Source organism: Aquarana catesbeiana, linkage group LG02 (genome assembly GCF_042186555.1).
Source record: "Aquarana catesbeiana isolate 2022-GZ linkage group LG02, ASM4218655v1, whole genome shotgun sequence".
NCBI lineage: Eukaryota > Metazoa > Chordata > Amphibia > Anura > Ranidae > Aquarana > Aquarana catesbeiana.
This window is the reverse complement of record NC_133325.1, coordinates 589,965,736-590,254,093: the sequence shown is the minus strand read 5'-3', so window position 1 is coordinate 590,254,093 and position 288,358 is coordinate 589,965,736. Positions and strand designations below refer to the sequence as shown.

General features: G+C 44.3%; 1 protein-coding gene across 3 annotated transcripts; it reads left to right on the top strand.

Annotated features, from left to right (window-relative positions):
- The first annotated feature begins 63,646 nt into the window (after window positions 1-63,646).
- THEMIS2 (thymocyte selection associated family member 2) lies at window positions 63,647-248,545 on the top strand. 3 transcript variants are annotated; one of them, XR_012241733.1, is made up of 7 exons: window positions 63,652-63,844; window positions 104,675-104,815; window positions 126,461-126,865; window positions 165,000-166,063; window positions 211,885-212,029; window positions 245,459-245,806; window positions 245,918-248,545. XR_012241733.1 is itself a non-coding variant. In XM_073616257.1 (6 exons), exons 1-6 carry the CDS (start codon window positions 63,739-63,741, stop codon window positions 245,527-245,529), a joined length of 1,860 nt encoding a protein of 619 aa, XP_073472358.1. In that variant the 5' UTR covers window positions 63,647-63,738; the 3' UTR covers window positions 245,530-248,545. The 3 variants fall into 3 exon arrangements, 2 of the variants coding, with proteins under 2 accessions (XP_073472358.1, XP_073472357.1); XM_073616257.1 differs by having other exon boundaries at window positions 63,647-63,844; window positions 211,885-211,957; window positions 245,459-248,545; XM_073616256.1 differs by having other exon boundaries at window positions 245,459-248,545.
- The last annotated feature ends 39,813 nt before the right edge of the window (window positions 248,546-288,358 follow it).

Below are 288,358 nucleotides of genomic sequence, written 5' to 3'. Positions count from 1 at the left end.
GTTTGTGAGAAGTCTGTGTGAATATGAGCAGCAAAACTACTTTATTCTTCTAGCATTATAAAGAAGAAGAGAGTGTGCTGTATTAAACTATTTTAAACATTGCAGCCTGACGAAAGTGCTCTATCCATTCCGAACGCTAATTTTACCAGACTGAGCTGTTCCGTCTCGGAATTTCTTCTGAACATGCGTGGCACTTTGTGCGTCGGAATTGTCAACACACGGTCGGAATTGACGCAATCGGATTTTGTTGTTGGAAAATTTTATAGCCTGCTCTCAAACTTTGTGTGTCGGAAAATCTGATGGAAAATGTCCGATGGAGCCCACACACGGTCGGAATTTCCGACAACAAGCTCAGATCGCACATTTTCCCTCCGAAAGTCCGACCGTGTGTACAGGGCATTACAGTGTTGTGGCAACACCAACACTTAAGGCCCCAATTTCTGCAGAGTATATAGGGCAGGCCCCTACTTTCAAACATCCAACTTACAAATGACTCCTATTTGCAAACGGAAGGAGACAACAGGAAGTGAGATGAAATCTACCCCTAGGAAGGGAAATTCCCTAATGTAAGAGTTAATATGGGAAAAACGTGTCTCCTCTCCACTGATGCTTTATCACCAATCCTTGTTTCACTAAAAACCCCAAATTGTCAAAAAACATTTGTCATTGGGACAGAAAGTGAGGTGAAATCTTCTGAAGAGGTGCATAGACAGCAAAACAAATGTCACAGGGGTGATAACCCTTCCCTATGTTTTCTAAAAAGCTTAAAAATAGATTTTTTTTGGCTGGAGCTACACTTTAAAAATGTACCAGTTCAAAAAACAGATTCTACTTAACAACAAACCTACAGTCCCTGTCTTGTTTGCACCGCCTGTATACTGCTGTTCAGAATATATAGGGCCTGGGGCCCCCACGCCTTTCCTTTTTTTAATTTGGGTGTGAGGTTCCCCTTACTATCCATACAAGACCCAAAGGGCCTGGTAATGGACTGGGGGGGTAACCATGCCGTTTGTCTCACTGATTTTCATCCATATTGCCGGGACCCGACATACATTAAAGCCGCAAGCAGTTTTAAATGCCTTTTATGGGATCATAGACAGAACAATTAATATAATAAACACACTACTGCAGCACCTGTGGTTTAATAGGCCATGACATATTTATTATAGGTATATATAATATATTTTTTTAATAACAGTTATAAATAATCAATCTTTTAATAATAAATTTATTAATAACCACTTTAAATCATTTTCATAGAAGTACAAATAGATATATATATATATATATATATATATATATATATATATATATATATATATATATATATATATATATATATATATATATATATATATATATAGCTCAGCTATACACAAGCTCAAGCTAATACGGTACTATTAAAAAACAACATCCCAATACACACACCAATCCAAAATATGATAAAAAACATCCCCTCTCGAGGAGAGGGATTTAAAATACCTCATAACAGGGCCACGACAAAGAAAATTCAGGAGGGTAGGGCGGGCAAGTTATAATAACGTTTTTTTTTTTTTCTCTCCTCTGCCCGGTAATGATGCCTTTCTCTTCTTATATAGCCTAACTTGACTTGTAAATGACAACTTTGAATTGGTTGATTTAAAACTGCCAATCAGTTAGGTTAAAATAAAATTGCAAATACTTATCAGGTAATTCAAATTGACTGCCATGATCCCATAAGTGTTGGGATGGGGACATTCTGCCCCACCTTACACTTTTATGGGATCATAGACAGAACAATTAATATAATAAACACACTACTGCAGCACCTGTGGTTTAATAGGCCGTGACCCATTTATTATAGGTATATATAATATATTTTTTTAATAATAGTTATAAATAATCAATCTTTTAATAATCAATTTATTAATAACCACTTTAAATCATTTTCATAGAAGTACTAATAGAATATATATATATATATATATATATATATATATATATATATATATATATATATATATATAGCTGAGCTATACACAAGCTCAAGCTAATACAGTACTATTAAAAAACAACATCCCACACACCAGGCACAAATTAAAGAGCCTGGCACACCCCACGGGTGACAGCCAATTCAACACAGGTCTGCATATCAAGATTGAAAATGTCCAGAGCAATGTCAGACAAATGGACATTATCCTCCCTATAGAAGCCTGCCAAACCCCCTTTTAAATCAATATGCCGGAAAGAGAATCCAGCTACAGAAGGCATAAATTTGGCCATCGCTCTATTGACACGCTTGCGAATTTTTCAAAGTAATGAAACTCAGAAGAAATAAGCCAAGCCTTACGAGGAATTATTTCTGAAAAAACTAGAATGGTTTGAGGCAATACAGCATGTAAACATTGTAGATCCAATTTCATATGCAATTGCAACATGTTACATTTACCAATGTCATTGCCAGACAAATGCAAAATAATAACACGAGGCAATGGCCACTTCTCATGCAAAGAAGACAAAGAATCACGAAACATTCTCCACAGCATTCCTTTACGTCCAAACCAAAGCACTTTAAAGGCGTCAAATTCCAAATTGAGATTAGAGCCATTGTTCCTACGATCTGCTCTATGCTTGGCCCAAAAAAACAAAAAAAGGAGTGGCCGACTATTCAGACATTATGAATGTGACCTGAAATCAAAAGAAACATTAGGACGAACATATGAACGAAAGCATTTAGAATTCCATCTACCAACATGTTTAATCATATCATCATTGAAACCATACTTAGCTGCTTCAGTGGCTGCACCAATACGAAAAGAGTGAGAAGTGATATGCAGATGACCTAAATTCAATTTAAAAAGACATTTCTTCAACACTGCCTTGGATTGATATACAGTCAAAGGCTTCCCGTCAGCATGGACTAGCAAATAAGAAGAACCAGCTGGACATAACAGTAAATATCGATGAACCAATTCAACAATACAAAACACATCATCAGCAGCAGATTGTAATGTGATCCAACAACCCTTCCCCAACCTACCAGTTTTGCTTTGTCTCAAAAATATTGAAAGAGAACCAGATGCTATATAAACATCCTGGAATAAAATACCAGAGCCAACCATAGACTTAGCCGGCAACAACTCAGAAATCCTAAAGGCCCCGAAAAAAACATAAATAAAAAGCCACTTTAAACAATAAGGCTTCAAAAGTCGATAAACAGACATCGCTGGTTGAATTACCAATCCTAAATAACAAATCCGATGTGATCGGCAATCTGGAATCAGCACACATATGATGCTTTCGATAACCCTTCAAAGCACATTTCACTGTAAAAAATTGCATACAGGAAGACTCCCCATGCAAACGTCTAAAAAAGGATACTCCAGCCAATGTCTTAACAATGTAAGAATAAGAATAAGAAGCCGACATTAAAGAACTCAAAAAGGACAGCACCAACTTCTCTGAAAAACAATGAAAAGAGCAATGAGAGGAGGCCAAAAAGGAACTCCATGAATTCCATGCCGTACAGTAGGAAGACCAAGTAGAAGGCACAATGGAATTCCGAATAGACGAAAAAACGGGATTCATACCATCGACCACAAATGAGGAGGACAAACCAGACCGACAGGATCTGCATTCGGCACCAATCTTCGAAATTCCGGTACCTGTGAATGGGATAAACAATCAGCGATAACAATCTCAACACCAGGAATATAGGTAGCTTTCAACCAAATATTAAAAGTCAAACATCGAAACACAATTTAACGTAAAATAGATATAACAGGTAATGATTTTGAAGACAAACAGTTAATAGCCTAAACCACCCCTTTATTATCAGAATGAATCAATATGCGTCTATTAATCAACTGAGAACCCCAAAGATCAAGAGCCACTAAAATGGGAAACAATTCCAATAATACGATATTATTAGTCAGACCCTTAGACTTCCAGGACTCAGGCCAAACATCAGCAGACCAATGGCCATCCCAAAAAGCACCAAAACCACATGACCCCGCAGCATCAGTAAAAAATTTTAAAGCAGATGCCGGCAAAAATGGAAATTGCCACAGTGAACAACCATTGAACGTACGTAAAAAATCAAGCGATACCCTGAGGTCTGCTACTAGAGCAGACGTAATACGAACAAAATGAGACTGAGAAGTAATACCTGAAATCGCCCGATAAAGACGTTTAGTAAAAATTCTACCCATAGGCATAATCTGGGAAGCAAACGCAAGCAAACAACGATTGCAAGAATTTCAAGCGAACCTTCCTCCGAGACATAACAAAAACTAACAACGCCTGAATGCGCAAGACTTTGTCAACGGGAAGCCGAAATTCCATGGCAACCGTATCAATCTGAATACCTAAAAAATCCAAACACGAAGTTGGATAAACAGATTTTTCTTCAGCCAAAGGAACACCAAATTCCCTGCAAAGAATACAAAACTCAGTGAACAAAAACAAACAATCAGGAGTCCCAGCCCTACCAACAAACAAAAAATCGTCAAGATAATGCAAAACCGAATCCAGGCCAGTTCGTTGACGAATCACCCAATCGATAAAGGAAGAAAACAACTCAAAATAATGACACGACAAAGAACACCCCATAGGGAGGCAGCGATCAAAGTAAAATTGGTCCTCAAATCTAAAACCCAAAGAATTAAACGCCGAAGGGTGTATCGGAAGGAGGCGAAATGCAGACTTGATATCCGCTTTAGCCAACAGTGCAGAATCACCAACACCCCTAATGATAGACAACGCATCATCAAATGACGCATAATGAACTGAACAAAAGCTAGGATCTATGTCATCATTCAATGAAAGCCCATATGGGTACGACAAATGGTGAATAAGTCGAAAAGAGTTCTAATCCTTCTTAGGAACAATTCCTAAAGGGGATACACGAAAATTTGGAAAGGGAGCAATCGAAAATGGGCCAGCAATTCTACCAAGCTATTTGTATATTGTTCGCTCCAATTCTAGCAATTGGAGCGAACAATATCGGAATGCAGATGAACAGATTTGAAATTATCAAAAACAACACATCCCTGGCCTTGAAACTCAGGCAACAGAAATCCAAATAAAAAACCACCATATAAGATTTTAGCCCTCCGACGATCTGGGTAACGAAGAAGCCATTTTAACATATTTTTGAGAATCACCGGAGTGGTTGCTTTTGAGAAATGGCTCTTTCGCAGGGGCTACAATAGCAGAAGATTTCTTAAAACAATGAGACACTGGATGATTACCAGCACAAAAATTACATTTGTGTTTGTACTTACACGTGGTAGGCCATTTACATTGCCCATCGTTAAAGTGGAAACAAACACCACGATGAAAAGAGTGCTGTACCGAAAATTGAGGCCTAACAAATTGCCGTTGCGGAACCAAAAGGTTCAGCCAGAGCCCCACATCTTTAACTCCCCACTTCATTGATCGATGTACAGATAACTTCTGACGAAAAGACTCATCATACGCAAACCATGACAACCCAGGAAAATTTTTGTAAGCCTCAAGAATTATCTCAACGTACTGAAACAAACCGCAACATAAATCCAGTCTTTTTTCCCCCAGCACACCAGGAAAAATACAAAAGGCTTGCAACCAATTGTTAAACAATCAAGGAGGAGATTTACGCTTATCAATCCTCAAATTTATCGTTAGATTTATCAAATTTAAAATCCCTACTCAAAAGGTAGAAGAGACAATAACTCGATGTAGTCACCACGCCAAATTTTTTCTTTCACAGCATTATTAAAATGAAAACCCAAGGGGGACAATTCGCACGTCATAACTTCACGAAGACAATTATCTGGAACAACCGAAGAATGAGGCGGGATAGGAGGTTCAACACAGATGGTCGCTGCGGACTGCATCGGTATTAAAGGACTAGCAGAAGGCGAATTCAACCATGCACATGCAACACCCGCATTTAAAGCATTAGAATCATCAAGTACATTAGCATTAACATCAAAATTATCGATTACATTTTTAAAAGATGAAAAAATAGTTTTCAATTCAGCAATATTATTAGACTCACCATGCCCGGTAAAGGCAGCAGGAATGGATGCATTCCTAGGTTTATCAGGTAACGGAGGACGCAATGCCATCACATCCGCAGCATCACCAAGGTTATTTAAGTCTGACACAACAGCATCAGCAGAAACAGGTAACACGACAGACTCAATAGATTGAAAATCATTCTGAGCAGAATCCAATACATTACTAGATTTATCTGCATTAATTAAGAAATTATTAGAACCAATACGTTTAGTATTATTACCCTTTTTCTTTTTCATTCCTCTGTCCCCAGGCACTGGACGCGCTGGGGATTCGAACCTACGAGGTCTCTCCAAATTCCTATGCAACCTCCTTCCAGGCCTAACCGCGTCATCGCCTTGTCCATCAAACCTCTCAGCAGGCGGAGCTATGATGCAGTCAGCAGTCAGGCCCGAAGCGTCGAGGTCAGAAGGCGGACCTGCAAAGGAAAAACATTCCCGGGTCATAGATCCGGAATAAGAAGCGGAAGGGGCAGACAAAGAATGGCAAGGGGGACCAGATCCAGAGGCAATACCATCCCCGGAATCCACGGTCTGAACGTCGGTAGAACCGGCAGCTAGTCCCTGGGAATCCAACGATGGCAGCGGCAACAGAATAGATAAGCAGCGGCGAATATATTCATCTCCACCAGCAGAGGTAGCGCGATCCATCATCAAGCGAAGTAAGGACTCCATGATGATACTAGCAAGATGCCAAGTTATAATAACGTTTTTTTTTTTTCTCTCCTCTGCCCGTTAATGATGCCTTCTATTCTTATATAGTCTAACTTGACTTGTAAATGACAACTTTTGATTGGTTGATTTAAAACTGCCAATCAGTTAAGTATTTGCAATTTTATTTTAACCTATCAGGTAATTTATATTGTCTGCCATGATCCCATAAGTGTTGGGATGGGGACATTCTGCCCCACCTTACACTTTTATTCCTTTAAAAATGTCATTTTGTGCAGAGACTATTCTAAGCACAGGAAACACACGCCACTTTACAGGCATACTATAGACACCCCCCAGGTACGATATTTAAAGAAATATTTCACTTTTTTTTCACTTTAAGCATCATTAAAATCACTGCTCCCGAAAAAATGGCCGTTTTTAAAACTTTTTTTGCATTCATACATGTCCTCTGGGGCAGGACCCGGGTCCCCAAACCCTTTTTAGGACAATACCATGCAAATTAGCCTTTAAATTTAGCACTTGATTTCGAACGTTGAAGACTTTAATGGGGTTCTAAAGTTTGCGCAAATTTTCGGTCCGTTCACAGGTTAAGGGGGGTGTTCGGCTCACCCCTAATGATCAGCCACAACATTATGACCATCCCATGATCAGCCAAAACATTGTGACCACAACATGATCAACAACAAAATTATAATCACCACCATATTCAGCCAAGACATTATGACCACCTCATAATCAGCCTAAACATTATGATTACGCTATCATCAGCCAAATCCTCATGACCACCATCATCAATCAAAACGTAATGACCAACCAATGATCAGCCAAAAAATTATGACCAACCTATGACTAGCCAAAACATTATGACCACCCCAAGATCAACCAAAACATTATGGTCACCCCATGATAAGCCAAAACGTTGTGACCACACCATGATCAGCCAAAACTTCATGACCACCCCATGATCAGCCAAAATATTATGACCACCCCGTGATCAGCCAAAACAATAGGACCACCCCATGATCAGCCAAAACAATAGGACCACCCCATGATCAGCCAAAATTATAGGAACACCCCATGATCAGCCAAAACATTAAGACCACCCCATGCTCAGCCAAAACATTATAACCACCCCAAGATCAACCAAAACATTATGACCACTCCCTGATCAGCCAAAACTTTATGACCACCCCATGATAAGCTGAAACATAATGACCGCCCCATAATCAGCTGAAACATTATCACCACAACATGATCAGTTAAAATATGGACTGGTTGCTGTGGATGGTTGCTATGGATTGGTTTTTTATGGATGGTTGCTATGGTCTGTTTGCTATGGGTGGTTGCTATGGACTGGTTACTATGGCCTGGTTGCTATGGGTGGTTGCTATGGACTGGTTACTATGTCATTTGAAAAAAATATTCTCGTTTTAAAAAGGTTTTCCTCATTTTGAAAAACAGATTTTTTCTCATTTTTAAAAGGGTTGGTATGGACTGGTTGCTATGGAGGTTTGCTATGGACTGGTTGTTATGAACGGTTGCTATGGAGGGTTGCTATGGACTGGTTGCTATGGAATGGTTGCTATGGACAGTACCTATGAACAGGTTGCTATGGAGGGTTGCTATGGACTGGTAGCTATGGACAGTTGCTATGAACTGGTTGCTTTGGACGGTTACTATTGACTGTTACTATGGACTGGTTGCTATGGAGGGTTGCTATGGACTGGTTGTTATGGACTTGTTGCTAAGGAGGGTTGCTATGGACTGGTTGCTATTTAGAGTTGCTATGGACTGGTTGGTATGGACTGGTTGCGATGGACTGGTTGTTATGGACAGTTGCTATGGACTGGTTGCTATGGACTGGTTGCTATGGATAGTTGCTATGGACTGGTTGCTATGGACGGTTACTGGTTGCTATGGAGCCTTGCTATTGACTGGTTGCTATGGAGGCTTACTATGTACTGGTTGCTATGGAGGGTTGCCATTGACTGGTTGCTATGGAGGGTTGCTATGGACTGGTTGTTATGGACTGGTTGCTATGGGTGGTTGCTGTGGACTGGTTACTATGTCATTTGAAAAAAAAAATTCTCGTTTTAAAAAAGTTTTTCTCATTTTGAAAAACAGATTTTTTTCTCTTTTTTAAAAGGGTTTGTACGGACTGGTTGCTATGGAGGGTTGCTTTGAACTGGTTGCTATGAACGGTTGCTCTGGAGGGTTGCTATGGACTGGTTGCTATGGGTGGTTGCTATGGACAGTAACTATAGACAGGTTGCTATGGAGGGTTGCTATGGACTTTTTGCTATGGAGGCTTGCTATGGACTTGTTGCTATGGACTGGTTGCTATGGACTGGTTGCTATGGGATGGTTGCTATTGCTATGGACTGGTTGCTATGGATGGTTGCTATGGACTGGTTACTATGGCCTGGTTACTATGTCATTTTGAAAAATAGATTTTTTCTCATTTTTAAAAGGGTTGGTATGGACTCGTTGCTATGGAGGTTTGCTATGGACTGGTTGCTATGAACGGTTGCTATGGAGGGTTGCTATGGACTGGTTGCTATGGACAGTAACTATGGACAGGTTGCTATGGACTGGTTGCTATGGAGGGTTGCTATGGACTGGTTGCTATGGACTAGTTGCTATTGACTGGTTGCTGTGGAATGGTTACTATGGAGGGTTGGTATGGACTGGTTGCTATGGGTGGTTGCTATGGACTGGTTACTATGTAATTTGAAAAAAAAAATTCTCGTTTTAAAAAAGTTTTTCTCATTTTGAAAAACAGATTTTTTTCTCATTTTTAAAAGAATTGGTATGGACTGGTTGCTATGGACTGGTTGCTATGGACTGGTTGCTATGGAGGGTTGCTATGGACTGGTTGGTATGGACGGTTGCTATGGACTGGTTGCTTGGTATGGACGGTTGCTATGGACTGGTTGCTATGGACTGGTTGCGGCCCACTAACGAAGAGCTAGCTGTTAAACATCCAGGACGTCAGATCCACTGGCACCTGCTCACATACCCCTCGCAGATGGTCGGGAATGTAATGAGCCTGCCGTACCTCTGAAGCGCCCAAATCCACACTGGGAAGAAAGGTGGTAACGTATCTTTGCAACATTTTTGTATACTTTGCTGCACTCAACTATTGGAACTTTGCTTAATTATACTGAGTGGGTTGGAGACTGTCTCTGTTCCCGTGACAGCAGTGTTTGATGGACACACAGCTAGGTTATACTGTGAGTTGACGATGGCCTGAGAAGTAATATGGAATATTATTATCGGTAATTTTTTCTGCTACAGGCTATCTCTTCATGAGTCATTATCATTTTGGTACAGCCTGACAATCTATTGGTTTTGATCCACGTTTATAGCTATTTGAACATTATAGCAACTATAAGTCTAACCTTGAATCCTTCTATTTCTAGGACTTGTCTTCCGGATGTATATACAATGGTGTGACTCCATTAACCTTTATAAGCCCTAACAGGACTCTTATATATTGCAATCCGCAACATCACAAAATGGTCCTTGACTTGTGGCTCTATCTTCATGGTGGCATCAACTTAGCCAGTTATAGCTTTCTAACCTCCCCGGGGGACCACACTTGCATAGTCACCGCTGTATTCTTTTATTATATTGTTAATTCACTACTATTGGCGATTAGCCATTGGGGTTTCTTTGCATGTGTGTATCACTATAGGCGCCTGCACTGCATATGTTTTCTGTTTGTTATTGTGTGTGTGTGTACTGTCAGTCCTTGTCAGTCTATCTGTTTCATTGATACACCATCTGTAAGCCATACACTTGGTGTACCATTTTATGGTCGGTCTCAGGGGACCCATGACCTTCAACTTCCATTGGGAAGTAACATACACATATTTTATATACTCTTGTGGCTTTGTTCAAAATAAATAATAAAATTTGATATTGATTTTTACATACTTTTCTCCTTATTGCCCTCTCTGGCCATAAGTAGCTATCTTTATCCCTGGGATATCCACTCTGGTGATTTTCTCCGGGATAGCCCTAAATTTGTATGCTTTACACAGGCTATGGCTAGAGCCTCTTAATGCGAGAAGTGGCAATGAGCAAGTAACCATTACTCTACTAACAGGGAGAGACTAATCTTGTGGTCATTTTTTGTTGTAATATATGGTTGCTATGGAGGGTTGCTATTGACTGGTTGTTATGGACGGTTGCTATGGACTGGTTACTATGGAGTAGGGATGAGCTGAACACCCCCGGTTCGGTTCGCACCAGAACCTGCGAACGGACCAAAAATTCGCACGAACCTTAGAACCCCATTGAAGTCTATGGGACTCGAACGTTCGAAATCAAAAGTGCTCATTTTAAAGGCTAATTTGCATGGTATTGTCCTAAAAAGGGTTTGGGGACCCGGGTCCTACCCCAGGGGACATGTATCAATGCAAAAAAAGTTTTAAAAATGGCCGTTTTTTCGGGAGCAGTGATTTTAATGATACCTAACCACTTCAGCCCCGGAAGGATTTACCCCCTTCCTGACCAGAGCACTTTTTACAATTTGGCACTGCGTCTCTTTAACTGCTAATTGCGCTGTCATGCAATGCTGTACCCAAACAAAATTTGGGTCCTTTTCTTCCCACAAATAGAGCTTTCTTTTGATGGTATTTGATCACCTCTGCGGTTTTTATTTTTTGCGCTATAACGGAGAAAGCCCGAAAATTTTGAAAAAAAAAAAGATATTTTCTACTTTTTGTCATAAAAAAATCCAATAAACTCAATTTTAGTCATACATTTAGGCCAAAATGTATTCGGCCACATGTCTTTGGTAAAAAAAATGTCAATAAGAGTATATTTATTGGTTTGCGCAAAAGTTATAGCGTCTACAAGCTAGGGTACATTTTCACAGCTTTTAGTTTATGACTGCCTATGTCATTTCTTGAGGTGCTAAAATAGCAGGGCAGTACAAAACCCCCCCAAATGACCCCATTTTGGTAAGTAGACACCCCAAGGAAATTGCTGAGAGGCATGTTGAGCCCATTGAATATTCATTTTTTTTGTCCCAAGTGATTGAATAATGACAAAAAAAAATTACAAAAAGTTGTCACTAAATGATATATTGCTCACACAGGCTATGGGCATATGTGGAATTGTACCCCAAAATACATTTAGCTGCTTCTCCTGAGTACGGGGATACCACATGTGTGGGACTTTTTGGGAGCCTATCCGCGTACGGGGCCCCGAAAACCAATCACCGCCTTCAGGATTTCTAAGGGCGTAAATTTTTGATTTCACTCCTCACTACCTATCACAGTTTTGAAGGCCATAAAATGCCCAGATGGCACAAAACCCCCCCAAATTACCCCATTTTGGAAAGTAGACACCCCAAACTATTTGCTGAGAGGCATGTTGAGTCCATGGAATATTTTATATTTTGACACAAGTTGCGGGAAAGTGACACTTTTTTTTTTTTCACAAAGTTGTCACTAAATGATATATTGCTCACACAGGCCATGGGCATATGTGGAATTGAACCCCAAAATACATTTAGCTGCTTCTCCTGAGTATGGGGATACCACATGTGTGGGACTTTTTGGGAGCCTAGCCGTGTACGGGGCCCCGAAAACCAATCACCACCTTCAGGATTTCTAAGGGTGTAAATTTTTGATTTCACTCTTCACTGCCTATCACAGTTTCGGAGGCCATGGAATGCCCAGGTGGCACAAACCCCCCCCAAATTACCCCATTTTGGAAAGTAGACACCCCAAGCTATTTGCTGAGAGGCATGGTGAGTATTTTGCAGCTCTCATTTGTTTTTGAAAATAAAGAAAGACAAGAAAAAACATTTTTTTTTCTTTTTTCAATTTTCAAAACTTTGTGACAAAAAGTGAGGTCTGCAAAATACTCACTGTACCTCTCAGCAAATAGCTTGGGGTGTCTTCTTTCCAAAATAGGGTCATTTGGGGGGTTTTGTGCCACCTGGGCATTCCATGGCCTCCGAAACTGTGATAGGCAGTGAAGAGTGAAATCAAAAATGTACGCCCTTAGAAAGCCTGAAGGCGGTGCTTGGTTTTCGGGGTCCCGTACGCAGCTAGGCTCCCAAAAAGTCTCACATGTGGTATCCCCGTACTCAGGAGAAGCAACAGAATGTATTTTGGGGTGTAATTTCACATATTCCCATGGCATGTTTGAGCAATATATCATTTAGTGACAACTTTGTGCAAAAAAAAAAAACAAAAAAACATTTGTCTCTTTCCCGCAACTTGTTTCACAATATAAAATATTCCATGGATTCGACATGCCTCTCAGCAAATAGCTTGCGGTGTCTACTTTCCAAAATGGGGTAATTTGGGGGGGTTTTGAACTGTCCTGGCATTTTATGCACAATATTTAGAAGTTTATGTCACACATCACCCACTCTTCTAACCACTTGAAGACAAAGCCCTTTCTGACACTTTTTGTTTACATGAAAAAATTATTTTTTTTTGCAAGAAAATTACTTTGAACCCCCAAACATTATATTTTTTTAAAGCAAATGCCCTACAGATTAAAATGGTGGGTGTTTAATTTTTTTTTTCACACAGTATTTGCGCAGCGATTTTTCAAACGCATTTTTTGGGGAAAAAACACACTTTTTTAAATTTTAATGCACTAAAACACACTATATTGCCCAAATGTTTGATGAAATAAAAAAGATGATCTTAGGCCGAGTACATGGATACCAAACATGACATGCTTTAAAATTGCGCACAAACGTGCAGTGGCAACAAAATAAATACATTTTTAAAAAGCCTTTAAAAGCCTTTACAGGTTACCACTTTAGATTTACAGAGGAGGTCTACTGCTAAAATTACTGCCCTCGATCTGACCTTCGCGGTGATACCTCACATGCATGGTGCAATTGCTGTTTACATTTGACGCCAGACCGACGCTTGCGTTCGCCTTAGCGCGAGAGCAGGGCGGGACAGGAGTGCTTTTTTTTTTTTTTTTTCTTTACTATTTTTTTGCTTTTTTATCTTATTTTTAAACTGTTCCTTTCATTTTTTTTATCATTTTTATTGTTATCTCAGAGAATGTAAATATCCCCTATGATAGCAATAGGTAGTGACAGGTACTCTTTTTTGAAAAAATTGGGGTCTGTTAGACCCTAGATCACTCCTCTGCCCTCAAAGCATCTGACCACACCAAGATCGGTGTGATAAAATGCTTTCCCTATTTCCCAATGGCGCTGTGTACATCCGGTGAAATCTAAGTCATGAAATGCTCGTAGCTTCCGGTTTCTTAGGCCATAGAGATGTTTGGAGCCATCCTGGTCTCTGATCAGCTCTATGGTCAGCTGGCTGAATCACCGGCTGCAATCTCAGGTTCCCTGTTGAGGCAGCAGAGCCAGAGAAAAACACGGAAGATGGTGGGGGGGGCATTCCCTCCCACTGCTTGTAAAAGCAGTCTAGAGGCTAATTAGCCGTTAGGATTGCTTTTACATGAAAGCCGACCGCTGGCTGAAAAGAATGATGCCAAGATGATACCTAAACCTGCAGGCATCATTCTGGTATAACCACTCAAAATCGCGAATGGCGTACCTGAAGACAAAAAAATGGTTAACAATAAAACACAGTAAACGGTAAAGTATAAAAAATTGCATACCTGAAAAGCACACATGATAAAACATAATAACAATAAAACATTGCAGAATAGAATATAGTAAAAAGAGCAGAACGATAGAGAGAGAATAGAGAGAGAGAGAAAACAATAAAACGACAACTATTTTTTTTTATTTTATATATTTTTTAGTTTTTTTGTTTTACACTTTTTTTTAGTAACTAACTTTTATAACTGTAACCAGTTCTAGGTTCGGGTCTCTCAAAATGCGATGGCATCTTGGGAGACCCTGTGAAAGTGTGCCTAGTCTGTGCAATGCCATACCCTACGCTAATACTCAACTAGTGTATGGTAGCGTTCAAAACATTCACCAATGCAAAGACCAGGATTGTCAGGACAGGAGGGACAATAATAGCGGGTGTCACGCCTATATCCGCGCTTGCTGCAGACACGACATATTTTTTTTGGGGGGTTCGTTGGGTAGGGGTACTCTGGAGGACATAAAGAAAATGCCTCTCATGCAGCCGACTGCATTTGGTTGGGGATGTGAATGGGGGAAGTACGGGCGCTGCAGAAGTGGTGGGTTCCCAATTAGGATTGGCGAATGCAGCAGGAAGGGCATTATGGGCACGACGGGCCTGTGTTTGTCTTCTTCTTGGTGGCAGCGGGACACTTGTGCTTGCCACCTCACCAGCTTGAACTGCACTTATGGGACTCACCACGTCACCAAGTGTTACTGCAGTGCTGGTTTGACTACGACCGGGGTGTACTAGGCCGCTGGTGTTTGCCAGTTCACCAAAACGCTACCAAAAAAAAACTGTTAGCGATCGCAGGGATCAGGCCTGACTCTGCGAACGCTGCAGTTATGTGTTTAGTGTTTTGTAAGTGACAGTGATCGATCGATACTGCACTTGGGTGGGCTGGGCTGGGCTGGGCGGAGGGGCAAAACGCAGGTGCTAGCAGGTATCTGGGCTGATCCCGCTAACACTGCGTTTTTGGGAACCCTAAACTGCTGGGGACGCTAGTATAGATCTGATCGGATCAGATATTGATCTGTTCAGATACTATACCACTAAGGGAGGCGTATGCTGCATGCGTGGGTGTTATCGCTACTGGCGCTAACCTGGCGCTGTCTGGGGCGACGCATATCACCGCCGGGCGATCAGGGGGCTAAACCTTTATTCGGTAATAAACGGCAGGTGCCCTGACACTATAAAAAATAAACGAACTAACCAGCGTCACCCGTAACGGTTATACGGTGATCAGTGGTGAAAGGGTTAACTAGGGGGCAATCAAGGAGTTAAAACATTTATTAGGTAGTATATGGGGGTCCCTGACGCTATAAAACGCTGACGGCTAACCTAATTATTAACCTCCCTAACTAGCGTAACCAGTGACCCTAATACAGCGATCAGAAAAATGATCGCTTAGCGACACTGGCGATGGGGGGTGATCAAGGGGTTAGAACTTTATTAGGGGGGGTTAGGGGGGTATCCTAGACCTAAAGGGGGCTAACACTAACTGCCTTACCACACTGTCACAAACTGACACCAATGCAGTAATCATAAAAAAAACCTGCTTGGTGTCAGTGTGACGGGGGGGGTGATTAGGGGGGATCAGGGGGTGATCGGGGGTGTATTGTGTGCCTGGCATGTTCTACTGTGATGTGTTGTGTTGGTGCACTCACATTACAGTCTTCTCTCCTCGGCGCCGGAACGGAAAATGTGTACTATACAGAGGCAGGGAAATGATCCCATTGGCTGGGAGCTATCGGGAGGGGGGGCCACGAATGGATGGCCTCCCCCTCACCTCCGATCACTGGGGGACAAATGCCGACCGCCTCGGGCACGGGGGGGGGGTCCAATCGGACCCCCTCCCGCGGGAGGCAGATCACGTACAGGTACGTGATTCTGCCTGCCCGTGCCATTCTGCCGACGTACATCGTCGTGAGGCGGTCGGCAAGTGGTTAAAGTGAAAAAAAAAATGTACAATATATCTTTAAATATCATACCTGGGGGTTGTCTATAGTATGCCTGTAAAGTGGCACGTGTTTCCCGTGCTTAGAACAGTCCCTGCACAAAATGAAATTTTTAAAGTAATAAAAGTAATTTAAAACTGCTTCCGGCTATAATGTAATGTCCGGTCCCGGCAATATGGATGAAAATCACTAAGACAAACGGCATGGGTACCCCCCCAGTCCATTACCAGGCCCTTTGGAACCCTGCACCCAAATTAAAAAAAGGAAAGGCATGGGGCCCCAGGCCCTCTGAACAGCAGTATACAGGCAGTGCAAACAAGACAGGGACAGTAGGGTTTTTTTGCAAAATTGTATTTTTATTACATTTTTTGTTTTATAGCAAACAGGTACAGAGTTGTTGCACAATTTAGAATACAAAAATATTGAAAACATATTGATATCAAAACAGAAAAGAAAACAATGGAGTAAAAGATACAGATGAACAAATTCCAAAATTACAGAGCACAAAAGTGTTCTGCATAGCATGTCCAGGATACATAAAGCAAGCAGTCTAAAGTTAGGTAGTGTAGGTTCAAAACCAGAGGTCAATCACATAAAGGGAAGAACAAAGATTCCATGAAGGGCATGTGATAAGGGATAAGAAACTCAAAATGACAAACATAAGGGTGAAGTAAGTGGGGGAGGGGAGGCACCATGATCACAAGAAATATTATGCCAAGAAAATTTTAAGAAGCGCTAGTTGGCATAGGGGTCCCAAATTCCGAACGATCCCAAAGTTCCTACACCCTATCAAATTGGGGATAGTGTCATGTACTGAAGCTGTTAGCGGATTTCAGCCACTAGTTGTAAAAATTTGGGCCAAGGAGGGGGTGCATTGGACAGCCAGCATAGGGGAATAAGTCTTTTGGCAGCCAGTATTATGTAAGAAAGAAGCCGGTTGGCTTTTCTGGTTATGCCAGGGAAAGGAAGGCCCAACAAATAATGTAAGGGATCAAGTGGGAGGGATTTATTCAACACTTTCTGTATCAGGAGCCTCACCTCACACCAAAAGGGTTGGATCATTGAACATTGCCATAATATGTGGAATAAGGAACCCGTGTCAGTCCCGCAACACCAACAGCGTGGCGAGACTGAGGGGTCATATTTATGAATAACGTCAGGGGTTCTATACCAAAACATGAGAATTTTCATGGATGTCTCCCGTTGGGTTACACATTTGGAAGACTTGGAAACAGAGGACCAAATCCCATCCCATATCTGGACTGAAATAGGTCTGCCTATTAAATGAGACTATCTTCCCATATAATGATGTGTGGTCTCAGTAAGAGGTGTTGACTCATGAAGGATACGATGAATGGAGGATATTAAATGTAATTGATGGGGTCCTTGAGCGCATATGTACTCAAAGGTAGTTGGATTGTCAAGAGTTAAGGTTGGGGATTTAGAGTGAAAAAAATGTCTAACCTGTAGGTAAAAGTGGAAAAGTTGGGGGGGAGTGTCGAAGGTATGTAATCTTTGTGTGATAGGATGTACTAGATTTTGAAGTTGGAAAAGGGGGACATTAAGCCATGAAATTATCCTGCCTAGGGACATACTATCTGGTATGAGTGGGTTAAACAATACATTGACAAGAGGGGAACAAGGCGAGGCTAGGCGATAGTCTTTGAGGCATTTACGCCGTATGGTTAAAGTAAAAATCATTGGAGCAGTGCATTGACGTTTGAGAGTGGGTTCCAGGGATGAGGAACCACCCCAAACCAAGGAACTTGGGTGGACTGGGTATAGCACACCCTTTTCAATAGCAGTACACTTATTTGGTGCGAATAAAGAAGACCAGGAAGCAATAGGCCTTAAATGTGAGGCAAAGTAATATTTAATAATGTCTGGTGCACCGATTTCCCCCCCCCTGGATCTTGGGGCAAAAACCACAGAAGTTGCTATGCGATGAGCCCTATCTCCCCATATGAGCTTTAAGAAACTTCGTTGAATTTCCTTTAATTGGGAGGAAGGCAAGGGAACTGGTAATGTCTCAAAGTGGTATAGCAGTCTAGGTAGAATAGACATTTTTAGAACGTTAAATCTGCCCAACAAGGACAGAGGGTATTTTGCCCAAGCCAACAGGGATTTAATGATGTCCAGAACCAGGAGTGGAAAGTTTGCAGAGTAAAGAGAGGAATAAGAAGGGGTGAGAAGGACACCTAGGTATTTAACCACTTCCTTACCAGGCCAATCCTGACACTTCTCTCCTACATGTAAAAATCGTCATTTTTTTTGCTAGAAAATTACATAGAACCCCCAAACATTATATATGTTTTTTAGCAAAGACCCTAGGGAATACAATGGCGGTTGTTGCAACTTTTTATCTCACACGGTATTTGCGCAGGAATTTTTTGAACGCTTTTTTTTGGGAAAAAAACAGTTTTGTGTTTTAAAAAAAAAACAAAACAGTAAAGTTAGCCCAATGTTTTTGCATATTGTGAAAGATGAAGTTACGGTGAGTAAATAGATACCTAACATGTCACGCTTCAAAATTGCACACGCTCGTAGAATGGCGCCAATGTTCGGTACTTAAAAATCCCCATAGGCGACATTTGAAATTTTTTTACTGGTTACATGTTTTGAGTTACAGAGGAGGTCTAGTGACAAAATGATTGCTCTCGCTCCAACGTTCGCGGCGATACCTCACATGTATGGTTTGAACACAGTTTTCATATGTGGGAGGGACTTACGTATGCGTTCGCTTCTGCATGCGAGCACACGGGGACAGTGGCACTTTAAAAAAAATTTTTTTTTTTTATTATGACACTTTTTTGAAAAAAAAACATTTTTTGATGATCACTTTTATTCCTATTACAAGGAATGTAAACATCCCTTGTAATAGTAATATAACATGACAGGTCCTCTTAATAGTGAGATATGTGGTCAATAAGACCCCATATCTCACCACTAGGCTGGGAAGCCTAAAATAAAAAAAAATAAAACGATCACCGCTTCCCAGCCGAAGCGGCGCCATTTTTTTGAATGGAGAGGCCGGGCGTGACGTCATAACATCGCTCCCAGCCTCCGATGATCATAGAGACTCCGGCGACCATCTGGTCTGCCGGAAATCTCTATGATCTACATCCGGTGCCAGCGGATCCTCTCTCCGCCTCACCGATCGTAACGGAGTGTCGGAGCAAGCACCGGAGGGCGGCGGGAGGGGGGGACGTCCCCTCTCGCCTCCCATAGGAACGATCAAGCGGCGGAACGGCGTAGAGACTCGCGGCCTCAAACCGGCAATATCTGAATGATGTCTGTAACTACAGGCATCATTCAGATATACCCGCCTAAAGCCCAGGACGTCATATGACGTGGGCGGGCGGGAAGTGGTTAAGGGAAGTTTTGCACCACTTGTAAGGATATGACTCTTTGATCTGTGATAATACAGGTAACGGGATGTGTATAGGCAAGGCTTCAGTCTTGGAAGTGTTGACCTTATAACCCGAGATGGCTCCAAAGGAGGTCAGCAATTTATGTAGTGAGGGAAGAGAAATCAATGGATTAGTGATAGTGAGCAAGATGTCATCCGCGAAAAGTGATAACTTATATTCCTCCTGTCGCATCACCACCCCACGAATATCGGGATGAGTGCGGATGGATTCGGCCAGGGGTTCTAAACATAGAATAAAAAGCAATAGTGATAAAGGGCAACCCTGCCGAGTACCATTAGTCATGGGGAAGCCAGGCGACAAGAAGGATGGCATCTGTACTTGAGCTGTAACTGTGGAATATAGAGCCTCTAAAGCTATCAGAAAGGGGCCCCTGAAGCCATACGTCTTCAAAACATTAAACATGTAAGGCCAACTCAGTCTATCAAAGGCCTTTTGTAGATCTAGACTTAAGATCAATGCCTGTCGGGAGGTTCTATCCAAAAGGTCTATCAAATCTATCGTACAACGGGTATTGTCCCCCGCATGCCTGCCAGGCACAAAACCCACCTGATCTCTATGAATCAGTTTAGGGATAAATTTAGATAATCTGGATGCAAGGATTTTAGTAAAAATTTTATAATCTGAGTTTAAAAGGGCTATAGGCCTGTAATTATCTGGGATAGAGGGATCCTTGCCTGGTTTTGGGATGACGGAAATATATGAGTGAGAGAATTGTGAAAGAGGGGATGTACCCTTAAGCAGAAATTTATAGAGAGTCATGTGTGGAGACAAAATATCAAAAAAGGATTTGTAGTTTCAAACTTCTCCTGAGTAAAGTTAAAATGGTTCTCTGGAGTTAGACAGTTGTACAATTTATGATAAAATTTGCCAAAGGTGTTTGACATTGCACAGGGACAATATACTCTAGATCCATCCGCCTGTTGAAGGAAATCAGGAAATTAGTTAAATGCGCGTGGATGTAGTTTGCTGACTAGCATCCTATGTGGTTTATTTGAATATTTGTAGAATTTTTGTTTTGTCCATAATAAAGACCTAGCTGCCCTGCCAACTTGTATTAGTTTGATTTGCTCAGGGAGGTGACCCTGCGTATTTTCGACACTGTGGGGCCACTCAACAGCCTCTGCTCCGCAGCGACCAAAGTGGCAGTAAGGGACTGTATAAGACTGTTTCTATCTTTTTTTAACCGAGAGTTTTCAGCTATGCAAGCGCCTCAAAAAGCAGTCTTATGTGCCTCCCAAAGTGTGGAAAAATCTGAGACAGACCCTAAGTTATGCTGAAAATATTCTTCCAGATTTTTTGCTAAGATGGTACGTGAGACCTCAGATTGTAGGAGGTGATCATTTAGGCGCCAGTGACATGACTTAGTGTAGGCCTGGGAAAGCATAAGGTTTAATGTGATGGGAGCATGGTCCGAGCATGTAATAGATGATATGTCAGCCTCAGCCACGTAAGATATGAGTGGGGCTGATATAAAGAAATGGTCAAGACGTGAGTACATTTTGTGAGCTGGGGAATAAAAAGTGAACTGTTTAGAGGAGGGGTGTCTGATCCTCCATGAGTCGCACAATTGATGAGACCTTATACACTTGCTAAAGGAGTTAGCTTGGGAAATAATTTTTTTAGAAGGCGTAGTGTTAAAGAGGGTTTGCCTATCTCTAGAGGGTGACATAACCAAATTGAAATCCCCACCAACGATCATGAAAGGCTGTGATGAGTAGCGGGGGGAGTCAAACAGTTTATTGAGGAAATCCACTTGGCCTGTGTTAGGGGCATAGAGATTGATGAGGGTAAAAGAAGTAGTCATATTTTCGCAATCCAGTCCAAGAAATCTAGGAAATGTAAATGATTCCGTGCAAAGGAAGTACAGTACCTGACCGCGAGATTGTGTTTCCAGCGCGATACCATCGCGCTGGTTCTCGGCGACAGGGTACTGTGAATGTCGCACTGGCTCGCTCATCGGGAAAAGAAAACTTTGTTTTCCTTCCGCGATGAGTGACAGGCAGTGCTGACCGCTGTCTAGTATGAATCCTGAGGCGGAAACACCGCGCCAAATTTTAAATGAAAAAACCGGCGTGGGTTCCCCCCTCGGGGGCATACCAGGCCCTTAGGTCTGGCATGGATTGTAAGGGGAACCCCCTATGCCGAAAAATCGGCGTGGGGGTACCCCCCAAATCCATACCAGACCCTTATCCGAGCACGCAGCCCGGCCGGCCAGGAAAGGGGGTGGGGACGAGCGAGCGCCCCCCCCTCCTGAGTCGTACCAGGCCACATGCCCTCAACATAGGGGGTGGGTGCCTTGGGGGAGGGGGGGCGCCCTGCGGGCCCCCCCACCTCAAAGCACCTTGTCCCCATGTTGATGAGGACAAGGGCCTCTTCCCGACAACCCTGGCCGTTGGTTGTCGGGGTCTGCGGGTGGGGGGCTTATCGGAATCCGGGAGCCCCCCTTAATAAGGGGGCCCCTAGATCCCGACCCCCCACCCTGTGTGAATGAGTTTGGGGTACATGGTACCCCTACCCATTCACCTAGGGAAAAGTGTCAATATAAAAAAAACACACTACACAGGTTTTAAGAGTAGTTTATTAGTCAGCTCCGGGGTCTTCTTCCGACTTCGGGGGGTCTCCTTCCGACTTCTCCTGGTGTTCGGCCTCTTCTCCCGGGCCCCGCCGCTATCTTCTTCCAGCTCTATTGCCAGCGAGGGGCCCGGTCTGCTGCCGCTGTCTTGCCGCCGCTGTCTTGCCGCCGCTGTCTCGCCGCTTCTTCTCTTCTTTTCTTCTTCCCCGATGTTGACACGACGCTCTCTGCGGCTCGAATGCTGTGTGCGAGCTGCGGAGCCATTTATATAGGTGATAACCCCGCCCCCTTACGACGTCATGGTCCCAGCATGCACAGGGACTCTGGCGTCATGAGGGGGCGTGACCCCAGAGTCCCTGCGCATGCTGGGACCATGACGGGGTAGAGGGAGAAGAGGCCGAACACCGGGAGAAGTCGGAAGGAGACCCCCCGAAGTCGGAAGAAGACCCCGGAGCTGACTAATAAACTACTCTTAAAACCTGTGTAGTGTGTTTTTTTTATATTGACACTTTTCCCTAGGTGAATGGGTAGGGGTACCATGTACCCCAAACTCATTCACACAGGGTGGGGGGCCGGGATCTGGGGGCTCCCTTATTAAGGGGGGCTCCCGGATTCCGATAAGCACCCCGCCTGCAGACCCCGACAACCAACGGCCAGGGTTGTCGGGAAGAGGCCCTTGTCCTCATCAACATGGGGACAAGGTGCTTTGAGGTGGGGTGGGCCCGCAGGGCGCCCCCCTCCCCCAAGGCACCCAACCCCCATGTTGAGGGCATGCGGCCTGGTACGGCTCAGGAGGGGGGGGGGCGCTTGCTCATCCCCACCCCCTTTCTTGGCCAGCCGGGCTGCGTTCTCGGATAAGGGTCTGGTATGGATTTGGGGGGGACCCCCACGCCGATTTTTCGGCATAGGGGGTTCCCCTTACAATCCATGCCAGACCTAAGGGCCTGGTATGCCCCCGAGGGGGGAACCCACGCCGGTTTTTTCATTTAAAATTTGGCGCGGTGTTCCCGCCTCAGGATTCATACCAGACAGCTGTCAGCACTGCCTGTCACTCATCGCGGAAGGAAAACAAAGTTTTCCTTTCCTGATGAGTGAGCCATCTCGGCGCTGGCTCCTGCGAAGGGGCTCGTAGGTGTCAAATCTCACCGAGAAGTGCGGCGAGATTGACACAATATCGCGGTCACCTACTGTAAAAAACTACGAGAACTACTGCCTTTACCAATTACTGCCACTAGGTGGAGTATGTGAATGAAAATAAAATAAAGTAGATGTGGCGCTGTTCTATATCTATTTTTAAAGTTAACTAAATAAATAAATGAATTGGTTGATGAATGTACGCGTGAAAGTGCAACTAACGTGTACGCTACATAGCTTCACATGTGTCCTTACACCAAAGGAAGGAAAAATAATTATCAAAATGAAAAAATTAAAATAAAAATGAATATAAGTAAAGTACCAATTGGATAAGTAACCTCTGTGCAAATATGACAAGTGCTAAACCGACAACGGGACTATTTATTCCCAATACATGAATATTCCCATTGGTATTTTAAAGTGCTTCTGTGCAAAAACTTTATACATTTAAAATTAAAAACATAATATGTGTATAGTCCCAACTTTAAATATCCAAAATAAAGTGCTTCTGTGCTGGTGAATAATTGTGTTGGTATTTTCACTTTGCAAAGGTGATCACAGCATGCATGCTTTATCCGTGCTCTTATTCTGGCTGCTCTCACCGGAATCCCCCCCCTCCCCCCCCTTGGGGTATGGAGCATTCACAATATCTGCCACTGTACGGCACTCTGGAGGCTGGGTAATCCCCGATGTATTAGCAGTTTCCACTCAATCCTTAAAGGCTAAGTTCACTTTTTTTTTCTAAAATCCAGCTTCTCAATGTACCAATATACCATGGATGTATTGTACTTTGTTGCAGAAAAGAAAAAGCATTCTCTGTCTTCTAGGACAGTCTCCAGTCTCCTATTGAAAACAAGGCCCTTACCAATCCTGAAATTTGGCATTTGGAAGCTTCCAAATGCCAAATTTCAGGATTGGTAAGGGAGTTGTTTTCTATAGGAGACTGGAGACTGTCCTAGAAGACAGAAGACAGAGAATGCTTTTTCTTTTCTGCAACAAAGTACATCCATTGAACCAAAAATATTTTTACAAGCTATCAGCATGATCATTGAGGAGGAAGAGGATAGTCACTCAGCATAACAGGATAGTCACTCAGCATCAGCATAGGCAGTCTTGAAGGAATCTGACATTTCAAAAAAAAATTATTCGGTTACATCAGCATCAGGTGCTTGGTAGCTGCTGGTGATCCAAGACTGATTCATTTTTATGAAGGTCAGTCGATTGACCGAGTCGGTGGACAGGCGCACCCTGTGATTGGTTACAAAACCTCCAGCAGCACTGAATGTGCGTTCCGAAAGAACGCTGGATGCAGGACAGGCCAGTAGCTCAATTGCATACTGTGCAAGCTCTGGCCAGTGATCCATCCTCAAGACCCAGTAATCCAGAGGATTTTCGGTGAGAAAGGTGTCCAAGTCAGATCTTGCCCCTAGGTATTCCTGCACCATTTAAAACAGACGCTGGCGATGGTTGCTGGAACCGATCATACCTTGGGGCTGCGGACTAAAAAATTGTCTGAACGCACCGGTCAGATGGCCACCTTCTCCACCGCTCCTTCTTTGACTGACCGAAGCCTCAGCAACACGTTGTCCAGGAACAAGAGTTTGTAACCTCCCAGTCTCTGGGAACGCGTTGCACAGACCTTTCTGCAAGGCCTCCCGAAGATGTTTCATCCTCTGCTCCCTCTGCGACGGCAAGATAAGGTCCGAAACCTTATCCTTGTAACGTGGATCAAGGAGGGTTGCCAGCCAGTATTGATCCCTCTCCTTGATACCACGAATACGAGGGTCCTTCTGCAGAGGACGCAGTAAACTAACTGAAAATACTGTAGCTGCCTGCCTGTGGTATTAATAGGATCAGAAGAACACCACTAATTTTCTTCAGGTAGCTTTAGGTGCACATTGTGCAGGGGACACACTACACTAAATTGTAAATACTGCAGCTGCCTGCGGTACTGTACTAATAGGATCAGAAGAACACCACCAATTTTCTTCATGTAGCTTTAGGTGCACACTGTGCATAGGACGCACTACACTAACTTGTAAATACTACAGCTGCCTGCAGTACTAATAGGATCACAAGAACACCACTAATTTTCTTCAGGTAGCTTTAGGTGCACACTGTGCGGAGGACGCACTACACTAACTTGTAAATACTACAGCTGCCTGTGGTACTGTACAAATAGGATCAGAAGAATACCACTAATTTTCTTCAGGTAGCTTTAGGTGCAAACTGTGCAGAGGATGCACTACACTAACTTGTAAATACTGCAGCTGCCTGCGGTACTGTACTAATAGGATCAGAAGAACACTAATTTTCTTCAGGTAGCTTTAGGTGCACACTGTGCAGAGGACGCACTACACTAACTGTAAATACTGTAGCTAATAGGAATAATAGGATCAGAAGAACACCAGCAATTTTCTTCAGGTAGCTGTAAATACTGTAAAAACACCTGCCTGCCTGTCAGTAGTAGGAAGAGAACAACGGGAATGTATCTAGCTAAACTGAATACAGTGTGTATATATATATATATATATATATATATATATATACACACACACACACACACACACACACACACACATACATATATATACATACATACACACACACACACACACACAACACCTAGGATATATATATATATATATATATATATATATATATATATATACACACACACACACACACACACACACACAATACAATGTATCTAGCTAAACTGAATACAGTGTGTATATATATATATACACACACACACACACACACACACACACACACACACACACACAATACACTGTAAGTGCAGCTAACTGACTCGCCTGCCTACTCTATCTAACTTAAATCAAATGACACTGTCTCTCTGTCTAGCTATCTCTCTCTCAACGCCGGAACACACTACACAGGGCCACCATGTAGGCGGCCTTATATAGTGTGGGGCATGTACTAAACCCCCTGAGCCATAATTGGCCAAAGCCACCCTGGCTTTGGTCAATTATGGCTCTCTGAACAGATGGCGCTGTGATTGGCCAAGCATGCGGGTCATAGTGCATGCTTGGCCAATCATCAGCCAGCAATGCACTGCGATGCCGCAGTAAATTATGGGCCATGATGCGCCACTCGAATTTGGCACGAATGGCCCACATAGTTCGTAATTCGGCGAACGACCTGAACAGGCAATGTTCGAGTCGAACATGCATTCGATTCGAACACGAAGCACATCCCTACTATGAAGGGTTGCTATGGACTGAATGCTATGGACAGTTGCTATGGACTGGTTGCTATGGACTGGTTGCTATGGACTGGTTGCTTTGGACGGTTGCTATGCACTGGTTGCTATGGACTGGTTGCTATGGACTGGTTGCTAAGGACTGGTTACTATGGAGGGTTGCTATGGACTGGCTACTATGGACTGGTTGCTATGGAGGGTTGCTATAGACTGGTTGCTATGGAGGGTTGCTATGGACTGGTTGCTATGGACTGGTTGCTAATGAGGGTTGCTATGGACTGGATTCTATGGATGGTTGCTATGGAGTGTTGCTATGGATTGGTTGCTATGGACTGGTTAATATGGACAGTTGCAATGGACTGGTTGCTATGGGCGGTTGCTATGGACTGGTTGCTATGGACAGTAGCTATGGACTGGTTGCTTTGGAGTGTTGCTATGGACTGGTTGCTATGGACTGGTTGCTATGGACAGTTGCCATGGACTGGTTGCTATGGACTGGTTGCTATGGACGGTTACTATGGACTGGTTGCTATGGAGGGTTGCTATTGACTGGATGCTATGGAGGGTTGCTATTGACTGGTTGCTATGAATTGGTTACTATGGAGGGTTGCTATGGACTGGTTCCTATGAACTGGTTGCTATGGAGAGTTGCTATGGACTGGTTACTATAGACGATTGCTATGGAGGGTTGCTATGGACTGGTTGCTATGGTTGGTTGCTATGCACTGGTTACTATGGCCTGGTTGCTATGGACTGGTTACTATGTCACTTGAAATAAATATTTTTGTTTTAAATAAGCTTTTCTCATTTTGAAAAACAGATTTTTTTCTCATTTTTAAAAGGGTTGGTATGGACTGGTTACTATGGAGGGTTGCTATGAACTGGTTGCTATGAACGGTTGCTATGGAGGGTTGCTATGGACTGGCTGCTATGTACTGGTTGCTAAGGATGGTTGCTATGGACTGGTTGCTATGGACAGGTTGCTATGGAGGGTTGCTATGGACTGGTCGCTATGGATGGTTGCTATGGACTGGCTGCTATGTACTGGTTGCTAAGGATGGTTGCTATGGACTGGTTGCTATGGACAGGTTGCTATGGACTGGTCGCTATGGACTGGTTGCTATGGGATGGTTGCTATGGGTGGTTGCTATGGACTGGTTACTATACAGTGGGGACGGAAAGTATTTAGACCCCCTTATATTTTTCACTCTTTGTTATATTGCAGCCATTTGCTAAAATCATTTAAGTTCATATTTTTCCTCATTAATGTACACACAGCACCCCATATTGACAGAAAAACACAGAATTGTTGACATTTTTGCAGATTTATTAAAAAAGAAAAACTGAAATATCACATGATCCTAAGTATTCAGACCCTTTGCTCAGTATTTAGTAGAAGCACCCTTTTGATGTAATACAACCATGAGTCTTTTTTGGGAAAGATGCAACAAGTTTTTCACACCTGGATTTGGGGATCCTCTGCCATTCCGCCTTGCAGATCCTCTCCAGTTCTGTCAGGTTGGATGGTAAACATTGGTGGACACCCATTTTTAGGTCTCTCCAGAGATGCTCAATTAGGTTTAAGTCAGGCTCTGGCTGGGCCATACAAGAACAGTCACAGAGTTGTTGTGAAGCCACTCCTTCGTTATTATAGCTGTGTGCTTAGGGTCATTGTCTTGTTGGAAGGTAAACCTTCGGCCCAGTTTGAGGTCCTGAGCACTCTGGGGAAGGTTTTCATCCAGGATATCCCTGTACTTGGCCGCATTCATCTTTCACTCGATTGCAGCCAACATCCAGTCCCTACAGCTGAAAAACACCCCCACAGCATGATGCTGCCACCACCATGCTTCACTGTTGGGACTGTATTGGACAGGTGATGAGCAGTGCCTGGTTTTCTCCACACATACTGCTTAGAATTAAGGGCAAAAAGTACTATCTTGGTCTCATCAGACCAGAGAATCTTATTTCTCACCATCTTGGAGTCCTTCCGGTGTTTTTTTTAGCAAACTCCATGTGGGCTTTCATGTGTCTTGCACTGAGGAGAGGCTTCCGTTGGGCCACTATACCATAAAGCCCCGACTGGTGGAGGGCTGCAGTGATGGTTGACTTTCTACAACTTTCTCCCATCTCCCGACTGCATTTCTGGAGCTCAGCCACAGTGATCTTTGGGTTCTTCTTTACCTCTCTCACCAAGGCCCTTCTCCCCCGATAGCTCAGTTTGGCCAGACAGGCAGCTTTAGGAAGGGTTCTGGTCATCCCAAACGTCTTCTATTTAAGGATTATGGAGGTCACTGTGCTCTTAAGTGCAGCAGAAATTTTTTTGTAACCTTGGCCAGATCTGTGCCTTGCCACAATTCTGTCTCTGAGCTCTTCAGGCAGTTCCTTTGACCTCATGATTCTCATTTGGTCTGACATGCACTGTGAGCTCTAAGGTCTTATATAGACAGGTGTGTGGCTTTCCTAATCAAGTCCAATCAGTATAATCAAACACAGTTTGACTCAAATGAAGGTGTAGAACCACCTCAAGGATGATCAGAAGAAATGGGCAGCGCCTGAGTTAAATATATGAGTGTCACGGCAAAGGGTCTGAATACTTAGGACCATGTGATATTTCAGTTTTTCTTTTTTAATACCGTATTTATCAGCGTATAACACGCACCCCAAGTTTAGGAGGGTATTTTAAGGAAAAAAACTTTTAGGAGGGAAGTTTGAGGAAAAAAAACTTACATTTAAATGCCCATCAATGCAGCCTTATTAGTGTCACTGCAGCCTTGTCAGTGTCAGTGTAGCCTTGTCAGTGTCCATCTGCAGTGTGTGTTTTACGCTGATAAATACGGTATAATATATATATATATATATATACACACACACACACACACACACACACACACAAGACTATCTGTATATATATATTAAATACACTGCAGCTAACTGAACCACCTGCCTGCCTGAAGTATATTAGAAACAGTACACCAGGAACGGCCTGCAGTGGGATATAGCTAAACTGTATGCAGTGAATATATATATACACACACATATATACATATATACACACAGGGTAGGATTTAGGATGGTGGGGGCCCCTGGGCTTGAGTCACTTTCGGGCCCTACCTTCTATACATTACCTTAAGGCTTTAGTTTTCTTTTAAGCGCCACTCTGATACCGTTTGTCCGCCATTACATCACTGTCTAATGCAGACAGGTTTTCTCAACGGCAGTAAACGAGGCACTACGTAACTGCCAATAACCAATCAGCAAACCTCAAGACAAGAGTTTAAGGAATTTTAAGGAAAAAACTATTTAAGGAAAAAAAACTTACATTTAAATGCTCATCAATGCAGCCTTGCACAGCGTCCATCTGCATGCGTGTCCAGTGTCATTTGCAGCCTTGTCATTTGCAGCCTTGCAAGTGTCATTTGCAGCCTTGCAGCCTTATCAGTGTCATTTGCAGCCTTGCACCCTTGTCAGTGTCATTTGCAGCCTTCCTGCCTTGAAGCCTTGTCAGTGTCATTTGCAGTCTTGCAGCCTTGTCAGTGTCATTTGCAGCCTTGCTGCCTTATCGGTGCCATTTGTAGCCTTGCTGCCTTGTCAGTGTCATTTGCAGCCTTGCAGCCTTGTCAGTGTCATTTGCAGCCTTGTCAGTGTCATTTGCAGCCTTGCAGCCTTGCCAGTGTCATTTGCAGCCTTGCCAGTGTCATTTGCAGCCTTGCCAGTGTCATTTGCAGCCTTGCAGCCTTGCCAGTGTCATTTGCAGCCTTGCAGCCTTGTCAGTGTCATTTGCAGCCTTGTCAGTGTCATTTGCAGCCTTGCAGCCTCCATCTGCAGCCTTATCAGTGTCCATCTGCAGCCTTGCCCAGGCTGCAGTTAAACTGCAATGACTTGGCAGTGGCACTGCAGTGTAAATATGGGGCCGCTGAGATACACAGAGCCGATCCTGTGTATCTCGGCTCCTGACGGCTTTTCTCGGCTCCTCTCGCAGTCCCGCCCAGTCCCACCCTATGATGGATATAACACAGGTCCAATGGTGGGACTGGGCATGACTGTGAACGGAGCCGAGCGCCGCCATACATAGCCGAGTGTACTTGGCTAGTTCTGCTCTCAGTCACTCCCAGTCCCTGTGTTATGTCCATCATAGGGCGGGACTAGGCGTGACTGTGAGCAGAACTAGCCGAGTATAGCCGAGTACACTCAGCTGGGGCCCATGGGCTTGAGCCCAGTCAAGCCCAATGATAAGTCCGGCTCTGGTATATATATATTAAATACACTGCAGCTAACTGGATCACCTGTCTGCCAGAAGTATATTAGAAACAGTACACCAGGAACAGCCTGCAGTGAGATATAGCTAAACTGTATGCAGTGGATATATATATATATATATATATATATATATATAGATATATATATATATATATATATATAGATATAGATATCTATATATATATATATATCTATATATATATATATATATATCTATATATATATCTATATATATCTATATATATATCTATATATATATATATATCTATATATATATATATATATATATATATATATATATATATCTATATATATATATATATATATATATAGATATATATATATATATATATATATATATATAGATATCTATATCTATATATACACACACACAGTGGAACCTCGGTTTGCGAGTAACGTGGTTAACGAGCGTTTCGCAAACCGAGCAATGTATTTCTAAAATTCCTAACTCGGTTTGCGAGTGTTTTCTCACAAAACGAGCAGGATTCAGGGCAAAAGCGGCGTGCAGTACCGCTTTTGGCCTGAGGTGGGGGGCGCCGGAGCCGAGCAGAGCCCAAAGTCGCCAATCGGCACCATACGGAAACGCACGGAAAGGCCCGAGGACAGTGCGGCTGACCTCAACAAACCTCGGAAAGGCTCGTGAACGGAGTCTCTCAGGTTTGCCGAGGTCCGCCGAAGTGTCCCTTGGCCTTTCCGGCGGTTTCTGAGGCTCTCAGGTGCCCCCCACCTCTGTCCGAATGCGGTATTGCATCCCATTGAAGTCAATGCGGAACTAATGATTTTCATTTCCATTGTCTTCAATGGGAAAACTCGCTTTGATATGCGAGTACATTGGATTACGAGCATACTCCTGGAACGGATTATGCTCGTAATCCGAGGTTCCACTGTATATATGACTATCTGTATATATATAATAAATACACTGCAGCTAACTGAATCATCTGCCTGCCTGAAATATATTAGAAACAGTACACCAGGAACGGCCTGCAGTGAGATATAGCTAAACTGTATGCAGTTGATTATATATATATATATATATATATATATATATATATATATATATATATATATATATATATATATATATATATATATATATATATATACACAGTGGGAACGGAAAGTATTCAGACCCCCTTACATTTTTCACTCTTTGTTATATTGCAGCCATTTGCTAAAATCATTTAAGTTCATTTTTTTTCCTCATTAATGTACACACAGCACCCCATATTAACAGAAAAACACAGAATTGTTGACATGCAGATTTATTAAAAAAGAAAAAACGGAAATATCACATGGTCCTAAGTATTCAGACCCTTTGCTGTGACACTCATATATTTAACTCAGGTGCTGTCCATTTCTTCTGGTCATCCTTGAGATGGTTCTATACCTTCATTTGAGTCCAGCTGTGTTTGATTATACTGACTGGACTTGATTAGGAAATCCACACACCTGTCTATATAAGACCTTACAGCTCACAGTGCATGTCAGAGCAAATGAGAATCATGAGGTCAAAGGAACTGCCTGAAGAGCTCAGAGACAGAATTGTGGTAAGGCACAGATCTGGCCAAGGTTACAAAAAAAAAATTCTGCTGCACTTAAGGTTCCTAAGAGCACAGTGGCCTCCATAATCCTTAAATGGAAGACATTTGGGACGACCAGAACCATTCCTAGAGCTGGCCGTCCGGCCCAACTGAGCTATCGGGGAAGAAGAGCCTTGGTGAGAGAGGTAAAGAAGAACCCAAAGATCACTGTGGCTGAGCTCCAGAGATGCAGTCGGGAGATGGGAGAAAGTTGTAGTAAGTCAACCATCACTGCAGCCCTCCACCAGTCGGGGCTTCATGGCAGAGTGGCCCAACGGAAGCCTCTCCTCAGTGCAAGACACATAAAAGCCCACATGGAGTTTGCTAAAAAACACCTGAAGCACTCCAAGATGGTGAGAAATAAGATTCTCTGGTCTGATGAGACCAAGATAGAACTTTTTGGCCTTAATTCTAAGCGGTATGTGTGGAGAAAACCAGGCACTGCTCATCACCTGTCCAATACAGTTCCAACAGTGAAGCATGGTGGTGGCAGCATCATGCTGTGGGGGTGTTTTTCAGCTGCAGGGACAGGACAACCGGTTGCAATCGAGGGAAAGATGAATGCGGCCAAGTACAGGGATATCCTGGATGAAAACCTTCTCCAGAGAGCTCAGGACCTCAGACTGGGCCGAAGGTTTACCTTCCAACAAGACAATGAGCCTAAGCACACAGCTAAAATAACGAAGGATTGGCTTCACAACAACTCCATGACTGTTCTTGAATGGCCCAGCCAGAGCCCTGACTTAAACTCAATTGAGCATCTCTGGAGAGTCCTAAAAATGGCTGTTCACCAACGTTTACCATCCAACCTGACAGAACTGGAGAGGATCTGCAAGGAGGAATGGCAGAGGATCCCCGAATCCAGGTGTGAAAAACTTGTTGCATCTTTCCCAAAAAGACTCATGGCTGTATTAGATCAAAAGGGTGCTTCTACTAAATACTGAGCAAAGGGTCTGAATACTTAGGACCATGTGATGTTTCAGTTTTTCTTCTTTAATAAATCTGCAAAAATATCAACAATTCCGTGTTTTTCTGTCAATATGGGGTGCTGTGTGTACATTAATGAGGAAAAAAAAAGAACTTAAATGATTTTAGCAAATGGCTGCAATATAACAAAGACTTTCCGTCCCCACTGTATGTATGTATATATATATATATATATATATATATATATATATATATAGGCAATATTGACGGTATAAACATTGATATACTAATACCACATAGTACGGAACCTTCCCACATTGATAGGTCTGCTACTGCTAAGGATCTGATCAGGGTCCTGTGTCTGGGAGAGGAAGACTAGGAGGCGTGACACAAAGATTGACCCTGGGGAATGACCCTGTATTTGCAGAATTGAGCATTCTCAAGAGAGACTGAAGCTGCTTCTTAGTACACCCCCGTGTATGGATGAAGTCTTGGAGAACTGACCTGATAGGGGTCAGCTTGTCAAGGGGGAGGCTGGCCTACATGGAGTTGTTAGATTGAAAGAGGTTAATGTAGACCCCGGGTCCGGATTGTTTGAGTTTTGGAGACCGCAAACTGAAGCACGTAATGGTTTTAGAAGCGAGTCAGGTGGTGTCTATATAGTACCTGGCTTCCAGTGCCACTAAAGCTGAATTCGCTAGGCCACAGAAAACCGTAACGAGCTAGGTAGATGGCCGCTTGGATGACTAGGCTGGGGAACGTGCGAGGATTTATGTCCCTAAAGATGGCAGTTGTTATGGGCAAGCGTTTGCCATTGGCTATGGGCTGATGCTTCTGGATGCCACGTAGAAGGGATTTTACTGTATGGGCCATAAACACAGATGGCTCTCCGGGGTCCTGTACGGACAGGAAATGCTCAATGCTGGCTAGGTATAGCCTAATAGTGTTACGAGAAGAAGCCAGCTGTGTGTGGCAATACGATACCTGGTGCAGGATGGAGGCTTAACTCAACTGCCCTAAGGGAGAAATGGCAGGTATGAAACGGTGAGTGGCTCGTATGCAAATGCCACTGGAAACAAGTGGCCAATTAAGTGCCACTGAAAATGATGTGTGGCTGTTTGTGTGCCACTGGAAATGTGCTTGCAACGATTGCAAGAAGTTATGCTAAGTTGCGTGCCTTGCAACAATTGCAAGAGTTGTGCTTAAATGAGTGCTTGCCACGATTGCAAGGGAGTTTATGTCCCTGGAGATGTGTTTGTAGTGACTGAGAAATTTGTATTACTGCATGTGCTTGCAAAGACTGCAAGAGTTGTGCTTGAATGTGTTTGCAACGATTGCAAGAAGTTTATGCTTGGATGTGTGCTTGCAATGGTTGCAAGGAGTTATGCTTGGATGCGTGCTTGCAACGATTGCAAGGAGTTATGTTTGGATGCATGCTTGCAAAGATTGCAAGGAGTTATGCTTGGATGTGTGCTTGCAGAGATTGCAAGGAGTTATGCTTGGATGCGGGCTTGCAATGATTGCAAGAAGTTGTGCTTGGCTGTGTGCTTGCAACAATTGCAAGTTATGCTTGGATGCATGCTTGCAACTATTGCAAGAAGTTTATGCTTGGATGTATGCTTGCCACTATTGCAAGAAGTTATACTTGGATGCATGCTTGTAATGACTGCGAGAATTTTTTCTTGGATGCGTGCTTGCAACGACTGCAGGGAGTTATGCTTGAATGCATGCTTGCAATGATTGCAAGAAGTTGTGCTTGGATGTGTATGAAATTAATCCGATATGAATCGGTTGTAAGTATGAAATGAATCCTATACGAATTGTTTGTATGAAATGAATCTGATACAAACCGGTTGTAGAGTGTATAAAATTAATCTGATATAAATCGGACTGTGGAGAGTATGAAATGGATCCGGTACGAATCGCTGTGCTGCTGGCGCGACTGGATTCGAATCGGGTTGTAGCGTGTATGAAATGAAACCGATACAAATCTTTTGTGAATTGTATGTAATGAATCCAGGTACAAATCAGTTGTAAAGTGTATGAAATGAAACCAACATGAATCGGATTGTGCGACTATAAGAGGAAGTAGCAGTGAGGCGAAAGTTTTTAACGAATGAATCGAGACCCTGACTGAACTTCGAAGGAAGACGGAGTGTGTTTTTTTATTTTTTTGTGTCGTAGAGGCGTCAGAGGTCGAACATCCATGGAGTCGTGTTTACGAAAATAGAAATGCACGAAGGATTCGATATGAAGTGACTGCCGGACTTGGGGGTAATGACAGGCAACGTGCGAACGATACCTGTAAGGCTGAAATAACGGGTGCGAAATCGATGCGTTGTTGGTTTGAGTGGATTCGACTCAAGCGACAAGTGTGCAAAATGAAATGAGTGAAATGTTTTGCCATGATATAGGCACGAATCAGTATGTTGCTACTGTGATAAATGATGAGTTGGACGACAAGCTACGAGTCGAACTGTGGAGCTCCGCGAGCGAGGACACAGAGAGGAGGCCCGAGGCGCGGCCTTAGAGGTAGGAGAGGGGGACCGCCGAGGGAGGGCACGACGAACACGGACAGCGGCGCCACGCTTCCCCGCCGGGGAAGCCCTGGCATCTTCAGACGCAGGGAGGGAGGGAGAGGAAGAAGAAGGGGGGGATGCTATACGAGGCCGCAGAGGGGCTGGGACTCAGGCGGGAAGGCGGGCGGGCACGTCTGCAGGCCCTCTGCCTAGGGATATCCTGAGGGGGATCAGAGGGAGGGACAGGGAAAGGAGCCCCAGGGGACAGGAGGGCAAAGAGCCAGTCAGCCTGACCCTGGAGAGCCAGCTCACGGACCTTGGCCAGGAAGCGATCCATGTCTATATCCATGGAGACACAGGGTCAGGTCCGAGCTCTTCCATTCTGCATCCGAAAAGGCCCAGAATCCCCTGGGGTGCCAAACTAGTGAGCTCAGGCCCAACCCCGTCCCGTCCTGCACCAATCCCCAGTGACCCCATTAGTCACCTTTACTCCGCCCTGGCCATGCCCCCATCAGTCAGGGCTCTCTTTCCCGAAGGGTTCAAGAGGCCTTCATGACTGCTGAGGTGCAATGAGCCCAGGTCCCATACCATAACATTTCCATAGCCAACTTTTACGACCTTACCCCTTCTTCCCATCCAATAAAGACCACTTACAACCATTAATGTTGGAAAGGGCAAGGCCACAGCTTTTATTAACTCAAATACATAACATTAACATTTTAACAGTGCCAGTCACAGTTGCACTGTGAGCACACAATTCCAAATGATAAAGGGAGATGAAGGAGGGGCCTGTCCTTACCATAAGTGCCGGACCGGCCGTCTATCTCCCAATTACCATCAAGGACATACCTATTAAGCCATGTTTGCTGGCAAGGTCACCAAAACGGCCACCCGCCTGTCAGTAAGCTACTGACGGGCGCCCCACCACAGCCAGCGCTTGTTCCACGCCCCGCTGAAGGCCTAGATTAAAGATGTCCAAACCGATATCATTGAGATGGACTCCATCCCTTCTCAGCAAGTCAGTATTGTCACCTTCTAGATCTTTGTGGCGAACCACAACCCCCCCCCCCCGATCCGACGAACGAACTTAGCCACTTGGACATTGACTTTCCGACGAAAGTGTTCCAGACAGGGGCCAGGGACATCTTGCACCCATATTGAGCGAGGAACAATTTCTGACCAAACGAACATCAGGTTGGTAAAGACAGCGTAACACTGGGCAATGTAGCTTTTAATAGCTGAAATGAGATCCACAGATCGCGTGTAGCCAACATCATTCCCACCAGCGTGAACAACCAGTATGATGTGACCAGAAACATGGGCGCAGAGCTGCCAACATTCCGGAAGGACCTGAGGCCAACGCAACCCACGCAGCCTAAGCCAGCGAACTCTTGCAACGTTGGATGAGAAGCCCAAGTTTCTACTGTAGTTTCGGATCCGCACGGCGAGCGGCCCAGTAGATGAATGAATCACCCAGTATCCATATTTAAGCTGGGGGGAAACCTGAAAAATTAACACAAAAGATGTGGGCGGACATACAATGAAAAACGAGATGATTCCCATCTACCCAGTCGCTGAAGTTCCGTATCGGAAAACCCCAAACCAGAAGCGGCGGTTGCAGTGCCGATACGAAACGAGTGGGTCGAGAAATCTCCCGAAGGGACAATGGCGGAAAACCCTCAAAAATTGAAACCGACTCAAAGAGGAGGAATCGGCGTGGACGAAAAATGTGGGGGACGAGGGGCGCGCGGACACAAACGGAAGGGCCAGTGACACCGGGCAAAATGGGCTGCCGCAGTGATGCAGGACTACTCGGCGGCCCCTACCGAGGCTGTCAGTCTTGGATGTTCGCAACAAAACCATCACACTACGCTCCGACAAAGAAACGTCATCCCACCGAATGCCCCCAGGGGACGACCTGGATTTGGAAACTAATTCGCCGATGTGAAATGCCCCAAAGAACGCCCACGAAAAGGCCACCCGGAAAAGAAGGGTCTCAAACCCCGATGAGCACACCTCTGGCAACAAGGACAGAATACCCGAGAGGATCTGAATAGAAATAGGGAGCCTAGAGTCAGGTGAATGGGTGACCTGTTTCCAACCCCGCAACACCCGCCGGACCGGAAAAGCTTTGGTGACATCCTCCCATCCAAGGAGTTGGAATCAGAAGGACAACGCCGACATGGCCGAGGAAACGGTAGAACCTGAAACACCCTTTTCTTGCAAATAAACAAGGTAGGCAAATAAAGCCAAACGTCTGTCATCTGAAGAAGAAATGGTAAACTCACCGCCCGACGCTTGGGCCCACTCGTGCCAGACCTGGCAGTACGACGCCCACGTCCGCAGAGAAAGCGACGACCGTAGAAGCTCTAGCAAGCCCCGGAAACGAGGTTCCATAAGTGGGCCGGACAGGGGAGGCCCTCCAGAGAAGCCGACGGAGCCAGGGAGTGAAAACGAAGGAACTGTTGACGGGAAAGAGCATCAGCAATATCATTAGAGACTCCCGGAACATGTCTGGCCCTAACATAAATGTTAAAATGCAAACATTTCAGGACTAAAAAATGCAGCAGCGAAACGACTGGAGGGGAACTGGCCGACTGCTTGTTCACTACCTGCACTATGCTCATATTGTCCGACCAGAAGATTACCTGATGATTGCGCAACTGTTCACCCCAGAGCTCAATGGCAACAATGATCGGAAAAAGCTCCAGAAGGGTGAGGTTGCGCAACAAGTCCATGCGGGCCCATGAGGCCGGCCAACATTCAGCAGACCACTCCCCTTGAAAGAAAGCGCCAAAAACACAGGAGCCTGCAGCATCGGTATATAACTCCAGCTGTGGGTTCAGCACTTCCTCCCGCAACCAACAAGACTGGCCATTGTAAGACTGCAAAAATGTTAGCCAAATCCCCAAGTCGTCCCGCATGGGCTTGGTGATCCAGACAGTGAGGGGCCGTAACGCCCTTCGTGGCCCATGACAGGCGCCTGCAAAAGGATCTCCCCATACGTATGACCCTACAGGCGAAGACCAAATGACCCAGCAACGACTGTAGCTGCTTTAACTGCGGTTTTTTCGCCCCCTTTGCCAAGTGAACCAATGAGAGAAGCCTGGTTAGCTTATCACTAGGCAGCCGAAAAACCATCACCACCGTGTCTATCTCTATCCCTAGAAAAGCCAAGACCGTTACGGGACCCTCGGTTTTGTCAGCAGACAGTGGGACTGCGAAAAGCCGGCAAGTATCCTGAAAAACAGAGAGTAGGCATTGACACTGCCCGCTGAGCCTACGAAGAGGAAGTCATCTAGGTAGTGTAGGAGGGACTGAAAACCAGCCTCCTGGTCGACTACCCATTCGAGGAAGCTGCTAAATAGCTCAAAGAAATAACACGAAATGGCGCAACCCATGGGAAGGCACATGTCGAAGAAATAGCTTCCTTGAAAGTAGCAACCCAGAAGATGGAAACAGTCTGGGTGGACCGGGAGAAGGCGAAAAGCGGACTCAATGTCCGCCTTTGACAGCAGAGCGGACTGCCCCGCCGTCCTAACGAGGTGGAGCGCCTTATCGAAAGACGCGTAATGTACCCTGGATTCCTCCCTATGGATGCCGTCGTTCACCGAGGAGCCAGAAGGGTAGGATAAGTGATGAATAAGGCGGAATTTACCCCCCGCCTTTTTTGGGACCACACCTAGGGGAGACACCCTCAGGTTGTGGAAAGGGGGGAGGTCGAAGGGGCCTGCCATGCGCCCAGCTCTAACTCCTTCTGAAGCTTCTCGGCCATGATGGATTCGAATTCCGCTGCTGATTTTAAATTAGGAGACATGGTCAGGACGTCCGACGGGGAAAAAGGGATCCAGAAACCACGGTCCAGGCCATCCTTCAGGATCAGGGCCTCCCTATGAGGGGGGTACCGGTCTAGCCAGGGAAGCATCTCTAAGACGTTCACCGGCGTCCTCCGGTTTAGGAAGGTCAGTCTTGGCTCCTGTTCTGGGAAGCGGCTGTTTTCCTCTCCGAAAGCACCGGCTGGCGGGGTGTGCGCCCCCACAACTGGAGCACTCATGCCTGAAGCGACAGGCGGAGTACCACTTGCAGTGGCTTTCATTGAAGAGCCAGCAGATACCCTTTTTTGAAGCGGCCGACGCTCCGGATTGAGGAGCGCCGACTGCGGACTGAAAGGACGAGGGCCTGTGGGGGCACATAAGCAGCAACCACAGGCTACCATCCTGACAATCGAAGCAAAGCTCCTTATGTGCCGCCATTTTTTGGCGAAATTGGGTGTCATAATGGAACCAACACTGACCCCCGTAAACCTTGTACGCACCCCAGATGAGATCTAGATAACAAAACAGCGAAGTTGCCAACTCCGGGAATCGCTCGCAGAGCACTCCCGCGTAGGCGCAGAACCCTTGCAGCCAGTTCCCAAAAGTCCTGGGAAGCTGTTTAGGTTTGTCACCCTGCGCCGATACGTCAACCCATCGAGATTTGTCGATCGTCTCCCTATACGGCAGCACGAGGGTGAGGAAATCAACGAATTCGCGTTGCCAAATCTTTTCTTTCGTCTCCTCCATTAGGTGGGTACCCGTGGGCGCAACCGCCCACAAAGCACCACAGGAAGCGGAGGTGGGGTTGGGCGCCGAGCCCGAAACTCCCATACTGGAAAGAACTGATTTGACGACCGACGCTATGCGGTCTTCCGGGCCCGATACGGAAGCATCAGCTGACCTACCCCAAATCAATTCACAGTCATACTCACTGATCCACGGAGGCATCACCGATGATGGACGACCAACCGGGGAATCCGATTCCGAAACGACTCTGGAAGGCTGGAGACTGAGGCGGCCAGCACCTTGAAGACCAGCGGGGCCGTGTTCCGCAGGACCGTCCCAACCTACGAAGAGATCCAGGGGCGGGGGTCCAACCACTGACCCGGAAGAGTCCCCCTGGCCAAGAGCAGCGGCTGAGCAACGACATGAACATCTACCGGCTCCAGCTGGCTGACCCGGGGCGGGAAGTGCCGCCAGCCCGGGTCTGGAGACAAAATCTCCCGCCCTGCTGGGCGCAGGGAGACGAGGCCGGGTAACTGTAGCAGGCATCCCACTAGGGCCTCCGGCCTGGCCAGGCGCATAGGGGAGCGTAAGCCCCAGCGATGGGATGGAGGTCAAAGACGAACGACCATCCTCCGCCCTGCTGGGCGTGGGAAGACATCGGTGGGCACGGAGTGGAGGAGGAGGAGGGCTCGCGAGCACCGACGGACCCTCACCCGCCCTGCCGGGCGCAGGGGGGCCATACCCTGCCCGAGGCACAACATTTAAATGAAAAGCCGGGGGATGGAACCTTTCCCCTGCCCGTTCGGGCGCAGGGGGAGTCCTTATCTGTAAGCCATACTCGGGGATGGCCTAGGGGCCGTATGTGCCCCCGCCCAGGAGGGCGCAGGGAGAGACTGTACCGGCCTGGAGGCAGTAGCTGTGCTGCCATGCACATTGTGACCCCCCGCCCTGTCGGTGCTGAGAGATGCTGCACACAGTGACATTGATGGGCCAGACATTCTGCAGCATCCAAATCTCCCGCCCAGCCTGGCGCAGTGAGCGAACTGTCCACCAGGGGGAGCCGAGCCGGCTCCAAGTCCCCGGCGGAACCATCATCAGGGGGACCAGAACTAGCGGCTGTGGAGGACGCTAAGGGCTCGGGCGAACGGATCCGCCCTCTACGCCCCGACCCCTTAGAGGACATCCGAGCGGAGGAATGGAGCGATCGCCCGCTCGATACCCCACCGCCGGTCGCCGGGGCGGGAACAGGTGCTGCTAATGGGCTGCTGAACAAAGCGGAGCCAGGGAGCGCTATGGCTCCAGCCCGGCCCTGTGTAGAACTACCGGCAGAGGAGGGGGGGAGCGCGCTGCTGAACGGGGGCTCCGCGAGCGAGGACACAGAGAGGAGGCCCGAAGCGCGGCCTTAGAGGTAGGAGAGGGGGACCGCCGAGGGAGGGCATGACGAACGCGGGCAGCGGCACCACGCTTCCCCGCCGGGGAAGCCCTGGCATCTGCAGACGCAGGGAGGGAGGGAGAGGAAGAAGAAGGGGGATGCTATACGAGGCCGCAGAGGGGCTGGGACTCAGGCGGGAAGGCGGGCGGGCACGTCTGCAGGCCCTCTGCCTAGGGATATCCTGAGGGGGATCAGAGGGAGGGACAGGGAAAGGAGCCCCAGGGGACAGGAGGGCAAAGAGCCAGTCAGCCTGACCCTGGAAAGCCAGCTCACGGACCTTGGCCAGGAAGCGATCCATGTCCATATCCATGGAGACACAGGGTCAGGTCCGAGCTCTTCCATTCTGCATCCGAAAAGGCCCAGAATCCCCTGGGGTGCCAAACTAGTGAGCTCAGGCCCAACCCCGTCCCGTCCTGCACCAATCCCCAGTGACCCCATTAGTCACCTTTACGCCGCCCTGGCCATGCCCCCATCAGTCAGGGCTCTCTTTCCCGAATGAGAGAGGCACGAATCGGTCGTGCCGCAACTGTGACTGACAACAGACCGGACTCTGGAGCATGTACTGAAATGAGGCAAAAAACAACTAGTGCACACCGGAATGAACCGGTGCATCGCGGATGTAACTTTATTTGAATCGGAGCGCGATACGCAACAGTGAAATGTTTGCCTTGACAGAGGCATGAATCGGTCGTGCCGCGACTGTGACTGACAACGTACGGGACTCCGGAGCATGTACTGAATGAGTAGAAAATAGTAAAAACCTTCGCGCCAGTGGTGTCGATAGCAGATAATATATATGAATTACATATACTGGTGATACATCTAGTAAGAAAACATTCCCAACAATAAAGAAAATTTGTGGAAATATATAAACAATCAGTGTAAGCTGCTCCCCAATTTTTGAATAATCAAAAAAATAGATAATCAAAAAAAGGAATGTAAGGAAGATAGGGGGCGCTAGATACCATATTATTCAAGTGCTCTAAATAAATAAATCTCCTGCATTACCAAAAAAATGGAAATGTAAGAAAGCTAGGGGGCGCTAGATACCATACTATTCAAGTCCTTTAAATAAATAAATATCCTGCATTACCAAAAAAATGAAAAACATAATAATGACAAATCATAATTAGATTACACATTGAAGTGCCCACAATAGTGAAAAAAATATATAGTGATTGATTGTCCACATAAAAAAGTGATTTGAAGTGGTTGAAGTGATATCTTTCAATAATATCCCAATCTTGTTGCTGTACGTGGTCACATGTCCTATCACCCAACAACATCCGGATCCTTTGGCTGCCCCCCTGTGTAAGCTGGAACGCACGCCAGCGTGGAGGAGACATGAAAGGCTTTTTCTGACTGCGAAGTCACCCTGACATGCAAGCAGCCCCAGTGCCGGGTAGGCACCCACCAATGTAAGCGGCCATTTGGCTTTTTAATTTGTTTACTTTTTTAATAAATGGTTTTACGCTATGGAGACTGTTTTTGTTTCCTATGTATCCTTATCCTATCTTGAATGAGCTTGACGGGAACGATCCATGCCTATAATACCAACCACAGTCCGGCCATCCATGTGAGCAGGCACAACCCTGCACAAGCGCTAGTGACTCTCTTTTTAACTAAAGGAGTCATTGGTATCTGGTAAGCAGATATCTACTACTTCAAGGTGTTTTCCTTTTCTTATTTTCCTTTGGTGATGGAAAACCTTTTGTTTACAGCAACAAGATTGGGATATTATTGAAAGATATCACTTCAACCACTTCAAATCACTTTTTTATGTGGACAATCAATCACTATATATTTTTTTCACTATTGTGGGCACTTCAATGTGTAATCTAATTATGATTTGTCATTATTATGTTTTTCATTTTTTTGGTAATGCAGGATATTTATTTATTTAAAGCACTTGAATAGTATGGTATCTAGCGCCCCCTAGCTTTCTTACATTTCCATTTTTTTGGTAATGCAGGAGATTTATTTATTTAGAGCACTTGAATAATATGGTATCTAGCGCCCCCTATCTTCCTTACATGTACTGAATGAGGCCAAAACAACTGGGGCACACCGGAACTAAACGGTGCATCTCGGATGCGACTGGATTCGAATCGAGGCACGGTATGTGACAGTGAAATTAATTAAATGTTTTTCCATGACAGAGGCACAAATCGGTCGTGCCGCGACTGCGACTGCCAACGAACCGGACTCTGGAGCATGTACTGAAATGAGGCCAAAACAACTGGGGCACACCGGAACGAATCGGTGCATCACGGATGTGACTGGATTCGAATCGGAGTGCGGTACGTGACAGTGAAATGATGAAAATGTTTGCCATGACAGAGGCACGAATCGGTTGTGCCGCTACTGCGACTGGCAACGAACGGGACTCTGAAATATGTACTGAAATTAGGCCAAAAATACCTAGGGCACGCCGGAACGAATTGGTGCATCGTAGATGCGACTGGATTCGAATCGGAGCGCGGTACATGAGAGTGAAATGACTGAAATGATTGAAATGGTTTGCAATGTTTTGAAATGGTTTAGCCTTGATATGGCACCGATTGGTGTACTGTAAATTCACAAGTGACATCGATTTGTTTGTGGAGCATAAAACAGTGAGACACGCCTAAACAAAGCTGTGTCTTCGCGTCAGAGTGAGGTATGTAAAAACGAAGAAATGTTTGGTAGGATAACGTTGTGAGTAATTTGGCAGACGTTGTGGCTATGTGTAGGATTTTACGAAAAATTCGTAAGTTTAATATCGAGGTTTAGTGACAAGATATCTAACAATAGTGAGATTAAAAAGTTAACCGAAAACCCTACCTGCGACAGCCGAGCCAGAGTTTTCGAAGAGTCGGCCTAGTGACGTCGTATCGCGCACAGGAAACCGGCCGTATCGTGCACAGGAAACTGACAAAAACCACAGGCGAGCGGGCTGGTTAAATACCCCCTGGGCTCCTCCCATAAATTCAGGACACCATACTGGCCTTCTTAATATATATATATATATTACACTGCACCCTGCCTTTGGCCAATTATGGCTCTCTTAGCTGAGGGCGCTGTGATTGGCCAAAGCATGCAGGTCATGGTGCATGCTCTGGCCAATCATCATACAGCAATGCACTGTGCTCCCGCAGTGCATTATGGGCTGTTACGCGCTGCTCGAATTTGGCGTGAACGGCCCATAATGTTCGGTTTTCAACGAACGGGCGAACAGCCAATGTTCGAGTCGAACTCATGTTCGACCTGAACGGAAAGCTCATCCCTAGTCCTGCAGTGAGATATAGCTAAACTGTATGCAGTGGATAATATATATATATATATATATATATATATATATATATATATATATATATATATATATATATATATATATATATATATATATATATATATATATATAGATATATAGATATATAGATATATATAGATATATATATATATATATATATATTTATTTATTTATATTAAATACACTGCAGCTATATCCCCTGCCTGCCTGAAGTATATTAGAAACAGTACACCAGGAACGGGCCTGCAGTGGGATATAGCTAAACTGTATGAGATATATATATATATATATATATACACATATATACACAGTGGGGACGGAAAGTATTCAGACCCCCTTACATTTTTCACTCTTACGTTATATTGCAGCCAATTGCTAAAATCATTTAAGTTCATTTTTTTTCCTCATTAATGTACACACAGCACCCCATATTGACAGAAACACAGAATTGTTGATATTTTTGCAGTTTTATTAAAAAAGAAAAACTGAAATATCACATGGTCCTAAGTATTCAGACCCTTTGCTTTGACACTCATATATTTAACTCAGGTGCTGTCCATTTCGTCTGATCATCCTTGAGATGGTTCCACACCTTCATTTGAGTCCAGCTGTGTTTGATTATACTGATTGGACTTGTTTAGGAAAGCCACACACCTGTCTACATAAGACCTTACAGTTCACAGTGCATGTCAGAGCAAATGAGAATCATGAGGTCAAAGAAACTGCCAGAAGAGCTCAGAGACAAAATTGTGGCAAGGCACAGATCTGGCCAAGGTTACAAAAAAAATTCTGCTGCACTTAAGGTTCCTAAGAGCACAGTGGCCTCCATAATCTTTAAATGGAAGACGTTTGGGACAACCAGAACCCTTCCTAGAGCTGGCCGTCCGGCCAAACTGAGCTATCGGGGGAGAAGAGCCTTGGTGAGAGAGGTAAAGAAGAACCCAAAGATCACTGTGGCTGAGCTCCAGAGATGCAGTCGGGAAATGGGAGAAAGTTGTAGAAAGTCAACCATCACTGCAGCCCTCCACCAGTCGGGCTTTATGGCAGTGTGGCCTGACGGAAGCCTCTCCTCAGTGCAAGATACATGAAAGCCCGCGTGGAGTTTGCTAAAAAACACCTGAAGAACTCCAAGATGGTGCGAAATAAGATTCTCTTGTCTGATGAGACCAAGATAGAACTTTTTGGCCTTCTAATGCCCTGTACACACGATCGGACATTGATCGGACACACACGGATGTTGGCTCAAACTTGTCTTGCATACACATGGTCACACAAAGTTGTCGGAAAATCCGATCGTTCTGAACGTGGTGACGTAAAACACGTACGTGGTGACTATAAACAGTGGCTGTAGCCAATAGCTTTCGTCTCTTAATTTTTTCTAAGCATGCGTGGCACTTTGTGCGTCGGATTTGTGTACACACGATCAGAATTTAAACAATCGGATTTTGTTGTCAGAAAATTTTATATGCTGCTCTCAAACTTTGTGTCTCAGAAATTCCGACGGAAAAAGTCCGATGGAGCACACACACGATCGGAATTGCTGACAACATAATCCGATCGCACTTTTTCCGTTTGAAAATCCGACCGTGTGTACAGGGCATAAGCAGTATGTGTGGAGAAAACCAGGCACTGCTCATCACCTGTCCAATACAGTCCCAACAGTGAAGCATGGTGGTGGCAGCATCATGCTGTGGGGGTGTTTTTCAGCTGCAGGGATAGGACGACTGGTTGCAATCGAGGGAAAGATGAATGCGGCCAAGTACAGGGATATCCTGGACGAAAACCTTCTCCAGAGTGCTCAGGACCTCAGACTGGGCCAAAGGTTTACCTTCCAACAAGACAATGACCGTAAGCACACAGCTAAAATAAGGAAGGAGTGGCTTCACAACAACTCCGTGACTGTTCTTGAATGGCCCAGCCAGAGCCCTGACTTAAACCCAATTGAGCATTTTTGGAGAGACCTAAAAATGGCTGTCCACCAATGTTTACCATCCAACCTGACAGAACTGGAGAGGATCTGCAAGGAAGAATGGCAGAGGATCCCCAAATCCAGGTGTGAAAAACTTGTTTCATCTTTCCCAAAAAGACTCATGGCTGTATTACATCAAAAGGGTGCTTCTACTAAATACTGAACAAAGGGTCTGAATATTTAGGACCATGTGATAGTTCAGTTTTTCTGTTTTAATAAATCTGCAAAAATGTCAACAATTCTGTGTTTTTCTGTCAATATGGGGTGCTGTGTGTACATTAATGAGGAAAAAAAAATGAACTTAAATGATTTTAGCAAATGGCTGCAATATAACAGAGTGAAAAATTTATTGGGGTCTGAATACTTTCCGTCCCCACTGTATATACACGAGACTATCTGTTAAATACACTGCAGTATATGTATATATATACACACAAGACTATTACAATACACTGCAGCTAACTGAATCACCTGCCTGCCTAAAGTATATTAGAAAGAGTACACCAGGATAGAGAGATAGATATATAGAGAGATAGATATATAGAGAGATAGATATATAGAGAGATAGATATATAGAGAGATAGATATATAGAGAGATAGAGAGATAGAGAGATAGATATATAGAGAGATAGATATATAGAGAGATAGAGAGATAGAGAGATAGAGAGATAGAGAGATAGAGAGATAGAGAGATAGAGAGATAGAGAGATAGAGAGATAGAGAGATAGAGAGATAGAGAGAGATAGAGAGATAGAGAGATATTACAGTCAGGTCCATAAATATTGGGACATCAACACAATTCTAAACTTTTTGGCTTTATACACCGCCACAATGGATTTGAAATGAAACAAACAAGATGTGCTTTAACTGCAGAGTTTCAGATTTAATTTGAGGGTATTTATATCCAAATCAGGTGAACGGTGTAGGAATTACAACAGTTTGTATATGTGCCTCCCACTTTTTAGGGGACCAAAAGTAATGGGACAATTGGCTGCTCAGCTGTTCCATGGCCAGGTGTGTGTTATTCCCTCATTATCCCATTTACAAGGAGCAGATAAAAGGTCCAGAGTTCATTTCAGGTGTGCTATTTGCATTTGGAATCTGTTGCTGTCAACTCTCAATATGAGATCCAAAGAGCTGTCACTATCAGTGAAGCAAGCCATCATTAGGCTGAAAAAACAAAACAAACCCATCAGAGAGATAGCAAAAACATTAGGTTTGGCCAAATCAACTGTTTGGAACATCCTTAAAAAGAAAGAATGCACCAGTGAGCTCAGCAACACCAAAAGACCCGGAAGACCACGGAACACAACTGTGGTGGATGACCGGAGAATTCTTTCCCTGGTGAAGAAAATACCCTTCACAACAGTTGGCCAGATCAAGAACACTCTCCAGGAGGTAGGTGTATGTGTGTCAAAGTCAACAATCAAGAGAAGACTTCACCAGAGTGTTCACCACAAGATGTAAACCATTGGTGAGCCTCAAAAACAGGAAGGCCAGATTAGAGTTTGTCAAACAACATCTAAAAAAGCCTTCACAGTTCTGGAACAACATCCTATGAACAGACAACTTGTACCAGAGTAATGGGAAGAGAAGAGTATGAAGAAGGAAAGGAATTGCTCATGATCCAAAGCATACCACCTCATCAGTGAAGCATGGTGGTGGTAGTGTCATGGCATGGGCATGTATGGCTGCCAATGGAACTGGTTCTCTTGTATTTATTGATGATGTGACTGCTGACAAAAGCAGCAGGATGAATTCCGAAGTGTTTCGGGCAATATTATCTGCTCATATTCAGCAAAATGCTTCAGAACTCATTGGACGGCGCTTCACAGTGCAGATGGACAATGACCCGAAGCATACTGCCAAAGCAACCAAAGAGTTTTCTAAGGGAAAGAAGTGGAATGATATGCAAAGGCCAAGTCCATCACCTGACCTGAATCCGATTGAGCATGCATTTCACTTGCTGAAGACAAAACTGAAGGGAAAATGCCCCAAGAACAAGCAGGAACTGAAGACAGTTGCAGTAGAGGCCTGGCAGAGCATCACCAGGGATGAAACCCAGCGTCTGGTGATGTCTATGCGTTCCAGACTTCAGACTGTAATTGACTGCAAAGGATTTGCAACCAAGTATTAAAAAGTGAAAGTTTGATGAATGATTGTTAATCTGTCCCATTACTTTTGGTCCCTTAAAAAGTGGGAGGCACATATACAAACTGTTGTAATTCCTACACCGTTCACCTGATTTGGATGTAAATACCCTCAAATTAAAGCTGAAAGTCTGCAGTTAAAGAACATCTTGTTCGTTTTACTTTAAATCCATTGTGGTGGTGTATAGAGCCAAAAAGATTAGAATTGTGTCGATGTCCCAATATTTATGGACCTGACTGTATATATACACACAAGACTATCTGCTAAATACACTGCAGTATATGTATATATACATGAGACTATATATTAAATACACTGGAGCTAGCTGAATCACCTGCCTGCCTGAAATATATATATATATATATATATATATATATATATATATATATATATTATAGATAGATAGATAGATATTCACTTGTAGAGGAGAACCGCACTCTGCTTACAATTTAGTGCCAGCAATCAGGTCTTCCCACCGACCTTATATATAGAAAAAAAGTCCAAGAGGTTGCTGCACTTAAAAACTTCTTTGCTTTATTTCACAATATCTTCAGGAGAGATTTACAAAGCAAGTATAATCCTTTCAAGCAATATCAAGAAGCAACAAATGCTTACACAGTTTCAGACATGAGTAGATTCAGATATGGATGGATGGATGGATTACGTTTCGGGCTAGTCAGCTTACGCCCTTCCTGAGATCCATTGAAGGTAATGATCAACTCACTCTGCAGCATCCAATCTCTCTCCTTTCCTCACACTTGGTATTGGTATGAGGAAAGGAGAGAGCTGAATCAGGCATGACCCTGCTTTGTTTACTAAGTGATCACTCATCATTGCACAGAAATATCACATGGAAATGGGCCACTGTGATTGGCCCTTTACTCTGATCCGTGATCACGGACACTTCCCGATGTTTGCCCCAGGGGGAGTGCTAGAAGCGTGATCATGGGACGACATCATGACATCCTCCCATGACTGGCCGGCTGTGCTATAGCCATCATTCCTCTATAACACGGTCAGCCAGTGGTTAATCACTAAATTTGGTACGGTTTTGAGTTTCTCAATGGCCCTGCATTCATTGTGTGCCAATTTATCCATTCCTGTCCATGCCCAGTCAATTTTCTTAAAGAATCAGAGTAGACAGAATTCTTAAATCCTCCTTTCTCTGCTGAATCCACTGGCCTTCCTCTCCCAACCCTTCTTCCTATAAATTCTCCTCTAAAAGAGACACTAGATCTTCCAAGGCTTTCTGTTACTGCCTCATATATGTTCATATATGTTCCTTCTTTCGGCCAAATGTGGGTCTCCTTCTCTTTATGTAGGTATCTTAAAGAGTCATCACACCCAAATCATCAAAAACTGTCAATATATGCTATATTACATTGTGTTCATATTCACTCATCCACTAGCGCATTTGTTTTCTGTAGACTGCAAAAATCATGGTTGATCATGTTGTTCATTGTTCCTCCCTCCTTGTCTGTGTCCCCGCTGCTGCCTGAGATTGTGTAAACCATCTGTTGATGTCTACTGAGCGTGCTACAGTTTCAATTCCCTTCTAAGTTGTTCATTTTCTTATTTCTTATCTGTGCAGCCCAAGTGACTATAGAGTTACACATGTGGACATACACACAGTAGTAAATTACACTCCACCTGGTGATTGATAGAGGCCTCACATTCCTGTTAATCCCAGTACACACCATATACACAAGCTGGAGGGATGTGGCAAAGCCTGCGATCTCCTCCAGATATTTTTAGTGTGAACAAAGTGAAAGCTATTGTCAGTCAACTTAAACTTCACATACACGTTATTGAAAAAAAAAAAAAACATTTGCTTTGAAATATTATTTGTATAAAGCCTTAAAACATTTTGTTGCTATTATTTATTTTAACCACTTGCCGACCAGACATTTTCTGTCACTTTTTGTTTAAATAAGCATTTTTTTCTAGAAAATGACTTCTACTACTTAGAACCCCTTTTAATTAATTATACTTACTTATAACCCCCAAGCATTATACAATTTTTTTAACAGAGACCCTAGGGAATAAAATGGTGATCGTTTTTATGTCACACGGTATTTGCGCAGCGGTTTTGCAAATGCAATTTTTTGGGAAAAAATACACTTTAACCATTTTGCGCCTGCGCTATAGCCGAAAGACGGCTACAGCGTGGACGCTATCTGCTGGGTGGACGTCCCTGGATGTCCAGCTGTTTACTTCCGCAAGGCGCGCATCGGGGAAGTTCTGTGCTGGCCGTGTCCCTCAGACACAGCCAGTCACAGATCGCCGTAAACGGCCAATGACAGCGGCCCTTTACAGTGCGATCGGCAGTGCCAATGAGAGAGGATCTCATATGTAAACATATGAGATCCTCTCTCATCACCGGCTCTCCCTCCTCACACAGAAACAGCATGTGAGGAGGGAGAGCCAACTGCTGCAGCGGTGAGTGTAAAAAAAAAAAAAAAAAAAAAAAAAAAACACTGAAAAAAAAGTCATCAGTGTCATCTGTCATCCCTCCCCACTGTCCTCTGTCGCTAGTGCCATCCCTCCCAGTGCCATCCCTCCCCAGTGCCATCTGTCATCAGTGCCACGTATCAGTGGCATCTGTCATCAGTGCCACCAGTGCCACGTATTAGTGCCATCTGTCATGAGTGCCACGTATTAGTGCCATCTGTCATGAGTGCCACGTATTAGTGCCATCTGTCATGAGTGCCACGTATTAGTGCCATCTGTCATGAGTGCCACGTGTCATCAGTGCCACGTATTAGTGCCATCTGTCATCACTGCCACGTGTCATTAGTGCCACATATTAGTGCCATCTGTCAGTGTCACGTGTCATTAGTGCCACATATTAGGGCCATCTGTCATCAGTGTCATGTATTAGTGCCATCTGTCAGTGCCACGTATTAGTGCCAAATGTCATCAGTGCCACGTATTAGTGCCAAATGTCATCAGTGCCACGTATTAGTGCCAAATGTCATCAATGCCACGTATTAGTGCCAAATGTCATCAATGCCACGTCAGTGCCATCAGTGCCACGTCAGTGCCATGTATCAGTGCCATCTGTCATCAGTGCCATGTCAGTGTCATCAGTGCCACGTATCAGTGCCATCTGTCATCAGTGTCACATGTCATTATCCTGGTGCTCCAGGGCCTTCAAAAGTGTAAGAGATAGTCAACAAGTTAGATGTGTAATTTATGCTCCTAGAACATGTGATGGTGCTCCCTGCATGTTGGGCCTTTCTATGTGGCCAGGCTGTGAAAAACTCAGGAGGAGTAGCAGAATGTATTTTGGGGCATTATTTGTGGTATACACATGCCATGTGAGAGAAATAACCTATTATAATGACAATTTTGTGGGTGGGGGGGGGGGGCATCTTCATTTTGCAAAGAATTGTGGGAAAAAAATGACAACATCAAAAAACTCACCATGCTACTTACTAAATACCTTGGAATGTCTACTTTCAAAAAAGGGGTCATTTGAGGGGTATTTGTACTTTCCTGGCTTGTTCGGGTCGCAAGAAGAGATAGGCCACCAATACATCAGGTGTGATCAATTTTTTATGATTTGCACCATAGTTTGTAGACTCTCTAACTTTCACACAGACCAAATAATATCCACTATTTTGGGTTATTTTTACTAAAGATATGTAGCAGTATAAATTGTGGCCAAAATTTATGAAGAAAAATTAATAATTTTCAAAATTTTATCACAGAAACTAAGAAAAATGAGTTTTTTTTATAGCGAAAAAAATAAAAAACCCAGAGGTGATCACATACCACCAAAAGAAAGCTCTATTTGTATGAAAAAAAGGACAAAAAAAATAATTTGGGTACAGTATAACATGACTGAGTAATTGTCATTCAAAATGTGAAAGCACCGAAAGCTGAAAATTGGTCTGGGCAGGAGGGGGGTTTAAGTGCCCAGTAGGCAAGTGGTTAATTAATAAAAAAACAATAGTTACCCCAATTTTTTTTGTATAATGTGAAAGATGATGTTACACTGAGTAAATAGAAACCTAACATGTCATGCTTTAAAATTGCGCACACTCGTGGAATGGCGACAAACTAAGGTACTTAAAAATCTCTATAGGGGACGCTTTAAACGCCTTTACAGATTACCAGTTTAGGGCTACAGAGGAGGTCTAGCACTAGAATTATTGCTCTCACATTAACGCTTGCAGTGATACCTGACATGTTATATGTTTTGAATACCATTTATATATGGGTGCGCGAATTATGTATGCATTCAGTTCTGCGTGTGCGCACGAAGGGATAGGGGCACTTTACCTTTAACTTTTTCTTCTTATTATTCATTTTACTTCAATTTTTTTTTACACTGTCCCTTTAATTATTTTTTATCACTTTTATTTCTATTACAAGGAATGTGAACATCCCTTGTAATATAAATAAGGATTACAGGTCCTCTTTATGAAGAGATCTGGGTTCAAAAAGACTTTTCTTTAAAAGCAAAAGATCAGAAAGTGTTCCACCAGCTCATGAACAGCTCGGACTGGTTTCATGAGAAAGCCGGCCGGCCGCCTGCTGAAAGACATGGTAACAGGGTTATGGCTGATATCTTTAGCCATAATCCTGGTAAACCACTTGCAGACCACAACATATACTGTATATACCTTGTCCGGTCAGCAAGTGGTAATTCTCTATTCTGAAAGCCTTTTTTTATGTCATGTGACTGGCACAGCACCAGTCAGTGCTATGCAGATGCAGATTCATACATCAGCAGAGTACTAGAAATTCCTCCCTCAGACCTTAGAAACGTCAGGTAACTTTGGAACAGCAATGATTAAATTAGGTATTTTTTTTATCCATAAACATTTTATTAGAGTTTAGAAAAGATACAGCAAATGATCACCAAATATAATACACCATCATATAAATAGGATATAACAAACCAAAAGCTAAGTCAACAAATAAGAAAGCCTACTCTGAGATAGGTAAAGGGTAGCAATCTAAGAAAACACCTTAAAGAGCATATGACACACTATACAGTTGATACTTTCCTTGACACATATTATGGAATGGCTATACTAAGGTAACCTGGTAATGACCACTATATGGATATGAAGAGAGATATGTCATTTATGGGAAACTTCAGACCATAGAAAGTGGTGAAATGGTACATTCCTATCTTATCCATCCACAACCAAACTACAGGACAGGAAAAACAAAACAAAAACAAAAAAAAAGGGGGTAGGGGGGGGAGAATAGAATAGGAAGAAAGAGAAAGCCAACAAAAGATAAGGAATGGAAAAAAGGGTGGGACCACCACCAACTGCCCACTCCACCCATTGCTAAGGAGTATGCTTAGTTGTAGCACCCCAGAAGCAGAGAACAGGTAATTCTTTTTAGTAATCAGAATTTAATAACCTCAGCCAGATACAGTGGCGGCCTGTGCATTAAAGCGGTTGTATACCCTTTTTTTTTCACTTTGACTTACAGGTAAGCCTATAATAAGGCTTACCTGTAGGTAAAAAGAATATCTCCTAAACCTGTATGGTTTAGGAGATATTCCCCTTGCATGCAGCCGCTGACTTCAGCGGAGCATGCGCTCTGAGTTTCCCGGCTGAAAGGTCCGGCAGAAAGAAGGACCTTGGCGGAAAGAAGTCTCCCGCGCATGTGCGCGGGAGTGACGGCATCGAGGATCCGGCCCCTCACAGTGCCGGAGCCGCGATACCCGGAAGACACGCCGAGGGAAAATGTTCGCTCCCTCGGTGTGGACCGAGGTACACCTGTTGAAGGCTCATTCTAAGGTAAGTATTTCATAATGAGCTAGTATGCAGTGCATACTAGCTCATTATGCCTTTTGCCTTACAGGTTTAAAAAAAAAAATCTGCGGGTTTACTAACGCTTTAAGGGCACACGGGCGCCGCACCCTCTCTCCTGCCACCCCTATAGCACCAATAGATAGATTCATGCATTGCATAAATCTATCTATGGCCGCTGCTGCCACCCCCTATTCAGGCGCCCAGCCCCTTTTTCGGGCACAGAGCGCCAGAATTACAGCGGCGGGGGGTTTTGAAGCACCTATTTAGAGCCATAGGCTCTAATAGGCTTAAAAAAAGTGACCTGCGAGCGCCATGCTGGGCGCTCGCAGGTCACTCAGCTGTGTTAGAAAAGCAAATGACGATTCGCTTTCCTAACACTAAACTGCCTCTCCACCAATCAGGTGCTCGGGTTTGTTACCTGTCACCCGATTGGCTGAAACAACAGGCGCTACTATTGGACGCCTATCAGGAGGAGAGGATTGGAGATTAGGACGGCAGAAAACACATGGAGGACCCCACTCGTCGCCATCATCCGCTGCCCCACCAAGACAGGGCAAGTTCCGGGCAGACGGCAAGCGGGCGAGGGTCACACTGGGGGCATTCAATGGCCCACTGGCAGCATTTGATGGGCACACTGGCAGCATATGATGGGCACACTGGCAGCATTTGATGGGCACACTGGCACCATATGATGGTCACACTGGCAGCATTTGATGGGCACACTAGCATCATTTGATGGGCACACTGGCAGCATTTGGTACAGTGGCAGCATTTGATGGCACAGTGGCAGCGTTTGATGGGCACAGTGGCAGCGTTTGATGGGCACAGTGGCAGCGTTTGATGGGCACAGTGGCAGCGTTTGGCACAGTGGCTGCAATTGATGACACAGTGGCAGCATTTGAGGGCACAGTGGTAGCGTTTGATGGGCACAGTGGCAGCGTTTGATGGGCACAGTGGCTGCAATTGATGATTTTTTTTTTTTTAATTTTGAGCCTCCCAAACATTTTGAGCACCAGCCGCCACTGGCCAGATATCAATTTTTCTCCTGTTGCATCCCCTGAAATGTCCAAGAGTTTCTGAAGGTTATCCAGGCCTCCCAGTTCTCTGAGAATCTAGAGACTTTCTCAAGTGTGGTATGAATCAGCTCCTCCATCTCTGCAATACAATTAACATGTTGTAACCATTCCTTCATCGAAAATAAGGTATTTTTTTATAGTAAATTGAATACAATGACATGGTATTTATACATAAATAGAAGGGATAATCATAATTAAACATGGTATGTTTAGTATCAAAATAAATAGGTTTAAATCCTTGTATATCACAAACACATCCATTCGTTCCACTGGAGGAAAGGAAAGACCTTTCTTAAGTAAACTAATCTGATGATCTTTGAGGGCAAAATCGGACAAAGTGATGACCTTATTATGATTGCCCATTTCTTTATTTTTGAGAATTACTTGATATACTTTTGTTTTGTCAGATTACTGATTCTCACCCTGGTTTTACCCCGTTCTTCTTGGTGACTTTACCCTTTGCCTTTTCCCTCTCCTGACTTTACCTGATTATCCAGATCACTCTCCCTTCTGCCTCATTTAGACTGAAAGTACTCCCTCCTTCGGTCTACTAATACTTCTTGCTTACATCAAAGACCTCTTCTTTCTCCCAATCTTCTGAACCCCTTCTACATTTCGATTGCTTGGTTATTTTTAAACTTCTCTGTGTTTCCGTCAAATCTTGTTTCATCAGATTATTTCATCTACCAAATTCTTCACAATTTTTATAAGGTTCCAAGCCCTTAAGACTTTCCTCACTAACCATCTGAATTTCTAAAAGTTGAAGCTTCTCTTCTTTAGTGTTACTAAACCCATAATATTAAAGTCAGTCTGTATATGCAGTAAATCATGCTTGTTATACTCACAGTGGAACCTAAGGGGTTAATCTTTTGCATTGTGTAAAAAGGTTGTTTGATCCTGTCTTCTCTGATCCTCCCCTTCTTCCACTGTCCCCAATCCACCTCCTGATAGAACAGAGGCTTTGGGGCACTCTGAACATGTTTAGTTTGTTGTGTATTGCTAGAGAGTTTTTTTTTTTTTTCTTGAGAGGGTGGATGTGATCGGCACAGGGCCAATCAGCACTTTCCAGACAGAGGGTTAGGGATCCTGCAGCCTCATAGGACAATCAGAGGAGAATGGAAATTCCTCCTACAAGCTTTGACTATAGACTCATAAAAGTCATAAGACTGTAATATACTGCTGATAAGAAAAGGTATTTAGCCATTTATATTTACTAATAAATAAATGTGTACTGTAGGAGACCAGATATAGTGAATACAGGGTCCTGGGTTTAGTAACACTGTAACTATAAGTCGCATTTCAAAGCCATGGTTGATACACTGCTTTTTACCTAGGAGTTTCTAGGAAATCAACAGCCTGTCAAGTCTCGGGTGCGAGGCCGGATTGCTGAGAGGGCGCCCCTTGCGGCTAAGTGCAACATACCCCTGGGAGTGATACAGGGAGTATGGTGCCCAAAGGAGCACGGGTTGCCGGTACTGCCGCTGGGCAAGCTGGTAAGCAGAGGGCAGCTGGGGTGCGCTGGGGGAGCTGTGTTGGCAACTGTGCGAGGAGGGATTCCAGATATGGAACAGCGGGATAAGCCAGGAACAGCGGGATCAGTCCGAGATGGGTAAGCAACAAGCCAGGTCATACACAGCGGACAGGAAGTTAGTAGAGTAGTCAGCCAAGCCGGGGTCAAATACGATGAGACAGACAGGAGCATGGATCAGGACGTAAGCCAGGGGTCAAGCCAGAGATACAAGGATAATGGATATAACAAGCCGGGTCGGTATTGGGAAGTCCAAGGAAACAGGAACAGGAGACACAGGAAGCTGACGATAATCCAGCAACCTGCCTGTGTCAGCAGAAGGTTTAAATAGGCCAGAGAGCGCCAACAATTGTCACGGTGCGCTCTCACCCGCCGTTGTGCATCTGCGTGCACTTGCTGTCGCGCACCTGCATGCGCGCATGCACACGGGCATTCGCCTTGCGCCACTATGATGGGTACTGGTAGGATCACCTATCCTACGGCCATCTTCCTTACAGTGCCCCCCCAAAGGGCAGCCTCCGGATGCCTACCCGGGCCCATCTTTCGGGGTATCAGGTTTGGAATCTCTGTAGAAGTCTAGGAGCGTGAATGTTACCTGCTGATTCCCAATAATTTTCTTCTACCGAGTACCCTTTCCATTTGATAAGAAATTGAATTGTCCTACCTCTCCTGCGGCAATCCAGGATGGCTTCCACTTTGTACTCTGTTTCCTCTCCCACTGAGACTGGAGGCGGTGGAGCTTCTTCTCTCCCTGGAAATGGACTAGAAACAATAGATTTAAGCAGAGAAACATGGAACACTGGGTGGATCTTATAAGAAATTTGTAGTGCCAGTTCGATTGCCACTGGGTTAATTTCTCGTTTTATCAAGAATGGACCGATACATTTTGGTCCCAACTTCCGGGAGGGGCAAGGAAGCCTGAGATTTGCTGAAAAGAGCCATACTTTATCGCCAACCTTGAAGACAGGGTTCCCTCTCTTCCTTTTGTTGTATTGCTTTTTATAGTTCTCTTGGGCCCTTTGCATGGTTACCTGGAGGGTTTGGTAGTTAGCCTGGATAGAATTTATCCTGTCCTGAACTGCTGGGACTGAAGCTTCCGGAATGACAATAGGCAGGAATGAGGAATGGAACCCATAATTGGCCCAAAAGGGTGACTGATTATTGGTTGAATGTACTGAATTGTTGTATGCAAACTCCACACATGGAATTAAAGAGATCCAATCATCCTGGGAAAAAGAGCAGAAACAGCGTAAATATTGTTCTAGGGTTTGATTAGCTCTTTCGGTTTGACCGTTGCTTTGGGGATGATAGGCTGAAGATAGGCAAACTTCAATTGACAGCAAACTTCAATTGACAGCATTCTGCAGAGCTCTCTCCAGAATCTGGAGGTAAATTGTACCCCTCTATCAGACACAATGTTATCGGGTAGGCCGTGTAGTCTGAATATCTTCTTTATGAAAATTTTTGCCGTGTCCGCAGCAGAAGGTGTACCTATCATGGGCAAGAAGTGTGCCATTTTGGACAGATGGTCCACGACAACCAGGATAGTTGTAAACCCTTCTGAGGGAGGTAACGCTACTATGAAGTCCATAGATATTTTTCTCCATGGTTGCTCTGGCGCTGGCAGTGGTTGTAACAAACCCCAAGAACTGACGTTGGACCCTTTATTTCGCTGACAGGTAGTGCAGGAGCTAACATACTCCCTGCAGTCGGATTTTAGAGTAGGCCACCAAAATGATTGTTGGATAAGTTCCATTGTCTTTCGCACCCCGAAGTGGCCAGCAAGTTGGTGATCATGCAATGTATTTAGGACCTAGATTCTGGCTTGCTGCGGGACAAAGATTTTGTCTTGATACCAAAGGAACCCTTCCTGGTTCCTTAAGGAGGATGCCTCTGGTTCCGAGCATTGGAAGGATGCCTGTTTAGGTGAAGAGTTAAGATCAGATTGGATCATGGGAAAGTTTTGTGGAGACAGGATTGTGCTGGGAGCTGTCTCTTCAGGAGTATCAGGAAACATCCGTGATAAAGCATCAGTCTTCCCGTTCTTGGACCCAGAGCGGTAGGTAATGTGAAATTTGAACCTAGCAAAGAACAGCCATTGTGCTATTTGCTGGGTGCTTGGTGTTCTCCTGTACCTTTAAAAAGGGGTGGGCTCTCCTTCAGTCCACTTGCCCTCATTTATCCATCAGAATGCATGTGCCTCCATTGTGGGGACACTCATATTTTACTGTAAGGAACACAGATACCAGGGTGCGGTGACGAGGCTCTGTGGCTTACGCATGCGTTTGCAAATGCGTGCGGACTAAACCCCTGTTTTTAATGCATACTGTTAGACAGGTTTATTCGGTTGTCTGCAGGCTGATTGGTAAGTAGGCTTAGGTTTTTTTCCTGGGCATTCCCCAGGCTTTGTTGTTACCCGTTTTAGCCTTCCAATACCGTTTACTGCGATAGCCAGCTATAGATGAGGACGGTGGCAAGTTTTTTTATTATCACGTTAGAGCAGGATCAGGGTGTTGTAGGGTTGGTGCAGAGGTGAATAAAGATTTCAGTTTATCAAGGGCAGATTGAGCTTCTGGAGACCACAGGAACCGAGCATGTAGGCGGGTTACTTGGGTTATATTTGAGATTATGGAAGAGAAGTTTTTTTATGAACCTTCTATAAAAATTTGCGAAGCCCACAAATCTTTTCACCCCCTTCTTGTCCAATGGAGTTGGCCAGTCTAGGATTGCCTGCACTTTCTGTGCATCCATAGCTACACCACCAGTGGAGATGATTAGCCCCAGAAACTGTATTGATTTCTTTTCTAAATCACACTTTTCCGCTTTCACGTAAAATCCGTGCTTTCTCAACGCGCGCAACACTGTCTTCACATGTGTTTGATGAAGCTCCAGGGTAGTTGTAATGATTACAAAGTAATCTAGACATTCCCAGAAAATATCATTTAAATATTGGAACATGTCTGAGGCATCACTAGGTACTCAAAATGTCGGAACCACGTTCTGAATGCCCTCTTCCATTCGTCACCCTCTCGGATGCGAACGAGATTGTAGGCCCCCCGTAGGTCAAGTTTGGTGAATATCTGATCAGTACGGAACCTCTGAAAGAGCTCAGGGACTAGAGAGAGTGGGTAGCGGTTCTTTATGGCGATTCTATTAATCTCCCTGTAATCCACACATGGTCTTAAGGTCTTGTCCTTCTTTTCGACGAAAAAGATACCGGCACCGGCAGGAGAGGAAGAGGGACGGATGAACCATTTTTCCAAGTTTTCATCTATGTATTGTCGCAATGTTCCTAACTCTCAGAGAGGGGAAATATGCTTCCAAACGGGATCTCGGCCCCTGGGAGTAATTCAATAGGACAATCATATGGCGGATGTGGTGGTAGAACATCAGCTTTTCACTTGTCAAAAGACATCCAGGAATTTCTGGTAAGCTGGTGGTACACTCTGGTAGCATCTCTGGATTCAGGAACAAATCAGTGCTGCTGGCAGTAGGGAGAGGTGAACAAAACCTCCCTCTTGATCTATTCAATCTGGGGCTTATGCGCTTGGAGCCAGGGAATACCCAGGATGACTGGGAACATAGGTGAACTCAGGACGTCAAAGCATATGAATTCCCGATGGCCATCAGGTGTAGCAACAAGGAGAAGAGCATTGTGTGATGGGTCCAGAACTAGGCATGGTACCATCAGCCAGAAGAACTTCCAATCTTGTGGAGAAGAGGCAGCCTAAAATTTCTTACCAGGTTCAAGTCCAGGAAGCAGCTGCATGCCCCAGAATCATTTATGGCCTGAAGCCGGACCCCCTCTTCAGCCAACTGCAATGTGACGGGGAGAATTAGATGCAAAGGGGAAGTTCCGGAAACCCAGAAGTACACTGGGGTGTAATTGAGTGGCTTACTGGGCCTTATGGGGAAATTGCATAGGAAGTGTCCGTTTCCTCCACAATAGAGGCAGAGATTGGCTTGATGACAACAATGTTTCTCTTCAGGGGTCAGTGCAGATCGCACCAGGCCAACTTGCATAGAGTCAATTCCAGGGGCAGATGTACTGGTGGGCACCATTACTGATGAAGTGGGAACCTTAGGCAGCATCCAGACGGGCTTGGAGGTCTGTGATCGTTTGGCCTGTCGCTCCCGCAAGCATCTATCCAGCTAGATGTCCAATTGAATTAGACCCTCTAGAGTAGTAGGGGTCTCAACCATGGCCAACTCATCCTTGAGGGACTCAGAAAGTCCTAGGCAGAAACTGGTGTTTTAAAGCTGCCTCATTCGAGCCTGTGTCTGAAGACCAGAGACAGAAGTCCATGGTATAGTCCTCCACCACTCGCCATCCCTGCTGTAGTGAGTGCAGAGCGGCTTCAGCGGTGGCCATACGCTGGGGATCTTCATTGAGCTGTGCCATAGCTGCAAAGAATGTATCCACTGTGGTAATGACTGGGTCTTTCCATTCCCATAAACTGTGGGCCCATGCCTAGGGTTCAATGGACAATAGGGAAATGAGGAACCCAACTTTAACAGTCTCAGTGGAAAAAGTCCAGGGCTGCAAGGCCAGATACAGTAAGCAGGCATTCTTGAAGGATCTGAACTTTTGTCGATCTCCGAAGAATCGCTCATGAGTTGGTACTCATGGTTCTTGGGCCATTCCTGTGAAGCTGGTGGAAGATGGACCTGAGCCTGCAGAAGTAAATGGCACTGTCAAGTGTTGCAGCCGACCCTCTCATTGGAGGTAACCTTCCTGTAGTGTTTGGACTGCTTGAGTCAGAGTAGTGGCCTGTTGGCACAAAGCCTCTATCGGGGACGTACCTCTGCTGGCTAAGACATGGCTGGATTATACTGTCATGTCTCGGGTGCGAGGCCGGATTGCTGAGAGGGCGCCACTTGCAGCTAAGTGCAACGTACCCCTGGGAGTGATACAGGGAGTATGGTGCCCAAAGAAACGCAGGTTGCCGGTACTGCTGCTGGGCAAGCTAGTAAGCAGAGGGCAGCTGGGGTGCGCTGGGTGAGCTGTGCTGGCAACCGTGCGAGGAGGCATTCCAGATATGGAACAGCAGGATAAACCAGGAGCAGAGTCAATAGCCAGGCCAGGGGTCATACACAGCGGAATCAGTCTGAGATGGGTAAGCAACAAGCCAGGTCATACACAGCGGGCAGGAGATAGTAGATTAGTCAGCCAAGCCAGGGTCAAATATGATGAGACAGACAGGAGCACAGATCAGGACGTAAGCCAGGGGTCAAGCCAGAGATTCAGGATAACGGATATAACAAGCCAGTTCGGTATCGGGAAGTCCAGGAATCAGGATAAACAGGTACAGGAGACACAGGAAGCTGACAATAATCCAGCAACCTGCCTGTGTCAGCAGCAGTTTTAAATAGGCCAAAGGGTGCCAACAATTGTCACGGTGCGCGCGCGCATCAGCACATGCGTCTGTGTGCACCCGCCGTTGTGCATCTGCGTGCACCCACTGTCGTGCACCTGCGTGCGCGCATGGGGATTCGTCTGGCGCCACCGCGACGGGTAATGACAGGATCACCCATCCTACGGCCATCTTCCTGACACAGCCTCTCTGCAGTTGCTAATAAACTGAAACATGCTCAATGTTCCAGGTTTCCAAAAATCATGTGATTTAGGCTGCCTTCCTCAGAGGAGGGTTTTGTTATATTTAATGCAAGAAAGTATATTTTTTATTTTCTTTTTCAAATAACAGATTTGATTTTTAAATTCTGACCTGTATGCTATTAATCTAGTTTAATGTGTGAGCTTTATTTATTGATTAGCTTCAAGCCTTGGCAAGATTCAATTTTTGAATTAACTATAGGAGTGTTTGCAAACATTCATTACATTATATACTGGACCATATATGGAGCATCTCCAAGTTCCTCATTTGCAGTTTTACTTTGTTGAGTTGTTGATTTGGCACAGGAAATAGTGACATTCTGAGGTTTGAGTCAGCTCATATATAATTCCGCTTCAGTAAACGGTTCCTGTGATTGTTCCTACATTCCAGCAAGTTTTTCTTTCTATTCACAATGGATGATCCGGGGAATACTATATCCTTGAAGGATTTTATTACATCCTTGTCCCTTTCTTCATTACCAAGGATATTACAGATCACCTCTGGGGTCTATCTGCAGAGTGAGTATAATACAGAAATATAGCGGCTTAGCAACAAATAAACACATCAGACGCAGCTTATGATAAGTACTAAGATAGACACTAGTTTAGAGCTAGTGATCCCTTTTTATGTTACGATTTGAAATTCCTGTGTACATTTACTATTGATGTCAACTGATAGTATCTTCATTTCTAGAATATGTAATCCTCAATACAACCTAAATTGTTTCCTTGAACACCAAGGGTTTCAACAGCTCTTTTAAACGCTCGCTACTATGGCAAGAGGCTCCCAGAAGGCAGACATACTCTGCGTCCAGGAGACGCACTTTTCAGAAAATAAACCTCCCCAATGTGCTCACAAATTATTCCCACATTGTTTCCAAGCACGCGCTGATAAAAAAGCAAGAGGGGACATGATCGCAGTTCATTCCTTAGTATCCTTCACTCTCGCTCATCTCGAACAAGACCCCTCAGGCAGATATCGATCTTATCAGCCTCCTTCAACAATCACCCTCTCATTATCGTAAATATATATATGCACCCAACGTCCACCAGAGATCTGGTCCAGAGGTCCATATTACAAAAAGTTTCTAAAGGAGATTCAAAAAATGCTATTTAGAGTTGTGTACATAGTGGTACAGTAAGCCTCAGTCCAAACCAGGGCGACTTGTCAGGCGACTTAGCCGCCTGACAAGTCGCACTCCATGCAGTGCGATGGAATCGTTCTAATCTTAGAAAAAGGTTCCTGTACTACTTGGGGCGACTTCAGAGTGGATTGCATAGATTATTATTATAGAAGTGTTTTGCAAGCTGCGCTGAAGTCGCGCCAGTGTAAACCGAGCCTAGATGGTACATTTGGAATTGGTACAACTTGTATTTTTCAACACAGAGCTTTTTGAACAAGTATAAACAAAAAATATTAAACCAAACCCTTAAATTGTAAATTGATCTCTAATTCCTGACCCTAAAAATCTCTTAACCTAAACAAACTTCTAAACTTAAGTTGGCCATATACTGTACTATACGAATTTAATTTGACTATTGTATGGCCAACCTAAATTTAGGAATTTGTTTAGGTTAAGTTAGAGGTAGGGTCAAGGATAAGGGATAAGGGATTATTGTTTTTGTTTTAAGAACATTTGTTTGTTTGTTTTTTATTGTTAAGCTGGTAATACATTATACAATTTTCTTGTTCAATTTCCTTTAGATTTACCTTCCACTACATAGTAGAACGGCCTGCCTGATTGCATGCAAGTTGAAAGTGTTTAGGTTTAACCTCATATTATATGGGTTTGGTAAAAGTTGTATAATGTATGGCCAGCTTTAGTGTTGTTAAACCAATTTCGCTTTTGACGAAAGTGATGAAAAAATTAAAAGGCGCAGGATGGAATTTTTTTCGTGAACGAACAAAGTCCTAACAGTGAATGTAGTCTTATGCCCCGTACACACGATCGGACATTCCAACAACAAAATCCATGGATGTTTTCCAACAGATGTTGGCTCAGACTTGTCTTTCATACACACGGTCACACAAATCTTGTCGGAAGTTCCGAATGTCAAGAAAACGGTGAAGTACAACACATACGACAAGCCAAGAAAAATTAAGTTCGATAGCCAGTGCGGCTCTCCTGCTTGATTCCGAGCATGCGTGGAACTTTGTGCGTCAGAAATTGTGTACACACGATCGGAATTTCAAATCCAGATCTCAAATTTTGTGTGACCGAAATTCCGATGGAAAATATCCAATGGAGCTCACACACGGTTGGAATTTCCGACAACAGCCTCCCATCGAACATTTTCCGTCGGAAAATCCGACCGTGTGTACGGGGCATTAGCCTGGGATGTTAAAAGCAAACATTTTCTGAAGTACTTTTTGAGTGTCATTTGTCAAGTCATCAAATGTACTGAAGATAATTTTCATACAAAAGCTTGTACTAATATTTGTATAAATGTTAATTTAATAATCTACTAGTGTATAGCCATCTTAGGCCCTAATAGTAAACTAACCTGTCACATATACTCACTTGTTCCAGGAATAACTGCACCAAATCCTTTCATTTCTGCTGACAACTTTACCAAAACCCTTGATCTATATGTCTAGTCACTACACAGTTTAATGAAAGTTATGTGCTTTATAAGATTAACCACTTGCCTACAGGGCACTTATATCCCCTTCCTGCCCAGGCCCCCGCAATGGGGTACTCACATTGCACAGGTGCGTAAGTGCACCATCCTAAAACAGGCTTCCCAAATGTAAAACGAAAGCATGATATGGCGTGCGGTGTGGTTAATATTCTCGTCTCTTCCTCCGTGCTGACAGCTCCGTCCTGGCCCGGAGGACGGAGCTGTCAGCACGGAGGAAGAGACGAGAATATTTACCACACCGCACGCCATATCATGCTTTCGTTTTACATTTGGGAAGCCTATTTTAGGATGGTGCACTTACGCACCTGTGCAATGTGAGTACCCCATTGCGGGGAGTGTGTGTTTTTTACAATAAATCCCTTACAATGTTACACTATGGAGCCTTTTCTTTTTCATTCATGAAATGGAACGATACCTATTGAATAATTGGAGGTCAGCACCTGCACAGTATCTCAGAGCCCAGGGGTGGCTCCAAAGCGTGTTTTGACATAGTTTGATTACTGTGTCACACGCTCTGAGGTGAGCGCATATGCTTTTGGGGTTATCACAGGAGAGCACTGGAGCATGTTTTTGATCGCACGGTTATGAAGCGTGATCAGCGTTTGCAGCTGATTATTACCATCCACCTATTCTTTGCATTGATTCATCAGTGGCTCGCAAGATCTCCCTGTATTTGAATAAGATGAGCAGAAGTTCCACTTTTGGGTGGAACTCCGCTTTAATAGCTATTATTATTCTAAACTTTTTACACTATTATAAAGCAGCAGAGATGTCTTATTTTAGAACTTTTTTGACAACTAATTAGCAAGGATGAGCTCAGGCATGTTTGGACCATAGTCTGAACCCACCTTAGCTTTACCACCAGGAAGCTTTACAACACCCCACCAATCATAACTGGATCTGAATGAGAGAGGTGTCAGTGTTTTGACATCTGTGCCTGTTCAGTTTGTGTCTGCATACACCACAGACTTGTGTCCATTTACATCAGGCTACCTCTGATCTGTCACATTTAGGTCTGGAAAAATAGAAAAAGATGTTCTTTTCCTTTTTTTTTTTGACCTGAATGGACACAAGTCAAGTCATATCTGGACTCCTGTAGACCTACATGGAGCTTTCAATCAGGTCCACATCAGTGGCAGCTGGTGCTCAAAATTTATGGGGGGGGGGGGGGCGCAAACAAACTGAAAAATTCAGGAAAAAAACATCAATTGCTGCCACTGTGCCATCATACGCAGCTACTGTACCTATGAATTGCCGCCACTGTGTCATCATATGCAGCTACTGTACCCATCAATTGCCGCCACTGTGCCATCAAACACAGCCACTGTGCCATCATATGCAGTTACTGTACCCATCAATTGCCGCCACTGTGCCATCAAACACAGCCACTGTGCCATTAATTGCCGCCACTGTGCCATCATATGCAGCTACTGTACCCATCAATTGCTGCCACTGTGCCATCAAACACAGCTACTGTGCCATCAAACGCAGCTACTGTGCCCACAGGATAACTGACAGGCGGACCTGATTGCAAAGCTTGGGTGAAACATTTTTAAAGGGGAGTGATTTGGGGGGGGGGGTGGTAAAAATGCAGCTTGGCTGTGTGTTTTTACTGTCCCTTCCCCCATCACATGTGTAAAGTAGGATCTCACTATGTGCTCATGGTCATTATTATGATGATCAGAGCACAGCAGGTGCTGGTATGGCTCTGTCAGTGTAATATGCCTCCGCCCGAAAATGGAGAAAAAGTCCCTCTTCTGCTCTCACCTCCTGGGCCCCTCTATTAGCCTGATGGGGCCCAGGAAGGTACTATATACCTTGCCAATCAAGTACAGGTGATACTCGAAAAATTAGAATATCGTGCAAAAGTTAATTTATTTCACTAATGCAACTTAAAAGGTGAAACTAATATATGAAATAGACTCATTACATGCAAAGCAAGATAGTTCAAGCCGTAATTTGTCATAATTGTGATGATTATGGCTTACAGCTCATGAAAACCCCAAATCCACAATCTCAGAAAATTAGAATATTACATGCAATCAATAAAACAAAGATTGTACATAGAACAATATCACACCTCTGAAAGGTATAAGCATGCATATGTACTCAGTACCTGGTTTGGGCCCCTTTTGCAGCAATTACTGCCTCAATGCGGCGTGGCATGGAAGCTATCAGCCTGTGGCACTGCTGAGTTGTTATGGAAGACCAGGATGCTTCAATAGAGGCCTTCAGCTCTTCTGCATTGTTCGGTCTCATATCTCTCATCTTTCTCTTGGCAATGCCCCATAGATTCTCTATGGGGTTCAGGTCAGGTTTGCTGGCCAATCAAGCACAGTAATCCCATGGTCACTGAACCAGGTTTGGGTGCTTTTGGCAGTGTGGACAGGTGCCAAGTCCTGCTGGAAAATGAAGTCAGCATCCCCATAGAGCTTGTCTGTGGAAGGAAGCATGAAGTGCTCCAAAATCTTCTGGTAGACAGACGGCTGCATTGACCTTGGACTTAATGAAGCACAGTGGACCAACACCAGCAGATGACATGGCTCCCCAAATCAACACAGACTGTGGAAACTTCACACTGGACTTCAAGCATCTTGCAGTGTGTGCCTCTCCATTCTTTCTCCATACTCTGGGTCATTGGTTTCCAAATGAGATGCAAAATTTGCGCTCATCAGAAAAGAGGACTTTGGACCACTGAGCAACAGACCAGGTCTGTTTTTCTTTAGCCCAGGTAAAACGCTTCTAATGTTGTTTGTTGTTATTCAGGAGTGGCTTGACAAGAGGAAAATGACATTTGAAGCCCATGTCCAGGATCCGTCTGTGTGTGGTGGCTCTTGATGCACTGACTCCAGCCTCAGTCCACTCCTTGTGAAAGTCCCCAGCACTTTTGAATGGCCTTTTCCTGACAATCCTCTCTCAAGGCTGCGGTCATCCCTGCTGCTTGTGCACCTTTTTTCTTCCACACTTTTCCCTTCCACATAACTTTCTAATCATGTGCTTTGATACAGCACTTTGGGAAAATCCAACTTCTTTTGCAATTACCTTTTGAGGCTTTCCCTCATTATGGAGGGTGTCAGTGATGGTTTTCTGTACAACTGTCAGGTCAGCAGTCTTTCCCATGATTGTGATTCCTACTGAACCAGACTGAGAGACCATTTAAAGGCTCAGGAACCCTTTGCAGGTGTTATGGCTTAATTAGCTCATTAGAGTGGAACACTTTGAGCCTAGAATATTGCACCTTTTCACAATATTCTAATTTTCTGAGATTGTGGATTTGGGGTTTTCATGAGCTGTAAGCCATAATCATCACAATTATGACAAATCACAGCTTGAACTTGCTTTTGCATGTAATGAGTCTATCTCATAAATTAGTTTCACCTTTTAAGTTGCATTAGTGAAATAAATGAACTTTTGTGCGATATTCTATTTTTTTCGAGTATCACTTGTAGGTGTAGGTTAATAAAGTTATTTAGTTAATTTGTTTTTTTAGCTAGAAATCTGCCCAAGCTCCTAACTGCAGGCTGGGCCCAGTACAACAGGGCTGTTTGTACTGCCCTATCAGCAGCCCTGGGGCTGCATCACACAGCAATCCTTCCTCACACATAGAACCGGGGATCCGGCAACCTCTTTCGAACATCCCCCTCCCCTCTGACTGAGCCTGAATAGCTCCTGGTAGGCTGACCTGCCTTTACAACCAGGACCCTGTCTCTGTGAATGGCACGTCCCAAGCTCCATTCTTGTTTAATGTTCTTGAACCGGGCCCAAACTTCACTCTCTGGCACCCGTAGAGGCTTGGGAACATACAGAAAATCACAAACCATGTCATCCTCCCACTTCCCCCGTGAGCTATCAATGATGTTCATGGTCTGCGTTGGGACATAAGGATAGTCATAGCCCCACTCCAAGGCAACCCTTCTTTGTACTTCCCGCTGAAATCTTGAGAGCCGGGGTAGCTCCATAACTTTCCCTCTTCCAGGCAGAACGCAGGCATCTGGGGCCTTAGTGGCCCATTGTCTGTAAGTGGGTGCCCTGGTCTGGGTGGTGGAAGGCTGACTATTGAATGTTCTGCTGGAACGTATTGGGGTCCATGCTGGGACATGTGATTCCTCCAGTGCATCAGGTGAGGTATCAGCAGGTAGGGAATCAGGGGAGGACCAGGAGAACAACTTCTCCACTGACCCGAACTGCTCCAACACTCTGGGTGAACCCCAATCAATGACCCGGCCCTTGCTCACCACATCCAGCTTACCTCCAGTTTCTCCTCCCTGCAGCATGGGCTCCTTCCGGATGGGCACAGCAAGGGTCTTACTGGATGCCGGCTCTTCTGGGGTATCAATCGGAGGCCGCACACTAGCTCCTGCAACCTCCAGGCCCCTGGCCAAGCCACAGGTCTTCACAGCAGACTCTGCTTCACTTATGTCCCTGAACTCTGGTGTGGACGCACCTGTTGGATGCTCCTCTCCATCACTGGTGAGTGATCCTTGGCCCTCTCGGAATGTCCTGCGACTGCAGAGTGCAAAGTCCTGTGAGTGGGTGGTATTGTAATATCTTGCCTCTCGCTGCACCGGACCTAGGCGGGTTAGTGTATCCCCACAGTGACCGCACCGGGCCCAGGCACTGACTCCAATTGTTGGCAGATGGCACCTGGAACATAGCATGCACAGCCGCTCCACTCCTCCGAATACTCCCAAAGAGAGTCCCCCACAAAGTTCTAAGCCGATGCCCATATCAATCAGCACCCGGTCCTGCACTTCAGATAGTCGCTGCATAGCGGGGACTCTCCAGTCACCCTCCACCATCTTCCTTCATCTCGTGTCTGGCGCGTAGCATGCTGAGTTCTTTTTAGTTCTCCGCTGGGGCGTGACTCCGCCCACACGCTCGTTGGTTCAGCGTGTGAGGAACTGTAAGCAGACATTTGTGTTCTAAATAGGGGAATGGTGCTGTTCGCAAACTGTAAAAAACAAAAAACCAACAAATCAAAATAACACCAAGAGAAATAAAAGAAAAATAATATGTGGATGTGGATGAAAAAAATTTTTTTGAAATATATAAAATGGACAAAAAATGTGGCGTGTGCACCAAAGTCCACAACAAGTGAAAGATTCTTACTAGAACCCTGCAAGCTATTCCATGGCGTGTATAGCATAGGGTGTGAGTGTGCAAATCACTGGCATAGGTGAAAGGATAGCAAACACATGCCTAATAAAAAATAATAATTGAAAGTGACATAAAAAATATATATATCAACATTTAAAATCCCACTCACATGCCCAGTAACATGAAAAATGCATGTGAATAAACCAAATATTAATAAACATCAATACCCCCTCTGACATAAATCGTAAAAAATGCAAACAGGATGTGGGTATATATTAAAAAGATGATCAGAGAAAAAAGTATTTGGTGATGATAAATAAGTACGGTCAGAAAGATATATATATATATAAAAAAATGCAAAAATTAATGTGTGTACTGCAAACAAGATCGTCCAATGTAAATTGTCCAATGAGTGTGACGGAAATCCCTCTCCACAAATGATAGGTATATTCAACAAATGTGTAATCCCCAACGGGTTTTCAGTAGTGATGTGTCCGTGTCAAACAGACCCCCTCTTGTGCCCTCACTCACCAGAAAGCCCAACCCCTGCAGGGGTGAAGGGCATGGATAGATCCTGTGGCCGGAATCCTGGACGCCCGGAATCCCCCTCTCAGGTCCCTCTAGGTCCACAGTGTTCTTTGCCTTTGTTTGTCTCCTGTTATTTTCTCACTTTCTGCACCTCCTGTTCTTTTCCTCCTGCAGTGGCAATAGTCTGGGTACTACTGAAAACCCGTTGGGGATTACACATTTGTTGAATATACCTACCATTTTTGGAGAGGGATTTCCGTCACACTCATTGGACAATTTACATTGGATGATCTTGTTTGCAGTACACACATTAATTTTTGCATTTTTTATATATATATATATATATATATATATCTTTCTGACCGCACTTATTTATCATCACCAAATACTTTTTTCTCTGATCATCTTTTTAATATATACCCACATCCTGTTTGCATTTTTTACGATTTATGTCAGAGGGGGTATTGATGTTTATTAATATTTGGTTTATTCACATGCATTTTTCATGTTACTGGGCATGTGAGTGGGATTTTAAATGTTGATATATATATTTTTTATGTCACTTTCAATTATTATTTTTTATTAGGCATGTGTTTGCTATTCTTTCACCTATGCCAGTGATTTGCACACTCACACCCTATGCTATACACGCCATGGAATAGCTTGCAGGGTTCTAGTAAGAATCTTTCACTTGTTGTGGACTTTGGTGCACACTCCACATTTTTTGTCCATTTTATATATTTCAAAAAAAAATTTTTCATCCACATACACATATTATTTTTCATTTATTTCTCTTGGTGTTATTTTGGTTTGTTGGTTTTTTGTTTTTTACAGTTTGCGAACAGCACCATTCCCCTATTTAGAACACATTGTATCACGTGGATTTCACTTCGGTGTTTCCAGTTTGCCTGGGGGGCTGCAGTTCCTTGTTGACACTGATCCTAAGCGCGAAATATTTGACTTCCATCTGTAAGCAGACATTTGCCGTGTGCGCCAGAGTGACACCTGGTGGCAGGCGCTGTTGAATTGCAGGCACTGTCCAAGTTTAGTTTAAAAAAAACTGCATCACAGAGCGGACTGAAAGCAGGCAAACTATGCAGCAACCACCATTAACAAAGTAAAGTCTCTCTTCCATGATATCCTACTGTGTGGGACTGACCGTGCAGCAACCCATCGAAGACACCCCCTTGTTGCATACCGTTACTAGGGGCAACAGCAGACATCTTCAACTCCCTTTACTGTGTTAAGCAGGATTAATAAAGTCACAACATTTTTATCTTCTCTGCAATGCAGTGAGCAATGCCTGTGCCATGCAGATCGCTGGACATATTTGTAATCCGGAGAACGATCGCTCGCCGTGGTTGCCACAGGTGATAGCACAAGGTTACAGTCACTGGTTGCATTAAAAACAACTGAGTGCAGGGGCGTGATGGCAGTGCTGATCCTGGACGGTTGCTATGGACAATGACACTTGGCAACAAATCTGCATTTAGTTGCTATAAGCAACGACACGTGGCAGAGCAAATTTTAGAGCAAACATAGTCTTTTTCCCTAGTTTTACCCCAAAACTTGGCAAAACAGGCAAAGTCTTCCTTGGCTTTTGCGGTTGCTAAGGGAGACGGCCAGCGGGTTAACCGGGAAGGCAGATTTCGGTGGGAACTCCATATGTAGCCATGGGGTTAGCACTACTGACAAACAATCCGCCAAATTGCCCCACTGCCAGACGTAATACATCCTTTCCAGAGACAATGAACAGCCTTTTGCAAGCTTTGTTTTTGTTGTTTTATTGGGGGATACAACTTGGATAGGGATTGGGATATGGGATGCCCACAGAATTAATCATTGCCATCACATTTACAGATTTCAGTATACTTTGATCATAGTTAGAGCCTGAAGGTTGAATGTGCATACTTCAGTAAGTAGAAATCTTCTCCTGCAGCTCCCTGCAGACTGTTACTCCCTCTGCATCTCCATGCAGACTATTGCTTCCTCTGCATCTCTATGCAGACTATTGCTCCCTCTGCATTTCTATGCAGACTACTGTTCCTAAAAATTCTCCATCCGTCACCGTGTGAGGGACAGAAACATCACTTTTGACAGTGTAAAAGTAATGGTCTTAGATCTCTTCACCTCCTGCCCAATCTTACTTCCTCTTGCACAACTTGTAATTACATTTAAGGTATAACACATCCTCTTCTAATGGGTATGAAGAACTCACTCTGAATAAACCCCTCTACTGGCTCCGGTGACTCACTGCTACTAGGCCTGAGGCCTGCAGAACCTCTCCCCGGAGGCCTAGTAGGTTAAAGACTATTCTCTAGGAAATGGACTACTGCTGTCAGCCAGTCCAACTTGCAAAACATGTGCCAGCTGGCCACACTGATTTAACACAACTCCCCACAGTCACTTCTCTGATCCAGGACTCTTCACCATCCACCGTGTGCATGATAAAGACTCTGCTAGTGACCGTGTAGAAGCAGAGTTCCCTTCCAGAATCACTGGCACCTCCAGCCATCCACTGTGGTAACACTCACCGACCTTCCAGCCCTGAGTCCTTTATGAGGAACTTGTCCGGACCATGCGTTCCGACAGCTTCTCCTGGCCCTCTGCTCCAGGAGTTCGCTGCCACCGACCATGTGGTGACAGAGACATTGCCAATGACTGTGTAGTGGCAATGTTCCTTCACAGTTCTCCCTGGGCGAGCCTCTCCTCCTGCGATCGCTACACCCCCCCCCCCCAGATGGGGGTGTGCTCCTGCAGCTGCTTAGCACTCCATTACTCACGTCACCCAGTCGACTACTCCTCACCCAGCAGCATGTGACCTTAGCATATAGCATATATAGGAGGCCCGCCCCCTGCCAATGCCAGTTAGGGATTGGTCAAGGCTCCCACATGTGCTGCCTGCCACTCCAGCTCTAGCCCCAGCCTCCTTTTCCAGAACATTCTCCCTGGAAGCAGGGGAGACGCCTCAGACTGGAGCACAGATGGTCACACCCACTTCTACTCTAACCACTCCCAGCCCCCAGATCAAAACAGACAGGCCTAGCTCGCAGCATAGGCCTGTCTAAATTTGCTTGTGCTGAACAAACCTAGTAAAATATCCCTTACTAGCACCTACCTTCTGGTAGAGGGTGTTACATAGTATTAACCTCTTACTGTATAAAGAATTTTCACCTTTGGCTCCATGTTACTATTAACACATGCCAGGCTATTTATCAATATTTTGCCCCAAAGACTTATCTTTGCCAACTCGAAATTTGTGCATCTAGTACTATTCTTGTGGCACTTTCCTAGAAACTTCTGGATCGGGAGTGCTCACTGTTGCGCCACATGACATCCTGTTTCAGAACTATATGCCCCATGATTACTCACACCTAGTCTATAATGCACATGCATGCACACTCTAATATATTCAGATGACCTCCTGCACACTTGCTCCCAGCCCATAATGCACATGCATGTTCAATCTAATAGAGCTTTAGTTGGGCTTCCTCCCAAACCTGTGCACACACATTAGGGTGCTCTTCGGGGTTACTCCAGGGAGACCCTGCATGAAAGCATAATCCCCCTATAGAAATACTAGCGTTTGCAGCAATATTGTGCTGCATACACAGGCTGCAAAGACAAAGGGAACAACAACAACAGAAATACGTGAGGTATGTTGCTACATATAATTTGTTTTAGCAAGGGTTTAAAGCTATAGTTAAGTCTTGGAAAAGAAAAAAAAAACTAAATTTGGTCCCTGCAAGTTAATGTTATAATGTGCTAGTATGCATTGAAAGACTTACCTTAAAACAAAGCCCTCCAGTGGACCACTGCCACCCCTGACAGGGCTTCTATTTTCACCCGGTCTTCTTCTGGGTTTGTGGGCTCCAATTGTTTGAATGGCCAAGCTGCGATGACACCCCTCCCATGCATGCTGACAGTGCACGTTTAGGAGATATTCATTGTACCTACAGGTAAGCCTTAATATAGACTTATCTGTAGGCACAAGATAAAAAGTGGAGTTTACTATTGCTTTAATAACACTTTAATTATAGGTATCAAAAAATATGTTGGAGTGGGGAGAGGCGATCTATGTCAGATGCGTTCCAGTGAGAGATTGTAAAGACAAATTATGTTGTCCAGCATGACTAATTACTATTTTTCATGATAGCCTGTGTGCAGTAAAGCTGGGTACACACCGGCCGAATGTCGGAAGACAACGGCTGGTTAAAAAAAAACGTCAGACATTTGGCCCATGTGGATGTCAGTCTGTCCGAGGATGTGCATGCTGGAAAACCAGCATCCGACAACTTCCGATCAGCACTCTCAGCCAATGGCAGAGAGCGCTGATCAGTGTTTTGGCAGGGGGACGTCCCCTTGTCAGAGCACAACAGCTCAGTGGGGGAGATCGCTGAACTAACCTCGTATTGGAGCTGACCGTTTTTTCTTTCAACCAGCGGGGGTTGAACAAAAAAAAAATTATAGTGTGTACCCAGCTTTACCTAATTGATTACTTTTTGACAGCACATCCAAGCAAAAACAGTAAGAACAAGCTACAGTCCTTTTATGTCTATGGTCACCTTGTACTGAATGTTTTGAAAGCCTAGCATAGCACTTGCAAAATATAAGGGCAAGCCCAAAATTGAAAGTTTAAATTCCTGTGTTCATATATGTAAAAATTCTATCAAACCTTTTCAATAACAAAAAATTGCAAAAAACACATGGGGCCCCACCCGCCCCACTGCAAATTGTCCACCCTCATGAGACTTTCCTCTCAAGAAGGTTTGGCACTCCCTGACAGTTTTAAATATTACCTGGACACCCAATTGATTACTGCCCACTGGTGGCTATGCCCGGATACTACCAATATGGCAACAGTTTTAGAGGCAGCAGTACTGTCTTTCCTGGAGGCCCTATAGTTTCTTCTCTATAAAGGAGCCAAAGCCCCTTATCCACTGACGCCTTCCATGTTCACCACCCTTAAGGCTTGAAGAATGAGCTCCAGTTTACTGATCCCTAACCTGGATAACAGGTTACTCTCTCATTGCTGCCTGCCCTGACTCTTGCTTGGATAACTGAATATGTTTCTGCCTCCAGCCAGTCCTAATCACTGCATGCTTGGTATTCTGCATCGTGAGGCCATCTGGTACAGTTTAAACTCTCTCTCCCTTAAGTCCTAACTTAAGTCCTGGGGCATCCCAATAAAAGGTAGCATAGAAGCCTTAAGGGAAAGGTGGCTCCATTAAGTGAAACTGCACATTAGTCATGCTATTTTTGCAGAACAGAATGCGAATCGGTGAACCTTACAATACATATACAAGCAGATAATAAGGCACAATGATGCTGGCAGATTTACTAAAGAAATAGCAAATTGTGTAAATAATTACTTAAATTATCCAGTCATGTTAAAAGCATATTCCTGTTTATTTTTTTTATTTATCATGATTGTATAATTGAAGAAACATATTCAGAAAATTTCTACTCCTTTAGTAAATCAGACTCAATGTATACACAAAATCCAGTGAACTAAATAGAGTGAACTAATGCAGGGTATCCACATCCTGAAACTTGTTCAGCAAAAACCAACTGAATTTTGGTAAATATTTGCCAATGTCTGTTCAACAGAAGCTGGTCTGACAATCTGCTGCTGTTAAATGGGCCTGCTATAAATCCAGCATTCAATCAGTAATTTTAGCTAATGGCTGCAGCTTCTGCTTCCTGTGGGTGGTATGGAAAAATGAAACATTAAGTCTATAGCTAATATATTGCACAAAATGCAGTCCACATTTTGAGTAATAATCTAAACATCTTAACATGGTAATAGACAGGACGCTGGATAGGTTTCCCCCCGTGACACAAACTAGCACTGTAGCAGACACCCGGCTAACTAAATTTTTGAAAGAAACCGGACTTAGAGATATTTGGAGAGCTCAGAATCCCGAGACCCGACAATACTCATGCTTTTCCAGGATACATTCCATGCTCTCCAGGATTGACTTGGGGAACGAGGAAATGATGCCCCTGATAAAAAATGTAAACTACAAACCAAGGGGCTTGTCAGACCATTCCCCGGTGACAGTAATGTTACAGTTGGGGGAACGTAATCATCCTGGGGAGTGGAGATTAAGCCCCTTCTGGATTGAACTGATGGGAGATTCGAACGAAATTCTACTCCCCTTGCGAGAGTTTATTGACCTGAACCGGGGGAGCGCCTTAGAGGGAACAGTATGGGACGCTATGCAAGCCTTTTTAAGATGCTTAACGATCCTACAGATTTCAAAAATTAAAAAACAGACTAAGGACTGGGAGGGATTAATGGGGGAGAGGGTAACAATAGCGGAAGAACAATATATTAACAACCCGGACACACAAAACACTTAGGAACTGGATAAAGGAGCAAAACAATTACCGGCTAGTGGCCCTCTGGAAGATAGAGAACAAGCACCTTTTCCAGAGACAAGCAGATCTCGGAGAAGGGGAAACTGTGGGACACATATTGGTACAACTGGTCAGGGCAAACTCTTCCACTTCCGTAGTACCTACGATCACTGTAGAAATGGAAGAGTGACCTCCCATACTCCAGAAATAGTGGGTAAATTTAAAGAATATTACGAGGATCTGTACAGATCCCACCAAGACGAGACGAAGGATGGAATGGATAGTTTCTTCAAGAACTTGAATCTTCCCTCCCTCACTGAGACGGATAGAGCTGAGCTGGACTATCCCATTACAATGGAGGAGCTGCAGCAGAACACTAACGAGATGGCGAACCAGAAATCTCCAGGCCCAGATGGCCTCCTAGCTGAAATATATCAGCATTATGGGAAGGTTCTGCTCCCCGAGCTGTTGAGGGTATTGAACTGCTCGATGGCAAAGGGTGCTCTTCCCCCATCAATGATGGACTCCACTATAATTACCATACACAAGGAGGGCAAAGATCCACTTGATGTTGCTTCATATAGGCCTATTGCTCTACTGAATACAGATATGAAAATCTTTGCAAAGGCCTTGGCGGCTAGGCTGAATAAAGTTATATTGAAACTCATCCACCCCAACCAATCAGGCTTTATACCTGGAAGAACGAGTATAAATATAAGGTGGTTATATTTGAATTTATAGGCTCCAATGGACGGGGGTGCAGAGAGGGCTATTCTCTCGCTGGATGCCGCCAAGGCCTTTGATTGCTTGGAATGGCAGTACCTTTGGAAGGCTATGGAAGCAGCATGGACCGGGATTTATTAACTGGGTTAAAATGCTTTATAGAGCCCCAGAGGCTAGAGTAAATGTAAACAACGAACAGTCTGATAAATTTGGCTTGGGGAGGGGGTTGTCCCCTGTCACCCCTCCTCTTTGCCATTGCAATTGAGCCTCTGGCTATTGCTCTTAGAGCCTCTAAGCAGGTGAGAGGCTTTAGAATATGTGATCACGAGAAAAAAAAAAATCGCATTATATGCGGATGATCTATTGTTGTTTCTGGGAGATACACAGGAGTCACCTCGGGAAGCTATGAATATTATTAATAACTTTGGTCAAATTTCTGGGTTAAAGATAAACTGGGCAAAATCTTGTTTGTTACCTGTAGATCCCCTGTCTGACCCTTTGCCAGAGGAAGTGGCCCAGATCCCAGTGATGAAGAAATTCAAGTACTTGGGCATAAATATCTCCAGAGACCCCCAATGTTACACCTCAGATAACATCAACCCGTTACTGGCCAAATTTAGGGACAAAATAAAAGTCTGGAAAAGTTTGCCAATATCTGTGGCTGGTCGCTGTAATTTAATTAAAATGATCTGGATGCCGCAACTCCAATATGTATTACATAATTCTCCAATATTGTTGTACAAAAAGTGGTATCAAAAGATAAGACAAGTTGTTCAGGGAATTGATCTGGAGGGGTGGTCCTGCAAGAATTCGGTTAGGTACTCTACAGCTTCAGAAACAGGAGGGAGGAGTAGCCCTCCCACACCCATTTAGTTATTTCTTGGCGTCACAACTCCAGCATATAGGGGGTTCTAATTTAGTAGACCGAGAGGTAAGAAGAAAGAGGCTTCTACAAAATACTCCACATGACTCGATAATTGAAGCCCTGGAGGCAGGATCTTTTTCCTCAGGACTACCTACTCTGAACCTTATGATGAGAGTATGGGATACAGTGAAAGCAATTTTGAAGTATAGTGGCCTTTACAGAGTATACCCCACTGTGGGAGAATGGCAAACTGGGAGAACTGCAGGAGATTGGGGTAGTAAGGGAATGGGAGAGGTGTGGAATAAAATCCATTTCCATAGGCGTGCGCACAGGGTGTGCCAGGTGTGCCTGGGCACACCCTAATCACCCCGTGCGGCGCAGATTCCCCCTGTTTAGACTCCTGTTGTTTCACCAAAGCTCCCTAACGTGGCTTCTAAAAAAGAGATGTAATTCTAAACAAATAAAGTACTAAAAATTAAAAACCGGATACTGGCCCGCTGCCCTATGGACACCGGTGGTATATATGCACATGCATATGTGTTTGAGCTTTGGAGTGCACACCCTAATGCAATAGGCTGTGCACACCTATGTCCATTTCTCAATTATACACAGACGGATCCTTGAAATCTTTCCAGGAATTGAGAGACCAATACTCCCTCTGGAATAAATCTTTTTTTAGATACCTACAGGTCAGGCACGCTTTGAAGGAACAGTTTAGAGGAAGGACTCTAGAATGGAGCACAATTCCAGTACCTCAAAAATTAATCAATGCAGAGTCAGGGAAAGGTCTAATTTCAAAAATATATTCACATATCAACAAGGAAAGACTGGGAGAGATGGAACCCCCTCCGTATAGGAGAAAGTGGGAAAAAGAAGTGGGAGATATTACAGAAATGCAGTGGAATAGAATTTTGGAACTGGCCCCACTGGTCTCACTGTCCCCCTCCCAGAGGATGTCAAATTTGTTCTTGCTTTACAGAAGTTATTATACCCCTCGCAGACTTTTCCAGCTTGGCCGCCGCTCAGACTCAAGCTGTCCTAGGTGTGGGGACCCAGAGGCAGACATGCTTCATATGTTTTGGAGATGTCCGAAGCTGTTCCGTTACTGGACGGGAGTCAACGACCGGGCATATGGTACCTCCACTGAGTTGGAGGCAAAACGCTGCCTACTGGGTTTAATGGAGGGAGAGGGGAACCTAGGGAACCGGCAGGTAGCAGTCACGAGATGTTTATTCCAAGCAGGGAACCTGATCGTTACTGGACGGGAGTCAACGACCGGGCATATGGTACCTCCACTGAGTTGGAGGCAAAACGCTGCCTACTGGGTTTAATGGAGGGAGAGGGGAACCTAGGGAACCGGCAGGTAGCAGTCACGAGATGTTTATTCCAAGCAGGGAACCTGATCGCCCAGAGATGGCAGTCGGCGCTACCCCCAACCAATGAGGAATGGCTAAACAGTATGAATGCGGTAACTCTTAAAGAGAAAGTGGTATATATAAAGCAAAGCGTGCTATGGAAATATGAATTGATTTGGAAGCCCTGGTGGGATGCAAGAGGGATTGATATGCAACCCTTACTTACCGGGAAAAACATTGATGTGATGGGAAGTGACCCAAAAAAAAGTCTCAAGAGTGCCTGAGATGTTTGGTTGGATGGAATGAGTGGACAGCGTGAGTTGGGCAGGTGTACTAGATGGGCGAGAAGCTAGACCCAAACAGAATCCCAGACAGACTCCCCATAGGCTGTCAGACCCCCCCCCCAGGTACTATTTATAATCCTCTCCATAAAATTTACCACCAGCTGCCACTGATCATTACCTGTGCCAGTAGTATGTCCTCCGTGTCCTTAAACTGCATTTCAGGAGGCATTGAGTATCCAGGAGCTGCTGAGGTGGATGGTAGAGCACTGAAGGTTAAAGGAAGAGTACAGATTGAAGCTCTGGCATCCACCTGTTCTGTGAGGAATCGCAGGCTTTCAAAATACCAGAGTCTTGGAACATAGACGTTATCTGCTCCTGCTCTAGACTTCTGTGAATCACAGATCTTATTGAGTTCCCTTTTATATAAGGTTCTCAGATTTGCTATTTTGTTCTGAATATAGTTAATGTCCACAGCCATGCAAATGGATTTGCATAGTTCAGCTAGTTTAGTTAGAGCCTCATGTCTTTTATTCCAGTTGGAGTATTCCTTTGATTTGATCTTCCACAAGCAGGGTATCTGCTTATACATGTCGATGAATTGCAAGAGGGAAATCAGGGAATGTGAATTTAACTGTCATGATTCCTACAAAATAAAATGCAAGTTCACCTATGTTGCACATCATTACACCTTAATAAAGTCTGCGAAAACAAAAATGTCAACCTTAATAAAGCACTGAGAAATTAGGTAGTAGTAGCACATAAGGCCTGCTGAAAACATGCACACCTTACATTGCCTCAAAAATGACATCCCTTTCTGACAACAGGAAAAAACTGTTCTGATAAATAAAACATCTTGATATCTACTGGGGAAATATCTACTGAGGTGCTATAAACCACCACCACATTTCTCTGCATGAAAGACAAGGCCAGAAGTCACATGCAAGGCTATCAGAAATCAAAAAGTGCTAGGCTGCAACATAACATAAGATGAAAAATAATAATTTCCCTTCTTTTGTTGGCACTGATCTTTCGTGGATCGGAATGCTCACCCAGTAGAATTCTAGGATAGATGCCACAAGGTGAATCCGTCCATGAATAGGTCTGGCACACAACAGACACTTGGGGTTTTGTGTACTGGGCATGCGTTCATCACCCTGGGCCTGTCTGATGTCTTGCGCACCTGTATGTACGTGCACACTGGTCGCTGTCAGCGACAGAAGGGAAACGGCAATGAGGATGGATGTAATGGCCGACATGGAGGAGCACTGAAGGCCTACAAACAAGCATAGTGGGAGAGAAGACCGAAAAGTGAAGGCAACATCCATGTCTAGAAGCGAGATGGTTGGGATGGTAAACCTCCTAGAGAAACATGACTATGATGGCAAGCCAGCACATTATGAAAGGCCCAATATCCGGAAGGACCATATCCTGGACAAGGTGGTTGAAATCCTCAGATGCAAGCATGGTTTGGAACATTCAAAAGACCAACTGGGAAAGCTGTGGTCAGATTTAAAACATCGGGAGCATGACCAACTGCTGCAATTTCAAGAGACAATTAGAAAAAGTGAGTAGGTTCCTTTTTTCATGTTATCTTGCTTTCTATTGTTGCTTGCAAAGTTTTCCCTACTCATATGTTGTGTCACTGTGCATGTGCCTTTGTTTTCTTTTGGGGGTGTATATTGTTTGCTGCCCTGTTTTCCTATGTCATATGATGTATAACTTTGAATGTGCCTGTCATGCTGTATGCATTATATTTAAATCTGTCTTTGATGATCTATTTCATAGGGAAAAAGCTGAAGTTGAAAAAATGGCAGCACTGTTGTAGAACCCAAGAAAGGCTGGCGGGTTCAATTTTGGAGCCGGAAGATGTGCATGCACGCACATTATCTGATTATGTATCTCCCTCTGCTGCAGCATGTAGACAACATGGATTTTATTTGAAAGATATGTTTAGATTTGTGACACTGCAAATAATCAAAGTTCTTTGGATTAAGGGGTTTTTTTGGCACAGAAAAATTAAACAGGAAGAGACCACGCATTGAATCTCACATAAAGGATTCAGGAAGCTAAAAACAGCAATCCACAGGCACTGTTGCTATTCAAGATAAAGACAGTGGTATCATCCCTACTGAGGAATCTTTAATTCCGTATCTGCCAAAATTAGGTAGGTCTTTTTATCCCCTCTCAACTGTTGCCTTTTTGGGGGGGGAGAGACTGTAAAGATGTTAGATAGATGACAATACTGACAGTATTGTAGGAGAAGACTAGTGAGGGGCCGTGACATAGGAGGAACAAATTGGAGATTTTCATCTGTAAGTCAAGTGTAGGTAAGTAATCTTTGCATGTTTTTTATTGCTGAGAGAAGTGCTGTAGACCAGTGGGGGAACTGTGAGGAGGAGCAGTTATGTACGCTCAGTACAATTCAAAAGTGCAGAGCAGATGAGTATGTAAATAGCGCTGTGCAGTTGGAGATAGCGCCATGAGGGAAACACAAGGAAAGTCTGAAGAAATTGTTGTGTAAGAGCTCTATGAAGTTAAATCGTGCTGTGTAGGTAAGTATGAAATGTATATAACATAAAATATGGTAACATTTTACCTACTCAATCGGTGCTTTCTTTGCACATGACAGATGTATCACTGAAGGAATGCAGCTGCAACAGTTTGGTTACAGCAGCTTTTTTTAGAAAGCAAATTATTTGACCAGTCCATCAATGTAATGACCAATGTCACTATAGAGGAAGCAGTTGACACAGTTGACATGTCCACGCAGAGCAAGGAAGAACTTCTGGAGAGTGTGACTTGCACAAGTAAGTGCAAATTGAACCTATTATGTTGTTTTTATACTTGCAACACACCTGATTACTTTTTAATGCCTCTCCTTTATAACAGAACCTGTTCTAGATGCTGCTACAGTTGGCCAGATGTCCAGGGAGTTAATTCTCTGTTGTAATGACTTCCAGAGCATCAGAGGTGCAGCTACAAGTTTACCATGCCGGTTGCAGGACTTTATAGAACTGCTTGCAAAATTATAGACAGATTTTGGTTGTTAGGATAACCTTGCAATGCTTTTTGTTGTTCAGTTTGTTTTTTGTTTTTCATACAGTTATAATAATTTTTATTTTATTTTTTGCAACCTTCTGTTTATTGATTTTAATATAAGGTTACAAACACAACTTCAGCCTCGCAGGGCTCAAAAACAGGCCCCAACAACAAGCACATAGAAAAACATTATCCCCCCCCCCCTCATTCCAGGCAATCCCATCTCATGTGAGACTCCACCCTCTCGGATACAAAGCAATCCCAAGGGATTTGGGATAATAGACATAAAGCATGTCGGGCCCCAGAATATGTAACATACAACCATCAAGCACATGTGAAAGAAGCTGAGCTGGTCTCAGATCCTATGGCTAAAAGAGAGCTCGTCCAAGAATTATACCTTGACTGTGAGAGAATTCACAATGGCAATGTACATACCTTCAGTGCACACATTTAATTGTTTAAATTAAACAATGACCACAAAAAACAGGACATTAAAATCATATCTCTAGACAGTAGAGGAAGGATTGTCCAACCAGACTTGTCAAACTTTCACAAATTTTTTGGGGCACCCCCTGCCTATGCATGTGACTTACTGTTATAACAATTTTAATAATGCCGTTGACAATTATGCATGGTTATTTTTTTATGGCACCTGAAAGGCTAGGTTCTAACCTCCCAAAAACACTGTTTTGGCTGGTTGCAGGTGCTGAATTTTCAGCTTTTTCCTGCACCCACAAACACCCGCAGCCAAATCATAATGCTCTTATAAGACATGCGAGGCTGTAATTCATTTTTAATGACAACATGCATCTCAACCCACAGCACTTTTGCAGGGGTGAACCACATTAAAATCGCATGGTCAGGATCACCATGGGATTTCCTTGCGGATGCACAGGATGCAAGGGCTGAAACAGCACAAGGAAAGTGCTATTATATTTAAATTTTTCTGCTTGCTATTCACACTTTATTATGCATTTTTAAAGGGACAATTATGCCAGGGTTGTGTTTAGACAGCTGGAAACAGCAATGTGTGAATTTATGTTGATGCATGCTTGCAACACTGTAACCAACAATCCATAATGATGCAGAACCCATGCGTAATACATTATAACTGACAATCACTAATATTTCACATTTTCTTGCATATAACAATCATTCTCTGTGATTTAACTGAAACAACCCATCATGGTATTTTTTGGATGTCATTACTTTATGACATATTTGTATGACAAGACTTTGGTTAAATGTCAGGAACAATCAAAATGTGTAACATTATGATGTCGCGTTGTTGACAATAACTTCAGTTTTTAAAAATGTTGCTTTTCAATTTACAAATGTTCTGTGCAATAAACCTTGTGCCTGGTTTACAAATCTTGTGTAGTTCATTGCTTCATAAAACTCTTTAACAGTTTGTGATCATAACATTTTTTTTTTTTTTTTGGGGGGGGGGGGGGGGGGGGCACAAATATTTGGAAATTGTTTGTGAATTATAGGCGTGCATTAAAAGCTGGCTAATCAAACTGCCAGGTAGCCTAATAGGTTTTATGCATACTTCCTGCATACATTGCGAAAAGTGTTTGGCCATTCTTCTCATAACAGAATTACACAGCTAGGTGCTAAAGTATTTAGTGAAGACAATCATACTGCAAAAACACATAATTGTTTATTGAACACTAGTCAGTAAACTGCCGGACAATAGAACTTGAGCATTTTTTTTTTGCATATAGTCAAGTGATCTTTAGATGTCATCCTGCCAGGGCAATGACCCCCTGCCAACAAAATACTCCATGTAATCCAGTCTGCATTGGCAGGCATTTTGTGTGGGAAGTCTGGGATGTCCACTGTTTGGGGGAGTGAGTACCTCTATGCGATCCTGACTTTCTCCATGAATACCAGTCCCAGGAACTGGTATAAAATAAATAGGTGGTCAGCGCAATTTATAACTATGAATAAATATTAATGATTTAGCTCTGTGCGATAAATTCTGTGCAAAAGTTGCTAAAAAAATGCGACTATGCAAAAAAACGCTTATGATGCTGTGCAAAATTGCTAAGTGCAAATATGAACCTGTGCTAAAATAAATCAATACCAATGGACGCTCATGGCACTGTGCAAAATACAAATATAAACCTGTGCACAAATAAGATGGCATCGGTGCAAAAATAAATAAATATAAATAATAAAATTCCTGTGCATATGCAATATATCAATGAAACAAATGTGATCTATATAAATTGATGCAACGATAATCCATACACTCCCTCTTTATCACACTGCTAACACAGCAAATATTGGTCATACATTAGTTCATGAAATGAAGATAAATAAAGTCTATGGTAAAACAAGGTGCAGAAAGTGCTTCAATAAGTGATCTTCAATAAAATCACCGGTGTGTCGCTCTTCGTGTGTATCACTCAGTGTTCACTAGACTCCATGTGGATAGTGAAAAGCAATGGGGATGAATATTGCTGGAGACCTTTCCGGGATGTTATGATGGTGGATGACCCTCTCAAAGCGTTGTATATCAGATGGTAGCTTTGGCTTAGTCCATACGGACATACACTCCCAGTGGGTATATACAGGGGATAAAGAAGAATCTTCCATAGAGTAGTATGTATAAACTGATTGATTTATTAAAAAGCCAAGTGGAAACTTACAACAAAATAGTAAAACACAGCAGATCTGTAATTTGAACGGCGCTACAGGCGCCTCTTACGCCACTTCCGTTTCTCGTGCGGTCCGGTCACTCCCTATGCATTACGTCACACCACGTGACTTCCTCAGGGCATCCGGATTGGTTAAAACCGCGGTCAATTTATGGCGAAGAACAGGAAGTGAAATAGTTTTTTACTATTTTGTTGTAAGTTTCCACTTGGCTTTTTAATAAATCAATCAGTTTATACATACTAAGCTATGGGAGATTCTTCTTTATCCCCTGTATATACCCACTGGGAGTGTACGTCTGTATGGACTAAGCCAAAGCTACCATCTGATATACAACGCTTAAAGAGGGTCATCCACCATCATAACATCCCGGAAAGGTCTCCAGCCATATTCATCCCCACTGCTTTTCACTATCCACATGGAGTCTAGTGAACACTGAGTGATACACACGAAGAAAGACACACCTGTGATTTTATTGAAGAGCACTTATTGAAGCACTTTCTGCACCTTGTTTTACCATAGACTTTATTTATCTTCATTTCATAAACTAATGTATCACCACTATTTGCTGTGTTAGCAGTGTGATAAAGAGGGAGTGTATGGATTATCGTTGCAGCAATCTATATAGATCACATTTGTTTCATTGATATATTGCATATGCACCGGAATTTTATTATTTATATTTATTTATTTTTGCACCGATACCTGCACAGGTTTATATTTGTATTTTGCACAGTGCCATGAGCGTCCATTGGTATGGATTTATTTTAGCACAGGTTCATATTTGCACTTAGCAATTTTGCACAGCATCATAAGCGTTTTTTTTGCACAGTCACACTTTTTTAGCAATTTTTGCACAGAATTTATCGCACAGTGCTAAATCAATAATATTTATTAGTACAAGTGAGTCAATTTTGTATGGCCCAAGATAAATGGTTGTAAGAAAGAGTCGAAAATGATTGGCCAGGATGCCACAACCCTGCCTGCCTGGGACAACCTGTAATTAATGATTTCCTGGTCTCCTGTAAGATTTCGCATGGGGAATAGTTTCATGATGTGTTCACAACACATCATCTGCAATGAAGACAAAGTCAATGCCTTCCACAGTTCCATGATGGTAAGTTGAGTGTCCCGTTCTTGAGGCGCTTGTAGAACTCTGTTTGTCCCATGACACTTCCATCTGAGTTTCGCCCATTCTTCCCAATAGCTAAATAAAGGAACTCATAGTTTACATCCACTATGGCAAGCACTACAATACTAAAAAAAAAGCCTTTATAATTGTAGAAGGAGTGTGAATTTGGAGGTAGTGCAATACATATACGCATGCCATCAATGGATCTACCACAATTAAGGAAGTTCCAATGTTGTTGGAAATTGTTGGCAACCTCCTTCCACTCCTGTGGATTTTGGGGAAACTAAAAGGAAAGAAACTGGTTATTAGGGCAAAAGAAGGATAGACAGAGCTCTACAGAAAGAAAATGTAGGCACTGTACCTTAGGCCCCTTTCACACTTATACGACTTCAAAGTCGCGCAATTTTACCGCGTTTTTGCGGCCGCTATTTTGCCACGATTTTACCGTGATTTTGCCGCGATTTGGGAGCAGTACTACTTTGTACGACTTTGCCACAACATTGGCATTAACCATTCTCAGCTTGTGCTTAAAAGTAGTGCTGAAATTGTGTCTATATTATTCAGGTACGATTTGCATGCTACTTGAGGGTTTAACATTGAGGTCTATGGAGTACAAATCATATGGAAGTTGGACCAAAGTAGTGCAGGGACTACTTTGAAGTCGGCACAACTTAAAGTCGTGCCAATATGAATTAGTAGTCATTGAAAATCATGGAGAATGACTTGTCATACGATTTTGCAGTACATAATCATGGGACAAGTCGTATAAGTGTGAAAGGGGCCTTAAAGTGATATTACAGTTTTGTTTTTTTGTTTTTTGTTTAAAAATAACAAACATGCAGGGCTTTTTTTCAGGGGGAACGCAGTTCCGGCACCTCCAGAATGTAGGAAATCTACTGAATGTATGTAAAAGCATGGGGTATGGGGTGTGCTGGAGGGTCTATTGATATTGGCTGCTGGGGGATCTATTGTCACTGGTGGGGGTCTGATTTTGTGTGAGGGTCTATTGTTGCTGATGGGGAATCTATTGTTGCTGGGGGGGGGTCTTATGTTGCTGGAAGGGATTTACTGTTGAGAGAGAGGTCTATTTTTATTGGCTGCTGGAGGATCTATTGATGCTGGCTGATGGGAGATCTGTTGTTGCTGCTGGGGGGAGGTATAATGTTGCTTGGGTGGATATTTTGTTACTGGGTGTGATATTTTGTTGTGGGTGGTTCACTGTTGCTGCAGGGAATCTACTGTTGTTGGGGTGGAGTCCATTGTTGCTGGGGGAGTCTATTGTTGTGTGGGGATCTATTACTGGGATTCTATTGTTGCTGACTGCAGGGGATCTATTTTACTGCTTTTCTTTTTATCATTAACATGTTCCATAAAAATGATTTACACCACAAAATGATACTTGGTTCTGTATTCTCTAAAAGGGGCAGTACTGGTAGGTGGGTAGGGGGTGGAATCAAGGGACAGTGGTCAGAGGTGGGTAGGGGGCAGAGACAAGGGGTGACTCAGACGGGGGGAGTTCCTGCACCTATTCTCCGAGAAAAAAAGCCCTGCAAACATGTTATAATTACCTGCTCTGTGCAGTGGTTTTGCACAGAGCACCCCAGATCCTCCTCTTCTCTGGTCCCTCGCCCGCACTCCTGGCCCCTCCCTGGCACTCCTGGCACCTTCCTCCTGCCGCGTGCCCCCACAGCAAGCAGCTTGTTATGGGGGCACCCAAGCCGAGCCGCTGCTCTATGTGTCCATTCAGACATTGAGCAGCTCGGCCCTGCCCCCCTCTCTCCTCACTGGCTCACTTACTTTGATTGACAGCAGCGGGAGCTAATGGCGCCCACTGTGTGTCTCAGACAATCAGGAGAGAGAGTCCTGGACAGCCGAGTCTCTCTTGCAACATAGCTGTATCGAGATGGGGCTCAGGTAAGCATTAGGGGGGCTAGGGGGCTGCTGCACATAGGTTTTTTTATCCTATTGCATATAATGCATTAAGATTAAAAAAACCTTCTGATTTTAAAACCACTTTAATACATTCTTGCTTTAATACCTCAATGAAAGCCTTGCAGGTCTCTGAGATTATTTGTCCAAGGGCTTTTGGGGAAATGCTTGTTGAAAATGTAAGATCTTGAAGGTATCTCTCTGTCGCCAGGTAACATAGCGTGGTGATTAGCCTTTGTTCAGGACTGTGACAGCTTGTAGCAAATCTTGGAAACAGTCATACTTTACCCATAGGCAGGGCCGTCTTTAATTTTGATTGGGCCCTGGGCAAACATTTTCTTGGGGCCCCCCCTCCATTCTGAGACATACAAAAAATAGCAGGTAGACTCAAAATCAGTTTACTGCAGCAGATCACGCAGCGATTGCAATTGTTTGCCAGAGGTTACAGCCTATCCTTACGGCTCACTGGCTGGTTTCTAGAGTTTACAAGTTACAACACATAATTTCTGCTTGCCGATTGGTTGCTAGAGGTTAATGTACATTATTAGCGCTCACTAATTGGTTGCTAGGGGTTACAGCACATCATTACTAATTACTGATTGGTTGCTAGAGATTAAAGCAGATCACTACTGTTCGCTGATTGGTTGCTAGAGGTTAATGCACATCATTACCTCTCACTGAGCAGTGGAGCAATCCCAAATAATCGAGCAAGTAAAGGGGCACATTAATACACATACTACAGGAGAGTGTCAGAGAGTGCAGACATACTAAAGAAGAGGTTCAGAGAATGCGGACATACTGCAGGAGACAATCAGAGACTGCGGACATACTGCAGGAGACAATCATAGACTGTGGACATACTGCAGGAGATTACCAGAGACTGCGGACATACTGCAGGAGACAATCGGAGACTGCGGACATACTGCAGGAGAATACCAGAGACTGCGGACATACTGCAGGAGACAATCAGAGACTGCGGACATACTGCAGGAGACAATCAGAGACTGCGAACACACTGCAGGAGATTACCAGAGACTGCGGACATACTGCAGGAGACAATTAGAAGCTGCGGACATACTGCAGGAGACAATCAGAGACTGCGGACATACTGCAGGAGACAATTAGAGACTGCGGACATACTGCAGGAGACAATTAGAGACTGCGGACATACTGCAGGAGATTACCAGAGACTGCGGACATACTGCAGGAGACAATTAGAGGCTGCGGACATACTGCAGGAGATTACCAGAGACTGCGGACATACTGCAGGAGACAATCAGAGACTGCGGACATACTGCAGGAGACAATCAGAGACTGCGGACATACTGCAGGAGACAATCAGAGACTGCGGACATACTGCAGGAGACAATCAGAGACTGCGGACATACTGCAGGAGACAATCAGAGACTACAGACATTATACAGGAGATGGTCAGAGAACTTTCAGCAATGCACAGCTTTACAGTTGAATAACACAGCTTAGGGTTTCAGCAGTCAGGCATTTTATGGGTGTAAGGACATACCTGGCCAGCCAAACTCACTACATACATTCAGGTGTGTGGGCGGGGCTTCCACTCTCTGCTCTCACTACAACAGCCGGGAGCTCCACTGATGCTTTGTTGGGGGGCCCGCATCACCTGTGATTTGGGGCCCCGATGACAGCTTTGCACAGAGCGCACAGAGGACACAGGAGGATGTATTCCCGCGCTAGCCAGCTGAGAGGGGCGGGGCCAGGAGCTCCACTGACGCTCTGACCCCGCCCACGTGCAGCCTGTGTACTCGGAATAGAGCGTCTGTAGTGAGAGCCAGTGATCGGAGTGGGAGTGTCATTGGAGCTCCCTTCCCCGCCCCCGGACCTCTGTATTCACCAGCCAGTATAGAGGGGGCGGGGCCGGGAGCTCCACTGACGTTCCCACTCCGATCACTGGCTCTCACTACAGACGCTCTTTTCCGAGTACACAGGCTGCACGTAGGTGGGGTCAGAGCGTCAGTGGAGCTCCCCGGCCCCGCCCCCTCTCAGCTGGCTAGTGCAGAATACATCCTCCCGTGTCCTCTGTGCGCTCTGCAAAGCTGTCATCGGGGCCCCAATTCACGGCTAGCGTGGGCCCCCCAACAAAGATTGGGCCCAGGGCAAGTGCCCCATTTGCCCTGCGCTAAAGACGGCCCTGCCCATAGGTATTTCCTAAAATTGTCTCAGTTGTTCTCCTGCAACTCTCTCAGAAGAGACATGAGAGTACTTCTGTCGGTCGCGAAGTCATTGCTTGCAGCATGTCCTCCTTTTTTGCTTCTTCTTTTTAAGGACATTCTTGATAGTCAATATCCCCAGGATAGTAATTGGAAGTGCTGGGTCCTGCATTCCTTCTTACCCGTTCTCCACTTGGAATATGAGAACGAGCGAAAAAACGAACATGTGGAGAGCAATGCACAAATATGCCACGATACTCCAAGCGAAAATAGCCAAAAGGCGTAGCAGGAACAACGTACATGACATAACTTCTGATTACGTAGCTATGCACACAGAAAGTCTTTACTAAGGCCCCTTTCACAGTGGGGCGAGGGCGGCGTCAGTGGTAAAGCGGCGCTATTGTAAGCGGCGCTTTACCGTCAGTATTCGCCCGCTAGCAGGGCGGTTTTACCCCCCACTAGCGGCCGAGAAAGGGTTAAAAACCGGCGGTATAGCCGCGCTGTCCTATTGATTTCAATGGGCAGGAGCGGGGAAGGAGTGGTGAACACAGCTCCTTCCCCGCTCCAAAGATGCTGCTGGCAGGACTTTTTTTCCCGTCCTGCTATCACACCGCTCCAGTGTGAAAGCCCTCGGGGCTTTCACACTGGAGACAAAGCAGCGGCACTTTCGGGTCGGTTTACAGGCGCTATTATTAGCGCAATAGCTCCTGCAAGCCCCCCTAGTGTGAAAGGGCCCTAAATCATACGAAAGCTATCAAATGTTTAGTAGGACTCTTAAATGAGACTAGTATGCAGCAAAAAATGAACAATAAGTCGTCCAATTTTCTTATTGTGTGTACTAGGCATAAGTCAGGGGTTGTTGGTAGGGGACTCTGTGATTAGGCAGACAGATGGCAATCAATCAAATCAATAACTGCCGCCTGTCTTTATTGATTTTTGACACTTTTTATTTGGTGAATGGGTAGGGGTACAATGTACTCAATGCTCATTCACATGCCTGCAGACCCCCACAACCACCACCCAGGGTTGACAGTAAGAGGTCCTTGTCCCCATAAAGAAGTTAGAAAAGAGACATATGAACTAGAAATATGTGAATCTAAAATCTCTATATAAAATGGAAATAAAATCCTGAGCTGGCCTTCTTCCAAAAACTAGCTGATGCGTTTCCCAGAAAGCCAAATAATCATATATTTGTCTTTGGCAGCAAGAATTACTATTTCTAAATATTGGAAACAGTTGGTAGTTCCTCTTGACTATGTATTGAATAAGCTTAAAGTGGCTGTTAAGCCACTGAGTGTTCTTTCTACAATCTCCTCTGTTATAGTACAGGCGGTCCCCGGGTTACAAACAAGATAGGGTCTGTAGGTTCGTTCTTAAGTTGAATCTGCTTGTAAGTTGGAACAGGTAAATTTTTTAAGTGTAGCTTCAGCCAAATAAAATATTTTTAAGCTTTTTGGATAGCATAGGGAAGGGTTATAACCCCTGTAACATTTGTTTTGCTATCTGTGCCCCCCTGTTCAGAAGACTCCACCTCATTTTCTGTCCCAATGACAATTGGATTTTGAAAATTTTGGGTTGTTGTGGAAACAAGCCTTGGTGATAAAGCTTCAGTGGAGGTACCTTTTTCCCATAATTACTCTTACAGGAGTAAATTTCCCTTCCTAGGGGTAGATGTCCTCTCACTTCCTGTTGTCTCCCTCTGTTTGTAAGTAGGAGTAATTTGTAAGTCGAATGTTTGTAACTAGGGGACCGCCTGTAAATGATGTGCCCCAGGGTATGTGTTTTTAAAAAATAAGCTGCTATATACTTTATAGCGCCGCTCGGCACTCACATGACCGTCTGTCTTTCTCGTCTCTCGATCTGACAGCTGCAGTGGGCGGGTCTGAGAATCCCCCGCTGATGTCAGCCAGGAGGAGGAGGAGAAAGGCAAGCGGTCATGCGAGCACCGAGCGGCACTATAAAATAAGGTATATAGCAGCTTATTTTTTTAAAAAAACACATACACTGGGCACATCATTTACTATAACAGAGGAGATTGTAGCATGATCAGGGAGCAGATCGGAGCTGACAGGCAGAGGACAGAGGAGAGAGGACAGAGAAGAGACAGTGGATGATGGAGGCATGTAAACTGACCACAGTGTCAGGGCTCAGCAGCCATGATAAATCATGGTCAGTTTACAGGGTACAGGGGGGAGGACAGAACCAGGCAGGATCAGCCAAGTATGTTAGATGATACAGGGGGTCAAATGACACAGCACAAGCACGGTGCTGTATAACATGCTGTAACCACTTCAATACCAGGCAGTTACCCCCCTTCCTGCCCAAGCCAATTTTCAGCTTTCAGTGCTGTCACTTTTTCAATGACAATTGCGCGGTCAATGACAATTTTTATCATTTTGTTCCCACAAACTGAGCTTTCTTTTGGTGGTATTTGAACACGTCTGCGGTTTTTATTTGTTGCTAAAAAAATAAAAAAAGACCTTAAATTTTGAAGAAAAAGTTTTTCTTCGTTTCTGTTATAAAATTTTGTAAAAAAGTAAGTTTTCTTCCTCACTGATAAGCTGCACTGACAGGCACAGATAAGACGGCACCGATGAGGTGGCACCAATGAGATGGCACTGATGAGGTGGCACTGATGAGCACTGACGATGGGCACTGATAGGCAGCACTGATGAGCACTGATAGGCAGCACTGATGGGTGGCACTGATATGCAGCACTGATGGGCATTGATAGGCGGCACTGATGGGCACTCATAGGTGGCACTGGTGGGCATTGATAGGTGACACTGATGGGCACTGAAAGGCTGCACTGATGGGTACTTATGGGTGGCACTGCTGGGCACTGATGGGCACTGATAGGCAGCACTGCTGGGCACTGATACGCGGCATTGATGGGCACTGATGGCTGGCACTGATACATTGCACTGATAGGCATCACTGCTAGCACTGGTACGCATTTTTTAATGGGAACTGATTGGCAGCTGCCTGGGCACTGATTGGCATATCCCTGGTGATCTAGGGTGGCATACCTGGTGGTCCTGTGTGGTGGCCATCCCTGGTGGTCCTGGCGGCATCCCTGGTGGTCTTGGGCAGGCATCCACAGGGGGCTGCGCTGATAAACAATCAGCACAGACCCCCATGTCAGGAGAGCCACCGATCGGCTCTAATTTACTCGCGTCTGTCAGACGCGAGTGAGGAAAAGCCGATAAACGGCTTTTCCTGTTCACATCGTGATCCGTCAGAGGCTTTTTACCAAGATCGGTGTAATGGTGTGCCAGACCCACTGGCACGCGCCAGCAGTTATCCTGAAAGGCGTCATAAGGCATCCAGTCAGGATAACTGAACCACCGCCCGGCCGTCATGTGATTAAAAGAACAGGATCTTTTTTTTTTTAGGGTTACAAATAATTTAACTGGAATATGGTCAACCACAGACTCACCTGTATTCTTCAAAACACTAAGAAGTTTGATAGCACGTGGGATCAGTTGATCTGTTATATATTGGTCCCTTAGCAAGTCCCGGGCTGACCCTCCTTTTTTTCTCCCTATTCTGGTTTCTTTTTTCTCTTCTTTCTTTTTCTGTTACGTATTTCTGTTTGTTTCGGGATTTCTTTAGGGCCTTATGTGTCTCCAAGACTATATTGACTATAAGACTATAAGACTCTTGACTATATTCTCAGGCAAAAGAACAGTGGTTTTACCCTTACCTTGTACCCACCACCTCTTTCCTACCCACCCTCCCCTTCTCCACCCACTGTGCAATTGTTACTGTAACTTTAATACCTTGTTGAAATTAAATCTGTTGATTGAGATTGTTAAGCTTCTGGTCCCTTGTGGATCAGGCTCACACTTTCTAAATTTTGATGAGGCTTTCCATTTTTACTTAGTATAAGAATACTTGCTTTAGAGCATTCTAATGCTTTTGTTCATTTATCTGATGATGGTTTACATTATCTATGTTTATTTTTTAACAGACTTATGTTTTTGGCACAATGACAACCTGAGAAATGACTACTGTTTAAATGATATATTTGTATCATATCATTTCAATAAAAAGTATTGAAATATAAAGTAGAAAAAGAGTATAGCAGCTGTGCTAATGAGAGAAATTACAATATGCCACTTCTAGAATGGCCCCCATGTTAAAGTAATACTAAACAGAGAAATGTTTCAAATTAATAATAATCTAATTTAAATTAGATTATAAATATCACTAAATATATAAAAAATAACTGTTTTACAGCTCCCAATAAATCTTTATTGAACCTCAAATGTGTATTGTTTGTGCATTATTATGGTGTAAGCGGAGTCAAAGAGGATTGACAGTAGCTTTCATTTTGTTCAGACTGCATCTGCATCCAACGCTCTATTTTTACGTTACATTTATTAGCAATAACATTTGATGTATTTAGTACTGATTTATATTAAAACAAAGCGTTTTTTTGAGTCTCTTAGTGAATCTAATTTATCAGCATTGTATGCCCCACCCTCATAGTGTGAACAATAAGAGGATATGGAGGAGGAGGGAGGGAGGGAGGGGAGTGTCATTTACCACTGTGTATACACCCACATGTGTGACGCTATAGTCACATGGGCAACACAATTAAGAAGAAGGAGGAAATGAAGAGCTCAGAAGGGAACTGAAATGGAGCCTGCTTGGTAGAGGACACCAGCTGGTCTACACATTCTCAACCTGCGGTGGGGACACAAAGAAATGGGAGGGAAAGCTGAAGGCAGGATCAACCATGCATATTTCACTTTACAAAAAATGAATGCTTTTGTGGCTATGAATATGAACACTATATTGCAAGTAATGAGAGTTTTTCATAGTCTGGGTTTAATGACACTTTAAGTGGAGACTAGTGAACTCTAAGAGTCACCTTTTAAATTTGTATAAAATAGTGTGAGATTCAACAAATCTTTGTTTATAAATGTAATAAAGATTGATTTTTACTGGGGAATGGGGAATGGCATGCATAAGTGTAATTTGTGTTGGACTTGTTATGTGAAAGTAATATGTAATTATGTAATTATGTGAAACTAATATATTAAAACATAGGTAGAGAGAGTTAAAATTGTTCAACAGTAAAAATCTCCCTTTTAATAGTTTTGTATATAGAATGCTGGAAGGACATATAACATTCACATTCACCTACCTGAATGACATTGCAGTGTTCAATTCTACCTGAGAAGAACACCTTGCACACCTAATACAAGTCTGGGAAAAGCTAATGGTGGCTAATCAGACAAACTCAGTAAGTGCAGAGAGACATGACAGAAGTCAAGTAATTGGGACACCAGGTAGGAGGTAGTACTCAAGACCTGAGACAGAAAAGGTCGAGGACAACCCCTAAAACCAAGAAACAGGTTATGTCAGTCCTGAGTACCATTGGCTACTATGGGAAATTTGTGTGCAACTACAGTGCTTTGGCCAAACCCTTGGCTGGCTTAAGGCCTTATCACACTCCTTTTATCACACTCCTGACATTCCTTTGATGAAAGTCCTGACCAGGGTTCCTGTACTGCAGGGATATGCAATTAGCAGGCCTCCAGCTGTTGCAGAACTACAAGTCCCATGAGACATAGCAAGACTCTGACAGCCACAAGCATGACACTCAGAGGAAGGGGCATGATGGGACTTGTAGTTTTGCAACAGCTGGAGGTCCGCTAATTGCATATCCCTGCTGTACTGTAATCTCCCAAGTTCACCTAACATTTTCTGATGCAAACTATTGTCTTAAGCCAAGTGGATCAGTCAGGGGAGGAACATTCCATCCTCTACCTGAACAAGTAGCTACACACCAGGGATATAGCCTATGCCACCATCAAGAAGAAAGATCTTATGACTCTAGGGCTGCAAAAGCACTTCAACACTGCCTGTATAGCCACAGCTTCACAGTGATCATCAACTACAATCCATTCAGCTGGTTAAACCATATTCTGGTGAGAACAGCAAGTTGTTTCGTACATGCTTGATTCTCCAACAATATGATTTCACTATAGAGAACATTGAGAGTAGTATCCACAGTTTTTCTTGCAAGCAGAGCCAGCAGACGTGATTGAAAAGGAACATGTAATCTCTTTCATGTGATCTCCTGAAGAGGGAGATGTGATGATAGTGAGGTCTGATAAGCCCAATACCATGTTGGCAGAATGCAGAAGTTGTACTGAACACTGTGTCATCCTCATTTTCTACAAAATTTGCAATTCAGTAACAAAAACGGAAATATTTAAATCTCATGTGTTAGGCATTCATGTAAGGCAACACATTTGATAAATTACAGTCCAACTTAAAGCATACTCGTGAGAACACAAGGCAGCTAAGAAATGTTAAGTTCTCCAGGGACCAGAAAAGATGGCTCTCGTTTAAGCACTAGATCTCTACCAAGAATACTGTGAGTCTTGTTTCAGGGTCACTGACTCTCCTACATCAGATTAGATTTACCCGGTAAGTAGGAATGGGCTGAACACCCCCCGCTTCAGTTCGCACCAGAACATGCGAACAAGCAAAAATTTCTAGCAAATATGCGAACCATATTAAAGTCTATGGGACATGAACATGAAAAATCAAAAGTGCTCATTTTAAAGGCTTATGTGCAAGTTATTGCCATAAAAAGTGTATGGGGACCCGAGTCCTGCCCCAGGGGACATGTATCAATGCAAAAAAAAGATTTTTAAAACAACCATTTTTTTCAGGAGCAGTGATTTTAATAATGCTTAAAGTGAAACAATAATAATGAAATATTCCTTTAAATATCGTTCATGGGGGGTCCCCTTAGTCTGCCTGTAAAGTGGAGCATCTGTGCGATGTCTAGAACAGTGCCGCAGCAAAATTACATTTCTAAAGGAAAAAATGTAATTTAAACTTGCTTGCGGCTGTAATGTATTGTCGGCTCCTGGCAATATAGATGAAAAATCAAGGAAAAAATTGGCGTGGGTTCCCCCCAGTCCATACCAGGCCCTTCGGGTCTGGTGTGGAATTTAAGGTGAACTCCATGCCAAAATCTGAAAAAAAATACAGTGGGGTCCCCGCAAAAATCCATACCAGTACCTTTGGGTCTGGCATAGATTTTAAAGATAACTTCATGCCAACATTTTTAAAAAACTGGCGTGGGGTCCCCCCAAAATCCATATCAGACCCTTATTCGAGCAAGCAGCCTGGCAGGTCAGGAAAGAGGGGGATGAGCGAGCGCCCCCCTCCTGAACCATACCAGGCCGCTTGCCCTCAACATGGGGAGGTTGCTTTGGGGTACCCCAAAGCACCTTGTCCCCATGTTGATGCGATGTACATCCACCATCAATCACGCCGCCTGACAGAACCGAAAAATAGAAAAAAAAAATGAAAAAACTCAGCCTCCGTGTGAGGCCTCCCGGCGACTGCTGTCATTTGGCTGTGACAGCTGTTATTTAGGCAAGGGATGGGCCACCTGCTGACGTAACTGAATGACCCCACCCCCTCTGATGTCACATGACATCACATGATGTCAGAAGGGGCGGGGTCACTCGGTAATGTCACCAGGTGGCCCCACCCTTGCCTATATAACAGCTGTCACAGCCAAGAGACAGCAGTCGGCGGGAGGCCTCCCATCGAGGCGGAGCTTTTTTTTTCTATTTTTCTGGTCTGTCGGCCGGCGTGAATGAAGATGGATGGACATTGTGGGACACTTTTTTTTTCTTTTTTAATAACAGGAATTGTCAAAAACTGTCTATTGTGGTTTTTGCTTTTTGACTTTTTTGGTGAATGGGTAGTGGTACAATGTGGCCTGGCAGGTTGCTTGCTCGGATAAGGGTCTGGTATGGATTTTGAGGGGGACCCAACACTAATTTTTTTTTTAATTTTGCCGTGGAGTCCCCCTTAAAATCTATGGCAGACCCAAAGGACCTGGTATGGATTTTGGGGTAGACCCACGCTGTTTTTTTTTTTTTTAATATTGGCGTGGAGTTCCCCTTAAAATCTATACTAGACCCAACATACCTATACTACAGTATATATATATATATATAGATTTTTTTTTTTAATATATTGCCTGTACTGTATATATTCTACACTGACTCACTGACTACACTGTATATATATATTATATATATATATTTTTTTATATATACAGTGGGGACGAAAAGTATTCAGATCCCCTTAAATACTTTCCATCCCCACTGTATATATATATATATATATATATATATATATATATATATATATATATATATATATATATATACTGCCTGCATGCCACTAACTAACCTGCCTAATCTAGCTCAAGTTCTCAATCTCTCTCCATTAATTGCACACTATACACAGCCGCCATGTAAGCAGCCTTATATAGTGTGGGGAGTGGACTTAGCCCCCTGAGCCATGATTGGTCAAAGGCAGCCTGCCTTTGGTCAATCATGGCTCTCCCAGCACATCGCGCTGTGATTGGCCAAAGCATGCAGGTCAGGTGCATGCTTTATCCAATCAGCAGCCATTAATGCACTGCGATTTTGCAATGCGAACAAATGAACACTCGAGTCTCAGGACCATCCCTACCGGTAAGTGAATTGTATTCTGCATGAAGCCAAAGACCTGGCAAACTTTGCCTAATTATTTTCCCATTCAGCCTGGGTTCACACATGTGCGGTCACTGGGAAGATAAAAATCAGTTGTTCAAAGGCTTCTCTGCGTTGTAGCTGCGGATCAGTGAGCAGGGAGAGGGGGAGGGAGGGGAGGGAGGGGGAGGTGTAGTGAGGAGAAGGAGAAAATCCTTGTTCAGAACGTAATGCATCTGCGAACCAGATGCGTTCCCATAGGAGATAATGGGCTTGTAATTCGCACCGCAATGCCCAAAAAACGCACACGTTTTTTGTGCAATGTGCAGTGCGATCGCACATATGTGAACCAGATACATTCAAATGAATGTATTTTAAAATGTGCTGCGAATTGGATGCAGTGTAAGCCGCATCTAATTCGCATAGGTGTGAACGGGGGCTTAATCCCTTTTATTAAACTGTTGTATATTATATCCTTTTTTGTAAATATTTCATTAAAAATATATTTTAAAATTGTTACGTTGAATCTGTGAATGCTTCAATTAGAAATTAAAAGAAAGTTTGTCTCTGTGAAAAGGCTAATGCAGTATAAAACTCTGTTACTTTTCTGTCTGGGCATAGTAGCAAATGATTCAGCCAAGTTTTAAACATCAGAATAAATAGTTTGTTTCCCTGCCCCAATGACAATCAGTTGTTGCTGAGATTGTTGTCCCAAAGCTGAAAAAAATATATGCACAAGGTGAGGCTAATGCTGTGTACACACGATCGCACATTCCGACAACAAAATCCATGTTTTTTTTTCCGACGAATGTTGGCTCAAACTTGTCTTGCATATACACTGTCACACAAATCTTGTCAGAAATTACGAACGTCAAGAATGCGGTGACGTACAACACGTACAATGAGCCGAGAAAAATGAAGTTCAATAGCAGTGCGGCTCTTTTTATTTTTTTCTTATCTCGGCCAGTGCGGCTCTTCTAATTGATTCCGAGCATGCGTGGAACTTTGTGCGTCGGAATTGTGTACACACGATCGGATTTTACGACAACGGATTTTGTTGTCAGAAAATTTGAGATCCAAATCTCAAATTTTGTTTGTCCGAAATTCCGACAGAAAATGTCCGATGGAGCCTACACAAGGTCGGAATTTCCGACGACAAGCTCCCATCGTCGAACATTTCCCGTCTGAAAATCCGACTGTGTGTACGCAGCATAAGTGTGTAAAACATCATATTCTGGTCACAGCGGTGTGATCTGGGAGTCAGATTCATCACATCACCCACAAATCATACTACTGACATTCCTGTTTGATAATAAAATGTTCCAGGCTGCTTCCCTGCCTGCTAATGGCATCTGGCTGTGTCTTGATTGGTGCTACCCCTAAACAGTTTGTGCATTTTTTATTGTGGTATAGTTGGTGTCTATATGGTGTCTGTGTCTCTACACCTAGAACCAAATTGCTGGCAAAATATTTGGGCAGTTTTCTCTGTAGGTCTACCATTATTTCTAAGTGTACAGACACAGGTTGGCCAACAGTTTCTTACAGCCACTTCACCCTAGCCTAACATGCCTTATTGTGTAATACTAAAGCTTGTCAACTAGGATGGGGGGGACCAGAATGTGCAGTGGGGAGATGCAAATATTTAATACAGCTGAAAGTGTTCTATTCTGAAGGCAACAGTGGCAGTAGCTCTGCAAAAGAGCAAACTTTTACTGCAGCAGAGTTGGGGTTGGCAAGTAGTGGTGCAATGGATTGTCACCGATCCGTGATCCGAACGTGTCAACCTGTTCGGATCGTCACACCACACGATCTGCGGAGCGCTCCGCTGCCTCGGCCTTAGGAAAGGCCGCGGCTTCAGCCTAGCTCCGGAGCTGCAGCCATCTTGGTACACCCGGCAGCGGCGGTGATCTGCGCGCTGACGTCATTAACGCGCTGACTATCTTGCTGAGAAAGTTCCCCCGGTGGATAAGGACCCCCCTGTACTGCGCATGTGCTGCGCTTGCGCAGTACAAACTACTACGGTGGTGCCGAAAATTGCTGAACATAAACAGGTGTGAGTGAACTCTACACCGCGCATGCGCAATTAACATGACATTCTACCAAACTATGCCCCGCACACTTCCGATGCTCGTGCTACTCTGCAAGGAGAGTATATTATTACTGTTATATCGTCTAAACAAGGGGCGGGTCTATTATTATTGTTATATCGTGTAAGCCTTAATTTCTTTAAACACGCCCCGCAAACAGCTCTGCCCATTCATTTAAAATTCCACCTCTTCTGTAGCCATCCGCCCCTTACACGATATAACAGTAATAATAGACCCACCCCTTGCAGAGTAGAACGAGCATCGGGAGCGTGTGGCATCGTCTGGTACAATGACATGCTAATTGCGCATGCGAGGTATACAGCTCACTCACAGCTGTTTATGTTCAGCAATTTTCCGCAGCTCCATAGTCCTTCATTCTGCGCAAGCGCTGTGCCTGCGCAGTACAGGGGGGTCCTTATCCGCCGGGCGGACCTTTCCCGGCAGAACACCGGTGTAACGACATATTCCACCCATCGCAGTTTGCTACGGAAGTGAAGTCCCGTCACCGCCATCTTGCTACACCCCATACTCGTCCACAGTAAGGATACACTAATAAGGGGGAAAGCGGACATGTTGTTACACCCACCGGAGTTTTGCATTTTACACGTATTTATAACAGTAAAGTCAGTAAAGGCAGTTTATATAGTGAAATGCAGGACTTACAACTCCGTCTGACTACTTAGATCTTGAATTTTAAAAGCAGCGTCAGCCCTGCTCATCTCACAGGTTTGCTAATCTGACAGAAGTTCGCTGCTTTTAAAATTCAACATCTAAGCAGTCAGACGGAGTTCTAAGTACTGTATTTCATGATATGAACTGACTTTACTGTTATAAATACGGGTAAAATGCAAAACTCCGGTGGGTGTAACAACATGTCCTTAGTGTGGACGAGTGTGGGGTGTAGCAAGATGGCGGTGCCGCAACGTCACTTCCATAGCAAATTGCGATGGGTCGCCGAATATTTCGTTACACCAGCTTCTATTCTGGTAAGGTAAGACTAAACACTAGTCTTCCTATACTGTATACAGTGGGGAGATGTCTGTGGATATTAGAGTGGAGGAGATGTCTCTGGATATTAGAGTGGGGGAGATGTCTGTGGATATTGGAGTGGGGGAGATGTCTGTGGATATACAGTGCAGAGATGTCTGTGGATATTACAGTGAGTGGGGGAGATGTCTATTACAGTGGGAGAGATTGTGGATATTACAGTGAGTGGGGGAGATGACATGGATATTACAGAGGGGACTCGGAGATTGTGGATATTACACCTGTAAAATAAGAAATTATTCACTTATCTCTCCTTCTGCCAGAACCACCAAATGCAGCTCCATACATTATCGTAACCTGAAAGGAAAAGTAGAGCCAAGGATCTTCTTCTGTGGGTCCTACTTCTCCTGTGAGCCACAGGAGTGCACTGAGTTCTGCACTCCTGTGTCCCGTATCCAGCCAACAGCAGGTTGAAGTCCACTGTCAGCTGATGTCACGCAGAAGGTAATTCCTTAACTTCTCTTTGAAGTCTGTTGGGAAACAGACACTTCCAGGAGCATTGATCTCCTGGGTTCCCTTCAGCTCTCAATGATTCCTGCTACTGACCTCCATGTCATCACTGTCTCCTGTGGTGAAGGTCCCAAGGAGAAATCATTGAGAGTTGTAGGGAAGCCAGGAGATCAACACTCTTGAAGGTGTCAGTCTTCCAAAACACTTCTAGGGACCATCACTGAAGAAGGAAGTGGTGTTCAGTGGTATTCCCTGTCTTCTTTTACATGTACAGCTTGCCATGAAAAATTTGGTATAGCCACGGTGTTTAAGTTAGATTTTTACCATACCAATATACAATATACTGTAGAGGCACAATGAAAACATATATTCTGCAATGCAATATATATTATATTAATTGATTTATTAATTATTTCATTTTTACTTAACTTTCAGGTTCAGTGTATGACATCAGTGGCTCTGAATGTTGTTTATCAACCGGGGATTTGGTAAAAGTTATTGGAAGGGAATTGCAGTCTGTTAGTCTTGTAAACATAAAGACTGGAAAGAGCCACACACTGCCCAATAACTTTCAAGGTAAGATTAACTTATTGATTGATTGATTGATTGATTGATTTTTCCTTTACTTACAAAACATATATATAAAAGAAAATTTTGGATTTTGCAGATACATGTTGAATCTGAGTAAAGACAGAACTCCTGATCGGCATATGTTTTGCAGATTTTAAACGGAGAACATTAAAGTTACAAAATGGAAGGGAATATTAGAGGCCTTCAGCAATTTATATTTTCTGTGTTCCAGCAATACAGAGAGACAAGTGTTCAGAAAGCAAGCCTGAGTCTCATATCGCATTGTCCATGTGAAGTAGGCAGGCAATATCCAAATTAACAAACATCTGAGATGACACAGAGATGAAAATATGTCTTCATTGTTGATACTCTCTCAATTATAATGACTAGATCAAGATTATCAAGCAGGGAATACATATTTATCATCTACATAAATAATTAAAAACACCATGTAACAGGATGTTAGTCTCACATTGTTCTCCTCTAGTGAAGTTTGTGGAGCAGTTCTCACTTTCTAGCACTAGATGTCCCAACCCATCCTTAGTTTCTTAATTTTAATTATGTCTAATGGGTTAGTTTACTGTTACAAAAACTGCCTATGCAGGTAAGGGTTGATTGTAGATAAAAACAAACTATGCAGTTCTGACTCAACCCAGCTTTCAGCTGCAGCAGGGAGAGCCATACAGGGGATTGGTACCTGTAATCCCCCCTGCAACTGAACCGTCCAATACCCAGCTTTGGTGCTTCCGTCTGTATACAGCTTCCTCCAGTCTGGACCCAAGAACCAGGTATTTGTCAGGAACCATGAATCAGATGGAGACAGAAAATGCAGTAAAAATCACACCATTTACATAGCTCCCAACAGTTCTTGATTTCGAGGGACTGTCCCTGATTTAGAGCAATGTCCCTCTGTCCCTCTTTCCCCCTCATTTGTCCCTTATTTTGGTCTGATCTATATAGTTGTATATAAAATGCACTTTTTATCTTTCAAAAAGTGTTTCCCGGTGCTAAACATTTCATCCAAATTCTAAACTGCTGCATATATCAATTGTAAAAAAACCAATATAAAGGAATAGTAGTGGTAAAAAAAAGTCCTTGTGGATTTAATAAACCTTTTTTTGGTTAATTCTCCTTTAAGGGGTGTGTGCCAGGGGGTGTGTCCTATGCCTACATACATTTGCAAGTAGGTGTCCCTCATTTTCATCTCAAAATATTGAGGGGTATGCATTTAATATAGTGGTAAAAATTGTACGGGTGTAAGGGTTACATTTTTCGTCTGATTCCTTCCTTGCACAGCCGGCTAGATTTGGCCCTATTAGCCATAAGCATTGCTGGATCCCACTAAGGGTCTTTTTCCCATACACACGTTGGACGTTCTTGCAGATCTGCTGGCCCCATACATATTTGGAGTATAGGCGTTTACCTGGCCCTGCTCAAAGAATTTGAAAAAATATTTTCACTTAACATTCAAACTTTTGAAAACTCATCGCTCACCTAGATCGTGGGTATATACAACAATGTAGTCCAAATGAAAATAGAGAAATTTGTTCTCTTATGTGTTACGTCTTTGAACCTTGGCCCTGTCCTGAAGAAGCCTAACGGCAAAACGGGTAGACACACAAGGGCTCACTGCACTAAAAACACAGATGCATATATGTTATGGTTTTTACCCTTTTTTGAAGACAATGTTTGTAATCTATATTTTTCTAATAAATTTGATTGTTTATATTGTTTCCTTCTCCATTGTTTCCTGGCCCATAAAGTCCGCCTTTGGGTAATACTTTCAGTAGTACCCCTTTTTGTTGCTTGGAACAATGAGGCCCTCCATCAAGGATGAGACAGCAGCCCGAGATATACCCACTGAGCTGGAGAAGTTGATCATGTTTGCCATCCTCATTGACTCCAGACTCAGAGAAAGACTCTCTTTTAAGGAGCGCTTGTAGAAGCCTTCTGTACGTTTGCCTCCGAGCTTTGCAGTCCCACCCGTGCCTCCCTCACCTCCCATGCCTCCTGGTACCGAGGCGGTCAGTGAAGATGAACCCATGCACTTGGGCTTCAAGCGTCTCTCTGCGGATGAGAGAACCTTTAGGAGGAGGGAGAGATTGTGCCTTTATTGTGGCCAGGCAGGTCACTATTTGAAGTCTTGTCCTACATGTCCAGGGAATGCCCGAACCTTGAGGTCCTGTCATGGACAGATCTTAGGTGGCTTTGTTTCATCCCCAGTTATCCAGAAGGATAAGCCCCTGGTTTTGGTCACCCTTTCTTGGGATGAGTCGTCCATCGAGATACAAGCTCTAATCGACTCTGGGGCTGCAGGCCTGTTCATTGATGCTGCCTTTGTATCGCAGCGCTCGATTCCACTGCAGCTGCGTGACACTCCACTTGCCATTGAGGCTCTTGACGGGAGACATCTACAGCCTGCCCATGTGACTCACAAGACGGTTCCGTTGTCCTTGGCCGTAGGGGCTCTTCACCATGAGATAATCCAATTCCAAGTTATTTCCTCAGGTTTCCACTGGTTATTAGTTATCATTGATTACAGAGGCACAACCCCTCTTTTGATTGGCTCCATGCTGAGGTTCTCTCCTGGTCACCACAATGCAGTGAGACATGCTTCCAGAAGGTAGCCAAGGTCCTGTGCACCTCTTCACTCTCCTCCCTGCCGGAGTACCGTGATTTTAGCAATGTCTTTGACAAAGGTCAAGCCAGTAGTTTGCCTCCACACCAGCCGACCCAATTCCGTTGATTACAGAGCTATTTAACCGCCTCAAGGGAGCAACAGTTTTCACAAAGCTTGATTTGAGAGGGGCATACAATCTCGTAGGGATTGAGGGCCACGAGTGGAAAACTGCATTTAATACTAGAACAGGCCATTATGAGTACCTTGTAATGCCTTTTGGCCTTTGTAACGCCCCGGCAGTTTTCCAGAAATTGATTAACGATGTCCTCCGAGAGTTGTTGCAGTTATGTGTGGTGGTTTATCTCGATGATATCCTCATATTTTCCAAGTCCCTGGAGAGCCACCACACAGATGTCTGTCGTTTGCTTCAGAAACTAAGAGAGAACAATCACAGGGTGCCGTGACGAGGCCTTGCAGCTTTCACATGTGTTTGCAAATGTGTGCTAACTAAACCCCTACTTTTAACAGACGGTTAGACAGGTTCATTTTGTTGGTCAGCAGACTGGTTGGTGAGTTGAGCTATGGAATTGTTTTTTTCTTACATGTATATGCCCCTCCATGTGCTCCTTGCTGTGAACACAGTTTTTTGTTATTGTTCGTATATATGGTCCAGGGACACACTGGGCACCATTGTGCTCTTGCTGGGTGTCCAGTGTGCTCCTGTTCCTTTAAGGGGACTTGGACTGCCTCCAGGCTCACCCGCCCCACATCTATTCATTCCATGTATGTGCTTCCACTGTGGAGACACTTATAAATTTGTAGTGTTAGGACTGCAAGCAACACAGGGTGCCGTGACGAGGCCCTACAGCTTTCACATGCGTTTGCAAATGTGTGCTAACTAAACCCCTGCTTTTAAGAGACGGTTAGGCAGGTTCATTTGGTTGGTCAGCAGACTGGTTGGTGAGTTGAGCAATGGAATTTTTTTTGTCTTACATGTTTCCTCCACTTCTAAGTTGGAGTCGGTTCCGGTTCCTATGATTCCTCCTGATCGTATTCTGGCTACGGTTCGCACCAGTCTTACTTCTCCTTTGGGTGACAAAATTCTTGCTGCTCAGGTCCATGCTCCTCCTGAGAAACCTTGTGACCGCTGTTTGTCCCGGAGAGTCTCCATATTGCCGTGCTCCAGACTTACCATTCTCCCAAGGCAGCTGGCCACCCTGGGAAGAATCAACTCATTTGGGCCATTTCCCAACAATTCTGGTGGCCTAGTCTACGGGCTGATGTAACTGCCTTCATAGCTGCCTGTTCTGTGTGTGCTCAGAGTAAGACTCCACGACACCTTCCAGTGGGCCTCCTACAACCCATACCCAATGGAGAGAGGCCCTGGACCCACCTGTCTATGGATTTCATTGTGGAGTTACCCAACTCCCAAGGCAACACTGTTATCCTTATGGTGGTTGACCGGTTCTCAAAGATGTGTCATTGTATTCCACTTAAGAAGTTGCCCACTTCTAAGGAACTGGCTTCCATTTTTGCTCAGGAGATCTTTCGCTTACATGGGCTACCCAAGGTGATTGTCTCGGACAGGGGTAGTCAGTTTGTCTCCCAGTTCTGGCGATCCTTTTGTGCGCAGTTGGGAATTCAACTTGCTTTCTCCTCTGTGTATCACCCGCAGTCTAATGGGGCTGCAGAACGAGCCAGTCAGTCCTTGGAGCAATTCCTACGTTGCTATATTTCTGACCATCATAACAAGTGGTCAGACTTATTACCGTGGGCAGAGTTTGCTCACAACAGTGCCTTGAATTTTGCTTTTGGATTGTCCCCGTTTATGGTGAATTATGGTTTCCAACCTTCCACGTTGCCTGACTCATTTGTTCCGCAGAGTATTCCTGCGTTAGAGGAGCATCTCTGTGATCTTCCTTCCACTTGGGCCAAGTCCAGGAGGCTTTGCGTCATGCTAATGATATGTACAGACTCCATGCTGACCACAGACGCCTGCCTGCGCCTTCCTACCAGGTTGGGGACAGGGTCTGGCTGTCATCTCGCAACCTCCGACTTCATGTTCCCTCACTGAAGTTCGCACCTCGGTTTATTGGGCCCTTCCATATTCTTCGCAGAATTAACCCAGTGGCTTAAGCATTAGACCTTCCTTCTAATATGGGTATTTTGAATGTATTTCATGTCTCCTTATTAAAACCTTTGGTCTGCAGCCATTTTACCACCTCGGTGCCACGTCCTCACCCTGTGCAGGCAGAGGACTATGAGGAGTATGAAGTACAATCCATTGTTGATTCCAGTAGGTTCCGTGGGCGCATACAGTACCTGATGCATTGGAAAGGTTACAGTCTGGAGGAATGCTCTTGGGTCTCATCCTCGGACGTACACGCCCCTGTCCTCCTCTGTGATTTCCATAGACATTTTCCCCTCAAGCCTGGTGGTCCTCCGAGGGGGAGGGGTCGTTGAGGAGGGGGTACTGTCAGGGCTGGGTTCAGCCCTTCCTTCTCTGAGCTGGCCACTCAGCTGTCGGCTAATTGCCAGCTCCCATCTCTCATCACAGTTACCCAGCTGTAGTTGATTCTGGGCATCAGTCCCGCCTACTTATAGCCGTCCAGCTCACTTGATCTCTGCCTTCGCCTTTGTCAACATCACAGAGACTTTCTCCTGCGTTCCTGTTGAAGACTTGCTCGGCTGACATCCCTTCTTGCTCCTGATCCTGCTTGCTGTACTACTACGTTCATCTCTGGCTCTCTGACATTGGCTTGACTGACTACCTGATCCGGTTACTGAACTTTGGCTTGTTTTGACCACGCTTACTCTGTTTACCTTTTTATTATTATTATTAAACAAGTGTGATTTAACTATACTTCTGTCTCGGTCCAATTCATGGTTCCTGACACTAATTAACATGAACTAATTAACAAATAGCCATGTAAACCAGCTTAGGTGACTGTTTGGCACCCAACCCACAACCATGTAAACACAGTACATTACACATTAATAGAAGCATAAACACATAACATCCCACAATGGCCCCATAACAAGGTAAAGTGATCACAATATTAATCACATCTCTAAAAGATGATCAGACAGACAGAAACAATAGGTGACTAAACTAACAATGGCAATGCACACCTAGGAGGCACACAATGGGAGAGACACAAGCTTGTGTAATCTGTCCACTAGACTAGTCATCAGATGACAATGTTTCAGCAGTCTGATACAGTGACCCATTTTGTGGCCAATAACTTGCATATAAGCCTTCAAAATGGGGACTTTTGATTTTTCAAATTCAGGTCCTATAGACTTCAATGGGGTTCGGGTTCTGAACTTTTGAGATGTTCGAGAGTTTTGGCGCCAACAGAACCGAGGGGTGTTCGGCCCAACTCTAATATTGGATTAACATCAGGTTGAGTTGATGCCTAGATTCCAAATGACATAGGTTCACTTACATGAAAATCTGACACTCATGCAGTAAACGCAAATGTAATCCAGATCATTGTTGGAATCTGGTAAATTGGGTTACAAGGATAAAGCTTTGTCTTGTTCAGGTACATCCTATAACAGGAAGTACCTGAACAAAGATCTTCATAGCTGGATCACCAGGTGTGATTTTAATAAAAGTTGTTCATTTAAGAAGATTAAAAAATATTTATAAATTATATTTACATGTTAACACTTATAATTTAGTGATTAAGTTCTAGTTTACAGTTTGGCCTTTCTCATGATTTTTTTTAGGCAGACCTGATCAGAAGGTCTATACATTCCTATAGACAGTTGAGTGTAAATGGACTTGTGTCTGTTTATATCTGCCTACATCCGGGTCTGATCTGGTCTGCTAAAATAAAATAGAAGGCCGATCTAGTTGGGTGTAAAACAGACAGTGGAGTCCATAGAGCCGCCCATAGAGCAGAGTGTGCTTTGTCCGAGTCCGCTCTGCAGAAACTGAGCAGACGTGGACCTGTCATTCGCCTGCTCTGCTCTGATCAACAGGGGATCTGTGAGCTGCTCCCCTGCTTATCAGAAAGGAATCGGTCCCGTGTGAAAGGGGCTTTACAGTCAAGAAAATCTGCATGCAAGCTAAACTTTTCTGAGTCTCTATAATCCATGTATGAGGACAAAAGATGACACAACAAAGAATAACAATTTAGACAGAAATTTTCACAAATCCTCCTGTCACTCTTATTTAGGGTTTTTTTTTTGTATCATTATTCTGTGGTAGTATTTACTAAAACTGTTTTCATAAATGAACATACCACTGAGCTAAGATCACATTGGGTGAGCACTAACATTCCAAGTGACATTGCGTTCACTTAAATGAGCAGCTTGGCCACTTTTAGTCTTCCCCAGACGTGCACGTAGCAGCATCACAGGGCAATTTGGTTAGTTGATGGGCAATGTACTGCATCTTCTGTGTCTTTTTTACTCAAAAAGATTAGAGAGAGGGCCATAGGGCAGCATATTTATTTTTTATGTCTAATCATGCACTTATCTAAGGAAGAGCCCTGGGGCCATCATAAAAAGAAAATACAAAATTATGAGTTTGAAATTTTTTTTTTTTTTTTTTTTTACAGAATTCTGAGTATAATTTTTTTTTTTACAAAATTCTGAGTTTGAAAGTCAGAATTCTGAGTTTGAACTCAGAATTGTAAGTTTAAAAAAAAAAATTCTACATAATTCTGAGATTGAGGCCCTGTTCACACCTATGTGAATTAGATGCGCGTTTCCCCGCATCTAATTCGCATAGCAGGAGAATGTGACTGGCTCCCTGTGGAGCCGGTTCACATATCTCCGGGGCGGCTGCGGAGCGCACTGCACAAAAACGCTGTGCATCTTTGGCTCTGTCTCAAGGCCGAATTCAGGCATAGAACCGGCTCTAATTCGTCCCTGAAACGGGGAACAGGGACGCACAGCGCTCCTGTGCAATCCGCAGCGTGTTATAGTGTGAACCCGGCCTAAAAGTCAGAATTCTGAGATTCAAAGTTTATCTCAGAATTCTGAGATTTAAAGTCAGAATTCTGAGATTCAAAGTCAGAATTCTGAGATTCAAAGTTCATCTCAGAATTCTGAGATTTAAAGTCAGAATTCTGAGTTTCAAAGTCAGAATTCTGAATTTATAAATATAGAAGTCTCTATTAGGAAGATTTTACGACCAATGAGCAATAAGGTAGTAACACCCACAGACCATCATTCTGCAGACATACGTGTCTTCTGCTCTGTATATGGATATGTAAATCTATCTTAGTTACAGCACACAGTATAGGGAAGCAGGCAGTGCTGGGTTCTCTGGTTCCTCTACTGTATTAGTAGTTCCTCGGTTTGCTGTCTTATCCTTCTTCTCTGTCATCTGCTCCAACATAAAGAGCCATGCTGAAAACCTGTGTATTGTGTGTGAGCGGGGGGGGGGGGGGGGGGGGCACAGCTTTCATAGATAACAGAACACAATGGCCAGCACAAATGTGCACCCCAACTTGTAGGAAACATTGCACTATTGCCCATACATGAGGGAATGGCTAGAAGGCAGCAGGACAATGTGTGTCTATGGTCATAATGGATTGATCATAGCAATTATTTGTCTGGACTGATACAGTTGTTTCACAAACAATTAACCTCATATCAAACAAAAACAGTTAAGATCCCTTAAGTGATAGCATAGTGGTTCTAGTAACAGGCTTATAGTGTTGAAGGTTGTGGGCTCTAATCCAGTTCAGAGCACATTTCTTAGTTATATATAAATATTTTTTCAATATATTGATTTTATATTAAACATATTTTAAAATATGAGTTAGTGAGGGCTTAAATTGTATTTTATTGATATATCCAAATTGATTTCAAGGTATATTAACAAAGACATATTGATAAAATTGTTGTATAAGCTGACTACTATAAATTAGAGAGTAGGGATTTTTTTACAAATCTGTGTATATATTGGGATGATTTTGGTGACATGGGGCCAGTTCTCAATTTCAGGAGACTGTCCCTGGAAGCTGCATAATAACCATCATATCTCACAACTTAGCCCTGGGCTCTGCACTATAAGGTAATCTGTGAGTGTGTACTACAATGTACATGCACACGCCAATATCTCCCCTTCACTGATTAGCTGCAGTTTATCCCCACTTTCACGGATGCAGCGCCATTTTCTTCTTAGCTACACCATTGACACAGGGAAATTTTTTCCAGCTAATGACACCACCAATGCAGGGTAATTTTTTGCTATCCAATGACGCCACGATGCAGGGTCATTTTTTCCATCCAGTGACACCACCGATGTAGTGTCATTTTTTTCCATCCAGTGACACCACCGATGCAGTGTCATTTTTTCCATCCGATGAAACCACCGATGCAGGGTCATTTTTTCCATCCAGTGACACCAGTGATGCAGGGTCATTTTTTTTTCCATCCAGTGACACCACCAATGCAGGGTAATTTTTTCCATCCAGTGGATGGAAAAAATGACACAGAAACCAGACTTCTATTTTACAAGTGATTGTGGTGAGCAGGCACCAAAGAGTCTGAGCCAGAGGTGGTGAAACTGAGTTTCACCAAGTTCCCCCTGAAAAAAAGCCCTGGGTACACGACATGGGACCCTATGATTTTGAAAGACAGCTCTGTCTTTAGCAATGACCAATATAGTTCTCAGTGACTCTAGCAGTGATCAGTGTAATGGCACCGAGTCCCAAAAATATATCCGTGAGGATGACTATAGCCTACTTTCATCTCAGTCTCCCCAGCAGAGATAGGACAAGCTCATCCAGTATCCAGGGTGAAGTTTGCAAACTGTGCCTGCTCCTTCCTCTCAGGTGGGGATTTTGGGAAAAAAAGTGGCATGCAGAGCAAAATACTGCATCGGTGGTGTCACTGGATGGAAAAAATTACCCTGCAGAGGTGGTGTCACTGGATGGAAAAAAATGACCCTGCATCGGTGGTGTCACTGGATGGAAAAAAATGACCCTGCATCGGTGGCGTCACTGAATGAATAAAATGACCCTGCATCAGTGGTGTCACTGGATGGAAAAAATGACCCTGCATCGGTGGTGTCATTGGATGGAAAAAAATTACCCTGCATCAGCGGTGTTATTAGCTGGAAAAATATTTCACTGTGTCAACGGTGTAGCTAAGAGGAAAATGGCGCTGCATCAGTGCCAGGGGGGATAAACTGCAGCCAATCAGTGAAGGGGAGATATCGGCATGTGCATGTACATTGTAGTACACACTCACAGATAGGGATGAGCTTCGAGTTCGAGTCGAACCCATGTTCGACTTGAACATCGCATGTTCGACAAATTGTGTGTATACAGTGTATGTACACACTGTATTGTATTCACACACTAGATCCATTCCTGTTATTCTCTTCCTACTGACAGACAGGTGTTTTTACAGTATTTACAGTTAGTGTACTGTGTCCTCTGCACAGTGTGCACTTAAAGCTACCTGAAGAAAATTGGTGGTGTTCTTCTGATCCTATTAGTACCATAGGCAGGCAGCTACAGTATTTACAGTTAGTGTACTGTGTCCTCTGCACAGTGTGCACCTAAAGCTACCTGAAGACAATTGCTGGTGTTCCCATACTAATAATACTACAGGCAGGCAGTTGATTCTGCTAGCTGCAGTATCAGTATATATATATATATATATATATATATATATATATATATATATATATATATATATACATCCCAGTTTTGTGCAGCTACATCTCACTGCAGGCCATTAGTATGTCTGGAAGGCCAACAAAGAGAGGCAGACAGTCAGAAGCCAATAAAAGAGGGCAAGCAGGCTCTGTGTCTAGACAACAGTGCTGGTCGTGGAGATGGTGCACCCTCATCAGCACGTGGCCGTGGGACACGCGTGTCCTTTTATTCGGCAGCTGGCCATGTTGAGCCGCAACATGCAGAAGACTTGGTAGAGTGGATGACCAAGCGGTCCTTAACCTCCTCATCTTCTCTCACCCAGGCTCAGGGTACTTGGCAAAGCAGCTGCCAACGCGGCCTCTTCCCTCGGCTCAATGGCATCAGTCACTCCTTCCCTAGCCCCACCAAGTCCCCCGAACTGTTTGACCACAGTGTTGGGTACATGCTTCAGGAGGATGCCCAGCATTTTAAAGGCTCTGATGATGGTACCCAGCTAGAGCAAGGCAGTAACGTGCGCCCAGAGAGAGGGGGTGCCCAAGAAGGACAGAAATCTGGCAGTCATGTTCCCCCAGCTGCAGCATACTGCCAGGTTTGCTCCAGTGATGAGGAAGGGGGGGGATGAGGAGGTCACTGACTCCACGTGGGTGCCTGATAGGAGAGAAGAGAGGGAGGCACATCTCCAACGAGGCAGGATGCCCTCCAGGGGCCAGCTTAAGGGTAGCACACTGACTGCATCACACCGCAGAGCTCAGGGTGATGCAGTCGGCGCTGCTGTCTCTGTGCGTTATTCCAAAAGTTCTTTGGTGTGGGCCTTTTTTGAGACAAGTGCATCAGATCCTACCGCTGCTATTTGCAACATATATCTCAAGCGTATCTCGCGTGGCCAAAACATCACCCGCTTGGGCACCACATGCTTGACCAGACATATGTCGACCTGCCATGCAGTTAGTTGGCAAGCGTATCTAAAAGACCCACACCAAAGAACAAAGCGGACCCCTCCTTGTTCCTCATCAGCTGGGATCTCCAACCCCACTATACCTTCAGTCCTCTCTGAAACCTGCACTGAGAGGAATGATGGGGTAGCATTAGGTGTGTCACAGCCAAGTACTTGTGGGAAATCTGCTATCGGTACACCGACGTCAGATTGTACCAGGCAACCGGGGGGGGGGGGGGTGTTCGGCTCATTCCTACTCACAAGTAGGGTTGAGCCGAACACCCCCCGGTTCGGTTCGCACCAGAACTTGCGAACGGACCAAAACTTTACACGAACGTTAGAACCCCAATTGAAGTCTATGGGACTCAAATGTTCAAAATCAAAAGTGCTCATTTTAAAGGCTAATATGCAAGTTATTGTCCTAAAAAGTGTTTCGGGACCCGGGTCCTGCCCCAGGGGACATGCATCAATGCAAAAAAAAGTTTTCAAAACGGCCGTTTTTTCGGGAGCAGTGATTTTAATGATGCTTAAAGTGAAAAGAAAAGTGAAATATTTAAATATCGTACCTGGGGGTGTCTATATTATGCCTGTAAGCTGGCGCGTGTTTCCCGTGCTTAGAACAGGCCCTGCACAAAATTTAATTTTTAAAGGAATAAAAGTCATTTAAAACTGCTTGTGGCTTTAATGTAATGTCGAGTCCTGGCAATATGGATGAAAATCAGTGAGACAAACGGCATGGGTACCCCCCCCACCCCCCAGTCCATTACCAGGCCCTTTGGGTCCTGTAGGGATATTAAGGGGAACCCCTCACCCAAATGTAAAAAAGGAAAAGCGTGGGGCCCCCAGGCCCTATATACTCTGAACAGCAGTATACAGGCGGTGCAAACAGGACAGGGACTGTAGGTTTGTTGTTAAGTAGAATCTGTTTGTAATTTTGAACTGGTACATTTTTAAAGTGTAGCTCCAGCCAAAAAATCTATTTTAAGCTTTTGGGAAAACATAGGGAAGGGTTATCACCCCTGTGACATTTGTTTTGCTGTCTGTGCACATCTTCAGAAGATTTCACCTCACTTTCTGTCCCAATGACAAATGTTTTTTGACAGTTTGGGGTTTTTAGTGAAACAAGGATTGGTGATAAAGCATCAGTGGAGAGGAGAAACGCTTTTCCCATATTAACTCTTACAGGAGAGAATTTCCCTTCCTAGGTGTAGATTTCATCTCACTTCCTGTTGTCTCCTTCCGTTTGCAAGTAGGAGTCGTTTGTAAGTTGGATGTTTGAAAGTAGGGGCCTGCCCTATATACTCTGCAGAAATTGGGGCCTTAGGTGTTGGTGTTACCACAACACTGTAAGCCCTCACAGGGCCCTGCTGTGAAATATTAGATCAAGAATTGTAATTACATGCCCTTGTTGACCAGGGTCAGAAAAATTGGCCCTTTGGTGATGGTGGTGGTGGTGCTGGTGCCACAACACTGTAAGTCCTCACAGTTACTCTTGGTGGACGCTGGAACGGGCCCTACTGTGAAATATTAGATCAAGAATTGTAATTACATGCACCTGTTGAACAGGGGCAGAAAATTTGGGCCTTAGGCACTGGTACCACAACACTGCAACCCCTCACAGATACTCTAGTTGGAGCGCAGGAATGAGCCCTCCTGCAAAATATTGCATCAAAAATTGTAATTACACGCCCCTGTTAAATAGGGGCTGAAAAATTGGGCCTTAGGCACTGGTGCCACAAGACTGCAACCCCTCACAGATACTCTAGTTGGAGCGCAGGAATGAGCCCTGCTGCAAATTATTGCATCAAAAATTGTAATTACACGTCCCGTTAAACAGGGGCTGAAAAATTGGGCCTTAGGCACTGGTGCTGGTGCCACAACACTGCAACCCCTCACAAATACTCTAGTTGAGCGCAGCAACGAACCCTCCTTGCAAAATATTGCATCAAAAATTGTAATTACATGCCCCTGTTAGACAGGGGCTGAAAAATTGGGCCTTAGCCACTGGTGGCAGCGCCCAGAACCAAAAATATTCTTACAAGCTATCAGCATGATCATTGAGGAGGAAGAGGATAGTCACTCAGCATAACAGGATAGTCACTCAGCATCAGCATAGGGAGTCTTGAAGGAATCTGGCATTTCAAAAAAAATTATTCAGTTACATCAGCATCAGGTGCTTGGTATCTGGTGGTGATCCAAGACTGATTCATTTTTATGAAGGTCAGCTGATCAACCGAATCGGTGGACAGGCGCACCCTGTGATCGGTTACAAAGCCTCCAGCAGCACTGAATGTGCGTTCCAAAAGAACGCTGGATGCAGGACAGGCCAGTAGCTCAATTGCATACTGTACAAGCTCTGGCCAGTGATCCATCTTCAAGACCCAGTAACCCAGAGGATTTTCGGTGGGAAAGGTGTCCAAGTCAGATCTTGCCCTAGGTATTCCTGCACCATGTAAAACAGACGCTGGCGATGGTTGCTGGAACCGATCATACCTTGGGGCTGCGGACAAAAAAATTGTCTGAACGCATCGGTCAGATGGCCACCTTCTCCACCGCTCCTTCTTTGACTGACCGAAGCCTCAGCAACACGTTGTCCAGGAACAGGAGTATGTAACCTCCCAGTCTCTGGAAACGCATTGCACAGACCTTTCTGCAAGGCCTCCCGGAGATGTTTCATCCTCTGTTCCCTCTGTGACGGCAAGATAAAGTCTGCAACCTTACCCTTGTAACGTGGATCAAGGAGGGTTGCCAGCCAGTAACGATCCCTCTCCTTGATACCACGAATACGAGGATCCTTCCGCAAGCTTTGCAGGATCAGGGAGGCCATGCAGCGTAGGTTTGCCGAGGCATTCGGTCCAGAGTCCTCTGGGTCACTAAGGACGACATGTTCCGCAGCCACCTCCTCCCAGCCACGTACAAGTCCATGGGTTTCTTGGGACTGTAAATGATTCCTTAAAGACTGCTGCTGATGCTGAGTGCCAGGCTCCACCTCCATGTTGACACAATCCTCCACCTCCTCCTCCTCGTCCTCTTCCTGTGTGATCGGCAGGCACGCAGGAACACTGTCTGGATAAAGGGGGCCTTGAGAGCTAAGGAAATCCTCCTCTTCCTGCCTCTGTTCTGCCTCAAGTGCCCTGTCCATTATTCCACGCAGCGTGTGCTCCAACAGGTGGACAAGAGGGACAGTGTCACTGATGCATGCACTGTCACTGCTCACCATCCTCGTGGCCTCCTCAAATGGTGACAGGACAGTGCATGCATCCCTGATCATGGCCCACTGACGTGGGGAAAAAAAACCCAAGCTCCCCTGACCCTGTCCTGGTGCCATTGCAGCATGGCCAATGTTGAGTTCCACCTGGTGGGGGGCATGTCACAGATTAGGCGGTTCTTGGACAGGTTAAATTCCTTTTGGAGGTCAGCCAGCCGAGCACTGGCATTATAGGACCTGAGGAAATGCACACAGACTTTCCTGGCCTGCCTCAGGACATCCTGTAAGCCCGGGTACCTGCCCAAGAACTGCTGCATCACCAAGTTAAGGATGTGAGCCAAACAGGGCACATGGGTCAGTTGTCCCAGATGGAGGGCGGAGAGGAGGTTGGTGCCATTGTCGCAAAGCACCATTCCTGGCTTAAGCTGGCATGGCGTCAACCACCTCTGAACCTGCCCCTGCAGAGCTGACAGAATCTCTGCCCCAGTGTGGCTCCTTTCCCCCAAGCACACCAGCTCAAGCACCACATGGCATCTTTTGGCCTGCGTACTTGCGTAGCCCCTTGAACGCCTACGGAGCACCGCTGGTTCCAAGGACAAATCAGCACAGGATGAGGCCATGGAGGAAGAAGAAGAGGAGGGGGTGGAGGAGAGAGGTGTGTCAGAATCACCAGTAGTAGCATTTTGGAGGCGTGGTGGCGGAACAATCTCCAACACTACTGCACCTTGTCCTGCATCCTTCCCAGCTGCCAGCACAGTCACCCAATGCGCCGTAAAACGTAGGTAACGGTGGAAGGGGGCAGAGTCTACCAACTGAAAAGGTAGCAGTTGAAGTGCTAGCATTTTTGCCAAGCAAGCATTTAACCGCTGGGCATGTGGATGGCTGGGAGCGAACTTCTTTCTGCGGTGCAGCAGCTGGGGCAGGGAAATTGCCTGGTACAATCTGACGTCGGTGTACCGATAGCAGATTGCCCGCAAGTACTTGGCTGTGACACACCTAATTCTACACCTTCATTCCTCTCAGTGCATGTCTCAGAGAGGACTGAAGGTATAGTGGGGTTGGAGATCCCAGCTGATGAGGAGCAAGGAGAGGTCCTCTTTGTTCTTTGGTGTGGGTCTTTTAGGTACGCTTGCCAACAAACTGCATGGCAGGTCAACATATGTCTGGTGAAGCATGTTGTGCCCAAGCGGGAGATGTTTTGGCCACGCGAGATATGCTTGAGACATATGTTGCAAATAGCAGTGGTGCGATCTGATGCACTCGTCTCAAAAAAGGCCCACAACAAAGAACTTTTGGAATAATGCTCAGAGACAGCAGCGCCCTGCACATGCGGAGCTCTAAGGTGTGATGCAGTCAGTGTGCTACCCTTAAGCTGGCCCCTGGAGGGCATCCTGCCTCGTTGGTGATGTGCCTCCCCCTCCTCCTCCTCCTCCTCTCTCCTATCAGGCACCCACGTGGAGTCAGTGACCTCATCATCCCCTCCCTCCTCATCACTGGAGCAAACCTGGCAGTATGCTGCAGCAGGGGGAACATGACTGCCAGATTGCTGTCCTTCTTGAGCACCCCCTCTGTCTGGGCTCACGTTACTGCCTTCCTCTAGCTGAGTACCATCATCGGAGCCTTTTAAACGCTTGGCATCCTCCTGGAGCATGTACCCAACACTGTGGTCAAACAGTTCGGGGGACTCCTCAGGAGGACATAGTGGGGCTAGGGAAGGAGTGACTGATGCAACTGAGCCGAGGGAAGAGGTCGCGTTGGCAGCTGCTTTGCCAGACAAAGTACCCTGAGCCTGGGTGAGAGAGGATGAGGATGGCTTGGTCATCCACTCGACCAAGTCTTCCGAATGTTGCGGCTCAACATGGCCAGCTGCCAAAAAAAAGTCCAAGCGTGTCCCACGGCCACGTGCTGATGAGGATGCACTGTGTCCACGTCCAGCACTGTTGCCTCTAGACACAGAGCCTGCTTTCCCTCTTTTATTGGCTTGTGACTGTCTGCCTCTCATTGTTGGCCTTCCAGACATACTATTGGCCTGCAGTGAGATGTAGCTGCACAAAACTGGGATGTATATATATACCAATTATACTGCAGCTAGCAGAATCAACTGCCTGCCTGTAGTATTATTAGTATGAGAACACCTGCACTTGTCTTCAGGTAGCTACACTGTGGGTGCAACTGTGCAGGGTTACACAGTACACTAACTGGAAATACTTCAAGAGCCTGCCTGTGTTGTTAATAGTATCAGAAGAAGCACACAAGCACCTGGCTTCAGGTAGCTATACTGTAGGTGAAACTGTGCAGGGTTACACAGTACACTAACTGGAAATACTTCAAGAGCCTGCCTGTGTTGTTAATAGTATCAGAAGAAGCACACAAGCACCTGGCTTCAGGTAGCTATACTGTAGGTGTAACTGTGCAGGGTTACACAGTACACTAACTGGAAATACTTCAAGAGCCTGCCTGTGTTGTTAATATTATCAGAAGAAGCACACAAGCACCTGGCTTCAGGTAGCTATACTGTAGGTGCAACTGTGCAGGGTTACACAGTACACTAACTGGAAATACTTCAAGAGCCTGCCTGTGCTATTAATAGTATCAGAAGAAGCACACAAGCACCTGGCTTCAGGTAGCTATACTGTAAGTGCAACTGTGCAGGGTACACAGTACACTAACTGGAAATACTGTATAAACACCTGCCTGCCTGTCAGTATATTAGGAAGAGAATAAGAGGAACGGATCTAGCTAAACTGAATACAGTGTGTGCATATATATATATACACACACACACATACATACACACACACCACCTGGGATGCATATATATATATACACAATACACTGCAAGTGCAGCTTACTGACTCGACCTGCCTACTCTATCTAACTTAAATCAAATGACACTGTCTCTCTGTCTATCTATCTCTCTCCACCGCAACACACTACACAGGGCCGACGTGCAGGCGACCTTATATGGTGTGGGGCGTGTACTAAACCCCCTGAGCCATAATTGGCCAAAGCCTCCCTGGCTTTGGCCAATTACGGCTCTCTGTACACAAGGTGCTGTGATTGGCCAAGCATGCGGGTCATAGTGCATGCTTGGCCAATCATCAGCTAGCAATGCACTGCGATGTTGCAGTGAATTATGGGCGGTGACGCGCCACTCGAATTTGGCGTGAACGGCCCATAACGTTCGTAATTCGGTGAACGACCGAACACACGATGTGCGAGTCGAACATGCGTTCGACTTGAACACACAGCTCATCCCTACTCACAGATTACCTTAAAGTGCAGAGCCCAGGGCTAAGTTGTGAGGCATGATGGTTATCATGCAGTTTCCAGGGACAGTCTCCTGAAATTGAGAACTGTCCCCATGTCACCAAAATCATCCTAATACATACACAGATTTGTAAAAATAACCCGACTCTCTAATTTATAGTAGTCAGCATATACAACAATTTTATCAATATGTCTTTGTTAATATACCTTGAAATCAATTTGGATATTTCAATAAAATACCATTTAAGCCCTCACTAACTCATATTTTAAAATATGTTTAATATAAAATATAATATATATATATATATATATATAACTAAGAAATGTGCTCTGAACTGGATTAGAGCCCACAACCTTCAACACTATAAGCCTGTTACTCAAACCACTTTGCTATCACTTATGGGCTCTTAAAAACTGCTTTTTATCATAGGCTTGCCTACAGGGTGTGCTGGGGGTGCCTAGGCACTCCCTAATCCACCCCCCATGTGCATTAGCATTATCCAGGCGCAACACCAGGTGGGTGATTAGGGGTGCCAGTAGCCAGTGCAAATGCCCCCATTATATTAAAGGCAAGGTTCAACTTTAGGAACACGTTACACCTGTATTTAGGGTGTAACGTAATATGCTCCCAATCAACTGCCTGCCACCACCAGAGCCTCTTCCGTTTAGGGTGCACACCCTAATGTAATAGGCGGCACACACCTATGCTTTTTATGTTTGATATGAGGTTAATGGTTTGTGAAACAACTGTATCAACCCAGACAAGTAATTACTATAATCAATCTGTTATGACCATAGACACACATTGTCCTGCTGCCTTCTAGCCATTCACAATTCCCTCATGTAGGGGCAATAGTGCAATGTTTCCGGCAAGCTGGGGTGCAGAGCTGTGCTGGCCATTGTGTTCTGTTATCAATGGAAGCTGTGCACCCCCACTCACACACGATACACAGGTTTTCAGCATGGCTCTTTATGTTGGAGCAGATGACAGAGAAGAAGGATAAGACAGCAAACCGAGGAACTATTAATACAGTAGGGGAACCAGAGAACCCAGCACTGCCTGCTTCCCTATACTGTGTGCTGTAACTAAGATAGATTTACATATCCATATACAGAGCAGAAGACATGTATGTCTGCAGAACGATGGTCTGTGGGTGTTACTCAGAATTCTGACTTTTATTCTCAGAATTGTGTGGATTTTTTTTCTTAAACTTACAGTTCTGACTTTCAATCTCAGAATTCTGACTTTCAAACTCAGAATTCTGTAAAAAAAAAAAAAAATTTCCAAGCTCATAATTCTGTATTTTTGTCTTTTATGATGCCCCCAGGGCTCTTCCATACTTATCCTCAGCTTAACTTAAGTTCAAACTTTTTTTTATTAGTTTTGAATAAAGTAAAAAAGGTTAAAACCTGTAATGCACTGTACACACGATCGGACTTTCCAACAACAAAACCATGGATTTTTGTCCAAAGGATGTTGGCTCCAACTTGTCTTGCATACATACGGTCACACAAATGTTGGCCAACAATTACGAATGTAGTGACGTACAAGATGTACGACGGCTGATAAAAAGGAAGTTCAATAGTGATGTGTGATTCCGAGCATGCGTGTTTGTACTTTGGACTTTTGTCCAACGAACTTGTGTACACACAATCAGAAAATCCAACAACAAAATTTGTTGGCGGAAAATTTGAGAACCTGCTAGCCAACATTTGCTGGCGGAAAGTCTGACAGCAAATGTTCGATGGAGCATACACACGGTCTGACTTTCCGCCAACAAGCACATATCCAACATTTGTTGTCGGAAAATCCGATCGTGTGTATGGGGCATAAGGCTTTAAACGCTCTCTGCTTCCATTTGAGAATTTTTTTCTGTCAAATTTTAAATGCTGCTTGTGTACTTGTTGAATTCATTTCCCTTGCCCACCAAGGGGTTTTTCTACATCAACAGTTAACTGAAAATGGTGAGCCACCTGGCTCCCTTGTACAGTAACAATGCTGATTTTCTTACCAGTTCCCCTCTCCCAGCTCACCTAGTTCTTTCTGCTCATTCAGCCTTTGGTCGCAACGCCCCACTGCACAGCCCAATCCTGGATAGAGGTTCTCCTGACACCACGATAGGAGCTGACCTTACTCCTGGGACCATACCTCCTGTCTCCTGGCTGGGGCACCTCTGACTCCAAATTGGGTGCCCTGAACTATCCTCAGGCTTGACTATATAATGAACCAGCACACCTGTGTACTCACACAGGCTGCAAGGCATCCAGTAAAATTTGGAAACCAGATTGAAGGTTCTGTCCCACCCAAAGCACTTTAGAACCTTCAAGCTCCAGGCCAAATCCAGGTTTACGGAAACCAGATAAAGCCAAAAACACAGCTTTCTTTGCTCAGAAAGTCTGGAACCTTGCATTAGGCCCTAATGTGAATCCTGTGTAATTTTCTCCTACATTTTCACAGTGACAGGGCCTTGCATTGTCACAGCACATATAACAAATAAAAAAAAAATAGAGAAAAACTTACCTCATTAATGTGAAACCTGGGCTTCTTTTTTGCATTATTGTTTCCTATAACTCCCCCACTGACCTCATTGCATTTGGTGTAGATTTGGGTGGTATGGATTTGGGGCAGTCCAAACAACTAAAATAAAGGGTTTTAGCTAAAGTTTACATTGGTCTAGTTTGGAGTAATGTAAGTATGCATGTGCCATATCTATCCGATTCCTGTGGAAGCAGAGAATCACTGTTATGTCGCATACACACGAGCGGACTTTACGGCAGACTTTGCCCGGCGGACAGGATTTCGTCAGACAATTCGATCATGTATGGGCTCCAGCGGACTTTGTTTTCTCAAAAGTTGGACGGACTTAGATTTGAAACATGTTTCAAATCTATCCGAAGGACTTGAGTCCAGTCGAAAATTCCGCTCGTCTGTATGCTAGTTCGACGGACAAAAAGCCACGCTAGGGCAGCTATTGGCTACTGGCTATGAACTTCCTTGTTTTAGTCCGGTCGTACGTCATCACGTACGAGTTCAACGGACTTTGGTTGATTGTGTGTAGGCAAGTCCGTTCATTCAGAAAGTCTGTTGAAAAGTCCGCCGGGCAAAGTCTGCCGTAAAGTCCGCTCGTGTGTATGCGGCATTATAGTTACTGCTACTGCAGTGATCATCACAAGCTACTGGGTCCTTTGTTGAGTGGCTGCCCTTCTGCATAGTGACCACAGGGGATCCCTTGCTCAGCGTGGTCAACATTCACAGAACACTTTGGACTTTTAATCAATGAAAAGTGTCCCTAGACAAGGTGAAGGGGGAGAGGGGGGGTATTAAAAAGTTTAAGCAACTTTACCGCAGCTAACTGGATACCTTGGATACCTTTTAGACATATTATTTTCAGAATACAATACTCTGGTGCAGTATCCAATAAATATCAATGCATTACAAGAGTAAAATATATTCAGATTATTTAGCTTAAAGCAGAACTTCAGTCATTTTTTTTAACTTTCCATTTATTAAATCCTCTGCCCTTGTTGTTTTAACCTTGGATAGTAAAACATTTTTTTTTCTGCCAGAAAATACCTTATACAGCCCACTTCCTGATTCTTGTCTGGTAAAAAGCCTAGGCTTATGACATCATGCACAGCTCTCTCTCTTTCTCTCTCTCTCTCTTCCTCTCACTCTCGTGAGAGTTTGTCAGGAAGGGAGGGGGGTGAGTCATAAGAGGGCCAATGAGAGCTGCAGAGCTGGAGGTGTGCCTCTGTGTAAATCCAGGAAGTAAACAGGCAGCAGCTTCAGCTGCCCACAGTTAAAATGGTTGCAGCCAGACTCAGTGGAGGGAGATTTCTGCAGCATATTTGGCAAGTACAGAATCACAGTATATATAAAATAACATGCAAAATGGTTGGAGAAAAGCTTCAGAATGGCAAAGATGTTTTTATTACAAATTATTTGAACAGACTGCAGTTCTTTTTTAACAACAAATCTGTATTCCAGGTGTGTTTGAAGTCAACGTATGTAATTGCGTGTACAGCACTCTTGAGATGTTACATGCGGAATTATCCAGTGGCGATGATATGTTTCCATATTGGTTCACCTCCATGTCTGATTTCACTGTGGGGAATCAGGTTATTCGGCAGCAGCTTCCAATTCGCTTTGTGTCATTTGACAGACAAACCAGTTGTGCGGAATGCCATGTCTATGAGGATCCCCAATCATACTCCATTACAATCCCCTTATCCACACAAGGACAATTTTATGAGGGTGAAAATACAGAGTCATATGCACTTGGGCAGGTCTTGCTGTCTCCAGCTTTACTAAAGCGTGCCTTTAAATGCAGAACGATAGGACCTGGAGCTTATAGGATCTGTCCAGTATATGAAATTAAAACAATCATGAATAGTAAGTATATTACCAACTCATGGAAATAACTAAAATATGTATATCTCTATACTGAATGTATTCCCATTTAAAACAGTTAATGTTAGACACAAATCTCTCATTTTGTCTTTTTATGTTTTCTATTGTCTTTATTATTATCTATATGACTTGTTTTCATTGCCTCTGTAATATATTGTATTATGATAAAGCTGAACTAGAAAATGTTTATTTTTAAAGCTTCTCTAGCAGCAAGTATATTAGCCCTGATAATATGTATACTATCATACCTCCCAACTGTCCCTGATTCACCGGGACCGTCCCAGAATTTGATCTGTGTCCGGGAGTCCCGACAAATCAGGGCTGAGTCCTGGAATGCCTGCAGGGTGTCTTGGTTCCAGCACGTCGTAAGCAACACTTCACCTTGCAGCCAGGGAGAGATCTCCTGGCTGCTTATGACAGACACAGTGCACTGCAGAGCCGTGACACTTGTCTTGGGTGCAGTCTTTCGAGGTTGGAGGGGGGACGCCAGATTGTGGGCTGCGCTTACATGCAGGAAACTCTAAGCTTCCAGTGTCCCAACTCTGCTGCCGCCCACAGGTGTAGATAGAACTAGCTTCCTTCTACCACCACCAGTGTCCTAAACAAATGCCTGTGTCCTTGCAGCCATGCTGATCGGCTTCAGCAACAGCTGTACAGTAAACACTAATATCGCAAATATGCCAGCAGACAGAATTCACCCCACCCACCGCTGCTGCCCACTGTCTGCCAGTGATAGTGCTTGGTGATAGTGGTTGTTTGCTTGGACCATGCCAGAGTCCAAGCAACCAATCACATTTGTCCCGTCCCCACGCCCCAGAGTTTCAGAGGAGAAGGGGAATGGAATTTTTTCCCACAGACCCAGCCGGTCATCATACCTCAGCTTCCACCTGCCAGTCCTGTAATAGAAGAGAAGTAACAGGCCATGTACAGTAAGTAAAATCTGTGGAGACCATGATCTAATGGGGAGCTCTGGGGACCCTGATGTAACAGAGACTTTGGGGACCCTAATACAGGGGAAAACTCTTGGGACCTGATGTCAGGAGGGGGCTCTGGGTACCCTGATATAACTTTGGTGACCCTAAAAAAAAGGGTGGACTTTAATGTAACAGGGTGACTCTGGGGACCTTAATGTAAGGAGGGGGACCCTCACATAAGGGTGGAATTCTGATGTAAGGCAGGAACTCTTGGGACCCATATTTAAGGAGGGGGACTCTGGGGACCCTGATGTAAGGGGGTGACACTGGGGACCCTGGTGTAAAGAAGGGGAACTGTGGAAACAGTGATGTGAGTGGGGGACTCTGGGGGCCCAGATGTGATGGGGACATTTGGGGACCCTAGTGAAAGGGGGGTAAAACTGGGGACCCTGATGTAAGGAAGAGGGACTCTAATGTAAAGGGGGGCTCTGTGGGCCCTGATGTGAGGGGGAGGGGGACATTTGGGGATCCTAGTGAAAGGAGGGAGCCCTGATGTTAATGATGGACTCTGGGGACCCTGATTTAAGGTGAGATGCTTGGGACCCTTATGTAAGATGGGAGGAGACTCTGGTGACCCTGATCTAAGAGGGGATTCTGGGGCCCCAATGTATGGGGTGATTTATGGGGAAACTCTGGAGACCCTGATATAAGGGGAGGGGGAAACGCTGGGTAGCTGTCAGGTCACCTGAGTCCAGGTGACAGATGCACCCCATCAGTTTCTGGAGTGCACCGCAAGGTAGTGGACCCTACGGCTGACTACTGCAGATGAAGCTCTAGGTGATACAGGAGAGCAGATACTCTGTAGTACCAACACAGATGACACTGGGGGCTAGAGCATGAGATTTCCCAGGGAGCGGAATCTAAGAGCCCGCAGGTGTTCACCAGAGGCCTCTAGTGGTGGGGATGGATTTAGCTGCAGTCTGGCTCCAGATCACGACCCCTAGGGCCTCCCAGCTCACACTCATGGTAGACTACAGGGAGGTAGAGAGGAAGCAGCAGACTGTGACAACAAGAGATAGTCAGGAGATGGCCAAAGGTCAGGGCAACAAGCATGTAAGGATAGTCAGAGAAGAAACTCGGAGCTTAATGTTCCTGGTGGAGAGCCAGATTTTGTCCCCTGGCTGTAGAGAAGCCGGTTTATGCCTGCAGCGGTCAGCAAAACCTTTGAAATTGTCAGCAGCTGCCTAGAGTAAATCATGAACGTCACCCCAAATAGAATTGAAACTCCTGAGCCGTAGCCAAAGCTGGAATATCTGGAGAACAGGTCATGGGAAGAGGGAGTTGGGGTGTTTTCCATAAACTGTGAAAAAGGGTGTCTTCTGAGAACTGGTGTTTACATGATTGTTGTGAGAGAATTCTGCCCACGAGAGTAGAGAGGACCAATCGTCATGATGAGCAGAGACTAATGCCGCGTACACGCAATTGGAAATTCCGCCAGCAAAAGTCTGATGTGAGCTTTGGACTTTTGCTGGCGGAATTTCCAATTGCTCCATTGGACTTTTGCTGGCGGAATTTCCGCCAGCAAAAGATTGAGAGCAAGTTCTCTATTTTTCCTTTGGAAAAAGTTCCTATTGGAAATTCCATTCATCTGTATGCAATTCCGCGCATGCTCAGAATCAAGTACGAGACGGAAGCGTTCAGTCTGGTAAAACTATTATTATTATACAGGATTTATGTAGCGCCAACAGTTTACGCAGCACATTACAATATAAAAGGGAGACAATACAGTTATAAGACAATAAAATACAAGAGGATTAAGAGGGCCCTGCACAGAAGAGCGGTGAATTCTACAAACTTTTGACAACGATTGGATTTGAGGCTGAAATGACAAGTCAGAGTCTAGGATTACACCTAGTACCTTGGCGTGAGGGGAGGGATTGATGGTTGCATTGATTGATTTTGATGGAAAAGTCATGAAGGGGGGCACGGGCAGGGGGGAATATTAATAGGAAGTGGTGCGACATCCATGCTGATATGTCAGTTAGTAAGTTAGTAATGCGAGAGGAGCCTGAAGGAGTGAGGTGAGGAGTAGACAGATAGATTTGGGTGTCATCAGCATATAAGTAGTATTGTAAGCCGTGGGCGGTTATCAAGTGACCAAGGGAGGAGGTGTAGATAGAGAAGAGAAGGGGTCCAAGAACAGAGCCTTGGGGGACTCCCACAGAAAGGGGCAATGGAGAGGAGGAGACAGAGTTGTAGGTGACACTGAAGGAGCACTGTGATAAATAGGCAGAGAACCAGGATAGAGCAGAATCTCGGGGGCCAAGGGAATGCAGTTTATTGAGAAGGAGCGGGTGGTCAACAGTATCAAAGGCCTCAGAGAGGTCAAGTAGTAGGCGTATGGAGTACTGGCTGTTGGTTTTAGCAGTTAGTAAATCGTTAGTGAGTTTTAGTAAGGCAGTTTCCATGGAGTGCTGTGAGTGAAAGCCAGACTGCAAGGGGTCAAGAAGGTTATTTTTACTGAGGTAAGAGCTAAGACGGTTGTACACTAAGCATTCTAGAAGTGTAGAGGTGAATGGGAGCAATGAGATGGGTCTTAAGTTGTTCAGGTTGGTAGGGTCCAGTGAGGGCTTTTTAAGTATGGGAGTGATCTGCGCATGTTTTAGAGGGGAGGGGAAGGTGCCACTAGAGAGGGGGAGCTTGAAGATGTGAGTGAGGGAGCATAGGATAGAAGAAGATGGTGACCATAGTAGTTGTGAGGGAACAGGATCCAAGGAACAATTGGTTAGGTGGGCATCTGAGAAAAGTTTTGTAACCTCTTCAGTAGTAGCCAATTCAAAAGAGGAGAGTGCTGAATGTGCTGTTAGGCAAGGTATGGTGGGTGGGGAAGATGTACGCACAGTGGAGGTGTCCTCACGAATTGCATCATTCTTGTCTTTGAAGTGATTGGCAATCTCTTGGGCAGTGAGTGAGTTACTGGGTAGAGGGGGTGGGGGACGAAGCAGAGAGTTGAAGAGCCGACGGGGACTGGATGACAAGGAATTAATAAGAGAGACAAAGTAGGCTTGTTTGGCAGCATGGAGGCAGGAATTGTATTTTAGAAGGGCAGATTTATATAGGGTGAAGTCTTGCAGGCATTTGATTTTACACCACAGTTGTTCAAGAGCACGGCAATGTCTCTTGAGATTTGTAGTGTTGTCAGTTTGCCAGGGTTGTAACGGTCAGGGTCTGATTCTGTGTGTGGTTAGAGGAGCAAGTGCATCTAGTGATGATGAGAGTGAACTGTTGTAGACAGAGGTGGCCAGGACAGGACAGGGGAGAGATTATGTCATATAGGTGGTCAGTAGCAGAATAGAGAAGAGAAGGGTTAAAGTGGCAAAGGTTTCGACAAGTAATTGTTTGCTGCTTGGAGAGGTGGGTGGTTAGAGGCAAGGATACAGTGAAAGTAATGAGGTTGTGATGACAGAGAGGAAAGGGGGTGTTGGTGAGGTTGCCAGGGTTGCAGAGATGGGAGAATACAAGGTCAAGGGTATTACCATTGGAGTGAGTGGAAGTATGTGCCCATTGGGTTAGGTCAAAAGATGAGGTTAAGTTGAGAAGTTTAAATTGCTGCAATCCTCAGAGAAATGGGAGAAAACAGACGAATACCGTGCATCTCGAAAGAAGAGAGGGATAGAGATGGAGGGACTGGAAGGACTTGGAAGGTGCTTTGTGGGGATGGAAGGAAGCCAACTCCACCTCCTTTCTGTCTGTTGGGTCTGGGGGAGTGAGTCCAATGGAGACCACCATGGGAGAAGGCAGCAGGAGAAGCTGAGTCAAAATTTTGAAGCCAGGTTTCTGTTATGGCGAGTATGTTAAAGTCATGAGAGATGAAGAGGTCATGTACAGATGTTAGCTTGTTACAGATGGAGCGGGCATTCCAAAGGCCGCATGAAATTGTTGGGCTGCTTTGAGGAAGCAGGGGGATAGAAATTAAACTGAGTGGATTGCGGTGGTTGCCAGGGGGGGTATTGGATATGTGGCTTGCAGTTGGAAAATGGCGGACCAGAATTAGGAGAAATGTCACCTGAGACTAGGAGAAGGAGGAGGGCGAGGAAGGCAAGATGGGAGTGGGATGTGCATGAGCGCACGTGTCTAGTGGCCCTGGTGCTGATGTCAGCATGTGGGTGCAGCAAATGCAGGAGATGATGGGTGCCATAGAAGGGAGAGGGTAGGAGTGAGGGTGATATGTGCATGCTGCAGGGAAGAGAGGAGGGGTAGAGTAAAGATAATTTGAGGATAGAAGACACCAATGTGAGAAGGAAGAGAATAAGGAGCATGTTAGTGGATAGAGAGTGGGAAACTGACTTTATGTAAAATATAAAATAAATGTCAAAGGCTGGTTTGCTTTGCAGAGTGGAGCAGAGTTCTTGTTGTATCTTCATGCAGCATTAGTTAACCTGCTTTCGTTGAACTGCGTCGGTGAAACTGCACATCACGCAGGACAGAGCCATGATGTCTGCGCCTTGCCCCTGTCTGCGCCACCCAATAGGCTGCTTTAAATTTATAGGGAGACTGAGCAGGCAGGCATTTGTCAGTTGGTCATTATTGGGTCTGATCTGAGACACCTGAATATGGGAGAGGAGCATGGGTGGACTGACCATTCGGGCACTCGGGCACTGCCCGAGGGCCCCATGCCACTAAGGGGCCCCATCAGGGTTGCCAGCCTCAATAAAACCAGGGACAGTATGTAAAAATCTGTATTTTTTGAAAAATCCCAAGATAATAGCTGCCCCGCCTCTCCAGTACCTTTTAAGTGTGTGTATGTGTATTCTGTGTGTGTATATTGTGTGTGTATATTGTGTGTCTGTGTGTGTATACTGTATGTGTGTGTATGTATACTGTGTGTGTATACTGTGTGGCCCCATAATCTATTGCCTGGGGGCCCCATAATCTCCTATTGCCTGGGGGCCCCATAATCTCCTATTGTCCGGGGGCCCCATAATCTTCTCCTATTGCTTGGGGGCCCCATAATCTCCTATTGCCCGGGAGCCCCATGAGTTGTCAGTCCGCCCCTGGAGAGGAGATGGCAATACCAGACCAGCTACAGACACAGGCTAGGGTCATAAATTTAATTATCTCTCTTGATCACTCAAGCCAAATGGGGTTGAGAATCAATCACCAGTAATATTGCTATTGCAGTGTGGTTGTTATAGAGCTAGCATTAAATATAGAAGTTTAAAAATATGGCAGCAGAAGACATTTACCAAAAATGTTACGGCAATGTCAGTTCAGTAGAGATGTACAGATAGATAGAAGACATTTACCAAAAATGTTACAGCAGTGTCAGTTTAGTAGAGATGTACATATGGATAGAAGACATTTACCAAAAATGTTACAGCAGTGTCAGTTCAGTAGGGATTAGAAATGAGCCGAGCACCCCCCCGGTTCGGTTCGCATCCAGAACATGCGAACAGGCAAAAAAATTTGTTTGAACACGTGAACACTGTTAAAGTCTATGAAACATGAACATGAATAATCAAAAGTGCTCATTTTAAAGGCTTATATGCAAGTTATTGTCATAAAAAGTGTTTGGGGACCTGGGTCCTGCCCCAGGGGACATGTATCGTGATTTTAATAATGCTTAAAATGAAGCAATAAAAGTGTAATATTCCTTTAAATTTTATACCTGGGGGGTGTCTATAGTATGCCTGTAAAGGGGCGCATGTTTCCCATGTTTAGAACAGTCTGACAGCAAAATGACATTTCTAAAGGAAAAAAAGTCATGTAAAACTACTATCGCTAGCGCCGGCTATAATGAATTGTCGGCCGGGAATACAAATAAAAGTTCATTGATAAAAATGGCATGGAATTTCCCCACAGGGGAACCTTGAACCAGACTTTTTTTTTAAAAATGCGTGGGGGTCCCCCTAAATTCCATACCAGGCCCTTCAGGTCTGGTTAGGATATTAAGGGGAACCCCGCGCCAAATTTTTTTTAAAAAATGGCGTGGGGTCCCCCCAAAAATCCATACCAGACCCTTATCCGAGCACGCAGCCTGGCAGGCCGCAGGAAAAGAGGGGAGGGATGACAGAGCACCCCCCCTTCTGAACCGTACCAGGCCACATGCCCTCAACATTGGGAGGGTGTTTTGGCGTAGCCTCCTAGAGCACCTTGTCCCTATGTTGAAGGGCCTCATCCCCACAACCCTTGCCCGGTGGTTGTGGGGGTCTGCGGGCGGGGGGCTTATCGGAATCTGGAAGCCCCCTTTAACAAGGGGACCCCCAAATCCCGCCCCCGTGTGAATTGGTAATGGGGTACAAATGTACCCCTACCATTTCACAAAAAAAGTGTCAAAAAGGTTAAAAAACACAAGAGACGGTTTTTGACAAGTCCTTTATTAATTTCTTCTTCTTTCCGCTTCTTCTTCTTCTTTCTTCTGGTCTTCCTTCGGTGTTCTTCTTCTCCATCTTCTTCTTCTCCATCTTCTTCTTCCTCCGCTCTTCTCGTCAGCACATCTTCCTCCGGCTTCTTCTCCGCTCCGTCCGCACGATCCGCCTCAGTGGGAGTCTTCCGCCGTGTGACGCTTCGGTTCTTCTGACACTTCTTATATAACTGAGGGAGGGGCCACCCAGTGATCCCGCCCTCTGATGCATGGGGACTTCACGGGGACTTCCCTATGGCTTTCCCGTGTTGTCAGAGGGGGCAGGGTCACCCGGTTACTTATATTTTTTCATTTTGGTTCGGGGTTCCCCTGTGGGGAAATTCCATGTCGTATTCCCCGCCCCTTCTCTTTCGGCGCAGTGGGAGAGGATATGGTGGAGACACAGCAGGTGCGTAATTCCAGTAACGACGAGGAAAGCCCAGAGCCAGAAACGTCCCGATCATGGAGGAGATATAAGGCCTCAAACATGTCCTTTGTAGAGATGGTGGAGATGGTGGACATCTTGAAGAGGGCCGACTATGATGGGAAGTATGGAGCTTACCTACACCCAAATGTGAGAAAGGCCAAGATCATGTCTAAAGTTGTGAGAAGTCTGAACAGGAATTTTGGGGTACGGCGATCCAAGGAGAAATTGAGGAAATGCTGGTCAGACCTGAAATTGAGGGAGCAGGATCAGTACAGAAGGATCAATAAACTGCTTCTAAAAAGTAAGTAGTTGTCGTGTGTTCCTATTATTGTTATTACCTGCATGCTGCTCTATGTGCTTTTCTTTACTGATGTACAGTTTTAAATGGCAACTTTCAGGCTCGTGGGCACGTTCCTTCGCACAATAATAATACAATGTTTTTTGCAGATACAGGGTTAACTACATTTGGTCATGCCTATTTGTATTAAATTAAGTTTAGTACATTGTTGTCTACATGTGTTTGTAACTAGAATGAAATGCAAACTTGATTCAGTGTAATGTAAGGAGAGGACACTCAGCAGCTGTTTACACATCTGGACTCAGGAGCGCTAGTGTGGGACACCAGAACAAACATTTTAGGGTGTCACACACAGGTGCTCCAGGGGATACTAGGGGTGTCTCCATGTGTGAATACTGTCCAAAAAAGGGAAGTATTCCAGCTTTGGTAAGGGAAAAAAAAAATCATGTATTCAGCTTGGAACTGTGCCAAAGCAGACAATTGTGCGACACTTCCAAGCAATGTTTCATATTCCTATTTCTGGCCTCAAATATCTGTGTGCTAAGTATATCTTTTGTTTAATTCTCATAGGGGAGAAAAGACTTGGGACGTCTGAGGACACCAGGAACCCCCAACCTCATAAAGAAGGGGAACTCAGCACACCACAACCTTAGGATGTGGAGAAAAGAGAGGTGGATGATGTTGAAATAGTGACCACACCAGGTGAGCGTTTACCTGAACCACAGCTTCAGGTAATAGATGTATGCCTGCATATTTATAATACATGGTGTGTTTTTTTTAAATTTTAGGTGATGTACATATTGTGAAAGAACAATCTCCTCATTTCACCAGTGCAAGTGCACAAATGCTAATCCAGAACATAATGGTGTGTAGTCGGGATTTAGACATCATAAAGCAAAAAACCAATGATGTTGAACAAAAAATGAAGAACATGATTGACGTATTAGGGAGAATCTAAATAACAACAAAATGACACAATTTTAAAAGCCAAATTTTGAAGATGCACAGTGTGTCAACATGAGCTATCTGCCATCATGGGATATCAATGTACGTGTTTTGTGGGTGCAACCCCTTCCTCGCAACTCAAGTAGGTGAGAGGAAGGGGTTGCACCCCCAAAACACGTCCTTTGATCCCCCATGATGGAAGCGAGCACATGTTGACAATAGGCATGGGATCAGGAGGGAAATCCCCATTTTGAATTTCAATTTTTGTGCATCTACAAAATTTGGCTTTTACAGGGGTGACATCTGATGAAGGCAAGATCCACACAGTTTTGACATACTCGTGTCTGATATTGCCTTCACCTTTTTTTACGTTGAACTTTGTAAGTTCCAGAGTTGTGTATGTTATTGTTTGAAACATGCCTGTTAAAGCAAAATATGAAGCTAAAAATGTCAAACTTAATTAAACAAAGATGTATTTTTGGTGGAAAAATGTTTTACAACGCACATGTGAATGTGCACGGAGTAAAAGTTTTTATACTCAACAATGTGTGGCTTCTTCTTTCAATGTTCAATACCAGTTTTTGTATTAAGTTGGTGTTTACAGTTACAAAGGGGGTTATTTAATAAAGCGAAATACACTTGGCACTACAAGTACATTAGGAGAACCGAGGAGACAGCTAAAAGAGAAAGAAACAGTAAATCAAATTCAAGATTATTTCAGATCAAGATAATTTTTAATTTTAGAAAAGAATCAAAATTGTGCTGGCATAGCAATGGCCCCCCTACCCCTAAAATAGTCCAGATACTTTTGCCGCACATTACGGGTAATTTGGGGGGGCAAGCCAGGACAGCCAGCTTCCAGGGCCCTCATTGGATTTATGTCCTGAATTGCGGCCTCGGGCCCAACTGAGGCCACATAATTTGAAGCATTTCTCCTTAAATAATTATGTAGAATACAACATGCTAGCACTATATCATTCAGTTTATACTCCGCCATGTTGATTGCCATAAGGAATAGGCAGAACCAGCTGGCCATTATACCAAACGCATTCTCCACCACTCTTCTGGCTCTGGTCAGCCGGTAATTAAAAACCCTCTTCTCTGGGGTGAGGGTCCTCTGGGGGAATGGCCTCATCAGATGTTCACCCAGACCAAATCCTCATCTGCGACAAACACAAATGGGAGTCCTTCCTTGTTCTCTTCAGCAGGTGGCAATCCCAAACCACCACTCTGGAGATGTTGGTAGAACTCGGTCTGGGCAAAGACTCCACCATCCAACATCCAGCCATTCTTCCCCACGTCCACATAGAGAAACTCATATTTCGCTGACACCACGGCCATCAACACGATACCATGAAACCCCGTATACTTAAAATAGTATGACCCCGAGTGGGGTGATGGGACGATGTGGGCATGTTTCCCATCGATTGCCCCTCCGCAGTTGGGAAAGTCCCACCACTCGGCAAACTGTGAGGCCACAGTCTGCCATTCCTGTGGCGTTGAAGGAAACTGTGGAGTCAAACCAGGAAAAATAAAATTACTACTTTTGCACATAACATTGCAAGCAGATTAGACAAAAACATTCTTGGCCAACATCAGTATAACATTTATTTTAAGGAGTATTTAATGACAAAAAGATAATGTAAACTTATTAGATTCCTCACCCCCTCTGATGACCCATTGTAAAAATTTTAGGGGGGGAGTTCTAGATGAGTTTGGGACCCCAAAAAAATATTATGGCACTCTGCATGAATTTAAGGACAACAATAACATTTGTACAAATTTTAGGGAGTGTTTAGGGTAAAGCACTTCTATGGAGCTGACAAAATACATTCTTAAGTGACTAGGCTAGGTGTGTATGGGCCCAGGATAGCATGCTGGGGAGGTTAGTGACAGCAAATATGCATGAAGAACAAAAAAGGAGCATTAAAAGCTTACAGCATGTATGAGGACAAAGAGGACATTCACAGCATATCACAATCATGATAATTAGGGAATGATGAAAGAAATAAAATACATTAGCAAACATTAAATACATAGAACGTGATGTTAAAGGAGAAAATTTATCTTAATATAGTCCTTCTGCAGGACCTGTATAATGGCAGAACAGGTCTCTGGAATAATGATCCCCAGACCCTGGGGTAAATGCCTGTTGAGAACTTGAGGTCCTGCAGATTTCTCCCTGTCGCCAAGTACCGCAACGTGGCGTCGAGCCTCTGTTCAGGAATGATGGCTTGCCGCATTCAGGTGTCCTGCTTCGTAATATAAGGGGACAGCAAAGCCAACAGATGGTGGAAAAACGGGGTCCGTCATCCGGAGAAAATTCCTGAAATCATCAGGATTATTCTCCTGGATCTCCCGCAACAAAGGCATATAACAGAATTGGTCACGCTGGAGCAACCAATTCTTGGTCCATGAACTCCTCCCCACCCTGTTCATGTACTGGGCTTGGGTAAAAGCAAGAACCCCAACACCAAGCCCCCGCACAGCATGAACTCTACGACGAGTACGTAACCGCAAATGGCTTCAAAACGGTCGGCTGGTCAGAACGAACTAACAGAAAGCACTGAAAAACAGAAAGGCCTGAGAAGAGCGAGCTGAAAATCAGAAACAAGCGGACAAGAATGCGCTGAAAAACAAATACGTACTAAAATAATACGCACTGAAACCCAGATGCGAACTGACTACACGCACTGAAGAACAGATGCGAACCCACAAGCACAAACTGAAGAGCAGTAATGATCTGAAAAGCACAAGGCTGAAAAGCGTGAATCGTCTCTCACCAAACTTCTACTAAAATGTGATAAACACGAGATTAGCAGAAGGAGCCCAAAAGGTGCTTGCTTCGTATGGAACTTCCCTTTTCTAGTGCCGTCGTACGTGTTGTATGTCACCACGTTCTTGACAGTCGAAAGTTCAGAGAACTTTTGTGTGACCGTGCCTATGCGAGCCAAGCTTGAGCAGAATTCTGTCGGAAAAACCACCCAAGGTTTTTCCGTCGAAAATTCCGATTGTGTGTACGCGGCATAAGGTGCAAAGAAAGACCTCTAACTCCTGACTAAGAAGAGGAAAAATCCAAAACAATATTGAGGAATTTGCAAAAGGCTCTCCAAAAACGAGACGTAAATTGAACGCCCCTGTCGGAAAAAATATGAGAAGGAACCCATGGAGGTGGAAAATTTCACGAACAAAAATGGGAACCAAGGCAGGAGCAGAAGGAAGACCAGGAAGAGGAACAAAATGAGCCATCTTGGAGAACTGATCGATTACCACCCAAATGACCATATTATTCTCTGAAAGTGCGAGATAAAATCTATGGCAATATGAGACCAGGGCTCCTTAGGAATGGGCAAGGGCATAAGAAGACCAGCAGGGGCTTTTGTGGAGGATTTAGACTGAGCACAGACATGACAAGCCTTAACGTAGTCTTTGACATCTGAGCGGAGATTAGGCCACCAGTAGTGACGACTTATGAGCAGGAAGGATCAGAGGAACCCAGCATGACCTGTCTCCTTGGAATCATGTCCCCAACAAAGGTTCTTAGCTCAGTGGGGACGGAGGTCTTCCCAGGAGGAATTTTTGACTCCACGGTGGTAGAATGGGCAACAGTGCAAGGGGTCAGAATGATTGGCTCAGGTTCAGGGGTTGACTCCTCGTCCAAAGTATCAAATGACCTAGAGAGTGCATTAGCCTGACCGTTGCAGGGACCAGGTTTGTACCTAATCATGAAATTAAAATGGGAAAAGAAAAAGACTACACCTGGCCTGTCTGGGATTCAGACATTTAGTATTCTGTAGGTACTGTAGATTCTTGTGATCAGTAAAAATCGTTATGGAGTGAGGGGAACACTTCAAGAGATGACGCCACTCCTTTAACGCTAATTTAATTGCAAGAAGTTCCCAATCACCGATAGAATAATTTCTCTCTGTCTGAGAAAGTTTTTTGGAGAAGAAGAACGCACATGGTTGACGTCTGTTCTCAAAGAATTGAAGAAGCACAGCTCCCACCCCCATTGAAGAAGCATCCACTTCAATAAAAAATGGATCCCCAGGATTAGGTCTCCTTAAGAGAGGTCCAGAAACAAAGGTCTGTTTCAGGCCGTGAAATGCAGAGTCCATTTGCACCCTTCTTGTTCAAAGCGATAATAGGCGCAGCAATGGAAGAGTAATTCTTTATTAGGGATGAGCCGAACACCCCCCGGTTCGGTTCGCACCAGAACCTGCGAACGGACCGAAAGTCCGCACGAACGTTAGAACCCCATTGACGTCTATGGGACTCCAACGTTCGAAATCAAAAGTGCTCATTTTAAAGGCTAATTTGCATGGTATTGTCCTAAAAAGGGTTTGGGGACCCGGGTCCTACCCCAGGGGACATGTATCAATGCAAAAAAAACTTTTAAAAACGGTCGTTTTTTCGGGAGCAGTGATTTTAATGATGCTTAAAGTAAAAAAAAAAAAAGTGAAATATTCCTTTAAATATCGTACCTGAGGGGTGTCTATAGTATGCCTGTAAAGTGACGCGTGTTTCCCGTGTTTAGAACAGTCCCTGCACCAAATGTCATTTTTAAAGGAAAAAATCTCATTTAAAACTGCTTGCGGGTTTAATGTAATGTCGGGTCCTGGCAATATGGATGAAAATCAGTGAGACAAACGCCATGGGTACCCCCCCAGTCCATTACCAGGCCCTTTGGGTCTTGTATGGATATTAAGGGGAACCCCGCACCCAAATTAAAATAAGGAAAGGTGTGGGGCCACCAGGCCCTATATACTCTGAACAGCAGTATACAGGCTGTAGGTTTGTTGTTAAGTAGAATCTCTTTGTAATTTTGAACGGGTACATTTTTAACGTGTTTAGCTCCAGCCAAAAAATCTTTTTTAAGCTTTTTAGAAAACATAGGGAAGGGTTATCACCCCTGTGACATTTGTTTTGCTGTCTTTCCTCCTCTTCAGAAGATTTCACCTCACTTTTTGTCCCAATGGATTGGAAAGCATCAGTGGAAAGGAGAAATGTTTTTCCCATATTAACTCTTACAGGAGAGAATTTCCCTTCCTAGGGGTAGATTTATTCTCACTTCCTGTTGTCTCCTTCCGTTTGCAAGTAGGAGTCGTTTGTAAGTTAGTTGTTTGAAAGTAGGGTCCTGCCCTATATACTCAGCAGAAATTTGGGCCTTAGGTATTGCTGTGGCCACAACACTGTAAGCCCTCACAGGGCTCTGCTGTGAAATATTAGATCAAGAATTGTAATTACATGCCCCTGTTGAACAGGAGCTGAAAAATTAGGCCTTAGGCACTGGTGCTGGTGCTGGTGCCACAACACTGCAACCCCTCACAGACACTCTAGTTGGAATGCAGGAACGAGCCCTGCTGCAAAGTATTGCATCAAAAATTGTAATTACACGCCCCTGTTAAACAAGGGCTGAAAAATTGGGCCTTAGGCACTGGTGCTGGTGCCACAACACTGCAACCCCTCACAGACACTCTAGTTGGAATGCAGGAACAAGCCCTGCTGCAAAGTATTACATCAAAAATCGTAATTACACGCCCCTGTTAAACAGGGGCTGAAAAATTGTGCCTTAGGCACTGGTGGTGGCACCCAGAACCAAAAATGTTCTTACAAGCTATCAGCGTGATCATTGAGGAGGAAGAGGATAATTACTCAGGGATAGTCACTCAGCATCAGCATAGGCAGTCTTTGAAGGGATCTGAGATTTCAAAAAAAATTATTCGGTTACATCAGCATCAGGTGCTTGGTAGCTGGTGGTGATCCAAGACTCATTCATTTTTATGAAGGTCAGTCGATCGACCGAGTCAGTGGACAGACGCACCCTGTGATCGGTTACCACGCCTCCAGCAGCACTGAATGTGCGTTCCGAAAGAACGCTGGATGCAGGACAGGCCAGTAGCTCAATTGCATACTGTGCAAGCTCTGGCCAGTGATCCATCCTCAAGACCCAGTAACCCAGAGGATTTTCGGTGGGAAAGGTGTCCAAGTCTGATCTTGCCCCTAGGTATTCCTGCACCATGTAAAACAGACGCTGGCGATGGTTGCTGGAACCGATCATACCTTGGGGCTGTGGACCAAAAAATTGTCTGAACGCATCGGTCAGACGGCCACCTTCTCCACCGCTCCTTCTTTGACTGACCGAAGCCTCAGCAACACGTTGTCCAGAAACAGGAGTTTGTAACCTCCCAGTCTCTGGGAACGCGTTGCACAGACCTTTCTGCAAGGCCTCCCGAAGATGTTTCATCCTCTGCTCCCTCTGCGATGGCAAGATAAGGTCCGCAACCTTACCCTTGTAACGTGGATCAAGGAGGGTTGCCAGCCAGTATTGATCCTTCTCCTTGATACCACGAATACGAGGATCCTTACGCAGGCTTTGCAGGATCAGGGAGGCCATGCAGCGTAGGTTTGCCGAGGCATTCGGTCCGGAGTCCTCTGGGTCACTAAGGACGACATGGTCCGCAGCCACCTCCTCCCAGCCACGTACAAGTCCATGTGTTTCTTGGGACTGATCCCTTAAAGACTGCTGCTGATGCTGAGTGCCAGGCTCCACCTCCATACTGACACAATCTTCCTCCTCCTCCTCCTCCTCTTCCTCCTCGTCCTCTTCCTGTGTGATCGGCGGGCACGCAGGAACACTGTCTGGATAAAGGGGGCCTTGAGAGCTAAGGAAGTCCTCCTCTTCCTGCCTCTGTTCTGCCTCAAGTGCCCTGTCCATTATTCCACGCAGCGTGTGCTCCAACAGGTGGACAAGGGGGACAGTGTCACTGATGCATGCACTGTCACTGCTCACCATCCTCGTGGCCTCCTCAAATGGTGACAGGACAGTGCATGCATCCCTGATCATGGCCCACTGGCGTGGGGAAAAAAAACCAAGCTCCCCTGACCCTGTCCTGGTGCCATAGTCGCACAGGTACTCATTGATGGCCCTCTGCTGCGTGTGCAGCCGCTGCAGCATGGCCAACGTTGAGTTCCACCTGGTGGGCATGTCACAGATTAGGCGGTTCTTGGGCAGGTTAAACTCCTTTTGGAGGTCCGTCAGCCGAGCACTAGCATTATATGACCGGCGGAAATGCACACAGACTTTCCTGGCCTGCCTCAGGACATCCTGTAAGCCCGGGTACCTGCCCAAGAACCGCTGCACCACCAAGTTAAGGACGTGAGCCAAACAGGGCACATGGGTCATTTGTCCCTGTCGGAGGGCAGAGAGGAGGTTGGTGCCATTGTCGCAAACCACCATTCCTGCCTTAAGTTGGCGTGGCGTCAACCACCTCTGAACCTGCCCCTGCAGAGCTGACAGAACCTCTGCCCCAGTGTGGCTCCTGTCCCCCAAGCACACCAGCTCAAGCACCGCATGGCATCTTTTGGCCTGCGTACTTGCGTAGCCCCTTGAATGACTACGGAGCACCGCTGGTTCCGAGGAAGAGGCCATGGAGGAAGAAGAAGAGGAGTGGGTGGAGGAGAGAGGTGTGTCACAATCATTAGCATTTTGGAGGCGTGGTGGCGGAACAACCTCCAACACTACTGCACCTTGTCCTGCATCCTTCCCAGCTGCCAGCAGAATCACCCAATGCGCCGTGAAACTTAGGTAACGTCCCTGTCCATGCCTGCTGGACCATGAGTCAGCGGTAATATGCACCTTACCGCTGACCGCCCTGTCCAGCGAGGCATGGACATTGCCTTCCACATGTTGGTAGAGAGCCGGAATCGCCTTCCGTGAGAAAAAGTGGCGTTTGGGTACCTGCCACTGAGGAACCGCACATTCCACAAACTCACGGAAGGGGGCAGAGTCTACCAACTGAAAAGGCAGCAGTTGAAGTGCTAGCAATTTTGCCAAGCTAGCATTCAACCGTTGGGCATGTGGATGGCTGGGAGCAAACTTCTTTCGGCTGTGCAGCAGCTGGGGCAGGGAAATTTGCCTGGTACAATCTGACGTCGGTGTACCAAAATCAGATTGCCCACAAGTACGTGGCTGTGACACACCTAATTCTACACCTTCATTCCTCTCAGTGCAGGTCTCAGAGAGGACTGAAGGTCTAGTGGGGTTGGAAATCTCAGCTGATGAGGAGCAAGCAGAGGTCCTCTTTGTTCTTTGGTGTGGGTCTTTTAGATACGCTTGCCAACGAACTGCATGGCAGGTCAACATATGTCTGGTCAAGCATGTGGTACCCAAGCGGGAGATGTTTTGGCCACGCGAGATACGCTTGAGACATATGTTGCAAATAGCAGCGGTAGGATCTGATGCACTCGTCTCAAAAAAGGCCCACACCAAAGAACTTTTTGAATAACGCGCAGAGACTGCAGCGCCCTGCACATGTGGAGCTTTGGGGTGTGATGCAGTCAATGTGCTGCCCTTAGGCTGGCCCCTGGAGGGCATCCTGCCTCGTTGGTGATGTGCCGCCTCCTCCTCCTCCTCCTCTCTCCTATCAGGCACCCACGTTGAGTCAGTGACCTCATCATCCCCTCCCTCCTCATCACTGGAGCAAACCTGGCAGTATGCTGCAGCAGGGGGAGCATGACTGCCAGATTGCTGTCCTTCTTGGGCACCCCCTCTGTCCGTGCTCGTGTTACTGCCTTCATCGAGCTCAGTATCATCATCAGAGCCTTCCAAACGCTGGGCATCCTCCTGGAGCATGTACCCAACACTGTGGTCAAACAGTTCGAGGGACTCCGCAGGAGGACATGGTGGGGCTAGGGAAGGAGTCACTGATGACATTGAGCCGAGGGAAGAGGCCGCTGCTTTGCCAGACAAAGTACCCTGGGCATGGGTGAGAGAGGATGAGGAGGATGAGGACGGCTTGGTCATCCACTCGACCAAGTCTTCCGCATGTTGCGGCTCAACATGGCCAGCTGCCGAAAAAAAGGCCAAGCGTGTCCCATGGCCATGTGCTGATGAGGATGCACCGTCTCCACGACCAGCACTAGACACAGAGCCTGCTTGCCCTCTCTTATTGGCTTGTGACTGTCTGCCTCTCCTTCTTGGCCTTCCAGACATACTAATGGCCTGTAGCTGCACTAAGCTGGGATATATATATATATATATATATATATATATATATATATATATATGTACTGATACTGCAGCTAGCAAAATCAACTGCCTGCCTGTAGTATGAGAACACCACCAACCTTCTACAGGTAGCTTTAGCTGAACACTGTGAGGTGGACGCACCCCACTAACTTGTAGGTTTAGCAGAACACTGTGAGCAGGACGCACTGCACTAACTGTAAATAGTCTAGCTGCCTGACTGTGGTACTAATAGGATCAAAAGAACACCAGCAATTTTCTTCAGGTAGCTGTATTTACTGTAACAAGACAAGCCTGCCTGTCAGTAAGAAGATAACAGGAACGGATCTAGCTGAACACTGTGAGCAGGACGCACCCCACTAGCTTGTAGGTTTAGCTGAACACTGTGAGGTGGACGCACCCCACTAACTTGTAGGTTTAGCTGAACACTGTGAGCAGGACGCACCCCACTAACTTGTAGGTTTAGCAGAACACTGTGAGCAGGACGCACTGCACTAACTGTAAATAGTCTAGCTGCCTGACTGTGGTACTAATAGGATCAAAAGAACACCAGCAATTTTCTTTAAAATACTGTAACAAGACAAGCCTGCCTGTCAGTAAGAAGATAACAGGAACAGATCTAGCTGAACACTGTGAGCAGGACGCACCCCACTAGCTTGTAGGTTTAGCTGAACACTGTGAGGTGGACGCACCCCACTAACTTGTAGGTTTAGCAGAACACTGTGAGCAGGACGCACTGCACTAACTGTAAATAGTCTAGCTGCCTGACTGTGGTACTAATAGGATCAAAAGAACACCAGCAATTTTCTTCAGGTAGCTGTATTTACTGTAACAAGACAAGCCTGCCTGTCAGTAAGAAGATAACAGAAACGGATCTAGCTGAACACTGTGAGCAGGACGCACCCCACTAGCTTGTAGGTTTAGCTGAACACTGTGAGGTGGACGCACCCCACTAACTTGTAGGTTTAGCTGAACACTGTGAGCAGGACGCACCCCACTAACTTGTAGGTTTAGCAGAACACTGTGAGCAGGACGCACTGCACTAACTGTAAATAGTCTAGCTGCCTGACTGTGGTACTAATAGGATCAAAAGAACACCAGCAATTTTCTTCAGGTAGTTGTATTTACTGTAACAAGACAAGCCTGCCTGTCAGTAAGAAGATAACAGAAACGGATCTAGCTGAACACTGTGAGCAGGACGCACCCCACTAGCTTGTAGGTTTAGCTGAACACTGTGAGGTGGACGCACCCCACTAACTTGTAGGTTTAGCTGAACACTGTGAGCAGGATGCACCCCACTTACTTGTAGGTTTAGCAGAACACTGTGGGCAGGACGCACTGCACTAACTGTAAATAGTCTAGCTGCCTGACTGTGGTACTAATAGGATCAAAAGAACACCAGTAATTTTCTTCAAAATACTGTAATAAGACAAGCCTGCCTGTCAGTAGGAATATAACAGGAACGGATCTAGCTGAACACTGTGAGCAGGACGCACTGCACTAAATGTAAATAGTCTAGAAGATAACAGGAACGGATCTAGCTAAACTGAATACAGTGTATATATATATATATATATGCAACACCTGGGATGCATATATATACACAATACACTTTAAGTGCAGCTAACTGACTGACTGTCCTGCCTAATCTAGCTAACTCAAATGAAATGACACTGTCTCTCTCTCTCTCTAAGCACACCGGAACACACTGCACAGGGCCGCCGTGCAGGCGGCCTTATATAGTGTGGGGCGTGTACTAAATCCCCTGAGCCATAATTGGCCAAAGCCTCCTTGGCTTTGGCCAATTATGGCTCTCTGTTAAGGCGGCGCTGTAATTGGCCAAGCATGCGGGTCATAGTGCATGCTTGGCCAATCATCAGCAAGCAATGCACTGTGATGCCGCAGTGAATTATGGGCCGTGACGCGCCACACGAATTTGGCGCGAACGGCCCATATCGTTCGCAATTTGGCGAACGATCGAACAGCCGATGTTCGAGTCGAACATGGGTTCGACTCGAACACGAAGCTCATCCCTATTCCTTATGAACTGCCTATAATAATTTGTGTACCCAAGAAAGCGCTGTGTGGCCTTGAGGCTAGCAGGAAGAGGCCAGTTGGTAATGGCCAAGACCTTTCCAGGGTCCATTCGAGGACCCAAACTTGAGAAAAAGCATCCCAGAAACAGGACCTCAGAACATTCAAAAGAACATTTCTCCAGCTTGGTATACAGATTATTCTCTCTAAGGCGCTGAAGTACATGGTTTCTGCGGACAAACAGATTTTTTGAAAAGATGAGAATGTCATCCAGATAGATGACAACAAACTGGTACAGCAGATCCCTGAAGATTTAATTGACAAAGTTTTGGAACACAGCTGGGGCATTACACAAACCAAAAGGCATAACAAGGTATTAGTAATGCCCGTCTCTTGTGTTAAATGCGGTTTTTTATTCGCCACCTTCCCGTATCTAAATCAGATTGTATGCACCTCTGAGATCCAACTTGGTGAAAATGGAGGCACCCTTAAACCTGTTGAATAACTCAGATATTAAAGGTAAGGGTTATCAATTTTTCGATACGTCGATAGTCGATGCAGGGTCTCAAGGTACCATCCTTTTGGCAATGAAAAAGAACCCTGCTCCTGCAGGTGATGAGCATTTCCGGATGAAACCTCTCTCTAGATTCTCGGCGACATACTCTGACATGGCCTGGGTCCCTGGGATGGACAGAGGGTAGGTACGACCCCTGGGCAGAGTTGCTGCAGGGACAAGGTCAATAGCACAGTCAAAAGACCTGTGGGGAGGAAACACCTCAGCTGATTTCTTACAGAACACATCACGGTAATCGCTGTATGCAGCGGGAAGATCAGAAGATACAGATGTGGTAGCAACTGGAAGTCTCTCCTTGGGGGCCACCTTGAGAAGGCAGGAAGAAAAACAAGAGGGACCTCAAGCCAGGATCTGCCCAGAGACCCAGTCCACATGTGGAGAGTGGAGCTGTAGCCAAGGAGGGCCCAATACAATGGGGGTAGTAGTTTTGGGTAGAATGAGGAAGGATATCCACTCCTGGTAGAGTATCCCTACAGACATCTTAATAGGTAGAATCTGGAAGTGGATAGGGCCCCCTGGGAGAACAGTGCCATCAATTGCCGAGACTATCAGTGGCGTAGGGAGGGGTGAAAGGGTAAGCTTCATGGAAGAAGAAGTTCTCCAGTCTATAAAATTGCCAGCAGCCCCGGAATCCAGATATGCAAAGATTGATTGAGGAGAAGCGCCTACATGAAGGAACACTGGAAGAAGAAGACGAGAAGGTGATGTTTCTGGGTCTAATACGCCACCTTTCAGATGTATTAGACCCGAGTGTTTCCCGGACGAAGCAAGCAGGAGTCACGAAAATGACCCTTGCCCCCACAATAGAGACACAAGCCAAGAGTTCTGCGCCTAGCACGTTCTTCGGGAGTTAGCCTGGTCTGGCCCAGCTGCATAGGTTCCTCAGCAGGCAGAAGATGCTCCACGGGATGAATGGAGGGGAGCTCAGACTGGCTAGGGCCCAGTGAGTGCTGGCCTCTTTTCTAGGGACCTCTCCTGAAACGGTCGGTCGTCCAGATCGGCGGGGATGGCTCTTACCGCTAATTTGTCTTTTACTCGGTCAGAGAAGCCATGTAAAAAGGCTACAATAAGACAGGAAGTAGTGTTAGGTGTGATGGTGAGGAGCAGTTGTGTTGAGACACCTGTTTTGGAGAGCTGTGAGTCTGCTGGAGGCTGCTAAAATAGTCAACAAGGACTGTTAAAACCTTAGGCTAAAGATCCACCAATGAACTGTATGTGCCTTTTTACTTTTACTTTGTGCTGAAGATAAGCAGACTTTATTTAGTATGTTTATGCTTGTGTGCTGCTGATAGCTTTATTTTGATTTCCCTGCTGAAAATAAAAACCTTTTTGTTTAAAGTTTTACCGGCTTTGCACTCGGTCCTGTGGAGCTACAAACCCCCAAACTGTACAACTGATGGAGAATGCGAGCAGAGTGCATTTGCAGCCGCAAAAGCCATTTAAAACTGAAAACTGACATTTAAAGAGACAGAGTACCTATGGCATGTCTTGGGTGAAGTCAGCTCAGACACTGCAAACAGCAGGAAAAGGCATGGAGAAGGTCATCAAGGCACTGGCGCAAGCCACCGTGACCCAGCAGCAAGTCTCAGCAGAGGCAAAGCGTTGCCATGAGGAAGTGATGGCTCAGCAGCAGGCCCTGGCACTGTAGCTGCACAACAGGAAAGCACACGGTTGCTAGCCGCCCAGTTTACTGCCCAGCAGGAGTTGACTAAAGCACAGGTGGCTGCCTTGCAGGAGGCAGTACAGCATCTGGCTCAGGTATGAGAGCAAGCGGTCGTCGCTGCTAACAACCAAGTATCCGTGACGGCCAGTCATTTCTTTCAAAAACTTACACTGGGCTGGCATTATCTCCCCTTTCCTTACTTGTGACCCGCAAAAGTCCTACTTTGACCTGCCAACCGAGCACATCAGCGACTATGAGCATCTGAAGGCAGAGATCCTGGCCCCCCTGGGAGTGACCAGAGCAGTCTGGGCTCAGAGGGTTCACCGCTGGAGGTACAACCCTGACCGGCCATCCAGGTCACAAATGCACAAACTGGTACAGCTAGTTAAACAATGGCTGCAGCCAGAAAAGTCGATAGGCCCGCAAATGGTGGAACCGGTGGTGATGGACTGCGGTCCCTGCCAGATGACCTACAGCTTTGGGTAAGCCATGGAGACCCTGCAACCGCTGACCAGCTGGTAGAGTTGGTCGAGAGAATGCACCATTGTGGAGGCCTGACAAGCATCGGGAACCCACATCAGGGGAACCAAGGCCTGCCATAGCACCTGGTAGAGAAGCCCTGCCAGATGTTGGAACCCGCAAACCTGCATCATCTTCCGCAGAACCACGGAGGTTGGTTCCTGTCCCAAGAATGGGGGACATACAGTGTTGGCGATGTCGGTCCTGGGGACATATATGGGCACAATGCCCACTTCAGGAGGAGCCTATGGATTGCAGGACTGGTCGGAGAAGCTCCTTCTATGTTCAAAGAGCATGTGCCACTCATCTTGATCTGGCTGCAGGATGGTTTGAGTGGATGGCCACACAAAAGGGACACAGTTCTTCTCCTCCTCACTCCTCACCTTTTATGTCTACCCTCACTATATCTCATGACCTCTCAGCAGAATCCACTGACAGGGATGATGGTATAGCAAAGGTTGTCACGGGTCCTTGCAAGACGTCTGCCAGCAGCACACCACCAGCTGCAGAGTATAGGAGGCAAATTTCCCTGCCCGAGCTGCTGCATCAAAAAAAATACTCTCTACCAACCAAATGCCCAGCGTTTAAATTCCACCTTGCCAAAATTGCTGGCTTTGCATCTCCTGCCTTTTCACCTGGTGGATTCTGCCCCCTTCCCTGAATTCTGCAGAATGAGTTGTACCACAATGGCAGGTTCCTAGTCCCATCATGTGGAAGGCAATGTTTTGGCATTGATGGGCAAGACAGTCAGCAGCAAGGCCCACCTTACTGCTGACAGATGGTTCAGCAAACATGGTCAGGAACGGTATATTTCGTTCACAGCACACTGGATAACTCTGCTTGCAACTAACAAGGATGCAGGACAGGGCTCAGTGCTGGAGCTTGTTTTGCCACCACATCTCTTTATACAGCTGGTGGTGATGATGCAAGATCTGTCAGCTCCACCTCCTCCTCCATGCACTCCTCTGCTGAATTGTCCTATGAACCACCAGTACCGCCTAAGCGTTCAAGAGACTATTCAATGAGTCAGGCTAAGAGATGTCATGCAGTGCTTCAGCTGGTCTGTCTAGAGAACAGGAGCCACAACGGAGCAGAGATTCTTTCAGCTCTGCAGGGGCAGGCCCAGAGGTGGTTCACACCATGGAGGCTTGAGCCAGGAATAGTGGTGTGCAATAATGGCACTAACCTTCTGTCCGCCCTTCAACACAGAAAGTTGACACCTGTGCCATGCCTGGCACATGTCCTCAATTTGGTGGTGCAGCGTTTCTTAAACAGGTACCCAGGTTTGCAAGATCTTCTAAGGCAGGCCAGAAGAGTGTGTAGCCATTTTAGGCAGTCATACACAGCCAGTGTTTGGTTGGCTGAAATTCAGCGGGAATTCCACCTGCCTGTAAACTGTCTGATTTGTGACATACCCACCAGGTGGAACTCAACTTTGGCAATGCTGCTGCGGCTGCACATGCAGCAAATGGGTGTCAACAAGTACCTGTGTGAGTATGGCACAAGGACAGGCTCAGGGGAGCTTGGCTTTTTTCCCCACGCCTATGGCTGCTGATAAAGTATGCATGCACTTCACTGTCACCATTTGAGGAGGCGATAAGGATGGTGAGCCGTGACAATGCATGCATTAGTGACACTATCCCTCTTGTGTTCCTGCTGGAGCATACTCTGCGTGGCATTATGGCATTAAGGGCATTTGAGGCAGAGCAGTGGATGACTTCCTTTCCTCTCAAAGCCTGCTTTATGCAGACACCATTCTTGCAATGCCACAGAACACACAAGGGGAGAGAGAGGAGGAGGATTTTTGGCAATTTTGGAGGCATTGAAGCAGAGGAAGGCATATATGTCAGATCTTAAGAGATGGTTTTCAGCCCCAAAAACCCTGGGAGTAGTACGTGGCAGGGAGGAGGCAGTTCCAGATAGTATAATCCTCAGTGGCCTCGAGGACTCTGCGATGCATGGGCTCCCTGATTCTTCAAAGCCTGCGAAAGGAACCAATCATTTTTGGCATCAAGGAGAAGGATCACTATTGGTTGGTAACCCTCCTTGACCACCATTACAAGGGGAAAGTCTTGGAACTCATCCAGCCCTCGCAGAGGGAGCACAGGATGAAATATTTTGAGGACACCTTAAAAAGTAGTTTATGTAAAACCTTTCCAGAGTCTGGTAGGTTACAGTCTCATGAAAAAGGTATTTTTGCGACTTCTGTTGGTCAAAGGAGAATATATATAAACAAGTGTAGCGCTAAAAGTGATACAAAGGTGAAAAAATATGAAAAAATATATAGAAATGATGAAAAAGATTATCACAAAATAACTTTAAATGTCTAGTGAATGTCCATATTGAATAAATCAAAGTCCATCATGATATAAACCGTTAAAGTCACCACGTGAATAAACAGCTATATTAGTGACAATACTGTCCCAAAACTGGATGAAGGCGTACCAAAGAGAATGGACCCACAATAAGTATGTACTATATAGGTCAGGCAAATTTTTAGCAGCATTGATAGAGACACAAAAAACAATTATGTAATCTTGGAAGCCTTCAAGAAGATCCGATGTGTGTAGACATAAGATTGTGCAAATACCACCACCCGAATGAATGAAGGCTTACCAGAACGTTGGGACCCACAAAGCGTATGCTGTATGGGTCAAACAGGCTTAAATTGCCCACTGGCAATGGAGGGGGAGCCCCAAAGATGGACTGAAGGTGGAGTCCTAAAGGTTCTTTCCCAGGGGTATCTTCTCCATATAGAAGTATAAACGTCCTCGGACATAACCCACATAGAATGAAGAAGGGGCCATATAGTGTAATTCCGTATAAACATAAAATTTATTTAAAGAGAAACACTTACATCTCAAAGATAAAAAGCGCTTGTGTGTTAAAATGGCGGCAGTGGAGTCATCCGACGCGTTTCGTCACACAGGACTTCATCTGGGGTACTTACCCACTGCAGCCAGACTCCTTTATATAGAGACTAAGACCCCTGTGATGAGAATCAAGCTCCTTGAATTTTTCAAATTGGCACTTCCGGGTCGGCCAAAATGGCGGGCCCGAGTGCGTTCCAAGCCTTTCTGTCATATGATCCACCCCCTTAGGCCTCGTGGTATCATAAACAGCGTGTCTCCGCTGACAGAAAACTGCGACCTAACGTCACAGCGTCTGGATTGTACTGCGGAATACCAACCACCATGCGTTCCACGATAACTCGTATTGCGCATGCGCACGGCGCGGCGTCGTCACCACATCGCGACGGGTGCGCACAATACGACGTGACTACTATATTTACAACTCGCAGCTCAGAAGAGCCGCGCGCTGGTCAGGAAATGACATAAGAGGAACAAAAGGAAAAAAAGGAAAAAAGGGGGGCGGACCTCACCGGAAATAGCCGCACACCGGCCGGAAATATTACAAAAGTGTACGCAATAAGTGTATATTGAAATCTCCGGGGATTATTTGAATAAAGGCGTCTATAATAAATACTCATTTACTTTATAGGTAACCCAGTCCATGTAAATACTAGGACCCAAAAAAATTCAAATAAGGTAAAGAAGGGTTAGACTTGAATATAGCGCATAAGGAGATGGATTCTCAACAAATCCCATGACTAACGCCTTATCACTATATAGCATTACGGCAAGAATTGGGAAATACATAGATTTTTATTTACAACCGTTAGTGAAACAAACACCTTCATATCTGAAAGATACTGGTTCCACTATCAGACTCCTTGAAAATGTCAACATACAGGAAGGATATATTATGGCACTGCTGATGTGGCATCATTGTACACATGTATACCACATGAGAAAGGCATAGAAGCAGTTAAATATTTTTTGAACCGTGAACAGTCTCTTGCATCATTTCAATGCGATTATTTAATAGAATTGCTTGAGTTCGCAACCAAACACAATTATTTTTGGTTCAACCAGAGCTACTACCTCCAACAGCAGGGAGTAGCCATGGGTGCCAAGTTCGCACCTAGCCTTGCGAACTTGTTTATGGCCAAATGGGAGGAGGATGTCGTCTATACCCATGGTGCCACTTCGTTGGTTCTGTGGGCTAGGTATATAGACGACATCCTCCTCCTATGGAACGGAACATTCGATACACTCAAGCAATTTTTCGAATGTCTGAATTCTAATGATAGAGGCATCTCCCTTTCATATGAAGCCAGCCAAACCAAGATACATTTTCTCGATTTGCAGATAGCAATAGTGGAAAAAAATTTAGATTCAATACATACTTTAAACCCACCGATCGCAACGGCTTAATTCCTGTTAATAGTTGCCATCATAGATCCTGGTTAAGTGCAGTCCCACGCAGCCAATTTCTTAGGCTTCGTAGGAACTGTACAGACACTGAAGTATTTATTTCACAAGCAAGTGTCTTAAAACAAAAATTTATTGATAAAGGATATGATAATGCTAACTTGGACTTCGAGGTCCAGAGAGCTATGAATATTGAGAGAAAAACGTTGCTTGAGATAAAGCCAAAGAAAGAACCTGATGAAAAACTTAAATGGGCTATGTTAACATCCTTTTCAATTCAGCACAAACAAATTAAAAACATCGTGAAAAAACATTGGGATGTTTTGAGACACGATAATATTTTAGGCACACTATTGCCAGAGAAAGCCAATGTCATATTTAGGGGAGCACCATCCCTACAGGGTCGGATAGCCCCCAATGTGATTAATTCACCTTCTTGTCCTTCCTTTTTTCATAACATGATAGGCTTCTATCCATGTAGAAAGTGCGTGGTGTGTCTGCACAACACACTCGAGAGGCGCAAAGCAACAGAGTTTTCATCTACGGTTACTGGGAAAAGGTACACTGTGAAATCCTTTTGCACATGCAGTACAAGATACATAGTGTACCTCATTACGTGCCCGTGTCGTAAACAATACATAGGCCGTACTACCAGAACGTTTACAACGAGAGTAGGGGAACATATAGCCTTAATTAAAGGCAGGGACCCTAAACACACAGTACCCAGGCATTACAAACAATTCCACAACAGTAATCCCGCAGGGTCCCAGTTTGTCATTATAGACAAATATGTTCCACCTTGGAGGGGGGGAGCCAAAATTAGAGGGGTCTCCCGTCTTGAAATGCTTTGGGCATATGAATTACAGACTTTTTCCCCACAAGGCATGAATATAGAGGTAGATATCAATGTCTTTATAGATGAATCATAACTGATAAATTTGGAACATTATATTAGCTGGATACCTATATGAATTTTTGTTGTAATTTTATCCCTTTTTAATATTTGTCCTTCTTTTTTATTATTTATTTTCATTTTTTGTAAGTAATCTATCATTTTTATGGGATATATAAGTTTACATGTATGTATATGCTATATAGTGATAAGGCGTTAGTCATGTGATTTGTTGAGAATCCATCTCCTTATGCGCTATATTCAAGTCTAACCCTTCTTTACCTTATTTGAATTTTTTTGGGTCCTAGTATTTACATGGACTGGGTTACCTATAAAGTAAATGAGTATTTATTATAGATGCCTTTATTCAAATAATCCCCGGAGATTTCAATATACACTTATTGCGTACACTTTTGTAATATTTCCGGCCGGTGTGCGGCTATGTCCGCCCCCCTTTTTTCCTTTTTTTCCTTTTGTTCCTCTTATGTCATTTCCTGACCAGCGCGCGGCTCCTCTGAGCTGCCAGTTGTAAATATAGTAGTCACGTCGTATTGTGCGCACGCGTCGCGACATGGTGACGACGACGCGCCGTGCGCATGCGCAATATGAGTTATCGTGGAACGCATGGTGGTTGGTATTCCGCAGTACAATCCAGACGCTGTGACGTTAGGTCGCAGTTTTCTGTCAGCGGGGACACGCCGTTTATGATACCACGAGGCCTAAGGGGGGTGGATCATATGACAGAGAGGCTTGGAACGCACTCGGGCCCGCCATTTTGGCCGACCCGGAAGTGCCAATTTGAAAAATTCAAGGAGCTTGATTCTCATCACAGGGGTCTTAGTCTCTATATAAAGGAGTCTGGTTGCAGTGGGTAAGTACCCCAGACGAAGTCCTGTGTGACGAAACGCGTCGGTAGGACTCCACTGCCGCCATTTTAACACACAAGCGCTTTTTATCTTTGAGATGTAAGTGTTTCTCTTTAAATAAATTTTATGTTTATACGAAATTACACTATATGGCCCCTTCTTCATTCTATGTGGGTTATGTCCGAGGACGTTTATACTTCTATGTGGAGAAGATACCCCTGGGAAAGAACCTTTAGGACTCCACCTTCAGTCCATCTTCGGGGCTCCCCCTCCATTGCCAGTGGGCAATTTAAGCCTGTTTGACCCATACAGCATACGCTTTGTGGGTCCCAACGTTCTGGTAAGCCTTCATACATTCGGGTGGTGTCTACACACATCGGATCTTCTTGAAGGCTTCCAAGATTACATAATTGTTTTTTGTGTCTCTATCAATGCTGCTAAAAATTTGCCTGACCTATATAGTACATACTTATTGTGGGTCCATTATCTTTGGTACACCTTCATCCAGTTTTGGGACAGTGTTGTCACTAATATAGCTGTTTATTCACGTGGTGACTTTAACGCTTTACATCATGATGGACTTTGATTTATTCAATATGGACATTCACTAGACATTTAAAGTTATTTTGTGATAATCTTTTTCATCATTTCTATATATTTTTTCATATTTTTTCACCTTTGTATCACTTTTAGCGCTACACTTTTTATATATATGGTTTATAGCAAAATTTCTATTTGTGGTGTTAGCTGCTTGCCCTATTTTTGAGCAAGCGCATGGTTTTTTGTTTTTTGTTTTGGTCAAAGGAGAAGCGGTGGAGAAAGTGGCCGCCTAAGTGATGCATTTACAAAATGTTAGTCCTCGGCACACAGGGCTGTCAGCTCCAACATCCCATTAGCAGCGTCTGCATCATATGGTGAAAAGATTATCTATAGGCGGAAACAGACATGGAGAGCTTTCCAGTAGACGATCCACTGGGCTACTGGGTCATGAGACTAGACCACTGGCCAGAACTTGCCCAGTATTCAATTGAGCTGCTGGGCTGCCCTGCATCCAGTGTGCTTTCTGAATGGGCATTCAGCGCTGCCGGAGGTTTTGTGACAGATAAAAGAGTGCGTCAGTCCACAGACTCCATTGACTGGCTGACAATGTTTTTGTGAATTTTGTGGGTGTTGATTTTATCTTGAAGTCATTTTTGGCATAGGTTTCATGAGCACAATTAACACCCAATTACGATTTTTTTCACATCTTTTTTAAATAGAATTTCAATTTTTTTACAGCAAGGCCAATTCTTGCTTTTCTCAAGAGTACCCAATGTTTCCACACCTGTTACTTCTATCCAAAGTCTGCCAAAGAGACACCAGACTTTATCTAAAAAAAACATTAATATGGGCCTGAGTGTACTATAATTTGGCTTCTTCGCATAAAGCGTGCTCACTGTGGTGCAAAAATTTCCATCCAGAGTCTGCCAAAGAGACACCAGAATTTATTTTTAATTAATTTTAAAGCTTGCAGGGAAAATCAATTTAAATTTCAGTTTTTATTCTCTATATATGTCAGTTTTGCTGCATCAGGTTCTATACATGTTACAGATGCATTAATTTACAGGCAGACTAAAGAGACCCCCCAGGCACTATATTTAAAGGAATTTTTCATTTTTATTGTTTCACTTTAAGCATCATTAAAATCACTGCTCGTTAAAATAATATTTTTAAAAAAAATGTTTGCATTGATGTATGTCCGCTAGGGCAGTACCCTGCCCCCCATACCCTTTTTATGGCCAATAACTTGCAAATATGCCTTCAAAATGGGCACTTTTGGTTTTTCAAGTTCGGGTCCCATAGATTTAACAGAGTTCAGAGTTCAGGCCCGATGTTTGCGATGTTCGAGAGTTCTGGCATGAACCAAACTGGGGGGTGTTCGGCCCAACTCTTATACTGATGTACTGATGGTCTATCTCATTTTTTGAGGCCCTTAAAATGCCAGGATAGTACAAATACCCCAAAAATAAGATAAGATAGGATAAGATAATAAAATACTTTATTGTCATTCTATGCATACAACAAAATGTATCAAGGTACTCTTTACAACAGAAAATAAAAAAAAACATTTCTCAACACAACCACACATCTCCTATCACATGCCCACATATCTGTTCTTAACCACTTGCCGACTGTATAACTTACATATACTGTGGCAAAGTGTGCACTGCTGCGCCAGATCACGTGCCTGGATCTGACACTTCTGGTTAGGGAGAGCGCATGCGTTGCCACCGGTGGCCCGCTTCCACTGTGATTATATACAGCGGGAGCTGATTGGCGGGTCCTGTGGACTCAATGTCCTAGGCACTCGTCATTCCTTACAGGGGGAGAATGGCAAACTGCTTATGTAAACAAGGCAGATCACCATTTCTGCCATTAGGGAAGGCACAAATCCATGCCTTCCCTTAGTAAAAGCACCCCCCCCCCCAGCACACAAAATCACTAGCTAGGCACACAGTTAAGCCTTTGATCGCTTCTGATGGCAAACCCTTCCCAGCCAGTGTCATTGATACAGTGACAGTGCATATTTTTCAGCACTGATCACTGTATTAGTGTCACTGGTCCCCAAAAAGTGTAAAAAGTGTCAGTCGGCGTCCGACTGTCCGCCGCAGTATCGCAGTGCTGCTTTAAGTCACGGATTGCTGCCATTACTAGTAAAAAAATAAATAAATACAAATATCCCATAGTTTGTAGATGCCATAACTTTTGCGCAAACCAATCAATGTACGCTTATTGGGATTTTTTTTTACCAAAAATATGTAGCAGAATACATATTGGCCTAAATTGATGAAGACATTTTATTTTTTACAATTTTTTATTGGATGTGTTTTATAGCAGAAAGTAAAAAATATTGTTTTTTTTTTCAAAATGGTCGGTCTTTTTTGTTTATGCACAAAAAACAAAAAACGCAGAGGTGATCAAATACCACCAAAAAAAGCTCTATTTGTGGGAAAAAGAGGACATAAATTTTATTTGGGTACAACGTCGCATGACCACGCATGCGCACACCCAAAAATTTGATAGTCTCCACCTCCTCACCACCTATATATACCGATCAATGATTGATCTTTATAACACAAAGTGCATAAATATGGTCCAATAGCACCGCTCAGCTCCAAGGATAAACACTCCTCTAAGATAATAAATATCAAAACTATAGCTTATAATCTAAAACCATTTATGTTAGCAGCTACTATAAAATAAATCATACATAAAACCAATGGCAATTAAAATAGTCCAAAATGTCAGGCGACTTCAAACTGCCATAGCAGCGCTCATGTCAATCCATCAACATATGACACACTCTTATATAATTCCTCATATAAGTGAAAAAAGTCCAATGAAGTGGTTTATGTGAGTGAATCAAATTCCTTATAGGTGATAAAAGTTCCTATATTCGTGCACCACAAACCCAGGCTTATCACCGCATGAGAAGAAACTCGCCCCTTTGGGGTTAAACTCATCAGAAATCTGAAAAAATCAAGCTTCACAAACACATCTTATGTTGCCACTTCTCAGGAATATCCACAGGCTCTGCTAATATTCTTATTGGGTATGGAAGGCTCCAGTAAACAAGGGTCATGTGAGAAGATGAAAAAGCCACATAGCATAATCCTGTTTAACTTAATTTATTGAAGCCAACAAAGGGCGCCCTCAGTTGGAGTCGGAAGTGACAAAACGCGTCAGTGCGTGATCTCCACGACAACCAGAAGTGACATTTGCGGGTCACCGACAGCTGGGAATACCAGGAAGAAGCTAGCGCAGTGGTTCGTTTGACGCTGATGCCTTCCTACACCATGCGATCGGGGACAACGCCACAGTTTGCCTTTTAATGCTTTATTATTATCTCTTGCTAATACGTATAACCTGTAAAGGGGGGTTTTGTTGGCTTCAATAAATTAAGGTAAACAGGATTATGCTATGTGGCTTTTTCATCTTCTCACATGACCCTTGTTTTCTGGAGCCTTCCATACCCAATAAGATATTAGCAGAGCCAGTGGATTTTCCTGAGAAGTGGCAACATAAGATGTTTGTGAAGCTTGATTTTTTCAGATTTCTGATGAGTTTAACCCCAAAGGGGCGAGTTTCTTCTCATGAGGTGAAAAGCCTGGGTGTGTGGTGCACGAATATAAGAACTTTTATCACCTATAAGGACCACTTCATTGGACTTTTTTCACTTATATGAGGAATTATATAAGAATGATTGATCTTCCTTGATCTCCTATAATCCACTATTATTTCTTTTGTTTTTGCAGTGTTAAGAAATAAATCATTTTCTGTACATCACTCAACCAAATGTTAAATGTCCTGCCTATAAGCTGTCTCATCATTATCTTGTATGAGTCCAAATAAATTGGTGTCATCAGCAAACTTCACTATAGTATTTGAGATTGTATTGGAATACAGTCATTCGTAAACAATGTAAACAGGGCCAGGCTCAACACACATCCCAGTGGTACCCCTGTATTCAGAATAATGGTATTAGACACCTGATCTCCTATTCTCACAATTTGTGGTCTTTTTGTAAGGAAATCCATAATCTATGTATGAAGGTAAAAAACCTTCTGTGTGCAGCAGCCCCCCAAACTTACCTAAACCTGATCCCAATCCAGTACCGTGCACAAGAGCCTCAGCTCCCCCCAGTCTCTCCTTCCTCATCGGCAGAGACAGCGATGGTAGCCATTGGGAGAGAGCGGGGACGGGGCCAAGCCACGTTCCGTGTGTGAATGGACACAAAGAGCCGCGGCTCAGGTGCCCCCGTAGCAAGCTGCTTGCTACGGGGGCACTAGACCAGGGTCGCTGGAGGGAGACCCAAGAGGAGGAGGATTGGGGCTGTTCTGTGCAAAACCACTGCACAGAGCAGGTAAGTATGACATGTTTGTTATTTTCAAACAAAAAAAAATCTGCCTTTAATATTCTTTTAAGATAGCGTATACCCACGTCACAGGATTTGCAAAGTATTATGCATTTCATAAAAAGAAAGGTAGGATTGTGCTCATATGCACACCATACAGGCTGTCCCATTTAATATCGGAGAGTGCTGTAGTAAGTTGTTGGTTGGAGCCACCAACTAATATATGATGCGGAAATCTTCATCAGCACACAATAGTGTGATGCAAAACCCTTATTCTCCAGTCACAGTAAAAGAAAAGTCACCAAAGACCTCACATTTTGGGACCAAGTGATTCATAAAGAGAAAATACATCAGAAGCTGTTTGTCTACAAACTGACTCTCTGATTTAAAGTGCAATTAAAATGCCATCTGAGCAGCAAACAAAACAAGGGGGAGGGGAATAAGTTCCTGTTTTGACTCATTCTGTTGTGTATGAATTGAAGCTAGAGCTATTGAGCCCTTTATACACCAAAGTGATTCTAAAGTCTCGTTTTTTTTAGTTCAAAATAACAAACATGTTATACTTACCTGCTCTGTGCAAAACCCCCACACAGAGCAGGTAAGGGCCCTCTTTGGGGCTCTTGGCCCCTCCATCCTGCTGAGTGCCCCCACAGCAAGCAGCTTGCCATGGGGACACCAAAGCCGAGCCACAGCCCCCGTGTCCATTCAGATATGGAGCCGTGGCCTGGCCCCGCCCCCTTTCTCTCCTCATTGTCTGACTGACTTTGATTGGCAGCAGTGGGAGCCAATGGCGCCGTGCTGCTGTCTCCGCCAAAAAGGAGGGACTCCTGCAACATCGCTGGATCTAGCTGGGGCTCAGGTAAGTATTAGAGGGGCTGAGGGGGACTGCTGCACACAGAAGGTTTTTTATCTTAATGCACAGAATGCATCAAGATATAAAACCTCCCTTTACATCCACTTTAAAAATATATTAATGAAAATGAACCTAGTACTGGTTGACTATGCAAATATGAAGAATTATATGTAATATTTCATCTTTTCCTTAAAAAAAAATAATTACCAATGAGTGAATTAAGTTTAAACATGATAAATAAACTATTTTTAAAAAACTACATTTGTAAGGTATACAATCCAGAGCTGGTTTTGACCACTTAAAGAGGAAGTATTTTTTTGTTTTTTATTTCTTCCCTGCAAAGTAAAGGGATAATATGCTAATATGCATCGCATACTCACCTGCAAACGAAGTCTGCTTCGCACCCACTGCAGGCCGCATCATCTTCGCCCGTTTTCCTTCCGGTGCCACTGTGTGGGAGCCGTCGTAACCACTTAAGGACCGAAAGAATTTTCCCCCTTAATGACCAGGCCATTTTTTGCGATATGACACTGCGTCGCTTTAACTGACAATTGTGCGGTTGAGCGATGCTGCACCCAAACAAAATTGACGTCCTTTTTCCCCACAAATAGAGCTTTGTTTTGGTGGTATTTGATCACCTCTGCGTTTTTTATTTTTTGCGCTATAAACAAAGAGCGACAATTTTGAAAAAAATTATTTTTTTAACTTTTTGCTATAATACATATCCCAAAAAAAGAAATATAAAAAAACAAATGTATTCATCAGTTTAGGCCGATATATATTCTTCTATGTATTCTTAGTAAAAAAAAAAGGAAATCACAATAGACGTATATTGATTGGTTTGCACAAAAGTTATCGCGTCTACAAACTATGGAAAAGATTTTGGGACTTTTATTTTTTTTATTGTTTTTAATGGTAATGGCGTGATCTGCGATTTTTAACGGGACTGCGGCAGACAAATCTGACCCCAAATTACACTTTTTGGGGACCAGTGACATTATTACATTGATCAGTGTTATAAAAATGCACTGATCATTGTAAAAATGACACTGGTAGGGAAGGGGTTAACACTAGGGGGCGAGATCAAGGGGTTAACTGTGTTCCCTAGGTGTGTTCTAACTGTAGGGAGGATGGATTGCCTGGGACATGACAGAGATCACTGTTCCCGATGACTGGGAATAGTAGATCTCTGTCATGTCATCTGTCAGAATGGGGATCCGCCTGCGCGAGCCAACCGACAAAGACAGTGATTCACACAGGGGAGCCAACCTGCTGCAGTACAACTGCAGCGGTTGGTCCTTAAAGTGGTTAAGCAGGCATAAATTAGTGTTGAGTTGTTGTTTTTTTTCTAAATGCACCACATTTTTACAAGACGTTATTTATCTCCTAATTGTAAAAGAAAACCCTCACAATCACTACAAGACTACAACCCCTGGCAAAAATTATGGAATCACCAGTCCCTGAGGATGTTCCTTCAGTTGTTTATTGTTGTAGAAAAAAAGCAGATCACAGACATGGCCAAAAACTAAAGGCATTTCAAATGGCAACTTTCTGGCTTTAAGAAACACTAAAAGACATCAAGAAAAATAATTGTGGTGGCCAGTGACAGTTAGATTTATAGAACAAGCACAGGGAATAAATTATGGAATCACTCAATTCTGAGGAAAAAATAATGGAATCACCCTGTAAATTTTCATTGCAAACACTAACACCTGCATCAGATTAAATCTGCTTGTTAGTATGTAGGTAAAGAGGGTAAATCATCACGCAGTGTTGCACAAGATGTTGGTTGTTCACAGTCGGCTGTGTCTAAAACATGGACCAAATACAAACAACATGGGAAGGTGGTTAAAGGCAAGCATACTGGTAGACCAAGGAAGACATCAAAGCGTCAAGACAGAAAACTTAAAGCAATATGCCTTGAAAACAATAAATGTACAACAAAACAAATGAGGAACAAATGGGAGGAAACTGGAGTCAACATCTGTGACCGAACTGTAAAGGAAATGGGATTTACATACAGAAAAGCTAAAAGAAAGCCATCTCTAACACCTAAACACAAAAAAACAAGGTTACAATGGGCTAAGGAAAGGCAATCGTGGACTGTGGATGGTTGGATGAAAGTCATATTCAGTGATGAATCTCGAATCTGCATTGGGCAAGGTGATGATGCTGGAACTTTTGTTTGGTGCCTTTCCAATGAGCTTTATGCAGACGACTGTCTGAAGGAAACATGCAAATTTCCACAGTCAATTATGATATGGGGCTGCATGTCAGGTAAAGGCACCAGGGAGATGGCTGTCATTAAATCTTCAATAAATGCACAGGTTTACATTGAAATTTTGGACACTTTTCTTATCCCATCTATTGAAAGGATGTTTGGGGATGATGAAATCATTTATCAAGATGATAATGCATCTTGCCATAGAGCAAAAACTGTGAAAAAATTCCTTGAAGAAAGACACATAAGGTCAATGTCATGGCCTGCAAACAGTCCGGATCTCAATCCAATTGAAAATCTGTGGTGGAAGTTAAAGAAAATGGTCCATGACAAGGCTCCAACCTGCAAAGATGATTTGGCAACAGGCAGCAATCAGAGAAGGCTGGAGCCAGATTGATGAAGAGTACTGTTTATCACTCATTAAGTCAATGCCTCAGAGACTGCAAGCAGTTATAAAAGCCAGAGGTGGTGCAACAAAGTACTAGTGATGTGTTGGAGTGTTATTTTGTTTGTTTTTCATGATTCCATAATTTTTTCTCAGAATTGAGTGATTCCATAATTTATTCCCTGTGCTTGTTCTATAAATCTAACTGTTACTGGCCACCACAATTATTTTTCTTGATTTCTTTTAGTGTTTCTTAAAGCCAGAAAGTTGCCATTTGAAATGCCTTTAGTTTTTGGCCATGTCTGTGATTTGCTTTTTTTCTACAACAATAAACAACTGAAGGAACATCCTCGGGGACTGGTGATTCCTTAATTTTTGCCAGGGGTTGTATACTGAAATGTAGAAAATATCTATTTAGTAATTTAATGGTTTTAAAATACTTTCCCCTTTCAGGTTGCAGCCTTATAATTGTATTAAAACTGCAAAATAATTTTATTAAACTGCAAAAGAATTACATTTACAATTACAAAAGACATAATTTCCCGGCAGTTGTAGTACCCTGGGGCATGTAAACTTTGTATAGAAATTCTTGCTTCTATGATAAACTTAATGTTTTTTTCATTAGTCGGCACAGTGCTTGAATCATATTACAGGCATCCCCTGCAAAATTGGTTTCTTTTTTTGAGAGATACTTTCTAAGATACCTGCACACATCAGGAAACACCAGCCCTCTATATAGCATTAAGCCTACTGATGTAGTTGTAACCAAGGACAAGGACCAAAGCGAGACGTCAGTTTGAGAAATGGCACGATGAGAACGTTCTTCCAAAGAATACTAGAAAAGAAATGCCAGTAACCTTTGTTAAAATCCTTGCAGTGTATGTGGTTCTTGTGGTTATTTATATTATTTTCTTTCCCTAATGCAGTGAGAAAAGGTTTGGTTATGATTCCATCAAGTCTTGAAGTAGATGTAATAGATATCACTGACCATTGTGGAAACATCACTTTTATCGAGCCACTGTCCTTGGAAGAAGTTTGTCAGCATGAAAGCAAGTTTCCAGTTGTTGCAGAAATTCTGGATATGGCAGAATCCAACCATTTGATGAAAAATGACAGCTATTCAGCGCTACACAAAGGGAAAAAAATTATTATCCACAAAAAAATTATTTCTAGAAAGGTGCTGGCCAAAGCCTGTAAAGGTAAAACCTTCAGGTTCTTTTTCATACACAAACAATACCAAGGAAAGTTTCGTCAAAAACCAAGAGAATTTTCAACAGTGTATGAACTGTGGACCAAAATGGCAGAAGGGACACAGTTAACTGTTGTGGTGACCCAGGACAGTGAGAGCAGTGATGATAACTTCCCTGCACTCTGCATTGGGGATCATCTACGCACCTTGCATCAAACCAAAACTATCTTCTCAAGTCAAAGTGGACCACAAGAAGTTGATGTTTTGGTGTGTAGTAAAGAATCAGAAGATGATGACGATGATGAACCAGAACAAATCATGCTTCCTTTGTATATGGAAGGTCATTTTGTAGAGGAAATTAAAGACAACAAGAAATACAACATCAATAGTATAGTAGAGAAAAATAAACTCCCTTGTGAGGTGAAGGTTGTAGCAAAAGACACATCTTTACCCAATGACCCTTTGACATCTTTTCCTGCTCTCAGGTTGGAAGAGGTAGTTGATGAACCTGTATTATTGGTCAGTTTATTGGACAATGTCTCGGAATGCTTTGAGTTGTCTATTAAATATCTAAACATGTCAGTAGTTTTACAGGATGATTCTGTCCCTTCTACAAGTAGTCTCTTTACTTCAAGTAAGTTGGAAGAATTAATGGAATGGTTTTATTATTCTTTGAGAAACTATCTGCCAACCCAACAGCTTCCACCTCCTCGGCCACCTAAAAGACAGGTCAAAACTAAAGAGGATCAACCATGCAATAAACCGGATAAGCCAATAAGCACAGTTCATCTTAATCTGAAGGTAAAATATTTTTTGTGTGTGTTGTGTTTCATGTTTCCATCTTTATTTTTAAAGTTTTTTTGGCTTTTTAATTGACGATGGACAATATTATATTGTTGTATAACACTACAGTTGCTCTAGAATATAAATAATAATAATAAAATAATAATTATATAATAATTATTATAAAATTAATAATGATAAAGTAGAACTGAATTAAAAAAAAAAAGCTGACAGGTAGACTTGTTATGACAGGAGAGACCCTATTGCTCTCTTCTGTCATAAATGCTTCTCCCTGCCTGTCAGCAGTAATGTACACTGAGCCACACATGCACAGCTCAGTGTACATTTACGGCAACCCTCTGTGCCATGGTGATGTGACACCCATGCACATGCAGGAGACTGACATCAGCAGCCTGGCCATTCAAGTAGCTGAACAGACCAAACCCAGATGGAAGATCAGGCTGGGTTTACACTGGTGCAACAAACGCTCCGACATTAGGAGCTGAAAATCAATGTTTCCCTATGGGAGCCGTCTTAACTGGTCCGACACATGTCGGTCTGACTTTGAAAATGCTTCCTGCACTACTTTGGTCCGACTTTGGTCCTACTTCAGCCCATTGAATATCATTGAAGTCGGATCAAAGTCAGAACGCCGTCTTGCCTGATCCGACTTTGGCATGCAACTTGTGCTCTGATGATCTTGAGGGGGAACTTCACGCCAAATTTGAAATAAAAAAACAGCATGGGTTCCCCCTCTAAGAGAATACCAGGCCCTTGGGTCTGGTATGGATTTTAAGGGGAACCCCCTATGCTGAAAAACGGCGCTGGGGTCCCCCCAAAATCCATACCAAACTCTTATCCGAGCACGCAGCCCGGCCGGTCAGGAAAGGGGGTGGGGACGAGCAAGCACCCCCCCTCCTGAACCTTACCAGGCCGCATGCCCTCAACATGGGGGGTGGGTGCTTTGGGGCAGGGGGGCACCCTGCAGCCCCCCCCCCACCCCAAAGCACCTTGTCCCCATGTTGATGAAGACAAGGGCCTCTTCCAGACAACCCTGGACGTTGGTTGTCGGGGTCTGCGGGCGGGGGGCTTATCGGAATTCAGGAGTCCCCTTTAATAAGGAGGCCCCCAGATCCCGGCCCCCCACCCTATGTGAATGAGTATGGGGTAATGTGTCAATAAAAAAAAACACACTAGACAGGTTTTTAAAGTAATTTATTAGGCAGCTCCAGGGGTCTCTTCCGACTTTGGGGGTCTCTTCCGACTTCTCCGCTCTCTCCGGCCTCTTCTTCTGCTCTCCGGTATCTTCTGCCTGGCTCCTCCGCTATCTTCTGCTCTTTTGCCCACTCTTTTGCTAGCGGTGGCCCGGTCTTCTCCTTCTTCTTCTTCCCTCTTCTCTTCTTCCGATGTTGATGTTGTCATGCCTCGGGCGGTGACGTCATAAGGGGCGGGGTCACCAGGTGACATCACCCAGTGACCACGCTACATGCCTATATAAGTCGTTGCGCACCACGCACACACCATTACAGCGGGAGAGAGCGTCGTGTCCACATCGGAAGAAGAGAAGAGGGAAGAAGACGGAGAAGACCGGGCCACTGCTAGCAAAAGAGCGGGCAAAAGAGTAGAAGCTGGAGGAGCCCGGCAGAAGATACCGGAGAGTGGGAGAAGAGGCTGGAGAGAGCGGAGAAGTCAGAAGAGACCCCCGAAGAAGTCGGAAGAGACCCCCGGTGCTGCCTAATAAATAACTTTAAAAACCTGTCTAGTGTGTTTTTTTATTGACACTTTTTTCCCCCAGGTGAATGGGTAGGGGTACGATGTACCCCATACTCATTCACATAGGGTGGGGGCCGGGATCTGGGGGCCCCCTTATTAAAGGGGGCTTCTGGATTCCGATAAGCCCCCGGCCCGCAGACCTCGACAACCAATGGCCAGGGTTGTCGGGATGAGGCCCCTGTCCTCATCAACATGGGGACAAGGTGCTTTGGGGTGGGGGGGCCGCAGGGCGCCCCCCTGCCCTAGAGCACCCACCCTCCCGTGTTGAGGGCATGCGGCCTGGTACGGTTCAGGAGGGGGGCGCTCGCTTGTCCCCACCCCCTTCCTGACCGGCCGGGCTGCGTGCTCGAATAAGGGTCTGGTATGGATTTTGGGGGGACCCCCATGCCGTTTTTTGGCGTAGGGGGTTCCCCTTAAAATCCATACCAAACCCAAGGGCCTGGTATGCTCCTAGAGGGGGAACCCATGCCGTTTGTTTTATTTAAAATTTGGCGTGGAGTTCCCCCTCAAGATTCATACCAGACAGTGCCTGGTAAAGTCGGATCCCTGTTCATTGAAGTCGGACTGGTCTCTGACTTCAAGTCGCAGGGCAAAGTCGGACCCAAAGTAGGACGAGTGTCGCGTCGCACCAGTGTGAACCCTGCCTCAGGAGCAGATAGAAGCACCTGTAATTAGTAGGAACACTGACAGCACTGAGGGGCACTATTTGACATGTAAGTCTGCCATAATGTGCTAATATGCAGTGCATACTAGAACATTATGACATCAAGCCCATGGGGGCCCATTTAATAGAAAAAATTATCAAAGTTTATTTCCACTTTTAACATTCATATTTTTAAGACATTTTAGGTCTCTTCACATGGAATCCACTGGAGATTTTCCAGGAGGGTGGTAAAATTCTCCTTGAACCAAAAAACTAATATACACCAATAGTAATAATGGGAAGGCTGACCGCAGGTCAGCCTGGATTTGTAGGAGAAGTCGGGCTGTATTTATGTCATAGTAATTTCCGCCGTCACTTCTGGTTTCTGTACAACGAGACAGCAGCTCAGCGTTGTAGGCCCGACCAGGTTAATTAGTCAGCTGCTTGGTATATACATTGGTATATACAACGTAGCAATGGTTGTCAGATCTCACTTGGAGGAGCCGTTTGTGGTTATCCTTGGGGGGGTCCGGGAGCACAGTGTTGAGGGGGGTGCTGGATGATGGGAGGTGCCACTGCTGCGGCCAATCTTTCTGGTTCTGGGGATCTCATTTCCATTTTTCCATGTTCTGTCATACTGGGGTTGGCAATTCGGTTTGTTTCTTTTTCATCAGTTACCAGATGTCACCAGTAGGCTGTTCTTGCTTATCATGGGAGGAACAGGCTATTACTCTCTCTGCTAGATTCCAATGGCTGGGGGGAGGGGGCGCTGAGGGCAAGTATCAAAAAGGAGGGGAGGAGGGGTCTGATTAGTGGGGCAGCTCCACTGCTGCGGTCAATTCATGAGATGCCATTTTATCATTTCTGTTGATTCGTTCTGCCATTCTGGGGTTGCATTTGGTGCTTTATTCAGCAGTCCTGAGAGTTGTCAGGACCTCTGCCCAGGCTTTTGGGAACTCAACGGTCTCTGGGGCATGGGGGGGAGGGGGGATGCTAACCGCAGTTTCTTTCGCCCAGGATGTGTTGTGTTGGGACTGGTAGTTCCACTCAGCACGGTTGCTCACAGCTCCTTGTCTCCTCGGTACTAGTCGTTCATGGTCATTAGGGTGTGGAGGGCTCGCGCAGCTCACTACCATTCACCCCTACTTCGGGGGGGAGGCGGGGTTTGGCATCCTATGTTCCGCTGATGTAGAGCTGGTATTCAGGTAAGCCCATTTCTCATCGGTTCTCATTGGGTGCATTTCATCTGTGTTTCACTTGGATATCATGCAGTCACGGCACATACATAAGTAGCCGTTTCCATCCACCTATGCATTTCTACAGTGGGGACGGAAAGTATTCAGAGCCCCTTAAATTTTTCACTCTTTGTTATATTGCAGCCATTTGCTAAAATCATTTAAGTTCATTTTTTGTCCTCATTAATGTACACACAGCACCCCATATTGACAGAAAAACACAGAATTGTTGACATCCTTTTGATCTAATACAGGCACAAGTCTTTTTGGGAAAGATGCAACAAGTTTTTCACACCTGGATTTGGGGATCCTCTGCCATTCCTCCTTGCAGATCCTCTCCAGTTCTGTCAGGTTGGATTGTAAACGTTGGTGGACAGCCATTTTTAGGTCTCTCCAGAGATGCTCAATTGGGTTCTCTGGCTGGGCCATTCAAGAACAGTCAAGGAGTTGTTGTGAAGCCACTCCTTCATTATTTTAGCTGTGTGCTTAGTGTCATTGTCTTGTTGGAAGGTAAACCTTTGGCTCAGTCTGAGGTCCTAAACTCTCTGGAGAAGGTTTTTCATCCAGGATATCCCTGTACTTGGCTGCATTCATCTTTCCCTCAATTGCAACCAGTCGTCCTGTCCCTGCAGCTGAAAAACACCCCCACAGCATGATGCTGCCACCACCATGCTTCACTGTTGGGACTGTATTGGACAGGTGATGAGCAGTGCCTGGTTTTCTCCACACATACGGCTTAGAATTAAGGCCAAAAAGTTCTCTTGGTCTCATCAGACAAGAGAATCTTATTTTTCACCATCTTGGAGTCCTTCAGGTGTTTTTTTAGCAAACTCCATGCAGGCTTTCATGTGTCTTGCACTGAGGAGAGGCTTCCGTCGGGCCACTCTGCCATAAAGCCCCGACTGGTGGAGGGCTGCAGTGATGGTTGACTTTCTACAACTTTCTCCCAACTGCATCTCTGGAGCTCAGCCACAGTGATCTTTGGGTTCTTCTTTACTTCTCTCATCAAGGCTCTTCTCCCCCAATAGTTCAGTTTGGCTGGACGGCCAGCTCTAGGAAGGGTTCTGGTCGTCCTAAACGTCTTCCATTTAAGGATTATGGAGGCCACTGTGCTCTTAGGAAACTTAAGTGCAGCAGAAATTTTTATGTAACCTTGGCCAGATCTGTGCCTTGCCACAATTCTGTCTCTGAGCTCTTCAGGCAGTTCCTTTGACCTCATGATTCTCATTTGCTCTGACTTGCACTGTGAGCTGTAAGGTCTTATATAGACAGGTGTGTAGCTTTCCTAATCAAGTCCAATCAGTATAATCAAACACAGCTGGACTCAAATAAAGGTGTAGAACCATCTCAAGGATGATCAGAAGAAATGGACAGCACCTGTGTTAAATATATGAGTGTCACAGCAAAGGGTCTGAATACTTAGGACCATGTGATATTTCAGTTTTTCTTTTTTAATAAATCTGCAAAAATTTCAACAATTCTGTGTTTTTCTGTCAATATGGGGTGATGTGTGTACATTAATGAGGGAAAAAAAATGAACTTAAATGATTTTAGCAAATGGCTGCAATATAACAAAGAGTGAAAAATTTAAGGGGCTGAATACTTTTCATCCCCACTGTATGTCTCATCGTACCTTTTTGTTCGGTCATTTCATTACTTATACAGGACTATAGTTAGCTAGTGCTCACATCTTAGGATCTGTCAGAGGTGTATTTAGGTTTTGTGCTGCCCTAGGCCTGACTAAACTTGTGCACCCCCTAATTTAAATATGACCCACCCTTTCCTGTCAATGCCAAGCCCCTTCCTGTTTAAAACCCGCCCTGTCATCTGTAAACCACACCCTTTCCTCTTTAGGCCCCACCTTTTCTTTTTAGAGCTCCACCTCTTTCTCTCTGTACATTAACCACCTCCCACCCGGCCACTGCACATAAACGGCCGGGTGGTCATTTCCTTGTCCTGAGTGGACGTTCAGGAACGTTCCTCGGAGCGAGTGCTCGCAGCACGGCCACAAGGCGCACTGCGGCTTGGTCCTGTGATCATTATGATCACAGAATCCAGCTGAGCAAAGATCGGCATATGGGTACTGTGATCGGCCCTTCCGATCACTTGACGGCTGTGTCCAATCACAGCCGTCACAATGTAAACAGAGACGCATGTCTCTGTGACAGTTCTCCCCGCCAAGCTCAGTGCGGGGGGGGGGGACTGCAGATCTGTGACAGCAATCTGTGCGAGAATGATTTTACACAAAGAGCTGTTACAGATCACCCCACAAACAGTAGACCAAGCACCACTGTCACCCCTGTCCCCATACACATGTCTGTATCCCCATAAAACATATGTCTGTCCCCTATCACTGCCAACACCAAATAAACACTGATTTGGGTTATTTTTACCAAAGAAATGTAGCAGCATCATTTTTGGTCAAAATTTATCAAAAGAAAATACTTATTTGCAAAATGTTATAACAGAAACTAAGAAAAATGCTTTTTTTTTTTAAATGTTCGGTCTTTTTTTATTTGTAGTGTAAAAAATAAAAATCCCAGTGGTGATTAACCACTTCAGCCCCGGAAGGATTTACCCCCTTCCTGACCAGAGCACTTTTTACAATTTGGCACTGCGTCGCTTTAACTGCTAATTGCGCGGTCATGCAATGCTGTAACCAAACGAAATTTGCGTCCTTTTCTTCCCACAAATAGAGCTTTCTTTTGATGGTATTTGATCACCTCTGCCGTTTTTATTTTTTGCGCTATACACGGAAAAAGACCGAAAATTTTGAAAAAAAATGATATTTTCTACTTTTTGTTCTAAAAAAAATCCAATAAACTCAATTTTAGTCATACATTTAGGCCAAAATGTATTTGGCCACATGTCTTTGGTAAAAAAAATGTCAATAAGTGTATATTTATTGGTTTGCGCAAAAGTTATAGCGCCTACAAACTAGGGTACATTTTCTGGAATTTACACAGTCTTTAATTTATGACTGCCTATGTCATTTCTTGAGGTGCTAAAATGACAGGGCAGTACAAAACCCCCACAAATGACCCCATTTTGGAAAGTAGACACCCCAAGGAAATTGCTGAGAGGCATGTTGAGCCCATTGAATATTCATTTTTTTTGTCCCAAGTGATTGAATAATGAAAAAAAAAAAAAAAAAAATTACAAAAAGTTGTCACTAAATGATATATTGCTCACACAGGCCATGGGCATATGTGGAATTGCACCCCAAAATACATTTAGCTGCTTCTCCTGAGTATGGGGATACCACATGTGTGGGACTTTTTGGGAGCCTAGCCGCATACGGGGCCCCGAAAACCAATCACTGCCTTCAGGATTTCTAAGGGCGTACATTTTTGATTTTACTCCTCACTACCTATCACAGTTTTGAAGGCCATAAAATGCCCAGATGGCACAAACCCCCCCCCAAATGACCCCATTTTGGAAAGTAGACACCCCAAGCTATTTGCTGAGAGGCATGTTGAGTCCATGGAATATTTTATATTTTGACACAAGTTGCGGGAAAGTGACAATTTATTTTATTTTTTTTTTTGCACAAAGTTGTCACTAAATGATATATTGCTCACACAGGTCATGGGCATATGTGGAATTGCACCCCAAAATACATTCTGCTGCTTCTCTTGAGTACGGGGATACCACATGTGTGGGACTTTTTAGGAGCCTAGCCGCGTACGGGACCCCGAAAACCAATCACCGCCTTCAGGATTTCTAAGGGTGTACATTTTTGATTTCACTCTTCACTGCCTATCACAGTTTCGGAGGCCATGGAATGCCCAGGTGGCACAAACCCCCCCCAAATGACCCCATTTTGGAAAGTAGACACCCCAAGCTATTTGCTGAGAGGCATGGTGAGTATTTTGCAGCTCTCATTTGTTTTTGAAAATGAAGAAAGACAAAAAAAAAAATTTTTTTTTCTTTTTTTAATTTTCAAAACTTTGTGCCAAAATGAGGTCTGCAAAATACTCACTATACCTCTCAGCAAATAGCTTGGGGTGTCTACTTTCCAAAATGGGGTCATTTGGGGGGGGGTTTGTGCCACCTGGGCATTCCATGGCCTCCGAGACTGTGATAGGCAGTGAAGAGTGAAATCAAAAATTTACGCCCTTAGAAAGCCTGAAGGCGGTGCTTGGTTTTCGGGGTCCCATACGTGGCTAGGCTCCCAAAAAGTCTCACACATGTGGTATCCCCGTACTCAGGAGAAGCAACAGAATGTATTTTGGGGTGTAATTTCACATATTCCCATGGCATGTTTGAGCAATATATCATTTAGTGACAACTTTGTGCAAAAAAAAAAAAAAATAATAATTTGTCTCTTTCCCGCAACTTGTGTCACAATATAAAATATTCCATGGACTCGACATGCCTCTCAGCAAATAGCTTGGGGTGTCTACTTTCCAAAATGGGGTCATTTGAACTGTCCTGGCATTTTATGCACAACATTTAGAAGCTTATGTCACACATCACCCACTCTTCTAACCACTTGAAGACAAAGCCCTTTCTGACACTTTTTGATTACATGAAAAAATTATTTTTTTTTGCAAGAAAATTACTTTGAACCCCCACACATTATATATTTTTTTAAAGCAAATGCCCTACAGATTAAAATGGTGGGTGTTTAATTTTTTTTTTTCACACAGTATTTGCGCAGCGATTTTTCAAACGCATTTTTTGGGGAAAAAACACACTTTTTTACATTTTAATGCACTAAAACACACTATATTGCCCAAATGTTTGATGAAATAAAAAAGATGATCTTAGGCCGAGTACATGGATACCAAACATGACATGCTTTACAATTGCGCACAAACGTGCAGTGACAACAAAATAAATACATTTTTAAAAGCCTTTAAAAGCCTTTACAGGTTACCACTTTAGATTTACAGAGGAGGTCTACTGCTAAAATTACTGCCCTCGATCTGACCGTCGCGGTGATACCTCACATGCATGGTGCAATTGCTGTTTACATTTGACGCCAGACCGACGCTTGCGTTCGCCTTAGCGCGAGAGCAGGGGGGACAGGGGTGCTTTTTTTTTTTTTTTTTTTTTTCTTTATTATTTTTTTGCTTTTTTATCTTATTTTAAAACTGTTCCTTTCATTTTTTTTTTTTTTTAATCATTTTTATTGTTATCTCAGGGAATGTAAATATCCCCTATGATAGCAATAGGTAGTGACAGGTACTCTTTTTTGAAAAAATTGGGGTCTATTAGACCCTAGATTTCTCCTCTGCCCTCAAAGCATCTGACCACACCAAGATAGGTATGATAAAATGCTTTCCCAATTTCCCAATGGCGCTATTTACATCCGGCGAAATCTAAGTCATAAAATGCTCGTAGCTTCCGGTTTCTTAGGCCATAGAGATGTTTAGAGCCACTCTGGTCTCTGATCAGCTCTATGGTCAGCTGGCTGAATCACCGGCTGCATTCTCAGGTTCCCTGTTGAGACAGGAGAGCCAGAGAAAAACACGGAAGACGGTGGGGGGGGGGGGGCATTCTCTCCCACTGCTTGTAAAAGCAGTCTAGAGGCTAATTAGCCGCTAGGATTGCTTCTACATGAAAGCCGACCGCTGGCTGAAAAGAATGATACCAAGATGATACCTAAACCTGCAAGCATCATTCTGGTATAACCACTCAAAGTCGTGAATGCTGTACCTGAAGACAAAAATATGGTTAACAATAAAGCACAGTAAACGGTAAAGTATAAAAAATTGCAGACCTGAAAAGCAAACATGATAAAACATAATAACAATAAAACATTGCAGAATAGAATACAGTAAAAAAGAGCAGAACAATAGAGAGAATAGAGAAAGAGAGAATAGAGAGAGAACAATAAAACGACAACTATTATTTTTTATTTTATATTTTTGTTTGTGTTTTTTTTTTTTTTTTTTTTTACACTTTTTTTGTAACTGTAACTTTTATAACTGTAACCGGTTCCAGGTTCGGGTCCCTCAAAATGCGATGGCATCTTGGGAGACCCTGTGAAAGTGTGCCTAGTCTGTGGAATGCTGTACCCTACGCTAATACTCAACTAGTGAATGGTAGCGTTCAAAACATTCACCAATGCAAAGACCAGGATTGTCAGGACAGGGGGGACAATAATAGCGGGTGTCACGCCTATATCCGCGCTTGCTGCAGACACAACATCTTTTTTGGGGGGGTTCGTTGGGTAGGGGTACTCGGGAGGACATAAAAATGCCTCTCATGCAGCCGACTGCATTTGGTTGGGGATGTGAATGGGGGAAGTACGGGCGCTGCAGAAGTGGTGGGTTCCCAATTAGGATTGGCGAATGCAGCAGGAAGGGCACTATGGGCATGACGGGCCTGCGTTTGTCTTCTTGGTAGCAGCGGGACACTATTTGTGCTTGCCACCTCACCAGCTTGAACTGCACTTATGGGACTCGCCACATCACCAAGTGTTACTGCAGTGCTGGTTTGACTACGACCGGGGTGTACTAGGCCGCTGGCGCTTGCCAGTTCACCAAAACGCTACCAAAAAAACTGTTAACGATCGCAGGGATCAGGCCTGACTCTGCGAACGCTGCAGTTATGCATTTAGTGTTTTGTAAGTGACAGTGATCGATCGATACTGCACTTGGGTGGGCTGGGCTGGGCCGGGCGGAGGGGCAAAACGCAGGTGCTAGCAGGTATCTGGGCTGATCCCGCTAACACTGCGTTTTTGGGAACCCTAAACTGCTGGGGACGCCAGTATAGATCTGATCGGATCAGATATTGATCAGTTCAGATACTATACCACTAAGGGAGGTGTACAGTGCGTGCGTGGGTGTTAGCGCTACTGGCACTAACCTGACGCTGCCTGGGGCTGGTGCTTGCCAGTTCACCAAAACGCTACAAAAAAAACTGTTAGCGATCGCAGGGATCAGGCCTGACTCTGCGAACGCTGCAGTTATGCGTTTAGTGTTTTGTAAGTGACAGTGATCGATCGATACTGCACTTGGGTGGGCTGGGCTGGGCCGGGCGGAGGGGTAAAACGCAGTTGCTAGCAGGTATCTGGGTTGATCCCGCTAACACTGCGTTTTTGGGAACCCTAAACTGCTGGGGACGCTAGTATAGATCTGATCGGATCAGATATTGATGCGTTCAGATACTATACCACTAAGGGAGGTGTACGGTGCGTGGGTGTTAGCGGTACTGGCACTAACCTGACACTGCCTGGGGCTGGTGCTTGCCATTTCACCAAAATGCTACCAAAAAAACTGTTAGCGATCGCGGGGATCAGGCCTGACTCTGCGAACGCTGCAGTTATGCGTTTAGTGTTTTGTAAGTGACAGTGATCGATCGATACTGCACTTGGGTGGGCTGGGCCGAGCTGGGCGGAGGGGCAAAATGCAGGTGCTAGCAGGTATCTGGGCTGATCCCGCTAACACTGTGTTTTTGGGAACCCTAAACTGCTGGGGACGCTAGTATAGATCTGATCGGATCAGATATTGATCTGTTCAGATACTATACCACTAAGGGAGGCGTATGCTGCGTGCGTGGGTGTTAGCGGTACTGGCGCTTATCTGACGCTGCCTGGGGCGACGCATATCACCGCCGGGCGATCAGGGGGCTAAATCTTTATTCGGTAATAAACGGCGGGTGCCCTGACACTATAAAAAATAAACAAACTAACCAGCGTCACCCGTAACGGTTATACAGTGATCAGTGGTGAAAGGGTTAACTAGGGGGCAATCAAGGGGTTAAAACATTTATTAGATAGTATATGGGGGTCCCTGTCGCTATAAAACTCTGACGGCGAACCTAAATATTTACGTCCCTAACTAGCATCACCAGCGACACTAATACAGCGATCAGAAAAATGATCGCTTAGCGACACTGGTGACAGGGGGTGATCAAGGGGTTAAAACTTTATTAGGGGGGGTTAGGGGGGTACCCTAGACCTACAGGGGGCCTAACACTCACTGCCCTGACACTGTAACTGTCACAAACTGACACCAATGCAGTAATCAGAAAAAAAAAAAAAAAACCTGCTTGGTGTCAGTTTGTGACGGGGGGGGGGTGATTGGGGGGGGATCGGGGGGCGATCGGGGGGGGGATCGGGGTGTTTAGTGTGCCTGGCATGTTCTACTGTGTGTAGTGTGTTGGTGCACTTACATTGCAGTCTTCTCTCCTCGGCCCGGAACGGAAAATACCGAGCCGAGGAGAGATGACATCATTTCCTCTGCCTCTGTGTACAATACAGAGGCAGGGAAATGATCCCATTGGCTGAGAGCGATCGCGAGGGGGGGGCCACGAATGGATGGCCTCCCCCTCACCTCCGATCGCCGGGGGAGATTTGCCGACCGCCGCAGGCACCGGGGGGGGTCCGATAGGACCCCCCACCCGCGGGCAGGCAAGGACGTACATACACGTCCTTTTGCCTGCCCGTGCCGCTCTGTCGACGTATATAGTCGTGCGGCGGTCGGCAAGTGGTTAAATACTACCAAAGAAAAGCTCTATTTGTGTGAAAAAAACATAAAAATGTAATTTGAGTACAGTGTTGCATGACCGCACAATTGTCATTCAAAATGTGACAGCGCTGAAAGCTAAAAATTGGTCTGGGAAGGAGGGGGGTGAAAGTGCCCAGTATTGAAGTGGTTAAAAGTGGGTACCAAGTGCAGCCTCATCAGTGCCCATCAAAGCAGCCTTATCGGTGCCCATCAAAGCAGCCTCGTCAGTGCCCATCAAAGCAGCCTCGTCAGTGCCCATCAAAGCAGCCTCATCAGTGCCCATCAATGCAGCCTCGTCAGTGCCCATCAATGCAGCCTCGTCAGTGCCCATCAATGCAGCCTCATCAGTGCCCATCAATGCAGCTTCATCAGTGCCCATCATTGCAGCCTCATCAGTGCCCAGCAATGCAGCCTCATCAGTGCCCATCAAAGCAGCCTCGTCAGTGCCCATCAAAGCAGCCTCGTCAGTGCCCATCAATGCAGCCTCGTCAGTGCCCATCAATGCAGCCTCATCAGTGCCCATCATTGCAGCCTCATCAGTGCCCATCATTGCAGCCTCATCAGTGCCCAGCAATACAGCCTCATCAGTGCCCATCAAAGCAGCCTCATCGGTGCCCATCAAAGCTGCCTCATCAGTGCCCATCAAAGCTGCCTCATCAGTGCCCATCAAAGCTGCCTCATCAGTGCCCAGCAATGCAGCCTCATCGGTGCCCATCAAAGCAGCCTCATCGGTGCCCATCAAAGCAGCCTCATTGGTGCCCATCAAAGCTGCCTCATCAGTGCCCATCAAAGCTGCCTCATCAGTGCCCAGCAATGCAGCCTCATCAGTGCCCATCAAAGCTGTCTCATTAGTGCTCATCAGTGCAGCCTCGTCAGTGCCCATCAATGCAGCCTCATCAGTGCCCATCAATGCAGCCTCATCAGTGCCCATCAAAGCAGCCTCATCAGTGCTCATCAGTGCAGTCTCATCAGTGCCCATCAAAGCCAGTGTGAACTGAGCCTAAGCCTAGGTTCACATTGGAGCAATTTGTCATGCGATTTGAGAGATCAAATCGCATGACAAGTCGCAGGCTATTGGAGGCAATGGCACTGTTCCAATCGGTGCGACACTGATTTTGCAGCATCGCACTGATTTGCAAAAGTAGTTTCTGTGCTACTTTTTCCGATTTCAGGTGCGACTTCAATAGACATCTGTGAATGAAGACACACAAATGTCTATCAAGTAGGACCTGAAATCACACTGACCTTGCTACTTTGAAATCGCGCTACTTCAATGAAATAGTGTGATTTCAAAGTAGCATCAATGTGAACCGGGGCTTAGAGATACAAGGAGCTATGAAAGGTTAACCACATATACAAGCAGACACTAAGGTGTTAAATGCCATTGATTCCAGAATCACCAGACTGCAGATATTGAGTTGTAAAGAGTTAACCATAAAGGTAAGCAGCAGTGTACATGTGTCCATTGAAGCACAGCAAGGACACAAAGGGTTAATTATCAAAGAGTATTTCAGATCACAGGGAGATGATAAGAGAAACAAAGTCAGAGCACAGATAAGCCCTGTGTGAGGTTTAAGGAGAGACAGTGAAGAGAATGGGGATTTTATTCTCACCCTCCGGGATATAGACTGTAGCTGAGTCTGTCCACTGAAGACACAATTTGACCCTGGGAATCACAACACTGAAGGAGATGCTGACAAGTTCTCCCTCCTGTCTATGCAGAGGGGAAGGGGAGGGGGAGGGGGGAACTGTGAGCACACGCTGTGTGAGCTCCATGTGAGAGACGCTTGGCCAGCAAAGCAATGGACTGACTCGGGAGGCAGAGGGGGGGCTTTTTTCGTGCGGGGGGGGGGGCGCGGCCGCCGCCCACCCACAAAGTGCCGCCCTAGGCCTGGGCCTTGTTGGCCTAGGCCAAAATACAGCACTGGGATCTGTCATGTCTACAGATCCATACGGGCTGAGGTTTCGTTTTTAAATGATTGTTGGACCACAATCTTCTCTCCCGTATACCATACGTCATACAATTCATGTTCATTTCATTACACCGGTACGACTACCCACCACGGTCTTTGGGTACCTTAGCCCTGAGTGTTCATTTTTAATTACCTGTCTTGGCGCTGCAGGTTACTCGGGCTTACTTACTGCATACACTAGGGTGGTGGTTGTCATTAGGTTCATATTCAGGTGCTGTTGGTCTTGTCATTATTGCACCTACAAGCTGTTGGTCTTGTCATTATTGCACCTACAACCATATACTTAGGCACGAAGGGGGGTTGTTTTTCATGTTCTGGTTGTCTGTTGTCACTTTCTCTTGTTTGTGTTTCCTTAGATTTGAGCATGTCGCACGTTTCGGAAAGCGACGATTTCAGGTTCATCCCTCCACCCACATGGGTTTTCAGAGCATGGCATTCCCATGGAAGTATTTTTGTTGAAGTACTTGTCCGTGGATCTGGCCATCCAGCACATTCTACAGTTAGGCAGGGGTACTTGGCTATCCAAAGCTGATATTGCCAATGCTTTGAAGCTGCTTCCATCAGACCTGCCCTCTGGTAATGTCATGGTAAATGGAGCAAACGTTATTATTTCGCTGCCAGGTTAACCTTCAGGTCAAAAGCAGTCCTGGCTTATTTGACACCTTTGCCAAGCACTCCATTGGATCTTGGGTAACTGCAAGGGGGTCAGGGGATAATTCATTTTCTAGTTGATTTCGTGCTGTTAGAAGACCCTGGTCACCACCCAGGGATCTGCAGTCTCTCACAGGGCTGTGTCCGGAGCAGAATGTCCCCTTGGTTGGCTGCCCGCAAGGAGGGTCCGGGCCAAAGTCTTCACATTTTTCGGCGTCACTCTCGGCACAAATCTCATAATTGCGAGTTTGCTTTTGGAGAACTGGTCAGACCATTCATCTTTGTCTGATCATCAGTCTGTTCCAATAAGAGGGGGCTCACTTTTGGGAATGCTGAATCATGCTAGTCTGTTCCAATAAAAGGGGGCTCACTTTTGGGAATGCTGAATTATGCCATGAGAATGATTCCATAGGGTAGAGATTTTTGTTCCAGGTTACTGGCCCTGTGTCCCCTGTATCAAGACTCTGACTCGGTTGTCAGGTTTCAAGCATATGCACGCCATGACTTAATCACGTGGAACCAGTTCCTGTGTGACTGGAATGGCATCTCCATGTTCAGGCCACAACCAACGAGCAGGTCACAGAGTGTTTCAGATACCGCTGCCTCAGTTGGTTTTGTGGCAATTTTTGGACGTGCATGGTTGGCCAGCAGTTGGCCCCCAGAAGTATTTTGTCTGCCCAAGTTTGCTCATACTTTGACATTGTTTGGAATTTACCCAATACTGGCGGCAGCAGTCACATGGGGACCAGTTGGTTAGGGAACTGTCAGAAACCATGAACCAGATAGTGACAGAAGTACAGTAAAATCACACGTTTATTAATAAAAATAAAAGGGTAAATAGAGTCAGCGTAGTCAAAGCATAGCCAGAGTCCAGTAACCGGATTGTGTAGTCAGCCAAGCCAGAGTTCAGTAACCAGATCGGGTAATCAGTCAAGCCAGAGTTCAATAATCAGATCAGGTAATCAGCCAGGCCAGAAGTCAGGGATCCAAGTAGAGGAACAGCAAGCAGGATAAGGAGCCAGAAGAGATGTCAGCAAAGCCAGTCTTTAAAAAGGAACGCAGGAGATGGTTTCTTGTGATGTGACCAAGGCGAAGGCAGGATTGAAGTGAGCTGGAGGTCTTTAAGTAGGCGGGACTGATGAGCAGATCCACAACAGCTGGTTAACTGTGGAGAGAGATGATAGCTGGCAATTAGCCGACAGCTGAGCTGCCAGCTCAGAGAAGGAAGGGCTGGGCCAGCCCTTTACAGATAATTTGGCCACAGCCTAATTATTAATTAAAGGTAGATCGGGGTCCCTTCTCAGAATGTCCTCGATGTGTAGGTTGACATGGCTAGGCCTGATGTACAAGTTTCTTTTCCCAGGAGAGTTCCTCAGTGGGAATCACAACGGTGCAGCCGATGCATTATCTCAACTTAATCTCCCTCAATTTTTCTTACAGCACCCGGAAGCAGAGCTGGCGGGTAAGCCGGTTCCTCCTTACTCCATGCTGGTCATAGATTAGTCACACTCTGGACACAAGCGATCGATCTGGCTAATAGTTCATTATCCAGTAATACTCTGAAGGCTTATGCCACGGGTTGGAAGACTTTTCTCAGGTTCATGACTCCATACCCTTGCTGTTGCCTTAAAGACATCGATTATGTGATGGCTTTCACTGCATATTGCCACAGTGAATTGGTTTTATCCGCCAACACCACCAAGTTATATTTGTCAGGTGTCCAGCACTTCAGGTCCATGCAGACTCCTGACAGTATATGCATTTTTTGCGGCTTACCCTCTCAAGGCCATGTTGAGGGGTATTCAGAGAACTTGGGGACGATCACATCCGTCATGTCTACCAGTTACCGGCTAGATTTTCTGTGGTATTTCAGACTTATCGTCTCCTCCCCCTTTTTGGTGCAGGTCCCAGTTTAGTTCTCAAGACAGTTATCTACTTGAGTTTCTTTGGGCTTCCTCAGACCCAGGGAAGTGTCCCAGGCTAGCTGTCAGGCACCTATTCTGCTCAAAGATAGTCTCACCAGGTTCCCTTATCACTACGCTTTACAACTTCCTAATAACAAGAATAGGCAGGCAGGCCAGGGGTTCATGGCAAATGTTATAGAACCAACAGTAACTGGTGTCTGATAGAAGTGTTTGACTTTCTCTACAATCATTTCACAGCGGCTCCTCTGGACAACCTTTGCTCCTTTCCCACGTATCCTCTCATGTCAGGATTTCACTCGCTAATTAGGCTCAAATCAAAAACAATGTTCTGGACATTCATTTAGTATTGGTGTAGCATCCACAGCTTCCAAACAGGGGGTCCCTTCTCATATCATCAAGTACATGGGGCGCTGGAGTTCCTCCTGTCATAGCAGATACATACCGGAACCCCATATGGAAGGCACCCGGCCATTCGTTACTTTACTGGACTGATTGTTGTTACCTGTCGGTCATTAAGAATTTCATAATCACACCTACTTCCGTATTTTTTGCCCTCTTTTAGGCATACTGACCAGCTGGACCAGGGCCTACAGCACTATCAAGACATAGCTTTCAGGAATCCAACACTTTTGTCCTTGCGGGACCCCAATAGGCCATCCATTTTTGCAGCATATCCCATCAAGGCCATTCTTAATGGGATTCAGAAGAGTAGCCCTCCTACCACGGTTAGAAGACTCCCCATCACAGGCCATATATTCTGGAGCATGTCTGATATACTTTCCAGGTCTCCTTTCTGGCTGCTACCCAGCTTGGACCTCAAAGCGGCCATCTATCTGGCTTTTTCTATGGTTTCCTCAGGCCGGGTAAGTTACTCGTACTGGGACGAGATCCTGTACACTCTTGATCAACCAGTTAGTTAGGTACGCCAATCATTTTCAGTTGCATCTGGACACTTGCAAGACACAGCAGACAGGAGCTGGTACTGACATTCAATTTTTCGAGACCAGCAATGCCTGGTGCCCAGTTACAGTCTAAGACCATAACAGCGAATAAACCCTGGGATAGTCCACTATTGCCTTAGTGGAGTGCTCCCCTCTCCACAGCACAGTTCATGAAACATTGCCGCACTCTACTGTCAAACCTAGATATGGATCCCAAAGCTTATTCTGGCCATTCTTCCAGGATAGGTGCGGTTTCCGCTGCTTCTCGCCAAGGGGTCCCTGTTCACGTAATTAAGAAGTTAGGCAGGTGAAATTCAGCATGCTTCTCCAGAGGTATCCCGGATCCAATTGTTGAAATGTCACGGGTAGGGATGAGCCGAACACCCCCCTGTTCGGTTCGCACCAGAACATGCGAACAGGAAAAAAATTCGTTCGAACACGCGAACACCGTTAAAGTCTATGGGACACGAACATGAATAATCAAAAGTGCTAATTTTAAAGGCTAATATGCAAGTTATTGTCAATAAAAGTGTTTGGGGACCTGGGTCCTGCCCCAGGGGACATGGATCAATGCAAAAAAAAGTTTTAAAAACGGCCGTTTTTTCAGGAGCAGTGATTTTAAAAATGCTTAAAGTCAAACAATAAAAGTGTAATATCCCTTTAAATTTCATACCTGGGGGGTGTCTATAGTATGCCTGTAAAGGGGCGCATGTTTCCCGTGTTTAGAACAGTCTGACAGCAAAATGACATTTGGAAGGAAAAAACTCATTTAAAACTACCGCGGCTATTGCATTGCCGACAATACACATAGAAGTTCATTGATAAAAACGGCATGGGAATTCCCCACAGGGCAACCCCGAACCAAAATTAAAAAAAAAAAATGATGTGGGGGTCCCCCTAAATTCCATACAAGGCCCTTCAGGTCTGGTATGGATATTAAGGGGAACCCCAGCCAAAATTAAAAAAAAAAATTGACGTGGGGTTCCCCCTAAATTCCATACCAGACCCTTCAGGTCTGGTATGGATTTTAAGGGGAACCCCGCGCCAAAAAAAAAAAAAAAAAACGGCGTGGGGTCCCCCTAAAAATCCATACCAGACCCTTATCCGAGCACGCAACCTGGCAGGCCGCAGGAAAAGAGGGGGGGACGAGAGTGCGGCCCCCCCCCCCTCCTGAACCGTACCAGGCCACATGCCCTCAACATTGGGAGGGTGCTTTGGGGTAGCCCCCCAAAGCACCTTGTCCCCATGTTGATGAAGACAAGGGCCTCATCCTCACAACCGTGGCCGGTGGTTGTGGGGGTCTGCGGGCGGGGGGCTTATCGGAATCTGGAAGCCCCCTTTACCAAGGGGACCCCCAGATCCCGGCCCCCCCCCTGTGTGAAATGGTAAGGGGTTACTTACCCCTACCATTTCACTAAAAAACTGTCAAAAATGTTAAAAATGACAAGAGACAGTTTTTGACAATTCCTTTATTTAAATGCTTCTTCTTTCTTCCTTCATCTTCTTCTTCTTCTGGTTCTTCTGGCTCTTCTGGTTCTTCCTCCGGCGTTCTCGTCCAGCATCTCCTCCGCGGCGTCTTCTATCTTCTTCTCCTCGGGCCGCTCCGCACCCATGGCATGAGGGGGGAGGCTCCCGCTCTTCTCTTCATCTTCTTCTTCATCTTCATCTTCTTCTTCATCTTCTTCTTCTTCTTCTTCTTCTCTTCTTCATCTCTTCTTCCTTCTTCATTTCTTCTGCGGGCCGCTCCGCATCCATGCATGGAGGGAGGCTCCCGCTGTGTGACGGCGTCTCTTCATCTGACTGTTCTTAAATAACGGGGGGCGGGGCCACCCGGTGACCCCGCCCCCCTCTGACGCACGGGACATGACGGGACTTCCCTGTGGCATTCCCCGTGACGTCACAGGGAAGTCCCGTCAATTCACCGTGCGTCAGAGGGGGGCGGGGTCACCGGATGGCCCCGCCCCCCGTTATTTAAGAACCGTCAGACGAAGAGACGCCGTCACACAGCGGGAGCCTCCCTCCATGCATGGATGCGGAGCGGCCCGCAGAAGAAATGAAGAAGGAAGAAGAGATGAAGAAGAGAAGAAGAAGAAGAAGAAGAAGATGAAGAAGAAGATGAAGATGAAGAAGAAGATGAAGAGAAGAGCGGGAGCCTCCCCCCTCATGCCATGGGTGCGGAGCGGCCCGAGGAGAAGAAGATAGAAGACGCCGCGGAGGAGATGCTGGACGAGAACGCCGGAGGAAGAACCAGAAGAGCCAGAAGAACCAGAAGAAGAAGAAGATGAAGGAAGAAAGAAGAAGCATTTAAATAAAGGAATTGTCAAAAACTGTCTCTTGTCATTTTTAACATTTTTGACAGTTTTTTAGTGAAATGGTAGGGGTAAGTAACCCCTTACCATTTCACACAGGGGGGGGGCCGGGATCTGGGGGTCCCCTTGGTAAAGGGGGCTTCCAGATTCCGATAAGCCCCCCGCCCGCAGACCCCCACAACCACCGGCCACGGTTGTGGGGATGAGGCCCTTGTCTTCATCAACATGGGGACAAGGTGCTTTGGGGGGCTACCCCAAAGCACCCTCCCAATGTTGAGGGCATGTGGCCTGGTACGGTTCAGGAGGGGGGGGGGGCCGCACTCTCGTCCCCCCCTCTTTTCCTGCGGCCTGCCAGGTTGCGTGCTCGGATAAGGGTCTGGTATGGATTTTTAGGGGGACCCCACGCCGTTTTTTTTTTTTTTTTTTGGCGCGGGGTTCCCCTTAAAATCCATACCAGACCTGAAGGGTCTGGTATGGAATTTAGGGGGAACCCCACGTCAATTTTTTTTTTAAATTTTGGCTGGGGTTCCCCTTAATATCCATACCAGACCCGAAGGGCCTTGTATGGAATTTAGGGGGACCCCCACATCATTTTTTTTTTTTAATTTTGGTTCGGGGTTGCCCTGTGGGGAATTCCCATGCCGTTTTTATCAATGAACTTCTATGTGTATTGTCGGCAATGCAATAGCCGCGGGTAGTTTTAAATGAGTTTTTTCCTTCAAAATGTCATTTTGCTGTCAGACTGTTCTAAACACGGGAAACATGCGCCCCTTTACAGGCATACTATAGACACCCCCCAGGTACGAAATTTAAAGGGATATTACACTTTTATTGTTTGACTTTAAGCATTAATAAAATCACTGCTCCTGAAAAAACGTCCGTTTTTAAAACTTTTTTTTGCATTGATCCATGTCCCCTGGGGCAGGACCCGGGTCCCCAAACACTTTTTATGGCAATAACTTGCATATAAGCCTTTAAAATTAGCACTTTTGATTTCTCCCATAGACTTTTAAAGGGTGTTCCGCGGCATTCGAATTTGCCGCGAACACCCCAAATTGTTCGCTGTTCGGCGAACTTGCGAACAGCCAATGTTCGAGTAGAACATGAGTTCGACTCGAACTCGAAGCTCATCCCTAGTCACGGGCATTCATGCATTTGGCTGATTAATGTTACATATGGTTGCTTTCAATGAATCTGTTTGCTAGCTCATCCTACTGTCTTTATTTTTGCCCCCTTTAGGCATACTGACCACATGACGATGGCACACCTTAGGTCACTTTTCCCGTTTTCTCTTCATACCTTTCCTAATATGGTCTACTAGAGACTCCAAATACAAATGGGAGGGCTAACTGCAGGTCAGCCTGGATTTGTAGGAGGAGTCGGGCTGTATTTAAGCCCACCCTCTATCCTCCTTTTCCTGTCCACGTTTCTCTCATGCCCCACCCACCCTTCCCCTTTTCTTTCTATTTTCCTTTCTTTTACTTATACTTGGGTATGCCCCCTTTAGGCATACTGACCACATGCACTATGGCACACCCCAGGTCACATTTCCCGTTTTCCCTTCATACCTTTCCTAATATGGTCTACAAGAGACTAGAGATGGCCGAACACCCCCCTGTTCGGTTCGCATCCAGAACATGCGAACAGGCAAAAAATTTGTTTGAACACGCGAACACCGTTAAAGTCTATGGGACACGAACATGAAAAATCAAAAGTGATAATTTTAAAGGTTAATATGCAAGTTATTGTCATAAAAAGTGTTTGGGGACCTGGGTCCTGCCCCAGGGGACATGTATCAATGCAAAAAAAAGTTTTAAAAACGGCCGTTTTTTTGGGAGCAGTGATTTTAATAATGCTTAAAGTGAAACAATAAAAGTGAAATATTCCTTTAAATTTCGTACCTGGGGGGTGTATATAGTATGCCTGTAAAGTAGCGCATGTTTCCCATGTTTATAACAGTCTGAGAGCAAAATGACATTTCTAAAGGAAAAAAAAGTCATTTAAAAGTGCTAGCGCTAGTGTCGGCTATGAATGAATTGTCGGTCTCGACAATACGCATAAAAGTCATTGAAAGTCATTGAAAAATAAAAAAATAAAAATGTGTGGGGGTCCCCCAAAATTCCATTACCAGGCCCTTCAGATCTGGTATGGATATTAAGGGGAACTCCGTGCCAAAATTTTTTTTAAAATGGCGTGGGGTTCCCCCCAAAAATCCATACCAGACCTGAAATCTGGTATGGATTTTAAGGGGAACTCCGCGCCAAAATTAAAAAAAAAATGGCATGGGGTTCCCCCAAAAATCCACACCAGACCCTTATCCGAGCACGCAACCTGGCAGGCCACAGGATAAGAAGGAGGGGGGCGATAGAGCCCCCCCTCCTGAACCGTACCAGGCCACATGCCCTCAACATGGGGAGGATGTCCCCATGTTGATGGGGACAAGGGCCTCACCCCCCACAACCCTTACCCGGTGGTTGTGGGGGTCTGCGGGCGGGGGGCTTATCGGAATCTGGAAGCCCCCTTTAACAAAGGGGACACCCAGATCCCGGCCCCCCTATGTGAATTGGTAAGGGGTACATTGTAACCCTACCATTTCACAAAAAGAAAGTGTCAAAATGTTAAAAAACCACAGGAGAAGGCTTGGGACAAGTCCTTTATTAAAAATAAAAAAATTAAAAATAAAAAAGAGATTCCAGTGATGTAATCCAATAAATCCATGCTCCTACTCCAGCGATGTAATCCAATTCTCGTTCTCCAGCGATGGATGATCTCCAGCGACTCCAGCGAGGAACACGCACAGGATCCTGCCTCCACCGGAGGCAACCAGCCAATGATGCGGCGCTAGCTTGACAGCTCTTATGTAGCTGAGGGCGGGCCACCCGTCACATGACCCCGCCCCCTCTGACAAGGGGAAACACTGGGATTTCCCAGTGACGTGTACGGGTGACCCCCGCCTCCTCTGATGCGACGGGAATTCTGCGTTGCATCAGAGGGGGGCAGGGTCACCCATACACGTCACTGGGAAACCCCGGCGTTTCCCCTTGTCAGAGGGGGTGGGGCCACCCGTCACATGACCCCGCCCCCTCTGACAAGGGGAAACGCCAGATACATAAGAGCTGTCAAGTTAGCGCCATGTCATTGGCTAGGTGCCTCCGGTGGAGGCAGGATACTGTGCGTGTGAGTCGCTGGAGATCAATTCTCGATCTCCAGTGATGGATGGATTACATCGCTGGAGTAGGAGCATGGATTTATTGGATTACATCGCTGGAATCTCTTTTTTATTTTTTTATTTTTAGTAAAGGACTTGTCCCAAGCCGTCTCCTGTGGTTTTTTAACATTTTCACACTTTCTTTTTGTGAAATGGTAGGGGTACAATGTACCCCTTACCAATTCCCATAGGGGGGGGCCGGGATCTGGGTGTCCCCTTTGTTAAAGGGGGCTTCCAGATTCTGATAAGCCCCCCGCCCGCAGCCGCCCAGAACCACGAATGCGGCCCTGGGGGTCTGCGGGCACTATTTCTTTCATTAATTTAAGACATTATTTCCTCCTACTGACAGAAATGATAAGGCACCATTCTTTCATAAGACATCAGTGGGGCAAAATACCTTTAATTGACGATAACAGTGAGGCCCTATTCCTTCCACTGGCACAAATGATGGGCTATATTTCCTTCCACTAATATAAACATTGGAACATCAAAGATGGAGCACTATTCCTCCCATTAATACCCACAATGAGGTACTATTCCTGTCACTCTGACACCAGAGGTGGAGCACTGTTTCTTCCACTGATGCCAATGATAGGGCACTATTCCCCCCCCACTAATAACAATGATGAGGTGTTATTCCTTCCACTGACACTAACGACGGGACACTATTCCTCCAACTGACACCAATGATGGGGCATTATTTCTGCCACTGACACCATGATGGGGCACTTTTCCTTCCGTTGACACCAACAATTGGGCACTAATCCTTCCACTGATGCCAATGATGGGGCACTATTCCTTCCACTGATGCCAGCGATAGAGCACTATTTCTCCCACTAAACCCATTAATGCCAATGATGGGGCACTAGTCCTTCAACTAATACCAGCAATGTTGCACTATTCCTCCTCCTGCTGACCACAGACGCTATGCAATTTTTTACTCCCACTGACCGCCAAACCCAAGGCATTTTCTACTCCCTCTGGCCCTGCTAAAGTCTGAAGGACAGTAAACTGGCCCTTTGTTTAAAAAGTTTAGAGGACTCTGATATATATGAACAAATAAGTATAGTTCAAGCAATAGGAAAAGTATATAATACAATATATATCACAGTTGCTTGAATGCCAGTTGTACTGGGCAATCATCTTATTCAAACCTGTTAACAGTGTGATTTTTTTTTTTTTTGCATTATTTATTTTTGAAACAGTGTCAGAAAGTAATACAAACCACTATTATAATGTCAAATAAATGTACGTGTTATACTTGAGATGAAAGCAGAATGGTACAGTGATGTTTTTTAAATAATCGGAAATTACTAATGGTGACATTTATTCAGACCGACCTAGTACATACAGTACACTACATTTAACATGGTAAGATGTAGACAGGGAAGACCATTAAACTGTAACCTCGTGGATCATGGTAATACCTGACCTAAGATTTTTATGCAATTAGATGGGAAAAAAAAGTCTACTGGCTAGCCTGTTTATAGGGACAAGGAATAAAAAGGGGAAGGGCTGTGGTTATGTTGGGAAGGGGAGGTGGCAGATGGAGGTAGCCCTGAATTTCCACCTTTAGGTAGGGGGGAAGGAGTACTGGGAAAAGGGGAGGTTAATTTAGGTCAGGATAGAGGGGGGGAAGCCTTGAGGGCACTTTCCAAAAGGCAGCAGAACTTTTATGCAAAGCACCTGTTTCTTATGAGATTAAGCGTGAAAGCAGCATTTGTTACAAGGCATGCCCTAAGGTTTAAGCATATGTTAACCAAAAAACAAAAAATGTATATATTGCAGCTTACCAATCCTTAGATTGTCGGGACTGAATTTGTTTTCTTTTATTTTAGCTTTTATTCCTGTATTTTTGTGTGTTGATTTTGCTAGTAACACACTTCCAGTTGTAGGATGACAACACTTATTAGCTTTTGTGTATCAGGACAACAAGAACAACACAGGACTTTGAAATGCCGTTCATCTCTTATTGTGTATAACATAGAGCAGGGGTAGGCAACCTTAAAGTGGTGTAGATCTACCTGAACAGCATGGGGGAAGTCAAAGATCACCAGGTACAGTAGCGTCTCCTCACACCTAATTTAAACCTTTAATTGACATACTACCATGTAGCAATCGCTTACATTGCACGGCAAACATGCGTTTAAATCAAGTGGTGAGGAGTAGGGATGAGCTTCGAGTTTGAGTTCAAATTGCGAACGATATGGGGCGTTCGCGCCAAATTCGAGTGGCGCGTCACGGCCCATAATTCACTACGGCATCGCAGTGCATTGCTGGCTGATGATTGGCCAAGCATGCACTATGACCCGCATGCTTGGCCAATCACAACGCTGTCTGTACAGAGAGCCGTAATTGGCCAATTATGACTCAGGGGGTTTAGTACACGCCCCACACTATATAAGGCCGCCTGCACGTCAGCCCTGTGTACCGCAGGCAGCTGCAGTATTTACAAGTTAGTGTAGTGCGTCCTCTGCACAGTGTGCACCCAAAGCTACCTGAAGAAAATTGGTGGTATTCTTCTGATCCTATTAGTACCGCAGGCAGCTGCAGTATTTACAAGTTAGTGTAGTGCGTCCTCTGCACAGTGTGCACCTAAAGCTACCTGAAGAAAATTGGTGGTGTTCTTCTGATCCTATTAGTACCACAGGCAGCTGCAGTATTTACAGTTAGTGTACTGCATCCTCTGCACAGTGTGCACCTAAAGCTACCCTAAGACAATTGCTGTTGTTCTGCTCCTATTAATACCACAGGCAGGCAGCTACAGTATTTACAGTTAGTGTACTAGGTGCACACTGCGCAGAGGACACAGTACACTAACTGTAAATACTGTAGCTGCCTGCCTGTGGTATTAATAGGAGCAGAACAACAGCAATTGTCTTAGGGTAGCTTTAGGTGCACACTGTGCAGAGGATGACTGCAGCTACCTGAAGAAAATTGAAGGTGTTTTTCTGATCCTATTAGTACCACAGGCAGCTGCAGTATTTACAAGTTAGTGTAGTGCGTCCTCTGCACAGTGTGCACCTAAAGCTACCTGAAGAAAATTGGTGGTGTTCTTCTGATCCTATTAGTACTGCAGGCAGCGGCAGTATTTACAAGTTAGTGTAGTGCGTCCTCTGCACAGTGTGCACCTAAAGCTACCTGAAGAAAATTGGTGGTGTTCTTCTGATCCTATTAGTACCACAGGTAGCTGCAGTATTTACAGTTAGTGTACTGCATCCTCTGCAAAGTATGCACCGAAAGCTACCCTAAGACAATTGCTGTTGTTCTGCTCCTATTAATACCACAGGCAGGCAGCTACAGTATTTACAGTTAGTGTACTGTGTCCTCTGCGCAGTGTGCACCTAAAGCTACCTGAAGAAATTGGTGGTGTTTTTCTGATCCTATTAGTACCGCAGGCAGCTGCAGTATTTACAAGTTAGTGTAGTGCGTCCTCTGCACAGTCTGCACCTAAAGCTACCTGAAGAAAATTGGTGGTGTTCTTCTGATCCTATTAGTACCGCAGACAGCTGCAGTATTTACAAGTTAGTGCAGTGCATCCTCTGCACAGTGTGCATCTAAAGCTACCTGAAGAAAATTGTTGGTGTTCTTCTGATCCTATTAGCACCACAGGCAGCGGCAGTATTTACAGTTAGTGTACTGCGTCCTCTGCACAGTGTGCACCTAAAGCTACCCTAAGACAATTGCTGTTGTTCTGCTCCTATTAATACCACAGGCAGGCAGATACAGTATTTACAGTTAGTGTACTGTGTCCTCTGCACAGTGTGCACCTAAAGCTACCTGAAGAAAATTGGTGGTGTTCTTCTGATCCTATTAGTACCACAGGCAGCAGTTGATTCTGCTAGCTGCAGTATTAGTATATATATATACATGCCAGCTTTGTGCAGCTACAACTCACTGCAGGCCATTACTATGTCTGGAAGGCCAACAAGGAGAGGCAGACAGTCACAAGCAAATAAAAGAAGGCAAGAAGGCTCTGTGCCTAGAGGCAACAGTGCTGGTCGTAGAGACGGTGCATCCTCATCAGCACATGGCCGTGGGACACGCTTGTCCTTTTTTTCGGCAGCTGGCCGTGTTGAGCTGCAACATGCGGAAGACTTGGTAGAGTGGATGACCAAGCCATCCTCATCCTCCTCATCCTCTCTCACCGAGGCTCAGGGTACTTTGTCTAGCAAAGCAGCTGCCAATGCAGCCTCTTCCCTCGGCTCAATGGCATCAGTCACTCCTTCCCTAGTCCCACCATGTCCTCCTGAGGAGTCCCCCGAACTGTTTGACCACAGTGTTGGGTACATGCTCCAGGAGGATGCCCAGAGTTTTGAAGGCTCCGATGATGGTACCCAGCTAGAGGAAGGCAGTAACGTGAGTCCAGAGAGAGGGGGTGCCCAAGAAGGACAGCAAACTAGCAGTCATGTTCCCCCAGCTGCAGCATACTGCCAGCTTTGCTCCAGTGATGAGGAGGGAGGGGATGATGAGGTCACTGACTCCACGTGGGTGCCTGATAGGAGAAAGGAGGAGGAGGCACATCTCCAATGAGGCAGGATGCCCTCCAGGGGCCAGCTTAAGGGCAGCACACCAACTGCATCACACCGCAGAGCTCCGCATGTGCAGGGCGCTGCTGTCTCTGCGCGTTATTCCAAAAGTTCTTTGGTGTGGGCCTTTTTTGAGACGAGTGCATCAGATCCCACCACTGCCATTTGCAACATATGTCTCAAGTGTATCTCGTGTGACCAAAACATCACCCGCTTGGGCACCACATGCTTGACTAGACACATGTCAACCTGCCATGCAGTTCATTGGCAAGCATACCTAAAAGACCCACACCAAAGAACAAAGCAGACCTCTCCTTGCTCCTCATCAGCTGGGATCTCCAACCCCACTATACCTTCAGTCCTCTCTGAAACCTGCACTGAGAGGAATGAAGGTGTAGAATTAGGTGTGTCACAGCTAAGCACTTGCGGGCAATCTGCTATCTGTACACCAACGTCAGATTGTACCAGGCAAATTTCCCTGCCCCAGCTGCTGCACCGCCAAAAGAAATTTGCTCCTAGCCATCCACATGCCCAACGCTTGAATGCTAGCTTGGCTAAATGCTGCTGCCTTTTCAGTTGGTAGACTCTGCCCCATTCCGTGAGTTTGTGGAATGTGTGGTTCCTCAGTGGCAGGCTCCCAAACGCCACTTTTTCTCATAGAAGGCCATTCTGGCTCTCTACCGGCATGTGGAAGGCAATGTCTTGGCCTCGCTGGACAGGGCGGTCAGTGGTAAGGTGAATATTACCGCTGACTCATGGACCAGCAGGCATGGACAGGGACGTTACCTATCTTTCATCGCGCACTGGGTGACTCTTCTGGCAGCTGGGAAGGATGCAGGACAGGGTGCAGTAGTGTTGGAGGTTGTTCCGCCACCACACCTCCAAAATTCTACTAGTGGTGATTCTGCCACACCTCTCTCCTCCACCCCCTCCTCTTCTTCTTCCTCCACGGCCTCGTCCTGTGCTGATTTGTCCTCGGAACCAGCGGTGCTCCGTAGGCGTTCAAGGGGCTACGCAAGCATGCAGCCAGGTGCTTGAGCTGGTGTGCTTGGGGGGAAAGGAGCCACACTGGGGCAGAGATTCTGTCAGCTCTGCAGGGTCAGGTTCAGAGGTGGTTGACGCCACGCCAGCTTAAGCCAGGTATGGTGGTTTGCGACAATGGCACCAACCTCCTCTACGCCCTCCAACAGGCACAACTGACCCATGTGCCCTGTTTGGCTCACGTCCTTAACTTGGTGGTGCAGCAGTTCTTGGGCAGGTACCCAGGCTTACAGGATGTCCTGAGGCAGGCCAGGAAAGTCTGTGTGCATTTACGCAGGTCATATAATGCCAGTGCTGGGCTGGCTGACCTCCAAAAGGAATTTAACCTGCCCAAGAACCGCCTAATCTATGACATGCCCACCGGGTGGAACTCAACGTTGGCTATGCTGCAGCGACTGCACATGCAGCAGAGGGCCATCAATGAGTACCTATGCGACTATTGCACCAGGTCAGGGTCCTTGGGGACCTTGGGTTTTTTTTCCCCACGCCAGTGGGCTATGATTAGGGATGCATTCACTGTCCTGTCACCATTTGAAGAGGCCACGAGGATGGTGAGCAGTGACAGAGCATGCATCAGTGACACTGTCCCTCTTGTCCACCTGTTGGAGCACATGCTGCATGGAATAATGGACAGGGCACTTGAGGCAGAACAGAGGGAGGAAGAGGAGGACTTCCTTACCTCTCAAGGCCCCCTTTATCCAGACAGTGTTTCTGTGTGCCTGCTGATCACACAGGAAGAGGACGAGGAGGAGGAGGATTGTGTCAGCATGGAGGTGGAGCCTGGCACTCAGCATCAGCAGCAGTCTTCAAGGGATCATTTACAGTCCCAAGAAACCCATGGACTTGTACGTGACTGGGAGGAGGTGGCTGTGGATCATGTCGTCCTTAGTAACCCAGAGGCCTCTGGACCAAATGCCTCAGCAAACCTACGCTGCATGGCCTTCCTGATCCTGCAAAGCCTGCGGAAGGATCCTCGTATCCGTGGTATCAAGGAGAAGGATGATTACTGGCTGGCAACTGTCCTTGATCCACGTTACAAGGGTAAGGTTGCGGACCTTATCTTGCCATCGCAGAGGGAGCAGAGGATGAAACATCTTCGGGAGGCTTTGCAGAAAGGTTTGTGCAACGCATTTCCAGAGCCTGGGAGGTTACAATTTCCTGGTCCTCTTGGACAACGTGTTGCTGAGGCTTCGGTCAGTCACAGAAGGAGCGGTGGAGAAGGTGGCCGTCTGACTGACGCGTTCAGACAATTTTTTAGTCCGCAGCCCCAAGGTCTGATCGGTTCCAGCAACCATCGCCAGCATCTGATTCACATGGTGCAGGATTACCTAGGGACAAGATCAGACTTGGACACTTTTCGCACAGAAAATCCTCTGGGTTACTGGGTCTTGAGGATGGATCACTGGCCAGAGCTTGCACAGTATGCAATTGAGCTACTGGCCTGTCCTGCATCCAGCGTTCTTTCGGAACGCACATTCAGTGCTGCTGTAGGCTTTGTAACCTATCACAGGGTGCGCCTGTCCACCGAATCGGTTGATCAACTGACCTTCATAAAAATGAATCAGTCTTGGATCCCCAGCTACCAAGCACCTGATGCTGATGTAACCGATTTTTTTTTTTTAATGTGAGATCCCTTCAAGACTGCCTATGCTGATGCTGAGTGACTATCCTGTTATGCTGAGTCACAATCCTCTTCCTCGTCAATTTTCATGCTGATAGCTTATAAGAACATTTTTGGTTCTGGGCACCGCCACCAGTGGCCAAGGCCCAATTTTTTTGCCCCTGTTTAACAGGGGTGTGTAATTACAGTTTTTGATGCAATACTTTGTAGTAGGGCTCATTCCTGTGCTCCTACTATAGCATCTGTGAGGGGTTGCAGTGTTGTGGCACCAGTGCCTAAGGCCAAATTTTTCTGCCCCTGTTCAACAGGGACATGTAATTACAATTCTTGATCATATATTTTACAGCAGGGCCCATTCCTGCACCCACCAAGAGTAACTGGGAGGGCTTACAGTGTTGTGGCAACACCACCACCACCACCAAAGGCCCAATTTTTCTGCCCCTGTTCAACAGGTATTAAAGATAAAAACAATGTGTCTGCGCTAGAAGAAATCGCTACACTCAAAGTGCAGTATTAATAAACATAAACAACATAGGTGTTGATATAAATGTGCATGCGTGAAAATACCCCTAGGTGCTAAAGTATAAAGTGCACAGTGCTATGTAAAACACAGAATGTGAGTGATCAAACAAAACAACATATCAATTAAAATATCAAATAAAATGCAAGAGGATATAACAAATAGTGAATAAATGAAGTCCAAAACCGTGTATATCCAATGATATAATAGTGCCCAAATAAATTAGTCCAAAGATTTGGTGAATTTCACATATCCTATCTTCCAAAGTGTGCCACCAAGAAACATGCTGTGGTGTCTTCCAGCCGCCCCCACAGGTGTATATGCTCACCTTCCTATGTGTGACACAGCGATTAAACTATGTCAAACAAAGCCTTGGAGCCACTCCTGTGCTCATTAGGAACCAGCTGTGCAAACTTCCAATGTTCTCAAATGGAGATGGTTTATGCAAGAGAAAAAACTCCATAGCGCAATATGTAGGTATAAAGGATTTTAATCAAATAATTAACTCCCCTAGCTGGGGTACTCACATATTGTGGGTGCGTGAGTGCACCATCCTTAACAAGCATAAAACGGTCAATCTCTCGGTGTGGCGTGCGGTGTGGCGTATGTAACGAAAAACTCCTTCTCTCTCTCTGCTGACAGCTCCGTCCAGGCCCCTCCCCTACGCGTGTTCGGCACCGGGACCACGTGCCTTCTTCAGGGGGAATCTGATTGGACGAGAGCTCCAGAGTGAATATATATAGCTCCGGCGGCCATTTTGCCTGAGACCGCAGACACATCTGTGTCTATAGCGGCCATTTTCCCTTAGGCCATGGATCAGGCTGACATCAGCCGTGTCAATCATGGCAGCCATTTTGCCTAGGATCACAGACATAAACCCTAATGGGCAGTAAAGGTAACTACAGCGGCCATTTTCCCTGAGACTACAAATCTGCTAAATAGCAGAATATGTACTATTAATAGCAGGATCTCACAATAAATGTTCCAATAAGATGTTATGCATAAGTTTAAATATTGGCATAGAAATAAATAATCTACTGTAATAGTGATATATAACCATGTATTATATATTGATATAATACTATACAGGACGGAGCGGTCTAGCAAAGAGAGTACAGAGAGCACCGCCACACACCACACACGTTTAGATCGCCGCAAACGATAAAATATCACATAATATCCTATCTGATACATAATAAACAAACATACAGCATTCCATATATGGATTTCATATCTTGCGACACAGTAGGGGTGGTCTATGCCTTAAAGTGCCCATGCAACCTGTTGTATGTGGGGCGCACCACCAGGGCTCTTAAAGATCGCATAGAAGAACATGTGAGGCACATATGCAATGGGTCCGATAAACATGGTTTATATGTGCATTTTAAGAGGGTACACAACCAAAGTACCGTAGGCATGAAGTTTTGGGGGATTGAGGCGCCCAAACGCCACTGGAGGGGTTCTAATTTTGTCAGAGAGATAAGCAAAAGGGAATCGTGGTGGATACACCAGCTTGGGTCTTTGGTCCCTGGAGGATTGAATAGAGATTTCGATTTGAGATGTTTTCTTAGTAACTATTGATACTGTTTGCTTTGGCGATATACCTTTTACCATTTCTGTTCTCTCTCGTTTTGAGTTGAAAGGGATGCCTTATCTATTGGGCTCAGCTAGGGCATCCACTATAGATTGTACACTTTGATGTTCCTTTTTTCCCCTTGATAGTTCAACTACCTCCCCACAGTGATTCTATTAATATGTTAGGTATATAAATTTTATCTATTCTGGTATGATTTTTTAGAATAGATTTTTTAGATTAATATCTTAAAAAGAATTTTATTATGATTTTTTATGTGTTTCAAATATTTTTAATAACAATTTTTAGAATAAAGTATGTTATGTTTGTTTTTAATATTTTAGTAATATTTAATTTTAATTTGGTTGATCCAGCCTTGGGGTCGATTAATCCATATATGGAATGCTGTATGTTTGTTTATTATGTATCAGATAGGATATTATGTGATATTTTATCGTTTGCGGCGATCTAAACGTGTGTGGTGTGTGGCGGTGCTCTCTGTACTCTCTTTGCTAGACCGCTCCGTCCTGTATAGTATTATATCAATATATAATACATGGTTATATATCACTATTACAGTAGATTATTTATTTCTATGCCAATATTTAAACTTATGCATAACATCTTATTGGAACATTTATTGTGAGATCCTGCTATTAATAGTACATATTCTGCTATTTAGCAGATTTGTAGTCTCAGGGAAAATGGCCGCTGTAGTTACCTTTACTGCCCATTAGGGTTTATGTCTGTGATCCTAGGCAAAATGGCTGCCATGATTGACACGGCTGATGTCAGCCTGATCCATGGCCTAAGGGAAAATGGCCGCTATAGACACAGATGTGTCTGCAGTCTCAGGCAAAATGGCCGCCGGAGCTATATATATTCACTCTGGAGCTCTCGTCCAATCAGATTCCCCCTGAAGAAGGCACGTGGTCCCGGTGCCGAACACGCGTAGGGGAGGGGCCTGGACGGAGCTGTCAGCAGAGAGAGAGAAGGAGTTTTTCGTTACATACGCCACACCGCACGCCACACCGAGAGATTGACCGTTTTATGCTTGTTAAGGATGGTGCACTCACGCACCCACAATATGTGAGTACCCCAGCTAGGGGAGTTAATTATTTGATTAAAATCCTTTATACCTACATATTGCGCTATGGAGTTTTTTTCTCTTGCATAAACCATCTCCATTTGAGAACATTGGAAGTTTGCACAGCTGGTTCCTAATGAACACAGGAGTGGCTCCAAGGCTTTGTTTGACATAGTTTAATCGCTGTGTCACACATAGGAAGGTGAGCATATACACCTGTGGGGGCGGCTGGAAGACACCACAGCATGTTTCTTGGTGGCACACTTTGGAAGATAGGATATGTGAAATTCACCAAATCTTTGGACTAATTTATTTGGGCACTATTATATCATTGGATATACACGGTTTTGGACTTCATTTATTCACTATTTGTTATATCCTCTTGCATTTTATTTGATATTTTAATTGATATGTTGTTTTGTTTGATCACTCACATTCTGTGTTTTACATAGCACTGTGCACTTTATACTTTAGCACCTAGGGGTATTTTCACGCATGCACATTTATATCAACACCTATGTTGTTTATGTTTATTAATACTGCACTTTGAGTGTAGCGATTTCTTCTAGCGCAGACACATTGTTTTTATCTTTAATACTTTGCACGAATATGGAACGTGACTGAGTGTTTGCAGCTGGTCTCCACTGTTCACTTATCATTCTGTAGGCATTTATCCGTAAGTGGCTCGCAGGGTTTTGCATATAATTTTGTTTCCCTGTTCAACAGGTGCGTGTAATTACAATTCTTGATATAATATTTCACAGCAGGGCCCGTTCCAGCGCCCACCAAGAGTACCTGCTAGGACTTAGTGTTGTGGCACCAGCACCACCACCACCACCACCAAAGGCCCAATTTTTCTACCACTGTTCAACAATGGCATGTAATTACAATTCTTGATCTAATATTTCACAGCAGGGCCCATTCCTGCGCCCACCAAGAGTAACTGTGAGGGCTTACAGTGTTGTGGCAACACCAACACCTAGGGCCCCAATTTCTGCAGAGTATATAGGGCAGGCCCCTACTTTCGAACATCCAACTTACAAACGACTCCTACTTGCAAACAGAAGGAGACAACAGGAAGTGAGATGAAATCTACCCCTAGGAAGGGAAATTCTCTCCTGTGAGAGTTAATATGGGAAAAACGTGTCTCCTCTTCATTGATGCGTTATCACCAATCCTTGTTTCACTAAAAAACTCAAAATTTTCAAAAAACATTTGTCATTGGGACAGAAAGTGAGGTGAAATCTTCTGAAGAGGTGCACAAACAGCAAAACAAATGTTACAGGGGTGATAACCCTTTCCTATGTTTTCCAAAAAGCTTAAAAATAGATTTTTTGGCTGGAGCTAGACTTTAAAAATGTACCAGTTCAAAATTACAAACAGATTCTACTTAACAACAAACCTACAGTCCCTGTCTTGTTTGCACCACCTGTATACTGCTGTTCAGAGTATATAGGGCCTGGGGGCCCCACGCTTTTCCTTTTTTAAATTTGGGTGAGGGGTTCCCCTTAATAATCCTACAGGACCCAAAGGGCCTGGTAATGGACTGGGGGGTGGGGGGTACCCATGCCGTTTGTCTCACTGATTTTCATCCATATTGCCGGGACTCTACATTACATTAAAGCCGCAAGCTGTTTTAAATGACTTTTATTCCTTTACAAATGTCATTTTGTGCAGGGACTGTTCTAAGCACGGGAAACACGTGCCACTTTGCAGGCATACTATAGACATCCCCCAGGTACGATATTTAAAGGGATATTTCACTTTTTTTTCACTTTAAGCATCATTAAAATCACTGCTCCCGAAAAAACGTTTTTAAAACTTTTTTTTGCATTGATACATGTCCCCTGGGGCAGGACCCGGGTCCCCAAACCCTTTTTAGGACAATAACTTGCATATTAGCCTTTAAAATGAGCACTTTTGATTTTGAACGTTCAAGTCCCATAGATTTTAATGGGGTTCTAAAGTTTGCGCGAACTTTCGGTCTGTTCGCAGGTTCTGGTGCTAATCGAACCGGGGGGTGTTCGGCTCATCCCTAGTGAGGAGGCAACATATCGCCTCCTCAACACCTGTCAACACATTCATATCACTTTTCTGGGGAGCAGCATTGCCTGCTGCACTTGTGAATGAAGCCTTAGGCCGCGTACACACGGTCGGATTTTCTGACGGGAAATGTTCGATGGGAGCTTGTTGTCGGAAATTCTGACTGTGTGTAGGCTCCATCGGACATTTTCCGTCGGAATTTCTGACAAACAAAATTTGAGATCTGGATCTCAAATTTTCCAAAAACAAAATCCGTTGTCATAAATTCCGATTGTTTGTACACAATTCCGACGCACAAAGTTCACGCATGCTCGGAATCAAGCAGAAGAGCCGCACTGGCTATTGAACTTCATTTTTCTCAGCTCATCGTACGTGTTGTACGTCACCGAGTTCTTGAATTTCCGACAAGATTTGTGTGACCGTGTGTATGCAAGACAAGTTTGAGCCAACATCCGTCGGAAAAAAAACATGGATTTTATTGTCAATGTGCGATCGTGTGTACGTGGCATTGCTGTTCTGAGCCCCCTATAAGGATGTTGTCATACTGATGTACTGCTGTTTTCCCACACCACAGGTGCAGCGCACTGTATCTGCAACTTTCTTGGGTTAGCTGCGCTTTGTCATAGACTTCTACTATATCCTGCAAGTGTGGTGCACTTTCTAAAAGTACACCAAAACTCCTGCATTCAGGGGTTTTGGTGCACTTTCAGAAAGTGCACCAAACCTGCAGGATATAATAGAAGTCTATGGCTAAGTGCAGCAAACCCGCAGGAAAGCTGCAGTTACACTGCACTGCACCCGCGGTGTGGATAAACCGCAGTGCATTAGAGTGAATGCAGCATGACCAGTGTATTACTTCACACTGACCTGAAGATCTCTTTTTTCTTGTCGCTGGCACCACTCTGGAGACTGCTAGCCGGGATAGTGGAGTGCAGTTGCAATCACTCCGCATGGGATAGGAGCCAGCACTACAGAGGAGTGCCATATAATCGTGTGGGAGAACCCCTTGGGCTACAACAGGGAGGAAAACTGCATTCGTGGAAAGAAGACACCAGGAAATGTGGGACAGGTCCCCCTAATGACCTACAAGCTTTGCTGACTCTCCTTGCTATAAGGCCAGGAAGTCACCGACATCTGGTGAGTGCGGTGTGACTACGCTAACACACGTAGTGAAACACACAGGGGGAACCCTGGGAATGAGGCACGGAGCACTCAAGTTTGTACTTGGACTGTTTTTGCACTATGTCACTTACAGTGTCTCACAAAAGTGAGTACACCCGTCACATTTTTGTAAATATTATATTATATCTTTTCATGTGACGACACCGAACAAATGACACTTTGCTACAATGTAAAGTAGTGAGTGTAAAGCTTGTATAACTGTAAATTTGCTGTCCCTTCAAAATAACTCAACACACAGCCATTAATGTCTAAACAACAAAAGTGAGTACACCCCTAAGTGAAAATGTCCAAATTGTAAATATTTTGTGTGGCCACAATTATTTTACAGTATTGCCTTAATCCTCTTGGGCATGGAGTTCACCAGAGATTCACATGTTAGCACTGGAGTCCTCTATCACTCCTCCATCATGACATCATGGAGCTGGTGGATGTTAGAGACCTTGCGCTCCTCCACCATCCATTTAAGGATGCCCCACAGATGCTTAATAGGGTTTAGGTCTGGAGACATGCTTGGCCAATTCATCATCTTTATCCTCAGCTTCTTTAGCAAGGCAGTGGTCGTCTTGGAGGTATGTTTGGGGTCTTTATCATGTTGGAATACTGCCCTGCGGCCCAGTCTCCGAAGGGAGGGAATCATGTTCTGCTTCAGTATGTCACAGTACATGTTGGCATTCATGGTTCCCTCAATGAACTGTAGCTCCCCAGTGGCAGGACTCATGCAGCCCCAGACCATGACAATCCCACCACCATGCTTGACTGTAGGCAAGACACACTTGTCTTTGTACTTACCTGGTTGCCGCCACACACGCTTAACACCAGCTGAACCAAATAAGTTTAACTTGGTCTCATCAGACCACAGGACATGGTTCCAGTAATCCATGTCCTTAGTCTGCTTTTCTTCAGCAAACTGTTTGCGGCTTTTCTTGTGCATCATCTTTAGAAGAGGCTTCCTTCTGGGATGTTAGCCTCACTGTCATCCCAGGAGGAAGCCTCTGAGAGGCTAACCCCCACACTAACAGGATGACAGGCACTGACAGGCTGACCCCCCACACCTTCAACCTCTGCAGCAATGCTGGCAGCACTCTTATGTCTATTTCCCAAAGACAACCTCTGGATATGATGCTGAGCACGTGCACTCAACTTCTTTAGTCAACCATGGTGAGGCCGTTCTGAGTGGAACCTGTCCTGTTAAACAGCTGTATGGTCTTGGCAACCACGCTGCAGCTCAGTTTCAGGGTCTTGGCAATTTTCTTATAGCCTAGGTCATCTTTAGGTAGAACAACAATTCTTTTTTTCAAATCCTCAGAGAGTTCTTTGCCATGAGGTACCATGTTGAACTTCCAGTGACCAATATGAGAGAGTGAGAGCGACAACACCAAATTTAACACACCTGCTCCCCATTCACACCTGAGACATTGTAATACTATCGAGTCACATGACACCGGGGAGGGAAATGGCTAATTGGGCCCAATTTGGACATTTTCACTTAGGGGTGTACTCACTTTTGTTGCCAGCCGTTTGGACATTAATGGCTGTGTATTGCGTTATTTTGAGGGGAAAGCAAATTTACACTGCTATACAAGCTGTACACTCACTACTTTTCATTGTAACAAAGTGTCATTTCTTCAGTGTTGTCACATGAAAAGAAATAATAAAATATTTACAAAAATGTGAGGGTGTACTTACTTTTGTGACCGCCACGTCGATCAGAAGGCGATGCACGTGCCCGGCGGCTGCGATGTCCGCCGGGCACCCGCGATTGCTCATCACAGAGCAGGAACGTGGATCTGTGTGTGTAAACACACAGATCCACGTCCTGTCAGGTGAGAGGAGACTGATCGTGTGTTCCTAATATATAGGAACACCGATCAATCTCCTCCCCTGGTCAGTCCTATCCCCCCCACAGTTAGAATCACTCCCTAGGTAACACATTTAACCCCTTGATCGCCCCTTAGTGTTAACCCCTTCCCTACCAGTGACATTTGCACAGTAATCAGTGCATATTTATAGCACTGATCGCTGTATAAATGTCAATGGTCCCAAAATAGTGTCAAAAGTGTCTGATGTGTCTGCCGCAATGTCACACTCCCGATAAACATCGCAGATCGCCACCATTACTAGTAAAAAAATAATGATAAAAAAAATGCCATTGTAATTCAAAATGTTACAGGGCTGAAACCTGAAAATTGGCCTGGGCAGGAAGGGGGTGAAAATGCCCAGTATTGAAGTGGTTAAAGTGGTTGTAAAGGCAGAGGGTTTTTTATTTTAACCACTTACCCACTGGGCACTTAAACCCCCTTCCTAACCAGACCAATTTTCAGCTTTCGGTGCTCTCACATTTTGAATGACGATTAATCAGTCATGCAACACTGTACCTAAATGAAATTTTTGTCCTTTTTTCACACAAATAGAGCTTTCTTTTGGTGGTATTTAATCACTGATGGGTTTTTTTATTTTTTGCGCTATAAAAGAAAAAATAAATTTCTGTAAAAAAATGCATTTTTCTTCGTTTCTACATACCTTTGGTAGAAATAACCCACATCAGTGTATATTATTTGGTCTTTGTGAAAGTTATAGAGTCCACAAGCTATGGTGCCAATCACTGAAAATTGATCACACCTGATGTACTGACAGCCTATCTCATTTCTTGAGACCCTAACAAACCAGGAAAGTACAAATACCCCCAAATGACCCCTTTTTTGAAAGTCGACATTTAAAAGGTGTTTAGTAAGAGGCCTGGTGAGTTTTTTGAAGTTTTAATTTTTTTCCCACAATTCTTTGCAAAATCAAGATTTTTTATTTTTTATTTTTTTTTTCACAAAATTGTTATATTAGCAGGTTATTTCTCACACACAGCATATGCATAGCACAAATTACACCCCAAAACACATTCTACTACTCCTCCTGAGTATGGTGATACCACATATGTGAGACTTTTACACAGCGTATCCACATACAGAGGCCCAACATGCAGAGAGCACCATCAGGCATTCTTGGAGCATAAATTACACATATAATTTCTTGACTACCTCTTACACTTTTGAAGGCCCTGGAGCACCAGGACAATGGAAACGCCCCAAAAATAACTCAATTTTGGAAAGAAAACAACTCAACGTATAATGTATGAGGCATTATGAGTCTTTTGAACATGTCATTTTTTTCTACAAGTTTTTGGAAAATGTGTAAAGAAAATGAAAACGCATTTGTTTTTACACAAAGTTGTCCATTTATACAATATTTCTAACACATAGCATGTACATACCAAAAATTACACCCCGAAATAGATTCTCCTACTCCTGAGTACAGTGATACCACATGTGGGAGACTTTTACACAGCCTAGCCACATAGAGAGGACCAACATGCAGGGAGCACCATCAGGTGTTCTGGGGCATAAGTTTCAAATATAATTTGACTACCTATTACACTTTTGTGAGGCACTCTAGTGGCATGGATGAGAACTGATGTGGCATGGATGAGCATTAATGGGGATGGATGAGCTGTGGATGGGGATGGCTGAGCATGAATGAGTATGGCTGAGTACGGCCAAGTACGACTGAGTACGGCTGAGTATGGCTGGGTAAGGCTGGGTACAGCTAAGTATGGCTGAGTATGGATGGGATGGCTGGGTAAGGCTCAGTATGGCTGGGTACGGCTAGGTATGGTGGAGTACGGCTGGGTATGGCGGAGTATGGCTGGGTATGGCTTAGTATGGCTGGGTATTGCTGAGTATGGCTGAGTATGGCTGGGTATTGCTGGGTATGGCTGGGGGTGGATGGGATGACTGAGCATGGATGGATGGATGAGTATTGCTGAGTATGAATGGATGGCTGAACATGGATGAGTATTGCTGATTAGGGATGGATGGCTGAGCATGGATGGATGAGTATTGCTGAGTATGGATGGATGGATGAGTATTGCTGAGTATGGATGGATGGATGAGCATGGATGAGTATTGCTGATTAGGGATGGATGGCTGAGCAGGGATGAGTATTGCCGATTAGGGATGGATGGATGAGCATGGATGTGTATTGCTGATTAGGGAAGGATGGCTGAGCATGGATGAGTATTGCTGATTAGGAATGGATAGCTGAGCATGGATAAGTATTGCTGATGGGGGATGGATGGGTGAGCATAGATGAGTATTGCTGATTAGGGATAGGCTGCAATGGGCACAAATCAACACCTTGGGCACTCCAGGTCTAGCCCACAGCGCTGCTGCACCCAATCTCTCCCCTCCCCGCTCACACTGTAGCAATCGGTACAGAGAGAGGAGAGAAGAACCGGACATGATGCCGGTTTGTTTACAAGTGATTGTTCCTTCATTTGATGGAGCGATCAGGTGGTAAACGGCCACTGTCAGCGGCCATTTACCATTATTCTGTGATGCGCTGGGTCCTCCATCGCAAATACTCCCGGGTAAGCACCCCAGGGGGCGTGCAGGAGCGTGATTTTGGGAGGAAGTCAATGTACGCCCTCCCAGAGTTATCGAGCCGTGCTGTAGCTGTCATTAGGCTATGGCACAGTCGTTAAGTGGTTAATGCATTCTATACATTAAGATGAAAAGCCTTTTGTGTGCAGCAGCCCCCCTCAGCTCCCCTAACACTTACCTGAGGTCCCTCTCTGTCCAGCAATGTCCATAAGTGACTCAGCCATCCGAGATTCCCCCTCCTGATTGGCTGAGATGAAGCAGCAGCACCATTGGCTGCCGCTGCTGTCAATCAAAGATAGCTAGCCAATCAGGGGAGAGAGGGGGCAGGGTTGGGGCTCTGTGTCTGAATGGACACAGGGAGCTGTGACTTGGCTCGGGTGCCCCGATAGCAAGCTGCTTGGTGTGGGGGCACCCAACAGGAGGGAGGAGCCATGAGCACAAAAGAGGGACCCGAGAACAGGAGGATCCGGGCTGCTCTGTGCAAATCCACTGCAACAGAGAAGGTAAGTATAACACGTTTGTTATTTTTATAGGAAAAAATCCTCCTCTTCAGCGGGCGGTCCGCTACAAGATAAAAGTGGTCTGTGTGGCGGATTTGCTGCGAGATCACTTTTATCGGTGGCGGGAGAGGGGACCCCCTCCTGCCGCGATCCGGTGCCCTCCGCCGCTTACCGGAGCTGTTGGCAGCGGCGGAGACAATCGCGTCCTGTATCCTGTCAGGTATGGAGACGAGTGAGAGGAAGATGGCCCCCATCTGTCTCCATACAATTGCTGGGCGGAAGCGACGTCAAAGCGTCACTTACGCCCACAGCTCTTAAAGGGCCATTTTATTTAAATAATTTTTTTTTTAATTACAATTTATTTATTTATTTTATTGCATTTTAGTCTAAATATGAGATCTGAGGTCTTTTTGACCCCAGATCTCATATTTAAGAGGTCCTGTCATGCTTTTTTTTCTATTACAAGGGATGTTTACACTCTGTTTACACTGTTTACACTAGGAATAGGAATGCAGAAGCGAACGCATAAGTGAGTAGTGCCTGCATATGAAAACGTTGTTCAAACCACACATGTGAGGTATCGCCGCGATTGATAGAGTAAGAGCAATAATTCTAGCCCTAGACCTCCTCTGTAACTTAAAACAGGCAACCTGTAGAATTTTTTTAAATGTCGCCTATGGAGATTTTTAAGGGTAAAAGTTTGTCGCAATTCCACGAGCGAGCGCAATTTTGAAGCGTGACACGTTGGGTATCAATTTACTCAGCTTAACATTATATTTCACAATATAAAAAATTTGGCTAATTTGACTGTTGTCTTATTTTTTTATTCAAAAAAAAGTAAATTTTTTCCAAAAAAAGTCCGCTGCGCAAATACGGTGTGAAAAAAAGTATTGCAATGACCACCATTTTATTCTCTAGGGTGTTAGAAAAAAAACAATATATAATGTTTGGGGGTTCTAAGTAATTTTCTAGCAAAAAAAAACTATTTTAAACATGTAAACACCAAAATCTCAAAACGTGGCTGGTCCTTAAGTGGTTAATCTATATACAGTATATTTATGCAGGTGTATTTATAAAAGTTTCTGGGCGGTGAATGTGTGAAAATGCTTCTTCCTCAATTTCGAAAAATATTGAGCATAGTTTGTAGCAATGTGAGCCTGTTACTTCTCTTTAATTTAGTATCTCATTGCATGCCTGATAATTTTTTTTAATATGACAGGCCAGGCTGGTGCAGGCTTTGAAATTGGTTTTAAACTGCCATTATTGTAATTCTTTGTGTATCTTTCTAATTGATACATCTGTGTAACTACCTGGTAGTCTTGAACACATAATCTTTCAGTGGAAATTTGAAATGGAAATTTTCCTCTAATAGTGGAAGTAAAACAAAGGCACCCGCTTTGGGCTGTCCCCAAAGTTCCATTAAGGTACATTTTCCATATGTAATGTGTATGGATATTATAAGGAATACGTAGTTGTAAAATATGTTTTTTTAATCTTATATAAGTGAAACATTGTTTAAAAATGTTGTCATTAGCAGCATCAAAGTGTCTCATGGTTTAGACTCAGTCCTTCTTTAGGACATGCACTTAGACAGTCTGCTGCTTAAAGAAAAACTCTGGCTATAAGTGCCCACCCTGTTACCTTTTCCCGCAGTCAGTCTTCTTGTCAGGCCAGTGATGCCACGGATCGTCTCTTCTCACTCAACATTAACAGCTCTCTTACCTATGGTTTCACTTGCACTTACCTTTGAAAACCAACAACTGCAATTTGAAAGTCTCTCTATATCATCTTTTAGTGGGCAGTGAGGGTGCTGGAATTGTGGACTTTCCTTTCAAACAGTGCAAAATGCACTCTTTTACCTATGTTAGCATAATTTGTGAACATGTTTAAAGTCTTCTTAATTGGATTGGGAAAAACAACTCAATTCAGTTCCACTAGGAATAAATTATTAGACCCTGCTAAATGCACAAAATAAGTCCCAGGGCCAGATTTCCATCACAAGAGCCTGTTTGCACAAAGTCTTTGGTACCCAGTGCAGCACCCCTAGTACTTCTTTTAATGTTTAATGTTTTATTATTTTGCAGGCTCTAATATGGCATATAATATTCAGACTGGTTTGATTAACTTTTTCAAGAGCACTGTATTTCTGTAATTGGGGAAAAGATCAGTGTCCAAAAGGAATATGTGGAAAAGCTACTTTGTAGCCTGTGCTGCCTATAAGCAATCTAAAGTTTATTTTATCAGCAGTTTCAGGGACCGCACCAACTGTGAGCAAAGAATTATCTCCATAACCATCTCTATCTTACTCATTTTTAGCTCTGATTAAGTAATGAAGTGATATCAAGTATCTGCAAAATTTCGAATGGCTCTGCTATATGTGTAAATATCGTTATGGTCAGACTTACTTCCTTCTGGTTGCTTCTGGCCAGTGCTTAGTCAAATTGTGTTGTGCAGCCAAATTGATCTTTTTATCACTGTTAACTTCCTTTGAAAGGGAACTTGTGTGTATGGGAACTGTTACTGCAAACTTTTCGTTAAAAAAAAAATCATTATTGGGACATTTGGTTAACTATCCAAGATAACCTCTAGTGTTAAGGTTGATGATACTTACAACACTCAGTTATTGAAAAAGTACAACGCGTCTAGGGTGCTATAGCTGTAACAGTGCAAGGGGATTAATGACTTTAGCTATAAAAATGAAGAATTACTATGTTTAATATTAAGATTTAGTATAAGCAATTTGAATTTCAGCTAGTACATACTGTATTTATCTGTGTATAATATGCACTATTTTCCCCTGAAAGTAGGGGGAAAATCGTTGGTGCGTGTTATAAGCCGACAGCATACCTCGGAAGGGAAGGAGGGGGACGAGTGCTGCCGGAAATCACAGAGCCATCATCTCCTCTCCACTCGGCTCACATGTCACACACACAGTCCCGCCACCGGCATTGGACCAGTGTTCTGTCTATCACAGGAGCTGGTCCAATGTCAACGGCGGAGGCGGGACTGTGTATGTGACTGCCGACTGAGAGCCGAGTAAACAGATGACGGCTCGGTGATTTCCTATGAGAGATGGTGAGCTACATTAATGGGGCAGATGGGCGCAGAACAGGCTGCAGATGGGCACAGAACAGGCTGCACTGAAGCTGCAGATGGGCGCAGATTAGGCTGCATTGAGGCTGCAGATGGGCCCTAATCAGGCTGCATTGATTCTCACTGACCATTATTTTGCTTCAAAGTGTTTTTCTTTCCTGAAACTTCCCTCTTAAATTGGAGTGCGTGTATACACCGGCGCGTGTTATATGCCGATAAATACGGTACTTAGAATTGTAATGCCCCGTACACACGGTCGGACATTGATGGGACATTCCGACAACAAAATCCATGGATTTTTTCCAACGGATGTTGGCTCAAACTTGTCTTGCATACACACGGTCACACAAAGTTTTCGGAAAATCCGATCGTTCTAAATGTGGTGACATAAAACACGTACGTCGGGACTATAAATGGGGCAGTAGCCAATAGCTTTTGTCTCTTAATTTACTCTGAGCATGCGTGGCACTTTGTGCGTCGGATTTGTGTACACACGATCGGAATTTCCAACAACGGATTTTGTTGTCGGAAAATTTTATAGCAAGCTCTCAAACTTTGTGTGTCAGAAATTCCGATGGAAAATGTGTGATGGAGCCCACACACGGTCGGAATTTCCAACAACAAGGTCCTATCACACATTTTCCATCGGAAAATCCGACCGCGTGTACAGGGCATTAGAGTTAGTGTTACTTGGTTTCGGAACTACGGTATTGATTATACTGCATGATCTATTTAGAGTAACTGCCTTCCGGGTCATAAACGCAGTTCCTGAGAGGGTAACTAGCAAGCCTGCTCACAGTATGCTCCCAAAAGGGGTGACAGGCTTCTCCCTCAATTTCTGAAGACTCAACCTGTCTTATTGGGAACCCTGACATATCTTATGGTCTCAACTGTTAATGTAACGAACCAAGGATCCACAGCCTACTTTTACTTTTTGCTCCATGTAATCTGTATTCTTTTCTTTTCTGTACAACTACTTTGTATACAACTACTATGTATGTCTTATATACCATGAACATTTAATACAAAATTTCAAAGTTAAAAAAAATCATTATAAACCTATTTGCAATATTCTCAGGATTATCTGTTTTCCATTTCAGAATACTCCAGACACCCTTGCTAAACCACCAGTGCCCCATCAGAAGAGCTTTTCAGAAGACAGTAAAACAGCTGGTGAGATATGTAAATTACTGAGGGGTAATGAGTACATACCCATGCCAAAAAGGAATACGGGAAAACAAAAAGGTGTGTTAATGTCCTTATAGTGACCCTTTTAAGTACCCATGCATGGCAAAGCAAAAGTGTTACCTAACATTCCTCCTGCCCAGCAACATATATTAACATCTTGCTTCAACCCTGCTCTTCTTGGCTGCCAGGATTTAAGAAAGAAAGCCTTGTGTAAGCTCCAAGATGACTTGTCAGAACTTACACAGGGCTAGGGCCTGCTGGCTTACACAGTGCTGGGCCAAACAAGGATTCAGCAGCCTACCTGGACATTTTTTAAGTCAGTGAGTCTCAGATTGGAAGTGGTGCAAAACAGTGGTGTCTCCAGCTTTCATATTTGGGGGGGGCACATGGGGGGACAGGGACAAAAGTAGGGGGGCAACTATAAAATGCAATTATATACATATATATATATATATATATATATATATATATATATATCCTGGGGCCCTTTACTACGACCCCACAACGGCCCTTTCACATGTTCTGCAGTGAGCTCCCTTCCTACTGTATTGAGGCCCCCCAGGGTGGCAGAAAACAAGAGATATATGTCACCAGCATACCAAGAAAATATAAGGATCCAAAGCAGTGGGAGAACTATCAGGGTTGCAAAGGTTTTCTTGCCACCAGGCCCTGGTGTTCTGCCACTGTGGGGTTCCCCAGCCTCCTCTTGCTGTCCTGCCCCTGCTATTGACAGCGCTGGTCTGGCATCTCTTGGAATTTACAGGCTGGTTCTCCTGTCCTAAGGATGGGAGAAATCAGTCTGTTTTTTCAGTAACTGAGAGTCCTGGTGGAGTCCTTCCTGCAACTCGCTCTTCTCCCTGCCAATGAGGATGCAGGGGAAGGAGCAGATCGGGCGGCCGTGGTTGTGTGAGCGCTCGCATTATGCAGTGTCAGCGAGCAGAGGGACAGGGGAGGAATCACCCGCAGGAGCTGACTGGGGACTCTCTCCCTCTTAGACATTGCCTTTTTGTAAAAAAAAAAAAAAAAAAAAATTTTTGGTGGGGCACAGCATAATGTTGGGGGGGGGGTCAGGGCCCCCTCTGCCCCCCCCCCCCCCGGGACACCATTGGTGCAAAAGTTGGATCTAATAGCAGTGCTTGCTATGGGCCATGCTAAAAGTAGTAGGGCATTGATTATCTACATCTGACACATGTTTTAAAATGCACATAGGTCAGCAGATTCCCAATTACCTTAGTCATACAGTGTAGATGACAATTTTGAGGCCTTGTATGACTTACTGTTTCTCTGAACACAGCATACACTCTCACTGGGCACTTTATTAGATACACCTGTTTAATTGCTTGGTATCACAAATTGCTAATCAGCCAATCACATTGGAGCAACTCATTGCATTTAGGCATCTAGACATGGTGAAGAGGACTTGCTGAAATTTAAACACAGCCTCAGAATGGGGAATAATGGGGATTTAAGTGACTTTGAACGTAGCATGGTTGTTGGTGCCAGGCAGGCTGGTCTGGGTATTTCAAAAACTGCTGATCTACTGGGATTTTCACGCACAACAATCACTGGGGTTTACAGAGAATGGTCCAAAAAAGAGAAAATATCCAGTGAGTGGCAGTTTTATAAACGAATATTCCTTGTTGATGTCAGATGTCAGAGGAGAATGAGCAGACTGGTTTGAGATGATAGAAAGGGAATAGTAACTCAAATAACCACTCGTTACAACCAAGGTATGCAGAATACCATCTCTGAATGTTCAACCCATCGAACCTTGAAGCAGATGGGCTATACTGGGTGCTACTCCTGTCAGCTAAGAACAGGAAACTGAGGCTACAATTCACACAGGCTCACCAAATTTGGACAATAGAAGATAGGGAAAATGTTGCCTGATCTGATAAGCCTTGATTTCAGCTGTGACATTCAGATGGAAGGGTCAAAATTTGGTGTACACAACATGAAAGCATGGATCCATCCTGCCTTGTATCAACGGTTCAGGCTGCTGTTGGTGGTGTAATGGTGTGGGGTGCCACTTAGTACCCCACACCATTACAGTATTGAGCATCGTTTAAACACCACAGCCTACCTGAGTATTGTTGCTGATCATGGTTATCCCTTTATGTCTACAGTGTATCCATCTTCTAAAGGCTACTTCTAGCAGGGTAATGCACCATGTCACAAAGCTTAAATCATCTCAAACTGGTTTCTTGAACATGACAATGAGTTCACTGTACTCCAATGGCCTCCACAGTCACCAGATCTCAATCCAATAGAGCAACTTTGGGATGTTGTGGAAAGGAAGATTTGCATCATGGATGTGCAGCCAACAAATCTGCAGCCACTGCGTGATGCTCATGTCAATAGGGACCAAAATCTCTCATGAATGTTTCCAACACCTTGTTGAATCTATGCCATAAAGTATGAAGGATGTTCTGAAGGCAAAAAGGGGTCCAACCTGGTACTAGCAAGTTGTACCTAATAAAGTTGACAGTCAGTGTTTGTTTGCAGGCAAGCAGGTCAAATGCAGGATTTTGAGCACTAACCAATGAATTTGAGCTGTGCTATGTTCAAATGTTAAAGTTTGTAAGGTGTAAGGAAGACTGCCCTGGCATTGGTGCCACTGGTATGAAGGGGCGCTATCTTTGGTGAGGGGGGTTAGGTGGATCTGAGGGGAAAGGGGTTCAAGGGAGCAAATTTGAGGAAAGGAAAAGGGTTCTGGGGCTGGTGTGCCCCCTCCACCCTCTGTGCACTTACATTACAGACTTCCTCTCATTATGGGCACCCATCCAGGAATGGAAGCAGCTCTTGTTCCCATCTCTGGTCATGTGATATGTCACATGAAAGGGAGAGACAGGAGGAAAGGCAGTTCACCCTCACTCCTTAGCAGGTGTCTTTACTGAGAAAAGGTCTGCTCTGAGTGGGCTGTTTGGCCTCTTCCACCCACCCTACTTGCCATAGGAGGAGGAAAAAGAAAAGAGCATCGCTCCAGCAGCTATCCTGGGCCCTCCATTGTCTGACATGAGTAACTTTAGTGTCCCTTTTGTCAGTCAGCAGGCAGCCAGAGATTTGAGATTCCAGCCAAAAGTTCTCAGCTATGACCAGCACTGTCACTTGGGGGAAGGGTAATGAGTCACATGTTCACCCATACCTGAAAGTTCCAGTTATTTGCTCCAGGCGGCTGAGTAGTAGGGGAGCAAAGAAAAGGTGAATACATGCTGCTGGGGAGGGAGGTGTTAAGTGACTTTTTTACACTGGCCTTCATTGGCAAAAGAGAGGGTCACTGTAAAGTATAAGCAGAGGTGATGCAATTTGACCAACACCCTTTTACCATTTAAAGTTTTTGCGTAACAGACATAACAATAATTGTTCCATATCTGCATTGTATATTGAACTATAGGTTAAAATTATAAATGTATAACATCAATATTTGGCATAACAAGTGTTATTTTCACTAATACCAGCAAACTAGCATTCACATTGCTCAAAATTTTTTTGTTATAAAAAAAACCCATGCATTATAGCTTAGCCAGCCAAGCTTTATGTCATTTTTTTTTCTGTTCAGTAAGCATGCAATGGTGCAAAAACCAAAGCAGTTACAAGCAAATTTTATTAAGGCTAGTCATACCTTAGTAAATATTTATTCAGTAACATACAGTGCCTTGAAAAAGTATTCATACACCTTGAAAGTTTCCACATTTTGTCATTTTACAACCAAAAACGTAAATGTATTTTATTGGGATTGTATGTGATAGACCAACACAAAGTGGCACATAATTGTGAAGTGGAAGGAATTTAATAAGACCCCTTTCACACTGGAGGCGTTTATCAGGCACTTTAGCGCTAAAAATAGCTCCTGTAAAGCTCTCGAAAAATGCCTCATCTGCAGTCCCAGTGTGAAAGCCCTAGTGTTTTCACACTAGGGCGCTGCACTGGCAGGACGTTAAAAAAAGTCCTGCAAGCAGAATCTTTGGGGCGGTGGAGGAGCAGTGTATACACTGCTCCTCCACCGCTCCTGCCCATTGAAATGAATGGGCACCACTGCCAAAGCACCTGCAAAGCACTTCAGCAGCGGCACTACACAGGCGCATTTAACCCTTTACTCGGCCACTAGCGGGGGTTAAAAGCGCCCCACTAGAAGACTGCAATGTGAGAGGACTCTAAATAATTTTCTAATTTTTTACAAATAAATATGTGAAAAGTGTGGCGTGCATTTGTATCCCGCCCCCCCTGAGTCAATACTTTGTATTACCACCTTTCGCTGCAATTACAGCTGCAAGTCTTTTTGGAATATGTCTCTACCAGCTTTGCACATCTAGAGAGTGAAATTTTTGCTTATTCTTCTTTGCAAAATAGCTCAAGCCCTGTCAGATTGGGTGGTGAGCATCTGTGAACTGCAATTTTCAAGTCTTGCCACAGATTCTCAATTGGATTTAGGTCTGGACTTTGACTGGACCATTCTAACACATAAATATGCTTTGATCTTAACCATTCCATTATAGCTCTGGCTGTATGTTTAGGGTCATTGTCCTGCTGGAAGGTGAAGTCTTTTACAGACTCAAATGACGCGCACACACGGCCGGACTTGCCAACAGGCTAAACTCCGCTGGCATTTCCGACGGAAAGATTTAGAACATGTTCTATAGCTGAGTCCATCGGAAATGCAGACAGAAAAAGTCTGATGGGGCATACACACGATCGGAATGTCCGACCAAAAGTTCCCATCTTTTTCTGTCGGGAAGTCCGGCCGTGTGTACGCAGCTTTACCGGTGTTCCTCTAAGATTGCCCTGTATTTGGCTCCATCCATCTTTCCATCATCTCTGACCAGCTTCCCTGTCTCTGCTGAAGAAAAGCATCCCCACAACATGATGCTGCCACCACCATGTTTCACGGTGGGGGTGGTGTATTCAGGGTGATGTGCAGTGTTAGTTTTCTGCCACACATAGCGTTTTGCTTTAAGTCCAAAAAGTTCCATTTTGGTCTCATCTGACCAGAGCACCTTCTTCACATATTTGCTGTGTCCCCCGCATGGCTTCTCGCAAACTGCAAACAGGACTTCTTATGGCTTTCTTTCAACAATGGCTTTCTTCCTGCCACTCTTCCATAAATGCCAGATTTGTAGAGTGCACAACTAATGGTTGTCCTGTGGACAGTTCCTCCCATCTGAGCTGTGGATTTCTGAAGCTCCTCCAGAGTTACCATGGACCTCTTGGCTGCTTCTCTGATGAATGTTCTCCTTGCCTGGCCTGTCAGGATAGCCATGTCTTGGTAGGTTTGCAGTTGTGCTATACTCTTTCCATTTTCGAATGATGGATTGAACAGTGCTCCATGAGATGTTCAAAGCTTGGAATATTTTTTTTAGAATCTAACCCTGCTTTAAACTTCTCCACAACTTTATCCCTGACCTGTCTGGTGTGTTCCTTGGCCTTTATTATGCTGTTTGTTCACTAATGTTCTCTAACAAATCTCTGAAGGCATCACAGGACAGCTATATTTATACTGAGATTAAATTGCACAAAGGTGGACTCTATTTACTAATTAGGCGACTTCTAAAGGTAATTGGTTCCACTAGAATTTAGCTAGGGGTATCAGAATAAAGGGGGCTTAATACAAATGCACGCCACATTTTTTACATATTTATTTGTAAAACATTTTGAAAACCATTTATCATTTTCCTTCCACTTCACAATTACAGTGGGGACAGAAAGTATTCAGACCCCCTTAAATTTTTCACTCTTTGTTATATTGCAGCCATTTGCTAAAATCATTTAAGTTCATTTTTTTTCCTCATTAATGTACACACAGCACCCCATATTGACAGAAAAACACAGAATTGTTGACATTTTTGCAGATTTATTAAAATAGAAAAACTGAAATATCACATGGTCTTAAGTATTCAGACCCTTTGCTGTGACACTCATATATTTAAATGCTATCCATTTCTTCTGATCATCCTTGAGATGGTTCTACACCTTCATTTGAATCCAGCTGTGTTTGATTATACTGATTGGACTTGATTAGAAAAGCCACACACCTGTCGATATAAGACCTTACAGCTCACAGTGCATGTCAGAGCAAATGAGAATCATGAGGTCAAAGGAACTGCCTGAAGAGCTCAGAGACAGAATTGTGGCAAGGCACAGATCTGGCCAAGGTTACAAAAAAATTTCTGCTGCACTTAAGGTTCCTAAGAGCACAGTGGCCTCCATAATCCTTAAATGGAAGACGTTTGGGACGACCAGAACCCTTCCTAGAGCTGGCTGTCCGGCCAAACTGAGCTATCGGGGGAGAAGAGCCTTGGTGAAAGAGGTAAAGAAGAACCCAAAGATCACTGTGGCTGAGCTCCAGAGATGCAGTCGGGAGATGGGAGAAAGTTGTAGAAAGTCAACCATCACTGCAGCCCTCCACCAGTTGGGGCTTTATGGCAGAGTGGCTCGACGGAAGCCTCTCGACGGAAGCATGGAGTTCGCTAAAAAACACCTGAATGACTCCAAGATGGTGAGAAATAAGATTCTTTGGTCTGATGAGACCAAGATAGAACTTTTTGGCCTTAATTCTAAGTGGTATGTGTGGAGAAAATCAGGCACTGCTCATCACCTGTCCAATACAGTCCCAGCAGTGAAGCATGGTGGTGGCAGCATCATGCTGTGGGGGTGTTTTTCAGCTGCAGGGACAGGACGACTGGTTGCAATCGAGGGAAAGATGAATGCGGCCAAGTACAGGGATATCCTGGATGAAAACCTTCTCCAGAGTGCTCAGGACCTCAGACTGGGCCGAAGGTTTACCTTCCAACAAGACAATGACCCTAAGCACACAGCTAAAATAACCAAGGAGTGGCTTCACAACAACTCTGTGACTGTTCTTGAATGGCCCAGCCAGAGCCCTGACTTAAACCCAATTGAGCGTCTCTGGAGAGACCTAAAAATGGCTGTCCACCAACGTTTACCATCCAACCTGACAGAACTGGAGAGGATCTGCAAGGAGGAATGGCAGAGGATCCCCAAATCCAGGTGTGAAAAACTTGTTGCATCTTTCCCAAAAAGACTCGTAGCTGTATTAGATCAAAAGGGCGCTTCTACTAAATACTGAGCAAAGGGTCTGAATACTTAGGACCATGTGACATTTCAGTTTTTCTTTTTTAATAAATCTGCAAAAATGTCAACAATTCTGTGTTTTTCTGTCAATATGGGGTGATGTGTGTACATTAATGAGGAAAAAAAAATAACTTAAATGATTTTAGCAAATGGCTGCAATATAACAAAGAGTGAAAAATTTAAGGGGGTTTGAATACTTTCCATCCCCACTGTATGTGCCACTGTGTTGGTCTATCACATAAAATCCCAATAAAATACATTTACGTTTTTGGTTGTAACATGACAAAATGTGGAAAATGTCAAGGGGTATGAATACTTTTTCAAGGATCTTCCCATTGTTGTTCAATAGAAACTATTATTTTAAACTCGTCTAAAGCTAGGTACACACTGTCTGAAAATCAGCCAGTTCAGAAGGAACTGGATGACTTTTGGTCAGTGTGCACAGCAGTATGACCCAGGGCCAGTACAAGGGGTGTAACTTGCCCTGGGCGGGGTCTTAGTCTGTGGTGAAGGGAGCGCACTGGGAGCTTCTGTTGCTGCTCCTGTCTCACTGACAGGAGTGACTGTGCTTTTTATCCACCGCAGGATCTACTGATTCCCCAACTTCTCCGTTCATCCAACTGTGCCTTATATGCAGCTTTGTATCACGCTATCCTCCAGCAAGCTACACTCCCACCCCCAACTTGCTCTCCTTCCTGGGACACTTCTTCCTTCACTTAGTCTGGTTTATCTGAGCTCTGCCCCTTCTACTTCTCTCTCTCTCTCTCTCTCTCTACCTTGCCTGCACAATCACACAGTAATGCCCTGTAATGCCCATGGTTTTTTTTTTTCCGACGGATGTTGGCTCAAACTTGTCTTGCATGCACACGGTCACCCAAAGTTGGTCAGAAATTCAGAACGTCAAGATGAAGGTGACGTACAACACGTACAACAAGCCAAGAAAAATGAAGATCAATAGCCAGTGCTGCGCTTCTGCTTGATCTGCTTGATTATGCGTGGAACTTTGTGCGTTGGAATTGTGTACACACAATCGGAATTTCCGCCAACGTATTTTGTTGTCGGAAAATTTGAGAACCAGCTCTCAAATTTTGCGTGACAGAAATTCCGATGGAAAATATCCGATGGAGCCTACACACAGTCGGAATTTCCGACAAAAAGCTCCCATCGAACATTTTCCATCTGTGTGTACGGGCATAAGTCAGCACCGATCCTCCACACTCTTCTGCTCTGTTTATTTTTCTCTTATCATATCTGCTTTTCCTCCATAAATCTGCACTACATAGTACACATGTCCTGCAGCCTCCCATCTCAGCACTGGGCATTCCACACAGCCCTCTGTCTGACACCCTTTCCATCCCAGTTTTCTTTTAGCTCTTCTAACTCTCCTGTTCCCATCATGTAGCCTAGCACATTCTCTGCACACCACCATTACTTTGCTCATCATTAACACATACTCTTACCACCCCAGCCTCCTCACCAATTTACTCCTTTCTTATCCCTAATAGCGAATTCACACTGGTGCGCTGTGGTTTGGCCTCAGCGTGATTGTATGTGCAGTTTATCCACAGTTTTAGGTGCGATCCCATTAAATTCTATTAGACTTGTGTTTTCATGAAAGCAAATCACAGTCTTGCATGCTGCATCTTTGATGCATGTTCAGAAAATGCACAGTTCAATAGAATTCATCAGGAGCGCACCTAAACTCCACATACCCACTATAAGGCTAGGTTCACGTGCTTACATGTCAAGAAAAAAAGCACAAAATTGTGGCTTTTCTGACAAACACAGAAGTGCACTGTCCTTAAGCAGTGCCATTTATATTTAAGGCGGAGTTCCACCCCCTGACATGCCACATTTGGCATGTCATTTGTTTTTTTTTGGGGGGGAGTGGGTACCTAGTTTTGACAGGTACCGCCTCCCACTCGGGCCGCCTCTCCCCCTCCCTGCAATCCTCTGGGACATGTCACAGGTCCCAGAAGATTTCTCGTCCATTCAGGACACACAGAACGACCTGCGCATGCGCAGTGCGCACCCAGCTATGAAGCCACAAGCTGTCGCAGCTGGGTGCCCACACTTGTGATGCCAGCACTGGGCAGAGTCAGGGGAGAGAACTAAGGGCTCGGGCGGCCGCATTGCTGGATCATGGGACAGGTGAGTGTGTGCTTTTTGTAGCTTCTAACTTTTAATGAACACAGAAAGGGCTGGAATGCTGCTTAAAGGGGAACCCCACATATCTATGAATCCTTAACACAAGTCCTTAGTGCTGTCATGATTCCATTAACATGGACTTTACTTAAATGGGTCATGTTCAGCGGGCAGTACTGCCCACCAAATGAGACCTTGGGTTAATTTTTTTTTAGATACATAGCATCATAGCTGCATCATGTGCATACTCCATATGGCTACATTTGAAGCGTAATAGGGTGGAGACAGTAAAACTGTAGCTCAGCCACCTTATTATATGACCCCTTCAAGCACAAGTGTAAGCAAGGCATTGGGGCTCAGTCACACAGGTGGGAGGGAGGTAAGTGTTTTAGTGCCCCAACCACCCACCTGAAAAAGGAGATGATGCCAGTCAGGGCTGTACACATGGCAAAATTGAAATGGTATGCAATGTACACAGTAGGTCAGAATTTTTAGGGTTAAAACCGGTGGTAGCAACATATGGCCCCCTCACCAGCTGTCAAACACAAGCAATGATAGCCGCATGTCTGAACAAGCCCTTGGAGACCTTTCAGCCCCCCCTTACTCCCTCAGTGCCCCCCTAGATCCCTTTAGGACCATGCACCCTTCAGGGTCCACCTCCCCTCCAGACTGACACCAACAACATAATGACATATTTCCTTCCCAGTCATGCCATCAACATAGGGACATTTTTTTCTTCCAGTGACACTACAGATGCAGGGACAATTTTCCCCAGGGACACCACCACTGCTGGGACAGCTTTCCTTCCAGTGACACTACCTACCACTAGCCGATATGTGTGCACCAATTTTAAACTCTCCAGGTTGCTGGAGTGTAACACTGGTAGTACTATTTCAGTGCATGTCACAAACATTACAGACCTTAAACCACTACTGGCCCAATCCTGGGGAGGGGGGGCGCAGTTTGCCATTTTCGCCCTGGGCGCTGGATGGCCTTGTCCCAACACTCGACTCAGACTCTGAGCGACAGAAGCCAGCTAGAAGACTAGCTTTTGTCGAAGAGACATGCTGGAAAACCAGCATCTGATCGGTGCTTGCAGCCAATGGCTGTGAGCACTGATCAGTGTACTCTGGCGGGGGGGGTGGTCCTCCTGTCAGAATACAGTGGGGAGAGATTGCCACACCAACATTGCCTGTGTTGGTTTGGCGATTTTTTCACTGCAAGTCTCTGTGCAAGCTCCCACCAGGGTTGGAGCTTGCACGGTGACTTTCAGTTAATAAAACTGCATACGTACGGAGCACTGTTCTATAGAATTTCCCTCACTGGGAACATGTTTGGAATACAATTTTGGACTTTTTTTTGTTGATGTTTTTTTTCAGAACACTTTATTAATATAATTATGTACCAGCATCGTAATATTTTGTGCAAAACACAGGTTTATTCACAATTGTAGCGCATTATGTATGCACATATTCTACAATTGGATTTAACCTTTGCACTGAAGTAATTGCACGTTATGCACCAATAGCGCCTTATATATAATTTATATATATAAATTTAGGGTAGCACAGCCTTGACATTTAATTTTCTATGTATGGTACACATGCCATTTACTGTAGCTGCAGCAATACATTTTTTGACCTTTTTTTTTTGCACTTTTTTTCATTTAGGTTTGACACTTTGCGTAAGTGAATATTTAAAACTTCAGTTTTTTTTTTTTATTGTTGTCACTTTCTCCTGTGAAGGGAATCTTAAACATTGAGACCCCTTTCAAACTGCAGCACCGCCAAAACAGTGCTAAAACGCAGGTAGTTTTTGTGCTGCTTTAGCAGCGTTTTAGCAGCGCTAGCGGGCTGTTTTTTTTTTTAGGTCACGTGACCTTAAAAAATAAATAAATAAATAAAAATACTAGTTTTGCAGTGCTTTCAAAACGCTTTTAAGGCGCTTTGAAAGCGCTGCCTATTCATTTCTATGGGCAGGGGCGTTTTGGGAGCACTATTAATAGCGCTCCCAACCCACCCCAAAGAAGCTACTTGCAGGACTTTTTCTAACGTCCCACAAGAGCACCGCCCGAGTGTGAAAGCATACACAGCTGTGAATTGGAGGCAGTTTTCAGGCGCTTTTCAGAGGCTATTTCTAGCGCTAAAATGAATAAAAACTGCCTCAGTGTGAAAGGGATCTGACTATTGTCCCCATTGTGGGATTTTTCCTCTATTTAACCCCTTTATGATGAAGGTAAAACAAATCCTAATGCCTGAACAAAGTTTTGCAGCTTTGACATGTGTTAGTAAAACTGAAAGTGGTTGTAAACTCTGAAAAAAAAAAAATCTGCAAGACAAAGGCATAATGAGCTAGTATGCATCACATACTAGATCATTATGAAATACTTACCTTAGATCAAAGCTGTTGCAGCGGTCCCTGCACACCGCTGTGACTGGCAACATGTCTCCCGGAGTTATTTTTGGGTTTGTGTGCTCCGGTGCTGTGATTGGCTGGAGCCACGATTTTGTCATTCAATATTCACGGTACCTACAGGTATGCCTTATTATAGGCTTACCTGTAGGTAAAAGTGGTGTAACGGGGTTTATAACCACTTTAACATATCATTGTACTTCACCTTGTTTTTTCAAGACAAACTGGGATTTCGATTGGTGGTAAATGGTAATAGTATTTCCTGATTTTTTATTTTTTGGAATCAAAGGAAAACTGGCCAAAAAGAGTACAAACAAGAAATAATAATGTAGTTGTATATTTCTTGCTATTACCATAACCTACTGCCACAGACCAACCCAAAATAAATCCCCCTGTTCCTGACGATTGCAGCGATACCACAGATGTATACGTTATTTGTTGCTTGTACCTGTTGTCGGGCCCAGAAACAATAGTGTGCTTTTGCTTTATTTAGCTTACCTTAAGGCTCATACACACTATAAAAAAATCGTGCGAACATTTTTGTGCGAGGAACGATCGTAAGATTTCCTGATAGTGTGTACGCAACTTTCGACAACCTTCCGGCCAAAAATTTCTATAGGGACAAACTCCAAAATATTTCTGGTACAGGAACAGAACGAACGATTTTCATTTAATGTGCACCGTTTTTGTAGGAAAAATATCAGAAACAAAAAAGACTGCACATGATCAGAAACAATAAACAACAAAAAAAAAGCCTTTGTCGTACAAGAATTTTCGTACATTAATTCTGTCCTCGGTTCTAACTTCTTTTAAAGAAGTCATATGCAAGTCGTGTCAGAGTCGTGCTGGGATGTCAGCTTCATTGTCACGTGGAAGTCACAGCAGTGTGAACTGGGGCCTAAACGTTGACAAAAAAAAACTGGAAGCTGATTGGTTTATATTCAGAACTGCACCAGATTTTGCACTCTCCAGTTTTAGTAAATCAACCCCACTGACACAGATACTTATTTAAAAATAGAATTTTTATTAAAGCTACCTAAAATACACTGACCATAACCTGTTACTCTGACCTTGACCTTTGACCCTGACCTAGATCCTAAGCCTGACACTGACCTAGATGAAACCCCGATCAAGCTATTTTATCTTTATTTTTTATTTATGTATTTTTGTACACACTTTTGTTTGTTTACATTTTCTCCTCTGGCAAAGAGAAAAAGATACAATGTATACAAAATAACACAGGGGTGGGCTGTACAGTGAGTAATCACTAGGGATGAACCGAACACCCCCCGGCTCGGTTCGCACCAGAACCTGCGAACGGACCGAAAGTTTGCGTGAACTTTAGGACCCCATTAAAGTCTATGGGATTCGAAATCAAAAGTGCTAATTTTAAAGGCTAATATGCAAGTTATTGTCCTTAAAAGGATTTGGAGACTCAGGTCCTGCCCCAGGGGACATGTATCAATGCAAAAAAAAAGTTTTAAAAACAGACGTTTTTTTCGGGAGCAGCTATGTTAATGATGCTTAAAGTGAAAAAAAGTGAAATATTCCTTTAAATATCGTACCTGGGGGGTGTCTAAAGTATGCCTGTAAAGTGGCGCGTGTTTCCCGTGCTTAGAACAGTCCCTGTACAAAATTACATTTTTAAAGGAATAAAAGTCATTTAAAACTGCTTGCGGCTTTAACGTAATGTTGGGTCCCAGCAATATGGATGAAAGGCCCTATATACACTGAACAGCAGTATACAGGCAGTGCAAACAAGACAGGGACTGTAGGTTTGTTGTCAAGTAGAATCTGTTTGTAATTTTGAACTGGTACATTTTTAAAGTGTAGCTCCAGCCAAATAAATCTATTTTTAAGCTTTTTGGAAAACATAGGGAAGGGTTATCACCCCTGTAACATTTTCAAAAAACATTTGTCATTGAGACAGAAAGTGTTCTGTCGCAATGACAAATGTTTTTTGAAAATGTTTTTTAGTGAAACAAGGATTGGTGATAAAGCATCAGTGAAGAGGAGACACTTTTTTCCCATATTAACTCTTACAGGAGAGAATTTTCCTTCCTAGGGGTAGATTTCATCTCACTTCCTGTTGTCTCCTTCCGTTTGCAAGTAGGAGTCGTTTGTAAGTTAGATGTTTGAAAGTAGGGGCCTGCCCTATATACTCTGAAGAAATTGGGGCCTTAGGTGTTGTTGTTGCCACAACATTGTAAGCCCTCGCAGTAACTCTTGGTGGGTGCAGGAACGGGCCCTGCTGTGAAATATTAGATCAAGAATTGTAATTACATGCCATTGTTGAACAGTGGTGGAAAAATTGGGCCTTTGGTGGTGGTGGTGGTGATGTTGCCACAACACTGTAAGCCCTCACAGTTACTCTTGGTGGACGCAGGAATGGGCCCTGCTGTGAAATATTAGATCAAGAATTGTAATTACATGTCCCTGTTGAACAGGGGCAGAAAAATTGGGCCTTAGGCACTGATGCCACAACACTGCAACCCCTCACAAATGCTATAGCTGGAGCGCAGGAATGAGCCCTGCTGTAAAGTATTGCATCAAAAATTGTAATTATACGCCCCTGTTAAACAGGGGCTGAAAATTTGGGCCTTGGGCACTGGTGCTGGTGCCACAACACTGCAACCCCTCACAGATACTCTAGTTGGAGTGCAGGAATGAGCCCTGCTGCAAAGTATTGCATCAAAAATTGTAATTACACGCCCCTGTTAAATAGGGGCATAAACATTGCCACAACACTGCAACTCCTCACAGATGCTATAGTTGGAGTGCAGGAATGAGCCCTGCTGCAAAGTATTGCATCAAAAATTGTAATTATACACCCCTGTTAAACAGGGGCAGAAAAATTGGGCCTTGGCCACTGGTGGCGGTGCCCAGAACCAAAAATGTTCTTACAAGCTATCAGCATGAAAATTGAGGAGGAATAGGATTGTGACTCAGCATAACAGGATAGTCACTCAGCATCAGCAAAGCAGGCTTGAGGGGATCTCACATTAAAAAAAAAAAAAATCAATCGGTTACATTAGCATCAGGTGCTGTGTAGCTGGTGATCCAAGACTGATTCATTTCTATGAAGGTCAGCCGATCGACCGATTCAGTGGACAGGCGCAGCCTGTGATCAGTTACAGAGCCTCCAGCAGCACTGAATGTGCGTTCTGAAAGAACGCTGGATGCAGGACAGGCCAGTAGCTCAATTGCATACTGTGCAAGCTCTGGGCAGTGATCCATCCTCAAGACCCAGTAACCCAGAGGATTTTTGGTGGGAAAGGTGTCCAAGTCTGATCTTGCCCCTAGGTAACCCTGCACCATGTGAATCAGACACTGGTGATGGTTGCTGGAACCGATCAGACCTTGGGGTTGCGGACTAAAAAATTGTCTGAACGCATCGATCAGATGGCCACCTTCTCCACTGCTCCTTCTGTGACTGACCAAAGCCTCACCAACACGTTGTCCAGGAGGACCAGGAAATTGTAACCTCCCAGGCTCTGGAAACGTATTGCACAAACCTTTCTGCAAGGCCTCCTGAAGATGTTTCATCCTCTGCTCCCTCTGCGACAGCAAGGCAAGGTCCTCAACCTTACCCTTGTAACATGGATCAAGGAGGGTTGCCAGCCAGTAATCATCCCTCCCCTTGATACCACGAATACGAGGATCCTTCCGCAGGCTTTGCAGGATCAGGGAGGCCATACAGCATAGGTTTGCTAAGGCATTCGGTCCAGAGTCCTCTGGGTCACTAAGGACGACATGATCCGCAGCCACCTCCTCCCAGCCATGTACACGTTCATGGGTTTCTTTGGACTGTAAATGATCCCTTGAAGACTGCTGCTGATGCTGAGTGCCAGGCTCCACCTCCATGCTGACACAATCCTCCTCCTCCTCTTCCTGTGTGATCGGTGGGCACACAGGAACACTGTCTGAATAAAGGGGGCCTTGAGAGGTAAGGAAGTCCTCCTCTTCCTCCCTCTGTTCTGCCTCAAGTGCCCTTTCCATTATTCCACGCAGCTTGTGCTCCAACAGGTGGACAAGAGGAACAGTGTCACTGATTCATGCACTGTCACTGCTCACCATCCTCGTGGCCTCCTCAAATGGTGACAGGACAGTGCATGCATCCCTGATCATGGCCCACTGGCGTGGGGAAAAAAAACAAGCTCCCCTACCCCTGTCCTGGTGCCATTGTCGCATAGGTACTCATTGAAGACCCTCTGCTGTGTGTGCAGCCACTGCAGCATGGCCACCTGGAGTTCCATCTGGTGGGCATATCACAGATTAGGCGGTTCTTGGGCAGGTTAAATTCCTTTTGGAGGTCAGCCAGCCAAGCACTGGCATTATATGACCTGCGGAAATGCACACAGACTTTCCTGGCCTGCCTCAGGACATATGTAAGCCCAGGTACCTGCCCAAGAACCGCTGCACCACCAAGTTAAGGACGTGAGCCAAACAAGGCACATGGGTCAGTTGTCCCTGTCGGAGGGCGGAGAGGAGGTTGGTGCCATTGACGCAAACCACCATACCTGGCTTAAGCTGGCATGGCGTCAAGCACCTCTAAACCTGCCCCTGCAGAGCTGACAGAACCTCTGCCCCAGTGTGGCTCCTGTCCCCCAAGCACACCAGCTCAAGCACCGCATGGCATTTTTGCCTGAGAGACAGCAGCGCCCTGCACATGCGGAGCTCTGCGGTGTGATGCAGTCAGTGTGCTGCCCTTAAGCTGGTCCCTGGAGGGTATCCTGCCTCGTTGGAGATGTGCCTCCTCCTCCTCCTCTCTCCTATCAGGCACCCACGTGGAGTCAGTGACCTCATCATCCCCTCCCTCTTCATCACTGGAGCAAACCTGGGAGTTTGCTGCAGCTGGGGGAACATGACTGCCAGATTACTGTCCTTCTTGGGCACCCCCTCTCTCTGGGCTCACGTTACTGCCTTCCTCTAGTGTGGTACCATCATCGGAGCCTTCAAAACGCTGGGCATCCTCCTGGAGCATGTACCCAACACTGTGGTCAAACAGTTCGGGGAACTCTTCAGGAGGACATGGTGGGGCTAGGGAAGGAGTGACTGATGCCATTGAGCCAAGGGAAGAGGCCACGTTGGCAGCTGCTTTGCCAGACAAAGTACCCCGAGCCTGGGTGAGAGAGGATGAGGAGGATGAGGAGGATGATGACGGCTTGGTCATCCACTCTACCAAGTCTTCCGCATGTTCAACATGGCCAGCTGCCGAAAAAAAGGACCAGCGTGTCCCACAGCCACGTGTTGATGAGGATGCATCGTCTCCATGACCAGCACTGTTGCCTCTAGACACAGAGCCTGCTTGACCTCTTTTATTGGCTTGTGACTGTCTGCCTCTCCTTGTTGGCCTTCCAGACATAGTAATGGCCTGCAGTGAGTTGTAGCTGCACAAAGCTGGGATGTATATATATACCGATACTGCAGCTAGCAGAATCAACTGCCTGCCTGTAGTATTATTAGTAATAGGATCAGAACAACAGCTATTGTCTTCAGGTAGCTTTAGGTGCACACTGTGCAGAGGATGCAGTACACTAACTGTAAAATACTGCAGCTGCCTGCCTGTGGTACTAATAGGATCAGAAGAACACCACCAATTTTCTTCAGGTAGCTTTAGGTGCACACTGTGCAGAGGACGCGCTACACTAACTGTAAATACTGCAGCTAATAGGACTAATAGGATCAGAAGAACACCAGCAATTTTCTTCAGGTAGCTGAAGGTAGCTGCCTGTCAGTAGGAAGAGAATAACAAGAACAGATCTAGCTAAACTGAATACAGTGTAATATATATATATACACACACACATATACACACACACACACACACACACACACAAACACACACACACACACAACACCTAGGATGCATATATATATATATATATATATATATATATATATATATATATATATATATATATATATATATACACACACAATACACTGTAAGTGCAGCTAACTGACTCGTCTGCCTACTCTGTCTAACTTATATCAAATGACACTGTCTCTGTCTATCTCTCCACCGCAACACACTACACAAGGCCGCCACGCATGAGGCCTTATATAGTGTGGGGCGTGTACTAAACCCCCTAAACCATAATTGGCCAAAGTCACCCTGGCTTTGGCCAATTACGGCTCTCTGTACAGACGGCGCTGTGATTGGCCAAGTATGCGGGTCATAGTGCATACTTGGCCAATCATCAGCCAGCAATGCACTGCGATGCCGCAGTGAATTATGGGCCATGACACACCACTCGAATTTGGCGTGAATGGCCCATAATGTTCGAAATTCAGCGAACCTTCGAACATGGGTTCTACTCGAACTCAAAGCTCATCCCTAGTAATCCCTGTGATAGCAATTCAGAGGCCTCCCAGTTCCCAGTTGTTATTTAGGCAACTTTCACACTGGGGCGCTTTACAGGCGCTATAGCGCTAAAAATAGCGCCTGTAAAGCGCCTCTCCTGTCACTCCAGTGTGAAAGCCCGAGGGCTTTCACACTGGAGCGGTGCTCTAGCGGTGCGCTTGTGGGACATTAAAAAAAATCCTGCAAGCAGCATCTTTGAGGCGCTTTAGAAGCTGTGTGTACACTGCTCCTAAAATGCCCCTGCCCATTGAAGATAATGAGCAGCGCTGCTGAAGCGCCTGCAAAGCGATTCGGCAGCGGCACTTTTCAGGTGCTTTTAACTGTTTTTTGGGCACTAGCGGGGGTTAAAAGTGCCCCGCTAGTAGCCGAAAAGCGCCGCAAAAATGACGGTAAAGCGCTGCTTAAAATAGCAGCGCTTTACCGCCGATGCCCCCAAAGCCCCAGTGTGAAAGTGCCCTTAGAGACCTGGAACTCTGGGTGAGAGCCCGGTCTTTGTGCTAGGAATGAATCCAGGCCTTTTTTAAAGTAATCTAATGAGCTGGCCAGAACCAGCGCTTGAGTGAGCCTATTTCACATTTTCACAGTCGTTACGGTGAAGAAAACTTGGAGAATAAGGGCACAAGGATATCACATGCGTTATGATGGTCACGTGACCACTTAACACATGCGATAATGAAAATGGCAATTCACTACTGCTCCTATGCAGTATTTAGAGCAAACACCAAAATCATTAAATACCGCATAAAAAGGCATTAAAGTCAATTCACAAAAGGAAATAAATAAATAAATAAATAAATGCAGTAATTAAGTACTGGTCCAAGCTTGCGATAACTATGCAATAACTATGGCAATGGTCAGACCCCCCGTCTTTGGTTTAAAAAATAGGTGGGAAAGTGCAAGCTGGAGCAGGTGTCAGCTAGATTTTAGCCAGGAGTTGTTTCTGGAGGCTGGCAAACAGCATAGCAAAGATGATGGAGCCACTCTTAATACAAAAAAGGGTTTTTTGCTCGCTTTGGAACCCACAGCTTGGCATTGCATGCTAATATTAAGCTTATGATCTACCAACACCCCCAGATCTTTCTCCGCCATTGATTCCCCCAGTTGAACTCCTCTGGTATGTATGATGCATGCATATTCTTAGCCCCAAGTGCATAACTTTACATTTATCAACATTAAACCTGCCAAATAGTTGCCCAATTAAACAGTGGATTGAGGTCGGCTTGTAAAGCCTGAAAATGGTACCTTTAATCCCAGACCCTATATAATTTATTTATTTTTAAATCAGAAAAGGTTTTATTGAAAATAAACGAACTACAAAGACAATCCAGTGAGCTGACACAGCGCTATAAACAATATACATCCAGGTGTAATAGAATGAGAATTTGTGTTGCACCACATCCCAACATGGCCTAATAAGTCAATTATAGAGCATATCCAGAAATCAGTATGAGGAGAATGAGATTAAGCTAAACAATATAAACATAGGGTCCAGAGAAAAGAAAAACAAAACATAAACCACTTATATGCTGAAGACCATTGAATACAATCATCCAGCTGGACATTGTAGAAGTCTCACCAGAATGAGTTCTCTAGGACTCAGCCCAGCGCTATCAAGCCAAGGGGCCCAGAGCCTTTCAAATTTGCCCAACCAATCCCAATGTTATGTCATAAAAGTGAGTACACCCCTCACATTTTTGTAAATATTTTATTATATATCTTTTCAAGCGACAACAAGGAAGAAATGACACTTTGCTACAATGTAAAGTAGTGAGTGTACAGCTTGTATAACAGTGTAAATTTTCTGTCCCCTCAAAATAACTTCACACACAGCCAATAATGTATAAACTGCTGGCAACAAAAGGGAGTACATCCCTAAGTAAAAATTTCCAATTTGGGCCCAAAGTGTCAATATTTTGTGTGGCCACCATTATTTTCCAGCACTGCCTTAACCCTTCTTGGGCATGGAGTTCACCAGAGCTTCACAGGTTGCCACTGGAGTCCTCTTCCAAGTTCCACTCCTCCGTGACAACATCACGGAGCTGCTGGATGTTAGACACCTTGCGCTCCTCCACCTTCTGTTTGAAGATGCCCCACAGATGCTTGATAGGGTTTAGGTCTGGAGACATGCTTGGCCAGTCCATCACCTTTACCCTCAGCTTCTTTAGCAAGGCAGTGGTCATCTTGGAGGTGTGTTTGGGGTCGTTATCATGTTGGAATACTGCCCTGTGGCCCAGTCTCCTAAGGGAGGGGATCATGCTCTGCTTCAGTATGTCACAGTACATGTTGGCATTCATGGTTCCCTGAATGAACTGTAGCTCCCTAGTGTCAGCAGCACTCATGCAGCCCCAGACCATGACACTCCCACCACCATGCTTGACTGTAGGCAAGACACACTTGTCTTTGTACTCCTCACCTTGTGGCCGCCACACACGCTTGACACCATCTGAAACAAATACATTTATCTTGGTCTTATCAGACCACAGGACATGGTTCCAGTAATCCATGTCCTTAGTCTGCTTGTCATTAGCAAACTGTTTACTGGCTTTCTTTTGCATCGTCTTTAGAAGATGCTTACTTCTGGGACGACAGGCATGCAAACCATTTTCATGCCGTGGGCAGCATATGGTCTGAGCACTGACAGGCTGACCCCCCACCCCTTCAACCTCTGCAGCAATGCTGGCAGTACTCATACGTCTATTTCCCAAAAACAACCTCTGGATATGATGCTGAGCATGTGCACTCAGCTTCTTTGGTCGACCATGGCGAGGCCTGTTCTGAGTGGAAACTGTCCTGTTAAACCGCTGTATGGTCTTGGCCACCATGCTACAGCTCAGTTTCAGGGTCTTGGCAATCTTCTTATAGCCTAGGTCATCTTTATGTAGAGCAACAATTTTTTTTTCAGATCCTCAGAGTTCTTTGCCATGAGGTGCCATGTTGAACTTTCAGTGACCAGTATGAGAGAATAAGAGCGATAACACCAAATTTAACACACCTGCTCCCAATTCACACCTGAGACCTTGTAACACTAACGAGTCACATGACACCGGGGAGGGGAAATGGCTAATTGGGCCCAATGTGGACATTTTCACTTAGGGGTGTACTCACTTTTTTGCCAGCGGTTTAGACATTAATGGCTGTGTGTTGAGTTATTTTGAGGAGACAGCAAATTTACACTGTTATACAAGCTGTACACTCACTACTTTACATTGTAGCAAAGTGTCATTACTTCATTGTTGTCACATGAAAAGATATAATAAAATATTTACAAAAATGTGAGGGGTGTACTCACTTTTGTGAGATACTTGGGGAAGGGTGTTCCCCATATGATTTACCCAGATTTTGACAGATGGTGGGGTTGCAGACTTCCAACCAATAAGAATACTTTCCTAGCCTGAAATAAAGCCCTAGAAATGGCTACTTTTGTCATCTCCTCTGGAATCACCACTTCAAGGACACCTAGCAGACAGTAACAGCATCCTATGAATTAAGGTGAAAAAACTTCTGACACTGACCGGCCCCCCCAGCCCCCCTGTTTTATTCACCTGAGCCTGTTCATTCCCATGGCGGAGACGTGCTCTTCCTTTCTGCCCGGGGTTCTCGGCTCTTGATTGGATAGATTGATAGCAGCGCAGACATTGGCTCCCGCTGCTGTCAATCAAATCCAATGGCGTCGGTGTTGGGGAGCGGGGCCGTGTCCATCATTCTGTGTCTATGCAAGAAAATGCTGGACTCGGGAGCACACCCGCAAGGTAACCACCCTGGGAGAAGCGCTTTCCCAGGGGGTTTATCGATGCAAGGAGGAGCCGAGAGCACCACCAGTGGACCCCAGAAGACGATGATTGGGGCCACACTGTGCAAACCGAACTGCACAGTGGAGGTAAGTATGATATGTTTGTTATTTAAAAAAAATAAAAAACAAAGGTTTACAATCACTTTAACCACTACTCTCCGAATTCTGTCTTTTTCTATCCATTTACAAACCGATCTTTCTAAGCCTGTAGACTTTACTTTACAGATTAGCCTTGTGTGAGGAACTGTGTCAAACGCTTTTACAAAATCCAAGTATACCCTGTCCACAGCCACACCCCTGTCCAAGGTTTTACTTACCTCCTCATAAAAAGAAATCAGATTTGTTTGACTTCTGCCTGTCATGAATCCATGCTGTCTGTTGCTTAAAATATTGGTCTTTTATTAAACTCTCTAGTATCTTCCCTATTCCCACTATAGAAGTTAAACTAACAGGTCAATAGTTACTTGGTAAAGACTTTGATCCTTTTATAAATATATGCACCAAATTGGCCCTACGTCAATCCAGTGGTACCATTCCAGTCATTAAAGTGTCCCTAAAAATTTCAAACAATGGCTTTGAAATCACAGAGCTCAATTCTTTTTGGATCCATGGGTGTATGCCATCTGGTCCAGGTTTACTTTTATTCTGTTTAAATATTTCTGGACCATATCAATTTTGAGCCATTGTGGATCATTTGGGGCTGTGCCAATACCATCCCTATTATGGACGTGAGCTCCTCCCTGCTCCTTTTTATACAGAGAGCTGAGGAAAGTATTTAATAAATTTGCCTTCTCTATGTCCCCAGTCACCCACTCTAGATTATTTAGTAAAGGGCCTACATGCTCAGACCTGACCATTTTATTATTAATATATTTGAAGAATTTTTGGAAGTTTTTCCTATTATCTTTTGCAATCTTTCGTTCGTTTTGAGCTTTTGCGGCCTTGATTTCATTTTTACATATTCTGTTATATTCTTTGTAATAGAGCAGGAGAGACTGAGATTAAATCTCTGAACTGGTGACACAGATAGCTGTATAAATGGTGTGGACCATTTAAACCTTTAGACCCCCAAAGACATGCTGGTAGGTTAATTGGCTTCTGTCCAAAATTGGCCCTAGTATATGGATGTGAGTTTGGGGACCTTGGATAGTGGGCTCCTTGAGGGTAGGGATCGTGAGTGTGCGATGTATGTGTGAAGCGATGCGTAAATTGACGGCGCTATATGGGTACCTTAAATAAAATAGGGATAATTGTAGACACGCACACTCACTCAGGTTGAACTGGATGGACTGGTGTCTTTATTCAACCTTACTAACTATGTAACCCCGTTCACACCACTGTTCAAACACAAGTTTTTCTGCACGCGTTCTGCAAAGGCACAAAGAAAACAATTGTTCTCTACGTGCCCTGTTTACACCACAACATTAGTATTACTTGTGGATTTTTTCTCTGCAGGAATCTGCAACAGGTATAAAGCTCATTGAAACATGCATTGAAACATGCATGAAAACTGGTGAAGTCAGGTGATCAACTGGTCAACTGATATAAAGTGTCTCTGCAAGTGAAATCTGCGGGGTTTTTTTTTTCATTCGTTTTTCTGCATGTATGGTGTAAACCAGGCCTTACCAAGTTATTCTAAACTAGAAGTTTTGTCTGGAGTTCCACTTTAGCACTTGGTTGTACTGTTTCAATAAGTTGAATAACACCACAAATTTCTTGTACTTCCTTCTTGAGAATCTCACTTCACTATTCTCTGGGTTCTCTCTTCCTTCTGTTTGCTGTTGTTTATTGCTGACCTACTCATTGCCTGTAATACGTGCAAACTCCCACGGATGCCAAACTGAGCAATGTCATCATGTGTTGGTTAGTTAAGCGATATTTCCATGACTAATCTGCACGCCTATATGTATATATATAAATAAATATATATATATATATATATATATATATATATATATATATATATGCGCAGTATCTCACAAAAGTCTTTTCATGTGACAACACTGAAGAAATTATACTTTGCTACAATGTAAAGTAGTGAATGTACAGCTTGTATAACAGTGTAAATTTGCTGTCCCCTCAAAATAACGCAACACACAGCCATTAGTGTCTAAATCACTGGCAGCAAAAGTGAGTACACCCCTAAGTGAAAATGTCCAAATTGGGCCCAATTAGCCATTTTCCCTCCCCGGTGTCATGTGACTTGTTAGTGTTACAAGGTCTCAGGTGTGAATGGGGTACAGGTATGTTAAATTCGGTGTTATCACTCTCACTCTCTCATACTCATCACTGGAAGTTCAACATGGCACCTCATGGCAAAGAACTCTCTGAGGATCTGAAAAAAAAAGAATTGTTGCTCTACATAAAGATGGCCCAGGCTATAAGAAGATTGCTAAGACCCTGAAACTGAGTTGCAGCACGGTGGCCAAAACCATCGGTTTAGTAGGACAGGTTCCACTCAAAACAGGCCTCGCCATGGTCGACCAAAGGGGTTGAGTGCAGCACGTGCTCAGCGTCATATCCAGAGATTGTCTTTGGGAAATAGACATATGAGTGCTGCCAATATTTCTGCAGAGGTTGAAGGGGTGCAGTCAGCTTATCAGTGCTCAGACCATACGCCACTCACTGCATCAAATTGGTCTGCATGGCTGTCATCCCAGAAGGAAGCATATTCTAAAGATGATGCACAAGAAAGCCCGCAAACACTTTGCTGACAACAAGTAGACTAAGGACATGGATTACTAGAACCATGTCCTGTGGTCTGATGAGACCAAGATAAACTTATTTGGTTCAGATGGTGTCAAGTGTGTGTGGCAGCAACCAGGTGAGGAGTACAAAGACAAGTATGTCTTGCCTACAGTCAAGCATTGTGGTGGGAGTGTCATGGTCTGGGGCTGCATGAGTGCTGCCGGCACTGGGGAGCTACAGTTCATTGAGGGAATCATGAATGCCAACATGAACTGTGACATACTGAAGGAAAGCATGATCCCCTCCCTTTGGAGACTGGACCGCAGGGCAGTAACATGATAACCACCCCCTCAAACACACCTCCAAGATGACCACTGACCTCGCTAAAGAAGCTGAGGGTAAAGGTGATGGACTGGCCAAGCATGTCTCCAGATCTAAACCCTATTGAGCATCTGTGGGGCATCCTTAAACGAAAAGTGGAGGAGGACACCAGTGGAAACCTGTAAAGCTCTGGTGAACTCCATGCCCAGGAGGGTTAAGGCAGTGCTGGAAAATAATGGTGGCCACACAAAATATTGACACTTTGGACCCAATTTGGACATTTTCACTGTGTAGTCACTTTTGTTGCCAGCGGTTTAAAAATTAATGGCTGTGTGTTGAGTTATTTTGAGGGGACAGCAAATTTGCAATGTTATACAAGCTGTACACTCACTACTTTACATTGTAGCAAAGTGTCATTTCTTTAGTGTTCTCACATGAAAAGATATAATAAAATATTTACAAAAATATGAGAGATTTACTCACTTTTGTGAGATACTGTATCTCACAAAAGTATCTCATACCCCTCACATTTTTGTAAATATTTTATCATATCTTTTCATGTGACAACACTGAATAAATTACACTTTGCTACAATGTAAAGTAGTGAGTGTACAGCTTGTATAACAGTGTAAATTTGCCGTCCCCTCAAAATAACTCAACACACAGCCATTAATGTCTAAACGACGGGCAACAAAAGTGAGTACACCCCTAAGTGAAAATGTCCAAATTGGGCCCAAAGTGTCAATATTTTGTGTGGCCACCATTATTTTCCAGCACTGCCTTAACCCTCTTGGGCATGGAGTTCACCAGAGCTTCACAGGTTGCCACTGGAGTCCTCTTCCACTCCTCCATGACGACATGACGGAGCTGGTGGATGTTAGAAACTGTCACGAATGTCACATCTATCTAAATGCAGGTGGTCAGACACTATAGCTGGCTACTGTGTACTTCATCTATAGCAGCCCTTTGTCCCTTAAGACAATCAGGCCTACCGGTACTTGGTTGCCCCCAGGACTTCTACACAATGCTATAGTGTCTGGCTACCACGCCAAAGCAGATGCGAACTGAGCAAAGCAAACAGGTACTTGCAGTTTAGTAGACAGATAGCTTGGATCAAAGACAGTTCAGGTAAAGGCTGGCTGAGTTCAGGGGATAATCCAGTATCCGTTCCAGGTAAAAGGCAGGCTGTGTTCAGAGGATAGTTCAGTATCCAATCCAGGTCATACACAGGGGATCCAACAGCAAGCAAGGCAGGCTAACAGGAGGCTTGATCTAGAAGAATGCAGGTAAGTCTGTCCCTATCACAAGCGAAGGATAGAGTGTTCAGTTTGCTTGTATCAGGCGACTGACCAGATCAGTCAGCTAACAGGTGAACACAGACAGGGGAAAAGCAACAGCCATCGCCCGGGTGCTGGAATGAGGAACAGAAGCACTAAGTGATCATGACAGAGACCTTGTGCTCCTCCAACTTCCATTTGAGGATGTCCCACAGATGCTCAATAGAGTTTAGGTCTATGGGCATGCTTGGCCAGTCCATCAGCTTCTTTTAACAAGGAAGTGGTCATCTTGGAGGTGTGGCCCAGTCTCCGAAAGGAGGGGATCATGCTCTGCTTCAGTATGTCACAGTACATGTTGGCATTCATGGCTCCCTCATTGAACTGTAGCTCCCCACTGCCAGCAGCACTCATGCAGCCCCAGACCATGACACTCCTACCACCATGCTTCACTGTAGGCAAGACACACTTGTCTTTGTATTCCTCACTAGAGATGGGCGAACGGTTCCGCCCGAGCATAAGTTCGGGCCAAACCTTCGTTGTTCAGACGTTTGGTAGAACCGAATAAACAGGATGTTCGACCGTTTGTTCGGCCCCCCGAACCGAACACAATGCATTGTGGCATTGAACAGTGCATGGCAAGCCCTGATTGGCTGAAGCAGTGAAAACTTCAGCCAATCAGGGCACAGAGCACTGTCAGAGTCATGATTGGACACTGTCATCATGACTTTATCCAATCATGGCTCATTCCCGCCCCACAGTATAAAAGTATTCTTTCAATGGCAGCCATTTTCAGTGCTATTAGTTAGTGTGCTATACTGTACTATTTTACTTCAATTGTCAGTGTAGAATATTAGTTTAGTGTCATTCTAGGGATAGTGTGAGTGTAGTGAGGAGCCCCACTACATTATTAAACATTTTCAGCCTGTGCCAATTCTGCCATTTCTCTCCAACATGTAAAAAAACATATTTTTTTTGCTAGAAAATGACTTAGAACCTCAAGCATTATATATTTTTTATCAGAGGCCCTAGAGAATAAAATGGTGGGTATTGCATATTTTTATGTCACACATCATTTGCGCAGTGGATTTTCAAACGCTAATTTTTGGGGAAAAATACACTTGAATGAATTTTAATGCACAAAAACACACGATAATACCCAATTGTTTGGTAAAATACAAATGATGTTGTTGTGCTGAGTAAATAGATAACAAACATGTCATGCTTTAAAATTGTGTCAACCCGTGGAACGACGCCAAATTATGGTACCTAAAAATCTCCATAGGCAACGCTTTAAAAGCCTTTACAGATTACAAGGTTAGCGTTAGACAGGAGGTCTGGTGCTAAAATTATTGCTCTCGCTTTGACGTTTGCATCGATACCTCACATGTGTGGTGCATTCGGCGTTTATATATGCGTGCGTGACCTACATGCATGTTCGCATTTGTGCATGAGCACAGGGGAACGGGGCACTTTCAAAAAATATTTTTCATTTTTTTTATTTCAATTTTTTTTAACACTGTACTTTTTGTTTTATTAACTTTATTGGTATTGCAAGGGATGAACAACATCCCTCGTAATAGCATGGACTGTGACAGGTTCTCTTTGTGGAGAGATCTGGGGTCAATGAAACAGATCAGACACAGATCAGTCTGATCAGCTGCTTCCGTGGCCGGTAACAGCCAGGTAAACAAAGAGCAGAAACAGAAAGTGACAAAATCCTCATCGCTTCCTGTTTCTGATGTCACGCAGTGGGAGAAACCACATCTGTTCCTCTCACTGTGTGCCTGGAGCTGGATGCCGCTGGCCACATCCTTACTGGGCTCTCTGATTGCACGGGAGGGGGTTGGGACTCCCTTCTGCTGCCTGTAAAAGTAAACCAGCAGTTCATTAGCTCAGATCACTTTTATTTTGTAGGGAATCACTGGCCCTAAAGAATGATATCTCAATCATTGCTGTAGCAATGACCGAGCTATTACCCTTCCTGTCTGAGGACATTTATAAACGTACGGCAGATAGGGTTGCCACCTGTCTGGGATTCACCCGGACAGTTTGGGTTTGGGATCATGCATCTGGGTTTCAGACTGTCTGAAGCCCGGACACATTATTCACACTGGACTATGACTTCCCATCAGGGTTCCTGGCTGCAGTTGTCTAAGCTGGAAGTGTCTGTTACACTCTCTCTCACACTGCTCGGCACTAACACCCCCCCCCCCGGAGAGAGGGATCGATCTGCACCTATTCCTCCTGTCCCTTCCCCCTCTGTGTCTGCCCACACTCCAATTCCTGGCGCTGTGCCTCAGAAAAGGAAATTAGGGGCCATAAATTTGAAGCCCAGCAGCCACAGATACATATAGATGAGAGGTGCTGACTACCAATGGGTGAGTGAGCTCACCATCCATCCCTGTCTGTGATGGAAGTCCCCCCCCCCCCCCCCGTTCTCTCTCCTGCCTCTGAGTGACTACACTAAGGTAAATCAGGGTTTTCAGAGCACCCCTTACATCAGAGTTCCCCCTTACATCAGAGTCCTCTCCGTACATCAGAGTTCTCAGTGTTCCCCCTTAAATTAGGGTTCTCAGAGCACCCCTTACATCAGAGTTCCCCCTTACACCAGAGTCCTGTCTGTACATCTCAGTGTTCTCCCTTAAATCAGGGTTCTCAGAGCACCCCTTACATCAGAGTTCCCCCTTACATCCGAGCGCTCTCCATACATTAGAGTTCTCACTGTTCCCCCTTATGTCAGAGTCCCCAGAGTTCTCCCTTACATCAGAATCTACAGTGTAAGGGAAATCTGCAAGTTCAGATGTAAAGGTGGGACTCTGAGGTAAAGGGGGGACTCTGAGGTAAAGGGGGGACTTCTTAGGTAAAGGGGGGCCTTCTTAGGTAAAGGGGGGACTCTGAGGTAAAGGGGGGACTTCTTAGGTAAAGGGGGACTTCTTAGGTAAAGGGGGGACTCTGAGGTAAAGGGGGGACTCTGAGGTAAAGGGGGGACTCTTGTGATTAATTTCATATGATTAGAAATGTTATTTAATTGTAAGGTATATCTGTAGTTTATACTATAAAAAAAATTTCTGTGCGCCGCTAAAGTGTTCAGGTTTGACTTGAAGAAAAGGTGGCAACCCTAATGGCTGAAGGGAAGTGGTTAAATAGATGGTTCTGTAGGTATACACCGAAACCTGAAGTGTTCATTTGCAGGTTGAAGGCTACATATTTTTATCAATGGAGCCTCCAGCCTGCTCGATGTCCATGATTGTCTCAGATTTGTCTCAGATTTGGAAATATTAAGCAACAGCTTGTGGGCACGAAGTTTAAATAGACACAGCATTCTCACCAGCTTACCCCACACATTACAATCTGTTTGTACAAATTCCGTTAGATCTACCAACAAGTGTCTAGTGCTATGGCCTGCCTGATTATATATAAAATGATTTGATATTTTAGGTCGGTCCTCATATTAGGCAAGGTTCACACATATCCGGACAAAATGCACTGCGCAGAGGTGCCATTAATTCTTAACCACTTGCAGCTTGCCCACAGTACATTTACTGCAGGCAGGTGGCATCTCCAGGCTAAGAAATGTATGGGTACATCACGGCTTACTTCCTGGCATTTGGGCACACTGTGCACACACCCTGCTAATCTGTGCTATGTTTGGTTACAAGTCTGTCAGCAGGTTTCACCCAACAGTGTTGCAACCTCCCGAAGTGAAATTTACTAAATATTTAAGCTATAAACATATAGCTAGTGGCAGTGCTATTAGCAGTGTGTTTAAGTTATAAGAAAAGTCAAAAACCATATTTCTTCAATTCCATGAAGGTCTATTTAATATAACCCAGCAGTTTTGTCACCTGCGTCCAGCTGGAGAGATTTCCCTTCAATTTCAGTCGCCTAGATAATTAGCCACCGACACAGAAATTAAGGGGAAATCCCAGGTAGTCACCAGGATCAATAGAATCAAGGTCCCCTCAAATTCTGTTCTGGATTTGGTGGAATGGTAAACAGGGCAACTGGAGGGTGAATCTCCCCAGCTGGAGCACAGAGACATCATTAAAAACTGACATAGCGGTTACCAAAGAGACAATAATGCTAATGGATTGTTAAAATAACAATTTGTTAAAGGCGCTTGCAGCAGTTTTCAGGTGGACATGTGTCCACATGTGAAGGTTCCCCTCACCACCTGTTCCAGTGAAAACTGCTGCAATAAACCACCTTCCGCAGAGTGAATATACGAGGCAGTGTTTCTCAACTCCAGTCCTCAAGGCACCCCAACAGGTCATGTTTTCAGGCTCACCATTATTTTACACAGGTGATTTGATCAGTTTCACTGCCTTAGTACTTAACACAGCCGTTTCATCTGAGGGAAATCCTGAAAACATGACCTGTTGGGGCTCCTTGAGGACTGGAGTTGAGGAACACTGTACTAAGGTAAGGGAGGGTTACTGATATAAATAGGAGCCTTTATATCCGTCCCCCCCCCCCCTTACCTTACTGCATTCATTCCCCTCTTACATGGTCTGGTTTCCAGGGATGCTGTTAGAAATCATGGGGCACCACACAGCCTACCTGGGGCCCCCCACCTGACAGGGGTGGAGCCTGAACCCAAGCACCCCTCCTTTAAGCCCACAGTCAGCCAGTGGAGAAGGCGTAGACTGTGTACAATAGAGAAATGTAAGTGTGGCAAAATTGCAACAGTAGGGTTAAAAACCATGTACAGAGCACAGTGCCAAAATGTATTTAACATGCAGAGTGCAGATCAGGGGTGTTTATATAATTTGAAAGACAAAAACAGAACATTCCATAGCTCAACTCACCAACCAGTCTTCCAACTGACCAAATTAACCTGTATAACAGTCTGCGTTAAAAACAGGGGTTTCGTTTGCACGCATTTGCAAACGCATGCATAAGCTGCAAGGCCTATTCACGGCACCCTGTGTATGCTGGAAGCACATGCATTAAATGGATAGATGAGGGGCAGGTGGGCCTGGAGGCAGCCCAATCCTCCTTAAAGAAACAGGAGCACACTGGACACCCAGCAAGAGCACAATGGCAGCAAAGGTGTACAGTGTGTCCCCGGACCATATTTACACCAGTAACAAACAAATGGCCCCTGCCCCCACCTATAACTGGCCTTCACAGCAAGGAGCACATGGAAGGGCTACCACATGAAAGACAAAAACAGAACATGCCATAGCTCAACTCACCAACCAGTCTGCCAACTGACCAAATTAACCTGTCCAACAGTCTGCGTTAAAACGGGGGTTTAGTTAGCAAACATTTTCAAACGCATGTATTCAGCCCCTCTCCTCCTCTCGCCGCAGCGAGATCACACAGAAGTGGGGACAGGTACCTGTCAAAAACATGCACCCGCTCCCCCCATTTCGGGGGGGGGGGCAGATGAGCGGAGCTTCCACTTTTGGGTGGAACTCCGCCTTGAGATCAAGCTTACACCTATGCTTTGTGGTAACACGCATGTTACTGCAATGCAGAGTAGCACACCTTAACAGGTTTCCATTTATTTTGAATGACCAAAAGGAAGACTCATGTAGTTGGGCATGTAATTGGAAATTGCCATCCCTTGTAATCTGAACAATACAAAACCTCTATTGTGGGATTTTTAAGGCAATGAAAAAAGTTTTTTTTAGAAAAAAATCATTTATTATACAAACAATAGAAAAAGCTCCATAGAAATTCCAAACATGTGACATAAGACTTTTTAAAACATTGTATATTGAAAATAGTATAAGATGATACTTTAATCCAGCGCGTTTCAATGGGTAATGGTTATTAAAATCTTCATCAGGGATATTGTATCACTATCTATAAGAGTCAAAGAATACAACATTTAGAAATTAAGCAATGGCAATCGTATCTGATACACTTAGGCATCCAAAAAATGATAACTCACTTTTCAATGCAAAATTGGTCAATTAGCAGATGCATTTGCGTGTCAACAAGGAAGGTTCTTGGTCTGGGTGTTCTAAGAGGCAAAAGACAATAGTCAGAGCAAAGTTTTGTAATCCTCATTTACCAAGCATTAGTTGGCAAAGAGTACTTACTTGGCAAAAAGGCTGAAATCAGGTCCAATAAACACTGAAGAGTTTCATATGCCAGAACGCTCCGAAGGTGGTTGAGCTCCTTCAGCTGACATGCTGAGGAGAGGAATGGTGCCATTTGTCTTCCTCGGCGTCCTTTTATGGTATTTTCCCTGGGTCGTTGTGATGCTCTACCTCCTCCTGATGACGTAGCGCGCCTTCATCAGGAGGAGGTGGAGCCTTGGGGCGTGTAGGACCCATATCCTCATTCGCTAGTTTAAGGGAGTGAGGACTGTTTTTCTTGCTGTTTTATACATGGGAAATGTCATACTGCTGTTCATATCGGATCAAAAATACCACATATAACATGTAAACATCCTCTATAGTGGACCATCCTGATCCTGTTTTTTGGATGTCCAAATCATAGAGAGAAGGGTTACATTTAAATCTTTGTATAAATATTCAAATCCATAAGAAACCCTATATATGTGTGCATCTCCTTCATATTGAACTCTCTCCTAGAGTCAAAACAAAACAGAGTTCCCAAGTGGGTAAAGGGGAGGAGGAGGAAGGGTATTATCACTGTATTAGTGTCACTAGCAATGTCAGTATCATTTAGTGTCCCTCCCAGCCAGTGTCAGTTAGCGTCTGATTGTCCACCACAATATTACAGTCACACTTTAAGTCTCTGATCATCACCATTACTAGTATAGTGTCTGTACAGATTAGTATCTTGATCATGATCAAAACTATACTAGTGTCCCCAATAGTATAGTGTCCCCAAAAATGCAGTTTGGTTTTTACCAAAGACATGTAGCAGAATACATTTTGGCCTAAATGTATGAAGAAATTTGATTTTATTGTTATATAACAGAAAGTAAAAAATATTTTTTCCCCAATTTTTTGGTGTTTATTCATTTATATAATAAAAAATTTAAAAAACCCAGTGGTGATCAAATACCACCAAAAGAAAACTCTCTTTGTGTGAAAAAAAATGATATGAATTTAGGTAAGGTGTTGCATGACAAGCAATTGCGAGTTAAATTAGTACAGCATTGAATAGCATAAAAAATTATCTGATCATGAATGGGGTACAACCTTGTGGAGGTCAAGTGGTTAATGGTACCCATTGGAAAACACAGCGTGTTTTGGGGTGCGGAAAACTGCATAGTGCCACTGCCCTGTGGGTGCGTTTTGAGCAGCGTGGACCTTTTGTAAAATGCACTGCAAACCGGACCAAAGTAGTGTATGATACCAAGACAGTACTGTATTATATTTCTACACAGTTACTTTATTCATTAAGTGTGGTATACTAATGTTCCTGGGTCATGATATCTAACTCAAATATTATGCACATTTTATTCACAGGCAGCGATAGTGATCATGACTATGAAGAACTGGACAAAATACATGAAAAGTCAATTAAAAATTGTGATTAAATTACCAACAGAAAGAGGATTTGAGACACACCAAACCACTTCAAAACCACAGATAAAAATTAACCCACAATTTATAAACAGTTTCCAGTGCAGCTAAAGGTGTGATGGCCTATATTGCATAGAAGTATTTGTTTACACAAAGATGTTTTCTGCCATGCAACTTTTCTTTCATATGTAATACCTGTATGTTCTTAATAAAGCCTAGTACCCACGGGCCGAATGTCTGACAATATCAGCCAGTTCAATAAATATCGGTCAATATCCGCTCTCTGCTGACGTCACGGATATCAGTCCAGGCACTGTGTCATCACGACAATAAAGTCTGGATCCGCCAGGTGCCTGGACTGACACCCGTCTCAGCCTCTCAGTGAGCCGCTGAGAGGCTGAGACGGCTGCTCCCCGCCCCATCCACAGCTCAGTGCTGTGGAGGAGTGGAGAGCTGCTGATTGACAGTCAGCATCTCTCTGCTCGGGGATCTGTTAGAACCGATGTTCAATCGCTCGGTTCTCAGTGTAGAGGTGCCTGCTCACGGATGCAGCATCATGCTGCATCCACCTAGGTAAGTATAATGGAGGAAAAAACCCCAAACCCATACTTCTCTTTTAAAACAATCACATCTAAGTATGCAGGCATCCGGAGTAAAGCTGTCCACATAGACCGTTCTCCGCACCGCCATCAAGGTTATCCCTTCCACACTGCGCTCCACGATCACTTCCAGCCTCACTTTCAGATTGCTCTACTGCAGGGTAGTCTTCCCGGTCATGATTGCAGATTGACAGCGGTGAGAGCCGGTGGTGCGGAGGACGTCTATGTAGACATCTTTACCCCGGATGCTTGCATACTTAGATGTGCCTCTTTTAATCATCAACCATGTGAGTTACTAAGAGCCCATTCACACAGGGGCAACACGACTTGCAGGTTGCCTCAGCGAGGCGACCTGCAAATGACTGCCCGGGCGACTTGCAAAACGACTTCTGTATAGAAGTCTATGCAAGTCACCCCAAGTCGCCCCCGAAGTCGTACAGGAACCTTTTTCTAAGTCGGAGCGACTTGCGTCGCTCCCCTTAGAACGGTTCCATAGCACAGAACGGGAGGCGACTTGTCAGGCGACTAGGTCTCCTGACAAGTCGTCCCTGTGTGAATGGGCTCTTAATGTTGTACCTTCATTAAATGTAACCATATTGCTACACTTAGAGGTGCCTCTCTTCTCTTTTATACTCTGTGGCTCCTGCTAGATTTTTCTTCTGATCCCCTTGTGGAGGCTGCCATTTGTGGATGGACATTTTATGGTTACGCAACCTGGTGACATTGCTATAAGCTTTTTATATGGACTATAAACTGAAGTTTATGAATATATGGTTGTGGAACGTATCATGAGTTTCCATTATTTCTTATGGGGAAATTTGCTTTGATATAAGAGTGCTTTGGATTACAAGCATGTTTCCAGAATTAATTATTCTCGCAATCCAAGATTTTAATGTATCTCATTTTTTACTACATACAAACATACACAAATGTTTTATGTTTTACTGTTTTATACCCCATCAATAATGTAACAAACTCAAATGTAAAAGATAGAGTTAATAGAACAAGTCCACAGTAAAAGTCCCAGAGTGATTTCCAAAGGTCCTTCCACTTGTAAAACTCAGCATATTGAAACACCTTCACCAGCTTCAGTGCTCCAGCCACCACCACAGAAACATGTTTACCAGAGCCCAAGACCTCACAGCACAAGAGGTCTTAAATTGCTTTAAATCTCTCAGAGAAGGTTGGATTGCTTTCTCTATGCAGGATACCGCCTAAACTAAAACCTGGTCTCACATGTGGAAGGAGGGAGAAGGAACCACATACAGTAGTGTAATAATTTTCCAAGCATTTACTTAAAAAACAAAGACAGCCATGCATTAACAAGAAACAACCAGTGACTGCCCGAGCCAGCTTGATAACATCACTGCTTACGCTTTTCATTCCACAGCTTGATAACATCACTGCTTACGCTTTTCATTCCACAGCTTGATAACATCACTACTTACGCTTTTCATTCCACAGCTTGATAACATCACTGCTTACGCTTTTCATTCCACAGCTTGATAACATCACTGTCCTTACGCTTTTCATTCCACAGAATGTTATCCAAGGGATATGTTCATTTTTTACATTCTCTATGCCCCCGCCAGTCTGAAACCCCAAGCTTCATTCCTTACGAGAAATTGTGCTCTAAAGATAGTGGTCAGAAGGGAGGTATCTCCATAATTTATGGGTTACTACTCTGTACACCTTCTAAGCTTTCACATCGCGTGCAGCTGAAGAGGTTCCAGAAGAGAGGGAGGGAGCCGCGCGGTACCAGTACTTGCCTGAGCCTGGTGTCACCCTCTGCAGGGTGGCACCCGGGTGCGGACCGCACCCCCCGCACCCCCCCTAGCAACGCCTCTGGGAAGAAGCCTACAGTGTCCCTGTCCCTTGTTATGTGAGAACGTTCATGTATTATTGTACATGAACAGTTTGCTAGTATTGTGTTATACCAAGAAGCGGTTTGAGAAGGAATAGGATCCCTGGGCCCAATACATGAATGTTTCACTCTCCATTTGAGATAGACCTGGTCATATGTTGAGCGGGGTTTTCCAGCTCTTTAAGGTGTCTTTTCTTTTTATGTCCCTTTTTTAAATTTCTTCACTCTCTTAATATCTTTAGATTTATTATCTCTGTGACAGATTATTTTGTTGTAAAGAACAGTGGTTACTGAGAATATTCTGTAGCTAAACTATATCACGGCCTTGTGCCTGTTATACTGTACATGGTGGTTTTCTTTTCTTATGCTTTATGGATGACTACTTGTTCCTCAGTATCTAAATTCTGTCAAATTTACCTGTCAAGCGGCCATATTCCATTTGTCACTAGGTACTACAAATCTTTTTTATGTTTTTGCTTGAAACTGTCAATAAAAAAATTGAACGTAAAATCACTTAAAAGAAAAAGTAATAAAAATGTCTCTCTGTAATTTCTAATCATAAATGTATACCATATATGGATTAGCCTGTTTATTTGATTTGATTTACACTATTCCAGTGTTAAAGCTGAACTCCAGCCTTCTGTAAAAGCGAACAAGGCAATCACCAACCCCTTCAACGCCCCCTCCACAACCTTTGGACTGCAAGGTTTAACAACTCGTTAACTCCTTGTCTAAGGGAAAGGAATATGCAGCAATATTTACCTCATTCCAGCAACACTATTCAATTCTCTCATTCATGAGGTCATATGGGTGAGAGGAATCCTGTGGGAACAGAGGAACAAGTGGTTGTAAACCCAGTGACATGGCTGGTCTCAGGTGATACACAGAGATGAAACAAATCCTCATACATAATTTGTACCTTTTTATCAGCAGTCTTCTCTTCTCTACATCTGTTCAAAGTCCAGAATTTATACAGTTTGTCTGAGCTGTCAGAAAAAAGGGGGGCAGAGAGTTGAAGTTACACTCTGCAAGGCTCAGTGAGGAAAGCCTTGACATCTGATTGGAGTGAAGGGACAAACCCCCTTCACATAGCACAGAGGAACAGGGGCTATCAATCAGCTGGCGATTCCCCCCTATCACCCTTTTTCTCTCATTTTTTACATACTAGAAGGATCTGCTTTGTTCATATTTACTTACTGAGATTAACAGTCACTTTAAGTAATTCACTGCATTCCTTATCCCTAGACAAAACTAGCCATCAACCCTTGCAATGGGGGGAGGGGGGTTATTACAATGCTACTTTTTACACTGGAGTTCAACGTAAAGTAATTGTAAAGTATCCTTCTTTTTCTCTAAAAATAACAAACATGTTATACTTACCTGCCCTGTGTAGTGGTTTTGCACAGAGCAGCCTAGATTCTCTTCTTCTCGGGTCCCTCTGCTGTGCTCCTGGCCCCTCCCTCCTGTTGAGTTCCTCCACAGCAAGAAGCTTGCTATGGGGTCACCCGAGCCAAGTCACAGCTCCATGTGTTCATTCAGACACCGAGCACTGACCTGACCCGCCCCCTTTCTCTCCTGATTGGCTCACTGACTTTGACAGCAGCGGGAGCCAATGGCACTGCTGCTGTATCTCAGCCAATCAGGAGGAGAGCCCCGGATGGCCAAGGCACTCGTGGACAACACTGGATAGAGATGGGGCTCAGGTAAGTATTAGGGGGCTGAGGGGGGCTGCTGCATGCAGAAGGTTTTTTATCTTAATACAAATAATGCATTAAGATAAAAAACATTCTGACTTAACAACCCCTTTAAAGAATAAGCAGACGGACTGACCGGATGTGTGGAAAGAAACAAATGTCAACTTCCTTTTCTTAGTTGCTTAAAGTCTGTGTACTCAGCAAAAACCATAATGAAGTAGGAAATAAAACAGCAAAAATAGAGAAACACAGCATCATTTGCTTGGTTGAGAAACAATGATTATTTAAAAAAAACAACTAAAAGGAATTTGTTCGAACACATTATATAATTTTTTCTTTTTTTTATATATATATATCTTTTTATTGCTTTTCAATATGAATACAAACATCAAACAGCAGACAGCACAATAGAACGATAATAAACCAAAGTGTTACAGCACCAGTGGCTATTCTGAAATTGCTAGTAGTCAATTGGATAAGCAGTGAGACAGAATATTATATGATAAACAAAGTACATATTAACCGCTTCAGCCCCAGAAGATTTTACCCCCTTCCTGACCAGAGCACTTTTTGCAATTCGGCACTGCGTCGCTTTAACTGCCAATTGCGCGGTCGAGCGACGTTGCACCCAAACAAGATTGACGTCCTTTTTTTCCCCACAAATAGAGCTTTCTTTTGGTGGTATTTGATCACCTCTGCGGTTTTTATTTTTTGTGCTATAAACAAAAATTTTGAAAAAAAAGCAATATTTTTTACTTTTTGCTATAATAAATATCCCCAAAAATATATATAAAAAACTAATTTTTTCCTCAGTTTAGGCCAATATGTATTCTTCTACATATTTTTGGTAAAAAAAATCGCAATAAGCGTATATTGATTGGTTTGCGCAAAAGTTGTAGCGTCTACAAAATAGGGGATAGTTTTATGGCATTTTTATTATTATTTTTTTACTAGTAATGGGGGCGATCTGCAATTTTTATTGTGACTGTGACATTAAGGCAGACACATCGGACAATTTTGACACTATTTTGGGATCATTGTCATTTATACAGCGATCAGTGCTATAAAAATGCACTGATTACTGTGTAAATGACACTGGCAGGGAAGGGGTTAACCACTAGGGGGCGAGGAAGGGGTTAAGTGTGTCCTAGGGAGTGATTCTAACTGTGGGGGGTGGACTACAACCCACATGACACTGCTCCCGATGAAAGGGAGAAGTGATCTCTGTCATGACACAAGGCAGAATGGGGAAATGCTTTGTTTACATAGGCACTTCCCTGTTCTGCGACTCCGTGACACGATCGCCAGGAGACCGGCGGACATCGAGTCCACCGGTCCCGTGGGCACGGTCACCCTGTACGTGGCGGGCACGCGTGCACCGCCTGCTAGCCCCGCCAATTAAAGGGGACGTACAGGTACGCCCATTTGCCCACCGCTGCCATTGTGCCGACGTATATTGGTGTGCAGCGGTCGGCAAGTAGTTAAAGTGGTTGTAAACCCTTTACAACCACTTTTTGCTACAGGTAAGCCTATAATAACGCACGGTTTAGGAGATATCCCCTGTATCTGCATGTGCCAACGTTATCGGCACATGCGCACTGAAGCAGTGGCAGTACATGCCGTTGCTTCAGTTAGACTGTGCCGTTACCGGCGGCTCCTGTGCGCATGCACGGGGGTGACGTCATTGCGGCCCCAGCCAATCACAGAGCCAGAGCCCGCAATACCCGGAAGTAACTCCGGGAGTGATGTCGCCAGCCAGAGCGGTGAACGAGGACCGCTGTGGGGGCTTCGATCTAAGGTAAGTAATACATAATGAGCTAGTATGCTATGCATACTAGCTCATTATGCCTTTGTCTTGCAAGGTTTTCGTTTTCTTCATGGGTTTACAACGACTTCTGGACCACCACACACCGATATACGTCCTAACTTTGAAGTGGAATATCATTGTTATGGCAGCAGCTAGCTGCCATAATCCCGGTATCCCCTTCTTCGACCAGCGGTCCGGTTTCCAATAATAGTGGTCTCTGCGGCAGATTCGCCACAAGATCACTTTTATCGGCAGCGGGAGAGGGCCCCCCTCCCATTGCACTCCGGTGCCCTCTGCCGCTCACCGGAGCCGTCAGCGGCGGAGGCAATCGGATCCTTGTGCTGGCAGGGTATGGAGACGAGTGAGGGGAAGATGGCCCCCACCCATCTCCATACCATTGCAAAAAATTTTTTTTGCGTTTTAGTGTAAATATGAGATCTCATATTTAAGAGGTCCTGTCATGCTTTTTTTCTATTACAAGGGATGTGTACGTTCCTTGTAATAGGAATAAAAGTGACACTATTTTTTTTTTAAAAGAACGGTGTAAAAATAAAAATATAAAAGGTAAAATAAATAAGTAAAAAACATTTTTTAAACGTGCACCGTCCTGCCGAGTTTGCGTGCATATTGAGTAGCGCCCGCATATGAAAACGGTGTTCAAACCACACATGTGAGGTCTCGTCGCGATCAGTAGAGTGAGAGCAATAATTCTAGCCCTAGACCTCCTCTGTAACTCAAAACATGTAACCTGTAGAATTTTTTTAAACGTCGCCTATGGAGATTTTTAAGGGTAAAAGTTTGTCGCCATTCCACGAGCTGGCACAAATTGGGCTAAATTTACTGTTGTCTTATTTTTAAAACAAAAAAAGTACGCTTGTAAGACCGCTGTGCAAATATGGTGTGACAGAAAGTATTGCAACGACCACCATTTTATTCTCTAGGGTGTTAGAAAAAACATTTATAATGTGTTTGGGGTTCTAAGTAATTTTATAGCAATTCTTCCTTTTAACTTGTAAACAATTTGTAAACAAATCTCAGAAAGAGGCTTGGTCCTTAAGTGGTTAAGGGTTACACAAAACACCAAGAAGGGCAGTATGTCAAGTACGTACAGTGCCTTGAAAAAGTATTCACACCACTTTAAATTTTCCATTTTGTCATGCTACAACCAAAAACGTAAATGTACAGTTGTGCTTATAAGTTTACATACCCTGGCAAAATGTATGATTTCTTGGCCATTTTTCAGAGAATATGAATAACACAAAAACTTTTTCTTTCACTCATGGTTAGTGTTTGGCTGAAGCCATTTATTATCAATCAATTGTGTCTACTCTTTTTACGTCATAATGAAAACAGAAACTACCCAAATGACCCTGATCAAAAGTTTACATACCCTTTAACATTGATGACAGCTTGAAGTCTTTTGTGGTATTTGTGGATGAGGCTTTTTATCTTCTCAGATGGTAAAGCTGCCCATTCCTCTTGGCAAAAAACCTTCAGTTCCTGTAAATTCTTGGGCTGTCTTGCATGAACTGGACGTTTGAGATCTCCCCATTGTGGCTCAATGATATTGAGGTCAGGAGACTGAGATGGCCACTCCAGAACCTTCAGTTTATTCTGCTGTGGCCAATGACAGGTCAACTTGGCCTTGTGTTTTGTATCATTGTCATGTTGGAATGTCCAAGTACGTCCCATGCGCAGCTTTCTGGCTGATGAATGCAAATGTTCCTCCAGTATTTTTTGATAACATGCTGCATTCATCTTGACAAAAATTTTGACCAAATTTCCTGTGCCTTTGTAGCTCACACACCCCAAAACATCAGTGATCCACCTCTGTGTTTCACAATAGGAATGGTTTACCTTTCATCATAGGCTTTGTTGACTCCTCTCCAAATTAAGCGTTTATGCTTGTGGCCAAAAAGCTCAATTTTGGTCTCATCACTCCAAATGGCTTTCTGCCAGAAGGTTTGAGGCTTGTCTCTGTGCTGTTTGGCGTATTGTAAGTGTCATACTTTGTGGCATTTGCATAGTAATGGCTTTCTTCTAGCGACTTGACCATGCAGCCCATCTTTCTTCAAGTGCCTCCTTATTGTGCATCTTGACACAGCCACACCACATGTTTTCAGAGAGTCCTATATTTCACCTGAAGTTATTTGTGGGTTTTTCTTTGCGTCCCAAACAATTTTCCTGGCAATTGTGGCTGAAATTTTAGTTGGCCTACCTGACCGTGGTTTGGTTTCAACAGAACACCTCATTTTCCACTTCTTGATTAGAGTTTGAACACTGCTGATTGGCATTCCTTGGATATCTTTTTATATCTCTTTCCTGTTTTATACAGTTCAACTACCTTTTCCCAAAGATCCTTTGACAATTCTTTTGCTTTCCCCATGACTCAGAATCCAGAAACGTCAGTGCATCACTGGATGAAAGATGCAAGGGTCTGTCAGGAGTGCAGAAACTCGTTGACCTTTTATACACACACACTAATTACAAGCAAACAGATCACAGGTGAGGATGGTTACCTTTAATAGCCATTCAAATCCCTTTGTGTCAACTTGTGTGCATGTTATCAGGCCAAAATCACCAGGGTATGTAAACTTTTGATCAGGGTCATTTGGGTAGTTTCTGTTGCCATCATGATTTAAAAAGTAAACACCACCAAACACCAACCATGAGTGAAAGAAAACTTTTTGTGTTATCATTCATATTCTCTGAAAAGTGTCTGCCAGTGTATGTAAACTTATGAGCACAAATGTATTTTATTGAGATTTTATTTGATAGACCAACACAAATTGGCACACAATTGTGAAGTGAAAGGAAAATAATAAATGGTTTTCCAAATTTTTTACAAATAAATATGTGAAAAGTGGGGCGTGCATTTGTATTCAACCCCCTTTACTCTGATACCCCTAACTAAAATCTAATGAAACCAATTGCCTTCTTAGGTCAGAAAAATTAGTAAATAGAGTCCATCGGTGTGCAATTTAATCTCAGTACAAATACAGCTGTTCTGTGGAGCCCTCGGAGGTTTGTTAGAGAACCTTAATTAACAAACAGCATCATGAAGGCCAATAAACACACCAGACAGGTCAGAGATAAAGTTGTGGAGAAGTTTAAAGCAGAGTTAGGTTATAAAAAAATAACCCAAGCTTTGAACATCTCATGGAGCACTGTTCAATCCATCATCCGAAAATGGAAAGAGTATGGCACAACTGCAAACCTACCAAGACATGGCCGTCCACCTAAACTGACAGGCCAGGTAAGGAGAGCATTCATCAGAGAAGCAGCTAAGAGGCCCATGGTAACTCTGAAGGAGCTGCAGAGATCCACAGCTCAGGTGGGAGAATCTGTTCAGAGGACGACTATTAGTCATGCACTGCACAAATCTGGCCTTTATGGAAGAGTGACAAGAAGAAAGCCATTGTTGAAAGAAATCCACAAGAAGTCCTGTTTGCAAGAAGCCAAGTGGGGGACACAGCTAACATGTGGAAGAAGGTGCTCTGGTCAGATGAGACAAAATCGGATCTTTTTTACCTAAAAGCAAGATGCTATGTGTGGCGAAAAACTGACACTGTACATCACCCTGAACACACCATCCCCACAGGGAGACATGGTGGTGGTAGCACTATGTTGTAGGGATAATTTTCTTTAGCAGGGACAGGTAAGCTGCTCAGAGTTGATAGGAAGAGGGATGGAGCCAAATACAGGGCAATCTTAGAAGAAACCCTGTTAGAGTCTGCAAAAGACTTGAGATTGAGGCGGAGGTTCACCTTCCAGCAGGACAACAACCCTAAAGATACAGCCAGAGCTACAATGGAGTGGTTTAGATCAAAGCATAATTATGTGTTAGAATGGCCCAGTCAAAGTCCGGACCTAAATCCAATTGAGAATCTGTGACAAGACTTGAAAATTGCTGTTTACAAACGCTCTCCATCCAATCTGACAGAGCTTGAGCTATTTTGCAAAGAAGAATGGACAAAAAGCTGTTAGAGACATACCAAAAAAGACTTGCAGCTGTAATTACAATGAAAGGTGGTTCTACAAAGTATTCACTCAGGGGGCTGAATACAAATGCACGCCACACTTTTCAGATATTTATTTGTAAAAATATTTTGAAAACCATTTATCATTTTCCTTCCACTTCACAATTATGTGCCACTTTGTTCTGGTCTATAACATAAAATCCTAACAAAATAGATTTAAGTTTTTGATTGTAACATGAAAAAACGCGGAAAATTTCAAGGCATGGTATCTAAATGGCACTGCTGGGACAGTTAAAGGGCAAACATTTAGATTGTGGCGCTCAACGGAGATCCCTTCTCTAGCTGATTGGGTTTGCAAAATGGACAAGATTGAACACCTAGAATGTATGGTTGCATGGGATGCTGAGAAGAGTGAATCCCACATCATTATGTGGACTGTATGGTTGCACTTCCGGTTCTCCTCCAATTTTGATGATTTTGTACAGTTAATGACGCTTCTCCTGGGCCCTCTTATGTATAATTGGCTACTCCCCCCCCCCCCCTTATCTTCCTGTTTTTTTTTTTTTTTTGTTCCATCTTTCTTGTTTCGCTCTTTCCTGACCCTTCTTTCACTTATATGTACATAAGGTCGTGGTCATCTTCATGGTAGCGCCACAATATTTTCATGCCATGTATGTTGAGCTTGGTTTTCTATAACTTTGTTATTGGTGGACTATGGGTTAATTAATAATACAATCAGTATGCTCATTTTACGATGCCTTACATACCTATATTTTATAGTACTCTTGCTTTACTTGTTCTATTGTTGTTATTGTGATATCACTGTATACTTGTTTATCCGTTGGTGTCGGGATGATTCTCCCATGCTTTAATTTTGAATTGTTTAATTTTGTTTCAAAACTTAATAAAACAGATTCAACATAAAGGGCAAAAATGTATAAACCTATTACAAGACAATTTTATGGTACAGTTTATTGAGGCCCCGACACTCTGCTGGACCTGATAATCTCATACCATGCAGAGCTTATTACCAATATTCATATAAAAGAACATCTGGGTAGCAATGACTATAACATGGTTTCATTTAATGTTAGCTGTAAGCAACAAACACTTATGGGAAAGATAAAAACACTGAACTTTAAGAGAGCAAATTTTCCAAGGATGAGGGCTGCTCTCCAGGACTTAGACTAGGAGGAAATATTGACACCAATGGACATAAAACAGAAATGGGAATTCTTCAAAAAAGACTGTATGCAAACTCACTGCAAAGTATATTTCCATGGGCAATAAGTTCAAAAGGCTAAAAACAAAACCTATGTGGCTCACGGCCAAAGTTAAAATGGCTATAAATAATAAGAAAAGAACTTTTTAAAAATATAAAAATGAAGGAACACTATTATCGTTTAAATGCTACATAGAATATAACAGAATATGTAAGAAGGAAATCGAGGACGCAAAAATTCAAAACGAACGTCACATTGCAAAAGATAGTAGGACAAACCCCAAAAGATTATTCAAATATATTAATAGTAAAAAGGTCAGGTCTGAGCATGTAGGCCCTTTACAAAATAATCTAGAATGGGTGACTGGGGACAAAGAGAAGGCTAATTCATTGAATAGTTTCTTCAGCTCTGTGTATACAAAGGAGCATGGGGGAGCTCATGTCCATAATGGGGATGGTATTGGCACAGCCCCAAATGATCCACAATGGCTCAGAAGTGATATGGTCCAGAAATATTTAGACAGAATAAAGGTGGATAAAGCACCTGGACCGGATGGCATCCACCACAGATCCTAAAAGAATTGAGCTCTGTCATTTCAAATCCATTGTTTCTAATCTCTAGGGACTCAATAATTATGGGATTTCAATGTACTACTGGATTGGCGTGGGGCCAATGTGGTGCCCATATTTAAAAAGGGATCAAAGTCTTTACCAAGTAACTATAGACCTGTTAGTCTAACTTCTATAGTCAGGAAGATGCTGGAGAGTTTAATAAAAAAAAAACACATAGACGAGTTCTTGCTGGAAAAAAATATTTTAAGCAACAGACAGCATGGATTCATGAAAGATAGAAGTTGTCAAACGAACCTGACTTCTTTTTAGGAGGAGGTAAGTAAAACCTTGGACAGAGGGGTGACTGTGGACGTGGTGTACTTGGATTTTGCAAAAGCATTTGACACAGTTCCCCACACAAGGTTAATGTGTATGGTGAAGTCTACAGGCTTGGAAAGATCAATTTGTAAACGGATAGAAAACTGGCTAAAAAAACAAATTCAGAGAGTAGTGATTAATGATTCTTACTCTGAATGGTCTAAGGTTATCAGTGGTGTACCCCAAGGTTCAGTGTTGGGTCCCTTACTATTTAACATCTTTATAAATGATATAGGGTCTGGGATTAAAAGTAAAATTTCTGCTTTTGCAGATGACACCAAGCTATGCACTGGATTAACGTCCTTACAGGATGTTACAAGCCAACCTCAATGCACTGTCTCATTGGGCAACTAAGTGGCAAATGATGTTTAATGTTGATAAATGTAAAGTTATGCACTTGGGGGCTAGGAATATACATACATCATACATACTAGGGGGAGTACAACTGAGGGAATCCATAGTGGAGAAGGATCTGAGGGTTTTGGTAGATCATAAGCTCAATAATAGCATGCAATGCCAAGCTGCGGTTTCCAAGAAGAGCAAAATCCTTTCTTGTATTAATAGAGGTAAGACCTCATCTGGAATATACAGTTTAGTTTTAGGCACCAGTTCTCAAAGGGGATATCAGGGAACTGGAGAAAGTGCAGAGAAGGCAACCAAACTGATAAGAGGCATGGAGGAGCTCAGCTATGAGGAAAGATTAGAGGAACTGAATTTATTCTCTCTTGAGAAGAGAAGATTAAGAGGGGATATGATCAACATGTACAAATACATAAGTGGTCCATATAGTGAACTTGGTGTTGAGTTATTCACTTTAAGGTCATCACAGAGGACAAGGGGGGCACTCTTTACGTCTAGAGGAAAAAAGGTTTCATCTCCAAATACAGAACGGTTTCTTCACAGTAAGCACTCGGCCTTTTGGCTAAGATCAAGTGTAGTATCTGTTCTTATCAGTTTCCAGAGGAGGCGCTGTGTCACTCTCGTTGGGGAGGGCCAGCAAATCCAATGGTGTCATAGTACCTGGAAAGGCGATACTCAGCAGGGACTACGCCGAGTTGCCCGAAAGTATACTGGGGACCGGCCAATGGTTGAGTCTGAGCCGTCTGGAAGGGTGCTCCTGGTGGGGATGGGTGCTGCATTTTGGTCTGGCTGAAGGGTCGGGTCCCTGGCCTTCTGGCCTGGATTGTGGTAGCTCTAGCTGCTGACAGTTATTTGGGTAGGAGAAAGCTTACTCCCCTTTTGGCAGGGGGGGGAGTGGCTAGTATCCATTTACCCAAATGTGAAACTGGAAGGGGTGATGGGAGTGACGGTGGAGCCTTCGGGGCAAGGGCTCTCACCAAGCTTCCTGAACCTCATGCCTTTTCTGTCTGCGGTGGGGGCTGTCGTGGTCTAGGCTGTGGGCCAGGGTAGGTCTTGAAAGCCTATGGAGTAGTGCCCCTGGAGTGGCAGTCCAGGGGTGCCTTAAGATCACTGTGTGTGGCAGACACTTTGATTTTGGGCACCACGGTCACTGCACCATAACACAGCTTTTTTTGCACCTGCCTCTTGGGCCGGGCCTTTTGGCTAGGACCAGAGGAATTTTTTATTCCTGGCCGGAGGGCCTGGTCATTGTGTTACACAATGGTCACTTCTTTCACTCTCCTCTCCACTATCCCTTCCCCCACTTTTTTCTTTTTTTTTGATTGAAATCCTGTGTTGTCACGTCTTGTTTTACACGTTTGTCCCACTGTGTGTTGTGATGAGTAAGGATGCGGGTCCTCGGGCCAGCCCTGAAAGTCTTGGGAAGGGGTGGACATGGCCTTTTGGCTTAGTTCGCCCTCTCTCATGGGGTCTCCCTTCGGGGGAGCCCCACCTAGTACTTGGGTGGGTCCTGTCTCGGCAGGCCCTCCAGAGAACGGGGTCTGTCTGGTTTCGGCCAGACGGACCATTGTAAGTACCTTTGTCCCCGCAGGAGCCTAACGCCCCGGGGGATCAGGGAATTGGCACGTCTTGTGTACCCGTGGCACTTTTTTGTGAGCACTCTTTATGTGTGTGCACATTTTTTATGCACCGGGTGAAGTTTTTGGGGTGTGTTTTGCACGCCATAGGCTTTCAAAAAAAAAAAAAAAAAAAAAAAAAAAAAAAAACTGTGAAAATATGGAATTAGACTCCCTGCAGAGGTGGTTCTGGCAAGCTCAGTAAATTGCTTTAAAAAAGGCCTGGATTCTTTCCTAAATGTACATAAGGTGGTCCACATTTTTAGCATAATTTTTCAGGCTGCCATGAGACAGAGATGAATCCATTGTGTAGTATTGGTGCTGCTATTGTCAGAACTCGTTTGCCTGGATGCACTGAACAGTTGGGGTGGGGTGTTTTGAAGATGCGTGTTTTAACCACTTGCCGACCGCCTAACGTATATATACGTCGGCAGAATGGCACGGGCAGGCAGAATCACGTACCTGTACGTGATCTGCCTCCCGCGGGCGGGGGGTCCAATCGGACCCCCCCCCGGTGCCATCGGCGGTCGGCATCTGACTGGGAGCGTCGGGAGGCGAGGGGGAGACCATCCGATCGTGGCCCCCCCCTCGCGATCGCTCCCAGCCAATGGGAATCCTCCTCTGCCTGTGTGTAGTTTCACACAGGCAGAGGATGTGATGTCATCTCTCCTCGGTCTGGCAGTTTCCGTCCAGCGCCGAGGAGAGAAGACATGTAAGTCCACACAACACAAACACACACAGTAGAACATGCCAGGCATACTTTACACCCCCGATCCCCCCCCGATCGCCCCCCGATCCCCCCCCAATCACCCCCCCCCCCCCGTCACAAACTGACATTAGCAGTATTTTTTTTTTTTTTTTTTTTTTTTTCTGATTACTGCATAGTGTCAGTTTGTGACAGTTACAGTGTTAGGGCAGTGAATATTACCCCCCTTTAGGTCTAGGGTACCCCCCTAACCCCCCCTAATAAAGTTTTAACCCCTTGATCACCCCCTGTCACCAGTGTCACTAAGCGATCATTTTTCTGATCGCTGTATTAGTGTCGCTGGTGACGCTAGTTAGAGACGTAAATATTTAGGTTCGCCGTCAGCGTTTTATAGCGACATGGACCCCCATATACTATCTAATAAAGGTTTTAACCCCTTGATTGCCCCCTAGTTAACCCTTTCACCACTGATCACCGTATAACTGTTACGGGTGACGCTGGTTAGTTCGTTTATTTTTTATAGTGTCAGGGCACCCGCCGTTTATTACCGAATAAAGGTTTAGCCCCCCGATCGCCTGGCGGTGATATGCGTCGCCCCAGGCAGCGTCAGATTAGCGCCAGTACCGCTAACACCCACGCACGCAGCATACGCCTCCCTTAGTGGTATAGTATCTGTACGGATCAATATCTGATCCGATCAGATCTATACTAGCGTCCCCAGCAGTTTAGGGTTCCCGAAAACGCAGTGTTAGCGGGGTCAGCCCAGATACCCGCTAGCACCTGCGTTTTGCCCCTCTGCCCGGCTCACCCAAGTGCAGTATCGATCGATCACTGTCACTTACAAAACACTAAACGCATAACTGCAGCGTTCGCATAGTCAGGCCTGATCCCTGCGATCGCTAACAGTTTTTTTGGTAGCGTTTTGGTGAACTGGCAAGCACCAGCCCCAGGCAGCGTCAGATTAGCGCCAGTACCACTAACACCCACGCACGCACCGTACACCTCCCTTAGTGGTATAGTATCTGATCGGATCAATATCTGATCCGATCAGATCTATACTAGCGTCCCCAGCAGTTTAGGGTTCCCACAAACGCAGTGTTAGCGGGATCAGCCCAGATACCTGCTAGCACCTGCGTTTTGCCCCTTCGCCTGGCCCAGCCCAGCCCACCCAAGTGCAGTATCGATTGATCACTGACACTTACAAAACACTAAACGCATAACTGCAGCGTTCGCAGAGTCAGGCCTGATTCCTGCGATCGCTAACAGTTTTTCTGGTAGCGTTTTGGTGAACTGGCAAGCACCAGCCCCAGGCAGCATCAGGTTAGCGCCAGTACCGCTAACACCCACGCACGCACCGTACACCTCCCTTAGTGGTATAGTATCTGATCGGATCAATATCTGATCCGATCAGATCTATACTAGCGTCCCCAGCAGTTTAGGGTTCCCACAAACGCAGTGTTAGCGGGATCAGCCCAGATACCTGCTAGCACCTGCGTTTTGCCCCTCCGCCCGGCCCGGCCCAGCCCACCCAAGTGCAGTATCGATCGATCACTGACACTTACAAAACACTAAACGCATAACTGCAGCGTTCGCAGAGTCAGGCCTGATCCTTGCGATCGCTAACAGTTTTTTTGGTAGCGTTTTGGTGAACTGGCAAGCACCAGCGGCCTAGTACACCCCGGTCGTAGTCAAACCAGCACTGCAGTAACACTTGGTGACGTGGCGAGTCCCATAAGTGCAGTTCAAGCTGGTGAGGTGGCAAGCACAAGTAGTGTCCCGCTGCCACCAAGAAGACAAACACAGGCCCGTCGTGCCCATAATGCCCTTCCTGCTGCATTCGCCAATCCTAATTGGGAACCCACCGCTTCTGCAGCGCCCGTACTTCCCCCATTCACATCCCCAACCAAATGCAGTCGGCTGCATGAGAGGCATTTTCTTTATGTCCTCCCGAGTACCCCTACCCAACGAACCCCCCCAAAAAAGATGTTGTGTCTGCAGCAAGCGCGGATATAGACGTGACACCCGCTATTATTGTCCCTCCTGTCCTGACAATCCTGGTCTTTGCATTGGTGAATGTTTTGAACGCTACCATGCACTAGTTGAGTATTAGCGTAGGGTACAGCATTGCACAGACTAGGCACACTTTCACAGGGTCTCCCAAGATGCCATCGCATTTTGAGAGACCCGAACCTGGAACCGGTTACAGTTATAAAAGTTAGTTACAAAAAAAAGTGTAAAAAAAAAAAAAAAAAAAAACACATACAAAAATATTAAATAAAAAAAAAATAGTTGTCGTTTTATTGTTCTTTCTCTCTCTATTCTCTCTCTCTATTGTTCTGTTCTTTTTTACTGTATTCTATTCTGCAATGTTTTATTGTTATTATGTTTTATCATGTTTGCTTTTCAGGTATGCAATTTTTTATACTTTACCGTTTACTGTATTGTTAACCATTTTTTTGTCTTCAGGTACGCCATTCACGACTTTGAGTGGTTATACCAGAATGATGCCTGCAGGTTTAGGTATCATCTTGGTATCATTCTTTTCAGCCAGCGGTCGGCTTTCATGTAAAAGCAATCCTAGCGGCTAATTAGCCTCTAGACTGCTTTTACAAGCAGTGGGAGGGAATGCCCCTCCCCCCCCAACGTCTTCCGTGTTTTTCTCTGGCTCTCCTGTCTCAACAGGGAACCTGAAAATGCAGCCGGTGATTCAGCCAGCTGACCATAGAGCTGATCAGAGACCAGAGTGGCTCCAAACATCTCTATGGCCTAAGAAACCGGAAGCTATGAGCATTTTATGACTTAGATTTTGCCGGATGTAAACAGCGCCATTGGGAAATTGGGAAAGCATTTTATCACACCGATCTTGGTGTGGTCAGATGCTTTGAGGGCAGAGGAGAAATCTAGGGTCTAATAGACCCCAATTTTTGCAAAAAAGAGTACCTGTCACTACCTATTGCTATGATAGGGGATATTTACATTCCCTGAGATAACAATAAAAATGATTAAAAAAAAAAAAAAAAAAAAAAATGAAAGGAACAGTTTAAAAATAAGATAAAAAAATAATAATAATAAAGAAAAAAAAAAAAAAAAAAAAAAAGCACCCCTGTCCCCCCTGCTCTCGCGCTAAGGCGAACGCAAGCGTCGGTCTGGCATCAAATGTAAACAGCAATTGTACCATGCATGTGAGGTATCGCCGCGAAGGTCAGATCGAGGGCAGTAAGTTTAGCAGTAGACCTCCTCTGTAAATCTAAAGTGGTAACCTGTAAAGGCTTTTAAAGGCTTTTAAAAATGTATTTAGTTTGTCGCCACTGCACGTTTGTGCGCAATTTTAAAGCATGTCATGTTTGGTATCCATGTACTCGGCCTAAGATCATCTTTTTTATTTCATCAAACATTTGGGCAATATAGTGTGTTTTAGTGCATTAAAATGTAAAAAAGTGTGTTTTTTCCCCAAAAAATGCGTTTGAAAAATCGCTGCGCAAATACTGTGTGAAAAAAAAAAATGAAACACCCACCATTTTAATCTGTAGGGCATTTGCTTTAAAAAAAATATATAATGTTTGGGGGTTCAAAGTAATTTTCTTGCAAAAAAAAATTATTTTTTTATGTAAACAATAAGTGTCAGAAAGGGCTTTGTCTTCAAGTGGTTAGAAGTGTGGGTGATGTGTGACATAAGCTTCTAAATGTTGTGCATAAAATGCCAGGACAGTTCAAAACCCCCCCAAATGACCCCATTTTGGAAAGTAGACACCCCAAGCTATTTGCTGAGAGTCATGTTGAGTCCATGGAATAATTTATATTGTGACACAAGTTGCGGGAAAGAGACAATTTTTTATTTTTTTTATTTTTTTTTGCACAAAGTTGTCACTAAATGATATATTGCTCAAACATGCCATGGGAATATGTGAAATTACACCCCAAAATACATTCTGTTGCTTCTCCTGAGTACGGGGATACCACATGTGTGAGACTTTTTGGGAGCCTAGCCGCGTACGGGACCCCGAAAACCAAGCACCGCCTTCAGGCTTTCTAAGGCCGTAAATTTTTGATTTCACTCTTCACTGCCTATCACAGTTTCGGAGGCCATGGAATGCCCAGGTGGCAAAAAAAACCCCCAAATGACCCCATTTTGGAAAGTAGACACCCCAAGCTATTTGATGAGAGGTATAGTGAGTATTTTGCAGACCTCACTTTTTGTCACAAAGTTTTGAAAATTGAAAAAAGAAAAAAAAAAATTTTTTTTCTCGTCTTTCTTTATTTTCAAAAACAAATGAGAGCTGCAAAATACTCACCATGCCTCTCAGCAAATAGCTTGGGGTGTCTACTTTCCAAAATGGGGTCATTTGGGGGGGGGTTTGTGCCACCTGGGCATTCCATGGCCTCCGAAACTGTGATAGGCAGTGAGGAGTAAAGTCAAAAATGTACGCCCTTAGAAATCCTGAAGGCAGTGATTGGTTTTCGGGGCCCCGTACGCGGCTAGGCTCCCAAAAAGTCCCACACATGTGGTATCCCCATACTCAGGAGAAGCAGCTAAATGTATTTTGGGGTGCAATTCCACATATGCCCATGGCCTGTGTGAGCAATATATCATTTAGTGACAACTTTGTGCAAAAAAAAAAAAAAAAAAATTTGTCACTTTCCCGCAACTTGTGTCAAAATATAAAACATTCCATGGACTCAACATGCCTCAAAGCAAATAGCTTGGGGTGTCTACTTTCCAAAATGGGGTCATTTGGGGGGGTTTTATGTCATCTGGGCATTTTATGGCCTTCAAAACTGTGATAGGTAGTGAGGAGTAAAATCAAAAATGTACGCCCTTAGAAATCCTGAAGGCAGTGATTGGTTTTCGGGGTCCCGTACGCGGCTAGGCTCCCAAAAAGTCCCACACATGTGGTATCCCCATACTCAGGAGAAGCAGCTAAATGTATTTTGGGGTGCAATTCCACATATGCCCATGGCCTGTGTGAGCAATATATCATTTAGTGACAACTTTTTGTAATTTTTTTTTTTTTTTTTTTTTTTGTCATTGTTCAATCACTTGGGACAAAAAAAATGAATATTCAATGGGCTCAACATGCCTCTCAGCAAATTCCTTGGGGTGTCTACTTTCCAAAATGGGGTCATTTGTGGGGGTTTTGTACTGCCCTGCCATTTTAGCACCTCAAGAAACGACATAGGCAGTCATAAATTAAAGGCTGTGTAAATTCCAGAAAATGTACCCTAGTTTGTAGACGCTATAACTTTTGCGCAAACCAATAAATATACACTTATTGACATTTTTTTTACCAAAGACATGTGGCCGAATACATTTTGGCCTAAATGTATGACTAAAATTGAGTTTATTGGATTTTTTTTAGAACAAAAAGTAGAAAATATCATTTTTTTTCAAAATTTTCGGTCTTTTTCCGTGTATAGCGCAAAAAATAAAAACGGCAGAGGTGATCAAATACTATCAAAAGAAAGCTCTATTTGTGGGAAGAAAAGGACGCAAATTTCGTTTGGGTACAGCATTGCATGACCGCGCAATTAGCAGTTAAAGCGACGCAGTGCCGAATTGTAAAAAGTGCTCTGGTCAGGAAGGGGGTAAAACCTTCCGGGGCTGAAGTGGTTAAATACACCCTGCACAAAATTGATTATGTGGTCCCAGAAAGCAGAGATCGAAGGACATTGCCAAAATCTATGAGCTAACAATGGTTTGAGATATCCGCATTGGGGGCATGTTGGGATTTGGAGGCTGGACTAGGAGGGAGGAATGGGATAAATGCTTTATGGATCAGTTTAAATTGCGTTTCTCTCCATGTTTCATTTGTAATGCATTTACAAACTTTTAGGTAATTTTCCAAGATCCAGTTCCCCAAGTCTTCCTCAGGAAAATGTTTTTAATTGCTCAAATAACAGTTACTGTGTACAGAATCAATCCATGCAGCTCTCTAACTTCAGATCATTGTGATTGGTTATAGTGAGATTAATTACAGCAATAACAAGATGTAAACAGTGTATGTTTACATCTGTGAGCCCTCCCCCTACTCTTACAATGGAGGAGGATGAGGAAACAGGAACTAATAAATGAATGAGCCATGGCTGCAGGAGCTGCATATAAAGTTTTATATTTTAGTTGAATGATTTTTATTGAGGTTATACACAGAGATAACAGAGGAAAACAGTATCTGTCATACATCAATACAGAATAAAGGTACACAGTCAATTGATTACAGATGACAGAATAGGAATGACAAGCATATTTGAATTTCATTAGTAAAGTTAGTTGTTTAGTAGAAGGTGAAGGGCATTGTCTTCCACCACAGACACCCCATCTGGGAACACACTGGGGCTGATTTACGAAGCGTTTGCGCCATGAGTTGAGGCGCATGCCGAGGCGCAACGTACGTTTTGGTATTTACAAAACAGTTGCACCGGTAACACAGCGATATTCCCCATTTACTAAAGTAATCTCAGCGCACGGGAGGAGGCGATCAGTGCGCCACTATGGACCTGGCGCTCAGCATCTTCACCTCAAAATTAAAAGAAGCTGGAAGTGCCAATATTATGGGGGGATGTGAGGGAGTATAGTAATAACTGCCCAAGTAACAAATATGCCCAAAATAGAATGAGAAAGTAACTTTTACTGAACAGGCCTGCTGCGCATCCAAGTACGTTTAGAACTGCATGAGGTCAATTTATGCACTGCGCATGCGCAAGCGGCATTTGCACATGTTCAAATGCGTTGGTTCAGTGCGCCGGCAAAATCTTAGTAAATGTCAAGCAATGTAAATGCATTTGCGTGGGTTGAACGGGCGCACCTCTAAACTTTTTTTTTTTTTACGCTGGTTCACTTTTATGTGTTTTTTTAAAGGATATTTGCACACAGGTCATGTTAGCGTGTTACGTTGCCAACATGTGACATGTCCCTTGTTAAAATTATGTAAAAAGACTCTCCTCCTAAAAGGGCATTTAACCTTCCCCCTCTAATGCATATATGATTTCTTTGGGCTAGCTTTTGCTTTTAAATGGGAACTCTACACTCCAATGCTCTTGTCTCCACTTCTAATGCATATGTTTTATTTGGGCTAGCTTTTGCCTTTAAAGAGAAACTCTACACTCCACTCCATACTCCAAAGGCTGTGAGCTGCCTTCACCAATCCAAACCACTTTTGGGGTGCTCGAGCCCCTCCTGCCCCAAACATCCACCCCCTTTCTTTATCTGGCTTGCTGTGTTTGGCTAGGGGTTTGTTAGTGTGTGGGAGGGGCACGATATTTTTTTATTTTGGGCTGGTATTTTTCACGTGGGGGTTCTAATTTTAAGCCTTTCCAGACCCAAATTGTTGTATGTATTGGGGGGGGGGGGGCAGGCTATTTTTTTTTTTATGTTAAAAATTGTGAAGCTGCAATGTCGATTTGTAAGTTTGCTCTAAAGCTGTACATCTTTGAAGTAGCATTGCAGCATTTTGGATACATGCTACAGATGCACCACTTTACAGGCAGAGTAACCCCCCCCCAAGTTAATAGCTTTAGGGCAAGTTCACTCTATAGAAACGCAGTCCAGTTGCTTTTCTGTATGCGCATTTTTGATGCGTTCCTGTGCGTTTCTAAAGCTTTTTTTTTTTGCTTTTTACAGCGTTCCAGTACAGTCCAGTGCAGGAAAAATGCAGCATGTTCTACTTTAATTTCTGGAACTGGATCGCACTGGAACTGCAAGCAATGGTGTCAACTATGCCATTGAAAAACATATAACCTACTTTCCATGCGTTTTTGATGCAAAAAAAAAAAAACACTGGACTGCATGTGGTGTGAACTGGCCCTTAAGCAATTTTGCATATTTAAAGGCATTTCTCCTTGTTATGTTTTTGGGGTTCTCCAAATTGTTGACAATTTATATATGTCCCTTAGGGTGGGACCTGGGCCCCCATACCCATTTTAAGGCCAATAAGTAGAAGATAAGCCAGCCAAGTGGGGACTAGCAAAATTAACAAGTCAGTTCCCATAGACTGCAATGGTATTTGTTGTATAACTTTTGTACATGTTAGGCTCTTTGTTTCCCCCCCCCTGGACCGGGGGGGGGTGTTTGTCCCATCTCTAATTCTGTAGCATGCTGGATGATGTGCTTCATTTTGGACAGGGGGGTGGCTTATTTTGTGCTAGCTGCATTTGGGTTGGTCTGGGCATACTCATGAACTTTGATTTTTTTTCCTGTGCCTTTTGCTGTGTGAAATGCTTTTGGGTTGGTCTGGGGCATGCTCAGGGAGTTTGTTTTTTTTTGGGTGCTTTTTGTGTGTTACTTGGATGTTTCTGGGCATGCTCAGAGAGTCTATTTTTTGGGTTAGTAATTTAAGGACATCCTTAACAGGTGTACCCACTTTGAAGTTCTGTCTCTACATTGGGTGAACTTGCATTTTGTAGGTTTCATGGACTGTCCATGTGTTTTCAATTGCCTCATTAGCACACAAACCTATGTTATATAAAGCTTGCAGATAGCATGCTTTACCTTGCCCTGAAAAGAGGCAAGATTCTGTCTGTCTGTGTCTCGCCGGCAAGAGAGTACATTTGGGTGTCCTTATCGAATTTGTAACACATGTATTTTCTCCTTGTATTTTGTTTGTCTTTGCAAAACAGATATGTTTTCAAGCAAGTTTGTTTTTTACTTTGGTGTGTTTTTTTTTTTTTGGTGGGGGATATTTTTCCATGAAATATTTTTGATGTGAATGTGTGTCGTTTTTATGTTGTTCACTTTGATTTAATTGTCTGTGCTGAATTATTTTGCTAAATCATTCTCAAGATGTTTAAATCATTAATAGATGTCCTTTTATCTCCTGTTAATTTCCAATGCAAAATGAGCAGACCTCAAAAACCATTTTCTGTTAGTGTCCCAAAGTAACATACATGTGTTTTTTATTTTTTCCTGTTTTGTTGACCAATACAATTTGATGCAAATTTAGATTTTTTTTTGGTTTTTCATGCAACAGATTTCACAGCTGCAGCTTAACTAGGCTGATTGGCATGTCAAAACAAAACAGGTGTGATTTGTCTAAGTTACTTTCCTTGTGCCTTTATGGTAGTATATGCATGGATTGTGTGTATGCTGCCATTGATAGGCACCAGGAAAGGAAAATTATAGAGCGGCAAGTATTCAGTTTTCCTTTTTACTGCAGTGGTTCTCTGCCTCGGTCCTCAAGTACCCCCGACAGGACATGTTTTGTGAATTTATCTTCTGTAGAATAGCTGTCCAAAATACCAAGCCATTGACGCTGGTTTAAAGCATCTGTGCAAGATGAAGGAAAACCTGCAAACATGGCCTGTTGGATGTACTTGAGGACAGGCTTGATAAGCACTGATTTAGAGCACTGCACTAAACTCTAGCTCAAGGCAATCCTATTTTAATTGTGGGCATTTGAGGGAAACCAAGTGAGTGTTAGAACCCCTGCTTTTTTTTAGGTTGGACTTTGTGTCCCTTTTCTTAAAATTGGCTTCACTCATGGGTGCAGACATCCCCACAAAATGACCAGACTTCTAATCCCTCTGCACTCGATCCCCAAGCAAAAATAAGAAAGGATTTCATTTAGTTGAACTTTGCAAAGACACATTCCTAAGTACAACTGTGATGCATGTCAATGACCCATTTAGACCTTGTTTAATAGAAAACACCAGTTGCCTTTCACTAGAAATATTTGTTAGTCCAGTCCTGGAAATCTGCAACTGCTTTACCAATAATTTCCATAAAAATTGGGTTTCTGCAGCTAGATGCGCAACTGCTGTGTGCGCACAGGTATGCGCATATGTGGTTCTCGGAAAGAGGTGGCCATCACACAGGAATTACATCACACCCCTACAGGAAGTTGCTGCTAAGTTCTATGAGGAAGAGATAATCCTTATTTGCAAATTAAGAAAAAAAAATATTTTTTTTCAATATGGGGTGGTGTTTGTGTGGGTCCCTAACACACATTCATACATATTAGGGCCAATTTAGACAGGATCCGATTTACAGCATGTTTTTAGATTGTGGGAGGAAACCCACGCAGGCACAGGGAGAACATGCAAACTCCAGGAAGATGGTGTCACAGGTGGGATTCGAACCAGTGACCCTTCTTGCTGCTAGGTGAAAGTGCTAACCACTACACCACTTTGCTGCACAAATATGTAACTATAGATGTAGGTTCTTGTGTCCACTTGTGAAAATACAAGTGGGTCATGTCTCTACATTCCAAATTTGGCACTTAAGATGGTCATGCACTATGCAATCTGATTGGCCAATCTTTGTACAACTCGATATTTCGGCAAAATAGGTAATAATAAGACGCACTTGAACAATTAATTCAAATTATAGGAAATCAAACAGGCTCTTGCACTAAATCAAATTTTTTTAGGATCTAACTGATTGCAGTGTATGCTCACCTTTAAAGATCAAGATCTGAAAATATTAATTCATTGGGTTTAGAAACACTTTTCTGTTTTTTGTAAAAAATTTTAAATTTTGTAAATTTTTAAAATTTTTTTGTAAAATTGCCTAATTGTACTAATTGCCTAACAAGACACATCCAGTGAGATGGGCGTGCACTATTAATGAGAAAACAGCAGTTACGCTGCCAGCAGTTGCCGTTTGCATATTTATTATCGCGTTGCGCGTCTGCGTGCGCCGTTTTCCACACTCACTTAATGATTTATCCGGTGCACCAATTAAGGTATGAACCGGGGAAGCGCATTCGTCTTAGTAAATGACCCCCACTGTGTCTTGTGGAGGAGACAACACATCCAACCCTATACATCTTGCTTCACTTTCAATTGTTTTTATTGACTTTTGCATGTGTTACATTAAATGGAGGACATTTGTTCAATATGCTCAAACAATAGAATTCCAACTTATAGTGAATTACAATACCATTTCAGCTTAAGAACATGACTGGAAATATCAGGTGGGTAAGGAAGGACCATTCATTACAGATATCGAAACATTGACATTTAGACCATTGCTCCCATGATTGCCAAGCTTTTTGTGCTATGGCGAGACGGTCCCTGCTAGAAGCCATCATTAACTCGTACCCATAGTGTTTGTTTATCAGGTCTAGAGTGTTGTCAATAATGGGAGTTTGGCTGGATTTCCACATTCTCATTAAGGTCAGTCTGGCTGCTAGTAGGATGTGTGTGGTTACATGTCTTAGGTGTCCCGGTACAGTTTCTATCATCAGGTTTAGGAGGGCCAGAGCATCTTACGGTATAAAGTGCCTTTGTGTGACATCTGATAGAATTTGGAAGATCTTGTTCCAGTATGAGTGAAGGTATGAGCATGCCCATAAATTATGGTGTAAGTTTCTTTTAGTGTTGCATCTCCAGCAGTTATCAGATATATTGGCTTTAAAGGATGCCAATTTTGTAGGACTGAAGTACCATCTAAGTGAGATATCTTTTTGTGTAAGCTCCCAGAGTGAGGGGCATTGAGTTGCTTTATATATTGATTGTAGTGCTTTTTTCCATTGGCTTTCAGTGAAGCAAGCTCCAAGATCAGATTCCCAGTGGAGATGTGACGTGGATTTGATAAATTTGCGTTTCTGTTGTAGTGAGTTATATATTAATAAGATGCCTTTCTCTTTGGTGGTTGTGGTAGTGAGGAAGTTCCATATGTTAGGGGGTATTGAATAAAGGTAGTGTGAGGATGTTTTGAAGCCAGTGGCTCACCGGCATATACGTGTAACGTTCTGTTAAGGGAAGGGTGAATTGTTTTTGTAGTTGAGGGAATGGTTTTATAGTCTTCCCATGAAGTAAGTCTTGTATGTCTTTAATGCCTTTTTGGACCCATTGTTTGAGGCAAAGATCCTTGGTTAGGTGTTGCAGGTCTTTTAAGGGGAGTGGTGGATGTACATTGTCTGAGTGGTTGGTAGACCTGTTTACTAGTTTTTTCCATGCAAGGGTTGCTGCTTTCATTGTGGGCGGAAAGAATATTGGGATATGAGTATTAAAAGGTGTGCCCATCTGCTATTTTTGTAGGTTTGAATGTGGGAGATTTGGATTCTATCTGAGCCCATAACATAAGGGGTGTGACCAGGAACCAGTTTTGTAGCGGGGCTAGTGACGATGCTAGGTAGTAGTCTTTAAAGTCTGTGGATCCTGCTCCTCCTGCTAGTTTGTGTTTAATCAATTTGGAATGAGCGCTTCTTGTTTTTTTGCCTTTCCATATGCATTTGTTGAGGATGGTTTGAAAGTACCTGAAATATGACTCATGCAGCATAAACACGATCGGAAATTCCGCCAGCAAAAGTCCAATGTGAGCTGTTGGTCGGAAATTCTGACCATGTGTATGCTCCGTCGGACTTTTGCTAGCGGAATTTCCGCCAGCAAAAGATTGAGAGCAGGTTCTCTATTTTTCCGTCGGAAAAAGTTCCTATCGGAAATTCCGTTTGTCTGCAAAAAAACACGCATGCTCAGGATCAAGTACGAGACGGAAGCGCTCGGTCTGGTAAAACTAACATTCATAATGGAGATGGCACATTCCGCACGCTGTAAATTTTTTTTTTTTTTAATGCAGCGCATTCTTTTGTTCTTTATAATGCTAGAAGAATGAAGTTGTTTTGCTGCTGATGTTCACACAGAGATCTGACAAACTTATTTCTTATTTCTTGTGATCTCCTTAATAATATTTTTAGTTTTTAAAGCCAGATCTCCATAATAATGTTTTGAATTATTTTTTTATAGTGATTTTTTTCCCTTTTTTTATTTTTTTTTTATTTAAATCAAGAACTCCTTTTTATTGATTACTTTAAAATTATTTTCTATTGATCTCCATAATTTTTTTTTTTGTGTCAAGTTACAACATTGTTGTCTTTTTTAACCTCAAGGAGGTTGGTGTCCCTTGTTAATTTGACATTGTATTTTTGAAATGTACCTGCCTACTCACAAACAAACTGTCCTTTTAAGGACGATGGACGAACTCAAAAAGGTGTGTATTTTCTGTCAGTTGGCCACTCAACCCCTTATTTAGGGTCTGTAAAATGATGCTCTCACAGATGAGGCATTGGCCCTCCTCCATTTCCTGCATTTTCACTGCTAGCCCTCTTGAACGCTGGTGGGGGGTCTCAGGGTTGCATGAGCATCCCGAATGAGGGTAAGTGCTGCCTCATTCACATTCATCCCCTACCTGAGCCTTTTGGGTGGAAGGCAGAGAGGAGGCACCTGGGATTGGGTCAGTCCACTGGGCCCGGCCACCTCCTGGCTGCCACTTTCCCTGCCACCTCCTGCCTGCCACATTCCAGACCCTCATCCTGGCTGAGGCTTTCCTGTGTTTAAAAAAGGGACATAGTTTTAGTTTTTGCTTCATCAATCACACACAATTTTCAGCTCATGACTGTTGCAAATTGAATGTTAATAAATAGAATAGACTATCATTCTGACCCCAGCATTTTTCATTCTTGCCCCAATCATTTTTGGCCAGTACTGTCTATTGATATGTAAAACACTTTTTGTTCAATCATTAATTTCTTATCAATAATAACATCTAGTTAACATCATTAATTTTAGGACAAGAAATATGTAGAAAAATACTATACTATACCTGCCTCAAGCTGGGCTCCTCCACTTCTTCCTGGATGGAAGGCCCAGGTTGGTCCTTGGAAGCCTCAGCTGGGGGGGAAGGAAGTGTGGAAAGTGATGACCTCACTTCAGTCTGGTCTTCCAGAAAACGCATTTTGTTGTAGTACCACAGACTGTGTACATACACGTCCTCTGCTGCTGCTCCTGACCTCTGGGATGCCAGGACCTTATTACGCTCCTTCTTGTATGTGCTCCTCAAGCTATCAATTTTCCTGTCCAAAAAATCAGTCTGCGTTGGGGACCTCCGTCTTCACAAATTCCAACAGTTTCTCCAGCGCTGCCTTCCTAGCTGGTCTGTTATGATATAAATTATGTTTGACTTGCCACAAACTGGGCAGCTTTCTGTACCTATCGATAAACTGGCTCATAAACTCAGGCTTTATGAACGGATTCATTATTTCTGCAAGACAAAAAACAAGAGAAAAATACTAATGTCAGGCTAAACTCTCATAATCTTATCACAATGAAGAGGGCCGACTATGATGGGAAGCATGGACCGTACACCAACCCTAATGTGAGAAAGTCCAAGATCATGTCTAAAGTTGTGAGAAGTCTGCACAGGAATTTTGGGGTACGACGATCCAAGGAGCAATTGAGGAAACGCTGGACAGACCTGAAATTGAGGGAGCATGATCAGTACAGAAGGATCAAGAAACTGCTTCTAAAAAAGTAAGTAGTTGTCCTGTGTTCCTATTATTATTATTATTATCATTATTACTTGCATGCTGCTCCATGTGCTTTTCTTTACTGTTGTATAGTTTTAAATGGCAACTTTCAGGCTCGTGGGCACAGTAATCAGTCATAGTAAACATTGTTCGTTTGCCCACTAATAATACGATGTTTTTTGCAGATGCAGGGTTAACTACATTTGGTCATGCCTATTTGTATTAAAATAAGTTTAGTACATTGTTGTCTAAATGTGTTTGTAACTAGAATGAAATGCAAACTTGATTCAGTGTAATGTAAGGAGAGGACACTCAGCAGCTGTTTACACATCTGGACTCAGGAGCACTAGTGTGGGACACCAGAACAAACTTTTTAGGGTGTCTCACACAGGTGCTCCAGGAGATACTAGTGGTGTCTGCATGTGTGAATATTGTCCAAAAAAAGATAAGTATTCCAGCTTTGGTAAGGGAAAAAATCATGTATTCAGCTTGGAACTATGCCAAAACTGACAATTGTATGACACTTCCAAGCAATGTTTCATATTCTTATTTCTGGCCTCAAATATCTGTGTGCTAAGTATACCTTTTGTTTAATTCTCAGAGGGAAGAAAAGACTCAGGACATCTGAGGACACCAGGAACTCCCCACCTCCTAAAGAAGCGTAACTCATCACACCACAACCTGAGGATGTGGAGGAAGGAGAGGTGGATGAAGCGTGCAAAATAGTGGCCACAGCAGATCCGTGTCTGGGACCACAGCTTCAGGTAATTGATGTATGCCTGCATATTTATAATACATGGTGTGTTTTTTTATTTTAGGTGATGTGCATGTTGTGGAAGAACAATCTCCTCATTTCACCAGTGCAAGTGCACAAATCCTAATCCAGGAAATAATGGTGTGTAGTTGGGATTTAGACATCATTGTCAGGGCTGGGCTCAGCCCTTCCTTCTCTGAGCTGGCCGCTCAGCTTCCGGCTAATTGCCAGCTCCCATCTCTCTTCCCAGGTACCCAGCTGTTGTTGATTCTGCTCGTCATTCCTGCCTACTTAAAGCCATCCAGCTCACTTGATCTCTGCCTTCGCCTTTGTCAACATCACAGAGACTTTCTCCTGCGATCCTGTTAAAGACTTGCTTGGCTGACGTTGCTTCTGGCTCCTGATTCTGCTTGCTGTACTACTACGTTTATCTTTGGCTCTCTGAAATTTGCTTGGCTGACTACCCGATCCGGTTACTGAACTCTGGCTTGTTTTGACTGTTTACTCTGTTTACATTATTATTATTATTATTATTATGATTATTTTTAAACAAGTGTGATTTAACTATACTCCTGTCTCGGTCTGATTCATGGTTCCTGATAATCATAAAGCAAAAAAACAATGATGTTGGAAAAATGAAGAACTTGATTAATGTATTAGGGAAATAAATAAATAACAACAAAATGACACCATTTTAGAATTTTTTTGAGAAATTTCCTAAAGTTTTAATACATTTTAAAAGCCAAATTTTGAAGATGCACACAGTGTGTCAACATGTGCTATCTGCCATCATGGGATATCAATGTATGCATTTTGTGGGTGCAACCCCTTCCTCGCAACTCAAGTAGGTGAGAGGAAGGGGTTGCACCCCCAAACATGTCCTTTGATCCCCCATGATGGGAGCTAGCACATGTTGACATTAGGCATGGGATCAGGAGAGAAATCCCCATTTTGAATCCCAATTTTTGTGCATCTTCAAAATTTGGCTTTTACAGGGATGACATCACCCCATCTGATGAAGGCAAGATCAACACAGTTTTGACATACTCATGTCTGATATTGCCTTCACTTTTTGTATTGAACTTTGTAAGTTCCATAGTTGTGTATGTTCTGGTTTGAAACATGCCTGTTAAAGCAAAAAATAAAACGAAAAATGTCAAACTTAATTAAGCAAAGATGTATTTTTGGTGGAAAAATGTTTTACAACACACATGTGAATGTGCACGGAGTAAAGGTTTTTATAAGAAATACAAAAAATACCCGCGCTATCATAAAACCCCCCAGGGTAGCAGCAGTTCAACTGTGGAAAAAACACAAGAAAAATAAAAGAAAGAACTGCGCTATAAAGTGAAATTGCAAAGAATAAACGTGTGCAATAAAATTAGTATAAACAATAAGCCTACATGAATGTGTCAAAAAAACATCAAATCATAATTAATGATAATAATAAAGTCCATAGGTACAAAAGAGGTGAGAGGAATCCTCTGGTAGTTCTCCGTGAGAATCAGGTGAGAAAGTGGAATGACAGACACACCCTGCACAGTGATCCTCCACCACCAAACATATGTGCTTACCAGATGGAAGGCACAATAAGGCACATCTCAGGATAATATCCAGGTCAGGCTGCTAGGCAGTACACCACTTTTCCAGATACTACTAGGAATGGTAAGCATGTAACATGGGTCCTTTTAAAGCACAACTGTCATTTGTGTTCTTTATTATCATCTTTTTTTAACTGCATGCTGCCACTCTGTAATCAGATAAAACAACCCCCAGCTTTACAGTCTGGTGGGTCACTTAAGGCTTGGTATAGATGTCTTAGAATAGCAGGTAAGAAGTCAGGTCATCAGATCCAGGATTCCTTGGTGGAGTTTCGACTTTGCTAAAAATTGGACAGGAAGCAATTGAGATCCAATTCAATGTTTAACCCCAGGGGACTCAAAGGGATTGATGTCAATTCTTTGTATATCCAGATCAAAATAATTTTTAATTGTAGAAAAGAACCAAAAATTTGCCGGCATAGCAATGGCCCCCCTACCCGTAAAATAGTCCAGATACTTTTGCCGCACATCACGGGCACTTTGGGGGGGCAAGCCAGGACGGCCAGCTTCCAGGGCCGTCATTGAATTTATGTCCTGAATTGCAGCCTCAGGCCCAACTGAGGCCACATAATTTGGAGCATTTCTCCTTAAATAATTATGTAGAATACAGCATGCTAGCACTATATGATTCAGTTTATACTCCGCCATGTTGATTGCCGTAAGGAACAGGCGGAACCGGCTGGCCATTATACCAAACGCATTCTCTACTACTCTTCCAGCTCTGGCCAGCCAGTAATTAAAAACCCTCCTCCCTGGGGTGAGGGTCCTCTGGGGGAATGACCTCATCAGATGTTCACCCAGACCAAATGCTTCATCTGCGACAAACACAAATGGGAGTCCTTCCACATTGCTCTTCAGCAGTTGGCAATCCCAAGCCACCACTCTGGAGACATCGGTAGAACTCGGTCTGGGTAAAGACTCCACCATCCGACATCTGGCCATTCTTCCCCATGTCCACAAATAAAAACTCATATGTCGCCGATACCACCGCCATCAACACGATACTATGAAACGCCTTATAGTTAAAATAGTATGATCCCGAGTGGGGTGGTGGGACGATGTGGACATGTTTCCCATCGATTGCCCCTCCACAGTTGGGAAAGTCCCACCACTCGGCAAACTGGGAGGACACAGTCTGCCATTCCTGTGGCGTTGAAGGAAACTGTGGAGTCAAACCAGAAAAAATAAAATTACTACTTTTGCACATAACATTGCAAGCAGATTAGACACAAACATTCTTGGCCAGCATCAGTATAACATTTATTTTAACCACTTGACATCTGGGCACTTAAAACCCCTTCCTAACCAGACCAATTTTCAGCTTTCGGTGCTCTCACATTTTGAATGACAATTACTCAGTCATGCAACACTGTACCTATATGAAATTTTTGTCCTTTTTTTCACACAAATAGAGCTTTCTTTTGGTGGTATTTAATCACCGCTGGGTTCTTTATTTTTTGCGCTAAAAAAGAAAAAAGACCGAAAAATCTGTAAAAAAAATGCATTTTTCTTAATTTCTGTTATAAAATTTTGCAAATTAGTAATTTTTCTTCATATATTTTGGCCAAAATTTATACTGCTACATATCTTTGGTAAAAATAACCCAAATCAGTGGATATTATTTGGTCTTTGTGAAAGTTATAGAGTCCAAAAGCTATGGTGCCAATATCTGAAAATTAATCACACCTGAAGTACTGACGGCCTATCTAATTTCTTGAGGCCCTAACATGCCAGAAAAGTACAAAGACCCCCCAAATGACCCCTTTTTGGAAAGAAGACATTCCAAGGTATTTAGAAAGATGCATGATGAGTTTTTTTGAAGTTGTCATTTTTTCCCACAATTCTTTGCAAAATCAAGTTTTTTTTTTTACTTTTTTTTTTTCACAAAATTGTCATATTAGCAGGTTATTTCTCACACACAGCATATGCATACCACAAATTACACCCCAAAACACATTCTGCTATTACTCCCAAGTACGGTGATACCACACGTGTGAGACTTTTACACAGCGTGGCCACATACAGAGGCCCAACATGCAGGGGAGCACCTTCAGGCGTTCTGGAGCTCCAAGGCCAATTCTGACATTTCTCTCCTACATGTAAAAATCATCATTTATTAGCTAGAAAATTACATAGAATTCCAAAACATTATATATGTTTTTTTAGCAAAGACCCTAGAGAATACAATGGTGGTCATTGCAACTTTTTATCTTGCACGGTATTTGCGCAGCAATTTTTTTAAACGCATTTTTTTTTTAAACAGTTTTGTGCTTTTAAAAAAAACAAAACAGTAAAGTTAGCCCAATGTTTTTGCATAATGTGAAAGATGAAGTTACACCGAGTAAATAGATACCCAACATGTCACCTTTCAAAATTGCACGCGCTTGTGGAATGGCGCCAAACTTCGCTACTCAAAAATCCCCATAGGCGACGCTTTAAAATTTTTTACTGGTTACATGTTTTGAGTTACAGAGGAGGTCTAGGGCCAAAATTATTGCTCTCGCTCTACCGATCACAGCGATACCTCACATGTGTGGTTTGAACACCGTTTTCATATGTGGGCGGGACTTACGTATGCGTTCGCTTCTGCATGCAAGCACACGGGGACAGGGGCGCTTTAAATTTTTTTTTTTTTTTTTATTGTTCATTTTACTTTATTTATTTTAGTTTGATGCTTTTTTCCCCAAAAAATTTTTTTTGACCACTTTTATTCCTATTACAAGGAATGTAAACATCCCTTGTAATAAGAATATGGCATGACAGGTCCTCTTTACAGTGAGATATGGGGTCAATAAGACCCCACATCTCACCTCTAGGCTGGGAAGCCTGAAATAAAAAAAATAAAAAAAGATCCTGGCTTCGATCATTCTTATGGTGTAGGGAATCGCCGGCTGAAAAAGCTGATATCTGAATGATGCCTGTAGCTGCACCCATCATTCAGATATCCCCGCACAAAGTCAAGGACGTCGTATGACAGCCGGCGGGCGGGAAATGGTTAAAACGCATTTTTTTCTTTTAACACAAAGTTGTCCATTTATACAATATTTCTAACACATAGCATGTACATACCAAAAATGACACCCCAAAATAGATTCTCCTACTCCTCCTGAGTACGGCGATACCAAATGTGTGAGACTTCCACAGCCTGGCCACATACAGAGGCCGAGTACAGCCGAGTATGGCTGAGCATGGCAGAGCCTGGCTGAGTATGGCTCGGTATGGCTGAGTATGGCTCGGTATGGCTGGGTATGGCTGGGTATGGCTGAGTATGGCGGGGTATTGTAGGGTATGGCTGAGTATGGCGGGGTATTGCAGGGTATTGGAGAGTACTGCGGGGTATTGCAGAGTACTGCGGGGTATTGCAGAGTACTGCGGGGTATTGCAGAGTACTGCTGGGTATTGCAGAGTACTGCGGGGTATTGCAGAGTATTGTGGGGTATTGCAGAGTACTGCGGGGTATTGGAGAGTACTGCGGGGTATTGCAGGGTATTACAGAGTATTGCGGGGTATTGCAGAGTATTGCGGGGTATTGCGGGGTATTGCGGGGTATTGCAGGGTACTGCGGGGTATTGCATCCCCCTCTCCGCTCACAGTGTACTGATCGGTACACAGGAGGGGAGGAGAGGAACCGGCATCATCAGATGACGCCGGTCTGTTTACATGTGATCGCTCCGTCATTTGACGGAGCGATCACATGGTAAACAGCCGCGATCAGCGGCCATTTACCGGGATCCGTGATGTGCTGGGTCCTCTGGACCCGGCGGTCACGGATGTGTTCGGGTGCGCGCCACAGGGGGCGCGCGAGAGATGAATTCTGGGAGGACGTCATAGTACGCCCTCCCAGAGTTAAGCAACCGCCCTGCAGCCGTCATTCGGCTACGGGCCGGTTGTTAAGTGGTTAAGTAGTATTTAAAGACAAAAATATAAGGTACACTTATCAGATTCCTCACCCCCTCTGATGGCCCATTGTAAAGATTTTAGGGGGGTTCCAGTTTGGGACCCCAACAAAAAATTATGGCACTCTGCCTGAATTTAAGGACAACAATAACATTTATACACATTTTAGGGGGGGGTTAGGGTAAATCACTACTATGGAACTGACAAAATACATTAAGTGACTAGGCTAGGTTTGTATGGGCCCAGGATAGCATGCTGGGGAGGTTAGTGAAGGCAAATATGCATGAAGGACAAAAAAGGACCATTAAAAGCTTACAGCATGCATGAGGACAAAGGGGACATTCACAGCATATTACAATCATGGTAATTAGGGAATGATGAAAGAAATACAATACATTAGCAAACATTAAAAACATAGAATGTGATGTTAAAGGAGAAAACTTACCTTAATATAGTCCTTCTGCAGGACCTGTATAATTGGCAGAACAGGTATCTGGAATAATGATCCCCAGAGCCTGGGGGGGAGATGCCTGTTGAGAACTTGAGGTCCTGCAGACTTCTCCCTGTCGTCAATTACTGCAACGTGGTGACGAGCCTCTGCTCGAGAGTGATGGCTTGCCTCATGCAGGTGTCCTGCTTCGTAATATAAGGGGACAGCAAAGCCAACAGACGGTGAAAAACGGGGTCCGTCATCCGGAGAAAATTCCTGAAATCATCAGGATTATTCTCCTGGATCTCCTGCAACAAAGGCATATGACAGAATTGGTGGAGCAACCAATTCTTCGTCCATGAACTCCTCCCCACCCTGTTCATGGACTGGGCTTGGCTCAAAGCAAGAACCCCAACACCAAGCCCCCACAGAGCACAAACTCTACAACGAGTACGTAACTGCATCATGGCTTCAAAACGTTCGGCTGGTCAGAACGAACTAACAGAAAGCACTGAAAAACAGAAAGGCCTGAGAAGAGCGAGCTGAAAATCAGAAACGAGCTGACAAGAACGCACTGAAAAACAAATATGTACTATAATAATACGCACTGAAACCCAGATGCAATTTGACTACACGCACTGAAGAACAGATACGAACCCACAAGCACAAACTGAAGAGCAGTAACGATCTGAAAAGCACGAGGCTGAAAAGCGCGAATTGTCTCTCACCAAACTTCTACTAAAACTAGATAAACACGAGATTAGCAGAAGGAGCCCAAAGGGTGGCTCGCTTCGTATGGAACTTCCCTTTTCTAGTGCCGTCGTACGTGTTGTACGTCACCGCGTTCTTGACGGTCGAAAGTTCAGAGAACTTTTGTGTGACCGTGTGTATGCAAGCCAAGCTTGAGCAGAATTCCTTGGATGGTTTTTCTGACGAAAATTCCGATCGTGTGTACACGGCATTAGGGATTTGTATAGGGAGGGTTCTGAAAAGGTAGAGTAGCTGGGGTAGATGCCTCATTTTAAATTCAGCCAATTTGCCAGTCCATGTCAGTTCTTGTTTTTCTAGATGTTAAGGGTCGGATTTCAACTTGGTGAGGAATGGTTTGAAATTGGTAGCGAAGAGTTTTTTTACTGATTTTGTTAGTTGTATACCTAGATATGAGATACTATCCGTTGCCCACGCAAAGGAATGTTGGGTGTGAATTAAGTTCCTAGTGGTAGCATCGAACCCTAGGTCAAGAATAAATGATTTTGTAACGTTCACCTTATAGTAGAATATCCTACTGAACCATTGCAGAGTTTTTACACCTCTGCCAGGGAAGGAGCCGGATTTGTGAGCATAGGGATAACAACATCCGCAAAAAGGCTTATTTTTTGGGATGTTTGTCCGATCAAGAAAAATTATATTAGTGGATTAGTTCTGATGTGTTCTGCTAGGGGTTCCATTAATAGGTTGAATATCAGAGGGTACTGTTTGTGATATGGAATGTTTGGGATAACATGTCTGCCGAGAAGACCTTTGCTGATGGTTTGGTATATAGCGCTAGATGTGGCCTCAGAATCCAAGTTTGTGGAGGACTTTTTGAAGTTAAGACCAGTGGACTCTTTTGAATGCGTTCTCTGCATTCAGAGATAAGAGCAGAGAAGGCGTTCCACTAGACTCAGCATTATGTATAATGCTGATTAGCCTTCTGGTGGCATCAGACGCTTGTCTTTCTTGGGTGAAGCCTGACTGGTTGGAATGTATTAGAGAGGGCATGATATTCACTAAACGTGTGGTTATTGTCTTGGCATTGTTTTTTTTAAAATCTAGGTTCAATAAGGAAATTGGGCAGAAATTTTGAGGGGCTATTGGCTCCTTCTCTTGTATCGGGAGTGTGATGATTATAGCTTGTAAAATTTCAGGGGTGAACTCTGAAGAGGAGGCAGCGTTGTTGAAAAGAGTCGTCAGATGAGGTGTTAGATGGAGGGAGAATTGTTTACAATACTCCCCAGTAAGGCCATCAGGTCCCAGTGATTAACCATTAGGGAGCTATTTGATAGTGAAGTAGAGTTCCTGTTCTGTGAATGGTTTGTTTAGGAAGGGTTTATTGTTCTGGTTTTAATGAGGGGAGTTTTATTCGTTCCAGAAAGAGGTTTATATCATCTTGTGTTGGCTGGGCTGTTGTGGGGTAATTTTTGAGGTTGTACATGTCATTATAGTAGTCGCTGAAGGCACTTGCTATGTCTTGCGGGTTGGACAGTTTGGTTTTGGAATGGGTATGGAAAAGGTGGTCAATTTTTGTTTTGGATCTCCGCCCTTTAATGTGGTTTGCTAGAACCTTTTGCCTGCTTTATTGGATGTGGAGTATGATGTGGCTTTTAATTTTCGTTGTAGGTGTTCAAACGAGTGTAGTAGTAGTGTCCTAAGTTCCTGTCTAATGCCGCCTACACACGGTCGGACTTTTCGACCGGACTGGTCCGACGGACGCCGACGGACCAAATCCGGCGGACAATCCGATCGTGTGTGGGCTCCACCGGACCTTCAGCGGACTTTTCCAGTCACAAATCTGACGTACTTTAGATTTGGAACATGCTTCAAATCTTTACGTCGTAACTCCGCCGGATCCAGAAATCCGCTCGTCTGTATGCTAGTCCAACGGACAAAAAACGACACTAGGGCAGCTATTGGCTAGTGGCTATCAACTTCCTTATTTTAGTCCGGTGTACGTCATCACGTACGAATCCGTCGGACTTTGGTGTGATCGTGTGTAGGCAAGTCTGGTCATTAGAAAGTCTGTTGAAAGTCCGCCAAAAGTCCTTCGAAAGTCTGTCGAAAGTCTGTCGGACGGGCCGTCGGACTTTTGTAGCCGAAAAGTCCAACCGTGTGTACGCGGCATTAGAGTCATTATTTGTGCTGTGCGTGTTGGATTTGGGTTGGTCTTATTTTGCTTATCTAAGGTAACTATTTGTGATGTCAGGGTGTTGAGACGCTGCGTTTTCTTCTTTTTACAATGTGAGCTTAATTTAATCAACATTCCTCCTACAAAGGCTTTATGTGCGGTCCACACCATTCCATGGTCAGATACTGATCCTGTGTTGAATTGAAAGAATTCCTTTAATTTGAGCAGATATTTCTGGTGCATATTCTGGGTGTTGAATGATATAATTGTTAGCATGCCAGAGAAAGGTGTTCTTCTGATGCAAGGAATCAGTTACTGTTATGGTTGTGGTGTGAATTATAGAGGGACTGATTTTAATAGTAACCATTTATCTGCAAGAAACATATCTATACAGGTATATGTTTTGTAAAGTGGTGAAAAATAAGTAAAATCTTTTTCCGAACCGTGGTGACAGCGCCATAGATCATAGAGATCTTGAGAGTGCAGGGAGTTTTTTAGAGGGGGCTCTCTTTTTGTGGTGTCTAGATGGATATCTGCTACTTAGTTGAAGTCCCCGCATACAATCATGTGACTTTGTTGAATTTTTTTGGCAATGCACATAACTTTGCGAAGGAAGTGCAGTTGTCGGGTGTTGGGAGCATATCTATTAATGAGAGTATAGTTTACCTTATTGATGTTACATATTAGAATGTTGAATCTTCAGTTTGGATCTGTGACAGATTGTTTTAGGAGAAAGATTGCTGAATCTTTCACTGCTATGAAGACGCCTCTTTTATTTAGTGTTTGTTTGAGCATGCAGGTGGTGTCACATTTGGTTTCTTGGGCCGTTTTTTATGAGTGTCTTTTTGCTGGGTGGTTAAGTCCGTTAGCATTCAATGAGAGTATGTTGAGTGGCATTGTCAATAGGTGGTAAATGTGGGGACATGGCACAAACACTTACAGTCAGATGTGGTGGCTTATGGTGACGGAGAGACTGAAGTCCAGGGTCGTGGAACTGAAGGTCTCTGGAAGCTTTGTCTTCTGTGGATGAATGATCTCAGGATTTGAAGCTAAGTTTGGAGTATAAACAAAAAAGTTAGTATTATACAGTGGAACTTTTAACCAGTGTGGTTAGGTGAAGCTATCACCTCTAGAAGCCGTAGGCAGAGTACTGAAATTGCTGAACTCAGCTAATCCACTGTGGGAGGTAATAACAGTTAGTCGAAAGGTAAAACTGTAGAATCAGCAGCTTGCAGCTAGGGAGAGAATGATTGCTAATGTGAGGTTGGCCCAGCATTAGGCTTGTTCAAGCTTGAGGTCAAGTGTATTGTTTTCCATGGTTGTGTTGCGCCTTTGGTGGTTTATCCTGGTATGGAGGCTTTGTTGCATTTGCAGGGGGATCCAGGATAATACCCCACTTGTGAAGGAGATGGAGGCCATCCTGCAGGTTGTTGACCATGTGTGAAGTGCCATTTTTTGTAATAAACAGGGTTGCTGGGTATCTCTAGTTAAATTGGATTTTGTGGCTGTGGAGGCCTTTTGTGACAGGATTGAGCTGTCTTCTTAGTTGGAGGGTGAATCTTGAGAGGTCTGGGAATAATTGTATGCCGCCATACAGTGAGGGGAGCAGAGATGCAATTCTAGCTGCTGAGAGGAGTTGTTCTTTTATGTGAAAGAAATGTACTCTCATCAGTACGTCTCTGGGGACTGAGGCAGCCAGGTGTGGTGGTTTTGCAATCCTGTGAATGTGATCAATAATAACGTCTCTTGGAGATGTGTCCGGTAATACCATGCGCATAAGTTCTTTGGCATATTTAGGCAAATCCCCTGGTTGGACAGATTTGGGTACTCCGCGAATTTTAACGTTGTTGCGACACAATCTGTCTTCTAAATCTGCCAGTTTGGCCCGTGCCATGATTGTTCCTCTTTCACCTCATCTACTGTGTCTATTATGTCATTAACTGTTGTTATTCATTCTTCCATGCCATTTTCAATGTGTGATACTCTGCTGTCAATATTGCTTATATCTGTGGATATTTTAGAGTGATGAGAGATCATCAGTGAGGTTTGGAGGGGCAGTAGTATGTCCTTGAGGGTGGTATCTAGTACAAGCTGCCCTGTTGTAGAGAGACGCCATGGATGAATGTAGAGCCTGGTTAGGCCAGGGCCGTTTGAAGTAATTTGGGGGCCCCAAGCAAAATGGACATGGAGGCCCCCCAACCCCCCCCCACACGCAGGCACGCACGCAAAGCCCCCCTTACTACTCCCCCCGTGTTCTTTTTAACCCCCCTCCCTACCGAGTACCGCGCGGCAGGAGATTCAGTTTTCTGTTCCCGGCCAGCCGGACTGAAAGGAAGTGAGCACTCAGTGTGTGCACTTCCTGTCAGTCCAGCCGGGAACAGGAAACTGAATCTCCTGAGTCCTGTACCGCACGGACTGCAGGATGAAGGAAGAGGAGCTCAGCCACGCTACAGGCTGCAGCTTATAGGAAGCGGTGGCCGGCGGCACGGCTGGGGCCCCAGGCCAGCTCAGGGCCCCAAGCAATTGCTTGTTTTGCCTGTCCTGTAGGTTAGGCAGCAGGGGATTGAAAGCCTGAGCCTCTATTTGTAGCTGCTGCGGCGGTGGTGCATCTATCCGCATTCTGTCTTTTGCGGGGCTGCCTGTAATAGGATTCCCCTCTGTGAGGTGGGTGGGAGATGCAGGGTGTGGAGGTGGTAGTGATTCCCCCGGGTTTTCATCTGGCTGGTCTGTGTAAGCCTCACAAGCTGCAGCCAGGTCGGCGCCATCCTTGAATACACTTACCTGAGCCGCTGGCTTGCAGAAGAAGGATTCTAGCTCTTTAAGCTGGTAATCGTTCATCCGTTTGCGGGACATTGTCAACTGAGATGTTCGCTGTGTCTGGAGTGAGGATGGCTGTGAATCGTTCATGGATGCAAGCTCTAGATGCTCCGGTACTCTCCCTGTGCTGGCGAGCTGAAAGCTTAAGTGCCCATCTTTCAGCTCCGGCAGACCACGCCTCCCATATAAAGTTTTTTTCTTGAGGGGAGGGGGTGGGATTTCCGTTTTTTTTTTTTCCTATGCATAGTGAAAAAATGCAAAACCCATTGGTTATTCAATACCATAAAAATGAAATAAAATCCACCTGGGAACAGTGTTGCAGGAGAAAATAGTTGTCAGTCAAAGCATCACAGTATGGAACTCAAGCGTTAAACTAAACATGTTGTGTGGACAAACCACAGGTTCACTTTAAAGCCTATGACCACCTGACAATTCTGACATTATAAAGAAGGAAATTAAATAAACTGATTTTATTAAAACAGTGCATTACTACAATTTCACTTCTTCCTTAGATAGGTATCCATAGCGCCCAATGGTCATTTTGAATTTATTTTTATTTTTTTAACATTCCACAACATTTCATTTCAAAACCATATATATAAGCATACACAAAACATTCATAATAAACAAACAAAAACACAACAACACAAAACATGGATCTATCTCAAAATACACTCCAAGATGTTAGAGATATTCCACCATCTCCCCCCTCTCGCCCCCCCCCCCCCAAAGGAGAAAGGAAAAAAGAAAGGGGGTTTAAAAACCCACCCTACCCCCCTCTTGCTCCATATCGTGTCCTTTATCCAATGTTGTACTTCGTGAATAATATCCTAACCCCCTGCCTATATTGTTGAATTCTCTTAGTGACTTCCTTCTTATATAGGTAAAACTGTGACTTTGACTAAGCAGAGAGTCTCAGCTCTCTACCGTCCTTGAATTTCCACCTTAATAATGTGCATATTCTGTGTGAGAATAAAAAAGGGGGAGTTTAAAAAACCCCTATTTATACTTTGTGAGTCATACCCTAACCTTCTGCCTATAATGTTAAACTCTCTTAGTGACTTCCTTCTTATATAGGTGAGCGTGTGACTTTTCCCTGCCTTTTTATTTATTTATGAGGAGGGGAGAGTCTCAACTCTCTACCGCCATTGAAATTCCTCCTTAATAATGTGCATATTCCGTGTAACAAACAAACAAGAAAAACAAAAAAAAAAAAAAAAAAAAAAGGGCGGGGGGAGAACGGAGAACGGAGGGACACCTAATTACTACCCATAGAGTTCACATAAGCCTGGGTTTGTCTAAATTCCAACCAGCTCTTCCAAATACAAATAAATTTTATTTCAGAGTTATTTTGCATATGTATTACTTCTTCCATAAACCTGATCTTATCAACCTCCCTAAACCAGTCCTTTATCGTCAGGATTTTCTTTGACTTCCATTGTTTC

Coding starts and splice junctions, on each gene's coding strand:
- THEMIS2 (XM_073616256.1), top strand. CDS start 63,739: ATGGATGATCCGGGGAATACTATATCCTTGAAGGATTTTATTACATCC. Junction 63,845..104,674: donor CTCTGGGGTCTATCTGCAGA/GTGAGTATAATA, acceptor CTTAACTTTCAG/GTTCAGTGTATGACATCAGT. Junction 104,816..126,460: donor ACTGCCCAATAACTTTCAAG/GTAAGATTAACT, acceptor TCTGTATTCCAG/GTGTGTTTGAAGTCAACGTA.